The sequence below is a fragment of the Mytilus galloprovincialis genome, chromosome 3 (genome assembly GCF_965363235.1).
Source record: "Mytilus galloprovincialis chromosome 3, xbMytGall1.hap1.1, whole genome shotgun sequence".
NCBI classification, from domain to species: domain Eukaryota; kingdom Metazoa; phylum Mollusca; class Bivalvia; order Mytilida; family Mytilidae; genus Mytilus; species Mytilus galloprovincialis.
Window position 1 is genome coordinate 92,409,498 of NC_134840.1, and position 288,358 is coordinate 92,697,855.

The 288,358-nt window shown below is 33.4% G+C and overlaps 4 protein-coding genes and 1 long non-coding RNA gene across 7 annotated transcripts; 2 read left to right on the forward strand and 3 right to left on the reverse strand.

Moving 5' to 3' along the window:
- Positions 1-6,926: 6,926 nt before the first annotated feature.
- On the reverse strand, positions 6,927-24,502 carry LOC143069394 (uncharacterized). The gene is made up of 13 exons (XM_076244009.1): positions 24,291-24,502; positions 21,489-21,548; positions 18,117-18,263; positions 17,063-17,253; positions 16,482-16,570; positions 13,180-14,153; positions 12,707-12,777; positions 11,678-11,746; positions 10,551-10,647; positions 9,976-10,018; positions 8,634-8,788; positions 7,912-7,989; positions 6,927-7,318 (listed from the first exon to the last, which is right to left on the reverse strand). The coding sequence occupies exons 1-13, from the start codon at positions 24,387-24,389 to the stop codon at positions 7,052-7,054; spliced, it is 2,340 nt and encodes a 779-aa protein (XP_076100124.1). The 5' UTR covers positions 24,390-24,502; the 3' UTR covers positions 6,927-7,051.
- Positions 24,503-28,554: 4,052 nt separating this feature from the next.
- On the reverse strand, positions 28,555-32,443 carry LOC143069399 (uncharacterized). Its single transcript, XR_012976385.1, has 2 exons — positions 31,907-32,443; positions 28,555-28,661 (listed from the first exon to the last, which is right to left on the reverse strand). It is a non-coding gene; the product is annotated as an uncharacterized LOC143069399 (long non-coding RNA).
- Positions 32,441-210,900, forward strand: LOC143069397 (cleavage and polyadenylation specificity factor subunit 2-like). Its single transcript, XM_076244014.1, has 20 exons — positions 32,441-32,529; positions 34,627-34,834; positions 35,741-35,900; positions 37,510-37,615; positions 38,352-38,481; positions 39,069-39,184; positions 39,919-40,007; positions 42,323-42,421; positions 44,070-44,192; positions 146,209-146,376; positions 153,632-153,735; positions 155,352-155,460; positions 169,032-169,135; positions 171,124-171,178; positions 171,426-171,462; positions 172,038-172,180; positions 192,419-192,550; positions 206,792-206,957; positions 208,396-208,592; positions 210,197-210,900. Exons 2-20 carry the CDS (start codon positions 34,686-34,688, stop codon positions 210,287-210,289), a joined length of 2,280 nt encoding a protein of 759 aa, XP_076100129.1. The 5' UTR covers positions 32,441-32,529; positions 34,627-34,685; the 3' UTR covers positions 210,290-210,900.
- Positions 80,649-101,396, reverse strand: LOC143069395 (neuropeptide F receptor-like). 3 transcript variants are annotated; one of them, XM_076244011.1, is made up of 2 exons: positions 101,175-101,396; positions 80,649-82,082 (listed from the first exon to the last, which is right to left on the reverse strand). In XM_076244011.1, the coding sequence occupies exon 2, from the start codon at positions 81,899-81,901 to the stop codon at positions 80,786-80,788; it is 1,116 nt and encodes a 371-aa protein (XP_076100126.1). In that variant the 5' UTR covers positions 81,902-82,082; positions 101,175-101,396; the 3' UTR covers positions 80,649-80,785. The 3 variants fall into 3 exon arrangements, with proteins under 3 accessions (XP_076100126.1, XP_076100125.1, XP_076100127.1); XM_076244010.1 differs by lacking the exon at positions 101,175-101,396 and adding an exon at positions 82,906-82,948; XM_076244012.1 differs by lacking the exon at positions 101,175-101,396 and adding an exon at positions 82,698-82,830.
- Positions 210,901-222,421: 11,521 nt separating the features above from the next.
- On the forward strand, positions 222,422-234,239 carry LOC143069400 (uncharacterized). The gene is made up of 8 exons (XM_076244017.1): positions 222,422-222,571; positions 225,897-225,987; positions 226,712-226,901; positions 227,137-227,237; positions 227,909-228,076; positions 228,913-229,044; positions 229,309-229,443; positions 233,782-234,239. Exons 1-8 carry the CDS (start codon positions 222,465-222,467, stop codon positions 233,905-233,907), a joined length of 1,050 nt encoding a protein of 349 aa, XP_076100132.1. The 5' UTR covers positions 222,422-222,464; the 3' UTR covers positions 233,908-234,239.
- The last annotated feature ends 54,119 nt before the right edge of the window (positions 234,240-288,358 follow it).

The following is a 288,358-nucleotide window of genomic DNA, read 5'->3' on the forward strand; positions in this document are numbered from 1 at the left end:
TTTGTGCTTTGTATAGAAACCATAAAATATTGGATGTGAAATACCTGCATGTATAAGGTGTATAAGTTGTATATGAATAACCAATGATAAAATTTAGTTAATCCTTGTCTTTTGGCCCCTTATCCTGAAACAGTTTAGACCATAACCCCCAAAATCAATTCAAAACTTTTTTTGGAAATAAGGAACCCTTGGAGAACCACACACGTCTTCAGATGACGACAATGTCATACCATTATACGACCAAATATTTTTGCATTGGTATGAAAACAGATTTATGTAAATGCTGATGGTCAATTTGTTCAATTAAAGACAAAACTAGTCAAAAAGGTGATTATTTTAAAAGAAAAAACTTTCTGAGAGTATTCCATGTATGCAGTACAAAGTCATCAACTGCTTATAATATTTATGTTGGATGTGTTTAAACTTGTATGGGACAAGCAATTTTCTGTTACTTATGTAATGAGTATTTCCATTCGATCAAAATTTAATGGAGATCTTTCTTCAGAATAATTGTTAATATCAGAAGCAATGATTTTAAAGCAAATTTTAATATCCCAGGGCCACAACTTATGCATAAATCACACAAGTTAAATGAAAAACAAACTGGATCTGTAATTGATATGACTATTCGCCCAAAATGATTATACACCAAATACCATAACAATTGATTCGGACACTGCAGATGTATGGATAACTGATATTTTCAAGAATATTCACTGTTATGAGAGAAATGTTGCTGCGTTACATATTTGTTTTTCGTTCATTTTTTCAGATTTAATTAGTTTTCTCTTCTGAAATGTTTCTGATTTGTGTTTTCAGGGACTTTTATAGCTGACTATGCATTATTGTTTTCCTAATTGTTAAAGGCGCTATGGTGAGCTACAGCTTTCAATTTCTGTGTCATTTGGTCTCATGTGGAGAGTTGTCAAATTTGCAATCATACCACATCTTCTTTTTTTATATTTTGAAGCAATTTTCTTTTTTTATGGGCCACAACTTCATCAAAATTAACTCTTCAAGAACAAACTCTAACTTGATGTGTAATTTCTCATAATGTGAATATTTAATACCATGGGCCAAAACTTCAGCAATAGTCAGCCAACAAGAAAGAAACTCAAAATGTTAAAGAACTTCTAACTGTATACCAAATACCTGATCAGTTGCTTTGGGTATTTCTGAATTCAAGTTTTGTTTTCTATTATGTATTTACCATTGCTTCTTCTTTTCGAATAATAGTGGCAGTATAAATAAGACAAAGCAAATACAATATATTTATTCTTAACACCCCTTCATATATGTTATAATTGTAAGAATAAAGACAAAAATAATTAACAAATAAATTGCATTGATTTGTAACATAATTTGCATTGATTAGTAAATTTCTCTATGATAAGGCAAGATAATTTTACATTTATAGGTAAGGTCACACAAAACTGCTTTTCAGTCCTTTTAGACCTACTAATTCCAATATTGGACTGATAAAAGTTTTAAAAACTAATTTCAGAGTTCCAAAATACAAACTGAAAAAAAAATACAACTTATTTCACAGTGTTCCAAAATACAAAATGACAAAAATACATTACAATATGGGTAACAACAGTACTTTAGAAAAAAAAAAAAAAAAAAAAAAAAAAAAAAAAAACACCTTTGTCCATTTTATTTGCATTTTGTTTCTACTGATATTATTTATAGAAAAATATCCAATTGCTAGTCTATTAACAATCCAAAGATCCAAACTAGATAGTTTATCAATTATAAATTTTTTTAAGCAACGTACATACAAAACTTTGTATGAACAAAACCAAAAAAGCCAAAATAAGCATCCTAAAGACTCAATTTTAAATTACTTTCTGGCAGTTTACATTGATTTTATAAGATTAAAATTATTTTAAGGTGGTACCTTACACCTTCACTAAAATTAATTTGGCTCCTTTAATTTTCATAAAATTTTGAAAAAGAATTTACTTTGACCATTTGACAAAATATATAAAAATTTCAAAAAATTTGAACCAACTATTCTATCAAAAAAATTACACTGGTTATATAGCAGTTTGACAAATACTAACTGAGATCATTGAGAAGCTTAATATTCCCTCAACGACACAACGTAATTAAAACATTTAGCTGATTTTACAGAGTTATCTCCCTGTAGTGTTAGGTACCACCTTAAGCATGAAAAATAGAATATAACAAATCACCAATAAAACTGTAAGATAGTTTGTTCATATAACTAGAAAAAAATAAAAGCTAAATAATCTCATCATTGCTATCCGTAAAATATATACCCTGAAAATGAATGTCAGATATCACAAACAAAAACATTATAAAAATAATTTTATAAATTATCACGATTACATTTTCCTAAAATGAAATTCTAAGTAACCTTTTCATAATTTCGTTGCATTTTTTTCTATTTGAAATATTCAAAAAATATATATGGTCCTTTATAAAATTTCTAATAACAAATGAACTCTACATATGTTGTCTCTTAGAGATATTAGCTGCTCATCAGGTATTTGTAAATCCAAAAAAAAAATACAAAAATTGTGTACCATTTTTTAACAGAGAAAACACATGTTGTAAAAGAAAATAACATGCATTGTTGCCTCCAAATACCAAACGCACCAACTCCCTCCTGTGAATAAAACTAGAGAGAAAACAATTAGGTTTTATATAGTAATATTCAAGGTTTGCTTTAAGCTGCATTAAGAAGCTGGCTAAATGGACAACTCTCCCATTACTCTTTAAAATTTAGAAAAAAAAGCAGATCTACTAATTTTGAAAGAGGAATAGAATGGCCTAACTTTGCTTTAGAAACGTATTTTATATTGCTACATGGGAGATAACTCCATGATCCATCACCCTTCACAATTGTTTTATATATGTATTTCTGTAAATTTGAGATATGAAGATGCATAATTCTGTCCAATTAACAGAAGCTTTTAATTGGTTATAACCCTGATAACATGATATCCAGCATCAACAAAAGATGACGAGAATGTAAAAGATTTTGAACTGAAGTAAAATAAATAATTTATATGTTTAAACAGTCAAGCAAATAGAAAAGGTCATGTTTTGACTGGAGACCCTTTATCTCTAGCATAAAGCACACATATTAGGTCCGAGACCACAATTGTTGTCCCTTGATTTTAGTTGTTCACGAATATAGTCCCTAGTGTTGACAGTGGGTTACTTGCCAATATTTTTCATACCCCTTCCAAATTTATTTCTCCATGTTTGATGCCTCAAATTGGAAGTAGGTGGGTGAAATTACACTTTAAAAAAAATTTTGGGTCCAGAATTTTAAAGGAAAGTAGTGATTTGGTCCAGCTGAAAAAGGTTAAAAATTAGCACTTCGGAAGCTGTCAAAAGATTTCAAGACGCCCTAAACATAAAATTGTCCATATTTTGACTTGGAGGCGATGAAGTTTTCTATAATTTTGATATAATTTGTCCCAAAAGTAGTACAACACACTGTAAAAATTTCATTGAGAAAGCGCAGGTGGGATTTTTTAAATTTTCATTTATGTTCTAAAAGAAATGCACTACGAATTAATTGTGGTCTCGGACCAGAATAGCTGTAATGTATCACAAAGCGACTTGTCATGGTTACACAATAGAATCATGATACAATCCAGCATGACTGAAATAACAACCATGTAAAACCAATTTTCTTGTCAAGTGGTCAATTCTAATTTAAGTTTATAAAGTGCAATAAAATATCATTACTAATTTTGCTCAGCTACATCTTGAAAGTATTTCACCTGAATCAAAATGTTTCACATGGGCAATATTGATTTCAAGTTCAAAACTACAAATACAACATAACTCCTCATAAAATTCTCATTACAAAAACATTGGTTTACATATGTATACAAAAATATTAGTTAACATATGTGTGCAAAAACATTAATAGTTTACATATGTACTACTTGTTATGGTGAAAATATTAGTTAACATATGTGTGCAAAAACATTAGTTTACATATGTACTACATGTACTTGTTATGGTGAAAATATTAAAGCAGTTGTACAAAGTAACATTTGCATTTGGCCAAAAAACATATTTTGTTATTTATTTTTTTTACAAACAGTTTTAATTTGTTTTTATCTGTAAAGATTTGATAATGCATTTGTATTGGACATTACTGTAATACAAAAAACAAAATACACAAATTAATTTTATATGCAATCAACATATTTGATATTTTCAAGAGTTGTCTACCTTGCACAGTTTCAATGGATTGACTGATTGTTGCGTGCTTAATGTCAAGTTGAAGTTATATCATGCATTTTTATGTCCAGCTTTTATATAATATTTGTGTTTAATTTGTATCATTGTTGCAAGACACTAATTTATATGCAAATAAAAAAAAAAAAAAAAAAAAAAAAAAAAAAAAACGATAAATGATAATCACATAATGAATAAAAAACAAACTTGAGTATCTTAGATATTATCAATTAATAAAATAAACTAAACGGTTAACATCTAAAAACTACAAAATTATTATATGATCAAAAGCAGCCATATCAAAATCATATGATAAAATTATTACTAAAATTACTGACCATTTAAAAATTACAGCACCTTTCAGGTAATACATAAGCTAAAATAAAACAAGCATAATAAAAAAAGTTTGAGTATGTTAATATATATGACAAAATAAATGGAATAAAGAAAACATAAAAACAATCATGAATTGGTATCATTTTCAATTTTTCAAGGAAACATACAAGAAACTACTGTAACATACAAACTACTTTACTCAAATCAATAAACTAATTTGTTTTATTGCTATGTTGATTTTAAATAAAGAACATTGCTACTAAAATATGATTTTGTGAAGACAACAAAAGAACAGTGTATTCAAATATATAGTATGATAAAATGTATCAACTACTGCCATCTTTTCATGTATCACAAACATTTTCATTTACTAATTACTTGAAAATAAATTCTCTATACATGTATATACAAAATTCATGACATTTCAAGGTAGTAATAAATTAGATACACAATGCATGATCCTAAGCTATTTCTGCAGAGTAGACCCCCTGTGAAGATGTCTTTGTTAACAAAAAACAAGGGTACTGAACACCACAAGACTAGCAGATGACCTTGACCTTTGACACAGATATTAGATACTGTTCACATCTTATTAAGTGAAGAACGGATAAAATGGATATGGGTGCCCATGTCTGATCCATACATGCCGAAATTAAACAATTAATAACATTTTCTAAGCATGTGACAAGTTATGTTTATACAGTAATGCGGGCGATGACTATTATATAGTAAATTAATAAATATTGGCAAAATTAGCACATCATTTAACAATAGTATATATATGCCATAACACTTTATTATAGGCAAGCATCATTCATTAAAAATACACAAAAAAAAAACAATTGTTGCAATATATTTATACCCTGACACTGTAGTCTTCATGTCAAAATTAGTGTAATACTAAAAGCTTCTCTCAGTCATCCAAAAATATCAAAAATTGTATTGCTGATTATTGTATTTTAATTAACTATTGATTACAATATTTCAGTTTTTAAAATGTAGACTATAGAATATAAGCACCTTAAATAACACCAACATTGTGACTAAATTAAACAGCAAAGCATGTGACCAATACTATGTCACCCAAAAAATTAATATAATTCATGTGGGTTAAATTATGTTTAATGAACACTTTGTGTTTAAAATAGAAACTTGCCAATAAATAATATTTAAAATATGACCACCACTTTACCCTGAAACTGCATTTGTAACATTGACCATAATAATTTATTTACAGGTTATAGACAAATATAATTTATTTAGAGGTTATAGACAATGATAATTTATTTACAGGTTATAGACAATGATAATTTATTTAGAGGTTAGAGACAATGATAATTTATTTAGAGGTTATAGACAATTTCATTTAGAGTTTATAGACAAAGATAATTTATTTAGAGGCTATAGACAATGATATTTTATTTTGAGGTTATAGACAATGATAATTTATTTTGAAATTATAGACAATGATAATTTATTTTGAGGTTATAGACAATTAAGTATGGATATGAAATTGTAATTTCTTAATTATGAACAAAAAATTACACTTAAGACTTTTGTGAGGAAGTTTTGAGGTTTTACTGCTTTAGTCCCAACTAAAAAAAATCTCTTCCATTTAAAAGAAGTCAACAGATCATTAATCTAAATATCCATCTGCTAAATGAATTTTAAAACTGCTTGAGACAAAATTATATTTCTTTTTTTTTAAATTGCAGAGGACACACAATCGAATATATCAAAAACCATGGGAGAACAAATTTACCTAGACTTTGATATAGAGGTTCAGTTACTTGTTACTGACGATAAAATGGAAGAGCAATAAAGAAAAACATCTGACACCATCTTCAAACATTCAAACGGAAGAGGAACAAATAAGAATATTCATGAATTAAAATGGATACAAATGAGATTGGAAAATAATCAACTTTTCAACTTTTTATTTTATTTTTTAAATTATGATTTTTTTTATTCATATAGAATAAACTGTTGCACTGAGATATGTCTCACCTGTATGTAATATTAATTATATAATGCAAATATTTTAATATAAAAGGCAAAACTTGAACTTGTAAATAATACAAAGATGCAAAGATCAGTGGAGCGTAACTGAGTGGAAACAGCAAAAAGAAGTTTAATTTTATCAGGGCAAGACAGAAATCATAAAGTTATGTCTTTCATAATGTTTTGATAAAAGTAACAGTATTTGAATATATATTTTGTATAATTATCCTTTGTACAATTGGCTAAAAAAATATTTGACTGTGTAAGGAAGTATTAAAAATATATATTTGGATATTAAACAAATGCCAAGCAATTGACTTCATTAAGGCATATGTTGCATTATTCGTTAATTGATACAAGGCATCTATATCTTAATGTGAATACTGTGTTTAAACAAGCTTAAGCATTTAAAATATATTGGTTGTCATGGAGCATAAACTGATCAGTAAATTCTTGACAACAGTTGTCATGGTAATGTAGATTTCTATGTAACCGGGCTTGACTGTGTCCTTGACAATGCTGTAACCTGACGCTGCCTTACTGCAGGTGATGACTGCTGATTTGAATTGGAAGACTTGTTTTTAGGAGTTGGAGATGGCTGTTGCCTAGGAACTGGAGAAGACTGTTGCCGTGATATCCATTTTGCTGGTTTTAGAAACTGACGAAGAAAGGCGATGCTGAGGGCTTGCTTAGACACCAGTTCATCAACAGGGGGTTTGTCCATGCTGCTTTTGGCGGTTCCAAAATCTACCTGCAAAGTAAATAGATTTGCTGATCTTAACCTCTGATATAATTTCAATATAAATCTTGTAAGAATTAAGTGGCAGATGCACAATTGAGATACATGGTATTTCTATGTCCCCCACAATGCGTCACACATTGGACAATCATATTTCAAACGGATAAAATTCCTGTAAAAATAGCTAATTAGGACTGATTTTGGAACTAGTTAGTTAACAAACATAGTTTTCTCTATGGATACTAATCCAAAGTTGGATCAGCAAACCATTTTGTTATCTAAGCAAAATATACATATTCCTTGTTTCTCGTTTTTTATACATATTAGACTGTTGGTTTTCCTGTTTGAATGGTTTTACACTAGTAATTTTGGGGCCCTTTATAGCTTTTTGTTCGGTGTGAGCCAAGGCTGCGTGTTGAAGGGTTGAACATTGACCTATAATGGTTTACTTTTATAAATTGTTATTTGGATGGAGAGTTGTCTCATTGGCACTCACACCACATCTTCCTTTATCTAATTATAATAAAATTAAAAAAAAATAAAACTTTTTTCAATGTATCATTTTTTGCAAAAAAGCAGAGTATACCATATCTCATACAACTTACCTGAATAATATAGGTAACCATGGAATACATTTTCTTTTCTTTTTGTACTGGTTCTATAACCCAACCACTAGGAAGCATCTATAAGATAAAAGAAATTTTATCAATAAAACAATGAACCATTATTTGCTCATTTCACTACAATCCTAGTCTTTGTATTTAGATTAACCCCTTCTCATATTCATATGCCTTTTTACAAGTTGAGACTTATGCTGAGTTCACACGTAATTCGAATTCGATTCGCATTAACTAATTCGAATTAGTTTAATTCGCATTCGAAACGTTTTACATCCTAACGTCAATTCTAATTCGAATTACAATGCGCATCAAATTTGCTTTACTGTCCAAACGACATTAACTTTTACTTCGTATTGACAAAAGCGTGCTTCTCATGCGAATTAGATAATGCTAATTAGCCAATTCGAATTCGATTCAAATTAAAAAAAAGAGGAGTGTGTGAACACAAAAAGCGAATTCGATTCGTATTCGATTCGAAATTCAATTCGAATTAAACGTACGTGTGAACAAGGCATTATATAAGTACTGTGTCATGCCTACATGCCTAACATTTTTTCATTTTTATATTCATATCAATAGTTTATTAATCATTATCTACAAATCTATTATAATAAAAAGTTGTTAACACGTCACTCTTTTCCAAAGAGAAAATGAAACAAATGCATGTACTCATTGAAAGAAATTATTCTGCTATCAGAGACACAAACCTGAGCCCTCTGAACCCCAACTGGTATAGGTAGCCTATTTTCTATAGAGGAATTAGCCAAAACAAACTTATCGCCATCTTGTCTTTCAGTCTGTAGGACACAGAAGTCATAACAACTCTTCTTAAACATGTTAATCACTTCATGATAAAAGTAAACTGAAAAGAGACATGTTTAATTCATGGTAAAAGTAATTTAATGAATTTTGAATTTATTGAACCATAAAACTAAATTTTGACTCTTCACATTGAATAATCTGCGAAGCGGATTATGTTAAATGTGAAGAGTCAAAAATTAGTTTTATGGTTCAATAAAATCAAAATAAATTATTGCCATTCATTATAAAAAAATTTCTATCAAAAATAAGGCTCAAAGAACTTTTTATACTATTTATATTAACAATAACAACGTACACACATGTTGGGGTATGAATACACACTGTCAGAGTGGGCGTGTCGCCATCAAAATTGACAACATCAGAAGACAGTAAAAACACCAAATTTATTTATATGAAAATAAACATTATTGTGTTGGAACAATATATTTCTTTTAAGCTAGTATTCAAACTTTGTCAAATCCAAAATATCAATTTTTCCCGAAAATATCAAAAGACTGCTATAAATAGGGATGGTATACAGAGAGACACAGAGCTGATTTTATTTTCTGCTCCACAGTTTTAATTTAGGTGGCAATGATGTTATTATAAACAAATAACTCTTGATTTTTTAACTGATAACAATCACAAACACAGTATGATCGCTTTCAATAAATGTTCTTGCTTCTAAATATAGATGTTTGATTTCTGCTATTTTAATTGATCTTATGTAACTCATTTTTGTTCAAAACTTTAAGGTTATACAATTAGCTGAGGTATAGATATATAGATTCTTCCACTGCATCAAGTCTAATACGATATTTATCCACTCGAGACAGTTAAATTTTCAAATTTAAAATGCGAGGCTGGCCGAGCGTATTAAATATTTGAAATTTAACTGTCGAAAGTGGATAAATATCGTATTACACGAGATTTGGTGGTGGAATTGGTTTCTCTAATGATTTTCAAATAATACGCAGGCAAACTTATCCCTTCTTTACGACTGATCTCAGGCAAAAAGATGTGTTCTTACTATGTGACGCCATCAGGCATGGTCGCCTTTTTTCATGCCGTCACAATAGGAATTTCAGAGGAAGGCAAGAAAATTCGATGTCATAATCGGATTTTAACCAATGAAGTACTGAGATCAAACGAACCACACGTTGATTAATTTTTTTTATATACAATGGGTGCAGAAAGGGATAAATTGACGAAGAATTAGAGAAATTTCTTTATCTCATTCTACTATACCTATTTTGATCTTTTTAGTAACATCATTCAAAACATCTACTTTCTGAAAATAGATTAAAGATCACACTAAAAATACATATCTTATTAATAACATCTAAATGTATAAGTATATTGGAAAACTTTCAATACTGATTAATTGCTCTGTTCAAGAATACAGAAATGTTTTAATTATAAAATAAAACATATCCTTTATTCATATGGAGCATGACAGTCTGAAATAACATTGCATATGACCAAATAAAATTCAAAGCAAGGTTCAATAGGTGACCCATAGTTGTAAACTTCTTAGTTATATGGTCTCTCTTTTATTATTTTATTATAGTGTTTTGTTATTTGATTTTGCCATGTGATTATGGACTTTTCGATTGGATTTTCCTCTGAGTTCAGTATTTTTGTGATTTTTGTACTTTTTAGAGTTGTCTCAGTGGCAATTATAGGAAATCTTCATATTTTCAAATAAATTTTAAAGTTGTTATTTGCCTTTCTTAAAAGCAATTTTATTTCTTATTTGTTGATTATAAATGATTTAAATGCACTATAATTCAACTGTGAATTATTAACAGTCAATTTCCTACCTTCAAAGTTTCATCATATGTAAATTTAGTCCTAGGATTTTTCACAGTTTCTAATACAGTTTGTGGTGAGGCATGAATCAATCCTTTTCCCATGTAACTGAAATAATATAGATACATATAGTGGTAAAAAAAGAAGGCAAATAAGAGACATTTTTGAATCCTGAAACTGCCACTTACATCTTTGACTACCAACAAGATTTTGAGCCAAAGTGATAACAATTTAACATTGTCCTTGTTTGAGATCAGTTTCTCCTTCTAGCATAAATGGAGGCTACATTTGACAAAATGGAATTGCCTTCCTTTTCTCAACTATTTTCATCTTAAGCCAAGGCAACCATATAATAAGTGACCAAATGCAGCTTTATTTTCAATTTTTTTTCTTTTCATTCAGAGTGTAATTTTTCATTTAAACTGTTAATAAAACTATAAAGGAAAATGTACTGTAACCGGCCATGTGATTAGTAAAAAGATCAAGACAAAAGTACAAAAGTACAAAAGTAACACATGATATAATCTGTTACTGCACTACTCAATAACTTAAATTCTTTGCCAACAGTATTTGATAGATATATTGGAAATCAATGTATAGATGTGGTCTCATTTCTGGCAATTTGGTTGGGATAACTTAGTTTTTAACTATGAATGGTTTCATTTTATATGAAGAATACTATTTTTTTATAGATTTAGTCTTCTATGTTTTGTTTTGTGTACAATCATTTGTCTGTTGGTCTTTTTCTTTTTTTAGCCATGGTGTTGTCAGTTTATTTCTACTTATGAGTTTGAATGTCCCTGTGGTATCTTTTGCCTCTCTTGGGACCAACAAAAATAAATGAATTATTATCTACTATAAGTAATTATAAGTAAGTAAGTAAGTAAATTTTATTTAGAGTCGGCATATATATACATAATAACAAGCAAAACATGAGCTCTGGCCTTGAAGGCATAAAACTTTGCTCAGTGCTCAGAGTACAAAAATCATGCTCGAAACATGAAATCCAGCAATTTGATTGGTTGATTTTCGAGTCTGAGTACAAAAATCATGCTCGAAAGTTTTATGACCGTGAGGTCTGGTGAGCTCTTTAACGGTTATGTTTTTTCATCCAAAGTTTTAAGACTAAGTGGTGTACCTGAATATATTGCTTCCATCAGCTGGTGTCTTCTTCAGTATGACAACATCATTCTCTAATCCACAGAACCTACAATTACAAACAAGACTCAAAACTGTCAAAATAAGGATTTGTGGAAACTGTACATGAGAAAGTGAAACAGCTACATTTGTAAATTGTATACCATAGTCTTTAAAATAATAAAATGTAGTACATGTACGACAAATGCATATATAAAACAAGAATGTGTCCATAGTACAAGGATGCCCCACTCGCACTATCATTTTACATGTTCAGTGGACCATGAAATTGGGGTCAATACTTTAATTTGGCATTGAAATTAGAAAGATCATATCATAGGGAACATGTGTACTAAGTTTCAAGTTGATTGGACTTCAACTTCATCAAAAACTACCTTCACCAAAAACTTTTACCAAAACTTTAACCTGAGTTTCACACGATCTTTTTCTTTGTTCAGTGGACCGTGAAATTTGGGTCAAAACTTTAATTTGGCATTAAAATTAGAAATATCATATCATAGGGAAACATGTGTACTAATTTTTAAGTTGATTGGACTTCAACTTCATTAAAAACTACCTTGACCAAAAACTTTAACCTGAAGCAGGAGGAATGGACACACGGACAAACGAACAGACGAACAGAGGCACAGACCAGAAAACATAATGCCCCTCTACAATCATAGGTATCGTAGGTGGGGCATTAAAACAGTAAACATTTATTTTCAAATAACTCAAAGCATTTTCAAACGTATACACTGCTTTGTAAAAGTAAAAACAAACTGTATCAAATTTTTTATATGCTGGATCACAAGGTTACAGTCCACAAAATGATATGTCACCTTGTGTATAACCAGTTTAGACCAGTCTTCAAATGATCTTATACTAGATGCTTGATGGATTAACAACTAAAATACATTTAATGATTCTGAATTCTTTAAGGGCCTTTCAGCAGTTCAACAAAGGAAGTATGTTACCATTAGACCACAGAAGCCCTTCAGAAATGAAAGAATGTAAAAAGAAATGTACTTACCCCCATCCCCCAGAAATTGCCGTCTGCTGACTCACAGGTTTCTTCAAATCAATATTTGACACTTGGAAATACTGCAAAAATAAAATAGAACTTATGTTTTGTTACTTTGTTCTACATTTTTCATTACTGTTACATGTATTAATTAAAAGTTTATGTTACAGGTGTTTTGACTTTTTAATAGTAAATATTATTTAAATTTACCTACAATCAAAATTCGTAGTCTAATACAAAAAACTTCAGTATCAATTATCTTAATAAGTATAAATAACAGCAGTTCACCAATTTTCACTACTAAAGTTCAATCCACTAGCATGACAAGTATAAATGTTTCTTTACTGAAAATTTGTGTTTTTTATGCATTTCAGCTGTCCCAATTTTTAAGATTTAGTGGTTTTGCAAATACAATGTATGTATGTTTTTTAACATTATATAACAGTACTGAAGTTTAAAGCAATTTGATAATAAATATCTACCTCTACCAGAAGATCAGCAGCACTTTGGTTGGCAAGGGTGATATATCTAATATCATCAGTGGAAGACAGCTTCTGTGTTTGTGGTTTGACTTTCTGGTCTTCAGTCATATTCTGATGATCGGAATCCATACCAGAAACTCTCTCTTTCTTAGCACCATTATTTTGTTCAGCACCTTGGTTTTTATTCTGTGTAATTATAGAATCATCTGAAGGCTCTTTCTCCATTATGTGCGGAAGTTTTGAGCTGCTTTCTTTGTGAGGCGAAGGCACATTATTGCGAGTATTAAGAGCACCATTTTGTGTAGGCAAGGTTTGAGGTATCACAGTACTTGGAGTATTGTCAGATTTTGGCAAGATTTGACTATTATTTTGAGTATTTCTCATATCTTTTGCTGAATCATCAATAAACACGTTATCATCCACACTACTCTTAGAACTATCAAGATCTATTTTCTCATTGTGAACTTTCCTTTCCAAACTTAAAGACTTGGTAGAAGTTTTGTGTTGATCAGCTCTACAAGATTTTGCATCTTTAGGTAGCGTTGAAGATCTTTGTTTTATGATATTCGTTTTATCATCACCGGTATTTGTGTCAGATTGAGATCTTAGTCTTTGGTCGTGTGTGTTAACATGAAGAATGAAATTAGATTTCTCTAAAATTTTGTGTTTTTCTCTCGGATGAAGACCTTCAAATTTTTTATAGAAAGAATCAGAATTTTCATCATCACTGGTGGAATAAGTAGAAGAATCTAAGAGATCATGCATTCCAGTGGATATGACAACAGCTTCTTTAGCACCAATCACTGCCATGTTTTGAGGAATGTGAAAGTTCAATAATGGGGTCACTTTCATCTTCCGGTAGAACATGTAATCTTTTATTGACTGAGCATAACTAGAAATAGTGGCAGCACTGTCTTGTAGAGTTACAGGGAATGTAAAATGACTCACAATTGTCAAACAACAAGAATCAACATCTGGAAGGTGAAAATAAAAGAAAATGATATCAAGTTACAATTAGGAAAGTTCTATTTACCATTTTGAGTGAGATGCAAAGGTGCAGAGGTTTAGATTGGGTCTCATTGGGGTCTAAGCGTGACACAGGATTGCCAATTTTTTGTAAGTGGGACACGTGAAAGTCCAATTATTGTGTCGTGAAAACAGAAATGAGGTCTAGCGGGACCCGGGAAAGGACAAACTAGAGGCTCTCAAGAGCCTGTGTCGCTCACCTTGGTCTATGTGCATATTAACAATGGACACAGATAAATTCATGACAAAATTGTGTTTTGGTGATCATGATGTGTTTGTAGATCTTACTTTACTGGACATTCTTCTTGCTACAGTTATCTTTATCTATAATGAACTTGGCCCAGTAATTACAGTGGAAAATATATTCTACAAATTTACAAAAATTTACAAAAATTTATGAAAATTGTTAAAAAATGACTATAAAGGGCAATAACTCCTTAAGGGGTAACTTGACAATTTTGGTCATGTTGACTTATTTGTAGATCTTACTTTGCTGAACATTATTGCTGTTTACAGTTTATCTCTATCTATTATAATATTCAAGATAATAACCAACCAGATGCTCCGCAGGACGCAGCTTTATACGACCGCAGAGGTTGAACCCTGAACGGTTGGGGCAAGTATGGACACAACATTCAAGCTGGATTCAGCTCTAAATTTGGATTGTGATTAAATAGTTGACACAGCATAGGTTTCTGACACAGAATGAATGTGGTCTAATAAACTTAAAATATTTTTTTTTGCCTTTGAGCAATTCACTATGCTGTTGAATATTAATCCTCTCAAAAAAATGTTTGAAGAATTTTTTTTTTTTTTTTTATGAAATCTGAAATGAGACAAGTTTACCCCCCCCCCAATTTTTTTTCACATCCCCCTTTCCCTTTTTCCAAAACTGATCTCAATTCAAATTTCTAATGGAGTTTGCAACAATAACTACTCATTTAAATACATCATAAAATATTAAAATGTAAAATAAAGTGCTTGTTATCACTGAATGGTAAAGATTGTTTTAATTTATCAGTTGGTAGTAGAAGTGAATATACATTGTATATTGTATAAAACAATGATTTAAGTTGATTCAACTACTATTCTGGACAAAGAAAGATAACTCCAATTGAAAATTTCTTGCTATTGCACAATATTGTGCAATTAGATATTTCTTGCTATTGCGCAATACTGTGCAATTGAAAATATTTGCTATTATACAATACTGTGCAATTGAAAATTTCTTGCTATTGCACAATACTGTGCAATAGAAGATTTCTTGCTATTGCTGAATACTGTGCAATTGAAAATTTCTTGCTATTGCACAATACTTAATATAATAATTTTGGATCCTGATTTGAATCAACTTGAAAACTGGGCCCATAATCAAAAATCTAAGTACATGTTTAGATTCAGCATATCAAAAAAGACCAAGAATTCAATTTTTGTTAAAATCAAACTTAGTTTAATTTTGGACCCTTTGGACTATGTAGACCAATTTGAAAACAGGACCAAAAATTAAGAATCTACATACACAGTTAGATTTGGCATATCAAAGAACCCCAATTATTCAATTTTTGATGAAATCAAACAGTTTAATTTTGGACCCTGATTTGGACCAACTTGAAAACTGGGCCAATAATCAAAAATCTAAGTACATTTTAAGATTCAGCATATCAAAGAACCCTAAGGATTCAATTTTTGTTAAAATCAAACTAAGTTTAATTTTGGACCCTTTGGACCTTAATGTAGACCAATTTGAAAACGGGACCAAAAATTAAGAATCTACATACACAGTTAGATTTGGCATATCAAAGAACCCCAATTATTCAATTATTGATAGAAATCAAACAAAGTTCAATTTTGGACCCTTTGTGTCATCTAGACTTGACAAATCTGTCACATCAATATCTATTCAAAACAATTGGATTCCAACATAATAAATTACTGATTGTCAGCTATAAATTAAAAAATATTCTAAAACCCTAAGAGTTGACAAAAATAAGAACTGTGATATTTAAAGGTGATGATACCATTAATGAAGAATGTACTTAAATAATGTAATTTCATGTATATATTTCATTTTAAGATAAAGAAAGTTTTTGACAATGGTATGAAGGACATCAATCATACTTTTGCACTCTAACCAAGGCCAAATATTTGTCAAATGCTAAACACCCAGTGACAAATAATACAAGCAATATAAATTCAATCTTGGGTTTGACCTGGGTCTAGATGGATACAATGTACTGACACTGAAATTATGCAACACATGTTAGTATCATGATTACCTTCGACAGGTTGAAGAATATAAAGCAGTAATCCTCTATCACTGGATTCTAACAACCAAAAACATCCATTATCTTCTCTTTTCCAAAACCTACAAAACAATGAGAGATTTTAAGTTTAAAATGTACCATTTGAAAAATTCATTTATTTTTGTGGGTTCCAGTTTCTGTGGAATATAGGAAAAATTGTATAGCTAATTTTGATTCTGTGATTTTGATAAAGTTTGCAAACAAGCCTATAGAAAATATTTACTTTGTTGAACATTTAAGTTCCTAAGTTCAATTATTCCCATGACATCCACGAAAATTGGTATCCATGAATAATGTATCAATGTTATAACAAACCACCTATTTTTGCAAGTTTTTTTTGTGGGGTTAAAATGATATTTCAATTTGAACAGATTTTAATTAAGTATTCATAATTGTTTTTCTACTCAAACATCTGAAGTTCATTTCAGTATTAAAACACACAGTAATATTTCTACAAATTTGGAAATTTGAGTCGACCTCTCACAAGTGGAATTCATCCATTACTTACAAAAATGGTGAAAAAAATAAGAAATTTTCACTATAAATTGATTTACCTTTCAATATTTTGTTGTTCCACCACAACAGAATATTTACTGAGTTTTTGATTGGCTGTAACAATGTTGATAAGGTCATGTGACACGTTCCTATACTCTTTGGATGAGCCATTTACACAGGGACTTGTAGACTCAACTCCAGGACGCCATTCAACAAATTGAGTTACATCCTTGAAGATCTTACTGACCACCTACATTATAGATAGGATATATATACAGATATAAGAAGATGTGTACATGCATATATATGAAACTGAATATTAATTAATTTATTGAAAATTGGTAGTTTTAAACTTGTATTTTTTCTTTCTCTGTTTTAAACTGCTTTATACCATGAATGAAATATAGTTTTTTTTGGTGTTGCTGAATTGACCTCTCATTGTATAATTGTTCTGAAAAAGTTGTTTTTCTTCTTTAGTTATATTTTGTCGATGCATAACTTTTTTATGATTAAGGGAACAAAATCAAAACCAAAAGCAAACTATGATGCAATTATACTACATGAAATCACTTGAATGCTCTTGGCTTTTTAACCTTTTTTGTTCAAACATCACTGATAGTGATCATGCTGATGTGTCTTTGGGAGATAAAACCTGTGTCTGGCCTACAATTTTTTCTATCCTGGATAGTAACACTAAATTATGCTTTTGAAATAAAAACTACTTTGTGGACTTCAAAAGATACATATGATATCATCAAAATATTTTTTACATGTATGTGTCTGTCTAAAGTCAGGAGTCTATATTTCAGTGGATCTCATTGGTTGTTGTCTACCATATTTATTTTTTTAATAGTTTTTAGCATAAATGAGGCTGTTGGTTTTCCCATTTGAATTGTTGTACATATGTAAATTGAGGGCAATTCAAAAATTACTATTAGACAGGATATAGGTTTTGCCCATTGTTGAAGGACGTTAAGTGACCTCTAGTTGTTTATTGTTAAAACCTTGTCCTTTATTCTGAGGTGGATAGCAGTTGTAAAATACAAAAACTTTGCAGGAACTATTTGAAAATGCATGCCTATGACTACAATATAAAGTTCCTAAATCACTAACCTGGACTGGAGCTGGCAGTTTAACATAACATCCCAGTATCTGAATCCTGTTGCCACCATTGTCTATAATAATATTTCTTCTCCATATTCTTGTATCAGAACACAAACAATACACCTTCCAACCTAATGCTGAACTTATGGGAAATGGCTGCAATTTTAATATTTATACAACAGGTTAATAAAATGCTTTGCTAAGCGCAGCCTGATACGACCACAGAGGTTGAATCCCTAATCAGGTGGGGCATTTAATTTGGACACAATATTCAAGCTTTATACTGTCTAAACTTGGATTGTGATCAAATTTTTGACATAATATAGGTTTCTGACACAAAATAAATGTGTGTAAAGATCTTACAATTCTATTTCGTAATACTGTGCAATAGAAGATATCTTCTTGAAACTTTCAAAAATTCGAAATTTGAAAAATTTAGAACAATAAATATGAATCCCTTAAACATGTTAAAAAAATTGGAAAACAAATTTCCCCTCACAAGTTTTTGAAACCCACCTTGGAGCAATAACCCCAAATCTCAATCCCAGCCTTTCCTTTGTAGTATGGAACCTTGTAGTACAATTTCAGAGAGATCCATACATTTAAACACAAGTTATTGTCTGGAAACTAGAAAAATGCTTGTTTTTTTGTCCTTTTTTGGCCCGTAATTCCTAAACACAATGAAACATTTGGAACTAGCATACCCAAAATCAATCCCAACTTTCTTTTTGTGGTATTGAACCTTCTTGAAAAATTTTATAGAGATCTATTCACTTAAACTTAAGTTATTGTCCGGACACCAATGTGTCTTCGGACAATGACGTAGACGACAACATCATACCGTTATATGATCCCAAAATATTTTTTGCGGTCTTATAAAAAGTAAATTCTGTCTGTGTGGTGTGTGGTGGTCATCTCTTTATATTCTTATTTATTTGAAATGTTTTCAGTTTTTTGTTTGTGGAGGTGGGCGATGTTTCACATGCTAGAAGTCTATTCTATGTACAAGATTTGTATTTACAATCAAAAATATGTAAAGGTCATGTCACCTCTAGAACCAGAAAGAGACTGACCTAATAAGAGGTGTCTTTTAAATTAAGGTTTAAAATGCATAGATATCACAGGAGGACAAAGAGATGCTGACCTGACATAACAGGGTTTTCTTTTATAGGAGCCAGGAAGTGGTGTTTTTAGCAGGATTTACTGACTTTACTGCACTACTGAGAGATAAAATTGAGAATGGAATTCAAATGGGGAATGTGCCAAAGAGACAACAACCCAACCATAGAGCAGACAACTACTTTAGATAATATGTTTTGGTCTCTTGTTATTAGGCCCCTTATTACATGTTGGTAACTTCCTATTATAACACAATAATCTACTTGTTTGAAGTGTATCCACTTCAGGTTTTAAGTACCACAAAAGTATATTTTTGTGCATGTCCCGACTGATGCCATTTAAATGCTTGCAAATTCATCACAGGGTTTCACAGAGTTAAAACTATTTTGTCCCCTGATAGAGGACCCCAGAGATGTTATAATTATCTGTATGGCTGATATAATTTTCAATTAAACAACAAGTTAAATTCTTGTTACCAGTATGCTACATGTAGGTTTTTTTTTAAATTGTTGGAAGAATTGTTCATCAAAAGTATGACTAATAGTTAAGAAATTACATACATGTTCATCTTATCTTTTTCCTTTATGGGATTGAAGAAAAATCAATTACTTGGTCCAATATAAACTAAACACAAAGCAATAAATCACAACCATACAACTTAATGCATAAACTTCCATAAATTATAGGTGTAAACATGAAGTTTACAATAAACAATATAAAATATACAGTTATCCTTGGCAAAGATATTCTATCTAACTGCTTTTATTATGGGTTTAAACATTTGTGGCTAGTAGAAAAGTTTTATGGTTCTTTCAATGTGTGTATTTTATATGCTTCTAACATATCAAAAGAATATATTAATTTCCTTGAGTATTATACATGTATTAGACATGGAATTTTCCAATAAGAGATGTTTTTTTTATCTTGATACCACATGGAAATAGCATGAAATGCTTAAATATATCCACTGATGTTAAAGGCATAATTTTTGTCAGATAAACTTAGCATTTATGATTAATTGTGAAACAAAAAAAAAAGATACCAGTACTTTCATAGTCAATTGATTATTTTCTTGCTACATACATTATAAAATTATACAAATCTCCTTTAAGCTGCAACATTTAAACCTGAGGCATGTTTCATGTGGTTAACTTTTTTGATAGGTAGTTTAAATTAAACTAATCTATGCATAGTTATATATTATCAACGTGTTAATTGGTCATTAAGGATAGCTCCTGCCAGCATCAAAATAATACAATGGTATAATAAAGATACATGTATAACATGTGACTTAAGGTTTTCACATGGCATACAGTTACTTCTTGTCTGTTATAATCCATTTAATAATTGGACAATTTAGTTTTCATTCCCTTGTACTTGTTGTAAGAATACATAAGAAACATATGTCCACAGTGAATCAGTTACATGTATATTGTGCTAAATTGGAGATGTTACATATGATACGTGTATAGAAAAAAAACATAAAAGCAAGAAACCAAACAACACAAGTTAACTAAACAAATACATTTTAACCACTAAACATTGATGTTTTGGGTTATTTGTGTTTGTACATGTACCATTTCATTTATAGAAGATGTATGGGTTAACAAGGAGCATACCTGTTCAGGGAAATTAACATATACATTATAGTAAGGGGCAAACTTCAGTAAGGGAACCCTACATTTTAATTTGTAATTTTTAATATAAATAGCCGACCATTAATTTTTTTTGGTCATTTTTCATTAAGCACTGTTAGTCAGAATGTTGAATGTTTTTGTTCAATGTAAAAAAAATCATAAGAAAAAATCCTTACCTTCCTACCCTTACTTTTTTTTAAAGATATATTTGGCCTAATGAGCAAAGGTATTAATTTTTATGAACAGAAATGTGTGACCACAACTCCAAGGTAAACTTCTAATTTTTCCATTTGATTCTGATGTTGTGCTTTAAAATTTAAACTATCTACATGTATAGCTACTGCCGAAGGTTAAATGTCACCATATTCTGTCCTAAGCCTAAAAAAGTTTACATCATTACGAACAATTAAGTGTCATTTGGTCTCTTGGTGATAGTTGTCTCATTAGCAATCGTACCACATCTACGTTTCAAGAGGATATGACCACAACTTCATGTTAGCTTAGAAACACGATTACAAATAGGACATACATGTAGGACAGAAAACATTAGTATATCCATTCACTAAAATGCTAAAGTGGTGCAAAAAGTAAAAATGAATTTCAATAATATGAAATGTTGACATACCTTAGTACTTCTCACTGATCTTAAAAAGGTTACTGCATCTACCTTGATCTCATTGGACTGCTATTTAAGAGAAAAAATATGCATTTATTTTTCATTGTCTTTTCTATTCATATAAACATGATAAATATAGAAGAAGATAAAAAGAAGAAGCAGATGTTTTATTTTTCATTAAATGCACTCAATAAGAGCATACATGTATTACAATTCCCTGTACATGTATTAACTGAGTTATCCTTTTCCTGACCTGTTGTTTTAATAATATGAGGCAGGCATTACCTGTAAATGGGGACGAAGTCTGTATGAATTATTTTTTTGTATAAACTTAAGTATTTGTTAAAAAAAAAAGAAACGGAAATACCCTAACGTTTCCGATTTTGGTTCTGTTGTTAAGGATTTTAGTTGTGACGTTATTTAAATTATGACGTCATATGCAATGTAAACAAAGAAACACTATCATCAGGTAACGTTTTTTCATACAATGTATCAAGGAATTATTAAAAATGAAATTGGTATTGCGCGTTCCTTCCTATTTTATACTAGACTGATAAATATATATTTTACTCAAAGTTTCATACAAACGAGACCGGAAAAAGGAAGTACATTGTACATTTCTGCGCCGGTCCGGGATTTCAAAACACGACAAAAAAAATTTTCCCGATTTTGAGTTCATTAGTACAATGAAAAATTCGGGAAATTTTCCCGATTTTTTTTTTTATTGAATTTTCTACTGTTATTGGGGACTTCGTCCCCATATTATCTAATGAACCTGTGGTCTGTTTTAACTCAGTTCTTCATTGGTTCAGCTAAAACATTTTGTCAAAATACCACTGTTTGCTGCAGCTGGATAATTGTGATTATTCATTGGATAAATGTTACTTTAATGGAGAGAAGGAGAGAGATTGAGATTCTTTTATTTGATTTAATTGTCATTTCTTAAAAAATTAACAATAAATATATCTTGTATATCATTATATTTAACATGTTTAAGGTTTAAGGTCATGTTTAATATTGAAATTTTTGCAAAACATTGATAAATAATTTCTAATTACACATGCATCAATTAAAGGGTTTATTATCTGTGTACATCAAATTTTCTGTTAAAACTTTAACATGAACAAGGGCCAATTTCATTAAGGATCCACTGTTACATGTTTAAAGGGATTTGAGAAAAAATATCTCATTACTAGTAGCATGGAGCAGTGATGGGTTCGGTTAATACTTTCAATGCAATTGATTAAATTGCAATCATTTTGTCAATTGTACGATTAAATTAAATGAATGGTTAGACCATTTTTTTTTAATAACTGGCTTATTTTTAATAAATACATTGATTACATCTGATTACAATGAATTTCAAAATAACCCATTTGGAAGATTGAAACATGCTGAAATAGAACAAAACTGATTTAAAAAGTTAAATATTTATCTAATGTGAATATGAAAAAGGTTCATATTGAACATACACACAATTTTAGATTATTCTCATTGCAATGAAAAGTAATTAGACATACACTTATTTTTTGATTAAATTAAATTACATGTTATCTGAGACTACTATAACTATATGTGTTATAGTAGTCTCAGATGTTATCAAATTCTTGGGTGATTAATGATTACAATGATTACTTGAAAATTGTAATCAAAGTTATATGAGATTTGGGGAGGGTCCTCATTTCTGTTTTTCTTTTTAATATAATTTATAGGGTATTTCATAATTCTTTTGTCAGTTATTTTCTATTTTTTAAATTTATGATTTTAGACACAATCTCTCTTTATCATGTTTATTATTTATGCCCATTTCTCTCTACAGATTTTTTGCTCATGTCTCAATTTCTTTAACCCCCATTCAGACCCTCTTAGTAGGGGGATAGGAGGGGTCCTGATCCCGAAATCCCGGACGAATTCCTGAGGTCCCTAATTTAAATAAAGTAAATCCTGATGTCCTGAAATCCGAAAAAAACGATTCCCGGATCCCGAAAGGGTCAATCCCGAAATCCTGAGCTTAAAAACACCCGATCCCGGAGTCCCAATAAAGGTCCTATCCCCCCTCCTCGGCATACTTCGATTCGTCCAACTCGGGTTAGTAGAGTCTATAGAGTTTACTCGACTTTGACCTTTTGAACCTACCCGAGTTAACTCGACATCAACCCTGGGTTGGGGCAGGTTTAGTCGAGTTTCAAGATGGCATCAAGTAGTTGCAACAAATAAAAGTGATACAAATAAACTGGTATTTGACAAAATACAGCCGAAGAATAAAGCTGACAAGGGAAATTTAGTATTGCCTGTATTTCGGAATCAGCCAATATTGTTCATGTGTATATCAGCTGTCGGTGGTGGTTAGAAATAAAATAGAATTTTTTTGAACTCACTAACAAACTATTTTTCAAAAGCAAACAGGATCCGGACTTTTCTTTGTGATACACTATGTGACATTTTTTTAAAAATTTTAATGCTCAGCAGAAACAATTTTTTTACCTCCCTTACAAGTCAACTCGATGGAAGAGTTTGGACTTCGATTCGGAACGGTTGCGCACATGCGCATTATCAGTGACTTTTTAACTAGAGTTAACCCAAGTTGGACGAATCGAAGTAGGCCCTCTTAGTCTTACATGTAAATGATGTATGACACAAAAACAATCAATGGAAAAAATATAAACAAGATAAACAGATGAAGACCTCATTACTTTTAAAACATCTCTAAATAAAATTACTCATAACTATATTAGTGAATGACAATAAAGTTGATTTTAAATTATCCGAACGTCACATAATTTTCATAACATTTTTTGTACAGAAACTCACTTGTTGCTGATGTTGTTTATCAGATGAAAACTTCAGAAAGAGAATCAGAACTACACAGGAAAGTATTGCAAAAGCTGAGACTAAAAATAGAAACATCATTCATCACTTTCATATTTGAAGACGCAAAATTAAAACCAGGTTATGAAAAGAAACTTTCAAATCCATCTAAAAATTACTTCATACAAGTGATCATAAGTTCTGCATCAGTAACAAAGTTCAACCGGAAATGACTTAACCGAAGTTAGCTCCCTTTTTAATGTAAAGTTTACATCCGGTGTAAATCCACAGGAGGTTGAAATCCTATCAATGAGGGTCTATAAATATGTCAACTCGACTATCACAGTAGAGCTTCTCTCGTAGAGAGAAGCGACAGGAATGCAACGCGTTTTTCAATTTTTTTTAACTTTTTTGAATCTGGGACTTTTTGATCGGAATAAACGCTATACGTCAACTAATAAACATATTGTTACTTCAATTAACCACTTAAACTACTTTGCAGGTCACTAATTATTAATTTACAGCTTCTTTTTACGTCCTGACAGAATCCTTGTCATTATTTTTGGCCATGGGAGGAAGTCGAGGAAATTCCAATCAGCAGTGAATATATGTAAATGAGGTATAGTATTTAATTAAACAAACAGTCGAAATAAATCATACAAATTTATCAAGTACTTTCTCATAATTATTCCTAAAGTATTATGATGTCAAACTATTAAAAAATCCGTCCCTTCATTAAATTTAATTGTTCGCTTGGAAGTTCAAGGGAAACAACTCTTCTGTGTAAAAAGTTTACATGCGGGAAATTTAAATTTCACAATAATCTGAAGAATTCTTCTTTCTATTACTGTTTCAAGTGATCATGTCAAAGCAAATAGATACAGTTATATGGTAATACACGTTTTCATCAGTACCTTAAACCTGTAACCTGCCCAATTATATCCTTAATTAGAATTTCTAAGTGAAAACAAAAAAGGGGGAGCACAGACCAAAATAAGAAATTTGTAATTTTTTATTTATGTTCAGTATCAGTTCCAGCAGTGGATAGCTTGATTTGCACTTTTAAAAAAATGAAGGGGTCCTTATGTTAGAAATATTTGTAGAAAGGGGATGTAAACTAAATGATTGTTTGGAAAAATATATTAGTACTTTGGAAAAAAATATGCCCAGGTTCTTGAAATTTTATCAATGGATGTGTCAAAAAAAATTGAAAAGATTTCAACAACTAATGATTTATGGTTTTAGAAAAATAATTAATAATTAATTAAATACATATTACAGATGGTGCAATAATAATCATTCATTTTGGTTAGGACAAATAAAAATATATGGGGTGAGTTTTCAGTTACCCTATACTTTTTAGTCTTAAAATTACTAATTGCCTACCCTACAGATTTTTCTGTCATTTTTCATTAAGCACCGTTAAAGTAAGAATGTTGTTCTTATAGACCCAATGTAAAAAAGGCTTTAAAAATTCTCTTCATGTAACTTTCGTTTTTTAGATGTAACTGAATGCACACATAAATTTTATTTTGCCTTATTTCATTAGTTCATGAAGTCTAATCAAATTTATATTTATGTCTGTTAAATCTTGAAATGATGGATCATTCCTGTTAGTGTATTCTTTAATTTTTTCACACATCAAACTTTATTTGTATAAAAACAATGGCTATTATGTAATAATTACTTGCTTACTGTTGTCTGGAAATTGCTTTCAGATATACTTTTGACTGTTCTGTAATATTTGCAGGTATTTTTTTTTATTCTAGCCCCCACTCCTTATTCTCCATTCTGTAAACCCCACCCACATCTGAGTGGATATGTACTTATGTACTTTCACCTTACCTACTTTTGCTTTTTTATTGACAAATAACCTTAGGTTATGAATTTGCAAGTTAGTCATTTCATCTTATGGAAAAAAAAACATACTTTGAATCAAATAAATTAAGGATACATCTTGTTTGCATAGAAACAGAATTTCATTTTTTTATAAACTATTTCTATATATTAATAATAAGGAAGCAATAGTAAAAATATTTGATCTTCTACCCACCTACCCTATTATTTGGTATGTAGCAGTAAACTCAATTTTTGGTCTAAATACTTGGCAGTTTTTAGCAGTTTCTTTTGACATACCACCACATGCATGAATGCTTGGTCATAACATAAACAGATATATTGTAGTGTGCTTGCTCGTCAACAATTTTAAATATTGTAGGACGACTGTCTTCCATAATAATCTGTAATAGACTAGTGATAAGAAGATGGGCCTGTGTCCATGATCATTCAAAACTTTTTAACTAATCACCAGATTAGATTTTTATTGGGTATTCTGTTTACTAGTTTAAATTACCAGTTTATAAATATAATTAACAGCTGCAAGTATACAAGATATCTTTCGGGTAAACTCAACTCAAACCAATGTATTAGATTAAATAATCTGCCTTTTGACCACAATTGTAGCTTAGTTCTCGTATGAAGCATGCATGCAACAATTCTTGTGAACTATACAAATAGTCAAAACATACAATATTTCTGCGACCTTGTTAGAAGACCAAACCTTTGAATTACTTACCAGATTATATTTATTCACCAAGATATAAAGCATAATATAAATAAAATGTTGACATATGTCTATGACCATGTATGCAGAATGACTTTCATAAAGTATCACACCATTCATGTAACAATATATGGTGTACACTACAAATCAAGGGTTGACCTATCAGTGGCAGATCTAGAACTTTTCATAAGGGGGGGGGGGGGGGGGGGGGCCCGCTGACTGACCTAAGGGGGAGCCCGCTCCAGTCATGCTTCAGTGATTCCCTATATAATCAACCAAATTTTTCCCACGAAAAGGGGGGCCCCCCTGGATCCGCCTATGCCTATGACCTTGTATATAGACCAACTTTTTAATTATGAGGCTTTCTATACCAATATCAAAATAGAATAAGATTTGAAAGCCTATAAATATAAATAGCACCACTGGTATAAGAGTCAATGCAAATTATCTACATGTCTCTCATTAATAGCATACCACAAAAATAATCTTGAGAGTATAATCTGTAAGTTTTTTAAACCAAAACCAATATGAATCTCCTGCAACTCTGTTACAAGCAAGATTTAGAAAAGGCCACTATTGAAAATGGACCAAATCTTAAATTCTGTAGTCTCAACACTGAAAATGGTCAACAGACAGACTGACCACTGCAATAACCAGAGAACCTGTTATTTTCAATTCAAATAGAGGACACACTTAATTGAATTATTAATCTCTGTATGGAATAAGCTTATATGCAAAGGGTCTGTAAGCAGAAAAAAAATGAAATACATATCTATCCATGTTTATGTAAGTTTCCTTTCTACATTCAAGTTTGATTGTCCCTTTCAAGTCGGTTTTACCTTTCTTTTATCATTATAAAATTATGTACTTAATATCAATTGAAAACTGCATGAAACTGAAAAAAATAACTCTATTTTCATCATGTTGGTTGATGGCGTCATGGGGTATAATTTTAACAGAAACTTAACTCTGTGGTGAAGGCTGAAGGCTGTACTTTGACCTATAATTATCAACTTTTTATATATTGTGACTTTGATGGAGCGTTGTCTCATTGGCACTCATACCACATCTTCTTATTTATACGATTAGATGTTCTAAATACGATTCTGATCAGTCTATAGAAGGGAAGATTTTTAAAGCAACTTATGTGGATAGCAATATGTCAGTCAAAATGGTTGTCTGTTTTCAATTACAAACTACACTACAATTACACTACAGTGGAAGGAAATTACAGTAGCAGTTAAATTAAGGGTTACCAGCAATCAAACAATAAGTAATTGATGGATGGATGGATGGATGGTTGTTTAACGTCCAGTGGCAAGTCAGATGCATATTCAGGATGAGAACATGATAATGATTAATGAATATTAACCCTGCTTTGTACTCGACCGACACACTGACCTGGATTTTTAACATGCTAGCTCACAAGGTAACAGTTCGCAGGAATATATGTCACTTACCCAGACACATTATTCTGACTGAACAGTCCGGGCCGAACAGTCTTTGCTCTAACTCCTTATTGCCGCGTGCTTGGCGAAGAAGCAGCAAATACCAATTTTCAAGTCTTTGGTTTGACCCCGCCGAGGGTGGAACCCACAACCTACCGCACTCGAGGCGATCACACTAACCATTACATCACCGAGGCGGTGTAAAGAATTGAATATAAATCTTCTCATTCTAAAGGTCAAATACAAAAGCTTGAAATGAAATTGGAAGCAATTTTTTTTTATTTAGAATATCAATAAACTGCATGTCCCACTTGTTTCTATAGATGTCCCAGTGTTCATGTGATGAAATATTGAAACGTCTCACTGAAATAATAAGAAAACTATATATTGTCAAATGAATAATTAGAAAAAAAATTGTAAAACTGTTTGCTTTTATCATTTAAAACTATAACAGCTACGTATGATGAATAATGCAGATCCGGAAATTTATAATTAATTTACTGTGTGGACACAGACATGCATGGATAGTATCCAGCATTCAAGACCAATACTGGTCTGGACCTGCGTCACTGCATATATTTGCTCTACAGAAAATCTAAAACAATTCCTTCAATAGAAACCAAAAAATTTTGTCTAAAAATTTTCCTTGTACAATAAGTGGCTAAATTTCAAACTTTCGGCAAACAGGAAGTGGCTGCACCACAGATCTTTAAATTTCTTACACCCTACAACTCAACATAGTCAAGCTCTGTTCCAAATATAAAATCATTCCCTTTCATAGAAGCCAAGAAAACTTTGACGAAAAATTTTCCTTGTACATTGAGTAGCTAAATTTCAAACTATCGGCAAACAGGAAGTGGCTGCACCGCAAATCTTAAAATTGCTTACACACTACAACTCAACATGATCAAGCTCTGGACCAAATATAAAATCATTCCCTTTCATAGAAACCAAGAAAACTTTGACGAAAAATTTTCCTTGTACACTGAGTAGCTAAATTTCAAACTATCAGCAAACAGGAAGTGGCTGCATCGCAGATCAAAAAATTGCTTACACTTTACAACTCAACATGATCAAGCTCTGGACCAAATATAAAATCATTCCCTTTCATAGAAGCCAAGAAATCTTTGACTAAAGTTGATATGCAAGTCTTTCGGACGGACGGAATGACGGACGGAGTCGAGCGGTTACTAGACCTGCTTTCACCGTTGGTGACGCAGGTAAAAAAAACACCCCTTTTAATCCAAATAATTACATTACAGTACTAGTATATTTCAACATATAAATCTGTTATTTTGATTGGCTAACAACAATCTCACGTCATTCTTCATAGCACACTGATATGTAACACCCATGATAGCACATGCTTTATATGTACAGGTAAATATATACAAAAAAATGATAGAGATTGTTTTTTCCTTCATCCTAGCAAAAATATGTAATTATAAGAATTGAATGGTCTTTGAGCAATATAATAGGCTTGTCAAACCGTTGATCGTGCACGCAATCCAAGAATGGCTTCATACAAAATGTATAGCTTTGTCATCATGTCTCAATTGTTTTTTTTTTAATGTTTTTATCACTATTTTTTTTTAAAGGTGACTTTTTCAATAAAAGTTTGATGAAAGTATTCAAATATAAATAAGATGTGGTATGCGTGCCAATGAGACACTTCTCCATCCAAATCACAATGTATAAAAAGTTAACATGCAAAAAAATACATGAACAAGATCACTTTTATCTAGTTAAATTGTTACCTGTTGCTTTAAACTATTTTTTTCAGCCAAGGATGTTTCCATTTATCTTCCAGAATATGACATGATTCTTCCATGTTCAGTCTTCTTTGCTTTACATCCTCTATTTGTCTGTTTTTTTCTCTTGAGTGAGTCAATACCTGTGTCATAAATTACATAACTATTACATTGTCTTATTGGCACTTATATCAAATATCATTTTGTCTTATGCTCTAGATTTTTTTTTTGCCTAACTAATATTTCGATTTGAGTCACTGATAAGTGTTGATTACACAAAACAGGTGTCTGGTTAACATTAAAAGCCTGGTACGTTTGATATTATTTAAAACATTGAATTTATTGACTAAACATTAAACAGTCAGGGGTACTACTTAAACAAGTGATTTCAGGATCACCTATTAAAGTGATTGCGCTATTGAAAAATGAAAAATGTTTATAAAATTAGAAACACTTTTTAAAATCACTTGCATAAGTGATTTGAGATGTAAACATTAAATCACTTATTATAACATTTTCTCAATAATTTACCCACAATCTAGATTTACATAGGGTTAAAAAAACTATTCTATTGAAAATACAACTGAATACATGCAAAAATGCTCTTTTGCTAAATTATTTTGTCAGTTTTTAAAATTTATTTGGATTATGCTTAAACTGGGATTATTTGTAGATACGGTCAAAACCTTGAAGTAAATCATACTAATTATAAAGAAAACAAAGCAGATTACATAAATGTGTTGACCTTTATGTTATTGGTAGAGTAGTAAACTCTAGAAATATAGTATATAGAAGACAGAAATAGTCCCAAGGGTTCTTTTAAAAGCTTCAGCGCACTAACTTGCTGCCCAAGCGCACTGATAAAATTGATATATCAAGATAAAGAGATAATTGATCTATGTAGACAAATTTCAGAAAAAATTGCCATTTCATGGAAAATTAGTGAAATCAGCATTTGAAGATCAAAGAAAACACCAAAATCACTTAAATAGGTGATTACTGAAATTTGAAAATCACTGAAATAAGCGATAATGAAATCACTTGTTTGAGTCATACCCCTGACTGTTAAATCTGGGGCATTTTTGATTTTTGGCTGTTTATAGTTTAGAATTAGGCTATGATTTAATTTTAGTAGGGGGGAGGGGGGGGACTATATTTTGGGCTGCCTTTTTCTAGTTGCAATCTCTGTCTAACATTTTTATTTTTTTTCACTATATGTGTGATATTTGGTCCCGTCTCTTTTTTATAACTTAATCCTGGATTGATTTGTCCAGCTGCTCCTCCTGCTTTTCACTCAAAACTTTGATCCTGTCCTGCCTTTTTTTAAATTGTATCCTAGCACGGGTTCAATGTCTTGATAAATTTGTACCGGGTTTAATGTTCAGTTTTTATATCCCCTCCCGTAAAACTTTTTTTTTTAACAAATTTCAGAAATTATCAAACATTTTTTCAAAAAAAAAAAACACCCAACTTTTATTCAAAAGATGAATGATCAGTGCCTTAATTTAATTCACAATCTTTATAATAAGAGGACCACCATGCCAAGAATACATCCAATCCTCATTCATGGCATACTATCAGAAAAATGCGCCAATTTTTTTTCATCAAATTTTATCAATAATTTTAATTCATACGTGAATAAAATAGAATAAAACTCGAGATATTATATTTTTTCTGTTTTATTTATGCTTTTTCATGTTGAGATGAAGTAACAATCTCTCGAACAATCTTTATGCCTCAAGGACCCCGAGGCAAACAGGGCATACGACCAAAAATAACTTGCGCCAAATTTTCAGAGCTTTTATGTTTTACTTTTATCACGCATTTTTACTAATTGCTGATGAAATATACTCATACTTTACAATACTTGTCTTCCCTGTTCCACACATGCCTGTAATTAGCAAATTATGGCCCTCTCTTGCTTTGGCGAACGAAAATTCTCGTCTATTGTCCATTTTGACAGCTCTGGTAGAAAGAAATAATTTTGCGGGAAAGAAACCGGAAGTTCATGATGGTTCAAAAGTTCAAAAGTTCAATGTTCTAATGTTTATTCATGAGATAGTCGATCGATATTCACTGCTGATTGGAATTTCCTCGACTTCCTCCCATGGCCAAAAATAATGACAAGGATTCTGTCAGGACGTAAAAAGAAGCTGTAAATTAATAATTAGTGACCTGCAAAGTAGTTTAAGTGGTTAATTGAAGTAACAATATGTTTATTAGTTGACGCATAGCGTTTATTCCGATCAAAAAGTCCCAGATTCAAAAAAGTTAAAAAAAATTGAAAAACGCGTTGCATTCCTGTCGCTTCTCTCTACGAGAGAAGCTCTACTGTGATAGTCGAGTTGACATATTTATAGACCCTCATTGATAGGATTTCAACCTCCTGTGGTAAATCCAAACCAACGTGAGCTCTTGGCCGCCTAAACAAAGTGTTTTCTGATCACTTTGCAATTGTTTCAAAGCTAGAATTAGATGAGGTGAAATCAATTATTATAATAAACAGTTCTAGTTTCATCCACACAATATTAAATATACAAAATAGACCCATAGAAGCTAATAAACATAACCGGCATCAACAGACATCACAACAGTATGGACACTATTTCCTTCCCATTGCCATATTTGATTACTCTTGACAACGTCTAGTACCTGTGTCCAGAGACTGGCGGATTGAAAGTCAAATCGTCAATTTGGTACCATTTGAAGTCATTTATGCATTTTGCTACTACAATGTAACATGATCAAGGACGTATATTATAGTCGCCGTCAGCTGAAATTCGTAGCGGTTATCGGTAAAAATAATCTAAACTATCAATCGCGTTCACTCGAGATATAGTTTTTCACATTCCATTCATAAATCGCAAAAAGAAAAACCACTACTGACCTACCTTTTAAGTGATCACACTGTAATAATCCTGACCTTCACATTTTCCAGAATATTTTCCATTGTAATTCCGCCATCTTCGTTTCTATGAGGATCATTTGTTTACATATAACATTCGTCACTGTACGCAGTTTCCTGAAATGTTCCTTTCATTGATGTGATAAGGTTTCCCGCGCTTTATGCAAATTTTATGAAATTGAACTCCACGGAAACACTTCCAGTAAAAACAATGGCTGATTCCACCATTCAAAATCGTCTATGAAAAAGTGAAGGTCAGGATTATTACAGTGCGATCACTTAAAAGGTAGGTCAGTAGTGGTTTTTCTTTTTGCGATTTATGAATGGAATGTGAAAAACTATATCTCGAGTGAACGCGATTGATAGTTTAGATTATTTTTACCGATAACCGCTACGAATTTCAGCTGACGACGACTATAGAGTATTTTATCTGATGATGTATTTTTTTAATGGAAATTGGCCAAATATTGTAAATCACTGAATTGCAGTTATTTTTTAACTCTTGAACTGATCAATTTTATTCTTTTTATCCCTTCGGAAGTTTAAAACAATAACAAGAACAATTTTATTTGTGTTCATTTGTTTATATGATGAAATCAGCTAATGCGCGGTATCGCCGGCCGCGGGGACTCCACTGTACATACATTGAATATCTATACGATAAGCGCAAGACATATAACACATAAACCAATAAGCACATCATGCAAATAAACCCATCAAAGATACCAGGACTAAATTTTATATATACGTCAGACGCGCGTTTCGTCTACATAAGACTCATCAGTGACGCTGGAATCCAAAAAAGTTAGAAATGCCTAAACATAATTAGTATCAGCAAATTAGCATTAATATTCTGATCTGTTTGTCTCTTTCGAACAATAGAATATGTTTTGATAAACATGATAAATGTACAGTTTTCATGAAATGGAAGTTTCTTGCTACTAAAAGTTCCAGTTTAAGGTACTTTGAAACAGGAGAATTTTTTAATCCTAAATGCATGTTTTCCAAAATATGTTTTTTTTTGTTTTCTACTATAAATTTCAACTTTTTCACATTTTTCAGTATTATATCAACCCTTATATACCCAGAAATAACTTGTATTTTCTTTTAACTATATATATCACTTCAGAGTTTACTATCCATACACTTGCTGATATTCTCTGTTTCAGATATCAGTTGTGAAACACAATTGACTTAAAATTAAATTAAAAAAAAGAGACTGAAATTAGTGTGTGATATTTTAAAAAGAAATGAAGTCAGTTGTAGTTTTGTCTCTTGGCTCTCGGTTTGTAAGTTTAAAATTTCTTTTGTCAAAAATGATATGTCATTAGAAGTTATTAGGACTACTAATTGCTGAGCCAAAAACTATGTTTTGTCCTAGTATTTATTTTCTGTAATTTATGAACATCAACCTAAGTAATTGGTTAAAGGAGTTGTAAGGGTATAATTTGTACATCATTAAGACAGCAACTCATAAACAATATATAAAAGGTTGTCTTAACTTTATCATTGTTGTGTTGGCAACAGGACCTGTCAAAGGACATTTTCTTCCAGTAAAGAAATAAGTTGAAATAAACAAATTGAGCAGAGTTTATTTCAAATTTAACTTACCACTAACAATCAATTTATCATTGCAACAGATTTTCTAATTAAGTTGTACAATATTTTTCAGATGTAAAGATGCAGGAATAATTTAGACAATATCAACTTTAAACAAGAACAGAAGTCAACATGACATCTATAATTAGACTTCAGCCTCTATCTGGAGCACATGATGAATCTCCTCCTTGTTACATTCTACAGGTGGATGAATTCCATTTCCTTCTCGATTGTGGCTGGGATGAAGACTTTAATATGGATTTTATAAAACAGTTGAAAAGGTTTCAATATTCAAATAACAGAAATTTATAGATCTGCATGGGCCATAAAAAAGAACATGTTTGTTTGCCCTAACCCTACCTACTCAGAAAATAGCTGTCTACTCAAAATCTTTTATTGTCCTGATGTGAAAATGTTTATCAGATAGACATAAAGACCTTAAAAATATCTGACACTTCAATTTCTCTTTACAAAAAAAAATCAATGCATACATACTGTCTTGACCTCTGCACAGGGTTTTGGCAAACCCAAATATTTTTAAGTGTGGCCTTTAATTGTTTTATGATGTTTTTAACAACAAACAACAGTTTATAAATTTCATTTGTTCAATGAATTGTTCAATTTGCTCGATTTACAATCATCAGGGATGCTCTAAGCTGTATATTTGAAATCCCAGAATGTATAAGAAATGGCTATAAAAAGGATATGAACAATAGCCAAATCCATTAATGGTCAACTTAACATATGCATGAAATTAATGTTGTTAACAACATTGTTTAAAAAACAAGCAACAGAAACAATACATTGATTGCAATATGAGATACAGGGATTTCTTGGTAAAATCAAAACTGATGTTTTCACATGTAAAATCCATCTGATAATTTCAGTCCTCTGACGTCATACAAAAATTGGTGTTCTTCTTCTTCTTCCTTTATAGTACAGGCCTCCCATGGGAGTATTATTCTACTGTGTTGTCGAGACATTATTTAAAAATTTTGCATTGAAACACATCAAGAACACGTAAAAAACAAGATGCAGTTCCCTCATGTTCTATTTTATTTCCATTATATACATATGGTCATTAAAAATGGATAACAATAAATTTGTTGTAAAATGTAAATGCTTTTTATTGTGTACTTGAATATTTTGATTTACGTTTAAATTGTGAATTATTTTGATAATTTCAGACACATGCATCAGATAGATGCTGTGTTACTGAGTTACCCAGACCATGCCCACCTTGGTGCACTACCTTATATGGTAGGAAAGGCGGGATTAAGTTGTCCAATATATGCCACAGTACCAGTATATAAAATGGGACAAATGTTTATGTATGATCTCTATCAGGTAAGCAAAATAAAATTTAGAATGGAAATGGGGAACATGTCAAAGAGACAACAACCCACAAAGAGCAGATAACAGCCGAAAGCCACCAATGTCTTTTTATGCCCCAGGCGTAGCTTACGTAGGGGGCATTAAGTTTTACCCTTGTCCGTCTGTAATACATGTATGTATGTATGCTCTGTATGTCCCAAAATTAGTTTATATCCTAGGACTAACTTTAGTTTGCCTCAACAAAATGTTATGAAAGTTATAGATAATGTACATGTGTAACCACAAAACAGAAATCAAGTTTAAATTTTGGTGGTGTCACTTTTACTGTTCTAGAGTTTTGCCCCTTTACAAATGAAAAAATTGCTGAAATATTCACAACACTCATTACCACAGATCACATACCAAGTACAAATTTGGGTAGTCTCACTTTTACAGTTCATGAATTATGTCCCATGATAAAGTTAAAACTTAAATGCAAGCAGGGGCATCATTCCCCATTTATGTTCATTATGTTTTCTGGTCTGTGCATTCGTTTGTTCGTTCCTTTAGCTGTCCTGCTTCAGTTTAAAGTTTTTGGTCTAGGTAGTTTTTGATGAAGTTGAAGTCCTATCAACTTGAAACTTACTACACATGTTCCTTGTTAAATGATCTTTCTAATTTTAATGCCAAATTAGAGTTTTGACCCCAATTTCACGGTCCACTAAATATAAAAAGTGATAGTGCGATTGGGGCATCTGTGTACTATGGACACATTTTTGTTTTTAAAGTTTATGTTATATTCTGTAAAAGCATGACATTTTATGTGAGATGTTATTTTTAGTTGATAAAAATACTCAATGAATTAAAAGTTGTAACATCATCCAAGCAATAATAAAATCATTGTTATTACAATTTCTTTGGTGCTTTATTTGAGCACATCCATAGGAAATAAACAATTTATTGTTAATTTGTGTGTCTAAAATGCTTGTCAGGATTTACTTCAGTTTTTAAATGTGTTTTATGACTTCTGTTCTTCAAAATCAGGTCTTGGGACTGGACTGGGCAGAGTTTAAGTCAATTGGTAAACAGTTTAAACTCATTTAATATTAAAACCACAGTACATTGATGATAAGATAAAACACATTTTATCTAGAGAGGTTATTGATTTGTTAATTGGTGTCAATTACAAACTAGAGAAATGTCTAAAAGGACTTTTTGTAAAGTTTTTGTGAGTCAGGGCTTAAGTTTACACACCAATTATGCAGAAAAAAAATGTGTTTATGACTGTGTTTATGTGGTTAATGTGAACTTAACTATAAACGAAAGTTGATTTTAATAGGTTACAACTCATTAAGATTACTGTTTACATGTAAAGAGTGCAAATGTCCAGTCTATTGAATATAGTTTCAAGTGCAAGTGTCTACCACTTTGTAGGACAAATATCTTTTTGGGGTAACAGGTAAAATACGCAAATCTTCTAAGACAAAGCTGAAGACACTATACATGTAGAATGATATGTTGACTTTGTACATTTATGATTTTTTTTTCCTTGAATGAAATGTTTGAGATAATATTATACTAGTTGTCCGATTCATGTTTACAGATTCTTCAAGGTATATAAATCATGATTTTCTTATTACAGTCTCGACACAACACTACAGATTTTGAGATCTTCACATTAGACGATGTTGACCATGCCTTTGATAAAATCACACAACTCAAATATTCACAAACAGTTCATTTAAAAGGTGGGTATAAGATAAAAAAACTTTTTGTCCGTCTTAATAAAATTGTTTCTAAATCTTTTTATTACTATGGCAGTTTTAAGTTAAATAGTTGCCCATTATAAACCATTTCAGAACAATCTAGACAAAAAACAAAAATATAAGTTTTACTGTTAATTGTTACTGGTAAACAGTAGACAAAAAATTTAGCTAATTTTTTATTTAATTAGGATTTCAGAAAATAAATACAAATATTGCTATAAAAATTTAAAGATGGAAATTTTGCAAACCCTGTCTGTATCTCTACACAATTATAAAACCATCGCAAAAATTTCTGAATATAAATGCATTCAAGTGTCCTAGCTAGCTCTACACAGAGGAGCACAGTTTCCAATTGCCTTTTTTTGTGCTCCCATCTGCCCTTATTGTGCTCCTTTCTGACCTTATTGTCCTGTGCTGTTTTGTTTTCTGAAGGAAATACAAATACATGAAAAATTTTACTACTGGAAAAACTTTTTAAAAAATCTCAAAGAAGTATGAAGTCAGGCAAAAAAAAAAGCTTTATTCATGTCACTTCATTTCAATTTTCAATTTCAATTAACAATCACTAGTTTGTTTTAATTTATCACTTACAACCTTTAATCTTTGCGACAAGAAACCAAGATATCCCTCATTTGCACTGTTTATTTAACTTGACGATCAATACATGTATATTGTATGACTTAAGATTGAGATATACTTACTGAACTTTATGTTTTAGGTAAAGGTCATGGTATACAGATCACGCCACTTCCTGCAGGTCACATGATTGGTGGTAGTATCTGGAGAATCGTTAAAGATGGCGAGGAAGAGATCATTTATGCCATAGATTACAATCATAAAAAAGAAAGGTTATTGTATAAGCTATTGCTTTGAATATTTAGACAGAAGTTTAGGTTTTATTACCTTTCCGACTTTAAACTGAAAATTCTACTAAGAAAACAGCCTTATAGAAATGTTGTAATAGTCAAGAAAACGAGGATAATGATTTATAAAACCACAAAAACAAATGAGATTGCAATAAAGACAAAATAAACACATTGAAGTTTTTCTTCTGTGGCATCAGTCTTTACCATAAAAAGTTATCTCAGAATGATTTGCTCGTTATTGATGTAGTAAGTTCATACAGTTTCAATGTCCTATGCTTTAAAGGTTTATTTGGGACTTTATTTTTATATTAAAGCAAGCTTGCCAACGTAAGTCCTAGGTTAAATGTATATCATTCTCACACTAGTATTTATTTCCTCATGATAAAGAAAAAGACCCTAGGGTCTGGTTGTCATGCAATTTCTACAAAAAGATATAATCTCCTGTAAATGGAAAAGAAGCACTGTTACATTTATACCACAAATTTGTCCAATTAGATTATGTTACATTAGAATATCTTGTTGCAGGACAAATGTGCTTATATGAATTAAAAGCCATGTTTATTTTACAGACATTTAAATGGTTGTGTATTAGATACAATAACTCGATCATCAGTGTTAATCACAGACGCTTTCAATGCTTCATACATACAATCTAGAAGAAGACTCAGGGATGAACAGTTAATGAGTAAGTTAGAATATTGTTTAAGTTTTTCAGTTGAATTATTTGAATGTGCAGTAAGGGGAGATAATTAATATTTAAAATAATATAAACAAACCAATTTTACTGCACAAGATACACATTTTAACAATTAAAATATCTTCCTTTATGCTCCAGGCATCACTGAAGAGAGAAAAGATTCTGAAGAATCATGATCTTTTTAAACGTTTGGCAAATATGGAATCTTAACTGGTTTCCAAAACTCTCAATCCCACAAGGAATTTATTGATTTTTTTATGTTGGCAAAAACATCACATGTTGTCTGCTAGTTATAATGAATGCATCCAGAGTCTGATTAAAGCAGGTTGCATTAATAATATTTTTTTTATAAGAAATAGTTTCTGCTGTATTAATTTTATAATGAAAAGGCTATTATTTAAACTTGGAATTATTTTTAATTATGTAATTTGCAAAATTTTCTGTGCTTGAAATTTTTTAATAAATTCCATGTTTATTTGGTATAATAATGTTTTGAGCAGTTCATAACACTTTTTCATATAATGTATTCTGTATAGATAGTGTTGTGCGCGGCACATCTATAGTTCATTCCAATGAAAATGTACTACCATTGCAGTACAGAATAAAAATGGAATTTATTAGAAATTTCAAGCACAAGAAATTATGAAAATTCCATAATTAATAATAATTCCAAGTTTAAATAATAGCCTGTTAATGAATGATTATATATGATATATTTTCAGCCACCATTCTTCAGACAATGAGAAATGATGGTAATGTTTTGGTTGCCGTGGATACAGCTGGCAGAATGCTGGAATTGGTTCAGTTATTGGTAAAGAATAAAATTTACTGTTACATTTCCTGTTATTGATATTAAAAATGCAAATTTTGCAAAATGTTTATTCTACTATGCTATAAAAAAAAATGACAAGGTTTAAGCCATATTTCCAAATAGCACAAATTTAGAAAATAATATGTTCTTAAATTCTTCTCTAAAACTGTTTTCACATTTGGTTGTAAACATCTGCAGAAATGTTTTCAGATTGATAAGATTTTTTTTTTTCTATGTCTGCTCTGATAAATCTGTCTAATACCTGCAATTTAAATACAAATATAGTTATTATCACATTTAAATTCATCCATCTCCGTTTCTTTGGTAATAATAAGTAAGCCTAAATGATGACTTCCAAGCTTTTGCCTATCACAAGAGCCAATAAAGTATGATTTTTAATTTTAGTTTCTTGTGTATAATTCGGAGTTTAGTATGATGTCCATTATCACTGAACTAGTATACCATATTTGTTTAGGGGCCAGCTGAAGGATTCCTCTGGGTGCGGGAGTTTCTTGCTGCATAGAAAACCCATTGGTGATCTGCTGTTGTCTGCTCTATGGTCGGGTTGTTGTCTCTTTGACACATTTCCCATTTCCATTCTCAATTTTGTAAAGATTGATACAAATATGTTTAATTCTTAAACATATTTGTTTTATGTAGAGAGTCTTATAAAAACAACACTTTAGGGACTGCTGCAGAAATTTATATATTTGTTTTATATATATATATATATATATATATATATATATATATATATATATATATATATATATATATATATATATATACAGTTAACTCTCGTTGTCTCGAACTCGGTTGACTCGAAACTTCGGATGAGTCGAAGTTTTCACGTGGTCCCGAACTTTATTCCATACAAAGTATGTAATTCGACTCCTGATGAGTCGAAATTGGATGAGTCGAAATTTCGGTTGAGTCGAACTGAATTTACGGTCACAAGGTTAACAAAAGCATTCAATATTCATTTTTTATCTCGAAGTAATACACATATGTCAAAACATGACCTCCCGGATTTAAATGGATTGAAAAGTTAATCTGACAATATACGTGTAATTAAATTTCCGGTCACTGACCACTGTATTGATTTATGACATGCTATTTCCATGAGTGTTTACCTAAGATTATCTTTTATAGAATTTTGATAAATAATTAGTGATACATTGTTAATGTTCATGAAAAATTATTTAAAATGTTTACAAAACAATTAATTTGTCATTTACACTAATGAGCTTGGGTGTGTATAAAGTGAGGATTATGGCTTCCGTTGATGATCACCTAAAAACTACTCAAACGGCGTCTTTAATCTTTTTATATTTTCTTTTGAAAAGAAAGAGTGAGATAAAACAAAATGAATAGAAATCAAAATTTTCTTAAATCTCTTGTATCCGAGAATAAACAATTTTGTCAGCTATAACCGAACTGAATAACGAAACTATCGATTGGAAATTACTCTTTTAGAAAAGCTATAGGATTTGTTTTAAATTGAAACAATTGAATAAATAAAAATAAAGTCATTATAAAAGACTGTGACATACAAATACATCGATCTGATACTAGAATATCGATCCCCTTGCCATATTCACCCGGATTTATTTTAGCTTTACCAAGCTAAGCAAGAGTTGTGTCCCTTAGATTGTCGAACTTCCGGTGTTCGTTTGAGTCGAACTATGTGTATCTCGAAATATTTCTCTGGTCCGGCTGACTTCGACATAACGAGAGTCGACTGTATATATATATATATATTGCAGTAGAGTTGTCTCCCCTTACAAAATAAACCATTATAGAATATCATGAAAAAAAAATCTCAGGTACAATTGAATGTCCTATAGGCAAAAGAGATGCTGATATTTGTTTTTTTTTTTGGAAGAAATGTTCATTGATCAGTGTACCTATTATATCTTCCCCATAAATTCCTCAAAACTAAGGTAATGTTGAAATTTTAAACTATGCATCAGGGACTTTAAACTTGAAAAATATCTAAACTGTTTCACTAGTTCAAGGTAGTTACTGCTGGGAATTGATTGAAATATTATCTGTTAATAGATCTGCATGTGCTTCTTTGATCAATGGTCTAATTAACAACTGTTCTAGATAGGTTTGCATGGAATTGTCACAAGGCATTATAAACAAATAACAAATAGGGGTTTTGGATTGAAGTGACATTTTTTTAGGCAGATTTTTAATCAGATTTGGATGGGTAATGGATGGCTATACATATTCTTCTTATTGATCCATATTAGATTAAAAGTGTATTTATTTTTTAAATTAGTTAAATAATGGTTTTTTATTTATTATAGGATCAAATGTGGAGAACAACAGAGTCTGGTTTATCACCGTATTCTCTAGCTTTGTTAAATAATGTCAGCTTTAATGTAGTAGAGTTTGCTAAATCGCAGGTAGGTCAAAGGTTATATATGATTATATTGTATAAGGAGAAGTGGTATAATTGCCAATGAGAAAACTAATGACAGAAGTAGATGTTAGGTAATTTTAAGGCCTTCAACCATCAGCAAAACCCATACTCCATAACAGACTATAACAAGCATGGACATGACAGTTGTAAAACAATTCAAAAGGTAATGTGTGCCATAATGAAGTGGAGTTTGTTAAACTAAAATTAGTCATAGGTCACATTATACAAACATGCAACTTCTGTCAATAAATCTCTAGTTAAATCAACTTTAGACCACAAATTTGATCTACATGAAACATGAGTTGTTATTCTTTGATAAGCAACACCATATATTTTTGTGGGGATACCATATATTGATGATACAATGCAGCTATAATAATCATAAAATGCATCTAAACTTAAACTTGAAATAATCTTCAGAATTGAAGGAAGTTTTGAAATCATTTATTTTGAAAACTACATGTAATGGGAGACAACTCTTAACAATTTATGAAGAGTTAATTAATGGAATCTGATGAATTAGAGGAAAGGAATAGAATGGAAGATAACAATATTTTCTTGATGAAAAGAGGGAATAATACATTGAAAAATTCTTTAATTGATCTGAGAAATACACTTAGGCACCAGGTGTGTATTTCCATTGAAACTGATGTAGAACTACTAGATGATTTTGGTCTACAAATGATTTCACACTTTGGTATTATTGTTAAATGGTCTTTTGATAGTACAATTCTTGATTAATATAACTCTGCTTTAAAAGAAGAGGATATGGTGTTTTACATATATCTGTCACATATTGGTAATATTGAACAGATATATCATGTTATATATAGAGGGGTATTTTTGAAAAATACCAGTCATGGGTCTGAGACAGTTCCCGAGCCACCAGGCAATGGAAATATAGTCCCAATACTGGTATTTTTCGCAAAAAAAACTCCACATAACATGATATATTTGTTTATTTCACCAAAAAGATTTTATTGCAACTCTCTATACAGGTGTAGGGAAATATTATTTTTCAAGTAAGCTGTAATCCATAAACATGTTTATGCATAATTTTACATGTACTTAAACGTGTTAGAGCTGTCTTTATGTAACATCATATCCAAATAATTTTGGCCAGAAGAGGCTTCCGAGGGTAAAAAATGAAGATCAAATGCCACGACTTAGAGGAAAATTTGAGGCATATCCACTGGCAGTGGTGAAAATAATGCAAATTTGTTGAAAATGAGAAAAAAAGGTTAGAATATGAGAAAAATACTCTGGCTTCCAACCAATCAAAATCCGTCATTCTTATATAAGGCGAAATTATAAAAGAAATGATATTTGGAGCAAGCTCCATGTGATCATGCTTTACAATGTGATGCAATATCAGATTGATTGTTCTTCCAATACAGTCTACAGAATAACATCTGTCAATCATCAACTTCCTGTTTACCAAAAACTTGTAACAGGGGTATCATGAATGGGTTTAACTTATTTAAAAAAGAAGGCCTAGTCAAGACAACTGCCATGACTATTAACTAAAAAGAAATATTGCGACACAATTTTTTCATAGAATGACAAGATAGAATTCTAGCCATTTGAACTGATTATCTCATATTTTTTTCTGATTTATTTGTCCCTTTCAGGTTGAATGGATGAGTGACAAAATTTTAAGATCGTTTGAAGAAAACAGAAATAATCCATATAATCTGAAACATGTCAGATTGTGTCATAACCTTGCTGAACTAGCCAAGATTCCTGAACCTAAGGTAAGGACACTTTTATATACAACACTAGGAAAATGGTAAAGTTGTATATGAACAACGCTATCAAACCTTAATTCCATAACAAAATGTAGGGAGAATTTATAGCTGACAAATACTATGATTATGTTCTCCTTAGCTAGGCTGGTTAATTCTAGAACAAAACATAGGGAGAATGTATTTGCAAATTGCTGTCAATTTTGTTTCATAACTTGGGTAATGGAGCTAAGATTCCTGCATCATGTCTTGCAGTAATAAAACTTTGCAAATTCAACCAATCAAAATACTTGATTTGGTGTTTCCAGCACAAATGTTTTGTTCTGAGTACTGAGAAAAGTTTTATGACTGAGAACCCTAGTGTAGGTAGTTTTGATAGTATACATATAAAGCAGAATATCAAGCAAAAAAAAAAAAAATATGCAATTGTTGTATTTCTTAAAAAACTAAAAAATGTTCCATAAATTTGCTGACCAAAACCAGAAGTATTGAGAATTCACAAGATGTCAAACTGTGACATAATGTAACAGACTAAGCAAGCAGTATTGATTTCAAGGTAAGAATTTATCTCTTGACTGAAAATGATGTAGCTAGTGTGAAAAAGAAAAGATTTTTCAGTGGAAATCCTGAGAACATGTTACTTGTTAACTGCAACCCAAAAGATTGTTTTATGATGGACAATGAATGGCAGACTTCTTGGAGAATCATATTTTGTAATACAGTAGCAAGAATTATTTTTGGAAAAAAAATTGTCAACATCTGAAAATGTAAAAAAAATAGTTTAGATGTGTTTTCTGGTATTTGGAATGGAAATAAATAGTTAGTGTCAATACATATTTAAGTATTACTTACAATTGATATTTTTAATGGGTGTGGACACTTTTGTCTCAATGTACAGTGATTATCAATTTAGTCAAGTTATTTTGAATGATATCTGTCTCTCTTAGTAGAGCATGAGAAAGCTCTGATGAGTTGAAAACTTTTCAAAAAGTAATCTATTTTTATCATTTCAATGATAAATGCTAGTGAAATAGCTTGTTTCATGATTTTATTGGTTACTTGAAACTAATAAACTACTTGAAACTCTTATAAAAGGCACCAAATATTTCACCATGAATTAATGGACATATTATGTTTGAAACACTTCTTTTTGGATAAGTGGTGAAGTACAAGAATATAGGAGTGTAAAAAAATAAACACTTATGCAATTAGTTTAAACATATTTATTTATAGTGGATTGGGAAACAAGTTTTGCAACTTATATTAATCCCTTTCCACTTTGCGTGTGCGAGTGCTGCCTTGTAGCGACATTAGCCTGCTCCTTTTTGAAATCTACAAGGGTGTCTTTAACGTGCAAGAGATATGGCTCTCTCTTAACACAGGTCAGCCATTTATCGTCCCCTTCCGACGGACTATCATCGTTTCCTCAAGACCATACTCGCAAATGGTGTCAAGGGAGAGCCGAAAATTCAGTCCCTGAAATTTTCATCCCGGACGGGAATCGAACCAGGAACCATTGTGTTAGTAGTCTGATGCACAAATCACTACACCACGGCTCTCATGCAATTATGATAGCTTAGATAGAAAAAAATATCAGTAGATGGCTAAGTTTTTCTGGCTTCTGTAAAAATAGTTCTGTTCATCAACGACAAACACTATTTGTAAAATGAAACAATCTTATGGATGGAAAATAAAAGCTTTTGAAAATTTCATGAGATAAATGGTGAAAAATATTTCTATTGATATATTTCTGAAATAGTTTGAATATAATATTTCTATAAAGCATAGCTCAAATGTATTTGTGATGTGCATGATGTGTGATGCATGGTTTATTTTTTACAAAATGATGGAGCTTGAAAATCCAACAAGGTTCAAATCAAGTTTTTATCAAATGTCAAGAATCCTGTCAATGGTAGTCTTTAGTTTTAGATCAAAATTGTTGACCACTTAAATCATTTAAATTTTGTGTCCGTAAGTTTGTATCTCAATGATGTATTCCTCACATCTCATAACTCAAATTGCTAATTAAATAACTTGATGCATTCACCTATACTTAAGGTTACCCATTGTTCCATCAGAGAATTTTTTTTTTCAATACTTGAATTTTTTAAATACCAGAACCTCCTTGATAAAATGAAGAAGAAAAACCCCACCAAGATACACTTTTTTTAGAAAGTTGGTTTATATGAACGATTTTAGTTGTAACCTCTTCCTACTTAAAAACAACATTTGATTGACTTGCAATATCATTTTATTTTTACAATTTGATTTTTTAATCACCCTTTTGGAATTCTTTTTATTTTGAATGACAAAAAGAAATTATTTCATTTCCTTTACATAACAAGTTATTAGGTTTTGTTACGTGCTCTTTGTCATCCAAAGTGTGAAGCGTGAATGACATGACGATCAAGTTAATTCTCAGAATCTTCCCATCTCAGCAGTTTTAGAGTGCCAATTATGTAAATTTTACCCAATAAAAGAAATGAAAATAGCCATTGCACCAAAAATTAAATTGAAATTTGAAAGCAACATTTTCTGAAACAAATTTGTTTTCCACTTACAAATAATTGCTGAGAATACAATAAGAAATTGACAATTTATAAGGTAGTTATAAAAGTCTTTTTTGTAAATTTCATATTGCAGGATAGAAAAAATAGGATTGGGAATTAATAAGATCTGAATTACATAAAAGTCTCATTTATGCTAAATTAGTTTGACATTATTACAGTTCGTTGAACCACAGTACAAAAAAGTTATATAAAATTGAAATTTACATATATATTTGAATTTGCAATGCAGGCAGTTTCTGATATATGAAAAATTTCACTGAAAATGGGACAGTATCTGCTTATTTGCTTACTATAATATAGAAGTATTTCTCCTGTACCTAGGCCATCTATGAATGTGCTTCTCCCAGACTTGCCAATGGGTGTCTTTGTCTCTTTTTTTAACAACAGAGATTTGGTGTTTTGATGAAACAACCTATCATATCTAGTTAACTTATTCACAACATTTCTTAACTCACAGGTATAAGAACTTGTTTTAGTAGTTCTTTCAACATGTTGAGTATTTTTTTCTGCCCCCTTCTACAAAAATAGAGGGGTATTATGTTTTCTAGTCTGTGTGTCTGTTTATCCGTCTATTCGTTCGTTTGTTCGTCTGTCCGTCTGGCCCGCTTCAGATTAAAGTTTTTGATGAAGTTGAAGTCAAATCAACTTAAAACTTATTACACATGTTCCCTTGGATATGAGCTTTCTTATTTAATTCCAAACTTGATTTTTGACCCCAATTTCATGGTCCACTGAACATAGAAAATGATAGTTCCAGTGAGGCATATGTGTTCTGTGGACACATTCTTGTTTTTTCTTATTTTCTTTAATTTCTTGTACTTGCAAGAGTTATCTTTCTTGTGGAAGGATTTATTCTGACATTTTGTATATTTACAATTTTTGGGATATGTAGTGCTCTATATTATTCATCTTTAGTTATAAAATGTTAAATTAGTTAAACATAATTAAAGAAGATCTACCGGTATCATCAATCCCAAATAACAACAATAAAAAATCCAAACATTTAACCTAATCTTTAAAAATGAACAGATTTGATGAAAATCACATATTGTAGCATTAAAGAAACTTAACAAGAAATCTATCCGATCATTAACTATATAAATTTCTATATAAAGTTATAATTGATTAATAATCAACAATACATGATATTTTTTTCACCTGAATTGTAAATAAAATGTTCTGTCTGTCCAAGTAATGGAAAACAGCATTTAATTATATGATTTGCTCAATTCAAAAGAGACCATATAGAAAAATTATGCATGCTGAGTTTTTTAAACTCCTGACAATTTGTTTCAGTACTAATCAATTTTGTTTCTTTCCACTGGGGATCTAAATAGAAAGAAAACAACATTAATTTTTTTAGAAATTGCAAACCAATTATTTTTCGTTCTGAATAATTAATAGAAAATGATTTCTCAACTACTGTTCAGTTAAATAAAACATTAACGTAATTTTTGGAATTATTTCAGCTTGAAATTGTTTGTAGGGTTTGTAAATAGGTAGGATACTAAGTATTCTATATACTTAATAAATACAATTTGATTTAATCGGAGGAAATCTTTAGGGAAATGAACATTTAATTCTTTACGCAAAACATTCTTGTATTTATTACATTCAACAATATATATTGTTTAAAATGAAAATTTTCTTAGGAAATGGAACATTAAATTTTGATAGCAATCTGTTATTGTATTGATATTTCAATATTGTTCAAAAGGAAAAGTTTATAAGGAAATGAAAATTTAATTTTTAAAGCAAACTGTTGTTGGACTGGTATAATTACAATATTGTTCAAAATGAAAATTTAATTTTTAAAGTAAACTGTTCTTGCACTGGTATAATTGCAATGTTGTTCAAAATTAAAAGTTTATAAGAAAATGAAAATTTAATTTTTAAAGCAAACTGTGTTTGTATTCACTATTGTATTGCAATATTGTTCAAAATGAAAATGATATGAGGTATTACCAGTACATATAAGGTTTCATATGTAATTTGTTTTGCTCTTGTACTATAAGTTCATTGACTGAAATAAATAAGTTTATTCTTATTTTATTTTAAATTGATATTCCTTATGGGAAAAATATTCTGCTGGTTAACCAAATGAACATATAGGTATTTATACTGGAGTGAAATATCTCAGCTAATCATGCAATTTGATTGGTTACCTTGACAGGGAAATATGTGCAAATATCCCCTGGTGAACAAAAATAAAGATCCAACTGGTAATTAATTTTGAAATTAGGACACTCCAGTTATGTATATGAATCCTTGGCTTTGTAATATAACTGTTATTATGCCTCAAAAGATATAAGACACTGAAAGATAATATAAGCCAATATCCCCTGTGACGATTCAAGACACTGAAAAGAAATACAAGCCCATATTCCCTGTGAAGATACCAAATAACATCTACTATTTGGGACTTGACAGATCAAATGATCCTCCCCAATGGAATATTGAAGTTACAAATCATATTTAGTACTATATACTGTCAATTCTGAAATTATTGCATGCATTTTTTATTACGATTTTTGAAAAAATGTACATCAATGTATGATAAAGTATTGCAATTTCAGGATATGCATCAGAATTCAGAATGCGAGTTTATATCATTATGTGTATATTACATGTCAGACAATAAAGATGTTTGATCAGCTTTTCTCGGCTTACAAATATTTATGAGCTATTATATGTTATAAGTTTTTGTCTGATTGAGAAATAACTGCCTGATTAATAAGCATATTTGCCATATTTGAGTAAATGGTCTACAACTGTCAATATTTGTCTCCCTCATTCACTTCCTAGCTCTTGCATATGTTTTAAAATGCATAAATTAATGAATAAATTAATAAATTTAATGAGTAATAGTTTGAAATGCTTGTCTTTTTGTGAAAACTGAATGTCAAAATTATAATTTTCAGGAAACAGATGCTATATAAGTCAACAGTCTTGTTTTTGATTCAAAATAATTTATTCAGTTTCTGTTTGTGATGTAATTTTTACTGTATTTATTTGTTTGATCAATGAGAAATAAAAAACACATCTTGCACTTTGCAACATTGATTCCATTAACAGCTTTTGTGGATTAGGTTATGTAACTTTAGCATCAGGTACATTTCCTGCACATAAATATATATTTACATATATAAGTCTGAAAATTACACCCATCAGTGTTAGAATTAGATTTTTCTGCTGACAAATTTTTGTCTGTCACTCAGCAGGAATCGAAACTCACACCTTTGATACACTGCAGCACCAATCACTAAGCCTCATGTCCAGTGCTCTAGACTACTCGACCACATCCGCTTTATAAATATATATATAGTATATTTTATGTACTGTAATCATTTTGCAATGGGGCTATATTTGCTAATTTGCAATCATGTAAATGGCCAAAAAAATGTCCCACATGGAAATACATGTAGTTTAAACATATTAACAATATCGTTTGAAGGTTGCACTAAGCATACCAGAACCAAGATAAAAATGGATCTTTCTTTCATGTTTCTCTCTGTCTACATGGATTCAAGTTTGTATAATGAATTGGTAAGCCATATTCCGACTTTCCATCAGTATGGCAGTACTTTGATTTATATGCCAAGATGATCTATAAGTAAAAAAAAAGTAACAAGTAGGAGAATTATAGAAATATAATAACAAACCTCTAGATGTTTATTAATTATTTGTGTTGTTGGGTTACTGTCTCATTGACTACATTGAGTAATGTAAGACATTGATACATCATACAATATAGACCTATAACGGTTTTTCTTTCACAAATTGTACTTGGATGGAAGGTTGTCTAATTAGTACTGATACCACATCTTCTTATATCTCTTTGATATTTGTCCAACATGACTGGACATTACAGCCATTCCTGTAAAATGTATTGTCACAAGAGAAAAGGTTTGACATCAATATACATATATATACTGGTAATAGTACTTTAAATTCTTGGATGAAGTGTCTCAGATCTCCAAATAGACATTAGCATTGATTAGGATCTATATTTAGATAAGATATAAAACGAATTAAATTCTGCACTACTTTCAAAGAACTCAAATTCTCAGAAACATTTCTTACATTATTTTTATATTACTTTATCAATGCTTTATATCTACAAAAGTACAAACCCATTTAAGCCTTAAGTGTTAATGTTTTAGCATGTCTTTCTGACTTCAGTCATGCTTTCTTAATTCCATTAGGATAGCATGATTTTGTTCTCTTATCAGACAGTGCTAATTAAAACGACCCTCATGTGGAACATTAACTTTTAACACCTACTACCAATTTTCCTCAGTTAATCAGTCATGAAAGATAGTCATTCTGCATGCAAGAAGCATCCCATTACAAATAACTTGTTAGGTCTAATCATCAATATATTACACTTAATCAGATATATGTAATTTCTTATTTCCATTTACGTTTATATATACATACTAAGGGATAAAAGTGTTGTTTATATAATGTATATATAACACTCTTGTCCATGATAAGTCTATTTGTACTAAGAAAATTTTTGTGATGTTTTTATTTAGGATTGCAAAAATTGCGATAAAATAGGTGTCACAAAATGAAAACTTGTGTTATTAATTCTAGTAGCATTATTTGTGAGCATCATTTTTAATAAAAATAATGATTTTTGAATTTACAGTATATTATTATATGGTGTTTTTCCATAATATACAATGTAAAATATTTTGCCCCATAACACCCATTTATTTTTTCATATAAGACTAAATAGCTCATAAAAAATCATTTAGCAAAATTTTAGAAGATTCTTGATTTTCTTTCTTTTGTTTTGAGACCCAAATAATACCAATGCAAATATAAGGTTAAAGTCTGAGTCAGCCTTTTCCCGCCATATTTTAAATCTCAAATATCTCGAATAGGAGGTCCATGACCTATAAATATTTTTAGCTTATTATACCCCCGCTTTAAAAAAGGTTTTTTATACCCCCGCTTTAAAAAAGGGGGGGTATACTGTTTTACCTCTGTCTGTCAGTCCGTCCGTCCGTCCGTCTATCAGTCCGTCCATCAGTCCGTCCATCAGTCCGTCCGTCAGTCAGTCCGTCCCATGAAACTTTCGTCATATTTTTCTCAGGAACTACACATCCACCCTTTCTGTAATTTGGTATCAACATTTATATATGTCAGCCATACCGTGTGATGTGTTTTCAGATTCATCACTTGACAACTTCCTGTTTACCGAACACTTGTCTGATTTTACACATGATAGCCAAGTTGAAAATTTTCGTCACATTTTTCTCAGGAACTACAATACAAGGATTTCTGAAATTTGGTTTCAGGATTTATATAAGTCAGCTATACCGTGTGATGCGTTTTCAGATTCATCACTCGACAACTTCCTGTTTACCGAACACTTGTAAGATTTTACACATGATAACCAAGTTAAAAATTTTCGTCACATTTTTCTCAGGAACTACAATACAAGGATTTCTGAAATTTGGTTTCAGGATTTTTATAAGTCAGCTATACCGTGTGATGCGTTTTCAGATTCATCACTCGACAACTTCCTGTTTACCGAACACTTGCATATTTTTACACTATTAATATTATCCACTTGCGGCGGGGGTATCATCAGTGAGCAGTAGCTCGCAGTTTCACTTGTATTTATCCTTAATTGATGCTCTTCCAGGTTATAGTATCAATTTTAACTTCTTAATTTATTAATTTTCACCTAACCTCACCTTAAGTACATCCTTAAGTCAGTTTGATTGAAGTTTTTTTGCATAATCATAAGTTAGCTTTTGTTTGATTTTGATCCATTTGTTACAGAAGTTTAAAACTTATGTTTCATTTCACTACATCAAATGAAATATAAATACAACATCAGGATTGATATTTTAATGTTATTTAGTTAAAATTAACTTTTACTTTTCCAGAGCTACAGAATTTTATATTAAAAAAGTGTATCTTTTCACTTGTTTTACATATCTCAGGCTTGCTTGATCTGAATTTACTCTAGTAAAATTTGTTATATAATGCTGAAACAAATAACTGTTAACTCCCATTGGATTTTGATGAGTTTCATCCTCTATCATTCAATCTTGATTTATTTGAACTTTAACTGTCCTTTTCTGAAATTGTCAACGGTCTGATAGATAGATAAATGGCAAATCTACTGTAACCAATAATAAAAAATGATATTAGCTATCAGTCTGCTTTGAACATGAAATTAATGAGTGAGAGCTAATATGTGTCGGCTCTATGTCCTGGTAGCCTGGTGACATGTCTTTCTTTATAATGGTAACTTGTGAGCTTGCACTTTAAAATCTTACTAAGTATGTTGGTGGAAAACAAAAATGTAAATAAAATGAACATGTTATTGTCCTGAATATGTAATATTTGCCACTGGAAGTTAAGAACTCATCAATAAAACAATACATTTTTATACCCCACATATGCCCCACTTTGGGGCATTCACATATGACACACTAAGAGGCACTATGTTTTTCAATCTGTGTTAATTTATTCATCTGTTCGTCAGTCTGTCTGTCCCTCTTCAGGTTAAAGATTTTGGTCAAGTTAGTTTTTGATGAAGTTGAAGTCCAATCAACTTGAAACTTAGTACATGTAAAATTGAGAATGGAAATGGGGAATGTGCCAAAGAGACAACAACCCAACCATAGAGCAGACAACAGCAGAAGGTCACCAACAGGTCTTCAATGCAACAAAGAATTCTCGCACCCAGAGGTGTCCTTCAGCTGGCCCCTAAACAAATGTGTTCCCTTTGATATAGTCTTTTTGATTTTGCTTACAAGGTGCAATAGTTTAGGAGATATCTTACAACATTGTACTTTTGTATCCTGACTAAGTGTTTTGATTGCTCTCTTACATAAATGGGTATTTAGTCAGTTTTCCTCTAGCTTGCAAACTATGAATTTTACACAAATCTAAAAGCCAGAACTAACTGGCTTCCCAAATTGGAATATAATTAGTACATATTTTCCTTATTATTCTTTAGTTTTATCATAATGTCCATTGGAAGTAGTTCTAAATGACTGTGGTTATATACAAAACCTATTTGGACAAAGTGATAAGAGAAATATTTGTGTCTTTTTATTTGAAGGATTGTCTAGTAATGTGAATCCATCTCCATTATAACTGTTATCTGCTTTGGAAGAATCAGGTTAGGTGAACAACCCTGTATGTAGAGACGGCTATACAAGACTTTTGAATATAGGATCAAATCTATAAATTTCAAATTTATTGTATGTGTTTGTTGATGTAAATCTTTTACAACTGACATTGATGCAAGATTAGTTGTTCTAATTAGTCTACTGGATAAATTTCTGTGGCTGTAGGCTCAAATTGTCTCTTTTTAGAACTCATCAGACTAGTAGCCAGTAATTGTTATTGTTTCAAGTTTGGTATGCTTAGGTAAATGCATGGTCTGTTGTTAATTGCTACAATTGTAATTATGTTATATGTTTGAATAGAATATTACGATACCAGAAAAAAATAAAATGTTCTGTTTTAATCGAGGACTATTCTTCATTTTAATAGTTTCTCACTATACAGTTGTCAGTATGTTATATATTAATGGATTTTACTCCTGTTAGTTTCCCCTGAACAAACTAATCACTTTCTATATAATGTTATTACATGATAGATTAAATTTACCACTGGAATTTACTTATGTGTAAAGTGCATTGTTTGTATTGCTTTGGCTATCTATTTTCCACATGTTAAAATTTGCTTTTTCAAAAAAAAAAAAGATAAGATTGGATCAAGCAGAAGTTATCAAAATCTTAAGTAAAGTTACATCAAAATATGTGTTTATATTCTTGATTGATTAGCGATGTTGATTTCAACAGCTTATGATAAGTAAAAAGCATTTCTTACAATGTAAGGAATATTAAGCCTCATTTTTGTGCTAGTCCCAAGTCAGGAGCCTCTGGCCTTTGTTAGTCTTGAAGGTCTTTTAAGGTTAGCTCAATTATATGTTTGGAGTTTTGTGTTTACACTGAAATAGTATACATTTTTGTTTAGGTACCAGCTGAAGCTTGTAGAATCAGGATTTGCTCGATGTGTTGAAGACCGATTGGCACTTTAGCTCTTTGGTCTGTTTGTTTTTTTTTTTTGACACATTCACCATTTCAATTCTCAATTTTATTCCATTTCAACTAGTCAGTTCTCAATGTTTTATTTAATCTGAGGTATTTTAAATTATGTGAAAGGTTTTGTAATGAGTAATTATGGATGAAACATTGGATGATGATGTTTTTGCGAATTTACCATAGAATTTTGGAGTCATCAACTAGGAGATAAAAATAACACTAGAATCTATAGCTTTATGCTTCCAGGCCTACATCTTACTGATTGATGCATTATGAGACACATACATTTTTTAGCGTCCGGCGTCGTCGTTAACATCTTACATTTTGAACAACTTCTAGAGAACCACTGAATGGAATGAAACCAAACATGGCAAGAATGTTCCTTATGAGGTGCTGACCAAGTGTTGTTACTTTGATGCCGATCCATAATCCAAGATGGCCGCCAGCGGGGGACTTAGTTTAACATAGGACCTTATGGGAAATGCATACAAATGAGTTTAACATAGGACCTTATGGGAAATGCATACAAATGAGTTTAACATAGGACCTTATGGGAAATGCATACAAATGACTTCCTTTAGAGAACCACTGAATGGAATGAAACCAAACATATTTGGCATGAATGTTCTTCATGAGGTGCTGACCATGTGTTGTTACTTTGTAGCTGGTCCATCATCAAGATGGCTGCCAGAAGTGGACTTAGTTTAACATAGGACCCTATGGGAAATGCATACAAATGACTTCTTTTAGAGAACCACTGAATGGAATGAAACCAAACATAGTATGAATGTTCCTTATGAGGTGCTGATCAAGTGTTTTTACTTTGTAGCCGATCCAACATCCAAGATGGCCACCAGTGGGGTGACTTTGTTTAACATAGGACCCTATGGGAAATGCATACAAAAGTCTTCTTCTAGAGAACCACTGAATTGAATGAAATCAAACATAGCATACATGTTCCTTTCCTAATGAGGTAGTTGCCAAGTGTTGTTATTTTGTAGCCAAATTTTATCTTTTTTTATATGATTTCAAAAACCCAAGTAGAGTCAGGTGAGCGATACAGGCTCTTGAGAGCCTCTAGTTTGTTTAATCCATTAATTATTTCCTTCAGTTTGATAGTCTCTAAAGTGGAGTGGTAAAGAGTTTGCAATATAACATAGAAAATTGTCCATCATTGTGATCACTGATGACTTCAAGATGACCGCTTTGTTGGACCTAAATTGTTTGTTTGTTTTCTCATTCATGTCAACCTCCATCTATTATTTGTATAAAAATAAATAAAAATGATGACAATTTATATGATAAATGGAAAGTCTGCAGTTTTATTGTTACCCTGTGGTCAATTCTGTTAAATTATTCAGTCTTCCATCATGATACTATCATTACAGCATTGTTTGTATGATAAAAAGCTATAAACCTCCTTGCAGTGATTTCAACTATTAGAATGAGATGGTAGTTGATATGACCAATAACAGCTGATTTCATTGAGTGTGAAGCCAAAGGTAATATATTTGGTTAGCTTGCTTGTTAGCTGAACCGTGAAGTCATTGTTAGGTTCGGTAAACTAACCCCTTTACGAGTAGACTATAGTCCTGCAGATAACCAATATATCTATCTATTAGACTAGGTTACTTCGAAAGGAGGGTACTAGACCTAATAATGACTTCACTGTTCAGCTAACATGCAAGCTAACCAAAGATATAACCTTTGGCTACACACTCAATGAAATCAGCTGTAAGGTTACTAGGTGTTATATGTGAGGAGTGGAAGTAGAAAATAAATGTATGAAGTTTATTGTCCTTGCTGTTCAGTGATAGAGACTATGGACTTAAACTAAGGTGCAATTCTATGTTTCAGAATCATTAACCTGGTATTATATATTATCAAAACAATTTGTAAGTGTACACTAACATTTTGTGGTTGGTTCAGAATTTCATTCACAATTGATATTCAGCAAATCTCATGTATAGGTGGGTAATTTTTTTTATGTCTGCTTGCTTTTCTTAAATTACATCTTCCACTTCATTCCAAGGTTATTAACAAGGTTAAATCTTGTATCTATAATTACTTGATCTATAACGATATTATCTATCAAAGATTAAGAAACAAAGGGTCATTCTCCAGATATAAGTTCCCTGATATTACAACATCAATTAGAATTGTTTGAATGGATGATGTTCATTACTATATTGTCCAATCGGTGAAGTATAGAAACGTGTTTCTACTTGTCATGCTATTAATTGTTTCCAAAATAGTTCTGTATTGGAAGTAAAACCCACTTTTGTCTTTGCTAGTTGTCACGAAGTAGAAATTTTTACCAATCTTCCCTGATGTCTTTGCAATGATTCCAATATTGTATTTGTTATTTAGTATTTTTGTTGATGCTGACGTATGCAGACTATATCGCATATGTCATATCATATATTATATAGTAATTCACATGCATTGAGATAAGGGGAAAATTGTGTCTTTGGGAATACATACTTGCATACTTGCCATTACGAATATTGAAAAAAAGAATATTCTTAGCAATGTAAAAAACAACTGATGTAACAAGAGGAGCAGCATTTGCTTTCTAATCAAGAGCACCTAAGATCACTCAAGGTTTTTGGTTTTGTTTATGTTGCATCATTCTTTAGTGTTCCATGTAGTGATTTACAGATTGTTGTTTGTTCTTTGTTAAAAAAAAATTGGCCAGTTTTTAGCTCACCTGGCCCGAAGGGCCAAGTGAGCTTTTCCCATCACTTGGCGTCCGGCGTCCGGCGTCGTCATCGTCCGTCGTCCGTCGTCGTTAACTTTTACAAAAATCTTCTCCTCTGAAACTACTGGGCCAAATTAAACCAAACTTGGCCACAATCATCATTGGGGTATCTAGTTTAAAAAATGTGTGGCGTGACCCGGCCAACCAACCAAGATGGCCGCCATGGCTAAAAATAGAATATAGGGGTAAAATGCAGTTTTTGGCTTATAACTCAAAAACCAAAGCATTTAGAGCAAATCTGACACGAGGTAAAATTGTTTATCAGGTCATGATCTATCTGCCCTCAAATTTTCAGATGAATCCGACAACCCGTTATTGGTTGCTGCCCCTGAACTGGTAATTTTAGGGAATTTTTGCTGTTTTTGGCTATTATCTTGAATATTATTATAGATAGAGATAAACTGTAAACAGCAATAATGTTCAGCAAAGTAAGATTTACAAATAAGTCACATGACCAAAATGGTCAGTTGACCCCTTTAGGAGTTATTGACCTTTATAGTCAATTTTTAACCATTTTTCGTAAATCTTAGTAATCTTTTACAAAAATCTTCTCCTCTGAAACTGCTGGGCCAAATTAATCCAAACTTGGCCACAATCATCTTTGGGATATCTAGTTTAAAAAATGTGTGGCGTGACCTGGCCAACCAACCAAGATGGCCGCCATGGCTAAAAAATAGAACATAGGGGTAAAATGCAGTTTTTGGCTTATAACTCAAAAACCAAAGCATTTAGAGCAAATCTGACGTGCGGTAAAAGTGTTTGTCAGGTCAAGATCTACCTGTCCTGAAATTTTCAGATGAATCAGACAACCTGTTGTTGGGTTGCTGCCCCTGAATTGGTAATTTTGAGGAAATTTTGCTGTTTTTGGTTATTATCTTGAATATTATTATAGATAGAGATGAACGGTAAACAGCAATAATGTTCAGCAAAGTAAGATTTACAAATAAGTCAGCATGACCAAAATGGTCAGTTGACCCCTGAAGGAGTTATTGCCCTTTATAATCAATTTTTAACCATTTTTTCGTAAATCTTAGTAATCTTTTACAAAAATCTTCTTCTCTGAAACTACTGGGCCAAATTAAACTAAGCTTTGCCACAATCATCATTGGGGTAATTTGTTTAAAAAATGTGTGGCGTGACCTGACCAATCAACCAAAATGGCTGCCACGGCTAATAATAGAACATAGGGGTAAAATGCAGTTTTTGGCTTATAACTCAAAAACCGAAGCATTAAGAGAAAATCTGACGGTTTAATTGTTTATCAGGTCAAGATCTATCTGCCCTGATGTTTTCACATGGATCGGACAACCCGTTGTTAGGTTACTGTCCTGAATTGGTAATTTTAAGGAAATTTTGCCGTTTTTTAGCTCACCTGGCCCGAAGGGCCAAGTGAGCTTATCTCATCACTTGGCGTCCGGCGTCCGTCGTCGTCGTCGTCCGTCGTCGTCCGTCGTCGTCCGTCGTCGTCCGTCGTCGTTAACTTTTACAAAAATCTTCTCCTCTGAAACTACTGGGCCAAATTGAACCAAACTTGGCCACAATCATCATTGGGGTATCTTAGTCTAGTTTAAAAAATGTGTGGCGTGACCCGGTCAACCAACCAAGATGGCCGCCATGGCTAAAAATAGAACATAGGGGTAAAATGCAGTTTTTGGCTTATAACTCAAAAACCAAAGCATTTAGAGGAAATCTGACATGGGGTAAATATGTTTATCAGGTCAAGATCTATCTGCCCTGAAATTTTCAGATGAATCGGTCAACCTGTTGTTGGGTTGCTGCCCCTGAATTGGTCATTTTGAGGAAATTTTGCTGTTTTTGGTTATTATCTTGAATATTATTACAGATAGAGATAAACTGTAAACAGCAATAATGTTCGGCAAAGTTAGATTTACAAGTAAGTCAACATGACCGAAATGGTCAGTTGACCCCTTTAGGAGTTATTGCCCTTTATAGTCAATTTTTAACCATTTTTCATAAATCTAAGTAATCTTTTACAAAAATCTTCTCCTCTGAAACTACTGGGCCAAATTAATCCAAACTTGGCCACAATCATCTTTGGGGTATCTAGTTTAAAAAATGTGTGGCGTGACCCGGTCAACCAACCAAGATGGCCGCCACGGCTAAAAATAGAACATAGGGGTAAAATGCAGTTTTTGGCTTATAACTCAAAAACCAAAACATTTAGAGGAAATCTGACATGGTGTAAAAATGTTTATCAGGTCAAGATCTATCTGACCTGAAATTTTCAGATGAATCGGTCAACCTGTTGTTGGATTGCTGCCCCTGAATTGGTAATTTTGAGGAAATTTTGCCGTTTTTGGTTATTATCTTGAATATTATTATAGATAGAGATAAACTGTAAACAGCAATAATGTTCATCAAAGTAAGATTTACAAATAAGTCAACATGACCAAAATGGTCAGTTGACCCCTTTAGGAGTTATTGCCCTTTATAGTCAATTTTTAACCATTTTTCGTAAATCTTAGTTATCTTTTACAAAAATCTTCTCCCCTGAAACTACTAGGCCAAATTAATTCAAACTTGGCCACAATCATCTTTGAGGTACCTTGTTTGAAAAATGTGTCCGATGACCTGGCCATTCAACCAAGATGGCCACCACGGCTAAAAATAGAACGGGTAAAATGTAGTTTTTTGCCTACAACTCTGAAACCAAATCATTTAGAGGAAATCTGACAAGGAGTTAAATTGTCAATCAAGTCAATATATATCTGCCCTGAAATATTCAAATGAATTGGACAACCGGTTGTTGGGTTGCTGCCCTCCAATTGGTAATTTTTAAAGAAATTTTGCTGTTTTTGGTTATTAGGCCAATTAAAATTAATTGCTAGATTTTCATCCCTGCCCGCCCCTCTGAAATCGTCCCGCCCCGATTTTTTTTATTTAACAAAAATACGATTTCCGGATTTTGTTCATGTCCATTACCGGGAACCATCGATAATTTCGTTTCATTCAAAACTTCCTGTTTCAAATTTCGTTTTTGTATTTCTTCGAGTAATCTAACGAAAATGATTAAGTCGACACATTCTGCTGCTCTATGATGACAATATCATCTACCGAGAGTAGAGATTGATAACGAGAAGGGCATGAAATATTCGAGTTACGAGTAAACGCCTTGTCATTGAACGCAAATTGCGGTAGTCACAAGTGAATCGAAAACCGTGTTTTTTTCTTTATTTATTATTTACACAACGACTTTGTGTCAGGAAATTTGGACTGTGAATGATACGCAGAGCGCAAGAATCGTAGAACAAATTGGTACAAAACACATGACTGGATTAAAGAAATTGACACAAGCACAAACTTGATTTATGACCTTATATTGAGGAAAAAGTCGACAAACACGCCGCTAATTTTAATTATAACAAGCCCTTATATTTACCCATGGCTGTTGTTTTTGTTGACAAACAGCAAACACCCACTGTAACTGTCCCAATACCCTCAATTTAGTCATTAAACAACTACTGCATTTGGTTAAGGTCTTGTTTTGCATCATATTAATTACTTTCAACACTGAGTTTACATTTTATTCTGTACTCATAATACTTGTGTTGCATACAATTGTACCAATACATTTTATTGGTTTTAGGAGCTTAAAAAGCAAAATAAATTTGGTGTAGGTATAGTCCAACTAAAGAGAGCATTTCTCTTCTTTTTGATGTATACTATCAATAGGTTTCTAAAGCGGCAATTACATGTATAACAGTGGTTGTCAATCAGGGATTTTTATTTAAAAGTTTAAAAAATAGTGTAGGATTCCTTATACAGCCTGTATAAACATTAGACAAGCTGGTTTTGCACTAGCATATACCCCGCGGTATGAAGAACTCGTGACAAGGGTTTCATATGAAATAAAATTTAAAAAATAAAATCCTCCCACCCGCCCCATGTTTTTCAAAAATTTGGATGAAAATCTACTAATTAATTTTAGTTGGCCTTATCTTGAATACTATTATAGATAGCGATAAACTGTAAACAGCGATAATGTTCATCAAAGTAAGATCTACAAATAAGTCCACATGACCTAAATGGTCAATTGACCCCTTAAGGAGTTATTGCCCTTTATAGTCAATTTTTAACAATTTTCATTAATTTGGTAAATTTATGTAAATTTTTACCAAATATTTTTCTCTGTTACTAATGGGCAAAGTTCATTATAGATATAATTGTAAGAAGCAAGAATGTTCAGTAAAGTAAGAACTTCAAACACATCACCATCACCAAAATACAATTTTGTCATGAATCCATTTGTGTCCTTTGTTTAATATGCACATAGACCAAGGTGAGCGACACAGGCTCTTTAGAGCCTCTAGTTGTTATTATCTTGAATATTATTATAGATAGAGATAAACTGTATCCAGCAATATCGTTCAGCAAAATAAGATTTACAAATAAGTTTACATGACCAAAATAGTCAATTGACCCCTTAAGGAGTTATTGCCCTTTATAAATAATTTTTAACATTTTTCATAAATTTTTGTAAATTTGTAGAAAATATTTTCCACTGTAATTACTGGACCAAGTTCATTATAGACAGAGATATTTGTAGCAACAAGAATGTTCAGTAAAGTAAGATCTACAAACACATCACTATCACCAAAACACAATAATGTCATGAATTTATCCGTGTCCATTATTTAATATGCACAAGACCAAGGTGAGCGACACAGGCTGTTTAGAGCCTCTAGTTCTGTTTTTCTTAGACATAGGGTTTTGATTGTCTCCCTTATTGGCTGTAATTGTTCAGTAAATATTGATAGGAGCAAGTCTTAAAGAGACATAATTCATAATTGAGATTTTTAAGACTGTTGACCCTATGATTTGTGGACTTTGTTTGTTTTTTGTTTGTTTTTCAATGGTTGCCATGGCGTAGACAGTTTTTTTTCGTCTATGTGTTTGAATAATCAATTGTTGCCATGGTGTAGACAGTTTTCTTCGTCTATGTGTTTGAATATTCAATTGTTGCCATGGCGTAGTCAGTTTTTGTTCGTCTATGTGTTTGAATAATCAATTGTTGCCATGGCGTAGACAGTTTTCTTCGTCTATGTGTTTGAATATTCAATTGTTGCCATGGCATAGTCAGTTTTTCTTCGTCTATGTGTTTGAATAATCAATTGTCGCCATGGCGTAGACAGTTTTCTTTGTCTATGTGTTTGAATAATCAATTGTTGCCATGGCATAGTCAGTTTTTCTTCTTCTATGTGTTTGAATATTCAATTGTTGCCATGGCGTAGTCAGTTTTTCTTCGTCTATGTGTTTGAATATTCATTTGGTGTCTTCAGTCTCTTCTACTAAAACAAAATAAATATGTTTTGTTTTGCTGTTTTTTTTTTGTTCTTTAGTCTGCAATGCTGTTGTTTCTTCCAAAAATAGACTATTTGCTTCCCACACAAAACATTGTGTAAATTATTTGTCTAGCCATGAAGTGTGATTGGTTTGACAAAAATAATATACCCTTTAAAAAAGTATATAAAAACAAAGAGGTGTGGAATGAGTGCTAATTAGTCAACCATCTTTCAGAGTCATCAGGACGTAAATATTAGCAACTTGGTCACCTTATGAAAGGTAAAATAACTGTTTAAACAGTTAAACTGTGAAATTCACAACTGTGAATAATATGTCTGGAGTGTTTATTTCCTCGTCCAGAGCATCTGACGTACTAGATTATAAATCTGGTATTTTTGATGAGTATTTTTCCCTCCTGAGTGTTAATTTCCCCCTAAGAACAGGTAGTTTATCAATATTGTATAAAAATTGAATAGAAATTAAAATATTTTGTCAATCTATTTTAAAAAGTGATATATCTTCTTTTTAACTTAAAATTCCTCTAAAGAAGTTTTTGAAAGTCTCAAACCAATATCTTTGCCAGATAGAAGTGCTCAATAGATTACAGATTGCCCTTTGTAAATACAGCTGTTTCTCAAACCACACCTCTTTTGGGGTGATCTTGAATATTCATAGAAAATTAATTTTGTTTACATACTGGTTCCCAGTTAGGCTCTCTGTGTTCCATCTCACAGAGACATAACTTGGGAATGTTACCAGTAAATATACATGTGCATATTGTTTATATTGAATTCTATGGTAACCCTTCATTCGAGGAAGGGGTAGTTAAAAAAATTAGTGTTAGTTTAAACTCTGAGAAGTTCGGATCATGGGTATGACATAGATCTGAGATTTTAATTTTGAAAGAAAATATTTTGGTTTCCTTAGAACTTAATAAAATTGCAGAGGTCTATATAAGGAAGAATTTAAAATATTGTGGCCTTTTATAAGTTATTTTTTCCTGTTATTTTTTAACTATATTATGATTTGTTAGTTAACAGAATTAACAGCTTTTCATTATTACAAAAATTATGGACAAAAGCTGTGTTAAATAGAATGAATTAGTCCTTATGCAACTATGAGACATATGTACTTTATTATTTCTGTGAAAATCTCCTATATTTAAATATGAAAACAAACAAACTGTTACTAAACCTAAAAGACTTGTGAACATTTCCTGTTTCATAATATTGTTATATAAAAAAAGAAATTATTGCTCAACTTTCATAATAACAAAACATATGAACATATGGATAAATTATTTCATAAAAAGGTATTATTTTCTAGTAGATTGAAGGCAAAAGAGGAAAGGGTGGGGGTGGGGGGATGATCATTGTTGCTCAGTCATTAGTTAGCTTTCTTTGAAATGTTTTAGAGATTTTATTTTGATTGTTTTCTTTTTGGCCATCATGTTTCATGTCTTTATCCTCGACAGACCAATTGGTTTCATTTCTGTTTATCTTTGACAGACCATGATTCATGTATGTTTGTCTTTGACGGACCATAGTTTTTATGTCTTTATCTTCGACGGACCATGGTTTCCTGTCTGTTAATCTTCAACAGACTATGGTTTCATGTGTGTTTATCTTGGACAGACTATGGTTTCATATCTTTATCTTTAACAGACCATGGTTTAATGTCTGTTTATCTTTGACGGACCATGGTTTCATATCTTTATCTTGGATGGACCATGGTTTCATATCTTTATCTTTAACAGACCATGGTTTAATGTCTTTATCTTGGATGGACCATGGTTTCATATCTTTATCTTTAACAGACCATGGTTTAATGTCTTTATCTTGGATGGACCATGGTTTCATATCTTTATCTTTGACAGACCACAGTTTAATGTCTTTATCTTGGATGGACTGTGGTTTCATGTCTTTATCTTTGACAGACCACGGTTTAATGTCTTTATCTTGGATGGACTGTGGTTTCATGTCTTTATCTTTGACAGACCACGGTTTAATGTCTTTATCTTGGATGGACCGTGGTTTCATGTCTGTTTACCTTTCACAAACCATCTTTTCTTGTCTTTTAAACTTTGACTTATGATATTTAGATGTCCCCTTTTTTTAATCTACCTATTTTAAGACAAAGATCCTGAAATAATCTTGAAAAGCTGCCCAAACAGTACTGAAATATTAGAATTGATACACTTGAAAATTAACGATTAAAAAATGAACTTGACAGAATTTATTCTTCAGTTTTGTAGGATTGGTTCAGATAAGAATATCTGATTCATTTTCCGAATTAAGTAATGGGGGTAAATTATTTATTCCACTTTCCAGTCTGCGTCAGATCATATTTTTGAGTAAACAAAATGAGCTGGGGTTTTATAGATATTTTGTTTCGGCAAATAATGCACTAGTCAGCCTGGGTCATTTTATAATGTATAATTATCTCCTGCATGCTAACACTAAATTAATGACCACTTTTTATTGAACGTAATAAGCTCAAATTAATCATTTTTGTCTCGTAATCAATTTTTTAAATGGGAACGGTCTATTTTACTTGTTATACCGCTAGCAGGCAATAGTTGTGTTATAGATATAATAGTTAACTTGAGTTTCTGGCATTGTGGAATTTTGTTCTTGGTATTTACTGTTGGAAACACGTCTAGACTTTTTCTTACTTCTTTTACTTAAGACATAGAATTTATATCTAAATAAGGTGTTCTTGTCTTTGTACTGTGTAATTAATGACGAACAGTGTCAAGGGTTAAGTAACCTTTATTGACCCGTGATCGTAACACGGAATCATCAAATTTGACAAATGAGACTTGTCTTTTCCATTCTTGAAAGTATATCTTTACACTGTAATTGATGTTATGTCTTGATTAGGACTAAAAGGTATAGAGACAACATTCAGAAACGCTAGAAAATTTATATGAATGAAAGGATTGGTGTGTACGTCAATGTGACAGCAACCCGATGACTAATAGCTTGAGAAAAAAACAATGTTTGAAGATCAGCTTACCAGTACTGTCTTCAACATTAATGTCCACCATTTGTCAATAAGACAGCAACCCAATTTAAGACTAGATGTAAAAATTATTAACACACTACCAAAAACTTATTGGCATTTTCAGAGGCAATTCTGTTGAAAGGCAAAATTTGTTCCCTGATCCTCATTTTAAATTTCTAAATTTCTGGTCTTTTCTCCTGTTTGACACACTTTTCAATGCCAACAAATAAAAACTTTTTTTATTTCCTCCTAAATTTGCAGTTAGAAATTTGTATTTGCCACTGGATGTTAAGCATCCACCAATTAATCAAATTTGAGTCTCTTGATTTTCATTAAAAATTATTTATTAAAGAGATGTTAGAAGATTGATACATGTCTAACAAGTTGGAAGGATCGGAAAGTCAAAAGAGCTCCAAAAGTTTTAAATGTTGTAACGTAAATATGAAAAACAAAGCACTTAGAAATAGTTGATTTTCTTTTCTTTATGCACTAAATACAACAATTAATCTTTTTTTCCTGGTTACTTTTTAAAGATCACATACAAAAAAATGAATAGGCTTTTTTAATTTACATTTCTAAATCAGTCTCAGTCTAAATTAGTACCTCAACCAGAACTTATATGCTATATACAATTCAGATTAATAGTAAGGAGTGGTCAGCCATTAACTAATTCGTTTTTGTAATGGGTTCAGTAGTATATGGACTTCCTTAAGAAATCATAATAAAAACATTACACAACAAAGGAAATTCGTTTTCAGTGAAAGGCTTGCAGAGCTATCAATATAGTAAAAAAATTACTTAACATGAAACATAACAGGGAGGGAGGAAGAAAATCTTCAACTTTATCTTTTCTGAGGCCCTTAATTCAAATTTAAAGTTTACGTAAAATAATTGTTGATATATATAACATACATCAAGTTGAGATAAATAATAACTATGAAATACCATTGGTACACTAACATCATTTCGTTAGGTTCTCTCTCTAGAGATAAGTCATTTCTTCAGCTCTTGAAATGATACTCTGAGGCTTAAACTTGAAGGTTTTCATATCAAATCAAGATTAATTCTTTCTTATTATGGATTACAGCATATGCAAGTATTTGCATTATTAATCTATTCTGCAGTTAATGCCTGCATGGTAATTGAATTATTGTGCATCGTGCATTGATCGCATTGATATTGCATTGTATTATCTGAATTTAAATTTGTTTTCCTGTCTAAAACTGTACTCTGTTAGTCCAATCTGATCTGTTTTAAATGCAATTTGTTGTGATATGATGACAAGTATGGCAGCTTGCTGTCAGTGTTCTATGTTTCTCAGGAAACCAAGCATGCCACTGAATAAATTTTCAGAATTTTATCTCTTTGAAAATTATTATATAAGGCTCACTGTGACCTCTGTCATTCTCAATACACTAAAAACTAGAGAATGTTTGCAGTATCTCTGACAAAATTAGTATCATTAAAGGATCTGTGAAAGGGTCTGGTCAAAATGGGAACAAATCTTGTGCATCCAGTAGAAAAATTGCCATGCTCTCTGCATGTCAAAGATACTTGCAATATCTCTATCACAGTAAAATCAGTCAATTGGAATGATGAGGGGAGATGTTAAGGACCTTGACTACCAATGAGGGTTTTGCAGGTTTGGAAAACAATTAGGAAGTCAAATACAAAAAGAAAGAAAACACATGTATTGCAGCTTAGCCAACAAAAGCAAAATTGATGTAAGCTGAATAGCCAGAATTTTAAAGTCAACTTTACCTGTAAATTTGCACATTTTCATTACGTATACACTTAAAATTTACAATTACAATATGCGCTTTACAGCGACATAAAGTTTGCTGACTTTTAAGTCATTTCTTGGTCTCTAGCGGATAGTTGTCTCATTTGCAATGGTAACCACATCTCCTCATCTTATTTTAATCATACAGTACGAAAGCACTGGATACTAAAGCAGATTGTGACATTGTTAACAGCAAGCCTTAATTTTTGCTACACAAGTGTCAATTAGGGGAAATAAGAAGGTCAATTGATATAAAGTGATATGCTTGATAGATGTTGCCTTTATGAAAAAATAGCCTATGGCATCTCGTACTGCTAGACTCACTTCAGACATTGTAACATATATCTTAATCAACTCAGTAACTATACTCTTCCTTTTTTTCAAACTTCACACTGCAATGATTAATTCTAATACATTTAACTTTTTGAGTTGCACCATGCAGTGTGACAAAAACTTTGAAATTGCACCTCCAGTGATTCCCATGAAAAATTTGTTCTTCAGCTTAAAGGAATCAAGCCTCAATTTTAATCCAACAGTGTCAGACTTATTTTTCATCGTAACTCTAAGCCGTGGCTATTGAATCAACATAGTGATACGTTTGGTAAAGTGACGAGCGTCAATTAATGGTCTATCAATCCTTGTATAGAATGAGGGATGACATGTGAAAGAGAGGTTAACACCATTAATATCATCATATGTTCACGTTCAATCAATGATGTTTTGGAGAACTCGGCAAAATGTGTAGGCTTATTTAATTAGGACGCAATTTATTTAGGATGAAGTAGGTATCTCTGTACTGGTAAAGTTAGGGCCGTTATAGCTGTATTAGCATTTATCTTATTCAGGGAAAGTGTTATTATCCAGCATATTTGGAATTTTTGTGTTATATGAAAATAAGGAGATGTGGTAGGATTGCCAATGAGACAACTATCCTCCAAAGTTCAAATGAAGTGGATGTAGGCAATTACAGGCAACTCTACTACCTTCAATATAATTGTTTTATGGTATAAGATAAGAGACTTTCATTTAATAGGACTCCTGCATTCAAGTTTTGAATTAACAAAAAAATAATAATTTGAGAATTATGGATTTAGGCAAAGTTTTTATGAAAAATGGATTTGAAAATATGTTCATTCAAGCTGTTCAAATGACTATAGGTCACATTTGATGACAATCTCCAATTCAGAGTTATTGGTCCTTGTTTTCCAAAAACTCTGCATGGGAGCTTGGTAGATTGAACCCATAAGCAATGGCTGCATTCCTGACCTATGTATGAAGGGAAGCATATTAAGTTACCCTAGATTCTTGTTCATGATCTTATCCTTTTTATACAGTAATTTCCTTTTTTTTAACATTGATTACATTGTATATATACCTTGTCTTATTTGGTGTTTCTTGTATCTTGAAGACCTGTGACGTTACAGTTGACCATGCTATGAATAAGAAAAGGTGTGAGGTATGCATCAATGTGACAGTAACCCAGTGACAACAAAGAAGTAAAAGAAATCAAAATGAAAAATCAAACTTTAACAAAATACAACTTTGTGATATTTTAAGGAACTTGAACAAATTGTGCTATACAGTGCAGAGTCATTGCACTTGAGGCTCCATGTTGATTGACTAGGGTATTACGCCATAAAGTATTTACGTACAATGTTTTGTTCAAGTTCAAATAAGAACAAGTGAGCTCTTTAATTACTGGTCTTCAAAATAACACAAGCTCCTAAGCTAGGATTGTAGAAAATGTTAGGATTGGAACTTGAAAGAAAATTCTTTAAAGCTTTACGAAGATTTGCAATAGCAAATGAGAAAATGATAAAGACTTAAGTTACTGCTTTGATGTCTTGTTTTTAAGTTTTTGCACTGTGAAAAGACAAATAGTTAATTATAAAATCGAATAAATTGGTTTAATGGTTATCCACAGCAGATGGACTTATACATTGTGTGTCAAGTTATGTTTCATAGAAAAATATGTAAATGTTATGTAATTTATTGGAGAATGGATTTAACCTGGTATGCAGAAATTAACTAGACTTATTTTATAGAAAAAGGTCATCTTTATATATGATCAGGCAACTGGTTATTCAAAAACAAATGTATTGAATCAAATGCATTTACATTTACTTTACTGATGAAGGTTTTTCACAGTTTGGGATTCATTTAGGGAAGGAAAATACTAACTATTTTTGTGTTAAAATTTTCACAACATAACTGTAGTCTTTTTAGATGCAGTTTAAAAACAATATAAGGTCAATGTTATAAAAAAGATAAACTTTTGACCCGATATTGTATACATGTAAAATTTGAGTTCAAACTTGTTTTTCGGTACTTATGTTGACTACGTAGTTTATGTAAAATGATTAACTTATTGATCTTTGATCTTTTTGCAAACAGTGATATTTTAAAAAAATTTTAAATTTGAAGTTTGAAATGTACTAGATTGACACTTTTACAGCGGAGTCTACTGAGAGTGTAGCCAAAGGTAATATCTTTGGTTAGCTTGCTTGCTAGCTGAACCATGAAGTCATTGTTAGCTTAGGTAAACTACCTTACTTTAAGAATAGACTAGTCCGACAGAAAACCAGTCTATCTGTCTGTTGGACTATTCTACTTTGAAAGGAGGGTAGTATACCTGACCTTATAATGACTTCACGGTTCAGCTGACAAGCAAGCTAACCAAAGATATTACCTTTTGCTACACACTCAATGGAATCCGCTGTAATCATCTTTTGTCATGTATTGTTAGTATAAAAACTGGACAGTTGGTAGCATCTTGCCTATTTTAATTTGTAAAACATCAAAAAAGAATTTTAATAAGAGAAAATTAAAATTAAATGAACTGTGAGTCTGAGATTCTATATTATTAGGATACCTGATATGTGTGTATAGATATTTAAAAAAAACATTAGATATTTATTTATGGGAAATCAAAGGCTCTGTCATTACATACATGTTAGCAGCATATGTAGTTTTTGTCGAGCCTGCAACTTTTGTTGCAGAAAGCTCGACATAGGGATAGTGATCCGGCAGGGGCGGCTACAGCGGCGGCGGCGGTGTTAGCTTACTTCTTAAAAGCTTTATATTTTAGAAGGTGGAAGACCTGGATGCTTCATACTTTGTATATAGATGCCTCATGTTACAAAGTTTCCGTCAGTCACATGTCCAATGTCCTTGACCTCATTTTCATGGTTCAGTGACCATTTGAAAAAAAGTTCAGATTTTTTGTAATGTTGAATTCTCTCTTATTATAAGTAATAGGATAACTTTATTTGATATGTGCGTACCTTAAAAGGTCCTCATGTCTGTCAGACAGTTTTCACTTGACCTCGACCTCATTTCATGGATCAGTGAACAAGGTTAAGTTTTGGTGGTCAAGTCCATATCTCAGATACTACAAGCAATAGGGCTAGTATATTCGGTGTATGGAAGGACTGTAAAGTGTACATGTCCAACTGGCAGGTGTCATCTGACCTTGACCTCATTCTATGGTTCAGTGGTTATAGTTAAATTTTTGTGTTTTGGTCTGTTTTTCTCATACTATATGCAATAGGTCTACTATATTTGTTGTATGGAATGATTGTAAGGTGTACCTATCTAGCGGGCAGATGTCATGTGACCTTGACCTTATTTTCATGGTTCAGTGGTCAAAGTTAAGTTTTTGAGTTTTGGTCTTTTTATCTAATACTATATGCCATAGGTCATCGATATTTGGTGTATGGAAATATTTTATGATCTTTATGTCAGTCGCGCAGGTTTTATTTGACCTTGACCTCATTTTCACGGTTCATTGCACAGTTTTAAGTTTTTTGTGTTTTGGTCTATTTTTCTTAAACTATAAGTAATAGGTCAACTATATATGTTGTATAGAAGCATTGTTAGCTGTACATGTCTGCCTGGCATGGTTCATCTGACCTTGACTTCATTTTCAAGGTTCATTGGTCTTTGTTTAGTTATCTTGGTTAATGTTAAGTTTATGTGACAGTTGTATTAAAGCTTAGCTTTATACTTAGGACTATCAACATAATATCAATGATTAGCATAGAAGGCGAGACATTTCAGCGTGTGCACTCTTGTTAAAATGACACTTTTAATCATTTTTTATTTGCAAAACTTTTGAGTTCATCATAAGAAGTAAGTAAATATAGCGCAGAAAATATTTAAGTGATAAAATGTGAAGTCACATTTGTAAGCATCTTGCTCGTTTTAATTGTCAAAAAATCAAAGAAGAATTTTAATAAAAGAAAATTAAAATTAAATGAACTGAGAATCTGTATTATCAGGATTCCTGACTGACAACATGTGTTACGTGTGTATAGATATCTAAAAAACCATTAGATATTTATTTATGGGAAATCAAAGGCTCTGATTGCATACATTTGAACAGCATCTGTTGTTTTTTAAAATGACACATTTAATCATCTTTTATTTGCAAAACAAGTTCATCATAAGAAATAACTAAAAGAGATTGATGGATGTCCAGTACAGCTGTACTTAGGATGACACAATTTCTTTTCCTCAGCTGACCATCTGCCATCTGATTAACAATGTTCAGTTATAACTGCATATATGCCCTTGAGTATCTTGAAAAAAATATGGCAGGTCCAGGGGCTCAGGGTTCCGGAGGTTGGACCCCCCTTTTATTTTGAAGATCAATGCATTTGAATACGGATATATAGTTAGAAAAAAAAAACAATAATCCGGGGTTGGGAACCCTCCTTTTAAAAATGGCTGGATTTGCCCCTGATATATGTGGTAAGAAAAAAAGAGTGTTTACATATAACTATTAAAATAGATATAGGAAGCTGTGGTGTGAGTGCCAATGAGACAACTCTCCATCCAAATAACAAATTTATAAAAGTAAACCATTATAGGTCAAAGTATGGCCTTCAACACGGGCTCACACAGAACAAAAAGCTATAAAGGGCCTCAAAAATACTAGTGTAAAACCATTCAAACGGGAAAACCAACGGTTTAATGTATATAAAAACAAAATGTTTGTTTTACATCTGAAATTCACACCATTTATTTAGTGGTTTTCTCAGTGATTTTATCAAGAATTAATGTTCAAGACAAAAAAAATGAGAAGTTTTGGTATGTTTGCCAATGAGACAACTATCCATCAGAGTTAAAAATGAAGTGACAGTGAGCACTGAGCAACTATAGGAAACTGTACAGCCCTTTAAGTCTGGATGAAAAAAAGCATTTGAGGTAGTGATACAAAGTTACCATTTATACTTAGCACCCTCGAAACATACCGAAAATACTCATATCAAATGATGCAGAAAATATTAAAGTGATAAAATGTGAAGTCACATTTGCTAGAATCTTGTTTGATAATTTGATTAAATTTTAGAAAAATTAAATGTACTTAGATTCTGTATAATATCAGGATACCTGACTGACAGCATATGTTACCTGTGTATAGATATTTAAAAAAAACATTAGATATTTATTTATAGGAAATCAAAGGCTCTGATTTCAAACATTTGAACAGCATATGTTGTTTTTGAAAAAAAAATAGATATATATGATAATCATGGAGCGATTGGAAGCTGTTTATCTAAACAACTTATTTTTTAAAATAAAAAAAAGAACAGTTGGTCATTTTTTACAACTCATGTTAAGGCTTGACCCTTGTTGTACCAAATCGCTACCGAAATCTTACTATACTATCAATTTGTCAGTGATTGCACACAAAACTATACTCAGGTTAACCAAATATTTGCAATTCGCTTGTTTCATTTGAATTTGAATTTAATGAAGAGACTCTCAAAATGAATTTTTGAAAAAATTAGAAATAATGCTTTATTTCATAACTTTATTGATTAGTTTCTATATAATTGAATGAATTATATACTATTGAATACATATGAGAACTAATTAAATGTTTGTTTATATACAACTGTAAGTGTTTTTGTAATATAATTGCTTGTTTTGTTTGTTTTTATAACTGCCTTTACTACAACATGAACTTAAAACACAACCAAATTACTTTGCCATATTCATAAATATGTTTTGGCTTCAGATTCAATATTTTATGAAAAAAACATTAGCTTTGCAAGTTTTGGAATTCTTTTTTCATAGTTTAAAGGCTACAAAGCATTATTATCCTTAGAATGATAGCTACAAAACATCTCTGTAAACATGACGGCTTAATACAAATTGACACTGACAACAGGGTTACATTGTTGTTATTGTAATTTATTAACAGTCAGGTGTGTTTGATTTACCATACATCATATGTCAGGTGTGTTTGATTACTTTTACTATGCTAAAAGTGTAAGGTAGAAATCTCTGTTTTATTAGTGTATGATGTGTGATGAGGTCATCATACTCTAGGATGTCTATACCTAAATAACATACTATAAATACTCAAGTCAAAAGATCCATCTTAATTTATCACTAGTAATAAAATATGATATGACATGTCTTAAAGTGTTAGCATAGTGGTTTAAGAGTCTGTGATTGTAATGTGAAGAATACCTTGAACTAGTTTATAAAGAACAAATACTGGTTCTGTGGATTGATTTATTTTTGTAGGTACCAATTTTCGTTGATTCAGAAATGCCTAGATTTTTCGTTGATATTTGATTTTGGTGCATTCAAACCTTTAGAAAATTTGCAATTTGTTGAACAATTAGATTCATGGTACATCTGTACCCAAGAAATTAACGAAAGATGGTATTCAACGAATAGTTATGAATCAACAGTATTAAGTCATATAACTTTCCTTCATCGGACATATGAACTATGCAATTAGCGCCCTTTAATAAAAATGCTGAAGCTCAAACTGAATGTTAATATATCAGAAAGACACATTAGTTCTAGGGATATATTTAAATTTTGCCTATGTTTTGGAATTAAAAAAAAAAAACGTGTAAAATAATGTGATTGGTTTTTACATGTTTTTCAGGCCAGGAACTAAATCTAATTTTGTTTTATTTTCAACATTTCCTTCTCTTTTTTTTATTGACCTTTTAAAAAAACAATATACAACAATTATGCAGCAGTTTTGAGATCTGTTCTTTAGCGAATATTAATATTATTAATCACCCTGATCTTTAGTAAGATGATATTGATGAATATTTGACTTTTTAACTCACCTGGCCGAAAGGCCAAGTGAGCTTTTCTCATCACTTGGCGTCCGGCGTCCGGCGTCCGGCGTCGTCCTGCGTTAACTTTTACAAAAATCTTCTCCTCTGAAACTACTGGGCCAAATTTAACCAAACTTGGCCACAATCATCATTGGGGTATCTAGTTTAAAAAATATGTCCGGTGACCCGGCCAACCAACCAAGATGGCCGCCATGGCTAAAAATAGAACATAGGGGTAAAATGCAGTTTTTGGCTTATAACTCAAAAACCAAAGCATTTAGAGCAAATCTGACGTGGGGTAATATTGTTCATCAAGTCAAGATCTATCTGCCCTGAAATTTTCAGATGAATCGGACATTTCGTTGTTTGGTTGCTGCCCCTGAAATGGTAATTTTAAGGAAATTTTGCTGTTTTTGGTTATTATCTTGAATATTATTATAGATAGAGATAAACTGTAAAAGCAATAATGTTCAGCAAAGTCAGATCTACAAATAAGTCAACATGACCAAAATGGTCAGTTGACCACTTTAGGAGTTATTGCCCTTTATAGTCAATTTTTAACCATTTTTCGTAAATCTTAGTAATCTTTTAGAAAAATCTTCTCCTCTGAAACTACTGGGCCAAATTTAACCAAACTTGGCCATAATCATCATTGGGTATCAAGTTTAAAAAATGTGTCCAGGTGACCCAGCCAACCAACCAAGATGGCCGCCATGGCTAAAAATAGAACATAGGGGTAAAATGCAGTTTTTGGCTTATAACTCAAAAACCAAAGCATTTAGAGCAAATCTGACTGGGGTAAAATTGTTTATCAGGTCAAGATCTAATTGCCCTGAAATTTTCAGATGAATCAGACAACCCGTTGTTAGGTTGCTGCCCCTGAATTGGTTATTTTAAGGAAATTTTTGCTATTTTTGGTTATTATCTTGAATATTATTATAGATAGAGATAAACTGTAAATAGAAAAAATGTTCAGCAAAGTAAGATTTACAAATAAGTCAACAGGTCCAAAATGGTCAGTTGACCCCTTTAGGAGTTATTGCCCTTTATAGTCAATTTTTAACCATTTTTCGTAAATCTTAGTTATCTTTTACAAAAATCTTCTCCTCTGAAACTACTGGGCCAAATTTAACCACACTTGGCCATAATCATCATTGGGGTATCTAGTTTAAAAAATGTGTCTGTAGACCCGGCCAACCAACCAAGATGGCTGCCATGGCTAAAAATAGAACATAGGGGTAAAATGCAGTTTTTGGCTTATAACTCAAAAACCAAAGCATTTAGAGCAAATCTGACAGGAAGTAAAATTGTTGATCAGGTCACGATCTATCTGCCCTGGAATTTTCAGATGAATCGGACATTCCGTTGTTGGGTTGCTGCCCCTGAAATGGTAATTTTAAGGAAATTTTGCTGTTTTTGGTTATTATCTTGAATATTATTATAGATACAGATAAACTGTAAACAGCAATAATGTTCAGAAAAGTAAGATCTACAAATAAGTCAACATGACCAAAATGGTCAGTTGACCACTTTAGGAGTTATTACCCTTTATAGTCAATTTTTAACCATTTTTCGTAAATCTTAGTAATCTTTTAGAAAAACCTTCTCCTCTGAAACTACTGGGCCAAATTTAACCAAACTTGGCCATAATCATTATTGGGGTATCTAGTTAAAAAAAATGTGTCCGGTAACTCGGCCAACAAACCAAGATGGCCGCCATGGCTAAAAATAGAACATGGGGGTAAAATGCAGTTTTTGGCTTATAACTCAAAAACCAAAGCATTAAGAGCAAATCTGACAGGAAGTAAAATTCGGACATTTCGTTGTTTGGTTGCTGCCCCTGAAATGGTAATTTTGAGGAAATTTTGTTGTTTTTTTGTTATTATCTTGAATATTATTAAGATAGAGATAAACTATAAACAGCAATAATGTACAGCGAAGTAAGAACTAAAAATAAGTCAGTATGACCAAAATAGTCAATTTACCCCCTAAGGAGTTATTGCCCTTCATAGTCAATTTTTAACAATTTTCTTAAAATTTGAAGATTTTCAATAACATTTTCCACAGAAAGTACTGTTATAGATAGAGATAATTGTAAGCAGCAAGAATGTTTAGTAAAGTAAGATCTACAAACACATCACCATCACCAAAACACTATTTTGTCATGAATCCATCTGTGTCCATTGTTTAAATTGATATTCACATATAGACCAAGGTGAGCGACACAGGCTCTTTAGAGCCTCTAGTTTATGTTCTTGGCACTTAGCTCTTTGAGTGGGGCATTTATTTTTGGTGGTTGGACAATTTTGAGTGATCTTTTATTGCCATCAACTTATTAGCAAGTTTTGCTGTATTTTCATAAATGACCTAAAACTCAAATAGATTAATTTCAGTTACTCCTAAAGATTTATATGTTTTGCCTCCCAAGCATTCATTCTTAGAGCTGATTTGATGAAAGTTCTTTCAAAAGAGATGTCTTTTTCTCTTTTTAATCAGTAATTTATATAAATTTATAATACATGACTTTTACTTGTTATTATTTGCACTTCCTTTTGTCTGACTTTGATTTCAGATCTTTGCTACTCTTTTTGTCTGACCTTGATTTAATATTCTTGCTCTATTTTTTATCTGACCTCAATTTGAGGTTCTTGCTCTACTTTTTGTCTGTACTTGATTTGAGGGTCTTGCTCTACTTTGCGTCTAAACTTGATTTGAGGTTCTTGCTCTACTTTGCGTGTAAACTTGATTTGAGGTTCTTGCTCTACTTTTTGTCTGTACTTGATTTGAGGTTCTTGCTCTACTTTGCGTCTAAACTTGATTTGAGGTTCTTGCTCTACTTTGCGTGTAAACTTGATTTGAGGTTCTTGCTCTACTTTGCTTCTAAACTTGATTTGAGGTTCTTGCTCTTAACTTTGCGTCTAAACTTGATTTGAGGTTCTTGCTCTACTTTGCGTCTAAACTTGATTTGAGGTTCTTGCTCTACTTTGCGTCTAAACTTGATTTGAAGTTCTTGCTCTACCTTGTGTCTGACACTTATTTGGAGTTCTAGCACCTTCTAATGTTTGATCTTGCTTTGAAGTTCTTGCATCAACAAAAGTCAGATCTTGTTTTGAAGTTCTTGCATCAACAAAAGTCAGATCTTGTTTTGAAGTTCTTGCATCAACAAAAGTGAGATCTTGTTTTGAAGTTCTTGCATCAACAAAAGTCTGATCTTGTTTTGAAGTTCTTGCACCTTCTATAGTTTGTTTTGAAGTTCTTGCAACTTCTTTAGTTTTTTTTTAAGTTTTTGCACCTTTTTTTGTCAGATCTTGTTTTGAAGTTCTTGCATTATCTTGTAGCTGATTTTTAATTGAAGATCTTGCATCTTCTTGTGTGTGCCTTAAATTTGAAGTTATTAAACCTTGTTGTGTCTGCCCTGTTCGTTGTTCATGTGCCTTATTTTAAAGATTCATGCACATACTAATGCAATACTTTTCTTTATTAAGGTTTTTAAATTTCATTTCATTTGACCCTGAGTTATGGTTCCTCAACTACTGGAAGTTTTTGTGCTTTATATTATTAAGTATATTTCTGTTTCTGGCCTTGACCTGTTGATCATTCCACTTAAATGTTTTTGGCCTTGACCTGAGGATTGCTGACACTTCTTTGTTTCTGACATTGATTTAATGTTCTTTTAAGGCTAACCTGACTTATGCATGTACCATAGTTTAATTTGTCTAACTATTAGGTACTTTTTTTTTTTAAATTTTGTTTTGTCGACCTTGACCTTGCACCCCTTAATAATACTACAAAATTTTGATACAAGATTCATTTTCAGCCTGGCAGCAACAGTTGTGTTATCCATGTTAACCAATACTGATTCTTTGATTTGTACTCCTCTAACCTGATGTTTATAATATAAAAGTTCTTAAACCACTCCATTTTAAACAGCTGATTTTGTAAAAGTTGTAAATTCCTGTGTTTTTTAATTTCTAATTCAAAACAGATGTTTAGTTCATGGTCAACAGCCATGTAACAATGGCAGCTGTATTTGGTCAACCAGTTTACAATAAACAGATTCTTGTACAACACTCTTTTAAAACTGCTGATTTTGTAAAAGTTGAAATTGTTGTGTTATTTTTTATTCAAAGCAGATGTTAAGTACATGAACAACAGTCATGTCAAGTCAAACAGCAGATGTCTTTGGTCAGGTAGTCATTAAAAGGATATTGGCATACATGTATTATTGATTAGGTTATAGTTTGTAGGTAATCATTTGTTTATAAACAAAACCTTGAAGCAGAATTTAAACTTTTGAACTGCAAATAAGCAGTAATTTATTACATGAAAGTTAAACTATCAAATTTGCATTTCACTTGAAAAGACACCTGAAGCCAACCATGTTCAGAAAGACATTTAATAACACGGAAACTACAATCCTAAAAGACATTTGAAAGAAAATATCAAAACCATCAAAATAAGGGAAACTTTTACTAGAGATTTGGAACCTCAATTTCAATAAAAGTATATTATTTTTACAATTAACCATTGACTGAAGTTGTACAAATAAACCATGTGGACAGCTGTTCCTTGGCCTATAATTGTTTACATTTATAAATTGTTATTTGGATGGAGAGTTGTCTCATTGGCACTCATACCATATCTTCCTGTACCTATGCTTATTTTCTTGGTTATAAACTTTTAATACCTATGCTACAAAGTAAAAGAAAGAGATGGTTATAGCTTTTTACCCTTCTGATCTTAGAGGTAGTTTTATAATAATTATACCCCTGCTGTAACAGAGGGAGCATTAAGTTTTACCCAAGTGTCGATCAGTACAAAAGTCTGTCCGTACGACCCAAAGTTGGTTTTTGTTCTCTAACTTCAGTTTACCTTAATGAAATGTAATGAAACTTGTACACAATGCTTATTACTACAAAATACAGACCTAGTTCAAATTAAGGGTCATCATTTTAACGTTTCTAGAGTTATGGCCCTTTACAAATGAAAAAATTGCTGAATATTTCGTTTATGTTCTCTATGTAATCTTTCCACATTTTCTACAGTTTATGTTCAGGTCTATATATGTTTTTGAAGTATATTGATATTTCTATATGAAGATAATTTCAAATGCAAAACATTCCTAAGCTTGAAAACATGTTTGTTTGAAAATGATTATCTGTAAAGTTAGTTTAAAGGGTGTTTGAAATTTCCTGATATTTTGTCAATGGGGGACACATATTCGCTGTTTTTACACATCTTTTTTAAAACCAAATAACTGCAGCTTTATTTATCAAATAAATTTCATTATAGATGAACATCAGACATTTCAAAGGTGTAAAAAACAGAAATTTAGGCCAATTCGTCAAAAGATTACAAAGAAAAACTTCTTTGAAAATCGTGTTTTTCAATCAGGAAATTGTCTGAAAATTGGTGTTTGTTTTCCGCCCTTTGCATTAAGTGCCGCAATTTTGTTGAAGTTTAAAAAATAATCCTATTTGTTATAAAATTATAATTTATAGGCACATTTCTTCCATTTCAGCCATCCTTTGAAGTTTTTACACCTCAAAATCGTAAAACGGCGAAATTGTGTCCCTGGCAATTTGTGGCCCCACTCTACAAGTAATTGGTATATTTTGCTCTAATGGTTTGTTATAATACTGGGATTTATGTGTATATTTAGTTTCTGTGTTGCCTTAATTAACATTGGTTCATGGGAGTTTAAATTCATGAATTGAAGAAAGGGTGTAACTTATCAATCAAAAATATTCCTTTTATTGGATATTATGTTTTGTGGCATTGAATAACCAACTAATATATGTAATTTAATTACTGTATCAATATTGAAACTTTATGCCATTCTGTAGTATTTATACAAACTCAATAATTTTATATATATTTAATGAAAAAATAACTTGAGTACCAGAAATGTAATATTTACAACCATTGCAAATATCCTCTACATCACAGATGTCACCGTTTGATAAACTCATTGATAGTTTTTTAGAGCAATATAATATTTCACAAAGCTGTCGTTAATCCCACATCTATTGTCCTAGAAGGGTTATGCATTGTCACTCCATTACTGCATCTTTGGAATTGTTTTAATTTACAACGTCCATGAAACATATTTTCCAATCCTTTACGAAAATTGTCGTTTAACCAACCGTATAAATAAGGATTCACACACGCCGTGCTCATGGCTATTATTTTCAGCAGTAAATCTGTCACATTTATATAAGGCTTAAAAGATGAATTTAATATTGACGTACTTTTAAAACTTAAAATTAATCCAAACAAGTTCCATGGTAACCAAAAGATTGTGAATAATAAAACAATGGCTACTAATATTTTGTTTGTCTTTTGATTCCTCATAACATCATGTCTTTTATTTGGTCTGTTTTTCAACACAAGAAAAATTCTAAAGTACAGAATCGCAATGATTATTAATGGAATGGCGAACTGTACAACGAAGACACCAGTACTGTATAAAAACTGTTCTGTGCGACTCGATGATGGCCAGTTTTCTATACACTGGCTACTGTGATAGTTTACTTCAGGTATATCAACTTCATGCAGCTGCATATGTAAAATTGAAGGAATTGCAAAACAAATCGTCAAGACAACAATTAAAATTACGATAATTATTGCTGTTTTGTTGGTCATTCTGTCCATGAATGGATACACGATTAACATATATCTGTCAATAGCTATCATCAGCATTGCTGCCGTGGAGACAAAAATCGGAACGGCAAATAGTGGCATAATCGTGTGGCACAAGACTCTTCCAAAAGACCAATAGGAAGTCATTTGATAATGAAGCTGGAATGGTAGATTGAATACACACAACATGATGTCTGATAATGCTAGTGTAGCAATAAAAATATTTGTCACAGTATGGAGTTGTTTACTTTTTATAATAACAGTAAACACAACAAGGTTTTTAACAAATCCAACTACAATCACAACAGCATATAAAGTAATGATAAATATCCTCCACGCTTTTTCTTCTAAGACATTATTATCCTTTACATCATTAGAAATGTTTTTGAATTCGTCCATTATTTTCATCATTTCATCGGCATAATCTTCCTCCGTTAGATTTTCCATTTCATAATATGTCCAGAAATGTCCCATCTGAATAATTCAAATAACAAAAGTTTTTTTAATTGCGATTTATATTTTTTAATAACTCCATGTACCAGCTGGTTCAACCTGACATGTTGTTTAATAATACCGTAATTAAAAATGTCTTGTCGAAAATCTATAATCCTGAGCCGAAGCCTTTCATGCTTCTCTTACTCAAAACCATTGTCTTCTGAAAATAAATGAAAAACAATAAGTATCAGTTGTTTTACTAAGTCGGACGTATTAGTCAATGAAATTCATAGGAGGTTGTAATCCCTGTAACAATTCTATTATTGTACCAGTGTTAACATATTTTATGAAAGAGTCCGTTACATATGACTACAAGAATAAATACATACGAAATATACAAGTAATTCTAGAATTAGGATTAGGAAACAAGAGCCGTGCTCTTATTTAAATCCTTATCCCTACATATCATTGTACAGTTAAATCTTGTTGAAATAAGATATCCTAGGTATGATTTGAATGGATGTGTGAAATACATGTTTCATAGAAAAGTTCTTTATCATTGTTGAAATATGTATTTATTCTGTCAAACAGAAAGTGTTTTCATTGATAAAACGCATAAGTACAAATAATTTGATTCCCAAATAAGAGTAAAATCACTTATTACTGAATTATGAACAGGAGCTCTTATTGCAGCCTCATCATATTAGCAATTATATAAATGTTTTTAATTCAAATATGAATTACAGGTAATCCTAATTATTTTTTTAACAGATTGCTGATAAAAAGCTGACAAAAAAAGAAAAACAAACATGAGAAAACATTAAAATACACCTACTTTGCATTGAAATTTTCCGTTAAGAACATGTGCTGATTGAAAAATCATCAATTCAATATCCCATTATATAAATTGTAAAATTTTTAAAAACTTTAATCTTAAAAATTGAGAAATAAATTTCATGTCTCTTTCATTAGCAAGTTTATGAACATGTGTGTATTGCAAAATCATAACGTTGTATTAATTGTAAAAAAAATAAAAACTTTACCTTAAAAATTGAGAAATAAAATTAAGTCTCTCACATTAGCAAGTTTTGAAATAATGATCAAACACAGCTAAGTTGAGAATTAAGTATTAAACGCCTTTTCTAAGTATTGGTCAGATGTTCATTTGATTGTCACACCCTCTAATATTGATTTTGAATTTTGACGTTAATTTTTTATTGTCACTAAAAACTCGTAAATGGTAACCAACAGCTTGACATATGTGGGACTTAATACTAGTTGTTCCGAATGAAGAAAATTTTTCCAATTCATTGGTTAATAATGTTCAAATGATGTTACATATTTTATCCGTAAATCAATGTGTGATCTTTGATCGTGAAACATTCTTTCTAATTTTATGGGATTGTGTTCTATCCTTTTTTCTTTTATCGTGGGACAGTATTTCAGCTGGCATTAACCTTTAAAGTAAACATAAGATGCTTTATTTATTAATATAACTAACTGCCAGACTTTTTTGTATTACTTTTATATTTGCATTCATACAATTAGATCTATTACTATTGATGTAATATTTTTTAGCAACTAATAGGCAATTATTCATATTGTTTCAAAAGAAGTTTAAAAAAATTTAAAACATAACTCAATAAATATTGAATTGGGTAAAAATAGTAAGAGAAATTTGCATTTCTTTTTTTTTTTATGAAAGGTACTTAATTTTTTTGCAAGAAATTCAGAGAAGCTTTAATAGGCTTTTGTACTATCAAGATCATTTCAGTTCACATGTTGTCATACAAATTCATATGAATTTATGTAATTATGGATTGCATTTCTCATTCAAGTTTTATTATAAACTTCAGTTCAGATTTTCATTGAGTATTACCTAGGTCTCTCTAACACCTAAGGTCAAGGGAAACTTTTATCATTACTTTGTCTAATATTTGTCTTTTGGTTACTTTTGTTGTTTGGTTTCTGGCTCATTGATATCTTTCCAACACATTCTTTTTATGCATGTAGAAGACTTAATTAAGTTTTACATGATTCTTGCAGTCTGAACTTTTTCTGAGAGTGTCGGTAAGAAGGAAAAAAATCATGAGCAGTATAAAATATGGTTGTTTGTCAAATCATCTTTGTTTTTATCATGTTTCAATCATGATCAGATACAGTTTAAACAAATTGCTTGGATGTTCAGCATCTTTTCAATTTCCTTCATTTGATGATTTTTTAATTACTTGTAAAAAACAAGTATGTAAACTTGTCAATACACATGGCTAAAATAACAGTACACTAGAAAACGTAATTTCCTTGTAAAGAAAAAAAAATGTTATGGTGCATTTTTTTACAGGAAAATAATATAATTAGTTCTGCTCTAAACACCTTAAAGATGAAATGAAGTGATTAAAAGTAGCTTTTTACACAGGAAAAACAATTAACCTGGAGAACAACTCTTATACTAAAATACTTTTTAATGAAAATTCACATTAACACATGTTATCTTGTACTGAACAAAAATCAATGATTAATTTAAATTAAAGCATTATAGTTTATGTATAAATGTGTACAAGTCCATGTACATGACAGGACTATGAATAAACACAATGCCAGGTCTTGTAATCACTTGTAAATTGAATACGGAGTGTAGAAATATTAACCAAGTTACCCAATACTTTTGGAATTTGTCAAATTTTGTACTGGAATAGATGTCTAGCTTCAGAAATAATTTGTACTCCATCTTTTTCTATAGAGTTTTGTTATTGGATCTCACTTAATTTTTCTACTCATGAAAGTACGTAAAAAGATTAGAAAATTAGTAGATATATACTGAAGTATTGTTCAAACCCCTTTCAGATTTATGTCTTTGTGCTGTTTGCATGAGGCAGAGAAATACATGCATGAAAAAAACACTATCAAAATCAGATTTCAAATTTAAATTAAAAAAAAGATCATCTCATATTTGTTGATATAGAAAATAAAATAAATGAAATTAAGAATACAGCTGAGCTGTACAATACAATTACATTTGAAGAGCATTTCCTCAAGCTACAAATAACCCCTGCGCCTTTTAATTAAGATTTAAAAAAGAGCAGTTGGAGAAAAATAATATAAAGTTTAAGAGAAATAAAGAAGATTGTGATTTTTTTAAAGAAAAATTCTTAAGATTTCAGCTTATATAAGTACAGAAAGAAACATTTTGAATCAAGCAACCATTTTTTCTTAGCCCGATTTGGAAAATAAAATGATTTTTATATAGCTCTAAATAAAGTTTATTATTTTTGATATTTAAGGGTTTAGTAGACTCAACAGTTTCTTTAACGAGGGTCGGTTGAAAACAAAACTTTACGACAAAAGAGATGATTTCAGCTTTCCAATTGTGAACTTTCCATTTCTAAGTAGCAACATTCCAGCAGCACCTGCATACGGGGTATATATCTCCCATTTGATACGATATTCCGGTGCTTGCATTTCCTATCATGATTTTCTTGATAGAGGGTTGCTGCTCACAAGGAAGCTATTAAACCAAGAGTTCCAAATGGTGAAGTTGAAATCATCCCTTCGTAAATTTTACGGACGCCATCACGAGTAGGTTGATCGTTATGAAATAACCGTATCACAAATGATATCGGATATGTTCCTTACGTCGTAACTACAATCCCCTTCCCTTTCCTGAATGTGACCTACCGAATTAGACTATTTACCGGATTTGTTATCACATAAGCAACACGACGGGTGCCGCATGTGGAGCAGGATCTTTTTACCCTTCCGGAGCACCTGAGATCACCCCTAGTTTTTTGGTGGGGTTCGTGTTGTTTATTCTTTAGTTTTCTATGTTGTGTCGTGTGTGCTGTTGTTTGTTTGTGTTTTTCATTTTTAGCCATGGCGTTGTCAGTTTGTTTTAGATTTATGAGTTTGACTGTCCCTTTGGTATCTTTCGTCCCTTTTTAAATGTCCCTTTTGAGACCATAAAGTTTTCCTTTTGCTCACTAGTGAACTTCACCTCCCCTATCAGAAAAGGGAATGTTTCCAGCATATAACTGTGACTTTAAGCACATGCTGTGTTCTACACTTTACAGTATAAAGTACAAATGTCACTCACTTTTAATATATATACTTGTTAAACTTCTGTTTATTGATATGGTGCAGTTGTATCATGTTGCACTAGAAACCATTTAATTGTCTTTGAATTGATTATTGGTGAAATAGAATCCTTAATATTCCTCTTCTTAAGCACTTTTGAATCATGAGATATTGTTTCTTTAACGATTACCAACAGTGGAAGCCCTATTAGTGTATTCTTCTGTAAGGAGATTTATACAATACCAATTTTCTGCTGTTGCCAGATATGGCTTTCTTTCTTTATTGGATTGGAATTCATTTTAAATATTCTTTAGTGTGAAAAAGTCACCTTTGTTTTATTTTGTATTGCTATGGAAACTTTTTAAATCTCCTATCATGTCACATATATTATATAATGTTATTGTCTAACAAAGATCAAAATGCGAGCTTTGTTGCTCGTGCTGTGTCGGTGCAGTAGAATGTGTCCCTGTGTCTTTGGTGTATTCCTCTATTTTTAACAGTTTTTTATAGGGTTTTTTGCTATTGAGAAAGCTGTTCATTGTGGAGAATGTAGAGTGACCTATGAGTTTTTCATTGTTTGAGGCTGTACAGTGACCTATGAATTTTGTTCATTGTTGGAGGCTATACAGTGTACAGTGACCTTTAGTTGTTTATACTTCTACGTCATTTGGTCTCTGATGGAGAGAAGTGTCTCATTGGCAATTACAATACATTATTCTCAATGTCTTACAACTTGAATCTTAAAGGAAAGGAACAAATGTAGATTCTGCAACAACAAACATTTTGCTAGTACCAATTTTGGTAAAAAAATGAAGAAAAAAAAATGTTGACCTTTATATAACACTCCCAAAGCCTGCCATTTTGTAAATGATTTGGCATATAAACGTGTCATTTAAATGCTTTCCTAGATATCAATCACTGTGATCAATTTTCTAATTACAATTGTGTATATATTTTATATTTCCCGAGGCAGTAATATCTTTAGTTGTAAGTCCAGCATTTGGATTTGTGTCTTATTCTTAATTTCACTCATCCCTGATTTCCCAAGGACAATGTCTTCCGTACCAATAACTATTGTCCCTTATTTTATGGGTATAATTGTACTGTTAAGTAGGTATTATCTTTGTTTTAATACCAAGAAACTGTTGCTTAACCTTCTATGCATTTAGTAGAAAACAATAAAATACAACATTTCAGAACTCATAATGCTTAGTCACTTTTCACATATCATATGACTGTATTATAGCTCTATAATTCCCTAAATGACAGACAAGAGAGCAGTCGGTCATCAACTTTACAACAGTTCATCTTACAAGCAGGTTTTTCTACGGAAATGGCAAACCTGACAAAATAAGTTGCCAATTATCCAGTTCAGTTCTTAAGGTTTCAAATACTCAAGTGAAAATATTTATTGTTTGTAATTGATAGCTGAATACAATATCTAAAGTTTGTTGCTATTTTCAGATTAAAAGGCTAACGATTTGATTGAACGACAGTTACGATTTTCTGATAAACAAGCCACCTACAGACAGATTTTCTTCCGTCTAAACAGTTTGATTTATAATCAGAAAAAATGCTAGTATATATTTTATAACTGTATAATAGAAAACATCAGTGATCTCTAAGCTGTGGTTAATTGTTTTATAATGCACACCAAATTATTTGATCTTAGTGGTAATCCATACAAAACGAGCTGCTACTTTTGAAGAGTAATTTTTTTCGCTAATAATAAAATCGTAATTACATTAGATGATCAGCTATCATTGAATTGTACTGAATATTTGCAGTGATAAATGTGATTTTGAGACAGGTAATTACGGAAGCACCAGGTAAAATCTGATACAATTACAGTTTTATTGTTTTATTATGTCAAGATGATTTTTAAATGTGAGGTCTATGTGATAGTTCTAAAGCCTCATGGAGTCTTTGACCTTAAGCTCCTGTAAGGCAAACTCTTTGACTTGGAGTAATATATCAAACTTCTAATTAAAGCAATTTGAGTGACATAACAGATAGGGGTAGTCTATTATAATAAGGTCTTTGACCATTTATTTGGCTTCTGCAAGCAAGACTTTTACTAATGAAGAACTCTGGAGACATTTATCAACTTTGAAACAAGTGGTATTTAAGTCTTAAGCTTGTTTTGAGTTTTTATACAACCGCAAAAATTTTAATTTTTTGGTCGTATATTGCTATCACGTTGGCGTCACAAGGTTTATGACCACAAAAGGAAGGTTGGGATTGATTTTGGGAGTTTTGGTCCTAACATTTTAGGAATTAGGGGCCAAAAAGGGCCCAAATAAGCATTTTCTTGGTTTTCGCACTATAACTTTAGTTTAAGTGAATAGAAATTTTGACACAAGGTTTATGACCACAAAAGGACGGTTGGGATTGATTTTGGGAGTTTTGGTTCCAACAGTTTAGGAATTAGGGGCCAAAAAAGGGCCCACATAAGCATTTTCTTGGTTTTCGCACAATAACTTTAGTATAAGTAAATAGAAATCAATGAAATTTAAACACAAGGTTTATGACCACAAAAGGAAGGTTGGGATTGATTTTTGGAGTTGAGGTCACAACAGTTTATGAATAAGGGGCCAAAAAGGGGCCCAAATAAGCAATATGTTTGGTTTTTGCACCATAACTTTAGTATAAGTAAATAGAAATCTATGAAATTTAAACACAAGGTTTATGACCATAAAAGGAAGGTTGGGTTTGATTTTGGGAGTTTTGGTCCCAACAGTTTAGGAATAAGGGGCCCAAAGGGTCCAAAATTGAACTTTGTGTGATTTCATCAAAAATTGAATAATTGGGGTTCTTTGATATGCCGAATCTAACTATGTATGTAGATTCTTAATTTTTGGTCCAGTTTTCAAATTGGTCTACATTAAGGTCCAAAGGGTCCAAAATTAAACTTAGTTTGATTTTAACAAAAATTGAATCCTTGGGGTTCTTTGATATGGTGAATCTAAAAATGTACTTAGATTTTTAATTATTGGCCTAGTTTTCAAGTTGGTCCAAAATTAAACTTTGTTTTATTTCATCAAAAATTGAATAAATGGGTTCTTTGATATGCCAAATCTAACTGTGTATGTAGATTCTTAATTTTTAGTCCAGTTTTCAAATTGGTCTACATTAAGGTCCAAAGGGTCCAAAATTAAACTAAGTTTTATTTTAACAATTTTAAATTCTTGGGCTTAGGCCTAAATTAAAATATTGTTTGTTTGCCCTTTTCCGACCCTATGTTTTGAAACAGGGTAGGTAAAATATTTTATTTTTTTTCCAAAAAAAAAATAAATTGGCTCGGTATATTTTTTGACATAGGTAGGCAGGTAGGTATAATATTTTATTTTATAGATACAAAATCTGCATAATGTCATTTTTGCCTGTTTTGCTTTTGCAAATAAGTTTTCTGGGACAATTAGTTTTGAAAAATAATATCAGGTAGAATGTGAAGCTATAATTCATATGCACTACTAATAGTACTATTTTGTTTTCAAATATCAAAATATAGAGCTGTGCTGCATATCTTCAACGTTTATATGCCTGGAACTTTGAAGAGTTTGAATTTGCACTTTATAATATTCTGTACTAAAATTGAGAATGGAAATGGGGAATGAGCCAAAGAGACAACAACCCGACCATAGAAAAAAACAACAGCAGAAGGTCACCAACAGGTCTTCAATGTAGCGAGAAATTCCTGCACCCGGAGACGTCCTTCAACTGGCCCCTAAACAAATATATACTAGTTCAGTGATAATGAACGCCATACTAACTTCAAAATTGTACACAAGAAACTCTAGGTACCTTGTACTCTTACCTAAAGGTTTTCTGTAAGAGATAACTTTGTACTGGTAAGATGTGTCCGGGCAGACATACATTAGTAGAAAAAGTCCCTAGAGTGTTTAAAATTTCGTGTGTGCCTTTGTTTCCAAAAAAATTGTTCCAAGACTTAAAACTCAATTGTCACGTATTTTACATCCCATTTATAAATGATCTGTATGGAAAACTTGGCGATTTTACTGCCAAATATTTTCCACTTTACAGGGTTTTGTCACCTTTAGGTCATGTCAGATTTAATAATATAGCGGCATCGTTAACATAATCATCCTGATCTGCGGATCACAAAAGGCCATCCTTACATAGAATACAACGTCCGTTTACAAAATAGTTTGTACACACGTTGATAATTTTGTATCAAACGAGCCTTTTTGTAAATGAACCCTGCTCTTCAAGTATAAAGGTACAGAGTAACGTACGTCATATCATGATTTCAGGAAGCGTTCAACATCGATTTCAAACAAATGCTTTGAAACTTCAAATGCAAGTGTTCATGTCAAACGCTCACGTGATACCAAATGGACTCGACCTTATACGTTAAAGATAAAACATGAGGATTCCGGTAAAAAAAGTTTTGAGCGGGAAATACAAATATAAGATTTTTGGTAGGAACGAAAAAATAAAATAAAATAAAATCTTGCTGGTAAATACAAATAAAAGATTTTCAGGCGGAAAGAATTTATAGGGTCGGTCGGTAAAGGGCAAACAAACAATATTTTAATTTAAGCCTTATTTGATATGCTTTATCTAAATATGTACTTTGATTTTTGATTATGGGCCCAGTTTTCAAGTTGGTCCAAATCAGGATTCCATATCAAGTATTGTGCAATAGCAAGAAATTTTCAATTGCACAGTATTGCACAATAGCAAGAAATATCTAATTAATAGCAATTAATTTTCAATTGGAGTTATCTTTCTTTGTATAGAATAGTAGTTGATAATATATGTTGGAAATTTGCCAGACATGACTATGATGTCATTTTCTATTTTTATTTGCCAATAACTTTATGTAAATAACTTCATTGGAAATTTGCCAATATAAAATGTTGCTGATGAAGCTTTTTTTCCTTATCTTATCTAAAATGTTTTTAGATAATGTATGTTGGACATTTGCCAGACATGACTATGATGTCATTTTCTATTTTCATTTGCCAATAACTTTATGTAAATAACTTCATTGGAAATTTGCTAATATAAAATGTTGCTGATGAAGTTTTTTTTATTGTTTTATACAATAAACAATGTATATTCACTTTTACTACCAACCAATCTTTACCATTCAGTGATAACAAGCACTTTATTTTACATTTTAATATTTTATGATGTATTTAAAAGAGTAGTTATTGTTGCAAACTCCATTAGAAATTTGAATTGATATCAGCTTTGGAAAAAGGGAAACGGGGATGTGAAAAAAAAGGGGGGGTAAATTTTTCTCATTTCAGATTTCATGAATAAAAAGAAAATTTCTTCAAACATTTTTTTGAGAGGATTAATATTCAACAGCATAGTGAATTGCTCAAAGGCAAAAAAAAAAATTTTTAAGTTCATTAGACCACATTCATTCTGTGTCAGAAACCTATGCTGTGTCAACTATTTAATTTTAGATTTAAATAAGTTTGAAGAAGAAATCTTTAATTGATTTGTAAAATCTTGACCTTGGTTTTGTGTAAAAAAAAACCTGTAATGTCAAAAATTTGATCACAATCCAAATTCAGAGCTGTATCACGCTTGAATGTTTTGTCCATACTTGCCCCAACTGTTCAGGGTTCGACCTCTGCGGTCGTATAAAGCTGCGCCCTGCGGAGCACCTGGTTCAGACTTTTTTTGTTTGACCATTTATTTGGCTCTGCAGGCAAAACTTTTACTAATGAAGAATTCATGAGTCATTTATCAACTTTTAAACAAGTGGTATTTGAGTCTTAAGGCTGTTTGTTTTGAGTTTTTCAAAGTTGTTTTGTTGTTAGTATAAGATGTAAGACATAAAACTTAAATTGACAATGTTGAAATAGAAAATAACCATAATGAAGAAAAAGGACTATTAATTCAAATGTTTAGAAAACATGAGCTTTAGAACAAGTTCTAAAAAAATAATATTGATTCTATAGGAAAGTATGCGTTTATTTGTAACCTAACCAATATATTCCTCTCTACTTAACCTTGTTTAGACAATGAATCTATTTGTTGTACTGTTGTGTCACTATTGACATTTTTAAGGTAATTGTTGAATATGCAATGTAGTAACAAAGCCCTTGATTGTCTCTCCTATAGAGTTAAAGACAACGTAAATGAATGTATTTAATTCTACGATTGTTGGGTTCGTTACCGATAAATGGTTATTTCTTATAGTATATTGATAGTGAAGTGTAATTCTCACTGAAATAGAAAATGAGGTTTGAAAGAAATGTGGGTTTGGTTTAAAGGATATGACTATATATAATAGATATAGGTCAGTCCTAATATGGGTTATTCCCCTAAAAAAAATGGCAGCCAAAAATGTGCTAAAGAATTTAAAAACTTTACAAGTAAACAACATATTATTTTTTTTCCAGATAGTAAACTGTAATCCTGATATCACAATTGATCATATCATAAAAGAAAGATAAAACTGTCAGTGGAAGTTTCTTTTGACACTTGAAATTTGGTTAATTCCTTTCTCTTTCATGACAGTTTTGTCTTGTAAGCCTATTTATATTATTATTTCATGGTACAACTGTAGTAATTTATGATTTATGGAGCTGAATGATTGAAAAAAAGATTTGTTTACTTAAGGGAATTAATGAATAATATTTTGCCTCAGTAAAGCTGCCCTAATTGTTTTTACTAAATGAATTCAAAGGTGCAGTAGGAGAATTGAAATTTAAGTTTGTTTATTATAAGAACTGTATTTATAAAAGAAGTTAAGTTATAAAGAAAAGAAAAGAAGATGTGGTTTATTGATTGCCAGTGAGACAACTCTCCACAAGAGACCAAATGACACAGAAATTAACAACTATAGGTCACTGTACAGCCTTCAACAATGAGCAAAGCCCATACAGGATAGTCAGCTATAAAAGGCTGTGAAATCACAAATTTAAAACAATTCAAACAAGAAAACTAACGTCCTAATTAATGTACACAAAAAAAAAAAAAAAATGTACAAAAACAAATATGTAACACAGCAACAAAAGAATTACAGGATCCTGACTTGGAACAGGCACAGTGATACATACAGAATGTGTGTGTGTGTGTGTGTGTGTGTGTGTGGGTGGGTGGGGGGGGGGGGTGTTAAACATGTTAGCCTCTTTATGTCATTTGTTACTTTACATAACATGTCTGTGTGGAGGGAAATATACTCCTGTCATCATTCTGCTGAGATGTTCATTGTGCTAACATGTTCATTGTGTCATTGTGCTAACATGTCTGTATGGAGTGAAATATTCTCCTGTCATCATTCTGCTGACATGTTAATTGTGCTGACATGTTCATTGTGTCATTGTGCTAACATGTCTGTGTGGAGGGAAATATACTCCTGTCATCATTCTGCTGACATGTTCATTGTGCTGACATGTTCATTGTGCTAACATGTTCATTGTGTCATTGTGCTAACATGTTCATTGTGTCATTGTGCTAACATGTTTGTTACTGAACATTTGGTTAGATATGATTATCTTTCTTAAGTTGTACAGTTCCCTGCTAATTCTACCACTTAGCTTAAAAGACTTGGGGATAGGTACTAAGAAACACCTTATATTATCAAAAGTCAAACTGACCTAGACAAGAGACATCTATCAATTTTCTATAGTGTTTAATTAAATTCGTGTAACAAGATTGACACAATGGGTGTAACAAGTGGAGCTAGAACTGAAACCAGTTTCTCTTGAAGGGTCTTCTAGAGAACCTGGTTTTTGATGGACTTGTTTTTAGAAAAATATGGTTAATTTACGTTGTTTGCTAATTTTCATATCAAATAACAGAACCAATAGTGCTGCTGTCATTGACTTCTTTGATAATGATGGTTTAAATATACAAAGCAGGTTAAATTCTTTAAACAGTTGCCAAGAATTGCAATTAAAATTGATTTGTAAAGACCTTGATGCACTTATATAATAATGACAATGCCAGGTTCTTTAGAACTCAATGATCTTTAGATAATACAAAAAGTCAGCCTGTTAATATATTTCTACAAGTTGTTTTTTGATGTCAGGAAAGTGCAACTCTGTTAGAGTTGAGAGCAGTTTTATGGAAATCTGGATATACCTTAATTTCTCTCTAAGAATTTTATCTGTAAAAGTGGACCAAATATTGGAAATTTTACATTGTTCTATTGTTTTGTGAAAGTCTTGTTGTTTTTGACTTCAAACTGATTACTTCATTATTATTGTCTTAGTCCCTGATAAAAAACAAATAGAGCACTGTTTGATAATATTAATGGTAACTTTTGTGTCTTTGAAAACCAGCAATTGGTGTTTTATTTTTAAACATTAGCAATCATAAAAGTAAAGCTCTTTCACAACTGTTTTTAGATCAATTTTAAGAATTTCAGGCTGCTTGAAAAGAGAGATTTTTATGTTCAGCTACGATATTTAAAACCTCTCTCTTAACAATAATGTTTTGCTGTCATATTGGCAGTGCTTTTGCCATTAAAATAACATTTTATTGCAGAAAATGATTTTTATATCCAAATATATTCCTAAATTCCAATTATTTTTTTGAACATGACTTATTAAGTAGATCAAGAATATTTTGCTCTATATTTTTTATAAAATTGAGTGACCATTGTGAGTCATTTTAGAGTAATTTACATTAATTTTGGAATTGCTTTAATTAAGATACAACTTGAGCAGTAATTGTAATGAATGGTTGGCATACTTTTTCAAATGGAACTACCAAGATGCTATTTTCTGTTAAAGTACACCTAATTATTTTAGATTTATAGGATTATTGACATGGTTTTCTCAAATGAAAAAAATACAGTATTCTGGTAACATAGCAAAAATGTCCGAAATGTAAGATTTATCACAAAAAATGCTTATTAATTATAAGATTCTGATTATTTACATATCTCTCAATCCATTATCTTTAAAATATGTACAATCATATATTATTTATGGAATCTTGAGATTCATTTAAAATGTACTTTTATACTGCTTTCATGACGAAGTTCAAAATGCTACATGAAAAAATTATTATTTAACAATAATTATTGTACTAGAATGGTTGATATACCTAATATTTTTTACAAGTACATTTTCACAAGAAATCATTTATCAAGATTTAAAATTTTGGTCACATTTCTCCATTGACCTAATTTAAGGGCCCTACAACCTTATTCTCTCGGTAGTGCTCTAATTTCTCCCTAAACCTTGTTAGTTTTTGTATATCTCTTCATTGAGATGTATTACCTAATGGAAATTGATGGATGAAAAAGAACTAATCATTAGAAAAAAGCCACAAATTGATGGACTATATTAACAAGTACTAGATAACCTGAGGTTATCTTAAAGATATAGTGTTGACCTCAAGGTCGTCTTATAATGGCACCCAATCCTAATTGAGTAGCAATATTTTTCCATTAAGCTAAGTATGTTATCGATTCCTTATATTTTTGTACAGTTCATTTTGTTTTTTGTCTCTGACCTATTTTTGTAAAGGAAGTATGATTCTGGTGTTATATTTTTTGGAAAGGTTTTTTTATTAGCTGTTTCTAATACAACTCCATCCTTGCATAACAAACCTGACATTTTATGAAAGTTACTTCCCCTGAGTTTATAAAGTTAAGGAGATGTTGTATGACTTTACCACCAAAGTTCAAATGACATGGGATTTAAGCAACTGTAGGTTATAGTACTGCCTTCAACAATGAACAAAAACTGATACTATATAATCAGCTTTAATCAAACTCTTTTACAAAAAACAGAGATATGCCTATAATTTTTATTCAAATGGAATACTTATTAAATATTGATTTTCACTGATTTTTGCTGCCAAATGTATAAAACTTTGAATTACTCAGAGACTGTTGAAGTCATTAACATTTTTATTTTCCAATCTCAGAAGTTTATTTTCAATGAGTATCAAGAATTTGGTATTGACTTTACAGTTCATGTTTTATTTCCTCTCTAAGTGCTTATATTTTGATACTTTTAATTCTATGTAAAATGGAACAAGATGGGACAAGTTGCTCTTTATTATAGTGGAAAAGAATGGCGATTGAATTATCATTTATATCGCATAATTTGTTAACACCTCTGTGTTACTGATAATTCTATTAGTAGATTTTGCAAGGTAATGAGAAAATTTGATAATATAATAAACAGTTCAGATTAAAATGCTATTTTTCAACTGAAGATTATGCTGTCAAGGTCATTAAATGATTAGCAAGATCTCTTGGATTTCAAAGATTTTGTTTAAGTTTGTAATCATTTTTTAAGTGAATGTAAATAAAAATCTAAGATTTGTATTTTCTAATCAGTGTTAAAAGGTTGGTTCACCTTTCACTTTAAAGATCAAGGACATACATTCAAGGACTTTCAATTGCAGACGGCAGGTATCATGTGACTGTCATGTGAATATCAGGTATTTGTCATGTGTAAAGAAGGCACAGTTAGATTGTTCCAATTCTGAACATGCAAAATATGTGCCTTTGGTCATTTTGAAATCAGCAATGAATCATGCATCCAGCACGATCATTTTCAATTAGAGTTTCAAAATGGAGCCTGTTATGAGAGAGTTGTTGAGAGTTCGGCAGATGACTTATAATTGTGAGCTGGTTTTTCTAACCCTTCCCAATTAATTATTTCTTCAACAGAAGTCTAATATCCTCACTTTTTTTTGATAAATCTACTTTCCTCTATAAATCAATTGAATGCAATAATATGCATGTAATATTTTGCTTCACTTGACATTCTGCAACCATCAAACAATAATGCACTCAGCATGATCTTTGACTATGAGTCTGAGACTTAATGATTAAAATGATTTGAATTTGTTGACTTTTGAAACCTTCACCAATTGATATATTTTAGTATTTACTATAAACCTAAAAGGTTTACTCAGAAATTATGGAAGTACAGCACTTTAAGGGTCCTAACATAAAAGCAGTGGAAAATCCTGTATTTGGTTCCATGCACATTTTTAAAGTAGTTATTTCTCAACCATAGAAATGGTATATAGGAACGCCAATTTAATGTTCCTTTTACCATACCTTGATCTTGTTTAATTGGGTCATGTATTCCATTCATGTAGAGCTCTTATAAATTGTTTGGATATACTTTTAGCTTTTGTCTATATACTTTTCATTAAATTAGTTCCTCAATATTTGTGTTAGGTTTTTGATTTTGAACATCACTTAAGAGACATTTATTGTTGCAATGCACATCTGGTGCAGTAAAATTAGTAATTTTGGATATTTACTATGGCAAGAATGATAAATTTCACGAAAAAAGTATTTTGGAGGGAAAATGTAAAAAAAGCAGATTTATTGATGACTGTTAATCAATATTGTTGCTCAGGATTTACCAATTTAATTCCATATACTATTTCCTTATTCTTTTACATTTATTTAATTTGATTCATTGATGTGAAAATCATAAAATCTGGGAGAACGAGATAAAAAAGTCGTTGGCGGTTATATCTCTATCAATGGATACAGTTTCCAATCAGCGGAATTAAGCACTCAGGTAAACAGGATATGTTATAGCACATGATGTAACGTAAACTTGGCTTGTATTACATGGCATCAGGAAGTTCTACTCAGTGAATTATATAACGCGACAAGCTACCGGCTCGTCACTAATTGTTTTCTGGGAGAGGCAAATAGTGTGATTGATGTGACCTATAAATTGTCCAAGATATACAGGAAATCGCTGGGGAAAAACAGCGGTTCTGTAAAAATGATTTCCTTTTAAGCAATTTGTATTGTAGTTTTAGTCTATTGAAAAGTGCCATCATCAGTTTTATAAGCATTAATGTATATGTTGTAGACAACAGCATGGTCATAAATTTTGTATCTACAATATTGGTAATATGTATGGGAAAACTTATATATGTATTATTACTTTATTATGAATTAGAAGTATGCAAAAAAAATCGGTTTTAAAAATTAATGAACAAACTTTGTCAACAGCAGTAATTAAAAATAAGATTTAAAAAAAAGGTGAATTAACAAATTTAAATTTTATAATAATCATAAATTTGAAGGATTCATTGGACTTTTGAAGGTAAAACCATGATTTATCCATCTACCAACTTTAGAAAGTCCTTACCTTAGACTTACATGTTGGTAGGCCCCAAGGTTAGGACATATGCATTGTGAACTTGGGATGACTGCTTTAAATGTTTGTTTTAATTGTATTATAATGGAGGAAACCAAAGAAATAGATATGATTACTGTGAATAATAATTAGACTAAAGTACAATGTCCTTATGTGTTTTCATTGTGCTGTTTGGTTGCTGTCTCATTGAAACACACCTCACATCTTCCATATTAATAGTCAAATAGTTCAAGAGTACATTCAAGCGTTAGATGATTATAAGTTCAGATTTAATAATGTGAAAAAGAGATAAAAACTCACCGAGAAGTACCGTAAATAAATGTATTGGGCATTTTATTACAGTTTTACTTAGAGGTCTTCACTTCTTTGACTATTGCTTACTTATTCATTAATTGTAAACCTTATTTTATATAGTTTGGATTTTGCTCATTGTTGGCTGTACATTGACCTTGTATGTTGTTTACATTCTTGTCACATGGTCTCTGGTGGATAGTTGTCTCATTTACAAACATTCCAAATCTCCTTATTTTATAGCCAGCTTAGCAGATATTTTTTTCGATCTTTTCTGACTATATAGTTAGACATTTTTTCCAACAGTTTATTTTAGCTATATTTTTCTACACACAAAAGTTGTAAAAATTAGTTTGGCTTACAGAACTTAAAGTTCCTGATAAGTGTTTAACTTTCAAGGAATTTTGTTGAAGGAATAGAAAAGTTACTATTCAACAAGGCCCAACACTAAAAATTACACACCAGAAATAAAATGGGAAAATTCTTGCATGTTTCTCTTAAATTTGAACAGAAAGCAAGTGCAGCACCCCCACCCATCCTAAAAATATAGATTTGAAAAAACTTGTTTAACTATTTATTCAATTATAAAGGGTTGTAAACCAGTCATATATAAGTTGCTTGGTAGAATTTTGTCAAATTTTATTTTGAACTTTTACAAAGTTTAGTGACACAATTGATCAGTAAAACTTTCCTCATTTTGAAAATCATTTTGACGAGAATTAGCAAAATCACTTACTATTCACCTATGGTTTAAGTTTGGGACAACAGAGTATACTGAACTGACATAACCCACCTAAGAATCAGAATTGATAATTGTGAAATATGTTATTGTGAAACTTAATAATTGATGTTCAATAAAACGAGAACGACAATTCTCTACAAACAAATTACTGTTGTTGAACTTCCAGGAAGCCAGAGCAAGGAACTATTTCATGACCAGGATATTTCCAAAGTTGTCAGTTAATTACTGTACAATAATCGTTCAAGGTCTAAACTTTTGTCTACATTAAGTAATTTTTGGTCTAATGGGCCCATGAAAGAATTACTAAGGATTCATTACAATTTGTGAGATACCAGTTTTCATGAATTTTGTTGGTTCTGGTGAACCATTACAACATTTTTATAGGCTTAATTTTTGTATACAGACCGTGAAAGCTATTTATCCACAAAAAATGCTGGTTTTCTAAATCCACAAAAATTGGTATCTACGAAAATAAATGAATCCATCAGAGGCAGATTTTGGCAACCCTTTTGTGGGAAAATTTCTGTTGATTTTATAGGGAATCACTAAAACATGACTGGAGATGGACCCCTCTTAGGCAGTCAGTTGGCCCCATCTTATGAAAATTTCTGGATCAACCACTGTCCATAGAAGTTGAACTAGAGATTATATTCATATATTTATAAACAAAATGATGTGCTGTCAGTCTGAAGAGCAAAAGTTCAGCTTTATGTTCTTTGCTATTTTTATCAATGAAAAGAAGGTGTTTTCTGGATTCAGGTAGATAGTCAGTGAAATTTGTTGAAAAAATATGACTGTTATTTACATTACTCGCATTAATTTGTGATTTATTGATAAAAAAATATCTGTGTATTGGATAATTTGACCAAAGAGTTGGCAAGAATTTCATAACTTATTCTCGTAGATTATAGACCTGATAACAGATTACTGCAAAATGTCTCTATTTCTATAATTTTTTTTTAATAATTTTGGTGAATCTAATGAATTCTGGATAATATTTCAAAAACATGAACCAAAACTTTCCAAACTATGGAAATTCTACCAATGACGCAATGTTAGTTTCATTTTGGTACATACGAATACTGATATTACTCATGGTCTTTTATATTCTGAAACGGTGCATAGAGATATACATATTGAAGTGAGAAGTTTTTGAAGCATAAGATGACAATTTCAAATGCTCTTATAGTTTGAACTTTAATATTTTATAATTTCATTTATAATTTATAGCTAATATGTTGTCTTCTCTATGGTCGGGTTGTTGTCTCTTTGACACATTCCCCATTTCCATTCACAATTTTATTCAATTAACCATTTTTCTAAAAATTGCAGAAATTAGGCACTGTTATTACGAAGGGAAACAATTTGTGTACCATTAAAAATTCTATTTGAGTATCAAAAATGTTATGCAATATATGAAATTCAATATGCAATTAAATTTGATATTTCAAATGTGATTGATTAACTGTAATCTAAATGAAAGATGGATATTGTTGGTTGCTCTTTGCAGGTCGTGTTGTTGTCTCTTTGACAAATACCCCATTTTCATTCTCAATTTTATTATAATTACAATTTAATATCATAATACGTAAATGCCATTCCTTGTGTTCAAACAATAAAATTTAAAACTCAGTAAGTACCCATTTAAGAATAATTGATAGGCGGCTGTTTAGCGCTACATCAGCACATATAGGCTGAGATGCTGTGTTGAGAGAACATAATATATCTTACTAGTAATAACATTATTTAAAAAAAGAAATGGCTGGAAAATCTGTGATCTAGATAAAAATGTTTTTAGACATAACAAATTACAGGAAAACAAAATAGTGAAAACAAATCAAAAACTTGAAAAAATATATCAAATTAAATTCATTTTAAAAAGTTTTATTAAAGTTTTATTATCAATATTTGATATTAAGAAGTTATTAAAAAAAAATATTTTCATTAATTTCAACTCACCTGCTTGACAGAATTTTAAAACTATAAGCACATAAAGTTTTTCGATATCTTAAAATTTTCAACTTTGTATGAAATATATCTCTTCAATTTATAACTTTGTAATAATAATCAATGCAAGGAGAATGAATATGTAATATTATGTTTAATTGATGAAACTTACTTGCAATAGAGTTAATTCCTGAACACAACAATGCATACAGGTGTTACTGCATTGTAGCATCCTTGGTATAAACATCTAGAGATCTGTATGATTGGTAGTCAGTTGTTTAGTAGGAGGTTCCATCAATATCCCTATATCCACCAATATTTACAGCTGTCAAATGTCTACAATTAATAGTTCAAATTGAAATTGGATGAAAAAAAGAATTGATCAGATTTTTGGAATACTATTATCATTGATTATTGAAATATTAGTCAATATTTGGATGATTTTTCTTATTGGATTTCCTATTAGCAATGATTGGAAGAAGTGTTAGGGATTTGTCAATGAAATGGTCATACGGTTTATTATTGTGCATTTATTAGGGACGACATCAAAAGTTCAATGGAGGATAAAAAACTTAATTCACATAGTTTTTTCACTGACCCCCACACCCCCCTACTTAACTTAATTTGGGAAAAATTGATTGACCAATAGGGATATATGTAAAATCGATTTTAGATTAACAAAACTTGCAGCAATGTTGACCCCCACCCCCAAACTATTTGATTTAAGTTTTTTATCCTACATCAATCTTTTGATGTCGTCCCTTAGAAGTCAATGTAATAGCACAGTTATTTATGATCTATTAAGTGTTAATTTTTACATTAGATTGGTATTGTTCTACCGGGGTAAAAAGGGATTTATATTTGGGAGATTCCTTATTGATTCAATTTTGGGAATTTTAAATCCTTAAATTTTATCATTTTGGAATCTGAATTATTGGGAAAGTTTATAATTTACCAAATTTCAAAACTATTTAGAAGTTTGGAATTATCAACAGACAGGCCCTCATTATACCGAACTGTAAGGAATTATGTATACTGCTGTATGTTACTTGTTATAGACATTTAGCATAAAATTCCAATCAGACCAGTGCAGTGACATTGTGAGTTCTTTCTTACAAGTCCTCACTGTTTCTAGTTTTGTCAAGTTCCTGTAATGGTTTTTGTGTCATTGGGTTGCTGTCTTCATTGACATTTACTCCACATTTTCCTTTTGGTTATTTTTGTCATCGGATTGCTTTCTCATTAACACATATGTTACCCCTGTTGTCATTTTGTTCACAGGTGTTTTTTTGGGATTGGATACCCCTTTTTTCTATCACTTATCTAGAAATTACAAAGTTTCAATTCTTAGTAGCTTTAACTTTGTTATGTCCATTACTGATGACTGAAGTTGCATGTCAAATGCTTGGGCTGAACAAATTCCAATATTTGATTTTCCATCTTTTCTGTCTTGTGGAAAATATGAATAAACTATTACTTGGTATATAAAAATCACACATTTAATTAGGCCATAAAAAAGAATAGGTTTGTTTGCCCAAACCCTACCTTAACCCAGAAAAAGGCTGCCTACTCAAATTCTTTTATTGTCCTGATTTGAAGAAGTTTTTTTTTAATCAGATAGGCATGAAGACTAATAAACATCCAATACTTCAATTTCTTTGAAAAAATATATATATAAAAAAAATGCCTACCTACCTACCTACTGACCCAACCTTGAGTAGGGTTTGGGCAAACCAAAATATGTTTAATTATGGCCTTAGGGAAATATAAGTTAAAATATAAAGGAATAAGTACTAAAACATTAAAAAAAAATGAAAAATATATTATTCTTAAGTATTAATGTAAAAGTGCTTGTATTGCTTCTCTGATCATGTAAACTGTTAACCTATCAATAATCAATATCATTACAAGGGGCGTATGACATTTGCGCCGATTTTGAAAATTTTCATTCTTTCATTTGCGCCGATTTCATTTTTAGCTCACCTGGCCCGAAGGGCCAAGTGAGCTTTTCCCATCACTTTGCGTCCGTCATCCGTCGTCCGTCGTCGTCCGTCGTCTGTCGTCCGTCATCGTCCGTCGTCATTAACTTTTACAAAAATCTTCTCCTCTGAAACTACTGGGCCAAATTAAACCAAACTTGGCCACAATCATCATTGGGGTATATAGTTTAAAAAATGTGTGGCGTGACCCGGCCAACCAACCAAGATGGCCGCCATGGCTAAAAATAGAACATAGGGGTAAAATGCAGTTTTTGGCTTCTAACTCAAAAATCAAAGCATTTAGAGTAAATCTGACAGGGTAAAATTGTTTATCAGGTCAAGATCAATCTGCCCTGCAATTTTCAGATGAATCGGACAACCCGTTGTTGGGTTGCTGCCCCTGAATTGGTAATTTTAAGGAAATTTTGCTGTTTTTGGTTATTATCTTGAATATTATTATAGATAGAGATAAACTGTAAACAGCAATAATGTTCAGCAAAGTAAGATTAACAAATAAGTCAACATGACCGAAATTGTCATTTGACCCCTTTAGGAGTTATTGCCCTTTATAGTCAATTTTGAACCATTTTTCGTAAATCTTAGTAATCTTTTACAAAAATCTTCTTCTCTGAAACTACTGGGCCAAATTAAACCAAACTTGGCCACAATCACAATTGGGGTATCTAGTTTAAAAAATGTGTGGCGTGACCCGGCCAACCAACCTAGATGGCCGCCACAGCTAAAAATAGAACATAGGGGTAAAATTCAGTACTCAAAAACCAAAGCATTTAGAGCAAATCTGACAGTAGTAAAATTGATTATCAGGTCAAGATCTATCTGCTCTGAAATTTACAGATGAATTGGACAACCTGTTGTTGGGTTGCTGCCCCTGAATTGGTAATTTTAAGGAAATTTTGCTGTTTTTGGTTATTTATCTTGAATATTATTATAGATAGAGATAAATTGTAAACAGCAATAATGTTCAGCAAAGTAAGATTTACAAATAAGTCAACATGACTGAAATGGTCAGTTGACCCCTTTAGGAGTTATTGCCCTTTATAGTCAATTTCGAACCATTTTTCGTAAATCTTAGTAATCTATTACAAAAATCTCCTCTGAAACCACTGGACCAAATTAAACCAAACTTGGCCACAATCATCATTGGGGTATCTAGTTTAAAAAATGTGTGGCGTGACCTGGTCAACCAACCAAGATGGCCGCCACGGCTAAAAATAGAACATAGGGGTAAAATTCAGTTTTTGGCTTATAACTCAAAAACCAAAGCATTTAGAGTAAATCTGACATGTTAGTAAAATTTATTATCAGGTCAAGATCTATCTGCCCTGAAATTTTCAGATGAATAGGACGACCTGTTGTTGGGTTGCTGCCCCTGAATTGGTAATTTTAAGGAAATTTTGCTGTTTTTGGTTATTATCTTGAATATTATTATAGATAGAGATAAACTGTAAACAGCAATAATGTTCAGCAAAGTAAGATTTACAAATAAGTCAACATGACTGAAATGGTCAGTTGACCCCTTTAGGAGTTATTGCCCTTTATAGTCAATTTTGAACCATTTTTCGTAAATCTTAGTTATCTTTTACAAAAATCTGCTCCTCTGAAACTACTGGGCCAAGTTCATTATAGATAGAGATAATTGTAAGCAGCAAGAATGTTCAGTAAAGTAAGATTTACAAACACATCACCATCACCAAAACACAATTTTGTCATGAATCCATCTGCGTCCTTTGTTTAATATTCACATAGACCAAGGTGAGCGACACAGGCTCTTTAGAGCCTCTAGTTTCATTTGCGCCGATTTTATATTTGCTCCTAATTAGATTTACAGGTAAGTTAATACTTGTACATGTACTATGTACTGTACTATACTATTGGTAAAGTCTGGTTATAAATGCTGTTCATTTATGTTAATTTTGATTCATACTGTTCTGAAACTTCATAGTAACATGATAGACATATTGCACACTGAAACGAGTCGAGGAGTCAATTCTAATCATCGAGGGCCATACATATCGGATGATAAGTGTCCTGAAACACATTTTACTAATGTACCATAAAATCATGTACAGCCAGAGTCACCACGGATTCTATTGTCAAAACACAGAACGAGCATAACCATGTGGTAGATGTCCGAAAGACAGCGGGTACAGTCAATGTAAAGTCTGGAGATGTATCTTGTAGGACTTCTTCCACTACCCGTGGTGAGCAGGGGACAACAGTTATATACAAGTTATGATTGATAATTCATTAAATTTGTACAAGTGGCTAACTGAGGAGGTCTATAATGATAAATGAAAAAGAACATGACTTGGATTGAGAGTTCATTCATTGGCACTCATACCACTTCTTCTAATATCTATTCACCTGTAATTTACCTGTAAAAAAAATCGGCTCAAATGAAAAAAAAAATCGGGGGCAAATGAAATGCAGATCGGCGCAAATGCAAAACGCCGCATTACAAGCTTTATATCAGCAATTAGTATACTGATTGTTGTTAATTACTTTTATTTTTCATTATTATGTTTCCTAATTGCATTTGTAATTACTGTAGATTCATTTATTTTCCAGGGTACTAAATTTCTTGGATTGAAATATTCAATTGCAATTTCTATAGAACTAAAAAAGTAAATTAATTATTTTACTTGGGAACAAATGATTTTTTAATCCAAACTTCATTTAAGTGCACGAAGAAATTTAATTAGACTCCCACATACTAATAGAATTATACTTTAAAAGTATTTTATCATGATTTCAGAACGAAAATAAGAAATCAGATTTTCTCCTGGAATTCTCAGAGGTTTTTGATAATACTGCTATTAAAGAAAGTCTCATTTTTCATCTGTAGAGATACATACATGCCTTTTAGATTTACCCAATAATCTTCTTATCTTTAACTGCTATCTGTCAGTATTCCAAAATATGTAGAAGCAACACTAAACTCTCCAGAGACAAGTTTCCTTTTCAAGAAAATAGAATTACTGGTGAAAATCTATTCCAATCTTGTCAAACTTATAATATGATGGTGTATGTCTTCCTCTTTGTCAATATCCCAAGGGTGAGTCAAAAACTACTCGATATATGTTAAGATTAGCCTGTTAATGTTGTTTTATAAAATTGCCAGCGACATATTCAACATTTCGTATGAAATTAAATAAGAATAACTCTCAATGAGAAAACTGATATTGATTGTTTTTATTTCTACCAAGGCTTGGTTCCATAAATCATGGTGCTTGGTTCCATAAATCTTAGTTCGCATGTACTAACAGACCTGATATTGAATTATAGTCTTCTTCATCAAATATATTAAATTATTGTAATGGTTAAACAGCTGAATTTCTTTTAAGGAGACTCTTATAAAAAAAATCAAAAAAAAAAAGAATCATGTATTATTTATTGAATTCCTTTATAGGATGATAACCCCAATACAATAACATTAGATAACTATATGCAATTTATCTGCATCGCAAAGTGATATTACGACCTTACTTTACAAGGTCCCAAAGATCACTCAGTTACAATGTAGTTTGAGTCTCGTGAGGCATTCTGTAATACAGTTAGATGTACAAACACATTCAACATCAAAGGAGCCTTAGATGATATCTCTAATCAAAGCGCCATTTGGGTGACAAATTAGTACTGATTAATATCTGTTTTTCACAAGAAGACATGATTCCCTGACAAATTATGTGGCAGAAAACATGCAGCAGTGACCTTCAAGTATATGCAGTGCAATTATGAAATTAAAACTGTAGCTAAACAGTTGTTTTTTTTGCCTGACTATATGCTATATTACATTGCCCACTGTATACAATAACAAGATTTAAAAAAAAAAATACCAGAAGATACTAATTAAGGGACTTTGAAAACTCATAATATGTTTCACAGAGAAACTGATAATGCAGATAACACAGAATTTTGACATGACTCCTATGTGATTGTTGTACTGTGAAAGGACTCTTGTGTGATTGTTGTACTGTGAAAGGACTCTTGTGTGATTGTTGTACTGTGAAAGGACTCTTCTATGATTGTTGTACTGTGAAAGGACTCCTCTGTGATTGTTGTAAGGTGAAAGGACTCTTCTATGATTGTTGTACTGTGAAAGGACTCCTCTGTGATTGTTGTAAGGTGAAAGAACTCCTCTGTGATTGTTGTACTGTGAAAGGACTCTTGTGTGATTGTTGTACTGTGAAAGGACTCTTGTGTGATTGTTGTAAGGTGAAAGGACTCTTGTGTGATTGTTGTACTGTGAAAGGACTCTTCTATGATTGTTGTACTGTGAAAGGACTCCTCTGTGATTGTTGTAAGGTGAAAGAACTCCTCTGTGATTGTTGTACTGTGAAAGGACTCTTGTGTGATTGTTGTACTGTGAAAGGACTCTTGTGTGATTGTTGTAAGGTGAAAGGACTCTTGTGTGATTGTTGTACTGTGAAAGGACTCTTCTATGATTGTTGTACTGTGAAAGGACTCCTCTGTGATTGTTGTAAGGTGAAAGAACTCCTCTGTGATTGTTGTACTGTGAAAGGACTCTTGTGTGATTGTTGTACTGTGAAAGGACTCTTGTGTGATTGTTGTAAGGTGAAAGGACTCTTGTGTGATTGTTGTACTGTGAAAGGACTCTTGTGTGATTGTTGTACTGTGAAAGGACTCTTCTATGATTGTTGTACTGTGAAAGGACTCCTCTGTGATTGTTGTAAGGTGAAAGAACTCCTCTGTGATTGTTGTACTGTGAAAGGACTCTTGTGTGATTGTTGTACTGTGAAAGGACTCTTGTGTGATTGTTGTACTGTGAAAGGACTCTTGTGTGATTGTTGTACTGTGAAAGGACTCTTCTATGATTGTTGTACTGTGAAAGGACTCCTCTGTGATTGTTGTAAGGTGAAAGAACTCCTCTATGATTGTTGTACTGTGAAAGGACTCTTGTGTGATTGTTGTAAGGTGAAAGGACTCCTCTATGATTGTTGTAAGGTGAAAGGACTCTTGTGTGATTGTTGTAAGGTGAAAGGACTCCTCTATGATTGTTGTACTGTGAAAGGACTCCTCTGTGATTGTTGTAAGGTGAAAGGACTCCTCTGTGATTGTTGTACTGTGAAAGGACTCTTGTGTGATTGTTGTACTGTGAAAGGACTCTTCTATGATTGTTGTAAGGTGAAAGGACTCCTCTGTGATTGTTGTAAGGTGAAAGAACTCCTCTGTGATTGTTGTACTGTGAAAGGACTCTTGTGTGATTGTTGTACTGTGAAAGGACTCTTGTGTGATTGTTGTAAGGTGAAAGGACTCTTGTGTGATTGTTGTACTGTGAAAGGACTCTTCTATGATTGTTGTACTGTGAAAGGACTCCTCTGTGATTGTTGTAAGGTGAAAGAACTCCTCTGTGATTGTTGTACTGTGAAAGGACTCTTGTGTGATTGTTGTACTGTGAAAGGACTCTTGTGTGATTGTTGTAAGGTGAAAGGACTCTTGTGTGATTGTTGTACTGTGAAAGGACTCTTCTATGATTGTTGTACTGTGAAAGGACTCCTCTGTGATTGTTGTAAGGTGAAAGAACTCCTCTGTGATTGTTGTACTGTGAAAGGACTCTTGTGTGATTGTTGTACTGTGAAAGGACTCTTGTGTGATTGTTGTAAGGTGAAAGGACTCTTGTGTGATTGTTGTACTGTGAAAGGACTCTTGTGTGATTGTTGTACTGTGAAAGGACTCTTCTATGATTGTTGTACTGTGAAAGGACTCCTCTGTGATTGTTGTAAGGTGAAAAAACTCATCTGTGATTGTTGTACTGTGAAAGGACTCTTGTGTGATTGTTGTACTGTGAAAGGACTCTTGTGTGATTGTTGTACTGTGAAAGGACTCTTGTGTGATTGTTGTACTGTTAAAGGACTCTTCTATGATTGTTGTACTGTGAAAGGACTCCTCTGTGATTGTTGTAAGGTGAAAGAACTCCTCTGTGATTGTTGTACTGTGAAAGGACTCTTGTGTGATTGTTGTAAGGTGAAAGGACTCCTCTATGATTGTTGTAAGGTGAAAGGACTCTTGTGTGATTGTTGTAAGGTGTAAGGACTCCTCTATGATTGTTGTACTGTGAAAGGACTCCTCTGTGATTGTTGTAAGGTGAAAGGACTCCTCTGTGATTGTTGTACTGTGAAAGGACTCTTGTGTGATTGTTGTACTGTGAAAGGACTCTTCTATGATTGTTGTACTGTGAAAGGACTCCTCTGTGATTGTTGTAAGGTGAAAGAACTCCTCTGTGATTGTTGTACTGTGAAAGGACTCTTGTGTGATTGTTGTACTGTGAAAGGACTCTTGTGTGATTGTTGTAAGGTGAAAGGACTCTTGTGTGATTGTTGTACTGTGAAAGGACTCTTCTATGATTGTTGTACTGTGAAAGGACTCCTCTGTGATTGTTGTAAGGTGAAAGAACTCCTCTGTGATTGTTGTACTGTGAAAGGACTCTTGTGTGATTGTTGTACTGTGAAAGGACTCTTGTGTGATTGTTGTAAGGTGAAAGGACTCTTGTGTGATTGTTGTACTGTGAAAGGACTCTTGTGTGATTGTTGTACTGTGAAAGGACTCTTCTATGATTGTTGTACTGTGAAAGGACTCCTCTGTGATTGTTGTAAGGTGAAAGAACTCCTCTGTGATTGTTGTACTGTGAAAGGACTCTTGTGTGATTGTTGTAAGGTGAAAGGACTCTTGTGTGATTGTTGTACTGTGAAAGGACTCTTGTGTGATTGTTGTACTGTGAAAGGACTCTTCTATGATTGTTGTACTGTGAAAGGACTCCTCTGTGATTGTTGTAAGGTGAAAGAACTCCTCTGTGATTGTTGTACTGTGAAAGGACTCTTCTATGATTGTTGTAAGGTGAAAGGACTCCTCTATGATTGTTGTAAGGTGAAAGGACTCTTGTGTGATTGTTGTAAGGTGAAAGGACTCCTCTATGATTGTTGTACTGTGAAAGGACTCCTCTGTGATTGTTGTAAGGTGAAAGGACTCCTCTGTGATTGTTGTACTGTGAAAGGACTCTTGTGTGATTGTTGTACTGTGAAAGGACTCTTCTATGATTGTTGTAAGGTGAAAGGACTCCTCTATGATTGTTGTACTGTGAAAGGACTCTTCTATGATTGTTGTAAGGTGAAAGGACTCCTCTATGATTGTTGTAGTGTGAAAGGACTCCTCTATGATTGGTGTAAGGTGAAAGGACTCCTCTATGATTGTTGTAAGGTGAAAAGACTTTTGTGTGATTGTTGTAAGGTGAGAGGACTCCTCTATGATTGTTGTACTGTGAAAGGACTTTTGTGTGATTGTTTTAAGGTGAAAGGACTCTTCTATGATTGTTGTAAGGTGAAAGGACTCCTCTATGATTGTTGTAAGGTGAAAGGACTCCTCTATGATTGTTGTAAGGTGAAAGGACTCTTGTGTGATTGTTGTAAGGTGAAAGGACTCCTCTATGATTGTTGTTCTGTGAAAGGACTCTTGTGTGATTGTTGTAAGGTGAAAGGACTCTTCTATGTTTTTTCTGTGAAAGGACTCGTCTGTGATTGTTTTACTGTGAAAGGACTTGATTGTTGTATTGCGAAAGTACTTTTTTATGACTGTTGCACTGTGAAAGGACTCTTCTATTATTGTTTACTGTGAAAAGACTCTTTTAAGTTCTGTGATTGTTGTTCTATTAAAAGGGCTATTCTGGGATTCTTAAGTTTATGAAAATGATGTGCCTTTTACCACAAAAGCCAGATCAAGGTTGAATTTCAGGGGTTCGCTTTCACTATTCTTGAGTTATGTCCCTTTATAACATTATATGCTAGCAGAGGTATCATCTGTATTCCATGAAAACATTCTCAATTTATTGTTTCTAGCATCTTACAGTAGCCTGAGCCTTCTTAACTGACCTAATTATACAAACACTGTTGGTATGCTAATATAATTTTTAAGTTTTTAGTAATTTAGGAAGTTCCAATTGCTTTAGATGATTTTGTGCTAAAAGCTTTTTGCTTCATATCTGATTTGCGGTGAACTTGTAATGTGATTTGTCATCTCAAAGAGGTCAAAATGTATATTAAAAATAGGATTCTCAATATAGCCACACATTATCTTCTTTGAGATCAAAGGTATTTAGGTTTCCAATTAAGATTATGATTTCGCAGGTGAAGCTAACCAAGTTCAGTTTGTCAGAGTGGTATTGGCTTTTGGGCAATTTAGAAAACCACAAACATTCTCACTTAATGATCAGTCTTAGAATAGGTGGTAAAACAATCATGACATTTTAATCAATTATAAACACTTTACAGTAAAGAAAAACTGATTTTACTTGTAATAGAGACATATTGGTAATTGCTATGTTCAGATTGCTTAGAAGGTTATACCAATAGAAAAGGGGATTATTTTTATGTGGAATTGGATACTCTTATTCAGTAGGGCAATCACTGAAATTTTCTGAGGTATATAACAGTTAATACATAAGCATTTTTGGGGTTGAACAGAAAAATGCCATATTGTAGATTGAATGGAAAAACTATTTGTTGCAACATTTATTTCAATAAATCACATCGATTTTCATATTTGTATATTGTAAAAGTACTTCTTTCAAAATCGTGAATTCCTGCAAAAAAAAAAGACCCAATCCTGACTATTCCAAACAGTACTGTCACTCCTCTTGTTGCTGTTTCGCTGTCTAGTCTGTGTTTCTAAAGCTGTTATTAAACAATTCAGGCAATCCTGACTTCAGAGGTCAATAAAGTCCAGACAAATTAAGAATACTATAAAATTTGCAAGAAATCAGTTTTAAGTAATACCCTCAGACATATATTTCGTACATTCTGGCCTCTTGACATTTATGACTATGCATCTTAAAGCAAAGAGCATTACAAAACATTAGAAAGCACTCATCACTTTGGACATATATTTGATACATTCAAAACCTCTTGATATTTATGGCTATGCATCTTAAAGCAAAGAGGGATACAAAACATTAGAAGCTATCTGATCGTGAGATTGTATATTACGTGAAAAAAACATTGTTATGTAATAAAATTAAATGATATACGATTTTCAGATTAAATGATTACCCTAGCAGGAGGAATAACTATAACATTTTGTTGTTTAATAAGATAAAATGATGCATCATGGGGCAAGATATTGTACTTATTACATAACAATGATTTATAAGGTCTAGTATGATTATAAATTGTAAAAGAAACCAGGAAAATGCCGTTATGCAATATATTAAGACCTTATGGATCATGTACAAACAAGGGAAAATTGCCAGGGAGAAGTTTTTCCGAGAAGCCATTATGTAATGGATTAGCGCCTTTAAGGGATGATGTGTAAACATTGGAAAAACTGATTATTACATATTTCATGTGCAAACTGTTGCAGATTGTGCAAGAAAAAAAACATGCACTTTGAAAATTACATAAATATTTGATATTTAATTAGATTAATATTTAATATTTGGTTAATTTTCAAATTAAAGAGTGATAATAATATTTACATTGCCTGTCACAAATTGTCAATCTGTTTTCTGATGTACAGACAATTTCATGTGCAAACTTTGCAGATTGTGCAAGAGAAAAAAAACGAGTGCACTTCAACAGAATTAACATTTAATGATATCAATATTTAATATTTTGTTAATTTTCAAATTAAACGTTATAATAATGTTTACATATATGCCATTGCCTGTCAATTTGTTGTCAATTTACAGACAATTAATTCTGTGGACAGATTCAGGTCACACTGTGTGATTTAATATGTAACTGGTTGTATTTGAAGAGCAGGATTGCTGTGTCATTTATATTCACTATTAATTTACCAAACATCTTTTAATGCATGTATACTGAAAATCATCTTATAGCCATGTTACATTTCCAAATGTTACTTTCCTCTATTAATGTTTTGACATCAACCAAACAAAAAAAAGAACACAGATAAAATAAATAATCTGTACCACTGACACCAAAATCTGAAACAGAAGAATACTATGATACAAATTTTGGAATTCACAGATTTACCGGTAATATTATTACAAGATGACAGCATTCCAAAAAAAGTAAGACCATCATGGGTCAGATGTATTGTAAACTTGCTGTTGTATTTTCATGTTTTTAATCCTTGTTCTTGTCTACGCCTGTGATCATCTGTTTGTAGTCCCATTACCCCATTAATATCAAAGCTTTGCTGTTTCTATTTGTAAGTAGGAGTTGCTAGTTGATCTATTCAGTTATATAAAAAAGAAGGTATGTGGTATGATTGACAATGAGACAACTATCCACAAATGACCAAAATGACACAGACATTAACAACTGTAGGTCACCATACGGTCTTCAACAATGAGCAAAGCCCATACCACATAGTCAGCTATAAAAGGCCCCGATAAGACAATGTAAAACAATTCAAACGAGAAAACTAACGGCCTTATTTATGTAAAAAAATGAACGAAAAACAAATATGTAACACATAAACAAACAACAACCACTGAATTTATATCTAGTTTTGAGGAAATTCCAGTAATATGATTATATCCTGATAAAGGAATGAGAAATATCAACACTTGGACAACATAATTTATATCCATCACTAGCTGTTAGCTAGTAGTTCTTTTAATTTTTGTCGAGCCTGCAACTTTTGTTGCAGAAAGCTCGACATAGGGATAGTGATCAGGCGGCGGCGGCGGTGTTAGCTAACTTCTTAAAAGCTTTATATTTTAGAAGGTGGAAGACCTGGATGCTTCATACTTTGTATATAGATGCCTCATGTTACGAAGTTTCCGTCAGTCACATGTCCAATGTCCTTGACCTCATTTTCATGGTCCAGTGACCACTTGAAAAAAAAGTTCAGATTTTTTGTAATGTTGAATTCTCTCTTATTATAAGTAATAGGATAACTATATTTGATATGTGCGTACCTTGAAAGGTCCTCATGTCTGTCAGACAGTTTTCACTTGACCTCGACCTCATTTCATGGATCAGTGAACAAGGTTAAGTTTTGGTGGTCAAGTCCATATCTCAGATACTACAAGCAATAGGGCTAGTATATTCGGTGTATTGAAGGACTGTAAGGTGTACATGTCCAACTGGCAGGTGTCATCTGACCTTGACTTCATTTTCATGGTTCAGTGGTTATAGTTAAATTTTTGTGTTTTGGTCTGTTTTTCTCATACTATATGCAATAAATAGGTTTACTATATTTGTTGTATGGAATGATTGTAAGGTGTACCTATCTAGCGGGCAGATGTCATGTGACCTTGACCTCATTTTCATGGTTCAGTGGTCAAAGTTAAGTTTTTGAGTTTTGGTCTTTTTATCTAATACTATATGCCATAGGTCATCTATATTTGGTGTATGGAAATATTTTATGATCTTTATGTCAGTCGCGCAGGTTTTATTTGACCATGACCTCATTTTCACGGTTCATTGCACAGTGTTAAGTTTTTGTGTTTTGGTCTATTTTTCTTAAACTATAAGTAATAGGTCAACTATATATGTTGTATAGAAGCATTGTTAGCTGTACATGTCTGCCTGGCATGGTTCATCTGACCTTGACCTCATTTTCAAGGTTCATTGGTCTTTGTTTAGTTATCTTGGACTTGGTTAATGTTAAGTTTATGTGACAGTTGTATTAAAGCTTAGCTTTATACTTAGGACTATCAACATAATATCAATGATTAGTATAGAAGGCGAGACATTTCAGCGTGTTCACTCTTGTTATAGATAGAATTGAAAAAAAGTAACTGATATATAGCATTGTGAATTTAACCTTTTATAGTAAAGATAGGCGAGAATTAAAACACTTTTTTTGTGTAAGCTCTAGTTTCTATCCTATCCTACTTTTTGTTGTAATTGTACCCAAAAGACTATTAACACAGTTTTTTTGACAGGATCACACCCACATTGAAGCATTTTTATGCAATAGCGTAGTCGTTTTGCATATTTCTGAAGACCTTGGGGATGAATACTATTAGGAAACAATTCACTCCTTCTCTTTAAGGGAATTAAAAGATGACATAAGCCATCATGGTTCATCGTGCCGTTACAATGTTTTTTTCTTTTACTAACATGTCTATTATGAGATCATGATGGAGTATTTGCCTTGAAGAAAATGTCAATCTGGATTTGCTAATGGGGTTGTTGTATAACAAAGTAACATGGATGCTTGTTATCCCATTTGGTCTGGCCTTGTGTCATTTCGTGGACATATATTGTTAATTAAATTGGATGATAATGTAATTGTCTGACTCAAGGTCTTCCTCTAACAAATGTAAACAAGTCGTTTTCTTGAAATTTGAAATTAAATTAATTAAAATCGTTCTTTTTTTTGGGCAAACACAAAAAAATAATACGTATGAGACATTGATTACGTACTTTATTTGCTAATCACGAAGGGTCATTATACAGACCTAACAGTTAAACATGCTTTAGTGAATTTTAATGTTTTTTACAACATTAAAATTCAATAAAGCATGCTTTTCTGCTTTGTTACAAGGTCAAGACAAAGTTAGAGCCTAGATTCCTTCTTGAGAAGAAGCTTCTTCAAAGTCCAAACAAAGTTGTTTTATATGTAATAAAATAAGTTTACTTTGTGAAATGCTTAAACTGTCTTAACACATTTTGTCAATGCTGTTGTTTAATGTAATATACTGAGTGGCTGAACATATGATCTTGGTATTCAGTTGATAGTGCTCTAACTTAGAGTGCATTTGTTTCTAACCTGAAATTTTGTCATCGATGACTATCGTTCAGTAAACATTAAGCTGCTAGAAACAAATACATCTATGGACCCCACGTAGTCATACAGAAATAGATTACACTCACGCACTGTAAAGAAACAGGTGGAAATAAATAACCAGGACTTTACGAAAACAACACATGCTTGTAATTATTTAAATGACAGATGCAGAAACAAATTTATCATTTACACGTCTCAACGATAAACGATCAACGACTACGCGACTATTTTGCGCGTACATCGTTTATGTGAATGATGTCAATGTTGACCAAAAAATGTAAGAAACAAATGGATTAAACGACTACGCGCGTAATCGTTTACATAGTTTAGGCTAGAAACAAATGCGCTCTTAAAGAAACATGTCTTTCTGTTCATGTTTATGCTATAAAATACCAGTATTCTACCTTGTTCATGTTGAGTGATGTACCATTTAGCTGAATGAATTGTATTGTTATTATTTCTGTTATATCTAGATTGATTGATTAAACATTTTGTTGTGCAATATTTTGTGGTAACAAACCTGGCCTGATCAAATTACAGACTTTGAAATTGGTATTTGCTGTTTCTCGGCTATAGTATGAGCATGCAACATTAAGAAGCAAGAGCAGACTTAAGCTTAGAGTCAGAAGAAAGGGTCGGGTTATGGTGAAAATAGAAGACTGTTATACCTTGTGAACTTTCACATTAAAATTCTGGCTCAGGCTGTTGGTCTTGTGCAAAGCAGGGTTAATATTCATATTAAATTAACATTTTCTTGTTCTGAATATGTCTTTAATTTGCCACTGGACATAAAAAAGCCATTTATCATCATCATCATAACAGATGGGCCAGGAAAATGACCCCTGTAACTGGTTTAAACTTTCCATTACCATGTTTACATTTAGGATGCCTTATTTACTAGTGATTGATACTTCCATAGTAGACTTGACCTCTGTGAGCACATTCTGTCCATGTTTATGTAATTATAAAAAAAAGATAGATCTGCACTATCTGTAGATATTAGCAGAGATTTGTTGATGAAGTGTCAGATAGAAATGTTTTACATGTTTTTATATCCTGTTTTCCGACTGGGTGGTAATGTAAGCAACAAGCATGTGTTATTGAATTGTTTTTTTCTGCCGAGACCAACTTTGCCAGTGTATGATTGTCATGCTTCTAACTTTTTCATGTTTTTTCAAACTTATCTCAATATTTATTTTGTATGATCTTGTTACTCAATGAATGATATTAATAATTAAGAAATTGATATTTATTTTACTTCTGCTCTGTAAACAGAAGATCCTAATAATTTTATTGAAACTTGTTTGTATTTGTTGTGTTGGTTCTCACAACAGTAAAGTGCATAAGCTGTTGTTGTTCAAAGGGCAAGATAAAACATGTTGTTTCCAGATTCATACAATTCTCCTTCTGTTGTAATAAAGTTTGTAAAAAAAGTTTCTGACCACTCAAGATGAGAGTTAAATTTTAGATTTCAACCTTAAACTAAGGAAACTTTTTAGGTATCTTGTTTTATGACATTATTTTACTTTAAATTCCTGCTCAGAAGTGAGTTGTGAGCTGTTGTTGTTGTTTTTTATGCCCCACCTACGATAGTAGAGGGGCATTATGTTTTCTAGTCTGTGGCTCCGTTCGTTCGTTCGTCCGTCCGTCCATTCGTTTGTTCATTCGTCCTGCTTCAGGTTAAAGTTTTTGGTCAAGGTAGTTTTTGATGAAGCTGAAGTCCAATCAACTTATAACTTGGTACACTTGTTGCTTATGATATGATCTTTCTAATTTTAAAGCCAAATTATACTTTTGACCCCAATTTTACGGTCCATTGGACATAGAAAATGAAAGAGGGAGTTTCAGGTTAAAGTTTTTGGTCAAGGTAGTTTTTGATGAAGCTGGAGTCCAATCAACTTATAACTTGGTACACTTGTTGCTTATGATATGATGTTTCTAATTTTATAGCCAAATTATACTTTTGACCCCAATTTTACGGTCCATTGGACATAGAAAATGAAAGAGGGAGTTTCAGGTTAAAGTTTTTGGTCAAGGTAGTTTTTGATGAAGCTGAAGTCCAATCAACTTATAACTTAGTACACTTGTTGCTTATGATATGATCTTTCTAATTTTAAAGCCAAATTATACTTTTGACCCCAATTTCACGGTCCATTGAACATAGAAAATGAAAGTGGGAGTTTCAGGTTAAAGTTTTTGGTCAAGGTAGTTTTTGATGAAGCTGAAGTCCAATCAACTTGAAACTTAGTACACTTGTTGCTTATGCTATGATCTTTCTAATTTTAAAGCCAAATTATACTTTTGACCCAAATTTTACGGTCCATTGGACATAGAAAATGAAAGAGGGAGTTTCAGGTTAAAGTTTTTGGTCAAGGTAGTTTTTGATGAAGCTGAAGTCCAATCAACTTATAACTTGGTACACTTGTTGCTTATGATATGATCTCTCTAATTTTAAAGCCAAATTAGACTTTTGACCCCAATTTCACGGTCCACTTAACATAGAAAATGAAAGTGGAAGTTTCAGGTTAAAGTTTTTGGTCAAGGTAGTTTTTGATGAAATTGAAGTCAAATCAACTTGAAACTTAGTACACATGTTCCCTATAGTATAATCCTTCTAATTTTAATGCCAAATTAGATTTTTACCCTATTTCACAGTCCATGGAACATGGAATATGATTGAGTGGGGCATCCGTGTACTTTGGACACATTCTTGTTTTGTTTTTTTTTTCATTTCTGCTTCACATTATATTTTGACATATATAAGAATTGTAGGATATAGGTTAATAAGACATTGACCCAACAACATGATTAAATTACAGCATTCAATCATGTTTTTAATAGATAGTATTGTGTTAAAATTGTTCTGAACGAGTGTTGACATATTTAACTGAAATGTGACAGAACGGATTCTTTGAAATTCATATCAAATTAAAAAAATAACTACTGTATTGGAAGCAGCACAAAGTCATTAAGTTGGAATTTAACCTTTCAAAAGGAATTGGCAAAGTACAGTGATGCCAGTAATACTATATATAATATTTTTTGCAACTACCAAACCTATTGAAAAGGGCAACATTTGTAACATATATCTTTATCTCTCCCTTTCAAAATATTACTTAAATGTTCAAAATAAAACATTAGAAATATCTCAAAAACTCCTTCATTCACATAATCTCCCTGAGACAAAGTTACAGGATTTTACAATTTGCTTCCATAGTATGTTGGTGTCTCTCTCTACATTTTATCTATAATTGCTGTTTGGTTTCAGACAGTTTGGCATATTTCTTTAAATGATAAATGAGACATTCCTTGTGAAGATCTGTCCATCACTGGGTTAATTGGCTGGCTTATAATAAAGATATCCTGACCTGGAGGTTATTGATTGACTAATAAGTCTACTGGGTGCTGATTGACACCTAGTGTGTGTTGATGTATAATGTTTTAAAATAGCTTGTAAGATTTGAGTTGATAATGAGACTGGGTTATTGTTATGGTTATACATAAAGACTGTCCACAGGCACTTGTTTCTATCCATTGGAAGAACCACTATCAACGTATATTTACGAGTAAATATACGTTGATAGTGGTTCTTCCAATGGATAGAAACAAGTGCCTGTGAGACTGTCACTGATATTTTGAAAAGAAATGTTTTCTATTGTTTCCTTAATTTTCTATCATAGTTAAATGAGAATGTTCAACAGTTTATGGAACTTACTTTTTTTCTACAAACAACATCATCAAGGAAAAATTTGGTTTGAATAATGTTAGATATATATTTATTTAGTTGATTTAAGGAATGGATCTTTAAAATATAGGTACCAGTAACCATGTTCATCTCTTGGGTCATGTTATCATTGTTTTAATGCAGCCTCAATTTTCAAATCAACAAGAACATTTCTTTTTTAACTTTTTTTGTGGTGTGTGTGTGTGGAGGGGGGATGTTATATTGACTTGTTTGAAATATATCCCATTTAGGTTGTCATTCATCATCTGCTGCCTCTTCTAGAAGGGTCAACTATATTGCAATCAACTTGTCCATAAGTTACGTTTGTGGGACTCTGTCAATCCTTTCCTCAACAGAGTAAAAATCTGGTTCAACTTGTAGTCTATCATGTTATTGTGGTCACATCAAATAGAAGTATGTGGAGCAGGATCTGCTTGCCTTTTTGTAGCATATGAATTTACACCTGTTTTTTGGTAGATTTGATGTTGCTCAGTCTGTATTTTGACCGTTTATCGCTTTTTGCCACCACAGTGTCAATTTGTTTTTTTACAACAAATGAGTTTGACCATCCTGTTAGTTTGTTTTGTACTTTTGTATATATCAATTCAAGACATTGTTAGAACATTGTCTAGTCTGGTACATTTACTTTTACGATAAAGTGAAGAAATTAATACAATTTATCTCCTAAAGTCTGTATGTATTACATAACAAGAACCCATAATGCTCTAGAATAATTTTACCCAATAAATAATTAATGGCTTTTCTCTGCATAATTTGATCAACATTTGAAATTAGTGAGAAAATAAAGAAATGGATGTTAGAGTAAGGTTGGGTGTTCATAGTGTTAGCTGCAATAATTGCTAATTATTTTTTGTTATCCCAAGTGTCAAATAGATTATGGATCTGAAGGTGGCATGTTCCAAGTTAAAATTTCTGTCCTTTCCAATTGATCATATTCCAGTTGCAGTCAAATTTCCAAGCATTGTATCCCAGATGATTTCTATTACAGGACTTCTAAACCTAATGTATTGTTAATTTGTTTTCCTCCTGAACATGCATGAAATATTTGCCACTGGACATAAAGCAACCAAGAAATTAATCAATCTATAATTAAAAGCAACAGTAATTTACTGATGTTCATTATAATCTATTATAGACGTCGATTAAGAAGTTACAAATATAGATAAAAACTAAAACTTAGGTAATGCATTGTAAATGTTTTAACTTTATTACATCTGAAGGCGCTGTTTGAAAATACTAAAAAGAACACTGTGAGACTTCAGAGACTGCGCGCTGAGTCAAACAAGATCAATATTCATAAATCAGAATTAGATACTTTCCTGCAAAGCATGCAGTGAACGTGCAGGATTTAAGCTAATTAACTGTGCCACCAATCACATTTATTAAATTTCGAGTGACATTTTTTAGCATGAGAAGGAGGAAATTAAATGATATCTTTATTAACTCTGCAGTATTTTACAACTCATTAATTCAATCATTTTCTCCAATGTATCTAATTTATTTAATTGACTAATATTTAAATAGGGATAAAAAATAACAATAACTTCTATATTTGTTGGTTTTTGTTGAGCTTGAGTGGAACAATTGACAGTATACCATTATGATATTGTATTGTAACTCCTCTTCAAATAATAAAAAATCATTGCCGTATGGAGAGTTATTTTACACAAGTGGGGAAAGTAATTTTACTAATTGATAAAAAATTATTATTGTTTCCTTCAAAATTGACATGTTCTTTATGATTAAGTGCGGAAAAATAAATATAATGGGCATATTACTATAATATGTCCCGTTGTTTGTAAATTAGTGCGATGTAAGGGCAATAAAAATCATTGTATCGTTAGTAACTTCTTAATTATCCTAAATTAATGTTTGTTTGGATTCTTTCATATTGATAATGTCTTTTTTTAATAAATTTCCAGCGCTTAAATGAGATTACAGTATTCCAGTAATAAAATGATATTATACTCATCAAAGGTTCTTTAAGCAGTCATTATGGGGCTTACTGTGATCCTATTATGAAAGTTGGTAATTTGTAAGGTTAACTTGGTCTGATGTAATATAACTATTGTTTACAAGCAGGTTCTTTGTCTGAACGAGTTGAATGACATATATCTCCAGTGATTTGATTCTAGTGACGGTGACCTAGTCGACATATACCTACAATGCTTTGATTTTAGTCAACCAGTAGCCGTTTTATGTTTATATATTGTTATGTTTGTGTCTGTTGATGAATTTAGTAATGAAATATATTTGCTACTTTGCTTAAGACTCGATAATGATATGAAAGACAATAACAATCAAAACCAAGGAGTAAACAAAGACTCAAAAAACCAAAGGACAGTAACATCAACAGTTATGAATAATAGTTATGTTCTAATTCGTTTCACTTAAACAAACATAAAATATTTATCAAATAAATAACTGGAACTCTCACATGGACCATAAGCAATGTTTATGTCATAAACAAGAAGCAACGTGTGATGGTGTCACTTGCAGAGACAAGTGGCAGGCTTTAATATATAGAAGGATTTATACAACTAATAAAATCCCAACAATTTTACATTGTTAATGTTTACAACTATAAAGTTCACTCAAATTAGCCATCAATTAACACCAACTAACATGGTAACCATTCTCTTCACTGGACAGTGTAAGGAAATAGAAATCTACAAAGAAAAGCACATGACATTAATTACTTTTGTACCATGATTAAATATAAACATATATTTAATTAGCTGTAAAAAAGCCTGTCACACTTTGTACTGCAATGACTTCGATTGCCAAAAACTAATTCTAATTCACTTATATTAACAAAACCTAACCCAAAAACTTGACAAACTGTTGACAACTACATCCTCAACTTTTATTATCATAAACAACCCCAATGTCACCAGCTGATGATAACACCTTTCATGTATCGAACTCTCTGTATAACTTTGATAAATGAATATAAGAAACAACACAAACTCCACTAAAAACTGGGAGTGAAATCAGGTGCTCCGGAAGGGTAAGCATTTCCTGCACTGTATACGGCACCCGTCGTGTTATTTCTTTGTTCAATTCGGTAAGGATGGAAGGTTATTATGACTGAGAAAGAATATCAGATATGATTTCTGACATATTTTTGTCATAATGGCCAATGAGCTCATGATGACGACCGCAAAATTTCTCGAGTGATGACCTTAATTTGATTGATTCATAGCCCTGTCTTAGCTACTTTTGAGAAAGCATTATTCCTCGTTCAACAAAATCAACGTACTTTGAGCTAGCTCTAGAGAAACGTATTAATTGAGACACATATACTCCATATGCTGGTGCCGCTGGGATGTTGCTACACAGAAATGGAAAGTCGACTATAGGAAAATTAAAATCATCACGTTTGTCATAAATTTTGGTATTCAACCTATTATCAGTAGTCATTTCAAGAAAAAAGGTCTAAATATAAAGCAGATTTATCTGTGTCGGTAGTATTTTTAATTTCAAGTTTACTTGGATATACTAAATGTAAATGATCATATTGATTCATTTATTTTGGTTTGTATAATTTGTATAACCAAGGAGTAAACAAAGACTCAAAAAACCAAAGGACAGTAACATCAACAGTTATGAATAATAGTTATGTTCTAATTCGTTTCACTTAAACGAACATAAAATATTTATCAAATAAATAACTGGAACTCTCACATGGACCATAAGTAATGTTTATGTCATAAACAAGAAGCAACGTGTGATGGTGTCACTTGCAGGGACAAGTGGCAGGCTTTAATATATAGAAGGATTTATACAACTAATAAAATCCCAACAATTTTACATTGTTACTGTTTACAACTATAAAGTTCACTCAAATTAGCCATCAATTAACACCAACTAACATGGTAACCATTCTCTTCGCTGGACAGTGTAAGGAAATAGAAATCTACAAAGAAAAGCACATGACATTAATTACTTTTGTACCATGATTAAATATGAACATATATTTAATTAGCTGTAAAAAAGCCTGTCACACTTTGTACTGCAATGACTTCGATTGCCAAAAACTAATTCTAATTCACTTATATTAACAAAACCTAACCCAAAAACTTGACAAACTGTTGACAACTACATCCTCAACTTTTATTATCATAAACAACCGCAATGTCACCAGCTGATGATAACACCTTTCATGTATCGAACTCTCTGTATAACTTTGATAAATGAATATAAGAAACAACACAAACTCCACTAAAAACTGGGAGTGAAATCAGGTGCTCCGGAAGGGTAAGCATTTCCTGCACTGTATACGGCACCCGTCGTGTTATTTCTTTGTTCAATTCGGTAAGGATGGAAGGTTATTATGACTGAGAAAGAATATCAGATATGATTTCTGACATATTTTTGTCATAATGGCCAATGAGCTCATGATGACGACCGCAAAATTTCTCGAGTGATGACCTTAATTTGATTGATTCATAGCCCTGTCTTAGCTACTTTTGAGAAAGCATTATTCCTCGTTCAACAAAATCAACGTACTTTGAGCTAGCTCTAGAGAAACGTATTAATTGAGACACATATACTCCATATGCTGGTGCCGCTGGGATGTTGCTACACAGAAATGGAAAGTCGACTATAGGAAAATTAAAATCATCTCGTTTGTCATAAATTTTGGTATTCAACCTACCATCAGTAGTCATTTCAAGAAAAAAGGTCTAAATATAAAGCAGATTTATCTGTGTCGGTAGTATTTTTAATTTCAAGTTTACTTGGATATATTAAATGTAAATGATCATATTGATTCATTTATTTTGATTTGTATAATTTGTCCCATAACTTCTTGGTTTCATGAATTGATGTCTGCTCTATGGTCAGGTTGTTGTCTCTTTGGCACATCCCCCATTTCCATTCTCAATTTTATGATTGATTCCACATTTAAAGTAGAATAGGCTTATCCTTCTGGGTCACCTGGGATCCCCCAATTTTTGGTGGGGTAGGTGTAGCTCAGCCTGTAGTTTTTTCTGTTGTGTTTTGTCTGACTGTTGTTTGTCTTTCGGTTGGGTTTTTTTCATGGCATTAATATATTGTCAGTTGATTAGTTTTTAGCTAAATTTGATTATATTTTTGGTATCTTTCTCCTTTGCTTTTATACGACCGCAAAATCGTATATTGGTAGGACGTTGGCGTCTTCGTTGGCGTCTTCGTTGGCGTCGTCGTCGTTGTCATCGTTATCTGAAGACACATTGGTTTTTGCACTATAACTTTAGTTTAAGTAAATAGAAATCTATGAAAATTTAACACAAGGTTTATGACCACAAAAGGAAGGTTGGGATTGATTTTGGGAGCTTTGGTCCCAACAGTTTAGGAATTAGGGGCCAAAAAAGGGCCCAAAAAAACGTTTTTCTTGGTTTTCGCACAATAACTTTAGTATAAGTAAATAGAAATCTATGAAATTTACACACAAGGTTTTTGAACACAAAAGGAAGGTTGTGATTGATTTTAGGAGTTTTGGTCCCAACAGTTTAGGAATTAGGGGCCAAAAAGGGCCCAAATAAGCATTATTCTTGGTTTTCGCACCATAACTTGAGTATAAGTAAATAGAAATCTATGAAATTTAAACACAAGGTTTATGACCATAAAAGGAAGGTTGGTATTGATTTTAGGAGTTTTGGTCCCAACAGTTTAGGAAGTAGGGGCCCAATTTAAGGGTCCAAAATTAAACTTTGTTTGATTTCATCAAAAATTGAATAATTTGGGTTCTTTGATATGCCGAATCTAACTGTGTATGTAGATTCTCAATTTTTGGTCCCGTTTTCAAATTGGTCAACATTAAGGTTCAAAGGGTCCAAAATTAAACTTAGTTTGATTTTAGCAAAAAATTGAATTCTTGGGGTTCTTTGATATGCTGAATCTAAACATGTACTAAGAATTTTGATTATGGGCCCAGTTTTCAAGTTGGTCCAAATCAGGGTCCAAAATTAAACTTTGTTTGATTTCAACAAAAATTGAATATATGGGGTTCGTTGATATATGCTGAATCTAACCATGTATTTAGATTTTTTATATTTGGGCCCGGTTATCAAATTGGTCCACATTGAGGTCTAAAGGTTCCAAAACTGAACTTTATTTGATTTCATCAAAAATTGAATTCTGTGTGTTCTTTGATATGCTGAATCTAACCATGTATTTAGATTTTGAATATTGGACCATAATAGGTAAATGTCCAATTTAAAATATTTAAGTTTTTAAGTTTAAGTTTTTTTACCACATTATCTGTGTCAGAAACCTATGCTGTGTCAACTATTTAATCACAATCCAAATTCAGAGCTTAATCAAGTTTGAATGTTGTGTCCATACTTTCCCCAACTGTTTAGGGTTTGAACTCTGCGGTCGTATAAAGCTGCGCCCTGCAGAGCATCTGGTTTTTAATTCTAGTAATTTTTCATATAATTAATGAATTTTTTTCTTTGAGTAGTTAAATCTGTGGATTCACATACATACCAAAGAAATTCATAGAAATGGATTTCCTTAGAATGACTATCAATTAATCCAAAGTAGTTTTATCCATAGTTAGTAAATATTTAGTGGTTTTGAACTTAGTTCAAATACACATTAATTTTATTATACACATTAATTTTATTGTAAATTAAACCAATCTTTTTGTTGAAGGATACCAATTCAGATTTAAGTTTTAGTCATTAAAATCAACTTAAATCAGTAGGTTGCAGAAAACACCTCATTACACACGGCAGTGATATATTACATATTTTATGTACAATTAGTAGTCCCTAATAAATTATTAGATCCATCAAAAGCATGTATGTTATGCAAACAAATAGAAAGGACATTTTTCCATAAAATTCAAATGATGCAAAACAAAACATGCTAATGAAAAAAGAATGAACTTAAAATCTGGTGCTTATTAGTAAATAAAATGTCAGGAGTAACTTTGATTGAAAGTTTGTTGGTAGTTGCAAAGTGATATAGCTGATTTCTGTGCCAGCAATGATATTATAAAGCAATATTATTCGTTTTTTAATTAAGATGGGAATTTTTTATTCTTTTCAAATTTCAAACAAGGCATCTTAATGTGTAAACCATTTTGATATGAATGATAGATGTAAAGAAACAAATATTGTCTATTTGTTATTTCAAAGATCATTCACATTGAACAAACTGAAGTAAATGACTCTCTGTAACTTCCTTGTCTTATGTAATATTATATATTAAGCAGGTTCTTGGCTTCATTGGTGCAGTGACAGTTGTTCAGATCTGATTTCCTGTTTACTTTGATTATTTGAAATAACATTCTGTGATCACAGTACTGTATTTCAGTATTTTTGTTAAAACTATACACATTTATCAGATTGTACTTTTGCTAGGTTACAGTCCGTATCAAAGTATTTAAATGCTTGTCTTATGTAATATTATATATTACTTATGTAATATTATATATTACAGCAGGTTCTTAGCTTCATTGGTGCAGTGACAGTTTTCAGATCTCTTTTATCTCAATTGATATGCATAAATTATAGTCCAAAAAGGGAAATTTTAATAGAACTTTCTTGTCTTATGCAATTTGTTTACAATAGCAGGTTTTTAGTTAAACCAGTGCAATGACCATTTTCAGGTTATTCTTTATAAAAGAATTTTATGAAAGTAAATTTCATAATGTATTTCCTGTACTCTTAATGGGTTTCCTGTTTTTCATCTTTTGTTTCCTATTTCCAGATCATGCAGTTACGTAATTCATAAAAACTTTATGCCTACTTTTTATTAGTTATACTACATTAGAAAGGATGGTAGTTTTATAATTGAGTATCAAGAAAAGAATTGAGAAGTTGGAGTCATAAATTTCTTTGATATGTATAAATTATAGTCAAAAAAGGGAAATTTCAATAGAACTTTCTGGTCTTATGTAATTTGTTTACAATAGCAGGTTTTTAGTTCAACCAGTGCAATGACCGTTTTTAGATCTGGTTTCCTGTTGACTAACATTATTTTGAATAATTTTCTATGATGTTCAGTATTCCCATGTCATATGTTATGTAATATTAAACACAATTAACAGATTATAAGCCAGGTTGGTATCAAAGCAATGGTGGTTACTAATGTTTCCTGTTTTCAAATCCTGTTAGCTAAAGTTAGCTCATGCAGGAACATATATATTGATATACTGGTCCCAGGTTCATGCAAAGTAAAGTGTTAATTCTTTGATTATTTCTACTTTATTAAGGTTCATCATAACAAATGGACAAATATGGTCATATTTTCACCTCTAAAACTACTCAGTGTACAGACTTACCTGTGAAGTTTGGAAAGTTTTACTGTCTCTATCCAGTCACCTTTGTGCTATTTAAATACCTATGGTGTGACAATATAAAAAATTGTCAACACAATTTGTCCTTTTAAATTGTACAATAGGTATTGTAAGAGCTATTATCAATAGGTGGTCATTTTACTACCGGTACCCAGTAAAAAATCTTCACAATTACCTACTTAAAGTCATATGAAACCTCAAATTAAAAAAAAAAATATGCATATGTTTTTTAAAACTAAATGGATAGTTTTCATTATACAACTTATGTACATATACTTTTTTCTGAGGAAAATTCTTTAATTTGTCCACATTTAGAAGAAGTTTACTTATTTTTAATTGTTTGCTGCCAGGAAGCAATTCGCTGACATATTTTCCGTATGCATAGTGACCTAAGCGTGACCCTCCTCGTAAAAATCCGGTGATAGCAATACACATGAATCTGTCATTAAAATAAACAATTACCTGATTGTATATATGTTAAACACGTGCTAAATACCCATGCTTTTTGTTGATTATTTACTATAAGGTGACAATCGGTAAACTTCGGCTTCAAAACACAGCATTTAATGAGTAGCCATATTTGTTAAATCATAACAGACAAATAGAAAAAAAATTGACAATTATGCGATAGATTTGCGTAAAAAATGATAAAATCGTGCACAGAGGACTTAAGTTTATGATACATACATGCATTGGTTCAAGAATTGGATGAACATTATTTTTCACCAGTCACTCGTTTCTTATGACTTTAAAGGTAAAATTTAAATGACTGATAGCTTGCTTGCTTTCCTCATGTATCATGACCAATGTCCTGAATAGACTATTCTATTTAGATATTGGACATTTTAAGCCTTTTTTTGTGTCTCTAAACAGCCAAGATGGAAATTTCAATCACTGAATTCAGTTTATAAAAAAAGTAGATATAATGTTTGCTTCATGGTGTTTTTAATGATGGATATATTTTAAGTTTCTGATTCCTGATATGGAATTAAAGTGGTTGTGAAATTGATTTTTTTTCGGATAGCCTATAACTATCTAATTGTGAATAATTCTACACAATGAATTATGTGTGCCATGGCTTTTTTTTTCTAATGGGATATATTTTCATGTTATATTACGATTCCTGAAATGAAATAGTAGTGATGCCAAGTTTTATTTAATATTCAGGATGTACTTTAATTGGAATAACTGTTAAAAATATATTTTCGATATATTAAAAAAGTACAAATGTATTAGTGAATAGAAATTTCAGTGCTTTATTTTTCATTATGAAAGTGGGATTTACCAGCAATAATTTATTTGTGTTTGTTTGCAAAATAAATAAATTTACAAAAAATATCTTTATTAGAAAGAACAAATTGTGTATTAAATGTAAAATGTCTCATACCTAGAATATTCCATTCAGGACATTGGACATGAGGAAAGCAAGCTAGCTATCAGTCATTTAAATCAACTCTGTCAATTTAAACAACCAGGTAAATCTACAGGTAGGTAAATGACCACCTGTTGATAATAGCTCTTGCAATACCTATTGTACAATTTAAGTGGACAAATTGTATTGACATTTTTTTAAACTGGCCAGGCAATAGGTAATTCAATACCACAAAGGTTATTGGATAAGCAAAGTAAGGACTGGCATCCACTAGATATATGAAAGTTAAAGCTTTTTGTGCTCCAAAAAGATAAAATCGTTTTTGGATTTTGATGGGCATTTTTTTCCCTTCCTGCAGAAGATGTAAAAAAAACCAAACACCTGAATTACTTGCCAATCAAGGACAATCAATACAAGACAAACCAGTCCTTACCTGAGAGGGAGCATCTCAAAGTTTATCCCAACTTGGTTTATTTTTTACACCTTCTACAGGAAGGGTAAAAATGCCCATTAAAATCCAAAAAAGATTCATCTTTCTGATGTGTAAAATACATTTAACTTTTATATATCTAGTGGATGCTAGGCCTTAAAACTTTCCAAAATGCACAGGTAAGTCTGCACACAGTATTTTTTTAGTTAAAAATTCGGCCATATTGTCCATTTGTTATGATGAACCTTAAATACTAGTTAGGATGATATATTTATCATTAGATATCAAGAAATCAAATGTCCAACACCCAAGTTGGGAAATTTAATCAATATATGTACAAATTAACAATCTTTAGTCCAAAATATGAAATTATACTGGTTTTCATCTTGTTTTTTTTTCTTTTAAATTATAAATCTTGTGCTTATTTTTCAAAATCCAGCTTCTCACTCAGAGTGCATCCACAATTAATATTTAAATCAATTTGTGTCCATTTAAAAAATCACAATTCATTAAGGTCAAATTGGTGTCAACAGTAAAATTAAAATTCAAAAGTATAGTTATAAATTTAAATCAGTTATAAGTGGCTAAGTTTTGAACAGTCAAATTGAAATTTAGAAAACATTCTTTGGAATTACTAAATTTTGACAATCAGTGTAGAGGTAATTTCTATTGCCAAGTGTTAACATTGTATGTATCTTATCCTCAATGCTCTTCAACTTCGTCTTTTTAACTTTTTTGGATTCGAGCGTCACTAATGAGTCTTTTGTAGACGAAACACGCGTCTGGCATATATACTAAATTTAGTCCTGGTATCTATGATGAGTTTATTTAAAGGATGATTACCAGTATTTGAAATTCCACTTAAAGAGATACAATGTACTTTTCAAAGAGAAGGCAAGTTTTCTACAAATTTACATCTACAGGCCCTTTGTTGTATGCCTTTTGTAGGAATCGGAAATTAGACAACTTTAATATACTGCATTTTTGTTTTGAGTTTTTGAAAAAAAAGTATTCCTAATTCATTGCCAAAAATTGTAATGTGACCTTTATAATAACTTCTTGCATACATTTGAAACCTTTCTCTGTAGATGAAAATGTTATTTACGAGAATACTGTGACTGATTTACTAGTGTGATGAAGTGGACTCTTTTTTCTAATTACCAATAAAATGGCAATTAAATGTTACAAAAGAGAATAAATCCATAAAACACTTCACTTGTAGGTATTTAGATTGACAAAGGCCTGTTTCATGCTTAATTAGTTTAATCAGCTTTTCTACAGATCTTATTTTTTTGGTATTTGTCTAGACTTGAATGTCATGCAATGAAATAGAATGTAGATTGACTTCTTAGGTCACCTGTCTCTGACGGCTAATTGTGAGCCATTCACACCCATTGCATGTCATCTATCAGCCTTAAACTTTTGAAATTTTCGTAATCATCTCCTTAAACACTCACCCACTACTTAGCAAGGATTCTGATGTAAATTGAAAAGTTTTCTACAAAAGCTCTTCGTTTTATTCCTGTCTTGAAATTTGAAGGAAAATAACAAATACAAGGAAAATACAATGATTGATTAAGGCACCAAACACAGCCCCTTGCATCACTTATAAAACATTTGGTACTCTTTGTTTGACAAGGGCTGAAAGACCTTTTGGGGGGAATTTGGAATATATTGGCCCTTTTGCAATTTTTTTTTTGGGAATTTAAAATCACAATTTTAAACTGGATGGTTGAGTAGTAGCACTTATTTCAAAATTTTAGACATTTCCAAAATACAACCTTGAAAAAGTAACTAATCTGTTGTTTCCTAGAAATAATAGAATGATGCAGAAAACAATGCATGTTGTTATTAATGCGCAAAAGATTGGCCGTGAAAGAACATTGCAATAATTTATACTAAATTTAATAACTACTATTTCGACATGTTCAGGAATTCAGTATTACAGGTGATTAATAATGCATTACTGTCTGTTTGCCTTGCCATAATAAATGCATGCCTTAAATTCTGAATTTATTGGAATAGAAAATAAGTTCACGTAATTTATTTACTGAGCAAAATTTGGTAAAATATCATGTGATTGATAATGCATTATTGTCTGTTTTTTAAAGCCTTGCCATTAAAAAATGTATGCCTTAAATTCTAAATTTATTGCAGTAGAAAATAAGTTCAGGTAATCTATTTATTTACGTATAATATTGTAAGATATCGTCATTACAAACGTATATGAGTCCCAATTCAAAATAAACTTTCTAAATTAAGCTTTCTAAGCCATTAAGAAGATTTACCTAGGAATCTAGTTTTGATCATAACATAATTTGTAGGCAAAACCATATTACATCATAAACAGATAATATTGTCATAAATCATAGCATAAATATGTATTTATCATTTGATGAGGATAAAATCCCACTAGTGTCAGATTATATAGAAATTTTATCCTTCTTAAATTGATAAAACAGATACTGCATTTTTTGTACATTCAAAGTCATAATGATGATGGTTCAAAGATAGGAGTCAAACATTAAAGATTTCAACAACAAAATGTTGGTGACTTCATTTAATGGTGTCTTGAAAACTAAGAATGATAAGAGTAGTATAATACTTTTATCAGATGGTTTCAACTTGTTTTTATGTAAGCTTTTGTAAGGTAATTGTAATAACAACATACATGTATAAAGAAGCTTACATTGATTAATCAATGGTACAAAATAACACAATAACAATACCAATGATACAAAGACCTCAACAACAACATCTATGGTACAAAACACCTCAGCATCAAGACCAATGGTATAAAAAAAAACAACAGAAAAAATGTACAAATCAGCACAACAACAATACCAATGGTAAAAAGCACATAAAAAACAACACCAATGGCACAAAAAACCACAGCAGCACCACTCATTGTACAAAACACCTCAACAACAATACCAATGGTACAAAACACCACAACAACAATACCAAAGGTAAACAGCACATCAACAACACCAAAGGTACAAAACAACACAGCAACACCACTCATGGTACAAAGCACCTCAGCAACAACACGAATGGTACAAAACACCATAGTAGCACCACTCATGTCACAAATAAAAACACCAATTGTACAAAGCACCATAACAACAGTACAATGGTAAAAAGCTCATCAAAAACAACATCAATGGTACAAAACACCTCAACAACAACACCAATGGTACAAAACACACAATAACACATCAGCAATAACACCAAAGGACTGCAGCAACAACAGCAATGGTACAAAACACCTCAACAACAACACCAAGGGTACAAAACACAGAAAAATACACCAATTGAACACAATTATGGTACAAAAGACCATAAACAACAACAGAAATAGTACAAAACACCATAACAACAACACCAATGGGATAAAAGACACCAACAATAACACCAGTGGTACAAACTACCACAACAACAAGGATGGTACAAAAAGACCCCAGCAACAACATCAGTGATACAAAACAGAAAAACAACAATACCGATAGTAACAAGCACATCAAAAACAACATCAATGGTACAAAATACCACAGCAACAATACCAATACCAATGGTAAAAATAACCTAAAAAAACCACCAAGGGTACAAATCACCACAACAACAACATCAATGATAAAACAAGTTTCCAACAACAACACCAATTGATAAGGACATTAACAACAACACCAATAGTACAAAACACCACACCAACAACACCAGTGGTACAAAGCAACTCAACAACAACAACAATGAAAGAAAAACTCAACTACAATACCAATAGTACTAAAAAATAACACCAATGGTACACAAGATCTCAACAACAACAATGGTACAAAATTCACAACAAAAACGCCAAAGCCATAGGTTCAAAACAACACAGCAACAACACTAATGCCACTACCAATGATACAAAACACCTCAACAACAACAACAGCAATGGTACAAAACACATCACTAACAAGACCAATGGAACAAACACCATATCAACACCTCTTATGGTGCAAAACACCTCAACTTCAATAGCAAAGGTACAAAAGACCTCACAACACCAAAGGTACAAAACACCACTATAACAACACCAAGGGTACAAAACACCACAACACCAAAGGTACAAAACACCAACACAACAATAACTATGGTACAAAACACCTCAACAAAAATAACAATAAACCAAAAACAACTCAACAACCACTTATACATGATTTCTGAAGAAAAAAGTCAGCCCAACAACACATGATCCTAACAGCCTGACTTGATTCATTTTTTTGTGAGGTTTTCTTCAAATACAGGAAATATGGATTTTGTTATGCATGTCTAAAAATAAAGATCTCTGTTTATGCTGAATTCATTTAATTGTCAGTTTTCCATCAAAATGTTTAGGTAATATTTTACATAATGACAAATGTAAAATTGATGTTAGCTGAAATAGGCCATAATGCGTTTGACATTCCAGCATTAGAACATAATCAGAAACCATTTAATGTTACTGATGTTGTTTGAAACGAAATCTACAAATATCTAGCATGTGGATTCACAGCCCATTAGAACTCTGTTTTTGAAGGAACAAACAATTAGAAAATCTTCTGACATTTATACATTTGGTGCATTCTTAAGGTCGATTAGATCATTAGTTTGGGTTTTTTTTTCTTTCACCTGCAGTATGTACACCTGTATTAATTACACCTGATAACGTCAGCTGTTTGCATACTGCACAGTGTTTCCTTACATTTGAATCAACAGGAAAGATTGATCAGAATTGATTGTATCTGTTTATTAGGTTGACATTTGAGTAGCATAATTTTGTAACATGTTGATAAAACTATGTCAAATTGTAGAATGAAATATAGATGGACAAATGGAAAATTGAAAGAATTAAGATGAAGTACATGTACTAACTGTTAGAATATGTTTAAGGAAAAATAAGTACCCATGATGACAAAACTTAAGTCTGTACTGTTATTGCAAAAGTAACAAGCACAACACAAACTCATGCTACTGAGAGGAATATCATAGAAAATAACCTGCTGGACTTCTTTTACAAGTTTTCAAATTTTCAAACATAACTGGACTTCTGGTAATTTATTTAATGGTATGTACAATTGGCTCTTGTACTAGTAACTGCAACATAAAAGGGAACATTTGCTGAGATGCACCTAAAGTCTATTTAATGCTTAGAGGATCTAAGGCTAAATGCACAATTCTGTCTTTGACATACAAACCCATGAAAAACAAATAAAATCAAAATCAGGTTTTATTTTGATAGATGTTGTTTTGCCTAAATGATTGACAGGTTCTACCAGAAGTTTAGTAAGATTATAACAGACTGTTATGAAAGCAAACAAACATTAACACAAGTTTTGATTGAATTTGTCATTAGTTAAGGTGTTTGGTATGTATTTTATGCTAGAGGTAAAAGTAAGATTTGTTATATAATAAGAGTGTTTTCTTACAAATCTGTTAAGATTGTTTGCTTTGTAAACTGCTTACTTTGGTGACCTTCTGCTGTTGTTTTTTTCTATGGTCGGGTTGTTGTCTCTTTGGCACATTCCCCATTTCCATTCTCAATTTTATGCTTACTTGTATGATTATAGTTAGAGATTCTGTATGGGGGATTGTCAAATAAGTTTTTCTGTGAATGCCAGTACATGGTTCTCTCCAAGCACTTATAATGGCTTCCTCTACCAATAAAAATTAACCACCACATAATAGCTTATAGTGCTGAAAATGGCATTAAGCACCAATTAATCAATACTTTATAGGTCTTAGCATTCTCCTACATTCAGATTGTTGTTTGTAATATTTCTATATCATCATGATTTTAATCTTGTTTTCACTACTGTGGAGTATGGTCTTGAGGAAGCATGATAGTCCATCAGAAGGGGACGATAAATGGCTGACCCATGTTAAGGGTGAGCTATATCTCTTGCACATTAAAGACATCCTTGTAGATTTCGAAAAAAGAGCAGGCTAATGCCGCTAAAAGGCAGCACAGATTAAGTTAAGTTGCAAAACTTGTTTCCCAATCCACTATAAATAAATATGTTTAAACTAAACTACTGTGGACATGGATTTTTTTTCTTCTGTCTTCTACCTCAACCATTGTCTCACTTACATGACCACTTATTCTCTAATAAACAAAAAAAACCATTTAAGTGATAACTAACTTTAGGAGGTTCCTGACTTTTGGCAGACCCATGAAAATGTCATTAGTTACCCCATAGAAAATATCACTGGTATTCCAGTGGAAACCAGTGGTATACCATTGGAATCCAGTGGTATACCACTGGACAACACTGGAATGACTTATTCCAGTGGTATTCCAGTGGAGTTACCATTGAAATTCCAGTGGAAAGATGCATTCCACTGGAATTTTGAATAAATTATACCAGTGGAGAAAAAAAATCAGTGGAATACCAGTGGGAAAAAAAATCAGTAGAATACCACTGGACCCCTGCGAGATGAAATTCATGAACTGATGATGAACCACCATGAACTGTTCATGAATGTTCATGAACAATGCATGACTGTTCATAATGAGTTCATTAAGTTTGTTCATGAATTTAGTTCATGAATAGTTCATAAAATGCAGTTCATGAATATTTTCTGAACTTTAGTGAACTGTGAGTCAGTTCATAATGTTCATAAATTGTTCATAACACATGTTCATGAACATTTTATGAACTTTTAATGAATAAATGAATTCATTAAGTTCATAAATAAATTCAAATATTTGACTGTCATACAAGTTCTCATAAACATCTATACATTGTATTATGACATCACAATTAAAGTGCTTTTAGCATGACCTCCAGGTTATTCATTTACAGATCTTGAGATCATTTTGAGACAAAATTCAGTTGAATAGCAAAAGTGTAAATACATGTACATGTTTGTTTATCAAAAAGCATTAAAAATATAAATATATAAAAAAGAAGATGTGGTATGATTGCCAATGAGACAACTATCCACAAAAGACCAAAATGACACAAACATCAACAACTATAGGTCACCGTACGGCCTTCAACAATGAGCATTGAGCCCATACCACATAGTCAGCTGTAAAAGGCCCCGATAAGACAATGTAAAACAATTCAAACGAGAAAACTAACAGCCTTATTTATGTGAAAAAATGAACGAAAAACAAATAACACATAAACAAACGACAACCACTGATATACTCACTTTTGCTGTGCTGCGACTCCCCAAAAGTTTAAAGAATTGAAACCAACTTTGGGACGTACATGTACATCTATACAGAGGGACAAGGGTAAAACGTGTTGCCCCCTCCGCTATGGCAGAGGCAAAATTAAAAAAAAATCATACAGATTTGATTAGTTCCCTTTCACAGCATGCAGGTAGAGCCTCATATTACTTCAATACATGTGATACAAATGTGTTTACAAATGTAGTGTAAGCTTAAGTAATTATAAGCAAAAGTATGTCCATAAAAAATATTTCCTTTTCATTGAACAACAGAAATTAGCTCAGCACCTTTTTCTTTTTTTTTTCATACTACACCAGAAGAGTGTTACATTTTGAGAGTCATACAAAATTTGGGACTAACTTTGAAGTTTTGTAACTTACTTTGAGCTGGAGATGTTTCTCATGTTTCGTTTTTACAATCATGACAATGGTAAACTTAATTTCTTTCTTCTAAAGATGTAATTTCTGATTGTCTCTCCAAGTTCAAACATGTGCCTTTCTTAACTATCATACGGCACATAGAGGAACTTGGAAACAAAGCCCAGATTAATGACAATTCATTCTTTCCCAAACATCGCAGACCGGTGTCAATAATTATCATATTTAATGAATTACGTTTACCTATTGTAAAACGCTTCAATGACTTTGACAAAAGATTGCAATGCAGACAAATGATTACAAGTGACTGGGAATAGAAAAACGTCATAATTACGTCAGCAAAATGGTGGTTTTGACGCTTACAATACAAATGAAGATGAAGTAATATAGCTGTCAAAATAAAGCAGATTTGTTATCAGATAAGTAAATTATATATATTTTTGATTATTTTTTTTTGCTGAATAACTATTTGTTGAAGCATTATAATAATTATTGATTAATTATAATAAATATAAAACACCAGAAAGTGAAAGTAACCTTTAGAGTGGGGTGCTCATTTTCGCCACATCTTTCCATGTTTTCTACAGTTTATGTTCAGGTCTAAATGTTTTTGAAGTATACTGATATTTCTATATGAAGATAACTTCAAATGCAAAATATACTGAAGCTTGAAAACCGGTTTGTTTTAAGAAAATCATCTGAAAAGTTAGATTAAAGGGGGTTTGAAATTTCCGGATGTTTTGTCAATGGGGGACACATATTCGCCGTTTTTACACATCTATTTAAAACCAAATAACCGCAGCTTTTAACAATTTTTATCAAATCAATTGCATTATGGATGAATAGCAGACATTTCAAAGGTATAAAAAAATCAAAATTAGGGCATTCAGTCAAATATTTACTTAGAAATACTTCTTTGAAATCGTATTTTTTATTCAGGAAATTTTCCGAAAATCGTTGTCCGTTTTTCGGTCATTTTCGGTAGGAGCCGCAATTTTGTCTCAGTTTAAAAAAATATTATATTTGTTATAAAAATATAATTTACGGGTCCATTTCTTCCATTTCAGCCATCCTTTGAAGTTTTTACACCTCAAAATCCTTAAACGGCGAAATTGTGTCCCCGGCGAAAATGAGCACCCCACTCTACATTTTACAGTGTTGGTTTAATGTTTTCCATTCAGGAATAACTGATAGATTTGTACAATATATTTTATTTCAAGGTAAACATAATTCATGCTTCAGCCATTCTTATGATTGTGTGTGGGCAAATTAAAAGGGGAAAGGGGTGGGGGGGGGGGGGGGGGGTACATTATACACCTTATCGCTATTTGTCCGCCATTGCTGGAAATCACACAGGTTCCCGTAAAATTTTGACGTCATAAAACAAAATGTCTGACGCCACAATGGAAAAGTGATTGTTGTTGACGTCAAAAGTTCAAGCGGACGGGTCAGCCGGGAATAGCGATAACTGGTGTATTTGAAATGTCATGAAAAGGCAAGTAGTATTCATGTTATTAATCTTACTCTATTGATATTTTAATAAAAACAACAATTATTAAATTAAATTATTACATTGTATTATACCTGTTAGAAACTGTTTAATCTTGAGTGTTTATTTAAAACAAATATCAAGGACTTTTGATTCTTTGTGGAGTGATTTTTGATTTTGCAGGGGGAAACTTAGATGCATTTATTGATTAAAAGATCTGTTCAACTGGGAAGAATTTCAAGCAGAACAACTTCACCAAGATGTTATGTAGCATTTCTAGTTGGAAGTCCAGCAATTTCAATTACAGACAGGAAGAGAAGTTTACTTATGATAATAACACAAAAATGAATATTCAAGAAAATCCTTTTTAATAATTTCATGAACTTTAGATGAACAGTTCATGAACTACAAGTGGACAAACAATGTTCATGAATTAAATTACTGATGAACAGTTCATGAACACAGTAGTTCATGTGTTCATGAATGATTCATGGACTGGTATATTTCATGAACAAATTCATGAATCATTCATAAAAAATTCATGAACTATACATGAACAGGACATGAACTACAAATGGACAAGCGTGTTCATGAACTATAAAATCATGAACAATTCATGAATAATAAAAGTTCAAGAACTATTTTTGTTCATGAACTTTAATGAACCAAAGAGTTCATGAACACTTTCTGTTCATGAATAGTTCATTATTCACTGGTTCATGAACATGCATGTCCATTTGTAGTTCATGTCTAGTTCATTAACTGTTCATGAATCTTTTATGAACAATTCATGAATTGTGTTCATGAATCATTCATGAATCATCCATGAACATTCATGAATTATTCATAATCATTTCGCAGGGGGACTATCAAAAGGAAAAAAAAATATCTTATTTTAAATGTACATATAATTAAGTTATAATTGAACAAACAATATAATATATAACAAACAACATTCCCTTTTTAAATTTATATAATTTAAGTAAATCTATATGAATTATAAACATAAATACTGATACAATGCATAGATCCCAAATGACATATGTACATTTCTAATTACAAAATAAAAAAATACAAAATTAACGTGTAATAATTGAACAAACAATATATATAAGGCCTAAAACCAGAGGCTCCCTGGAGCCTGGAGCCGCACACCTGGTAACCTGTTGGATACCCAACAGCAGCAACCGTCCATGTTTTTTGACAAATTGGAACAAAATGAGCAATCTTTTCCCCTAGGGTCCAATGTTAAACTATGTTCCCTGCTGGTGGCCATAATGGATCAGGTGTGGACATGTCGGATACAATTTTTAAAGAAAACCACCTAAGGACCATTGTCACCAAGTTTGGTTCCAACTGGTACAGTAGATTCAGAAGAGGAGATCTTTGAATACATTTTCCCAAAATGGCATCCATCTTGGATCATGTGTGGACATGACGGATACAATTTTGAAATGGGACCGCTCAAAGACTTTTGTGACCAAGTTTGGTTCCAATTGGCCAAGCGGTTTCAGAGGTGTAGAAAAAAATAGGGGCATCCTCAGGGGTTTTCTTCAGAGCAAGGGATGACGGAGATCCCTCTCAATTAATGCCCCTTCAAAAATGGTGTATTCTTTAATACAACTTAAGAACAAGGCGGGCTTGTGATTATATCCCCATCTGAACAAATTTTCTGAAGAAAACGCTGATCCTATGTCTCATAACTTTTTAGTTTTTTATTTAAATTGGAATTTTCATGCAGTATAATTTTTATAGTGTGGATATTATAATTGCTTCATTATATTTGTACTTTCAGTAGAAATGAATTTTTTATAGTGAAGATTAAAGAATGATCATACCACAAAGATTTATGGTTGTTTTTGTTAAACTGTGAGTTAGCATGATGCATGATTTACTGAAACCCTAATTTCCAAAACAAGTACTGTGACCGCAAATTATTCAATACAACAATTTTTTATTGGAATTCCACTGGAGAGAAATTGTCTGGCATTCCACTGATCTACTGGAATTCCACTGATTGACCAGTGATAATTCCAGTGGAATCTACTGGAATTCCACTGATTTACCAGTGATAATTCCAGTGGAATCTACTGAAATTCCACTGATTTACCAGTGAAGATTCCAGTAGATCAGTGGAATGCCAGAGAAAATACCACTGGAATTCCACTGGAACTTGTTGCATTCCACTGGAGTTACCACTGGTAAATCAGTGGAATTCCAGTAGATCAGTGGAATGCCAGACATTTTTTACCGCTGGATTCCACTGGAATTCCACTGGAATCCAGTGGTTAATCCACTGATTTTGCCAGTGGCTTTCCAGTGGAATTCCACTGGAATTTTGTCATCTTTTTCTATGGGGTACTCTGTTGACACATCGCTCTGACTTCTTTTTGAGTTCATGGGATTCCCTCAGTTTTTGCTTTTTACCTTGATTTGTCTATTTGTAAACCAACTTATTTTGGCGACTTTCACGATTAGAAAAATAACGCGAATATAAATCGTCGCGAATATGTAAAACTTAGATCTTTCCTTATTAAACTATATCAAGAAATTAGAAAATCGTGAAATTAAATAGCCGTGAAATAGACCAGAAAAGGTAAAACGCGAAATAAAGTATCTGCGAAAATAAGTTGGTTTACAGTATTTGTAATTGATTTATGTGATTTTCACATCAATAAACTATCATATGGTATGCCTTGCCTTAATTTAACTATTTTTGATCTGTCATTCTCCCTGTATACCACAGAATCTAGATACCTTGATTTAAAGTATTGGATCATAACATAACATACTACCAATAGTATTGCTTTCAAGGTTTATAGTATTTCTCTTGTCATTAAGACTCTCCTGATCTATATTACTTAAGACAATAATGAGACAGACCCGACATATTTTATTGAGATATTATAGTAGCCTTGACTTCTTGTGTGAACTTAGAAAATCTGCTTTCCATTATGGGAACAATATCTGAAGTTTACAATATAAGTTTACTGGATACTTAGTAATTAAAGCCATCTTGAATAAGTAGAGAGCATCATTGCTAATGATTTCTAAAAGTCAAGTGTCATGAACTGTAGAAACAAACTTAAAGCATAAATAACTAGGAGTTTAATATTAATTTATTATCTCAATTTTGATTAATTATCTTAAGAAATCAGAGGTATGGGATGGACGATGGACTGGAAGTAAACAACAATTTAATGCTTTATTGCTGAAGTTTTGTGAGAAATGAAACAATTATGTACCGTAACTCTTCTTGCTGTTTGATAATGAAGTACAGAAACTATTAACCCCATACCAACATATGCAGTATTCCTTTGTAAACTTCTCAAGGGCTTGTCTTTTCAGAAATTAGCATGTGCTCTCTTGCCAATGGCTCTTAAAATTTAGTTTGGGCTACTGAAATCCTATTTTCTTGTACATGGCTTCATAAATTGGCTACCAAAGTTAAAGCTCTGGGCTACCATGACAAAATTTTAACTTCAATTCCATACAATGTCTGTCACATGAACTTTAATAACTCAGTCATGGTTATATTCAGCATAATACAATTTCGTTACGACACCCTGATTAGTCTGATAGCTTGACAAACTATAACTTGTCTATTTTGTCCTCCAATCTCTATTGGGATTTCTTGTTGTTGGGTTGCTGTCTCCTTTTGTACATATTTGTTGACTTTTCAAAGTTAATTAAATGACTGAAACTTACATATTAAGTTTGTAAAATAACCACCAATAGTTTTAAAGAGCCAAACACAATAACTGTTTAAGCAACACCAATATGACAAAAGGAGTTAATTTAAGATTTATTACAAAATGTATAAGCATCAATTTACAGAATAAGTTTGTAAATTGTGTTTTTTACTTCCTTATTCTGACCTTTTGGTTTTGCACAGTTTTAGATCGACTTATGATGTTTCAAAGTGTCATGACCATATAAACTCAAGATATTTGACACCTATCATCACTGGGCTGTCCTCTGTGGTTACTTATCACAACGTTAGTCTGACCATTGTATATATGTTTTATATTCATACCTAACAGGGTTGTATTATCTTGACTTTTTACAATGTTAATTAATATTTATGAGGTAGACTATGTCCATAATTGAATAGGTTACTGTAGCTTTAAATTCCAGTTTAAGTCATAATTTCAATATTCCGGCTGCTAATTTATTCCGGTGGGAAAAATTACCGGAAAAAATACACACAAGTCTATAATCTCCAAGAGTCTATTATACTGGTTTAGCACATGATGGACAGTATAGTTAGATGTTTACGAATAAATTGTCCAATATTTCTGTTGTTTAGTAGTCGCTACGCTGTCAATGTGTTTGCTGTTCTGTTGTCATTCATTGAGATTAATTATCAAATAAATAAGTTCTAGGCAGTTAGCTTGATAAAATTAACTGTTCTATCAAATTGTCATTAAAAATTGATAGACCTGGATGATTGACAGTGTTGAGGTTAATGTGTCAGGTCGGAATATTACAAAAGTACAGGGCTGAGTAGAAAATACATTTGTTCTAGATTTTTTTTTTGCTATTTGGTATTGCCATGTTATTGGCTTCATCCTTTTTTTCTCTCAACTTTTTCATTCAAAAATAAAATTAAGAAGAAAAAAAATCTTACTTTTATTCTTCTTATTTACTCCTCTTATTCCAAAAGATTTCCCTCTTTCATACTACATACTGCTTACTACATTGTATCTCTGATATGGCAGGAAATAATGATAAAATTAGTATTAGTCTACAGGACAAAGCATTATGATAAATTATGATGCATAGAAAGTGTTGTCAGGACTCAATACAGAGTTTTGTCAACCAATGTTAATGTTCTTGTGAGAATGTTATTTCCTGTAGAATCAGTAATGTATATGAGTATGTGGATTTCTGAGACTCTGGATGAATTATAGCTTAATATGAAGATACCATTTATACTTTCAGAATTCAATAATAGCAATGTTGAAAAAACTTTGAATGAATTTTGGTTCCCTTTAAAATCAGATTGATAATACCAAAACAAATGACATTTTAAATGCGTGTCTATCTGTTGAAATTTTAACCGCTTTTGCATTGAGATTTTCTTAATTTGTTTTACAAAATTTAGGTTAATATTCTCAATTAATCTTGATAAGGTTTTAAAACGAAAATTGAGTTCCAAAGTCGGATTTGTTCAGTTTAAAAATTGGCCTTTATTTTTCAAAGCTTTACTGCTCAGATATTTTACGCAGTTATTCCGTCACTGTTAATTGTACTATTATATTAGGTTAATAACTTTGAAATTTTAAGCTTATGAATATTTGTAAATCAAATTTCCAATTCACAGTTTAATTGTTTGTATTAAAACTTCACAGAATGGTAATGAGTTGCATTTTGTGTAAAGTTGATTATAGAATCTTGCTTTTATTCATGAATAATGACAGACACAGTGTGCTGAAAGATGGATTGACATTTAATTTCATTCTTTTTAATTTCACTTGTACAATTTCTCATGAAATTAATTTTACTAGATTTGTGGTGTAATTGAGGATTATAGAGGAGGAAACTAATTGATTGATTTCCTTAAATAAATTTGGAAGAAGTGTATGGATGTTGGGTTGTTGTCTAATTTTTTTAAAACCGACATTTCATTTATTCATTCTCATGGAAAAACTGTTTTCGCTAAAATATTTTTATAACCGACATTTCATTTATTCATTCTCATGGAAAAACTGTTTTCGCTAAAATATTTTTATAACCAACATTTCATTTATTCATTCTCATGGAAAAACTGTTTTCGCTTAAATATTTTTATAACCGACATTTCATTTATTCATTCTCATGGAAAAACTGTTTTCGCTAAAATATTTTTATAACCGACATTTCATTTTTTCATTCTCATGGAAAAACTATTTTCGCTAAAATATTTTTATAACCGACATTTCATTTATTCATTCTCATGGAAAAACTGTTTTCGCTAAAATATTTTTATAACCTACATTTCATTTATTCATTCTCATGGAAAAACTGTTTTCACTTAAATATTTTTATAACCGACATTTCATTTATTCATTCTCATGGAAAAACTGTTTTCGCTAAAATATTTTTATAACCGACATTTCATTTATTCATTCTCATGGAAAAACTGTTTTCGCTAAAATATTTTTATAACCGACATTTTATTTATTCATTCTCATGGAAAAACTGTTTTCGCTAAAATATTTTTATAACCGACATTTCATTTATTCATTCTCATGGAAAAACTGTTTTCGCTAAAATATTTTTATAACCAACATTTCATTTATTCATTCTCATGGAAAAACTGTTTTCACTTAAATATTTTTATAACCGACATTTCATTTATTCATTCTCATGGAAAAACTGTTTTCGCTAAAATAGTTTTATAACCGACATTTCATTTATTCATTCTCATGGAAAAACTGTTTTCGCTAAAAAAATTTTATAACCGACATTTCATTTATTCATTCTCATGGAAAAACTGTTTTCACTTCAATATTTTTATAACCTACATTTCATTTATTCATTCTCATGGAAAAACTGTTTTCGCTAAAATATTTTTATAACCGACATTTCATTTATTCATTCTCATGGAAAAACTATTTTCGCTAAAATATTTTTATAACCAACATTTCATTTATTCATTCTCATGGAAAAACTGTTTTCGCTAAAATATTTTTATAACCGACATTTCATTTATTATACCCCCGTTTTAAAAAGGGGGGGTATACTGTTTTACCTCTGTCTGTCCTTCCGTCAGTCCGTCCGTCCCATGAATATTTTTCGTCGCATTTTTCTCAGGAACTACAATACAAGGATTTCTGAAATTTGATTTCAGGGTTTATCTAAGTCAGCTATACCGTGTGATGCGTTTTCAGATTGATCACTTGACAACTTCCTGTTTACCGAACACATGTATGATTTTACACATGATAGCCAAGTTGAAAATTTTCGTCACATTTTTTTCTCAGGAACTACAATACAAGGATTTCTGAAATTTGGTTTCAGGATTTATATAAGTCAGCTATACCGTGTGATGCGTTTTCAGATTCATCACTCGACAACTTCCTGTTTAACGAACACTTGCATATTTTTACACTATTAATATTACCCACTTGCGGCGGGGGTATCATCAGTGAGCAGTAGCTCGCAGTTTCACTTGTTCATTCTCATGGAAAAACTGTTTTCGTTAAAAATATTGACATAATAAATTGTGCAGACAGTTAATTTAAAAGCAAATAAAAAAGAATTATTTGGTTGCTGCATCTTGCAATATCTTTTTTAAAGGGTATATCAGGGGAAAGTAATGGTTTTAAACTAACATAGATAATCGGGCTTTCAGACCTTGTGACAAGTTAGACATATATATATACATACCAAATGAATACCATAAAAGATTTAAGACCAATGTCTAGTAGAAGTATATTTATTTGGTTAACTTGGGTACACTTTAGAAATATAATTTGCATTTATGCAAACGGTTTTACAGAACTCATAAGTTATTGTCTAATTTGAAATAAAATTAAAGTCAATTAAGATATATTCAGAAAAGAATTGTATAAAATTTTAATTTTATTTTCAGGTTGTGCTTGCCAGTGTGCCAGATTTGCAATGTGGATTTTCCCGAGATCTATTCTTAGCATGGTGTGGCAGTGCCAGAAACAGCATTATATTGACCAATCGAACATCACCTGGAACATTAGCCCGATACCTCATAGAGAATCCTCAGAACAGAACTGTAACTATGGAAGTAAGTACATACTGGTATATGTCATGCTTCAGTGATTGTTAGCTGTGAAACAGAGTACTTCTAGTTATTGTTCCTTTTTGACTAGCACCTTGGAAATACCACATATTTTGTAATTGTTTGAATCACAGAAAAAAAACAGCTTTTGTGATTTTCATTTCTTCTGTTTAATTGAAACTTTTAACAACACGACGGCTGCCACATGTGGAGCAGGATCTGATCACCCTTCCGGAGCACCTGAGATTACCCCAAGTTTTTGGTGGGGTTGGTGTTGCTCAGTCTTAAGTTTTCTTTGCTGTGTTTTTTGCACTATTGTTTTTTTTGTCTTCTTATTTCTAAGCCATGGTGTTGTTTTATTATTTTTGACTTACGAGTTTGAATACCCCTCTGCAGGTATCTTTCAAAACTTTTTTATAACCTTTTTTTAATAGTCATGAAGACCAGTTATAATATATTCATGTTAGCTTATAATCCGTTATATATCCTGTCATATTAAATTTGGTTCAGATACTGGATTATCTACTCTGGATAATATTCCCCAGGATTCATGCAATAAATCAAATCAAAGGAATTAATTAATTATGGCAAATTTATCTTAAACCTAGATTTATAAAACAAATTTACACAATTTTTGAATAAAATAATAATTAACATTTCTGCACTGACAAAACTCATTGAGGTCACATGAATCAATGACTTCAAAATTTAATGAAAAATATTAAGTGCAAAATTTTCTTGAATGGTGTTGTAATTTTTAAATTGTTTCTAGGAAACAATGTATTTGATTAAATTATTGAGAAATGCCAATAACTTTACAGAACAATTGATTACACTAGAGATATATAGAAAAAGTTAAAGTGATATTTGCTAAATGGGGAAAGAAACGAGAATTTTTATGTTTATCTTAAATGTTATACTATCAACTGACGTCAAAGTTTCATTCAGAAAAAAGAATTTAATTGATGGATTTGTTTTGATAATTTTCTATAAAATATAATTCTTCTTAAGTTAATAACTTCAAAAAATCTACCAGCAATGAGGGACTAAATTTTTTTTTATAACCCCTCTCTAAAAGCAGAAAAACACCAATCCTATGAAATAACTGTTTAATTTTTCTCAAACTACAGCAAATTTTTGTCAACTGAATATACAGAAAATTCTGGTAGAAATGAATATCATACCAATTACTATGCAAACAACAATTGAATAAGAAAAAAAGCTTCATGAAGTAAGCTCCATACCGAAATTATGGAAAGCCAAAAATTCAAACTTGTGATAGCATAAATCTAGTATAAAAATAAGAAGATGTGACATGATTGCCCATGAGACAACTCTGCACAAAAGATTAAATGACACAGAAATTAACAATTGCAGGTCACTGTATAGCCTTTAACAATGAGCAAAGCTCATACGGGATTGTCAGCAATAAAAGGCCTCCAAATTGAAATTAGAAAAATAAAAGCCTTTTTATGAAAAGACCAGACTCTGCCACATAAGATAGAGCAATGTGTTTCATTGTTTGCAAATCAGAAAAAAACATTAATAAAATATATTTTTTGCGTAAATATGTTTACAAAGATTGTAAGAAATAAAACCAAGATAAAGTCAATTGATCAAAATGAATATATTCTAAATGTGTATATAATTGATGTTCATGTACAAGTATTACAAAGAAGAACATCTGTTTTTATGTTAGTAAATATCAAAAATTAATTTAAAACTCTTGTAATGAAGCCATTAAGATAGAGATCAGAGCCAGAATCAATAAACAAACAAATGTTCTAAAAAACGCATAAATATTTACATATATTTTTATTGTTATGGTACTAACCATTAAATAGATATTAACCTTGGATGTTCACATTGAATACTATTAATTTGGTTATTTCTTGTAAATATTTGTAAATTTATAAGTTTTATATAGATATATTTATGTAAACCTGAAATATGTTTTTTATTATAGTGAATTATAAATATCATTAATTTGACCCTTTATATCAATCCAAAACGTTCTATTTAAATACATGACTTACATTACAATCAACCAAAGTTGAAATAAAGAGATTCTTAGCAATTATTAGCAACCATGTGGTTTTAGGGGGTGGTTTTGAGGACACATAATCAATTTAGTTTTAATTTAATCAAGAGCTATTTCAAAATATTGAAAATTATTGAAAATATGTTACTGATTATTTTCTGTTAGTTCGATCTTAATAGAAATAAAATAAAAAAATAAAATTTTGTTTTGAAATGAATGGTTGCCCCTTCCATTGTTTAAGCTCAAATGCTCTGTTCAAAATACTTTCTACATTTTCTAAATAACCTTCAGTGTACTTTTATTCCTATAGAATTATACATATACTTTTGATTAGAGTTTTTTTTCTCTCACAGATTTCGATTGCTGATAATGACAATAGAGACGGCTCTTGTTTCCTCGATGTAATTAATATCTTAAATAAGATGATTGATCACACCAAGTAATCATTAATTTAAACCTCGTTTGATAACCCATCGTTAGTCAATACCGTGTAAGGAATCAAAGAAAAGATGACAATATCGACAGACTTTTTCCGATTTTCACACACCCAGTAGGATATTGTTTTTGGTTTTTATGGCTCAGACATGCTACGATCGGTATTAATGCTTTTTTCTTGTTCCTGTTTTGCATATTCTTGCAGCTAGTTAGCAGTATTTATTGCTTGAATATATTTAGAATGGAAATTGAGGATTTGGTTTTAAGCGTTTGAGTGTTATGCAGTGTCAGATTAAGTTCAGGGTCAGATTTCAATCAAATAGTTAATTCCTTGCTCGTTGTTGTGTGTTTAACACTGTGTTGACAAATATTCCAATATTTTCCTTTTACATGATGCATATTGGTCCGGGAGGATTAATGGGAATTACATTAATACAATAGACATCACTGAAACACGATGTACAGAAACCAAACAACATAAGTTTTTATTAAAAAAAAGCACCTCTAAGGTCATTCTGATCAATAAGAAATGACTAAAAAAATTTCTGTCTATAAAAAATAACATAAAAAATGTGGTTCACATTGAATAACATGTGAAGTGTGTTATTTGAAAGTGTGATCGCATTTTTAAGGTTATTTCTAATAGACAGTTAAAATACAGCCATTCCTAAATTCTTTTTTTGGATGAAATCATGGAAAAAACATTAATGACGTCACTGTGAGTCACATGACGAAATTATGTCTTAGAGCTGATAGACAGAAAAACTTTCAGCCAATCTGAAGATGTGTTCCATCCAGAATTAAATTATTTAAAGATAGACAAAACCATATGTTTAAACTGTAAAGTGCTATATGTGTCCATAAAATTGAGAATGGAAATGGGGAATGTGCCAAAGAGACAACAACCCAACCATATAGCAGACAACAGCAGAAGGTCACCAACAGGTCTTCATAGCACTTTTATGGATTTACCTTCATATGTTGGTATGCTGCAGTTGTCTCAAAAGCACATTTACATAAACTATAAAAATATAATAAGAAAATAACTGCTATAATTAAATCCATATTATTATAAACATTATCATAATTGTTATTTTTATACTTATGCATACCCCCCAACTGTCACTATTTGCGGGGGATTTCCCCCATGGAGACTCCCAAGTGGAAATTTTGTAAGAGCAATTTTGTTCAATATTTTAAAGAAAACAATTAATTTAACAATGGCTATGAGCTTGTTAAAGCACGAAGAAACCAAAAAACCCCATTAGAATATATTTGAAGGCCCCCTTCAAGGTTTTGTAGGACTATAAGAACCATCTTTCACGTAAAACCCCCATGGACATTTTGAAAAGTTGGCAGGTATGTTATGTCTATTTGTAATCACTATATGTAACATGCCCTTTATGGGCGAATAATTGGTGCTATAAAGTAATTGTATTGGTATTCATGATAATTGTATTGTACTTTAATTCGCTCAAATTCTGTATGAAATGCACTAATGACACATCAGTAAGGGCAGAACATGTTAACAATATTAAACTGTAAATTTCAGAAATTAATGCAGGCATTTATATTAATATATCATTGACGACCCCAAATTCCACCATTTCCCCACCCACATCAACCCTCCCACCCCACCACAATAATTTCAAATCTTTTGGGTAACCAACTTGTTGTGGTGATATATTTTATGTTTATCACTATTTATGTTATTTAAGAAAGTTAATGAAATATATTAAATGCATGCCAATTTGATAAAATTCATTATTCTGCAGTAGTCAAAATATGCATGTGCAAAATAAAATTATTGGATTTAGAGCATGGGTTTATTCATAAAGCGAAAGAAGCGTGTCATATTAAAATAAATTTTTAATCTATTAATCACAGTGATCCATCAACAATCTGGATCATTTTAAGAAGATGCTTATCTCGAAAAACTTGACAAATCTTTTACATAGAACGTAACAAACAGATCAATATATCTATCAAAAGTTTATTTTTAAAATCTATCTTTTCGCAATTTGTAAAAGGTTCACCATATTGTCGGGCAATTAAATCATACCGATCATTAATACAGAAATATCTTTTAATCTTTATTATTGAGGGTGAATTCCGTGAGGTCATAACGTGAACAAAAATGAAGGAATCTATATCATATATTGAAATGATATTTACATTGAAGCATCTGAACTAGTGTTGATACAAACTTGAAAATAAAGATCTTTCACTTTTTTTCACATTCTCATGCAATTTAATCATTTTTCAGTTGATTTCTAATCAAAATGTAATTAGTGAGTGTTCACTATGTAATCACAATTAACCAATCAAACATGTTAGGTCACATTGTTGCATTAATAAAAATATTGCAATTGTTTGGACATTTGATATTTTTCTAGTTCACATAAAAGTTGAGGTGGACTTAAAATAATAATTCCTATTTTTTTAGCTCACCTGGCCCAAAGGGCCAAGTGAGCTTTTCTCATCATTGGCATCCGTCGTACGTCATCATCGTTAATTTTTTACATTTTGAACTTCTTCTAGAGAACCACTGAATGGAATGGCTACATGTTTTTTTTTTTTATAGATATAAGCAACAACCTAACTTACAAAGGTGTTTTACACATACAAATGATACATGTATAATATATGTTTTTTTTTTGCTATGTTGAAGACCCATCGGTGGCCTTGGCCTGTTTTCTGCTCTTTGGTCAGGTTGTTGTCTCTTTGACGAATTCTTTATTTCTATTCTCAATTTAATGAATATCTGTGTTATATACATGATGTAGCAAAATATCTTATTTGGTAAAGTTGTTGCTCTATATATAATTGACAAGATATCAAAATGAGAATATTTTTGGCTGTTTTTGCTGTTTTGACTTATTTCTAGATGCTTGAAGCCCAAATGCCAAACAAGATGTAATAAAATAGCCAATAAGTTAAAACTAGTCCAAATGATGTGGTTTAAGCAACTGTAGGTCACCATATGACCTGACCTTTGAAAAATGAGCAAAACCCTTACCACAATAATCAGTTCTTGACATGACAAAATATTAGCCCATTCAAACAAGAAAACCATTGACAACCACTGAACTACAGGGTTCTCTCTTGTGTACAAAAGTCCATAGAAATCCATGACAGAAGATTATTTAGAAAATCTGCTGACAGAATTATTGTTTAGAAGAAAGATAAAACTGGTAATCTGACCTCTTATGCTTAAATAAAGTTATGCTATGGTTTTGTAAGTTATATGGATTCATTGGAGAAAATAAAGCTTTCTATCCTACATTTTATTGAACTTTCAATAAAATTTAAGATCACTGAATGATACCTGCGTCAATGGCTTGAACTTTCATTGTTTAATCTTTTTGTTTTGAAGTATTGTCCAAGTTTTATGGTGTTTACTGATTGCTTCCATTTTATTAACCTTTTGGAAAAGTTTTTTTCTCTTCATCAGCAAATTTTTTATATTTAATTAAATTTTGTAAGATTTCAGAAATCGGTGATTGCAGCATCCGTCATGGCTGTCAAATATTGAATTCTGTTGTATTTATGGAAATGTTCACAGTAAATAACCTCCTGTGCTCAGAAAGTCAAAGTATTAAGGGAGAATTCATTATCTTATATACTTATAAAGGGGAGAAATCATTACCATTATCATGCAGTGAGGAAGATAAAGATGACATGTTGCATTGTTATAGTGCATGCTGGGATATTGATCACATGACTGATAAGACAACTTCCTTAGGAAACAGTGCATGAAATTAATGAAAAAAACTAAATCTTCATTCTTTCATTGGTATATACAAAATGTAATACAAGCCAAGAAATAAACAGGAAACTCAAACTGAGTTGTTGATTGACTATCCATGAAAAGAAAAGGGTTAAATATAAAAGAAGATCTCAAACAGTTGTAAAAGGTCATGCTAGGTTAATTTAGCGTCAATCTTCACTTTCAATCCTATCTGACATGTTTTATGTGAAAAGGTTAAATTGTTATGTTTTGTCGTTCTGGTGATATAAAGAAATCATAGAAACAAAAAAGCATGTAACATCTTTGGATGTACTAATAGACTGGAAAGAGAGTTTTGGCATATTAGTATTCAGAGAGTGCAAAACCTGTTAGGTAATCTCACAGTAAATAGGGCTTTACCCATAATCAGTCTTTTAGTCCACTCCTGGCATATGCTTTCTGCTCTTTAACTTAGAAACCTGTTAAAGTTCTGTTATGAACATTATTCAAATCTACTAGAATGTGTATGGTGGAAACAGAAGATTGATTGAGCTTTGGTTGCTTAAAGTCCAGTGGCAAATTTTCTTGCATGGTCAAATTGATGGACACAGAAGAAAGTCATTGTAAAAAACTAAGTTAAATAGACACCCCTGTGTAAAATTGTCTGCTTCTCTCAACTCTTTTTATCCCATGGAGTTTATGGTAAGAGCTTGGCGTTATTTTCTATCACTTCTAGATAGTCTGTCACATGCATATGGTAGAAAACCTTATGTTAATGATCATGGTAACGAAATAGTAGTACTTAGATACCAGATTAAAGTGTACAAAAAGGTTACATTTGAAGGTCACAGTTAATAAATATCACAAATGTTTTCTGCTCTATACTAGTTGATATTTCGATGTTAAACTTTGTAACATAATAACTGTTTATATTAAAGTTGAATATCAATTATTTAGAGATGTGTTGGAAAAATGTATGCAGTCAAAATCTGTTATAAATTTAATGAAAATTGCTTACATTTGTCATCTTGTAACATTGTTTTTTTTTGTAACAGATAAGAAGGAGAGTAAAGTTGGAAGGAGCAGAATTGGATGAATTTATGAAGAAAAAACAAGACAAAGAAAATGAAGAAGCAAGAAAAAAGGCCCAAGAAAGGAGGTATAAGGCTGAAGTGTGTTCTTAGCAAAGGAAGATGGGTTATGGTTTTATATACCCAAAAATCACAAAAGCCAGCGCAAAAAATGAACAAACGGCCAAATTAAGGTGATATAAAGCTGCTGTATGCCCTTAGCAACTCAGATGTACTATGGTATTATTAATCTTAAAAAAACACATATAAAATCAGGTGAAGTTTTACTTCTAGTAATGAAAGTAGATATAAGAAGATGTGGTATGAGTGCCAACAAAAAAAATCTCCATCCTAGTCATAATTTGTAAAAGTAAACCAATACGTCAAAGTACGGCATTCAACACAGAGGCCTGGCTCACACCAAACAGCAAGCTGTAACAGGCTAAAAAATTACTAGTGTAAAACCATACAAACGTCTAATATATAAGAAAAACCAGAAAAGGGAAATTCACCTATGAACCACACCAACAAACGGCAACCACTGAACATCTGATCTGTTATGAACATTTAAAAAAATATCAAGATTGAAAATGGCATCATGTTGAAAAAATTGCTAAGAGTTGTAACTTGTTATGTTTTTTGGAATGTAAATTTTACTAAATGGTGTTGTGCATTTAATACTCATCCTATGGTAAATTGTGCTGTTGTTATAGTTGTTAAAACTCTCCCAAGTAAAGCAGGTGGGTTATAATAATTGTTTTGTTGTTTAGTTTTTCATCCGTTTGTTTGAACTTCGATTGAACTAGTGACCAGGTTTCAGTTAAACTTTCGTAAAAACTTTGGTTCCTAAAAGGGTTATACGACTCTTTAGAGTCTTATTTTAGTTTTTGTTGGGCAATTATTAAGAGTGTTCCATAGCAAAACATAGACTTTCCAATAGCCATTGTAATCCATATCTCCTCATAAAGGCAAGCTTTAAACCTTTAGTACTAATTTATTCTCCATTGATATATGAAATAAAATTATTTTTGTCTTTTGTTAATGTAAAATCATTGCTTTTATTGCGTTGTTATTTACTGACCACAAGGTCTTATTCAGCTAATTATTGAACAGATGATATTCAATCATACTATTGTCAGTTAATTCCCGAATATATATTTAATATATGTTTGTGTATAAGGGACGACATCAAAAGTTCAATGAAGGATAAAAACTTAATTCCCATAGTTATTTCACTGAACCCCCCATCCCCCTCTTAACTTAATTTGGAAAAAGTTGATTGACCCATATCGATATATGTAAAAATCAATGTTGGATAACCACATCTTGCAGCAGTTCAATCCCCCCACCCCCAAACAATTTGAATTAAGTTTTTTATCTTACATTGATCTTTTAATGTCGTCCCTAAGATATTGGTTAAAGAACATTAAAAGATATAACAGCACATTTAGTTTGTATTTCTTTTATCAAAGTTCTGTTGTTCTGTAAACATTTGTTCAAAATTTTTGAAAGAATGTGCCTAGATTTGTGGATACCTCAATAAGTACTAGAAGATCTTTCTGGCCGATTTATACCGATGCAAGAAGTAATAAATTTCGTTTGTGTCACAAACATGCCCTATCTTAGGGAAAAAAACCCAGACAAATCCAGTTTTATTTTGTCATAGATAACATTTGATATATATACAATTAATACATTTTGACAGAGAGTTAGAAGATGAATCCAGCGATGAAAGTGAGGCTGAAATGGACATTGATGTATATTCCACAGTCGGAGGACAAAAGGCCAAACATGATCTCATGATGAAAAGTGAAGTAGGTTATAACCAGTTTTGTAACACTTTTGTAGCTATTTAATTTCATGCTTTTGCCAAAGTCTGCAATGGAAAGTTTGTGATTCCTTGAACATTTTAATTTGTGGTTAGCCCATACCTACGAAATTCAAGAAAATTGATATTGAATGAAAAGTAAAAAATCCTATTTAAGTAAATATAACCATATTGTATGCTTGGGCAGTTAATCTTGTTTTTCCCTGGTTCAAAAAAAAGAAAAGGAGGTTGTCCCATGAAATGTTTGTCCTATTTTTTACAGTTTTAGAAAGACAGGCAGTGTCATTGCAAATAGAAAAAATATCAACAGACAACTTCCCAAAATGTTTTATTTTATACATTAAATAACCACAAACACCACCAAAAGGGGTTATGAACTGATCAGATTGTAGTTTGAAAATATGCTCCCTACTACAGGATTCTAGGTAAGGAAGCTTCAGCTGGCAATCCTGTTCATTTAAGGTTGGGGTCTATAGCATGTTGCCATGAGCGGGATATCAAACACACAAACCTGATTGGTGTGAACGCTCACTACACCATTCTGCAATCTGGACACCTATATACACAGAGGCTTTGATTATGTTACTACAATTTGGCAATGTTTCAGCACACAAAAAGGCAATAATTTTTTAGATAAAGGCGTCTGTCATTTAAAACAGGATCAATTAAAACAAGGTTTTTTTTTATCACAGAACTGTTTCAAACTTTGCTTGTTAAATATTCAGTGGTAAACATTGCATACATATTCAGGAAGATGTCAGATAAAAAAGAAAATTGAATTTTGTAGTAAAATTAAAGTTTGACGCATCTCAAAATCAGACATTTTTTTGCGTAATAAATAAACGAAACAGCAATGTATTTAACAAAAAATTGTTGTTTTCAGGCTAGCTGAATTTGTTTTGATTGTATAAGTTGATTCAATAAAAAAGAACGAATATTATTTGTCAGCCTCATTTGATAGTTTTCAAAAAGTCGGCTGTTAGCCAATTAGAATTTTTATTATTGAAAGTCAAAAATGTATTTGTTAACTTGATTTAGTTAAAGTTTGTTTTGACTTTTATGATCCATCAGAATCTCGTTCAGTTGGTTAATACATAGATTTAAAGCTTGAGAATTGTTATAAAATATATTAATCATTTTGCCTGAAAGCATAGTTCAAATTTGGATTTTAATAGGATAAAGTTTTTTTAACGTAACACAGTGGATTTGACACCATTGACAAATTTACCACAATATTTTCTCTAAGAATGTCATAAAATGTTCGCTTTTTGGCATTATTTAAGTAAATTCTTCCAGTTATATGAGTTTTTTAATTTTAATTTTCAAGGGTAATATTTAACTGTTATGTCTGAATGATTTGTTGCACTTAATAAAGTAAAAAATATCTTCAGTTTGAATTTCTGAAAAATTATCCACAGAATTTTAAAATGCAAATTTTATACCAAGTTTTTATCTTTGAATTCTGTGAATGATCTTTTAAGCCTAGGAATACTTTTAGCTACAAGTTGAAAGTTTGAAACACATTAGTCTTTAATTTTATACCTAGTTTTTCCTTTATTTTTTGTAAATGTTACCTTTAGTGTCAAATTGAAACACAGTAGTCTTTATTTCCATGTGAGTACCATTACTCTATGTGTTATCGTTCTCAAAATACAAATCATTTTCAAAAAGAGATATAAAAGTTTCAAGGATTACTATTTTCGTTGCCTGACAAAGTGAAGGTGCAGTGACAATAACGGATGACTGATGTTGTCTTACATCATTTATTGGAGTCTACTATGTCATACTTTATAGCTCTGTAACTCAAACAAAAAATTTCATTGGCACTGATCTTTCTTGGAAAACATCTGATTTAGAACAGGATCAATCCAAACACATTGTTTCATCATAGACTTTTTAATATCTTAGAGAAATGATTGAGTGTACTTTGTTTAACATCCAGTGGTAAATATTGCATGCATAATCGGGAAAATCAAAAGAAGAAAGTTGCATTTTTGGTAATAAAATTTATAAATTTGATGAATCTAAACTCAACAATTTTTTCTGCATAATAAAAAAACAAACCAACACAGTATTTGACACAATATTTGTTTGTTTTCAGCAAGCTGATAGTGTTTTGATTGTGTAAATTTGATTCAATAAAAAAATATGAATAGTGTTCATCAGCCTCTGTTGTAGAACTTGTACCTAAAACTCATTATTGTAATATAGAAAACTGTTTGTTCCTTCCAAATTTATTTGGTTAAAGTTGTTTTGAAATTCAATATGACTTTTATGGGGCATTAGGATCTCATTTAGTTGGTTGATTGGTCGCAGTTAAAGCTTTGTTATTGTTATTAAATATATTTATCATTTTGCCTGATAGCTTTAATTCAGTTTTGAAATTTATTAGAATCAAGAATATAGACGTAGTTTTGACACAGTTGACAAATGTATCACACTATATTGTCAGAATGTCATAACATGATCGCTTTACGGCAATATTTGATAATAATTTAATAAATACTTCCTTTACATGAGATTTTAATTTAAATTTTTCTGAATTGTTTTTTTTTTTAATTTAACATTAAGCTGATATGAATTTAAAAATTTTATACAAAGTTTTTATTTTTTAAATTCTATAAATGATCGTTTATCAACAATTGAAACAAATAAGTCTATTTCTGTGTTAGAACCATTTATCTACTTGTTAATCTACAAATTAATTGTGTATAATGTTTTACAAGTTGCAAGTGTTTCTTTTTGTAGAAAGGCCATTCCTGCTGAGTTTGGATTAAAGCGGAAGTTCAATTTTTCTTCATCTGCCAAAATGTCAAGGATTTTAATACCAAAAAATTGACAATGTAAACTATCATTTAAATTCAGGATTGGAAATCCATCTTTTAGAATTAATGACTTGACAAATTGCAGTTGAGAAGTTTCCATGCCTTAACAATTTAATAATATTCATTTTTATACAACCGCAAAAATTAAAAAAAATTTGGACTTATTGGTATCACTGTTGACGGCGTCGTTGTCATCGTCAGCATCGTCCAAAGACGGATGGTTTCCAGATAATAACTTTAGTTTAGGTTAATAGAAATCATTAAAATTTTAACACAATGTTTATAGCCACAAAAGGAAGGTTGGGATTGATTTTGGGGGTTATGGTCCAAAAAGTTTAGGAATTAGGGGCCCAAAAGGGCCCAGAACAAGCATTTATTTAGTTTCAGGACAATAAGTTGTGTATCAGTATTTCAATTGCTGTGTAATTGTACCACAATGTTTAATACCATAAGTAGAAGTGGAAATTAGTTGATTTCATTCCATAGCTGGGTTTTAAACTCACAATCTCAGTGATGACAAACTTGTGAACACTGTAGTTTAACTACCTAGACCTCTAGGTAACAGAGGCATAGGCCGATCCTTGGGGGCCTGAGCCCCTCTTTTGTGGGAAGAATTTGGTTGATTGAATAGGGAATCACTGATGCATGACTGGAGCAGCACACCCTTATCATGGCTTATGTCCATCAGTGACCCCCTTATGAAAAGTTCTATATTCACCACTGAGAGGTTTCTATGATAAAAGCAGATGTAGGTTATACACCAATCATACAACACACTAAAAAAACAATACTTTTTGAGGAAAAGTTCAACAAGTGACAAGTTTCTTTGCCATGTAGGAGAGGTTTAATTTCAACATGGACTTTTTCACAGTTTTTGAACATATATCAGATAAATTATTGATTGTTCTTTGTTAAAAATTCAGTGAACAGTATAACATGCATATTCAGGATGATATCAGATGAAAAAGAAAATTGCATTTTTTGTGGTAAAATTTAAAAGTTTGAATCTTAAAATCAACAAATTTATTAAATAAAATAAACAAAACAAAACAACAGAGCATTTGGCACAATTTTTGTTTGTTTTCAGCTAGCTGTTTTTGCTATAAAATTGTTATCAAATGTATTTATCATTTTGCCTGAAAGCTTTTATTCAATTTTAAATTTTAATATGATTGAAATTTATTGACGTAGTTTTGACACAGTTGACAAATGTAACACAATGTATTCTCAGAATGTTATAACATGTTGGCTTTATGGCTATATCAATTAAATTTGATCAATTTCAATCCCTTATAATATGAGATTTTAATTTTAACTGTTCTTGGATGGAATTTTTTAAGTGTAACATTAAACTGTAATGTCTTAGAATGATTTGTTGCAATGAAAAATACTTCAGACACATGAAATTTATAATGTGTTGTATTTCGCTTGGCTTAAATATTCAAGTTTGAATTTCTTGAAATTATCACTTATCAAAAGAAATTAAAAAAGTGGTAAATTGTATTCAAAGTTTTTCCTTTAAATTTTGTAAATGATCTTTTAAATGGGGAATACTTTTAGCTATTGAAGCAAATTAGTCTTTATTTCTGTGAAAGTACCATTTATCTGTGTGTCTTAAAATACAAATCAATTGTGTAAGGTGTGATAAAGGTTTCCAGTTTTTTCTTTTTATAGAATAGCCATTCCTGTCCTTAAATTCTCCTTATCAGGATTGGTGAACTAATCAATCTTGTAACATTAATGATATGAAAAATTGCAGTTGAGAAGTTTTTATGCTGTAACAGTAAAAATTGTATTGAATATCTCTTTCACCTCTGTGGTAAACAGCTAGTGAATACCAACTACACCATTCTGCAATAGAGGCCTCTGAATTAAAAAAAAAAGATTTAGTTCATACTATAATGATACAGCAACGCAATATTACAAAACAAACAATACCTTTTGAGCTAGATGTAAAAAAAAAGACAAAACTTCTTTGCAAAGTAGAATATATTCAATCGAACAAGTTATTTTATTAAAGAAATGTTTCAAAATGTGGGAACATATATCAGATAAATGATTAAATGTAGTTTGTTTTTAACATCCAGTGACAAGTATTGCATGTATAATCAGGAAGACGGCAGATAAAAAAGAAAATTACATTTTTGTAACCTAAAAAAAAACCTTGATTCAATGAAAAATGATGAATATTGTTCATCAGCCTCATTAAATAGATTCAAAAAGTTTGTTGTTAGAACTTATTCCAAAAACTTGTTATTGAATATAAAATGTTATTTGTTCCTTCAAAACTTAATTTTGTTAAAGTTTGTTTTGAATTTCAATGTGAATTTTATGGTGCATCAGGATCTCATTCAGTTGGTTAATTCCTCGAATATAGATTTATTATTGTTATTAAATATTTTTACCATTTTGCCTGAAAGGTTTTGTTCAATTTTAAATTTTAATAGAATCAAGCATTTTTTATGCATTTTTGACACAGTTGACAAATGTATCAAGATAGAATGAAATTCAAAACAGTGTGGCTGTGGCCATTGATTGACACATTAAATTCATCCATTGACTGGGACAATTTAGGTGAACGTTTGTATGTAACGACCACTGCTCACTATGTACTTTTTAAAAACACTTAAACTATGGGGTCACCAAAGGTTCTCAACACCTTAATAAAGTAATTGGAAAAATTAATCAGAAATAACACAATGTTTTGATTTATATCTATTGTATAAATCAAAACATAAAGGTTATTCCTGATTAATTTTTCGAAATATTTTATAATTAAAGGCATTAAGAAACCTTTGGTAACCCCACAGTTTAAATGTCTATCGTAGGTACGTCGTGAACAGTGGTCGTTACAGACAAACGTTCACATAAATTGTCCCAGTCAATGGATGAATTTAATGTGTCAATCAATGGCCACAGCCACACTGTTTTGAATTTCATTCTATATTCTAAGAATGTCATGACATGATCATTTACATCAATATTTGTAATATTATTTTAATAAATCCTTTCCATTATATGAGATTTTAATTTAAACTTTTCTAGGATGAACATTTAAATGTAATGTCTTTAAATGATATGTTGCAATAAAAAGCACTTCAGATACAAGAATTTATAATGTGTTGCTTTCATTTATTGCAGTTAATACTAGTATATAAAAAGTATTTTAAGCTTGAATTCATTTGTCTAGTGAAATTTAAAATGTTAATTTTATCCCAAGTTTTTCCTTTAAATTTTGTAAATTATTGTTTAAATGGAGAATTATTTTTGCAACAAATTGTAGCAAATGAGTCTTAATTTCCATGTACTTACTAGAACTCTGCATGTTATTCTCCTAAAAATAAAAATCTATTGTGTAAAGTGGGATTAAAATTTAAAGTGCTACTTTTTATAGAAAGACTATTCCTGTAGAGTTAGGATTAAAGCGGAAGTTCTATTTTTCTTCTTCTGACAAAATGTAAAATTATAATACATTAAAATGGATAATTTTAACTCTCAATAACAGGAGTGGTGAACTAATTCATGTTGTAAATTTAATGACATGACAAAGTGCAGTCAAGAAGTTTTCATGTTGTAACAGTTAAATTGTATTCATCTTTTCTTTCAAAATGGAAATTACTTGATTTCGTACTCTAGTCAATTAAGGTTGTAGTCAAAAGCACCTTACCATGTTCAGGGTTTCAAACTCACAACCTCAATGGTGACCAGCTAGGAAACACTGTAAATCAACTACTTGAACACTCGTTAATAGAGGTCCTTCTATTAAAAGGAGATTTAGGTTATACACCAATTTTAAAGTGGTGCAACAGCACACAAAAAAAAACAACATTTTTTAAGTTAAAGGTTAACAAATGACTAGTTTCTTTGCCATGTAGAATATTCAATCCAAAGACATTATTTCAACATAGATAGTTCTCAAAGGTACCAGGATTATAATTTAGTACGCAAGACGCGCGTTTCGTCTACATAAGACTCGTCAGTGACGCTCATATCAAAATAGTTATAAGCAAAACAAATACAAAGTTGAAGAACATTAAGGATCCAAAATTCCAAAAAGTTGTGCCAAATACGGCTGAGGTAATCTATGCCTGGGATAAGAAAATCCTTTTCAAAAAAATTCAAAGTTTTGTAACAGAAAATTTATAAAAATTGCCACATAATTGATACCACTTAGACCCTTTTTCAAACTTTTTGAACATATTAAATAAATTAATGATTATTCTTTGTTAAATATTCAGTGGACAGTATTACATGCATATTCAGGAAGATATCAGATAAAAAAGAAAATTACATTTTTGTGGTAAATTTAAGTTTGAATTTCAAAATCAACAAATTTATTTATGCAATAAATAAACCAAACAACAGAGTAATTTACACAATTTTTGTTTTCAGCTTGCTGTTTTTGTTTTGATTGTCAAAAGTTCAATAAAAAATTATTCTTCATCAGTCTCTCAATAAATAGTTTCAAAAAAAATTGGGCTACTATAGAATTTGTATTTAAACTCATTGTTGAAAATGTGAAAAATTATCTGTCCTTCCAAACTTTATTTGGTTGAAGTTGTTTTGAATTTCAATGTGACTTTTATGCTATATCTGAATCTCGTTCAGTTGGTTAATTCTTGGAATTAAAGCTTTAGAATTTTTATTAAAGTCAAATCAAAATTTGTATGATAAATTTATCAGTTTGCCTGAAAGCTTTTGTTCAATTTTAAATTTTAATAGGATAGTTTTATTGACGTAGTTTTGACACAGTTGACAAATGTAGCATTCTCAGAATGTCATAAAATGTTGGCTTTATGGCTATATTAAATAAAATTTGATCAATTTCTTTCTGCTATATGAAATATTAATTTAAACTTTTCTAGGATGGAATTTTTAAGTGTCAAATTTAACTGTAATGTCTTAGAATGATATGTTGCAATGAAAAATACTCCAAACACATGAAATTTATAATGTGTTGTATTCATTTTTTACAGTTAATAAATTAAAAGTATTTTTTTAAGTTTGAATTTCTTGTAATAACCACTTATCCACAGAACTAAAAATGTAAATTGCATACCAAATTTTCCCTTGAAAGTCTATAAATGATTTTTTAAGTGAAGAAATCTTTTAGCTACAAATTGAAACAAACGAGTCTTTATTTTCTGTGAGAGTATCATTTATCTGCATGTTATCCTTCTAAAAATACAAATTCATTTGCATAAAGTGTTATAAGTTTTAAGTGTTTCTTTTTAAAAAATGTGGTGCACACTGTTAAATAACCCCGCTATGCGGGTTATTCAGTGTGCACCAAATTTTTAATGTTATTTCGAATAGACAGAAAAAATATTACAGTCATTCCTTAATTAGATTTTTCCTTTCAAAGTGGGAATTAGTTGATTTTGTACATCATCAAAGTGGGATCAGTTATACATTAGATAGATCCGACAGGTTTGAAGTTAGGACTATATTAAGACAGCTGTACACAAAAGTCATTGAATATTACACAAACATTGTATATTTCATGGGGTTTCTTATCGTGTTGCCTAACAACCTCCAGGTGCAGAAACTCATTACAATTTCTTCTGTTGTCTTGCATCATTGTCATCATCATCATTTGTGTCATACTTTTTTGTTCTGTAACTCTGAAAAAAACTGCTAGACACACTCTCACAAAACTTGAATAGATTCTTCATTATGATACTAAATGTGCATCTGCTAGTTTGAAATTTTTATCGAATTGATTTTTGGTTTTTTTCAATTCAACGTACATCTTTCTAAAAACACTTGCATATTCTTCATAAAAGCATTAGATTTTAATTTTTATTTCCTCGTAACAAGATGTCAATTATTTTAACTTTTCTTTATGAGATTTGTTAAGCAGTCCAATATTCAAAGTTATGATGTGACAAATAGGCAGTAGTTTTTAATTTTACCATTTGATAAGGAACTTTTGCAGTTGAGTTTCCTTTAGAGTTCAATATTTTGGTTATTTACTTTCTAAACCTGATTTTATAACTAGCTAAACCTCCCACTTGTATGACAGTTGTTTATTATAGTTTCAATGTTTTTGTTGATCCATCAATTTAGGGTTCATTGTTTTTGTTGATCCATCAATTTAGGGTTCATTGTTTTTGTTGATCCATCAATTTAGGGTTCAATGTTTTTGTTGATCCATCAATTTAGGGTTCAATGTTTTTGTTGATCCATCAATTTAGGGTTCAATGTTTTTGTTGATCCATCAATTTAGGGTTCAATGTTTTTGTTGATCCATCAATTTTATTCTATCAATGTAATTTAAACAAAAACAAAATATAAGTAAATCACAATTGAATTGGGATCTATCAGACATTCAGTAATTTCATAAGTTTTAAGTGATAAATTTTACATTAGATCATCATGCTTCTACCATAAAATTGTTATTATACTGGGATTAAATTTTGTTTTGACTTTTATAAGAAGATAATAAAATTTAACTTCATCATATCAGTTCCTTAAATCAATGAAGTTTTATGTTTATTTAAAACAATACATCAGATCCCTCTTTGAACATTATACTTGACTTAATGGTACATTTAGTATTGGCAGAAAATTAATTTTATATTTTATTGCTTACATGAAACTACAATAAAAATTCTATTTACTGTCATATCTAAATTAAAAATCTTATAATCAGGATGGGAGAAAAATGAAATTGACATATAGATGTAAGTTGTTATGATTGCCGATTAGTCTACTGTCTCATGAATGTTTAAATTTCATTTTACAATCTCATAAGTATTTCTCTGGAGAACTTTGTACATTGTTAAAATTTTGTAGCTGCTAGATTTGTCCCATGGGATACTTAATAAATCATGGATTTGTATCTAGAATATATATGCATAAGTTTGAAATTGTAACTCTTTTCTTTGAAAAGTAGGTGATATTTGAATTATGGTTAAGGAACAGGAAATCGGCTATTGTCACAGATTTTGGTAAAAGTGTGTTTGAAATTCTGGCTAGATTGTTGTACTTTAACTGAAATTTGAAAAAAATAAATCCATTGCATTTTCTGAAATAATACAGATTGAGTACTTTTAAAGAAAGTGAACATTTGTATAGAAACCATATAAAAACTTTCTCCAATTTGTGTTAAAATCATCAAATCTTCGATTTAAAATCCATAGATTTTTCTTTAGAATATATATTCTGCTGATTTATACATTTCCATTTTAAAGGAGATATATCAATGAAAGAGCATGCAAAAAGCATAAAAGCAAATAGACATTGACCATTTGACCCTTTTACTAGATTTTCAGATCTGCGCTATTTTCTCAATGACTCGATCTGTTGCTAGATTTTATGATTTTATCATACTTTCTCAAAGAGTCTGTTACAAGATTTCTAATGTTACCCTAGCTCTCAATGACTGTTGCTAGATTTTATGATTTTATCATACTTTCTCAAAGAGTCTGTTACAAGATTTCTAATGTTACCCTAGCTCTCAATGACTGTTGCTAGATTTTATGATTTTATCATACCTTTTCAACAAGTCTGTTACAAGATTTGAATTTCTCTGATGTTACCTTACTCATCAATAACTGTTACTGGATTTCCTAGTCTTATTCTACTTTCTCCGGATCTATGTCTAGATTTCCTGATTGAAACCTTATTTTAGTTTCTCAATGACTTTTTTCTTATTTTATTCTACTTTCTCAATGAATGTTACTAAGATTTCCATGACCGTTACTAGCTATAGATTTACTGATTGTATCCTACTTTCTCAATAACTCTGTTACTAGATTTCCTGATTCTAATTTCTCAGTGACTGTTACTAGACTTCCTTTTTATACGACCGCAAAAATTTTAATTTTTCGTCGTATATTGCTATCACGTTGGCGTCGTCGTCTGCGTCGTCGTCGTCATCCGAATACTTTTAGTTTTCGCACTCTAACTTAAGTAAAAGTGAATAGAAATCTATGAAATTTTAACACAAGGTTTATGACCACAAAAGAAAGGTTGGGATTGATTTTGGGAGTTTTGATCCCAACATTTTAGGAATTAGGGGCCAAAAAGGGCCCAAATAAGCATTTTCTTGGTTTTCGCACAATAACTTAAGTTTCAATAAATAGAAATCTATGAAATTTTTACACAAGGTTTATGACTACAAAAGGAAGGTTGGGATTGATTTTGGGAGTTTTGGTTCTAACAGTTTAGGGATAAGGGGCCAAAAAAGGGCCCAAATAAGCATTATTCTTGGTTTTCGCACAATAACTCTAGTTTAGGTAAATAGAAATCAATGAAATTTAAACACAAGGTTTATGACCACAAAAGGTAGGTTGGTATTGATTTTGGGAGTTGAGGTCTGAACAGTTTAGAAATTAGGGGCCAAAAAGGGGCCAAGTAAGCATTATTCTTGGTTTTCGCACCATAACTTTAGTTTAAGTATATAGAAATCTATGAAATTTAAACACAAGGTTTATGACCACTAAAGGAAGGTTGGGTTTGATTTTGGGAGTTTTGGTCCCAACAGTTTAGGAATAAGGGGCCCAAAGGGTCCAAAATTGAACTTAGTTTGATTTCATCAAAAATTGAATAATTGGGGTTCTTTGATATGCCAAATCTAACTGTGTATGTAGATTCTTAATTTTTGGTCCTGATTTCAAATTGGTCTACATTAAGGTCCAAAGGGTCCAAAATTAAACTTAGTTTGATTTTGACAAAAATTGAATCCTTGGGGTTCTTTGATATGCTGAATCTAAAAATGTACTAAGATTTTTGATTATTGTCCCAGTTTTCAAGTTGGTCCAAATCGGGTCCAAATTAAACTTTTTTTGATTTCATCAAAAATTGAATAATTGGGGTTCTTTGATATGCCAAATCTTACTGTGTATGTAGATTCTTAATTTTTAGTCCCGTTTTCAAATTGGTCTACATTAAAGTCCAAAGGGTCCAAAATTAAACTAAGTTTGATTTTAACAAAAATTGAATTCTTGAGCTTTTTTGATATGCTGAATCTAAACATGTACTTAGATTTTTGATTATGGGCCCAGTTTTCAAGTTGGTTCAAATCAGGATTCAAAATTATTATATTAAGTATTGTGCAATAGCAAGAAATTTTCAATTGCACAGTATTCAGCAATAGCAAGAAATCTTCAATTGAACAGTATTGTGCAATAGCAAGAAATTTTCAATTGCACAGTATTGCGCAATAGGAAGAAATCTTCAATTGCACAGTATTGTGCAATAGCAAATATTATCAATTGCACAGTATTGCACAATAGCAAGAAATATCTAATTGCACAATATTGTGCAATAGCAAGAAATTTTCAATTGATTGGAGTTATCTTTCTTCTCCAGAATAGTAGTTGAATCAACTTAAATCATTGTTTTATACAATATACAATGTATATTCACTTTTACTACCAACTGATAAATTAAAACAATCTTTACCATTCAGTGATAACAAGCACCTTTTGTTACATTTTAATATTTTATGATGTATTTAAATGAGTAGTTATTGTTGCAAACTCCATTAGAAATTTGAATTGAGATCAGTTTTGGAAAAAGGGAAAGGGGGATGTGAAAAAAAAAATTAGGGGGGGGGGGGGTTAAATTTTTCTCATTTCAGATTTCATAAATAAAAAGAAAATTTCTTCAAACATTTTTTTGAGAGGATTAATATTAAACAGCATAGTGAATTGCTCAAAGAAAAAAAAAGTATTTTAAGTTCATTAGACCACATTCATTCTGTGTCAGAAACCTATGCTGTGTCAACTATTTAATCACAATCCAAATTTAGAGCTGAATCCAGCTTAAATGTTGTGTCCATACTTGCCCCAACCGTTCAGGGTTCAACCTCTGCAGTCGTATAAAGCTGCGCCCTGCGGAGCATCTGGTTTTATCATACTTTCTAAATGACTGTTTTCTGATTTGATCTAACTTCAGGGTTCTATCAAATGTTTGACAGTTTTAAGTCATGATGTCCTTGTATGCTTCTTTGTCACATAAAACAATGTACTATGTCATGACAGTCTTATTTTGCAGATTTATTTGTCCATCAACTTTTTTGAAGAGCAATTGGTTTATTTATTGTTTTGCTTAAACTGTTAGCGCCTTTATGCATCTTTTATCAGCTTGTCATAAAATGTTATGAGTTAAGCGTCATGATCCCTAGTAGTATCAAAAGAAAATTGTCTATTATAGAAATGTTTTAAGTTGAAGGAACTATATGTCATACAAGATGAAAAATAAACACAGTAGATTTGTCTATTATAGAATTGTTTAAGTTGAAGGAACTAGATGTCATACCAGATGAATTGTTAACACTGTAGATTTGTCAACTCTGTATTAAATAGACCTTGGTTTAGACAGCTGTTCTTCCTTGTCTGAAAAAAGAATCTAATCAGATAATTATAGAGAAGGGCATTGACATGCAAAAAAATGATATTTTTCGTCATGGAACTTGGCACATATTTTTTTGGAGTGAATGACCAAGTTTTTACCTTTTTTCTGGTGATTTTTATCATTCAATGTGCATGCATCAGAGCATTTTAAGTGATTGACTTACGACTTCTTCTAAAAAGTAGGTGATAAATTTGGCATACACATGCAAAAGATCAAAACAATGACATGTCACATATTTAGTAACAGATAACAGCCACTGAGAGAATTGATTCATTTTAAGCTGGAAAGGGGGGTGTCTTTGGGGAGGATAGAAATTTTTTTATATCTTTTCCAAGGTTAATAATCTTTATATTCATTTCTTTTCCAGGGTAAATCAAGAACAGGATTTTTCAAGCATGCTAAGAAAGCTTATCCAATGTTTCCGTATAGCGAGGAGAAAGTCAAATGGGATGAGTATGGGGAAATTATCAGGTAATTGCTTCAGTACTTTTGATATTCAAGTACGTGCAGCTAGGCTACCTGTACTATTGGATTTATGTCATATTACATGAAATTTATAAATTGCTCAGTAAATAATAAAAACCTTCACACCCAAATGAATCACTAACAATTCAATAATTATTTCTCGATGAAAAAGATGTGATGAATGTAGTTCAGTTTATAGCATTTGATGGCATACAAGGAAGTTTAGAAACATTGATTGTTGAAATGTGCATCTTGTGCAGAAAATTTGGTACCTTTTAAGTTATTACAAAAGGGGGAGGAAAAGAAATTTTATTACTTGGATTAAGATACCCAGGTTTTGTTTACACTTATTACAAATAAGTATGTCAATGAGACAGCTGTCCAAAAACACAAACAATTAAAACATATCTAATTTGAAGGCAACATAAAGTTTTCAACAATTGATAGGTATCTATCTAACATGCAAAAAAAAAAAAATTGCCACGAATATGTGAAATCTGTTATTTCAAGATGAAAAGAGTATTGATGTGATGAATGTGAGTTTATAAATCAAAATGATTTTTTTCAATCTTTATACACTCAAAATATGCATCGATTACTGGATTTAACAAATCTTATGAATTTTTATCATAATTAGGGCCCCGCCGACTAAGGCGGGTCGCCCTATAGTGATCAGTCTGTCCGTCCGTCCGTCCGTCCGTCCGTCCGTCCGTCCGTAACACTTTAACTTTGTGTCCGCTCTATATCTTGAGAACCGTTATGATTTCAAAGTTTATACTTGACATGTATATGAACCAACACCAGAGGGTGTGTCATAATTTATGAACGACTGCCTAGGGCAAAGTTCAAGGTCAAAAACTTTGGTTTCAGTTGACAACCCCATGTCCTATGGTAAAGATTGTGTCCGCTCTATATCTTGAGAACCGTTATCATTTCAAAGTTTATACTTGACATGTATATAAACCAACACCAAAGGGTGTGTCATAATTTATGTGCAACTTCCTAGGTCAAAGGTCAAGGTCAAAAACTTTGGTTTCAGTTGACAACCCCATGTCCTATGGTAAAGATCGTGTCCGCTCTATATCTTGAGAACCGTTATCATTTCAAAGTTTATACTTGACATGTTTATAAACCAACACCAAAGGGTGTGTCATAATTTATTTACAACTTCCTAGGTCAAAGGTCAAGGTCAAAAACTTTGATTTCAGTTGACAAACCCATGTCCTATGGTAAAGATACAATTTTTTAATGCACATTATTCACAGCGGGGCCCACAGAGATGGCTCCCATCTCAATGATATCTAGTTTGTCCTGAAAAGCTCTTGAGAGAAGGTTAGAAAATGTAGCTTATTATTTATAGTTTGGTGAAAAATAAAAAAATACCTGCTAATTTTGCTGTCATTTAAAAGGGTGCTGATTACTTAATTAAAAAAATGACTTCTTTAGTAAATAATATAAATAATACTGCATCAAATCCTTATTAGAAATATTAATGTTAGCTAGAAATAATTGGGCCATAATTGGACCTTATCAACCCTACTTCTTTTTATTATGGCTTGGCAACAAAGTTACTGGTATGTGAGTTAACACTGATGGGTTACAGATAAGTTTAAGGTTTGTTCCGCTTCACTAACTTTTGTCGAAATTATGTGCTTTGGACTTTGATAAATTGTTGAAAATCTCAGTTATATGGGTTTTTTGAAGGCCTTAAGATTTTGAGCAGATTTAGTATATGTGAGACTACCATCTTGTTTGTGTTCGCATGTGTTGTTGAAATTGCAGATTTTCCAAATTTTTGGAACGGGGCCATTCGTGTCGTCTTGACACATTTAGTTGTTGTTTAAGATATTTGGATATAAGATTAATGTTCTGTTTAACGACATGACAGAACTGACTTGAAGTTAGGCACAATGCCAATGTTCAATACCTTAAATGGTTATGTTTAGAGTTATTTATGGTATTTCCGCAAATTTCCATATAATTTTTCATTTCAGACCTGAAGATTATACTATTTTAGAAGTAGCTCCTGCAGATGAAGAGACAACTGCTGTAAGCTTGTGTAAAACTTAAATAAATAGTTAACAGGGTTAAAGTGTGAAAGATATATGTTATAACAAAGTCCACATTGAATTTAGTGAAGAAGAAAAAAAAGTTCCCTGAGGATTTTGATTTTACTTTACTTTTTACATTTTACATTTTACATTTTACATTTACTTTTTACTTTTACTATTTACTTCATCAGAAATTTGTTTTGTTTTAGGTAACATTTAATTTTAATCTGTATTTTATTTCAAAGGAGAAAAAAGTAAAGAAAGAAGATGAGTCAATGATAGGTCAGTTTATTTTACTATAGATATTTAGAAGATCAATTCCAATTTACATTTTCAAAAATTGTTAAAATTAGCTGCATCTATGTATATGAACAAAAAATTGCTTTTTCTCTCCCCAAGGAGTGCTACAATGAAATATGGCATTATAATTCATCACTTTTAGAATATGTGCAAAGTATATGGAATAATTTCTTACTTTGATAATCATGGTCAAACTATCAGTAGGTGTCTCCTGAGATAGTGTATTAATTTAATGCAATAAAATTGAAATGGAAATGGGGAAAGTATCAAAGAGACAAAAACACCACCAAAAAGCAGAAAAGTATCAGATGAGCAAAACAGGAAACAGCTGTTAAAGAATCTCAATAAATGCATTGTGTTTTCTATATACATTTAATCGTCGTGATGGCTAATGCTTATACAATAACGTCACACAGTAAAGTGTTATGGTTACAATGTTACCATAGTTTAATGTTTGTACTTCGCGTATTTTCAGACAGCAGCCTCTATTCTCAGCTGCCTAGTAGACTCAGCACTATACTCTTGTTGTAAAATATTTTTAAATTAACCCATTACAGATCTGTCGGAAGTACCTACAAAGTGTGTAGCAGCTACTGTAACGTTGGACATCAATGCTAACATCCAGTACATAGACTTTGAGGGAAGATCTGATGGAGAATCCATGAAAAAAATTATATCACAGATCAGACCTAAACAACTGGTAAATAATATATTGTTTAACCATGGGGATATCTGGCCAGGTATATCTTAACACTGAATAAGCTGTTTCAGACACTGAGGCAATCTTATAATCATGGGATTTGACAAATTGCATCTACCTTATTAAAGTATTTTCAAGAAGTCATAGAAACTTCAGGTAATAAAACCATTCGTTATACCCCACCAAGAAAAGGGGCTATATTTTAATCAACTTGTCCCTTTGTTTGTCCAATAATTATTTTGTAACATTTTCCTCAGGAACTACTAAACATGATGACTTCCTATGCTGCTTTACAGTGATCAGTAGTTAAGTGTGAGTGCTTTTGGGATTTTATTTAACAGTTATTTTCCAGTTTGAGGAGGTTTCTATATATTGAATTAAAACACACTTTTTAGCTCACCTGGCCCGAAGGGCCAAGTGAGCTTTTCCCATCACTTTGCGTCCGGCGTCCGTCGTCGTCCGTCGTCCGTCGTCGTCGTCGTCGTCCGTCGTCGTTAACTTTTACAAAAATCTTCTCCTCTGAAACTACTGGGCCAAATTAAACCAAACTTGGCCACAATCATCATTGGGGTATCTAGTTTAAAAAATGTGTGGCGTGACCCGGCCAACCAACCAAGATGGCCCCCATGGCTAAAAATAGAACATAGGGGTAAAATGCAGTTTTTGGCTTATAACTCAAAAATCAAAGCATTTAGAGCAAATCTGACATGGGGTAAAATTGTTTATCAGGTCAAGATCAATCTGCCCTGCAATTTTCAGATGAATCGGACAACCCGTTGTTGGGTTGCTGCCCCTGAATTGGTAATTTTAAGGAAATTTTGCTGTTTTTGGTTATTATCTTGAATATTATTCTAGATAGAGATAAACTGTAAACAGCAATAATGTTCAGCAAAGTAAGATTTACAAATAAGTCAACATGACCAAAATGGTCAGTTGACCCCTTTAGGAGTTATTGCCCTTTATAGTCAATTTTTAACCATTTTTCGTAAATCTTAGTAATCTTTTACAAAAATCTTCTTCTCTGAAACTACTGGTCCAAATTAAACCAAACTTGGCCACAATCACAATTGGGGTATCTAGTTTAAAAAATGTGTGGCGTGACCCGGCCAACCAACCAAGATGGCCGCCACAGCTAAAAATAGAACATAGGGGTAAAATTCAGTTTTTGCCTTATAACTCAAAAACCAAAGCATTTAGAGCAAATCTGACATGTAGTAAAATTGATTATCAGGTCAAGATCTATCTGCCCTGAAATTTACAGATGAATCGGACAACCTGTTGTTGGGTTGCTGCCCCTGAATTGGTAATTTTTAGGAAATTTTGCTGTTTTTGGTTATTTATCTTGAATATTATTATAGATAGAGATAAACTGTAAACAGCAATAATGTTCAGCAAAGTAAGATTTACAAATAAGTCAACATGACTGAAATGGTCAGTTGACCCCTTTAGGAGTTATTGCCCTTTATAGTCAATTTTTAACCATTTTTAGCTCACCTGGCCCGAAGGGCCAAGTGAGCTTTTCTCATCACTTGGCGTCCGGCGTCCGGCGTCCGTCGTCCGTCGTCCGTAGTTAACTTTTACAAAAATCTTCTCCTCTGAAACTACTGGACCAAATTAAACCAAACTTGGCCACAATCATCATTGGGGTATTTAGTTTAAAAATTGTGTCCGGTGACCCGCCCAACCAACCAAGATGGCCGCCATGGCTAAAAATAGAACATAGGGGTAAAATGCAGTTTTTGGCTTATAACTCAAAAACCAAAGCATTTAGAGCAAATCTGACATGGGGTAAAATTGTTTATCAGGTCAAGATCTATCTGCCCTGAAATTTTCAGATGAATCGGACAACCCGTTGATAGGTTGCTGCCCCTGAATTGGTAATTTTGAGAAAATTTTGCTGTTTTTGGTTATTATCTTGAATATTATTATAGATAGAGATAAACTGTGAACAACAAAAATGTTCAACAAAGTAAGATCTACAAATAAGTCAACATGACCAAAATGGTCTGTTGACCCCTTTAGAAGTTATTGCCCTTTATAGTCAATTTTTAACCATTTTTCGTAAATCTTAATTATCTTTTACAAAAATCTTCTCCTCTGAAACTACTGGACCAAATTAAACCAAACTTGGCCACAATCACAATTGGGGTATCTAGTTTAAAAATTGTGTCCGGTGATCCGGCCAACCAACCAAGATGGCCGCCATGGCTAAAAATAGAACATAGGGGTAAAATGCAGTTTTTGGCTTATCACTCAAAAACCGAAGCATTTAGAGCAAATCTGACATGTAGTAAAATTGTTTATCAGGTCAAGATCTATCTGCCCTGAAATTTTGAGATGAATGGGACAACTCGTTGATAGGTTGCTGCCCCTGAATTGGTAATTTTAAGGAAATTTTGCTGTTTTTGATTATTATCTTGAATATTATTATAGATAGAGATAAACTGTAAACAGCAAAAATGTTCAGCTAAGTAAGATCTACAAATAAGTCAACATGACCAAAATGGTCTGTTGACCCCTTTAGGAGTTATTGCCCTTTATAGTCAATTTTTAACCATTTTTCGTAAATCTTAGTTATCTTTTACAAAAATCTTCTCCTCTGAAACTACTGGACCAAATTAAACCAAACTTGGCCACAATCATCATTGGGGTATCTAGTTTAAAAATTGTGTCCGGTGACCCGGCCAACCAATCAAGATGGCCGCCATGGCTAAAAATAGAACATAGGGGTAAAATGCAGTTTTTGGCTTATCACTCAAAAACCAAAGCATTTAGAGCAAATCTGACATGTGGTAGAATTGCTTATCAGGTCAAGATCTATCTGCAACAACAAAAGAAAGAGAGTTTTTAACGACCTCAGCTGGCTATACAACCCTTACACAATCAACTGAATTTTGCAGAAATCATTAATAGGATAGATTGCCCTTATATGATAATTTTTTATTACCTTTTTGGTTTTTTTGGCAAAGTGGGGGGGGGGGGGGGGGGGGGGTTGCGCAACAACAAAACTACTTCACAACTTTCTCATTACTTTGCATTTCTTGTTAGATAAATTTTACAAAAATTCTCCCCTGAAACAACTGTTGAATTTAAACAAACTTGGTTTAAATCACCACTAGGATATCCAGGGACCACTGTGTATGATGACCCTGCCTGCCCACATGGCTGAAATTAAACATAGGTTTCAAATGCACTTTTTAGTATTATATCTCTGAAACTAAACGACAGTACAACAGTTGCATTTATCATGCAACAATTGTAAATAAAAATATCAGGTGAGCGACACAGGGTCCTTGGACCCTCTAGTTTGTAAATCTTAGTAATCTATTACAAAAATCTTCTCCTCTGAAACCACTGGGCCAAATTAAACCAAATTTGGCCACAATCATCATTTGGGTATCTTTTACAAAAATCTTCTCCTCTGAAACTACTGGGCCAAGTTCATTATAGATAGAGATAATTGTAAGCAGCAAGAATGTTCAGTAAAGTAAGATTTACAAACACATCACCATCACCAAAACACAATTTTGTCATGAATCCATCTGCGTCCTTTGTTTAATATTCACATAGACCAAGGTGAGCGACACAGGCTCTTTAGAGCCTCTAGTTTGTCACACTTTTCTCACGAACAGAATGACTGCATATTTGATTACAGTAGCAGCTTGACAGTGATGAGTTGTAAAGTGTAAGAACTTTTTGAATCTGTCAGACACCTACCTACATCCTGTTGGAAAATACAGATGTACTTTGAAAATAGGAGTAGGGTAAGCTTAGTATTAGCTCATGCCTTTTGGGAAATATGACTTTTCTGGTGTGAGCAAATATTCATTTCTCCCTAAGGGAAGGGAAATAAATGTAACAACATGTGCCAAGTTCTAAATTACACTTTAACCTATAGTCTTGTTTTGAATGTAATCATTAGAGACTATTATATTTATACCCCCGCTTTAAAAAAGGGGGGGTATACTGTTTTACCTCTGTCTGTCAGTCCGTCCGTCCGTCCATCAGTCCGTCCGTCAGTCCGTCCGTCAGTCAGTCAGTCCGTCCCATGAAACTTTCGTCACATTTTTCTCAGGAACTACACATCCACCCTTTCTGTAATTTGGTATCAACATTTATATATGTCAGCCATACCGTGTGATGCATTTTCAGATTCATCACTTGACAACTTCCTGTTTACCGAACACTTGTCTGATTTTACACATGATAGCCAAGTTGAAAATTTTCGTCACATTTTTCTCAGGAACTACAATACAAGGATTTCTGAAATTTGGTTTCAGGATTTATATAAGTCAGCTATACCGTGTGATGCGTTTTCAGATTCATCACTCGACAACTTCCTGTTTACCGAACAGTTGTATGATTTTACACATGATAACCAAGTTGAAAATTTTCGTCACATTTTTCTCAGGAACTACAATTCAAGGATTTCTGAAATTTGGTTTCAGGATTTATATAAGTCAGCTATACCGTGTGATGCGTTTTCAGATTCATCACTCGACAACTTCCTGTTTACCGAACACTTGTATGATTTTACACATGATAACCAAGTTGAAAATTTTCGTCACATTTTTCTCAGGAACTACAATACAAGGATTTCTGAAATTTGGTTTCAGGATTTTTATATGTCAGCTATACCGTGTGATGCGTTTTCAGATTCATCACTCGACAACTTCCTGTTTACCGAACACTTGTATGATTTTACACATGATAACCAAGTTGAAAATTTTCGTCACATTTTTCTCAGGAACTACAATACAAGGATTTCTGAAATTTGGTTTCAGGATTTTTATAAGCCAGCTATACCGTGTGATGCGTTTTCAGATTCATCACTCCACAACTTCCTGTTTACCGAACACTTGCATATTTTTACACTATTAATATTATCCACTTGCGGCGGGGGTATCATCAGTGAGCAGTAGCTCGCAGTTTCACTTGTTCTGATATAAACAACCAAGTAATAAATTGAATGACAACTTAGATATAACTGATAAGGTTTCGAAAACAGGATATATATTTTACAGTTCTTAATTAGTTTTATGAGTACTCTAGTGTCGTCTGCCCTTAGGTACATTGTATGTTAAAATGAATGGGATAGAAATTACTTATGTAGTGAATAACAGGTGTTATACTGGAATATGTGGGATTTATAATAAAAGGGGTCTTGGTGGCCATGTGGTCTAAGTAGAGCAACTACTGAATCACTAGCCTGTCAACACTGAGTTTGTGAGTTTGAACCCCTTTCATGGCAGGTGAAGTCTACTCCAATCTGAATTGACTAGTATTGTTTGGCTTCCTCCAAAATTTTTTAAAAAAATGACAGCCCTGAAATAACTTATAGAGCTTAAAGTTGATTTCAATACTGATCAAACCAGCATTCAATCAATGATAAAGTTCCAGATGCCAAAGTCCCAGCTATGTCCAAATACAGGTTTTTCATTGAAACTTTATATTCCTATATACCCGTGTAATTCACTACATAAGACATAAAGCTTTATTTAGAGGAAGTATAAGCAAAGAAATTTACAAACATAAACTTTGAAGACCTTTTGAAAACATACTAAATTTATCATGCCAATGACTTTTTGATGTCTGTGACATATGACAGTGTCATAATTTGCTTGATTGGTACTTCTTTAACAGTCAGGAAGCATGTTATGAAACAAGTCCCTTTGGTTATTATAATGAATTTAATTGATTAAAACTCTATAATTTAGATTAATTATTATCATATATCTATATAAAATTTCATAATAAGTATCTTGTTCTAGCAAAATATGAATCATGCATTGCAGACACGCTATTATTTCCAATTTGGCTACCAGTACAAAAAGGTTTTCTAATTTAAAAAAAAAATCAGTCAATTTGAGTGATCATCTATGACACATGACCTAATCCTTACTATTTGAATGTCAACAATAATAATAGCCACATGTTTGTATTAGATGGTGAATAAATGGATGATTTTAAGTTTGCCTGTCAACTCTCAATAACTTAGGTGTAACAATTCATGAGAGAGCAATATTGTCTTTTTATTGTACTTTCAGTTAATTAAGAATGTCATATTATTCCCTACTGTGGTTTTCTTTCAATGAAAACTTTCAGCTTTAATTAACCACAAGACAATTCATATGGTAATAGTCTTTTTTTTTCTTTGTATGTCAAGGTTATCTGACTGCTGACACAAATATTTTCAATTTCCAAAAGACATTTTTGATAATTGACTTTTTGTTTGGACGGAGATAGAATTTAGTTGTCCTCAAAATATATGTTTTTGTCTTCCGTAACCATAATTAAATATCTGCTATGTTTAAAGTATGCAAGATTTTTTTTTTTCATTTCATTAGTTCTTAATTTTCATGCATTTAAAAATCACCTTGAAAAATTTGATAATCGATGGCAATGTTTATAACTGATGCTTTTATTGAAAATGGAAAAAAAAAATACAGAAAACTATAACTTCTTTGGGTTAAAGTGAAAAATCCATACTTGCATATTTGACATAAAGGAAACAATACCATTGTCAGTCATTGAACTAACACAGAATTTTAAAAAGTTTTATTCTGATTAAATTCTTCACATGGCATGTTATATTATCTCTCAAACATGTCTGCAAATTAAAACATGTCTGTAGTTTAACAATGGTTGTATGTTAAGTGTGACTTACTGATTGGAACAATCAAGTTGCAGACAATTGCCAATCTACGTTAGTGACAACAGTCATTTTCCGTTGACATGTTTTTTTTTTTATTTTGAACTCTCAATGTAATTTTTTTGTTGAAAATATCGTAGACATATTATATTTAAATAGCGAAAAAATATATTAGAAACTGATATGTAATGTGGAATTTTGTGATGGACGAGAATTGTTTTATATTCATGACAAAACGTGTTTTCCTGTTCTATAAAATGGACATCCATCTTGATGAAATGCTACTCCTTTATCTAATGACCTTTCACAGAAAGAAATTTTTCATCATTATTTTTTAAAGTAGGGAATTTTTCATCATTATTGTTAAAAATGGTAAATTTTTCATCATTAAAGTTTTGCACTATTAGCAGAGAAATAAGTTGCCCTTTATAGAAATATTTTTCATATTCCAGAATTTACGACAGAATTGAGACATTCAATAGGCGTTAAATGATAGAATGATCAAGGATAACTTCAAGTTTGTGGGATGAAGTTCCTACAATAATTGAAATTGAAATTTGTTATTCAACAGTCAACTGCAATTTGAAGGTCCTGAAAAATAGATTTCCATGTCGAAACCTGTTCATCAAGCATTAAATGGCACCTTATAGCACTAGAAACACGCAACTTTAAGGACAGCTAGCAAAAACATCATTATAAGACTACGTAGTAGATTTAATGTCAACCAGGATTACAGATGACAAGTAGTCAACATTCACCTTGTTATTGTCAATGAACTAAGATTTTAGAATTGAATTGGGGAATGTGTCAAAGAGACAACAACCCATCCAAAGAACACAAAATAGCCAAAGGCCACCAATGGGTCTTCAACACTGCGAGATAATCCCACACACAGAGGCGTCCTTCAGCTGGCCACTGTACAAAAATGAGTACTAGTGTCATTCTATGATTGTTCATTGCCATGTTTTACAGTGAAATAGCCTTTTTGCACTGATGTGGTGTAAAGGAAACACAAGATTTTTTACTTTAATTTAGCTTATTGTGTCATTTTTTTAGACCCATCTGGGAATAATCCAAAACCTGAGGTACAGGCAAATTAAAACCTCTGAGGCATTTGATAAACATCTTCTTAAAACATTGAAGTATTGTGGTTTACTAATAGTTTTTGAAGACCAAATGTTTGGAGTCAGAAAATATGTACAGAACATGTATCATCACTAGTGCATTAGGGTAATCAGCTTCAGTTTTCAAATAAAGGGCAAAAAGGAGGAATAATTAGCCAAACTCGGTATACTTTTTGCCAATTTCATTAATTGATCTTTCCTGTTTGCCCCATTATTTTTTGACTTATTACTGAAATTTGAGTGGAAAATGAAAGCATGTTGTCATAGTTAATTAAAATGACAAATTAAATTTGTTACATCAGAAAATTGAACAAACAAAGAATCCTTATTAGATTAATGAGTGTTTTTTGGTGGAAAATGAGATTGTATTTGTATCTTTTATGCTAATATAAAGTTGATTTTCCTTGCCTGGAATACATCAGAATGTGCAGAAATAACTTCACCCCATAAAAAAAAGTCCAAGAACTACATTTTGATTCACTATCTGGAAATATAACACCAGATTGAATAAACAAAGTAAAACTCTAACTTCACTTTAAGTATTGTAGCAATTTCCAACAGTGAATAACTGCAAGCCCCCAAACTAGACAAAATTTGTAGTGGAACCGTTAAAAAGAATGAATAAACATGAATTAAGCTTCATAAGGGGGCCTTTCCTTCCCTAGGTCTCACCACTGCTTGTGAAGTCTCATATATGTTATTATTGTTTTATTAACATAAAAAATATATTGGACTTTTTTTTTTTAAACTTTATATTCACCTGAAGTTGATTTATAAGATCCACTTGAAAGCAATAATTTTTTCAGTAAAGGAAAAATTACAATAGAAATGTTGTAGATAGTTAAAATGATGTTGTGTACTTTCTCCAAGTCATGTACACATCTCTTATTCGATTCCTAATTCTGTCTCATCATTAAAAATACAAAGTTGAGACATATTTATGGCCGGATTGGCTGACTCAAAAATAAAACTATAATATTGGCACTTTAAAGATAGTATCTGCTCTTAAAGAAAGATAACTCATGAAAAAATAAAAAACTTGAGAAGAGCGTGAATCAGGGAATAGTACTAGTAATTTATTTAGAGTATTGATCAGGATTACCTTTGGTCTTTATTTATCAATTCATCTGTTTTTCAATCTGTTTAACTTTACTGTAGAGCTATTACCCTAATTGAATTTGTGAAATTAGAAAAAAAAACACACAGCAATAAAAATTAAATTGAATTAAAGACATGATAACATGACAATTAACCAATAATCATACTGTTTGACTCCTTCATTTGTCATGTAGTTACCAGACAGAGGATTGTTTAAGCCTTTGTCTTATCTGAATGTAGTAGAAAGGAAATGTTTATTCAACAGATGCTTCTAATCCAATTAGACTTAACTTTTAAAATGTTTGTTTAATAAAATTGTATTCCAATACAACATAGGTATTCATTTTTATTCAGAAGGTATATTTTTCGGTGAATGTAGTTATGAAGGAAATGTTTTATTCAACAGATGCTATTTCTAATCCAATTATACTTTACTTTTAAAATTTTTATTTAATAAATTTGGTTGTTATTCCAAAACAAGATAGGTTCTCATTTTTATTCAGAAGGTACTTTTTTGGTGATTATGGGGAACCTCACACGCCATGATGATAGACAATTGGATTGTTACACTGGAATCTTTCATTATCAAGTTAAAATTGACTTTTGTACAATCTAGAATTGGTTAAAGCATCACTGATGAGTCTTTTGAAGACTAAACATGCTTCTGGCATACAAAATTTTAATAAAAAAGTTTGGTATCTATGATGAGTTTATTTAAAATAAACATTTCAGTAAATAAAGATTAAGTTATAAAAAAAAACATTCATAAGGTTTTGTTTCTGACAAACATTAACACTGTTGAATATGGACACTCTGATTCTGCATTATACCATCAAATTCAAATTTACAATTTTCAGAAAAGACGTTTCAGTAGTCTAAGATTAAGTAATTAAAACATTCATACGATATTTGTTTCTATCAAGTATTTAAATAGTTTCTACTGAACATTGACACAGTAGTGATAAGTATGCTATGTTGCTGATGAAATTCTGATGAAAAACGTAAACTCATCTGAAAAAAGACTTTCTGAACTTTGATAATATTTGTTGCAATGGTATATTGACCTTTCTGTGATAACAAACCTAAGGACATTGTTTTTTTAATTACTTGCAGTGTTTTCCTTACATAGGATAGAGAAGCCATAGTTTTGAATGATATGACATCATCTCGTCTCAAGCAAATAAAAATAAGATTAAATTTGAGTTCAATGTCCAGATTATTTCTTTAAAATGAACACTTTAAACCTTATGACATCATTTATTTTCGACTGTATGAAGGACTTTGGAAAGACTTGTTTATGATGCATGAACTTAACTTTTAAGTCAGCCACCTGTTTCAATACTACAAGTATTGTTTTTATACGACCGCAAAAATTAAAAAAATTTTGGTCGTATATTGGCATCACGTCATCGTCAGCTTCGTCCGAAGACAGATTGTTTCTGGATTATAACTTTTGAATAAGTAAAAAGAAATCAATAAAATTTCAACACAATGTTTATAACTACAAAAGAAAGCTTGGGATTGATTTTGGGGGTTATGGTCCCAAAGGTTTAGGAATTAAGGGCAAAAACAGCATGAGGGTCAAGATGCGTATTAGTTTCTCCGTAGGCGGTAATGGTAACATTTTGTTGCTCAGTCCATATTGTTAACTTGGATATGTGTGATGGCTCGTTTCAAAGCTGAGACATTTTGACATATGTGGTTAAATTTTCGGGGTACGCGTAAGTGAGATTACTTTTTCCGTAAATTAGGAAGTAAAAGTAATCTCACTTCGTACCCCGAAAATTCAACAGAAGAAAACGTTACCATTACCGCCTATGAAAAGACGTGTAAGGGAGGTAATTCTAAAATATTGAACATACCATGTTGGGTATGTTTGGATTTTCCTCCCTCATACTACTTGTATAATTATATATAAAGAAATGTCAGGTTTTGGACACATTGCAAAAAAAGGGGGCAGGTAGTTGTTTTCAATTTTTTTTTTTTTCAAATTTCTCAAATTCCAAATTTTTGAAAAGTTAAAAGGAAGAAATCTTTAATTGCACAATATTGTGCAATAGATTTGTAAGATCATGACATTTGTTTTGTGTGTCAGAAACTCACATTATATCAAAAATTTGATCGTAATCCAAATTCAGAGCTGTATCAAGCTTGAATGTTGTGTCCTTACTTGCCCCAACTGTTCAGGGTTCAACTTCTGTGTTCGTATAAAGCTGCACCCTGCTGAGCACCTGGTCGTTTTTGTAAACCCCACTCCTACTGGTTGTGGTCCTGGGCATCATCAATGAGCCTGCTTTATTTTTCAAATGAACTGCAACAAGGATATACATGTAACAATATTGATATGATAGTCATGTTATCATTTGCTCATTAGTAACATTTAAATTTCACTAATTGATATTTCTGATCTGGTTTTTACTTTGAAGTCAGAAAATTAAGCATATTGGTTCATTTGATTAAAATGACAAATTTAATTTGCTTCATCACAAATTCATGGCACAAAGAATCCAAATTATATTAAAGATCTTTTAAACTCTTTTTCTTTGTTAATATATGTTTTCTTTTAATCAAAATTGCATTTCATCTTTTATTCAAAACATGTTGTTCATTTTCCATCCCAAGATTATATTAGATCGTATAAAAAATGAATGTACTCAACTCTGATGTTGTTAAAAAAAAAATATGAATTTAAAGTGTTGAAGCACTTTTCTGGATTTACCTTCATCAGGAATGCTCACAAAGCCAATATTCAAAAGTCCATATTCCCTTTGTGTATAACACAGCAAAGGACAAAACAAAAGGTCAAGATTCAAGACTGTCAATTTCTTGACTTTAGATGTGCAATTTTCATGAATGAATCATTCCAAATTAACCACTTGTATGCTCTTTTGACCTTATTATTTTCTAACAACTGGCATATTGACTTGTTCCTATAATCAACTTTAAATTCTAAAATAGGAAATTTTCTCATGTGATGTCAAAATTTCCAAGAAAAAGCTGATGTTTCATGTAATTGGAAACAAACAAGTATTTTAGCACAGCTTGCTATTTTGTTTCATTCAAGTTCAAAGCTCTTAATTACTAAGAAATTAACTGCAATATTGGCACTCCTAAAAAAAAAAGTATGCCTAGAACCAATCATTAAGTTCATAAAGAAAACATACATAATTCTTGCATTTCCACTTTTTAAACAGTACTGTATCTGCTGTTTCGAAAGTCACCCCACGTCAAAGGAATGGCAACACATCCAAAAAGAGAAAGACAACTCTTGCAAAGATAAACAATATTGAAAGAGTTACTGCTCATATTTAAATGCAAAGAGCAGTGTTTTCAAGGGGCCCAAAAACACCTTAGTACCCTATCGCTATATTTTCTACCATGGTGCTATCTTAAATGATTTTATAATAGAATGTATAGGGCCATGGTGCTATATTTTTATAAAAACCAGAAAAAAATACTAGGCTGCTGATGATATCAATGAAGATAAATTTAAGTCTACTTATCTATTCATCTGTTTGTCAATGTGTTTAATATAAAAAAGAAGATGTGGTATGATTGCCAATGAGACAACTATCCACAAAAGACCAAAATGACACAGACATTAACAACTATAGGTAACCGTTTAATGTTTACCATAATGCTAATCTATAATACTAAAATTACGAGGTCCAATTTGTCAGCCGTCATCACGTAAAAACGACGAATCAAAGAATTCAACTTTATATATAACTAATATAGTACAAAGGTGTAGATTAAAAATTACACCACTCCAGGCCCTTTTGTTTTCCACGTAATTAATATTGCCAATAATTAAGAAGTTCCGGGTCGAGTCCGATACCGATACTAATAGTATATTCACCTGTTACCGATTACCTTATCTGTACGTTCCGCATCTAACAGGCGCACCACCAAACGGTGTATTCAGGATTAATATGCTATATAGTATTACACGGGTCATAATCACAGGGTTGACACTACTTAATTGTACCTATTGTAGTATTTTAATCAGTTAGACTTTCTAAGATAACAATACGAATACTAAAAATCTGGACTAAAATAAGGCGTATAGGTACAGTTTTCAATTTGTTAGCGGGCATGACGTAAAACAGCGAATCAAAGAATTCAATATTTATAACTAATATAGGACAATGCTGTTGATTAAAAAATACTCCATTCCAGGACCTTTTGTTTTCCAAATAATTAATATTATCAATAATTGATAAGTTCCAGTTCGACGGGTTCAAACAGAAAGATTTGAAAGCAGAGAAAACTGTGTATCTTATAATCAGCATGACTTTATCAGATGACAATACTAATACTAAAATAAGGCTTGCGCATAGTTATATACTTTAATTCAGTCACGGACCCGCGATATACGGGTGTGTTCTAGTATTATATAAACTTATGCAATTTTTAAAATGCTTAAAACAAAAGACTCTTAATTTTATTTAAAACTGTTTAAAAAATATCCAAAGTGTTCAGTCACACAAAGTTAATCAGAGTTATGCTGTACTTTACTTTCAATATCCTTATTTGGTTTTGATTTAATTTCAAAGCTTCAGACATGTGGAAAATCCCATAACTGTACATATTTCTATGTTTATTGAAAGAAACATTTAGACAACATTACCAAATCATCCATTTGTTTGACTCTTTTATTATTTCATACAGTTGCCAGAACAATGATTGTTGGATATTTTGTCTGTCTGCATGTAGGATGAGGAAAATTGATAATCCATTAGTAGATGCTTTTAATCCATTAAATTTACCTTTTCAAAATGTGCATTTATGTATACTTGTCATCTGAATGCAGCACAAATGTGCAGGGATGCAAATAAATAAATGATGATGTTTAAATGATTGTAAAATTGCATGTTAAAATAAATAAAAGGAGATAAAAACTACTCCCATTTTGATAGTTTTACTATCCGTTGGTTCAATAGAACTGTAAGTTTTGTATTTCTCATAAATGATTTATATGTCTCAAAAATTGTTTTATTGGTGCCATTATGATTTAATGGACCATTATGAAATGTCTGTGTTGAAGATTAACTTGGATATAATGTCCCACTTGTTTTAGCCACAATCATATCTTTAAATTTTATATATTCAAGGCACAGCATTGCAAAATGCCACTTGTGAAGCATAAACTGCTTACCAATTGGAAAACCTAAGTTCCCCCCAATTTTGGTGGATATCACTTTTCTACACCTTTACTTTTAGATGTAATGTTGTGCTGCCTGGGTTGTCTTTCAAGGTTTTATTTTTGGCCTTGTACTTCCTGTTTTTTTCCTTTTATTAGCAAAGGCAAAATTAAGAAAGCCCTTTGTAGTTAGATCTAATTTATATACATGTGATTACAAATGTATGAATTTGTTTTTGGTAGATCTTTTGGTAGACTGTTAAATTCACAATTGGTCTAGACTTATGTTTATGTGATGACGCTTGCCTTTCGTTGAAGGCTTTAAATGTCTTTTGGTGTTTTTTTGTGTTATTTGGTTGCTGCCTCCTATACCCCAAATATCAATATAATATTGGGGGTAATGCAAATACAATATAGTAGTATGCATTCAACTTTCATTCAGGAAGTAGATTTTGTAGGTGGAAATTAGGTACCCCCTATAGTTTTTATATTTAAACAGTCAAATCTTACCAGAAATTTACAGATGGTAAGAGTGGACTATTTAGGAAGATACTGAAAGGAATGCAACTATTCATGTGAAATTTGTTTAGAGATATTGACCTGATATGCTATTCTGCTAATAAAATATTGGTAGAAAACATTGACCTAGCTGAAGATAGACCAATTTGACCTATCGGTAATAATTGTTTCTTAGGTATTTTGACCTCTCTGGGTTATAATAGTTACATAAGGATATTGTTTACAAATGACTTGCTGAGTTCTCCTTAAGTAGGATAAAGATTGTTATATTATGTAAGAAGTAGTCATGTCTCCAGTTAGATTAATATTGAGTTCAATGTCCAGAATATTGAAAAATTAGCGGCAAACCTTATGCAGCCATTAAACTTCAAGGTTTTCCCCCAATTTAAGGGTCAATTTATGTTTTATGAACTTATTTGTAAAATTTGTCAATTCAAAGAGGTTTCAGTTAAAGAGTTCATAACAATCTTCTGTTTAATATCAGGTCATCAGATAACATTTTAAGTTGGGAGCGTATTGTGTAAAGTGGAATAGTTGCCTATTAATTTTCCTGTTAAAATTACACTAGTCATTTTGGGGCCCTTTATAGCTTGCTGTTAGGTGTGAGCAAACTTCTTGCTCAGTGTTGGAGGCCATACTTTGACCTAGTATAAATATTAACCTTTAATACATTGTGAATTATTTGGAATTATCTTTCGCATATATTATACAATTACTGACTTTTGATGAGGTCAATGTGTGGTTTTATTGACTTTTGAAAAACTGATTTTTTGAGAGAAATGTATGTAATGGAAAATATTTACCAAAACCATTTGTACATCAAACGTTTTTTTTTCTAAAATTATACATGTAAAAGCATGTGACATTTTGCTCGGTGAATATGCTTATTTATTCAAAACCCCATTCATATATAGAAAAACCTAGTATAAAAGTTTAAGCAATATGGGAAAATGTTATTTATTAAATTTTTAAATGTTTTAGAGTATATGTATAAACTTTGCAACTTGTCTGTGATAAGTCTTTTTGGGTATAGCATGCACAGTAAGTCCCCCTAGCAAAAAAGCATGCCACACTGGCCCTCCATGACAGATACATAGTTTTCTTTTGAAGACTAGCTATTTTTATTTTTTGTCGAGCCTGCAACTTTTGTTGCAGAAAGATGACATAGGGATAGTGATCCGGCGGCGGCGGCGGCGTTAGCTCACTTCTTAAAAGCTTGATATTTTAGAAGGTGGAAGACCTGGATGCTTCATACTTTGTATATAGATGCTCCATGTTACGAAGTTTCCGTCAGTCACATGTCCAATGTCCTTGACCTCATTTTCATGGTTCAGTGACCACTTGAAAAAAAAGTTCAAATTTTTTGTAATGTTGAATTCTCTCTTATTTTAAGTAATAGGATAACTATATTTGATATGTGTATCTTGCAAGGTCCTCATGTCTGTCAGACAGTTTTCACTTGACCTTGACCTCATTTCATGGATGAGTGAACAAGGTTAAGTTTTGGTGGTCAAGTCCATATCTCAGATACTATAAGCAATAGGGCTAGTATATTTGGTGTATGGAAGCACTGTAAGGTGTACATGTCCAACTGGCAGGTGTCATCTGACCTTGACCTCATTTTCATGGTTCAGTGGTTATAGTTAAATTTTTGTGTTTTGGTCTGTTTTTCTCATACTATATGCAATAGGTCTACTATATTTGTTGTATGGAATGATTGTAAAGTGTACATGTCAAGCGGGCAGATGTCATGTGACCTTGACCTCATTTTCATGGTTCAGTGGTCAAAGTTAAGTTTTTGAGTTTTGGTCTTTTTATCTAATACTATATGCCATAGGTCAACTATATTTGGTGTATGGAAATATTTTATGATCTTTATGTCAGTTGCGCAGGTTTTATTTGACCGTGACCTCATTTTCACGGTTCATTGCACAGTGTTAAGTTTTCGTGTTTTGGTCTATTTTTCTTAAACTATAAGTAATGTGTCAACTATATATGTTGTATAGAAGCATTGTTAGCTGTACATGTCTGCCTGACATGGTTCATTTGACCTTGACCTCATTTTCAAGGTTCATTGGTCTCTGTTAAGTTGTCTTGATTAATGTTAAGTTTATGTGACAGTTGTTATAAAGCTTAGCTTTATACTTAGGACTATCAACATAATATCAATGATTAGTATAGAAGGCGAGACATTTCAGCGTGTGCACTCTTGTTTTGTGTTGTTTCATTGCTCTAACATTGTCCTTAGCCCTACTTTTAAATGTTTGTATACAGATTTAGTGACATCATATAATTTTTAAGCAATGTACACAATTTAGAAATATAAAGGTTGATATAATTCCCATTGCAAAAGAACAGACTTTTCATTTGTTTTGTACTCAGAGGACTAAAACATGGACTTCCAGACACATTGATACTACTGTGAATTCAGAAATTATCACAATGATATCACATTGCATCTTGAATATGATATATATAGCTAAAATCAGATTTTCCTGAAAATCTTGCATATTTGTCCAATCCTACAAAAAATGCAATAATAAATGCAGGCAATAATTTCTGAATTTACAGTATTGTTATGGTATCAGGGGCAGATCCAGCCATTTTAAAAGGGGGTTCCAACTATATGTCCCCATTCAAATGGATTGATCGGCCGAAAAAAGAGCCCCCTCTGGATCCGCCACTGTGTATCATGCTGATCAAGTCTTGATGGGGAAAAAAGTGGACAAGGAAGACAGCTGTGAACTATTAGGGATATTCACTGCCTTGGTATAAGTTGACCTTTCTGTATTATTAGTCAATGACATCAATAATGCTTACTTATAACTCACAGGGTCTTCTTTAAGTGGGAGGAAGATATTTCAATATAAAATGACATTTAAAAAAAACATGTGATAAACGTTGAGTTCACATGTTCAAAATGAAGATTTCCGGAATAGTATAATATGGTATAACATTATCATGTCTCACATTTAAAACAATGTGACAAATGTTCAGTTCACGTGTTCAGAAAATGGCAAAACTGACGAAGTAATTTAACTTCAAAGTTCATGTCTTTTTACCTGGGTATCTGAAAATTAAAGCTGGTCTAGTAACTGGTAGACATTGTCTGCTGTCTTTTAAGTTGCTTTTAAAAAAATGGGAAAGATTTTATATTTGGTCTGCTGCTGATTAATGTTGAGCTGTATCAAGTTAGCAATTTTACATCTGCTGTGTAGCAACTTCCTGATTGCCGATAATTTGAAATTTCACAACACTCAATGTATAAGGCAAATTTTCATCAAAGATTGCAGATCCATACCTGGTCTTGTACGTTACCTTAAAAAGAACTACTGTATGTCACATGAACTTATTCATAAAACCATTTAAAATTTTCATGCAAGAATTTCATTGTTTAGTGTCTATTCAATTAGGCAGATAACTATCAAATATAGAAATCAGCTATGCTCTGGTTATTGTCGGATCATCAGTTGACAATTTAGCTTGATTGATTTTTGTTGGATTATCTGGTTACAGTATAGAAATCGAAAGTGTTGTTTAAAGCAGTGTGGGCATGGGACTGTTTGGTTTTTTTATTGTTTTTTGTCATTCTAGAGACTGTCAAGCTGGGTTCCTACATAAAAACTAAGATTCTAGATTGAAAGTTTGATCGGTACAACATGGAATTAGGGATTTTTTTTTTCAAATTTTGGAATTCATGAAACATATCATATCAATGGCTTAAACTAAACATAACAGTAATTGGAATCTTTAAAATTGAATAAAAGGCAATTCTATGAAACAGTCACATGCTTTCTAGTGAAGACAATAACAATCAAAACCAAGGAATAAACAAAGACTCACAAGGACATTTACATCAACAGTTATAAATAATAAATAAAAAACAACACAAACTCCACTAAAAACCGGGAGTGAATTCAGGTGCTTTTAAATTTAATTATGCGTAATTGATCATTCCTGTTTTCTACTTAATGATTTTGAAAAGTTTTAAATCAAGTCATAGAAGGCACTCAGAGTTAATTAAAATAGCAAAATTTAATTTCAAACATGTATCAGAAATACAACACACAGAATTCATATAAGATTGATGAGTCTATTAACGTTATATGATATCAGATTATTTGTTTGAAATAAAAGTGCAATTTCATTGTTTAGGAAAAAATAAAGTTTTTATATAGATTAGACTGTTGGTTTTCCTGTTTGAATGGTTTTACACAAGTAATTTTTGGGACCCTTTATAGATTACTGTTCAGTGTGAGCCATTAGGCTCTGTGTTGAAGGCTGTACCTTGACCTATAATGGTTTATTTTTATGAATTGTTACTTGGATGGAGAGTTGTCTCATTGGCACTCATACCACATCTTCGTATATCTATTCATTTTCCTTGTCTAGAATTTGTTCCAACGAATAGAAATAACAAGTTAGAATTTTTCAAAAAAGTCCAATTTCATTATTCAGTTGCATGGCAACAGACTAAATAAACAAAATAAAGTAGGGAAAACTAAATTCTAGACTTGTACATTTTCTCTCTTATTGGAATAAGACTAAGCCATGTATTGTTTTTCCTCTGTCTACTTTGACTAGGTTAAAATATATTCCAGAAGCTAAAACTTCCTTTGTACTTTATGCATTCAAACCAAATAACTGTACCAATTTTGTGTTTTCTGCTGATAAACAGACTTAATTGTTTGTTTTTGAAGACCTCTGGCTAGCATTTTTTTTCCTTTTTTTCATGTTTTCTGTCGTCAGGGAGGAAGGGGATCTGAGTGATTGTGATTGGTTTATCAGCAATATATCCTGTTAATCATACATAATTTTGAATTAAAAACAAAAAATACAGGCTATTCAATAGTTTGCACTGTTTGAAATTAAAATTGGCAGGGATTTGAACATAATTATCACCGAAATTCCTACTAAGATCATGGAAGTTATTCCTGCCATTGCTTTGAACTCTTTGTCAGATAAACAGAATTTTTTATCCAATCAAATCTAAGCATATTATTTACAATGCTTCCCAGTAACATTTCAAGATTTTAAAGGATTAAGAACAGTAATTACTCTATAAACATGACAATAAGGTATTTGTTTGTATGAAACATTGACACTTTGTAATTATATATTCTATGTTATTGTTTAAATTCTCAGTTAATACCATGGAAACAGACAGCTCTGACCTTTCAGAAATATTTGTTTCATGGGTATTTTGACCTTTCGGTGTTGTTATAGAAACTCAGTGACATTGGTGGCTTAAAACATGCTGAGTTCTCTCTAAGTAGGATAAAGTTGCCATATGTTCAAAGGTTATGATGGTAAAAAAAGATTAAAATTGAGTTCACTGTTCAGAATATTTCTAGCTGCTGACTTAATTAAGAATTCATTCAAATTAGTTTGATTGTCTTTAACAAAAAAACTTTATGTTAACTGAATTTAGTTGTAAAACTATTAAGAGTCCCCCCTGTTTCAGAATTAGGATTTGAGAAAACCTAATCTGCACTCTGTTTAAAAATTAAATTTAAGGTTGCATAAACATAATGTGGTCTTTGAAGTGTGAGTTTTGCTCATTGTTGAGAGTTGTCTTATTAGCAGTCATACCACATCTTCTTATTTCATATTGATACTTTTAGTCAAAAACTACTAAATTTTAATCAGTTGAAAGACAATTTATATGGTCTGCTGTAATAACAATATCTTTTCCATTACAGATCTTGGTACGAGGAACAAAAGATGCAACTGATTCTATGGCAGAATATTGTAGTAGATTGGATGGGGTAAAGATATTAACTCCCAATGTTGGGGAAATGGTTGATGCTACTAGAGAAAGCCACATTTTCCAGGTAATTTACTAGTATAATACCCAGACTTATTGAAAACTCAAAGGTACCTGATGAAGGTTCTATGTCATCTGGTCTCTTGTGAGAATTGTCTCATTGGCAATCATACCTCATTTTCTTATTTTTATTTTCAGAACTTACTCTAATTGCCCTTTGTTTGACTTGATGTTTATTTATTACTAGAGACCTCTTCAACACTTCTGAACATTGTTTTGATTTGAGCATCACTGATGAGTCTTTTGTAGTCTATACTTGTGTGACACAAATACAAATTTGAATCCTGGTATCAATGATGAGATTATTTCCATATGACATAGACAAAATAATATGTCTTTCCTAAAGTGTGACTAGACATATATTTTTCAGTGGAGCATTGATGGTTATGGGAGATTACTAAACTTTGCCTTAAAACCTTGTCAAAATTATGCGGAATGGTTTTTTTCTATTTTTTACAAGTTTTTGTTGGAAAAATCCACTTTATGAAGTATGTAACACTTAAAACGCTACAATTGTTGTCTATGGGAAAATGTTGCGTTTTACTATCTTTTACATCACTTCTTTACGTAAAATATAGTTTTATATGAGTTCCACTGCCTTTATTGACAGTTTATCTCAACTTGTCTTGATTTATGTATTTCAAATCAATTGTTACAGTCCATTGTGATTTGGAAATAGATCTTGAAATAGTTCGTGGGTAAAAATGTTTTTGTTCAGATGTAACGATGTCTCAAAATAGAAAGTTTCATGAGTTAAAAATCTACAGATATAGCTTGTAAGGTGTCATTTAAAATATCAGTCAGCATGTTATAAGAGTTTCTGGGGAAAAAAACTTGGTGTCTTCATGTCATTTTTGTCGAGCCGGTGACTTTTGTCGCAGAAAGCTCAACATAGGGATAGTGATCTGGCGGTGGCGTTAGCTAACTTCTTAAAAGCTTTATATTTTAGAAAGTGGAAGACCTGGATTATTCATACTTTGTGTATGAATACCTCATGTTACGAAGTTTCTGTCAGTCACATGTCCAATGTCCTTGACCTCATTCTCATGGTTCAGTGACTACTTGAAAAAAGAGTTAAGATTTTTTTTTGTAATGTTAAATTCTCTCTTATTATAAGTTATAGGATATTTGGTATGTGCGTACTTTGCAAGGTCCTCATGTCCATCAGACAGTTTTCACTTGACCTCAACCTAATTTCATGGATCAGTGAACAAAGTCAAGTTTTGGTGGTCAAGTCCATATCTCAGATACTATAAGCAATATGTCTAGTATATTCGGTGTATGGAAGCACTGTAAGGTGTACATGTCCAACTGGCAGGTGTCATCTGACCTTGACCTCATTTTCATGGTTGAGTGGTTATAGTTAAGTTTTTGTGTTTTGGTCTGTTTTTCTAATACTATATGCAATATGTCAACTATATTTGGTGTATAGAAATATTTTATGATCTATATGTCAGTTGCGCAGGTTTTATATGACCTTGACCTCATGTTCATGGTTCATTGCTCAGTGTTAATTTTTTGTGTTTTGGTCTGGGTTTTTTTTAACTATAAACAATAAGAATACAAATGCAATGTCAGCCATGTAGTTGTGAGGAAAAATAAAGAACTGAAGAAGGCCAATGGCCGAAACGTCTCAAAAAAATGGTTTATTGATACAATTATAAACTAGAGGCTCTAAAGAGCCTGTGTCGCTCACCTTGGTCTATGTGCATATTAAACAAAGGACACAAATGGATTCATGACAAAATTGTATTTTGGTGATGGTGATGTGTTTGAAGTTCTTACTTTACTGAACATTCTTGCTTCTTACAATTATATCTATAATGAACTTTGCCCATTAGTAACAGAGAAAAATATTTGGTAAAAATTTACATAAATTTACCAAATTAATGAAAATTGTTAAAAATTGACTATAAAGGGCAATAACTCCTTAAGGGGTCAATTGACCATTTAGGTCATGTGGACTTATTTGTAGATCTTACTTTGATGAACATTATCGCTGTTTACAGTTTATCGCTATCTATAATAGTATTCAAGATAATAACCAAAAACAGCAAAATTTCTTTAAAAATTACCAATTGGAGGGCAGCAACCCAACAACCGGTTGTCCAATTCATTTGAATATTTCAGGGCAGATATATATTGACTTGATTAACAATTTAACTCCTTGTCAGATTTCCTCTAAATGATTTGGTTTCAGAGTTGTAAGCAAAAAACTACATTTTACCCCTGTTCTATTTTTAGCCGTGGTGGCCATCTTGGTTGGATGGCCAGGTCATCGGACACATTTTTCAAACAAGGTACCTCAAAGATGATTGTGGCCAAGTTTGAAATAATTTGGCCCAGTAGTTTCAGAGGAGAAGATTTTTGTAAAAGATAACTAAGATTTACGAAAAATGGTTAAAAATTGACTATAAAGGGCAATAACTCCTAAAGGGGTCAACTGACCATTTCGGTCATGTTGACTTATTTGTAAATCTTACTTTGATGAACATTATTGCTGTTTACAGTTTATCTCTATCTATAATAATATTCAAGATAATAACTAAAAACGGCAAAATTTCCTCAAAATTACCAATTCAGGGGCAGTAATCCAACAACAGGTTGACCGATTCATCTGAAAATTTCAGGGCAGATAGATCTTGACCTGATAAACATTTTTACTCCGTCAGATTTCCTCTAAATGTTTTGGTTTTGAGTTATAAGCCAAAAACTGCATTTTACCCCTATGTTCTATTTTTAGCTGTGGCGGCCATCTTGGTTGGTTGACCAGGTCACGCCACACATTTTTTAAACTAGATACCCCAAAGATGATGGTGGCCAACTTTGGATTAATTTGGCCCATTAGTTTCAGAGAAGAAGAGTTTTGTAAAAGATTACTTAGATTTATGAAAAATGGTTAAAAATTGACTATAAAGGGCAATAACTCCTTAAGGGGTCAACTGACCATTTCGGTCATGTTGACTTATTTGTAAATCTAACTTTGCTGAACATTATTGCTGTTTACAGTTTATCTCTATCAAAAATAATATTCAAGATAATAACCAAAAACGGCAAAATTTCCTCAAAATTACCAATTCAGGGGCAGCAACCCAACAACAGGTTGACCGATTCATCTGAAAATTTCAGGGCAGATAGATCTTGACCTGATAAACATTTTTACACCCATCAGATTTCCTCTAAATGCTTTGGTTTTTGAGTTATAAGCCAAAAACTGCATTTTACCCCTATGTTCTATTTTTAGCCGTGGCGGCCATCTTGGTTGGTTGACCGGGTCACGCCACACATTTTTTAAACTAGATACCCTAAAGATGATTGTGGCCAAGTTTGGATTAATTTGGCCCAGTAGTTTCAGAGGAGAAGATTTTTGTAAAAGATTACTTAGATTTATGAAAAATGGTTAAAAATTGACTATAAAGGGCAATAACTCCTAAAGGGGTCAACTGACCATTTCGGTCATGTTGACTTATTTGTAAATCTAACTTTGCCGAACATTATTGCTGTTTACAGTTTATCTCTATCTATAATAATATTCAAGATAATAACCAAAAACAGCAAAATTTCCTCAAAATGACCAATTCAGAGGCAGCAACCCAACAACGGCTTGACCGATTCATCTGAAAATTTCAGGGCAGATAGATCTTGACCTGATAAACATATTTACTCAGTCAGATTTCCTCTAAATGCTTTGGTTTTTGAGTTATAAGCCAAAAACTGCATTTTACCCCTATGTTCTATTTTTAGCCGTGGCGGCCATCTTGGTTGGTTGACCGGGTCACGCCACACATTTTTTAAACTAGATACCCCAATGATGATTGTGGCCAAGTTTGGTTCAATTTGGCCCAGTAGTTTCAGAGAAGAAGATTTTTGTAAAAGTTAACGACGACGGACGACGACGACGGACGCCGGACGCAAAGTGATGGGAATAGCTCACTTGGCCCTTCGGGCCAGGTGAGCTAACAATAGGTCAACTGTATTTGTTGTATGGAAGAATTGTTAGCTGTACATGCCTGTCTGACATGGTTCATCTGACCTTGACCTTTTTAGCTCACCTGGCCCGAAGGGCCAAGTGAGCTTTTCTCATCACTTGGCGTCCGGCGTCCGTCGTCCGTCGTCGTTGTCGTCGTCCGTCGTCGTTAACTTTTACAAAAATCTTCTCCTCTGAAACTACTGCGCCAAATTAAACTAAACTTGGCCACAATCATCATTGGGGTATCTAGTTTAAAAAATGTGTGGCGTGACCTGGCCAACCAACCAAGATGGCCGCCATGGCTAAAAATAGAACATAGGGGTAAAATGCAGTTTTTGGCTTATAACTCAAAAACCAAAGCATTTAGAGCAAATCTGACATGGGGTAAAATTGTTTATCAGGTCAAAATCTATCTGCCCTCAAATTTTCAGATGAATCCGACAACCCGTTGTTGGGTTGCTGCCCCTGAATTGGTAATTTTCGGGAATTTTTGCTGTTTTCGGTTATTATCTTGAATATTATTATAGATAGAGATAAACTGTAAACAGCAATAATGTTAAGCAAAGTAATATTTTCAAATAAGTCAACATGACCAAAATGGTCAGTTGACCCCTTTAGGAGTTATTGACCTTTATAGTCAATTTTTAACCATTTTTCGTAAATCTTAGTAATCTTTTACAAAAATCTTCTCCTCTGAAACTACTGGGCCAAATTAATCCAAACTTGGCCACAATCATCTTTGGGGTATCTAGTTTAAAAAATGTGTGGCGTGACCCGGCCAACCAACCAAGATGGCCGCCATGGCTAAAAATAGAACATAGGGGTAAAATGCAGTTTTTGGCTTATAACTCAAAAACCAAAGCATTTAGAGCAAATCTGAAATGGGGTAAAAGTGTTTATCAGGTCAAGATCTATCTGCCCTGAAATTTTCAGATGAATCAGACAACTGGTTGTTAGGTTGCTGCCCCTGAATTGGTAATTTTAAGGAAATTTTGCTGTTTTTGGTTATTATCTTGAATATTATTATAGATAGAGATAAACTGTAAACAGCAATAATGTTCGGCAAAGTTAGATTTACAAATAAGTCAACATGACCGAAATGGTCAGTTGACCCCTTTAGGAGTTATTGCCCTTTATAGTCAATTTTTAACCATTTTTCATAAATATAAGTAATCTTTTACAAAAATCTTCTCCTCTGAAACTACTGTGCCAAATTAATCTAAACTTGGCCACAATCATCTTTGGGGTATCTAGTTTAAAAAATGTGTGGCGTGACCTGGTCAACCAACCAAGATGGCCGCCACGGCTAAAAATAGAACATAGGGGTAAAATGCAGTTTTTGGCTTATAACTCAAAAACCAAAGCATTTAGAGGAAATCTGATGGGGGTAAAAATGTTTATCAGGTCAAGATCTATCTGCCCTGAAATTTTCAGATGAATCGGTCAACCTGTTGTTGGGTTGCTGCCCCTGAATTGGTAATTTTGAGGAAATTTTTGCCGTTTTTGGTTATTATCTTGAATATTATTATAGATAGAGATAAACTGTAAAAGCAATAATGTTCAGCAAAGTTAGATTTACAAATAAGTCAACATGACCGAAATGGTCAGTTGACCCCTTAAGGAGTTATTGCCCTTTATAGTCAATTTTTAACCATTTTTCATAAATCTAAGTAATCTTTTACAAAAATCTTCTCCTCTGAAACTAATGGGCCAAATTAATCCAAAGTTGGCCACAATCATCTTTGGGGTATCTAGTTTAAAAATGTGTGGCGTGACCCGGTCAACCAACCAAGATGGCTGTCACGGCTAAAAATAGAACATAGGGGTAAAATGCAGTTTTTGGCTTATAACTCAAAAACCAAAACATTTAGAGGAAATCTGACATGGAGTAAAAATGTTTATCAGGTCAAGATCTATCTGCCCTGAAATTTTCAGATGAATCGGTCAACCTGTTGTTGGGTTGCTGCCCCTGAATTGGTAATTTTGAGGAAATTTTTGCTGTTTTTGGTTATTATCTTGAATATTATTATAGATAGAGATAAACTGTAAACAGCAATAATGTTCATCAAAGTAAGATTTACAAATAAGTCAACATGACCGAAATGGTCAGTTGACCCCTTTAGGAGTTATTGCCCTTTATAGTCAATTTTTAACCATTTTTCGTAAATCTTAGTTATCTTTTACAAAAATCTTCTCCTCTGAAACTACTGGGCCAAATTAATTCAAACTTGGCCACAATCATCTTTGAGGTACCTTGTTTGAAAAATGTGTCCGATGACCTGGCCATCCAATCAAGATGGCCACCACGGCTAAAAATAGAACAGGGGTAAAATGTAGTTTTTTGCTTATAACTCTGAAACCCAAATCATTTAGAGGAAATCTGACAAGGAGTTAAATTGTTAATCAAGTCAATATATATCTGCCCTGAAATATTCAAATGAATTGGACAACCGGTTGTTGGGTTGCTGCCCTCCAATTGGTAATTTTTAAAGAAATTTTGCTGTTTTTGGTTATTATCTTGAATACTATTATAGATAGCGATAAACTGTAAACAGCAATAATGTTCATCAAAGTAAGATCTACAAATAAGTCCACATGACCTAAATGGTCAATTGACCCCTTAAGGAGTTATTGCCCTTTATAGTCAATTTTTAACAATTTTCATTAATTTGGTAAATTTATGTAAATTTTTACCAAATGTTTTTCTCTGTTACTAATGGGCAAAGTTCATTATAGATATAATTGTAAGAAGCAAGAATGTTCAGTAAAGTAAGAACTTCAAACACATCACCATCACCAAAATACAATTTTGTCATGAATCCATTTGTTTCCTTTGTTTAATATGCACATAGACCAAGGTGAGCGACACAGGCTCTTTAGAGCCTCTAGTTATTCGTTGGATACCAATTTTCGTGGTTTTCGTGGGTACAGGTGAACCACGAATTTAAATGTTCGACGAATAAGAAATTTTCTACTAGGTTGTATGCACACTTTGGCAAAACCACGAAATTACATCACCACGAAAAGGCAAGTTTTCTGCAATCCACGAAAATTGGTACCCACGAAAATAAATGAATCCACAGTATCAAGTAAAATTTAGCGACTATAGTTGGTAGACTGTACCTTTTATAAGGAGTAGTTGCCCTTCAAAGAGGATTTTTTTAACCCTTTTTTGTGTTTTGAACAAAAACTGAAGAAAATAGAAGGATACTAAACAGAATAAAGGATCAGTAATACAAGATCAACAAAGTACTCTCAGATCTGTTCATTGTGTCTTTTTGTGTCGGGATGTATAAGTACCTGGCCCGTCCACTTGTATTTTTGTCCATCTGATGAGTAAAGCCTTTTTCAACTGATTTTTAGCTCACCTGGCCCACAGGGCCAAGTGAGCTTTTCCCATTACTTTGCGTCCGTCGTCGTCGTTAACTTTTACAAAAATCTTCTCCTCTGAAACTACTGGGCCAAATAAAACCAGACTTGGCCACAATCATCATTGGGGTATCTAGTTGAAAAAATGTGTCCAGTGACCTTACCAACCAACCAAGATGGCTGCCATGGCTAAAAATAGAACATAGGGGTAAAATACAGTTTTTGGCTTATAGCTCAAAAACCGGGTTCGACGACTTACAGAAAAGAGCGACGATTTACAGAAAAGAACCGAAAAAGACCGAAAAGGACCAAAAAGAACCGAAAAGGACCGAAAAGAACCGAAAAGGAAATCGATTTTTTTTTTGTAATCGAAGGATTAGCATATTGCAAAGCATTGAAAACCTTAGACTGTGGTAGGACTAATTTGAACTTGCATGTGAAACATTACAGGTAGGGTCGGATGCCTATCTTATAGCATAGAAAAATAGAAAGAAAAATTTTAATTCACCAATTAAGGACTCCCTGTATATTTGACATTTAACATCCGAGAGGAAATGGTGATGCTGACATGTATACTTTTTATACAACCATACCCAATGCCACCGGCAATATACTGACATCGTGCATCTTAATATAAACAAACGAAATAATTGTTTAAATGTTAGGATAAACTTTTATAGTACGAGAATATTAGCTTTTCATTTATTTTTACTATGTATTTATAATATTAAAAACATGTAATATCATCGGCTTATCAAAACGTTTAAACCCGCTGCATTTATTTGCCCTGTCCTAAGTCAGGAACCTCATGTTCAGTGCATGATTGTCGTTTGTTGGTGTGGTTTGTGTTTCATAAGTGTTTCTTGTTTCTCGTTTTTTATATTGATTAGACCGTTGGTTTTCCCGTTTGAATGGTTTAACACTTGTCATTTTAGGGGCCCTTTATAGCTTGCAGTTTGGTGTGAGCCAATGATAGTTTACTTGTACAAATTATGACTTGGATGGAGAGTTGCCACACCTTATATCTATGTAAACAATTTTTTTTTAAATGATAAGATTAAAATCATTGATGAAAAATAAATGATAATTAAGCATGCATTATATATTTAAAAAATATTACTTAAAAACCAAGTTATACTGTTTCTTTTTTGTAAGTTCACATATCCATGATACAATGTATCCCTATAAATGCACAATATAAGACTACAGTTGAATAATGCATTTATTTTAAATATTACGAAGAAATGATAACAATATAAAAAAAAATCCGTGAATATATATACATTGTTTTAACTTTATATAATAAATATAAATGTATCCTCTTTTCGGTTCTTTTCGGTCCTTTTTGGTTCTTTTTGGTCCTTTTCGGTTCTTTTCGGTTCTTTTCTGTAAATCGTCGCTCTTTTCTGTAAATCGTTGGACCGCAAAAACCAAAGCATTTAGAGCAAATCTGACGTGAGGTTAAATGGTTCATCAGGTCATCATCTATCTGCCCTTAAATTTTTAGATGAATCGGACAACCCATTGTTGGGTTGCTGCCCCTGAATTGGTAATCTTAAGGAAATTTTGCAGTTTTTAACCGGATTTTTGTGACAAAAATGTCGGTTATTGATTTGGGGATGAACGGCGGGCGGGCGGGTGTCAATCAAATGTTGTCCTTGCATTAACTCATGAACCGTTCAACCAAAGCTTTTAAAATTTTAATATGTTATTACTGACAACTATACGAAGGTCAAGGTCAATAATGGCGATTTTGACTTTTACCGTTCAGGAGTTATGGTTCTTGAAAGATTGAAAAATGGAGTTTCCAGTCGTGTCCATGCATTTACGCATGAACTGTTCTACCAAAGCTTCCCAAATTTTAATATGTTGTTACTGATGACAGAATGGAGGTCAAGTTCAATAATGACGATTTTGACTTTTACCGTTCAGGAGTTATGGTTCTTGAAAGATTGAAAAATGGAGTTTCCAGTTGTGTCCGTGCAATTACGCATGAACTGTTCTATCAAAACTTCTGAAATTTTAATATGCTGTTACTAATGACAAAATGGAGGTCAAGTTCAATAAAGACGATTTTGACTTTTACCGTTCAGGAGTTATGGTTCTTGAAAGATTGAAAAATGGTGTTTCCCGTTGTGTCCCTGCATTTTCTCATGAACCATTCAACCAAAGCTTTTTAAATTTTAATATGTTGTTACTGATGACAAAATAGAGGTCAAGTTTAATAATGACGATTTTGACTTTTAACGTTCAGGAGTTATGGTTCTTGAAAGATTGTAAAATGGCGTTTCCATTCACGTTGTTGCATTTACTCATGAACCATTCAATCTAAGCTTTTCAAATTTTAATATGTTGATACTGATGACAAAATGGAGGTCAAATTTGATATTGACGATTTTCACTTTCACCATTCATCAGTAATGGTTCTTGTGATATTGCCAGGACACAAATAAATGTTAATAAATCCGGTTTGCTGTCGTTGTGACGGCCTCTTGTTGGTTATTATCTTGAATACTATTATAGATAGAGATAAACTGTAAACAGCAATAATGTTCAGCAAAGTAAGATGTACAAATAAGTCAACATGACGGAAATGGTCAGTTGACCCCTTTAGCAGTTATTGCCTTTTATAGTCATTTTTTAACCATTTTTCGTAAATCTTAATAATCTTTTACAAAAATCTTCTCCTCTGAAACTACTGGGCCAAATTCATCCAAACTTGGCCACAATTATCTTTAGGGTATCTAGTTTAAGAAATGTGTCCGGTGACCCGGCCAACCAACCAAGATGGCCGCCATGGCTTAAAATAGAACATAGGGGGTAAAATGCAGTTTTTGGCTTATAACTCAAAACCAAAGCATTTAGAGCAAATCTGAAATGGGGTAAAATTGTTTATCAGGTCAAGATCTATCTGCCCTGAAATTTTCAGATGAATCGGACAACCCTTTGTTGGGTCGCTGCCCCTGAATTGGTAATTTTAAGGAAATTTTGCTGTTTTTAACCGGATTTTTGTGACAAACATGTCTGTTATTGATTTTGGGATGTATGGCGGGTGGCCAGGCGGTCGGGCGGGCGGCAATCAAATGTTGTCCGTGCATTAACTCATGAACCGTTCAACTAAAGCTTTTAAAATTTTAATATGTTGTTACTGACAACTAAATGAAGGTCAAGTTCAATAATGGCGATTTTGACTTTTACCGTTCAGGAGTTATGGTTCTTGAAAGATTGAAAAATGAAGTTTCCAGTCGTGTCCGTGCATTTACGCATGAACTATTCTACCAAAGCTTCCCAAATTTTAATATGTTGTTACTGATGACAAAATGGAGGTCAAGTTCAATAATGACGATTTTGACTTTTACCGTTCAGGTGTTATGGTTCTTGAAAGATTGAAAAATGGAGTTTCCAGTTGTGTCCGTGCATTTACGCATGAACTGTTCTACCAAAGCTTCCCAAATTTTAATATGTTGTTACTGATGACAAAATAGAGGTCAAGTTGAATAATGACGATTTTGACTCTTACTGTTCAGGAGTTATGGTTCTTGAAAGATTGAAAAATGGTGTTTCCAGTCGTGTCCGTGCATTCTCTCATGAACCATTCAACCAAAGCTTTTGAAATTTTTATATGTTGTTACTGATTACAAAATAGAGGTCAAGTTCAATAATGACGATTTTGACTTTTACCGTTCAGGCGTTATGGTTCTTGAAAGATTGTAAAATGGTGTTTCCATTCACGTTATTGCATTTACTCATGAACCATTCAATCTAAGCTTTTCAAATTTTAATATGTTGATACTGATGACAAAATGGAGGTCAAATTTGATATTGACGATTTTCACTTTCACCATTCATCAGAAATGGTTCTTGTGATATTGCCAGGACACAAATAAATATTAATAAATCCGGTTTGCTGTCGTTGTGACAGCCTCTTGTTGGTTATTATCTTGAATAATATACTAGATAAAGATAAACTGTTAACAGCAATAATGTTCAGCATAGTAATATTTTAAATAAGTCAACATGAACGAAATGGTCAATCAACCCCCTAAGGAGTTATTGTCCTTACTAGTCAATTTTTAACAATTTTCATAAAATTTGTAAAGTTTTACTAACATTTTCCACTGAAACTACTAGGTCAAGTTCATTATAGATAGAGATAATTGTAAGCAGCAAGAATGTTCAGTAAAGTAAGATGTACAAACACATCAGCATCACCAAAACACATTTTTGTCATGAATCCATCTGCTTCCTTTGTTTAATATTCACATAGACCAAGGTGAGCGACACAGGCTCTTTAGAGCCTCTAGTTTCTTGGTTCATTGGTCAATGTTTAGTTTTCTTGGTTCATGTTAAGTTTATGTGACAGTTGTAATTAAGCTTTATATTTAGGACTATCAACATAATATCAATGATAAGTAAAGAAGGCGAGACATTTCAGAGTGTGCACTCTTGTTAATATAAAAAACAAAATAATGTTAACATAAACTTCAGTGAAGAAACAACTCTTACACAAAATAGAAACCATCACCATACATATTTCATTAATGACCAGTATTTCTTATAAAACTGTACAGCCTTTAACAATGAGTAAAATTTAAACACATAGTCAGCTATACAAGGCATAGAAATGACAAATGTAAATCAATTCAAACAGGAAAATTACAGCCTGATTTATGTGCAAAATAATGAATGAAAAACAAATATTATATACAGCAACAAACAATAACCACTAAATTACAGGCTCCTGACTAGGGAGAGGCACATACATGCATGTTCAGACAACAACCACTAAATTACAGGCTCCTGACTAGGGAGAGGCACATACATGCATGTTCAGACAATAACCACTAAATTACAGGCTCCTGACTAGGGAGAGGCACATACATGCATGTTCAGACAACAACCACTAAATTACAGGCTCCTGACTAGGGAGAGGCACATACATGCATGATCAGATGACAAAACAGTGTAGAAAGTCCTCTTTCTAACATACTGTACATTACTGTACAATAGATATAGGGGTCAAAGATAACAACATATTGAATAACATGAATTAATAAAAATATTAAACAGTATTATTGTATAGTAATATGATATTTCCCACAGAAAGTAAAAGTTAGCGTGCAATAAATTCCAATATTGCACTAGTACAATAAATCTTCAAAATTCATGATGTCATCAACACAAAAATTTTAGTTTAAACCAATGCCTTACTTTCAAATACATGTATTATATTGCTATACAATAAGAGGGTTATTGCATGAATATTGGGGAATATTGTCCCTCGTAGAACATATAATGCACTCACAAGCTGGTGCAATATAAATTCTACTTGGGACAATATTCCCCAATATTCATGCAATAACCCTATATTACAGTCTGCACCAGCACGTGACACCTTTCAATGTTCAGTTTCAGAAAAAGAAATCTGGTGTAGGTTTTATTATTTTCAAAGAATAAGATCTCTCATGCATTACTAAAAGAAAAAGGAATTTTGTTTTCATTTTATATTGTTGATATTTGTTGGCAGATAACTATTACATGTTTGATTAGAATTAGATGAGAATTACAAACTGAATCTTTCATTTATACACCAGATGTCTGATTATAAAAACACATTAGGGACAATGATTTTTCCTGTATAATTAAAGTATTGTATGGTTGGTATTTTTATTGGTTTCCCTAGGAAAGCAAAAAATATGGGGAATATTTCAGTATTTAATTTGTATTTACGGAAAAATAGGAGTCAATTTTTGTGGAAAATGAGAAACTAATCTATGTTTGCTTTTAAATGTTTGAAATTGATATAGCATGGAGAACAATTGTCTACATATAGTTTCATTAATTTAGATAATATCTTGGTTTTATTGCTGTTTTTGGGTCTAATCTTCATTAAAATATGAGAGTTTGCATTTGTTGTGATATCATTTCAGAAATTGTTGTCCATTATAAAGAAATTAAGGTGAAATGCGGTAAATGCAAATTTGATCGTTTTATTTGGTGTTTTATTCCAACAGATATTTTATTAATGTAATAATACGTTTTTGATGTAAAATAACAAATTCTCAGCACTATTTAAGTGTAATGCATACTTTTATTGCATTTATAATGATATAATATACATTACGGTGCATATTTGGAAATAGTCTTCACAGTTCTGGAAGAGGTGGCACAGAATGAGAATTCTGCAGAAAAAATTTATGCAGAGAATAAAAGAGGTTTTTGATACGATTTCATTGTACTTCTTTGAAATGACCACTTGCATGTACAAAGCAGAAAAAATAATATGCATATGAAAAAAAAAAACACCAAGCATTACAAATAAAAGAAAAGAAATAAAATTTTGTTATGATATTGATTATGACTTAGGAGCAATTTGTGTAACATCATGGCAAAACATGTGATATGAATGAAGTTTTAATACCACATATTTTTTTTTTTATTGTCTGACCACACAAGACTTATATTCATATCTTGTTAATGACTTTTATTAACCATATCATGTAAGGTTATGGTAAAAGATAATATCAATTAATTGCACATTAAAATAGAAAGAAAGTCTGCCTTTAAATAATGCAGGGGCCTTGATGGCCATGTGGTCTACTTAGTTCTGCTACTGTAATCACTTGCCATTCAACACTGAGGTTGTGAGTTCTAACCATGCTGGTACAGGAGCACTCAACTGCAATCTATATTGACTTGGATTGTCAGTTTTTCTATGGAAGGTTTGGTGTTTTCTCTGGGCACTGGGTTCCTCAACCAATAAAAACTAGCTGCAATGAAATAGGCCAAAAGTGGTGCCTAAAAGTGGCGTTAAAACACAGAAAATCAAATCAAATCAAATAATATCAATTGTTGCTCAACAAAAGACTTGTAATCATAACAACTTCTAATTACTAATTTTATTTTCAGTTACGATTAAGAGACTATGTGGTTAGTTCTTTAGACTTTGCTAAAGCCAAAGAGATTGAATTGGCCTGGGTTGATGGACTGATAGAATTGAAGAAAGAGAAAAGAGATACTAAAGCTATGTATGAAGCAGAAGATGGGGAGATCGCTGATGAAGATAAAAAGGATGGTAAGTTAAGAGAGAGGTTGAATGGTACAATATTAAAGTGTAAGGGAAGAGGACAGGATATACATATATATGAAAGGTCAAGGATCATTAGACAAACAGAAAACATAGATACACTTAAGTGATTTTTACTGTTTCTGTGCACCTTTCAAAGTTTAAAATGTCATCTAGAAAAACAGAATGACAGTAGATTAAACAGTTAAACTGAAACACATTTTCATGTTTCTTTTATAAGACGGGAACCTTGTCAGTGGTCTTCCATTTTTTAGAGAATTTGGTGTAAAGAGTGTCATGCTCGCACCTGTAGTGCTAGCTGTCTGTCCCTCATTTTCCACATCTTGGCTAGGAAAGATGCATTTTCCAATGGCATTCCAAAGGAGTAGGTGCGGTAAGGACCGATTTTGACCTCAAATTTCAGGTTCATCTGACGAAAGATTTTGACCACTTTTTAAACACTTTAGTGTCTATTTTATTTGAATTAATTAGTTTATGTGAAAGATTTTAACAGATTTAGTCATTAAAAACGATCTGATTCAAGCTCAAATATGAAAAATCTACCTAATATGCTGAAAAATGTCACTTTTCAGATGGTTTTTGGTAAAAATGAAAGTGGCCGCATCCGTGTTCATCCTCAACCTTTATATATGTTATGTATTATCATAAAATACAACTTACATTTCAATATTAAGGATGAACACGAATGCGGCCACTTTTGTTTTACACGAAAACCGTCTAAAATTTAACTAAAATGCTAGAATTATGAGGATTTCAGTAATTTAGCATGACTTAATGGTGCTAGTACCGGATATATGTGCATTGTATTGTCAAAAACAGCCCATATTTATGTAGCAGAAGCATTCTGCTGTCCAATAAATAACTAAAGGTTTACATTTTAACAATTTTGTAAAACTGCTATATTTTGGGGCCAAAAAGGGGTCTTACTGAACCTACTCCTTTCCTACCAAATACCTGGCTATTACAGGGCCTACCAATCATATTTATTGTAAATATCTTGTCCTGAAAATTCATGAAATATTTACCAATGGACATGATGCAGTAAAAAATCAATAAATACAATAGGAAAGTTTTTAGTTAAAAAAAAAAGGTATGTAAAGATGACCCCAAAATCTATTCTGTCAAATAAAGAAGAGAAAAATTTAATTGACAAATTTTTAAACATTTAGTTTGATATATCAAGATGAAGTTAGAATTCCATTAAATCAATAAAAGGAGCATATTAAGGTCAATATTTTGCAGCCTAATTTTATAGGATTAAATGAAGTAATAGAGATGAGATCTCTTTTGATGATAAATAAGGTTCTCATAGTAATAAATCAACAAAAATAGAAAAGTCTTAATGTGATTTCATAAGTAGAGCTTCTCTGTTTTTGATTGAATTTAAATGAGTTGTTTGTGAAATAAAATGAATTTTGTTTTGCAGATGATGATGATGATGATTCAGCAGATTTGATTCCTACATTGGAGGCCTTGCCTGATCAAGTTATTCAGGGTCACAAAGCTGTTTTTATCAATGAACCAAAGCTCGCAGACTTCAAGCGTGTATTACAATTAGAAGGTTTCCAGGCAGAGTTTGCAGGAGGTGTACTTATTGTTAATGATACAGTAGCAGTGAGAAGGGTTAGTATAGTTATTATGGTATTCCTCAGATGGAGATGATCAGGGTATGATTGACTGCTCAGTTAATCTGTTTACCCCCACCTCATCTGTGACTCATCATTTCTCAATTTTAAGTTATTACCCTTGTCAGTCCGTACCTCCCAAAATAAGTCACCTTTCTCAAACTTTATTACCATAAAACACAGATCAAGGTCCAATTTGGGTGTAGTCAATATTGCAAGCAAGGGCATTATCAGTGACCCACGGACACATTCTCTATTTATCAAGGAAGGGCATCATTAGTGACCCACGGACACATTCTCTATTTATCAAGGATGGGCATCATCAGTACCCACGGACACATTCTCTATTTATCAAGGAAGGGCATCATCAGTGACCCATGGACACATTCTCTATTTATCAAGGAAGGGCATCATCAGTGACCCACGGACACATTCTCTATTTATCAAGGAAGGGCATCATTAGTGACCCACGGACACATTCTCTATTTATCAAGGAAGGGCATCATCAGTGACCCACGGACACATTCTCTATTTATCAAGGAAGGGCATCATCAGTGACCCACGGACACATTTTCTATTTATCAAGGAAGGGCATCATCAGTGACCCACGGACACATTCTCTATTTATCAAGGAAGGAAGGATGGATAACACAATGTCTAAACAAAAAAGTTAGGGAAAAATGTTATATACAAAATCTTAAACAGAAAAAACTAAGTTTTTGCAACAAGAATCTGACTATAAAGGAATTGGGTAGAATGCAGGTGCTCTGGAAGTTTAAGCGATTCCTCTTTTGCTTGCGGCAATTTTTTTGTTACTTGCCTTTAATTTGACCTGAAGTCATATTCAGTGACAAAGTGTCATACAGATTGTGTCTAACAATGATAAGTTACCAAAATAAGCCAGGTTAAATATGTAATACAAGATCAAAAGAGAATTATTTAAAATGATACGTTTTTTAAGGTTGAATAGCCAGTAAAAACAAATTATGACCAAATTCATATCTAATAAAAAATAGAAAGCAACATCAACAGCAATCTGATTAAGTTAACAGCATTCTAAAGTGGAAAATTAGCTAAATTAATAACAGTTTTCATTTAGTGTGCCCTTAGCAATTTATTTATAAATTTGAAGAGAGCTTTTGAAACAACCAATGTATGATCCACAAAAATGAACCTTCCGTGACAAAACAAATGTATGATCCACACAAATAAACCTTCCGTGACAAAACAAATGTATGATCCACACAAATAAACCTTCCGTGACAAAACAAATGTATGATCCACACAAATAAACCTTCCGTGACAAAACAAATGTATAATCCACACAAATGAACCTCCGTGACAAAACAAATGTTTGCTGCTAAAAACAAAAAGAATAATGGGACAGATGAAACAATGTGTTCTAACAGACTGTAGTGTATGTAATTTAGTTGTTTTTTATTGTTTAAATTCCATTTTAAAGGATGCTTTGTTATTGGTCTAATTCTCATTTTTTATGTCAATCAATCAAATAAATGCATCTTGATCTTTTGGTAAAAGTCCAGAATATCATTCTCACAACTTGCACATATTTCTTATGCCTTGGATATTATTATTTTTCAGTATGAAGCAGGAAGAATGCAGTTGGAAGGTGCCATGTGTGATGATTATTTCAGAATCCGCGACCTTTTATATAATCAATATGCTATAATTTGATGAAGGGTTTTCACATAGAACTATTGAAACTGGTACATTCAACGACTTTACTGCAGAAAAGATGTTTCAGTCCAAGGGACATAACTTTGTGTAATGCCATTAAAAAGGAACTTGACAAAAGAGGTGGAAATTTGTATTTGATACAAATTGAAACCTCTGCAATGGTGTCAACTTTTCAAACCTAAAAATGGGATTTTTTTTCCTTGATGGAGATTTTCTGTATTTCATTTTGTTTTTCATATTTTTAACTGTTTAATATTTTTTCTAACATCATCATTCATATGAATTCACTCATTAAAGAATAAATCAGCAAATCAAAATGTCAGGTTGCTTAGGCTGTACAATGAACACATAGAATGTTCTTTGATTATTTGTGATTTCTGTTTTTAAAGACAAACTTCTTCTGATACTGGTAAGGAGAGATCTAACATGCCTGTCAGGAGTCTCTTTTTCTGGGAAAAAATCCATTTGTTGAAGAAGAAAAAATTGGAGACACTAATCTATACCTTGAGAGTTGACACCTATGCTTTTGTTTAAATGTTGGTAGATAAATATTGTTGTACACTGAAGAATATTTTTAAATAAATGATCTGTGTAGTCTTTACTAAAAATTTTGTGTAAATGTTTTCATAATGAATATAAAAGTGAATAGATGTTATATGAAAAAACTATCCTTAAAAGTTAAAATGGGGTTAAATTATAAGGATTATGTAGTTCCTATGCCTGTTTACTGTGTACAATAAAAACCTCAGCATTTTTTATCACGAAGAATAATCACCCTTTTCATAAGAACTTTGGTGGACAAGTGTTCTAAGTTGTTCTACTACTGTGCAGCGAGCATGTCAACACTAACATTATGAGTTTGATACCTGTAATAGCCTATTTTCATATAACCGACTTTTGACTCCAGATTATATAATTTTTTAACAGGTAACTTTTGGTGATTGTACATCTTTGTACTTGGTCAAATAAGAGCAACCAAAATAAGTAAAATCAAACATATAATCGGTGTTATTTGAGGGGAAAGTTTTACTGTATTCTGCTGATTTGTTGTGTAAAGAAAATGATAATAAGTTATTTTTTCCCAAAAATTGTACCAATTGAAAGTTTGGTTTAAATTCTTTGGCTTGCTCTTACCTTACTTGGTACCAGGATGTCCAACCACAGAAAAGGCAACCAGTCGAAATTATATAATCTGGAGTCAATAGTCTATTAACTGGTGCCTTTGACTCCATTGACAAAGATTTTCATTTTTCCTGCTGAAGGTCATTGTTCTTTCCAGCTTCCTCCACCAATAAAATTTGACAGCAACACAATTGGCAAACAGAGCTGAGTTAATACACCAAAAGATTAATCAATCAATATATGTCTACCATAGATTGATGTATCATAGTATACCTACTGTTACTCTAACCATTTTAGTAAGCAGTTCAAAAGTATCGAATATTTGAATCGTAGAATTTCTGACAGTTTTTGGTTTGTTGTTTACGACTAAATGGACTTTAAACATCAGATTTTCTGTAATTATTCACATATCATTCAGTATTCTGAGTATGTTTTGCTGGATTAAATATTAATTTTATTGGTGAAAGTAAGTTTAAGAAATTGTCATTGAGAGTTTTGCTGAGTTCTAATGTTAACAATACAATAGGAAAACAACACTTTAAATTGCACGTGTCGAAGTGCATTTGTGTATTATTCCTAACTAGGAATGCAAATATGTGAAAGCCAAAGTGTTAGAATCAGAATAGGTGAAAATGTATGTGACCAAAAAGGATCTAAAATTATTAGCTAAATCTATCTGAGGTCAACTTCGCCTGAGGGAGTCTAAACCTTAGTCCTCTAATCATTCATAAATTTATAAACAGACAATTTTCTATCAAGTGGTATGACAGACATGTGTGGTTCTGTTGTGCTGTTTTTGAGTGCTGTCATTATATCATTTTATTCTGGTGTCACCTAAGTTGAACAAAGGTATACAGAAAAACATATTAGTTTACATAACATTGCATACATTTGTCGAGGAACCAAGGTTGTTTTACATGTCCGTTTTTATTCTATGGTTATTGTTTTGAAATGTACTATTTTATTGTTTATTTGTGTATTTCTCTGTCCTGAATGTTCTTGCATTTACTTGTACTGTATTCCTGTCAAGTAATGTTGTCATTTCAGTGTTAAAACCAGGTTCAAGGTTTTTCTTTAAATCTCTTGTACCAAGTCAGGTTAATGGCAGTCTGATAGTTTGTTTCTGTGTGTTGCATTGTTATTTGTTTTTTGTTGCACCTTAGTGTTTCTGTTGTTTCGTTGTTTTCCACTTGGGTATAGTTGTTGTGTTTCCTTCTGTTTTAGTTTATAACCTGGATTTGTTTTCTCTCAATCGATTTATGACTTTTGAACAGCGGTATACTACTGTTGCCTTTATTTAGAAAGATTTGCTATAAATTATGTCTATTATGAAGTACTGACTACTGAGCTGTTGATACCCTCTATACTGATAGTCCACAGACAGTGGTATTGACCGAGTGCTGTAAAAAAATGAGAACATAATTTCATTTTTTGCAATAAAAGAGATGACCACAGTTTCCCCTTTGTTAGAAGCATTTGAACTAAATATGTACTAAAAGTCATCACTTTGAAAATTTTACTGATGACAGTATGATTTTGATAGCAGTTATTGAAAATCTGTGTCACAGGTAACCATGATCTTGCCTTTTTTCCTCAGTTGTGACATAATTATAAACAAATTTATACTTCCCATGAACAAGACGGATGCTACTATGTGCAGCAAGAATTGTTGGCTATTCAGTAGTACCTGAATTCTCAATCTGTTAAGAAGGGTTTGAAGTTGTCTTAGGAAAAGCGAAATATGACTGTTGCCTTTATTTAACAATCTTTGGTTGTCTGTGTAATGTTTTTTTTTTTAATTTGATTATCTTTCTGTCCGTGAAATTGTCTGATTTTCTTCAACACAATTTTTTTGATGTTCCCTTGGTTTTCCGCTCTTTTTTGTGTATAGTAAACATTTTAGATTGTCAATTTTTAGTTATTTAACTTTAACCCTCATATTTAATGGAATTTTCACATAGAAATAAACCTCCCACGGTTATCTTTATGAATTTCAAGCTTTCATTTCATTAACCAGATTGATACAGATGCAAATAGTTCCATTATGTGTGGACATTGATTTACATCGGAGCATGCACTGTTTTGGATACATACATTGGATCAGAACATACATTTTAATCAAAATGCAAGCATGCTCATTGTTTGAATACATACATTGGTTTAAAATGCATGCATGAATACATTCATTGGATAAAAATATTTAAATTAGATTAGAATACATTCAATTGTTCCACACGCATACATTTGGTCAGAATGCGTTCATTGAATCAAAGTATGTACATTGGGTCATAAATAAAGGCAACAGTAGTATACTGCTGATCGAAATTCATAAATCGATTGAGGAAAAACAATTCCGGGCCACACCAAACTCGGAGGGAAACACATCAAATATAAGACAACAACGACACAACAAAAACACAACATTAAATGCAACAATATAACAATGGCCATTTTCCCTACTTGGTACAGGGCAATTTAAGAAAAAATAGTGGGTTGATAGATATAGGAAGATGTGGTGTGAGTGCCAATGAGACAACTCTCCATCCAAATAACAATTTAAAAAAAAGTAAACTATCATAGGTCATTGTACGGCCTTCAACACGGAGCCTTGGCTCACACCGAACAACAAGCTATAAAGGGCACCAAAATTACTAAGGTAAAACAATTCAAACGGGAAAACGAACGGTCTAATCTTTATAAAATAAAAAAACGAGAAACGAGAACCTGGTTTTATGGCTAGCAAGACCCCCCGCTTTTAAGGCAATGTTAAATATAACCTACAAATGACAACATTACATGACAGGGCTATAAATGGGAGAACACAGACAGAGAAACACACAAATAATAGCTATCAAAAGGTGCCAGGTTTATAATTTAATACACCAGACGCGCGTTTCGTACACACAAGACCCACCAGTGACGCTCAGATATAAAAAAAAAAGTTTGAAAGCCAAAACAAGTACAAAGGTAAAAAGTATTGAGGACCATAATTCATCCATTGAATCAAATACATTCATTGGATCACAACATAAGCATTGGATCAGAATACAGTTATATGAAAAAAATACATATATTGAATCAAAATACGTTTTCTCATTCCAAATCAAATAATATTAATGCAGAATATGTAAAATATATACACATGCATTGGTTCAGAATGCATACATTGAATCAAATAATAAAAACTAGTTTAACCTCCATTATTGCTATTATAGGCTTTACAAATTTATATTGTCTTTATATAAACAATTTCTTCATCGATTTTTGGCAAGAATGTTGATAGAAAAATACAATTAAAATTCCTTGCTTTTTAAATAGTTTAATAAAGGCAACAGTAGTATACCGCTATTCAAAACTTATAAATCGATAGAAAGAAAAACAAATCTGGGTTTAAAAACTAAAACTGAGGGAAACGCATTAAATATAAGAGAACAACGACACAACATTAAAATGTAACACACACAGAAACGAACTAATTAAACATATCGTATATGCAAAAGAAAGAAACAAAAGTTAATCAAACATATAATTTAATTTTTTCGAAAAACTAAGGATTTTCTTATCCCAAGCATAGATTACCTTAGCCGTATTTGGCACAACTTTTTTGATTTTTTTTTTTTTTTTTTCACTGTAAGAAATATTTTAAATCTTTAGTAATTACATATACATTAAAGAAAATATGTCATTGTTGATCATAAATGCGTGACCTATAGCTGGTGGTTGAGATGCTTATATAAAGGGGACAGTTTTTTTGGCATGTCTGGTAACTAGTTCAGAATATTGGATGGTATACTTCTTGGATAAGCATAATTAGGACTACAAAAAAATAGTATCTGTATCTTATGACAAAATTGACCTCATGTATCTCTTCAACTGTTTAGGTCTTATACATCCTTTACTTTAAAATATTCAGCTTTGAGAGTTCCTTATGAAGATAAATCAAGAAAAGTGCTTAGTTTGCATAAAATTTATAAAGTGTTATTTTTTTGTGACAAAAGTACATGTGTAAATTTAAAAGTACAACATTTTATAATCTCGATAGGCATAATGCAACACCGGAATCTAATTGAAACTGACATTTTAAGAAGTTAATTGACTTACATTATAGCAAAGATGACAGAAAATAACTTAATTCAATTAACATTACTCTTTCTGAAACACTAACACAATTAAATCGCTGTGTTAACTGACATCAATATGTCTTATTTTATTTTTGTAAATACCCTGGTAGAGTGCATAGCTGTCAAGGTACCAAATAATAATATCATTCAATTAAATTTGTTCTTTTTGAAAGACTTTTAGCTATTAAATCAGTTTCGTTTTAATCCAGAAAAAAAAAGCATATGGAAAATATAAATTTCAATCTATTTTGGTCTACATGAAACCATATGAAGTAAAGAAAATATCTGTTTTTATTCTATTTCAAATTATGATGTTCACAGGTTTCAAGTCTAATGGGATAAAACAGAAAAATTGATTTAAAGTAAAAAAATATTTACAGGTTTCTGTTGTACTTGTGAAATTGAATTTGAAGAAATGTTCTGCAAAATATATTTTGTCAGAATTTCTATATGTAAATCGTAATTGCATTTATTGAAGTTCTTATATATCTTTATTTCAAGATTTCATAATTAATTGAAGTCTCTCAAGTGTTGATGAAAACAAATTACAAAAACATGGAACAATTTATTTGAATATACTATGATATTCATTTAGTTGATTTGTTTCTTGCATGGTTTCTGTCAAATCAAATTTACATAGTACTAAATCTAATTTCACCATTCCACTATAATGTCATGACAGTACAAACGCATGGCTCAGATTTGATCAGGACTTTTAGTTCATCTGCAATGACATTGTCATAGAGCCAGAGAAGTGATATCAATACACTGTTTCAAGAAGGTCACCAAAAGGTTTTCAATGCAGCGAGAAATTCCCGCACCAAGAGGCGTCCTTCAGCTGGCCCCTAAACAAATATATATACTAATTCAGTGATTATAAACGCCATACTAAACTCCAAATTATACACAAGAAACTAAAATCAAAAATAATACAAGACTAACAAAGGCCAGAGGCTCTTGACTGTGGACAGGCGCATAAATGCGGCGGGGTTAAACATGTTTATGAGATCTCAACCCTCCCACTTTACCTCTAGCCAATGTAGAAAAGAAAACGCATAACAATACGCACATTAAAATTCAGTTGAAGAGAAGTCCGAGTCTGATGTCAGAAGATGTAACAAAAGAAAATAAACAAAATGACAATAATACATAAATAACAAAAAGTAAAATCACAAAAATACTGAACTTAGAGGAAAATCAATTCGGAAAGTCCATAATCACATGGCAAAATCAAATAACAAAACGCATCAAAAACGAATGGACAAGAACTGTCATATTCCTGACTTGGTACAGGCATTTTCAGTTGTAGAAAATGGTGGATTAAACCTGGTTTTATAGCGCTAACCCTCTCACTTTTATGACAGTCTCATCAATTTCCGTTATATTTACATTGATGCGTTAACTAAAACAACAGACTACTAGCAGTTAACTGACATGCCAGCTCCAGACTTCAATTAAACTGATTGAAAGATTATGTCTTCATCATATGAATATCAGGCACAATCCCTCCCGTTAGGGGTTTAGTATCATACCATCATAACATATTCATTTTGATGCACATTATACCCTTTTAAAAAATATATTTTTCCTAGGATAAAAACTTAGAAAGTCAAAAATAACATTTAATAACAAGAATGTGTCCAAAGTACACGGATGCCTCACTCGCACTATCATTTTCTATGTTTAATGGACCGTAATTTAATTGGGGTGAAAACTGTAATTTGGCATTACAATTAGAAAGATCATACCAAAGGGAATATGTATACTAAGTTTCAAGTTGATTGGACTTCAACTTCATCAAAAATTACCTTGACCAAAAACTTTAACCTGAAGCGGGTCAGACGGACGAACGGACGCACAGACCAGAAAACAGAATGCCCCTCTTCTATCGTAGGTGGGGCATAAAAATGGGTTTACAGTGGCTATGGAATACCTTCTCATGAAAGTATAACTAAAATAGAAAAAGACTGTTCAAATCAAAGGCTGGCAATCAACGCAACAAGTGAAAAACAATCGCCATTTTCCTGACTTGGTACAGACATTTACAAAAAAACATTGTGCGTTAAACATGATTTTGCAGCTAGCAAAATTTTAACAAATTCAAAATAATTTTGATTTATTTATCAAGTTAACCAATGGCAATTACAAACGGTTAATATTATTATACGTTTCATCAGTGTGATCATCATTTCGCCCATTTTCTGTACAATTTTTCAAATCCATATCTTACACCGAGCTTATAGCACTTCTTATTCTGTAGTGAGGTTGTTCATCCCATATTTGGTTTCAGCATTTTATGTTTCTTATAATTGATATATGAGTACTGTAGGATTAAAAAAATTTCGATGCCACTATAACTGGTGTTGAGATGTCGGTTATCTCATGCTGAACTTGGTCGAATCTAAGGACAATATATATCAGTAAAATATTTCTAATAATGGACAGATTAATGATAAAATAAAAAGTAAGAAAAACCCTTTCTTGATAGATAGATAGATAATTTAATAACCAATCATGGTGCCCAAAATTTGAGCTATACAATCAAATGAATTACAAAATAAAGCACAGAAAATGATTAGAATGATTAAAGTACATTTAAACAAAAAAAAACAAAAAAAAAACCACATGAATACACATTTACACTAATTAACCTGATATAAATCAAGTTATTGACAAAACATAGTTGTTATGGGTGCCACTGTGACCTGGAGAAATTACATAAATCTTTATAGTTCTAGGTCTATGGGAGACAACTCCTGGTCAATTTTATTTCCTATATATATATATCTATATATATTTTTCTTCTATTTTTTTTTCAAACAACAATATTTTCTATAATTTTCTTTCGTTCTTCAAAAAGGGAGTGCAATAAATTAGATAAGTTTGAAGTAACAAACAAATCTTCAGATGAAAGAATCCAAACAAATTTCATTTCATCAGATAATCTTGAAAAATTTTTGAATTTTGAATTTAAATTAGATAGATGTTGAGATCGAGTATCTTTTGGAACAGGACATTTTAAAAGAAAATGTAGTTCGTCTTCAACTGCGTTCTTACATAGCTTACACTTTCTGTCTTCAGCTTTAATTCCAATATACCTCCCTCTTTCGATTTCAAGATCATGACAGCTAGTTCTAAATCTTGTGATTATTTGCCTGTCTTTTTTGGAATTCATTTTTAAATATGGTTCAAACATACAAATATTTTTAAATTTTCTGTAAGTTCTTAATTTATTGCCAGATTGTAAATTAGTACACTTCCCAGAATTGCTTTCTAAACTAGCTAACCAGCTTTCTTTAAATTTAATAGTTAAAGATGTTTTTACTTTTTTTAGAATATAGTTTTGTTTAAAGTTTGACTGGTTAACAAATAGATATTCTAAGTCTAGAAATTTAAATATATGTTTAATGCTTCCTATCCAAGATTCCTGGTTATGTTTGTCCATAGAATGAGATAGATTTATGGCTTCCCTTAGAATAATATTTGAAGGTTCAATATCTTTCATAAGATGGATCCAATATTTTACCATATTCATTATTACATAATACAGTGTAGGGAGTGAACCTAGTTCTCCTCTACATGCCATATTTGATGTTTTTATATTAACTCCAAGTGAAAATTTACAAAGCTTAGTATGAATTTTCTCTAGTACAAGATAATCAGTTTCTTTTGATATAAAGTTATCCAAATGTATTTGTTTCTTATGTGGTATATAACCCCAAATTTCAGATCCATACAATAAGATTGGTCGGATTGTATGGTTATAGATGTGTAATAAAGTACTAGGTTTTGGGCTTTCCACTGAAAAGGTCTTCCTTAATTTGAAATATGCTTTCATTCCTTTGTTATAAAGTTCTTTCTTTGCTATTTGGAAACTCCCAGATGATGAAAATGTATACCTAAGTATGTGTAGTTCTGTACACATTCTAAAGTCTGGTTTCCTAATGATATTTTAATATTTTTAAGTCTTCCTGATTTGTTAAATACAAGAACCTTGGTCTTTTTTGTGTTAACTGTCATTTTATAATCAACTGTAAATTTATTTAATTTGTTAACACAATTTTGAAGTCCTTGCTCTGATGATGATAAAAGAACTACATCATCAGCAAACATTAAAATATTTAAGGGATGTGTATTTAATGGGATTGGGTCACATGTTTGGTCAAAATAGGTTGGCAAATCATTTAAATATATATTAAAGAGACAGGGACTGAGATTATCCCCTTGTCTTACTCCTATATTTGATTTAAAAAGGTTTGTCCTGTGTTGGTCTATTTTTACACAAGTTTCTGTGTTTTCATACATACATTTTATAATGTCATAAAATTTTGTTCCAACACCTATACATTTAAGTTTATAAAAAAGGTGGAGATGTGAAACTGAATCAAATGCACGCTTAAAATCTACAAAGCATGCATACAGAGGCTTCGAATTATTTTTCACAAATTTTTGAATGATGGTATTTAACACATACATATGGTCTGTTGTGCGACATCCTTTAGTAAAACCAATTTGCTCACTTCTAATTATATTTCTAGTTTTTAAAAATTTTGTCAACCTGTTATTTAGAATTGAATTTGGAGTCGTATTGTATTTTTCCTTGTTCCTTAATAAAGCGTTAAAAACCATTACCAACATGATGGCATCTGGTTAGTTATATACTAGATAATCCTAAAAATTATAGTAAGAATTAGATCCTTATCTGGAGCACCTGAGTAAATGAATATTTTATATCACCTTATTGTTAGTACTTACTATTCTTTTGGTGATTGTTTTCTTTTATTTTGTGCTACAGTCAGTTAAATGATGCTCAATAAACATACAGGCATATATTCGAATACTGTTAAAATTTAGGCATGATGAGGTTATCGATGTTCAGATCTCGAATATCGAGTTAGGAGAAAAAAATCTTGACAAACGTAAACGGAACTGATGAATTCTAGTATCTAAGGGTCTTAGACAGCGAAAACATGTAACTAGTGAGTTCAGATATTGACACATAGAATATGTCATAATGATCACCGTAAAACTTGAGAGTTTGTATTCTAGTCATTCTTCCTCGTAAGAACTTGGGCATTTTTTAATGCAGAGCACATCCTTTTAATGAAGTCCTTGTAGTCTGAACATAAAAAGTAAAACCGACAAACAAACAAAAACTCCGAGGAAAATTCCAAAAGGAAAGTCGCTAATCAAATGGCAAAATCAAAAGCTCAATTACACCAAACGAATGGATAACAACTGTCATATTCCTGACTTGGTACAAGTATTTCTTATGAAGAAAATGGTGGTTAAAACCTAGTTTTAAAGCTAGCTAAATCTCTCACTTGTATCACAGTCGCATCAAATTCCAGTATACTGAAAACGATGTGTAAACGAAACAAATAGACACAAGGACGCCTCCAGGTGCGAGAGTTTCTCGTTGCATTGAAGACCCATTTTTGGCCTTCGGTTGTTGTCTGTTCTATGGTTGTGTTGTCTCTTTGACACATTCCCTATTTCCATTCTCAATTTTATATAATAGGTAAAAATATAAAAAAAAAGGGGTACAGCAGTCAACATCGTGTTATAATCTTGATCACTACAATCTACACAATAGAGCGCAAATAAAGGCAACAGTAGTATACCGCTGTTTGAAAGTCATATCAAATCGATTGAGAGAAAACAAATCCAGGTAACAAACTAAAACTGATGGAAACACATCAAATATGAGAGGAAAACAACGAAACAACAGAATACTTAAGTGCAACAAAAACCCAAACGACAATGCAACCCACACAGAAACGAACTATAGATAACAATGGCCATTTTCCTGACCGTGGTACAGGACATTCTAAGAAAAAATATATTGTGTTGAACCTGGTTTTGTGGCTAGCCAAACCTCCTGCTTTCATGGCAATGTTAAATATAACACTTTAATGACAACATCACACGACAGGCCTTGACTACAATACAAACACATCAAATATAAGAGGAAAACAAAGACGACAAGAAAAGTGTTGACAGAAGATTTGTATTTCAATAACATTAATCTAAACATAAATTATAACTGAAAACAGAAATTCTGGTGTTCATCTAATAAAAGTCTTAATTCAATCTAAACAGAAAATCCCTTAAATACTTATCAAACAGAAGAAACAATAACGCCAGTGCAAGCAAAACCTCAAACATGTCAAGTGCTTGTTTAACAGATACTTTCATTAATTCAAAATCCAATTAGAAATACATTTGTACCAATGCTTGTCACAAAAAAAAAGATCCGATCAAAACAAAACTCAAATGGTCATCTAAAAGAAATTTCAATGTTTATCCACAGAAACTCCCAGTGAAAGCCATTTTAAACAAAAAAGCTCTAAATATTAACCAACAGAAATTGTTTAGCCAATCTGAACAGAAACTCCAATACGTATCGAGCAGAAGCTATATATTAATGCCAAGCCATCTATAAGCAGAAACATATGTCTGCTGTAAGTAAAATTAGTCACTCCAAGCAGAAACAACACTGCTTTTCCAACAGTAACTATAAAGCAAAACATTTTGTCATCCTAACCACCTGTACACCAATTTTGCCTTTGGAAGGCAATCCCATATGATTGAATCTATGAAAAACAGTTGACATTATGCCTAATAAAGGGGGATATTAACATGTGCCTGATTTATAACACACATTGATTGTTTAGTACTATCCAAACAGGTCTTTATATTGTGCTGAGGTGTAAGATTTTTTTTTAAAAGAAGTGGATATATTTACAAATCAATTCTATAAATTTATAAAGTTCAAATTATTATTTTTTTATTTTTTTTACATTCTGTAAATAAGTGTAATGTGCTATTCTTTCATTAGAGTTACCCATCTGTAGGAGAAGAATAAGTACAGGCGGGAAAAAGTTCGTCCTAAATTTTAGAGTTATCTCCCATTACATGGAGCAAATATGAAGTTGAAGAATGACAGAGATATGGGAAATTTTGATCTGAAGCAGATCTTCTCCTTCCAAACAACATATGGCTTTAATGCTTTATGTGTTGGAACAATTTTTAGGTAAACACTCACTTATTATCTTATTTTTAGGGAAGAATTAATAGTTATCCCACAAGGACGCGGTGTGTCAGTGTAAGATCACCCCGATACCCTGGATTTTTTCAACATGAATTTTGATAGATAGTCTTTCCGTATAATTAATTATAAGTTTTATAGTGGATTTGACATGCCCGCCAAAAAGCTACAGAACAAAGGAAAGCATGCATAACAAAGAAACTCAAACTGGGATGATCTGGTAGGGGTGATCCGGCTCAGATGGAAGCAAGTTAACTCGTACCAACGGAAACTCGTACCATGTTAACTCGTACCAAAAAAGTTAACTCGTACCAACGTAAAGTCGTACCATTAAAAATATATTAAAAAATACGAATCTTTTGTGGTGTTTTTTCTTTCTAAAATTAATAAAAAAAAAGTTGAATTACTGTAATTTTATACTGGATTTTAACGAAATACGTTTTTTTTAATTGGTCTTAATTACCTTAATACCCTGCTAATTAAAATATTTAAAATATATGATATTCCTTTGATTGTGTGATCAAATTAATACATTCCTTTGGTTATGTGATTATAGTGAACATGGACTATTAGTGCGACCATTAGTGCTTCTTGAATGTTTATTTTTCTATATGTAACAATAGTGCCAGTTATCTTTGAAAACATTATTGTATTAATGTAATACCATGTGAAATCTTAAATGTAAAAGGATGATATAGATGTGAATAAAACATAAGGTGTATGTGTATCTCTTGAGAGAAAAAAATAATAATATTTGATGTTTTGTTAATTTTTTATAGATGATTGTTATTGAAATTGTGGTAAATAAAGCATCAAAATAAAATATATATTCTTTGTTATTCTGCCAGTACTACCATTAAGCCTACTGGCCATTCACAATACCATTATTCACAATATAGATGGACAGTCAAACTCATAACTCATAAATAGAAATAAACTTAAAATATTATGCTGCCAACACTACCATTACGTCTACTGGCTATTCACAATACCATTAGAACCATGGATGGACAGTCAAACTCATATGACATAAAAAGAAATAAACGCCATGGCTAATAAATAATAGCACACAAGACCGTGACATCATAGCAAACGAAAGACTAATCTGAGGATGATTTCAGGTATCATTTACTTTCCTCTGAAGGTGTCACTACTCTTTATCAAAGCAATGCATATCTCACACATTAAATGAACATGACATTACTTCAAATCTTAAAAGAAGTTGTCATATTTTGATAACATTTAATACATAGAAGTAATTAACGACTTTGACTGGCTATGCAACCCTACCTCGATCGGTAATCATTCTCTTGTGCAAAATATTATATATAAAAGAATTCATACTTTTAACATGTTGGTCATAAACAATTTACAACCTTTAAAACACACTAAATTAATTCTTTCGGTGAATAAAATTCCTTTGAGAAACAAAAGAAAAGTATCCAAATCTATTCAATGTAACTGATTTGGAATGATTAAAAATTAAATCCAATGGTTATCAGTATAAGTTTTAAAAAAAATGATTCAAGGGAGACAACAAATCAAATCTGCCAAGGTATTGTCTATATCTAATACACATGGAACATTAGCTTCAGATAGGTCATTGTATTTTCAAATTATATACATTTTACAGACTTTATTCATAATTAAACACCAATCAAATGCATTTAAATAAGTTGGTACGAGTTAGCAGTGGTACAAGTTTACATTGGTACGAGGTTTTTTTTAGTGGTACGAGTTGACGTTGGTACGAGTTTACTTTGGTACGGGTTAACTATAATTCTGCTCAGATCACCCCTGTTAGAACAAAGGAGCTGCAATGTAAATTATGAAGACTGCTGTGCTGAAAGTAATGGTCATCTGTTTACTGATTTATAGCAAAATGCTCAGTTCATGTTGTAACCAATTTTATCAGTACAATACCTGTTACCTAAAGGGTGCATCACAAATATATATTACTCAACTTGCTTTATATTCTCTTCTTCTGTAATTTCTGTATCAACAGGGAAAATAGCACATCAATATCTAAATGCTTAATTTTAACACATTTAATTCTAACCTCACTCTATGTCCTCGATCTAGTCCAAATAATTATGAATTTATGACATCTTGAAAGGCTATTTTTTTTCTGTGACTTCACAGAAATTTTTTAAAATAGCTTTTCAAAAGGTCTTAATTATTTGGACTAACCTCAGCCCTGAAAGAGGAGGGGAAGGACCTTTATCTGGACTCCGGGATCTTGTGTTTTTTTAAGCTTGGGAGTTCGGGATTGATCCTTTCGGGACCCGGAATACTTTTTTTATGGAATTTCGGGATGGCAGGATTTAAATTTCTTTGAATTCAGGACCTCAGGATTTCAGGTTCAGGACCTTTCCTATCCCCCTTTCTGGATAGGACCCTCTCAAACATTTTACATTTTACCAACTTGTTTTGTTTTAACAATTTGTGAAGCAAAAATTGCACCTAAAAATTAATGAAAGCTTCAGTTTTCAAAAACACAAAATACATTTTACTAAAGGGTATCTAGGTCCAGCCTTGCTTTAAAACTTAAGAAGGAAAGGTTTGGATGTAGGTTTTGAAGTAAATGATCATGGTTAGGTAATTAACTAGAGGTTATGATAATAAGGATGACTGTTACTTTTTATTTGATTAAAGGCCTTATAACTTTTCCACGTCAGTCTTGCACAGGATTGTCTGTACTGAGTACTCAAAATATAGTTTGTGGGGTAAACATCGATGTGGTATTGTTGTAATGAATCTTAATTTGATTTTATAATTTTTTAACAAGGCTATATCAAGGATTTGTATAGTAAAATCCTTGGCTATATATATCAATCACTTTATATAATATGTTCACAGACTTCTTTCCCCATTATTCCTAATGGAATAAACTGAACAGGGAAGTGAAAATGAAAATCATGCAATACTTGTTATTAACTCATTCTGTTTCAAAAGTAACTTTATAAAAACAAGGAAGTGAAAATGAAAATCATGCCATGATTTTTATAAACTTATTCAGTTTAATAAGAAATTAGGCTGTAAAACCATTCCTAGCTTAATTTACTTTAGTACAGTCTGAAACAAATTATTTTCCAATTTCTATAAGACCAATATTCTGACATTTTTTATGTGTTTCTTCACAAACATTTGCAAATTCACACAAGAACAAAATTTTACTATGTCTGGGGCTTTGAACTAATGGTTAACAATGCAGACTGTTAGAAGAGCTAAAGAAATGCAACTACTAGATATGTCATATACATTTATTTCTAAAACAAAGTAAAAATTTCTGTTGTTGTTATTTTTTTAGACAGAATGGATTGAATCTTATAATTGGTGGAGAGGATGGTATTATCAGAATATTTGACTTGGGAAAAGAAAAAGAATTTAAAAATACACAGGTATGGTACATACAATGTATCACTAAGAAAGTGATATTTCAGCTTGAATTATTTCAAGGACATTTGTTTTATAGGAATAATTTTCACGAATTAGACAGAATACATGTAGGCATGGAGCTAAAAACTTCAATGAAAAAGTGGCCATATTTCTTGAAATTTGAAATCTGTTATCAAGAAGGGCATGAAGTAATATGGTAGACAGACATAAGGTACATTCATTTATAATTGACTTGTTGTTTTCATGATGTTGCTAATAGGAGGGCCCTGATATTGTGAGCTACTTATGTATTACTTTAGCGTCATTATTCTTGGTGTAAATTCAATTTAAAAGTAGTTGAAAGAAGAAATCAGTATGTGGTTTTCTTCAGGGCACAAAAGGTAAATGACTATTTTGTTTACCAAACTTTCATGACTTCTAATATCAATTTATAAGTTATTAAACAAAAATGAAAGTGATTGGTTGAAATGTTTTGATGTTCAACCAGGTAGACTGCATTGCAATGTTGCATTAAAAATATATACATCATTATTCACACACTCTAAAAGTAACAGTTTTCAGGCTATACTTATATTTACGGAACAAACAAAAGCTTAACAAATATTACCTTAAAATTATTCTTATCAATACCATATCCTTTCTGTGAAAAAACATTGGACGTTCTGTTAAAAGCTAAATCTCTAAAAATAAGATGACGCAAAAATTAATATGATAACAGCTTTTCAGGTTATCATGGAAACCAAAAGTGGGCCGATACAATGTATGGCAGTGCAGGACGTTACAAAATTTTATCATAATGACCTTATAGTTGCTGACTCCACTGGAATGATGACCATCTTCTGCAATCAACAAATACTGTGTCGACAGAGTGTGTCTGATTCCTGTATCAACTGTGTCCAGACACAAACCAATGCAAGTAAGTCAGCTTTCAGTGTAGTCAGTCAACATGTTTGTTATGCAAAAGTTAATTCTGATTTTCCTCATCCCTATGATTAGAGATAGAACTTTGGGTTCAAAGCTTAAAGTAATCCAGAATGTTTTTTAATAGTCATGCGTATTAGGATATATACAATGTACCACCATGATTTGATATTACATTTTCTTGTGTAACCCAAAATATGTATTACTCATAAATATATATATATTTTCAGTGAATAATCTAGAGATTGTTATGAGCAATGATTCTGGTGAGATATTTGGTGTACTACCATCTAAAGAACTATGGAGAATTAATATCAATGATGCAAGCAAAGTATGTATTGACTATTGAAAAATGACAGAGAAAAAATATTTTCAAATTTGTGGATTACCACCAAAGAAAATTTCTAGAATTTATAAATACAAATGATTCAACTTAGCACTGTTGATTTAGAAGTTATTGTGCGCATATACATTAGTATTATTGCAATTGTTTATCGATCAACCCTAGATTATGGTTATTGACAAATTTTCGATGTCTTGTATGCAGACATTTAAGTTTTCTTTAATTCACAAAAATTGGTACTCTCGAAAACAAATGAATCCACAGTATATACATGTAGTAAAGCTCAGGGAGAAGTAGATAGTGTATTGCCATCAAAGGACTAAAGGTGATTTCTATCAACTAAAGAAAATATGTCACTAGACCTATTCTTACTTAACATGACTCCAGGATAATTTATCTCAAGAGTAAGGCATTCATTGCCTACAAGGTAGAAAAGCAGTCTATTGCACTTCTAAAGCAAATTGACTTATCTGACCACTGACTTTAAATATCAGTACCAAGATTGATTTGGGTATCTGCAGATGTGTAATAAGATGTTACATGTTTATTGATGGTTTTTTTTTTCAATCATCATAATCAGTAACAATTGAAACATATATACATTGTACATGTAGATTTAAAGCAGTTTACATATTCTTACAAAATAATGTCTTTTTTAGGACCAAGTAGTAAAATCTTCAATAACCTGTTTATTAGCAGTAGATTTACCAGATTTTCATGGGAAAATGACCAGTTATATTCTAGCAGCAGACAGCTCTTGTAATCTCAGTGTCATACACCAAGGCCTGATTGTGTCAAGTGTAAAAACACCCTCTGTAGTAACTGCTGTAAGTTTATACAGAACTATGAAGATATACCTTACTTAAGGTCTCCGTTACCTGTTTGAAAGTTCTTGTAGCAGACTATGAATAAGTATAGCTTCTACCACTGCATCCAGTGTGATATGGTATTTATCTTCTTAAGACAGTTAAATTTTAAAATTAAGAAGCAAGGCTTGCTGAGTGTTTTAAATATTTAACATTTTATTGTCGAGAGTGGATATACATGTATATCATATTGCATGAAATTTGATTGTAGAATCTATTTCTTTAATGATTTTTAGTTGATATGCAGATAATCAAAATCCTTCTTTTGAGTGGTGAACTTCATGTGTTCTTTCTATGTGTCTGCATCAGGCAAAGTCACCAACCTGTCTTGAAAAAGATAAATTAGGTTACAATTAGAGACAAGAAATTATTGGCAATTTGTATATTTTCCCTTTGATCTTACTGCCTAATATTTTTCTATATCATGTATGGGACCTGATACATGTACTTATAATAATAAGACTGACTTCATCTAACAATGCAGCAATTTCACACCTTCATGTCAATGTATCAATGAAATGCACAAGACTTCATTCATACAACTGTAAAACGCCGAGACAGCCAGCTTGTGGCTGCTATATAGTGTCTGTGCAATAACTTAAAAACACTTTGCAAAATCTTTTCAAATTTAGAAATGAAGGTCACAAAAAATCTTCAAAGACAAACAGTAAGGGAAAAAAAACCAGAAATTTTATGTCCTGCTTGATAGAACTAAAAAAGCTTTAAGTCCTTTAAAAGTTCATAGAAAAGCTTATACTCTCTAAACATTATTCAATGTATTATAATATTTTTTTCAGATGTGTGCTGGTAAATTTGTAGATCCCTCAAAATTGTCATTGTTACCTCCTTCCACTGGTGGATCTCCTGATAATCACCAGGTGGCACTTGGAACAGAATCTGGAGCTATCTATATATTCTGCAATTTCAGTGTTAGTATAAGACAGTAGAGTACAATATATCAACCATTGGGTGTCAAAAAGTTTGAAATGTTTTTTTCTAAAAGTATTGAAAGGGCGAATGTGGATAGAAATATGGTAACCTGTAATTCTTTTCTAAAAAAATTGGATCTTGAGATAAGGGGTCATTTTGATCTATCTGATTTATAAATCTAAAATAACCAGCAAAGTTTGTCAATTCTAAAAAAAAAATATTTAACACAGCAAGTCATTCAATTTGTATTTTCTAAATTACAGGTAACAGAAGAAGAGTATGTGAATACAGGATATACAATAACATTACTGAAGAAGTTAGAATTACCAGAATATGACAATGATATACTTGTCTGTACAGGACATTTCAATGCTATACATATTTATCTGGATGGAAAGGTAGGGTACCAGAGTATGACAATGATATACTTGTCTGTACAGGACATTTCAATGCTATACATATTTATCTGGATGGAAAGGTAGGGTACCAGAGTATGACAATGATATACTTGTCTGTATGGGGCATTTCAATGCTATACATATTTATCTGGATGGAAAGGTAGGGTACCAGAGTATGACAATGATATACTTGTCTGTACAGGACATTTCAATGCTATACATATTTATCTGGATGGAAAGGTAGGGTACCAGAGTATGACTATGATATACTTGTCTGTACAGGACATTTCAATGCTATACATATTTATCTGGATGGAAAGGTAGGGTACCAGAGTATGACTATGATATACTTGTCTGTACAGGACATTTCAATGCTATACATATTTATCTGGATGGAAAGGTAGGGTACCAGAGTATGACAATGATATACTTGTCTGTACAGGACATTTCAATGCTATACATATTTATCTGGATGGAAAGGTAGGGTACCAGAGTATGACAATGATATACTTGTCTGTACAGGACATTTCAATGCTATACATATTTATCTGGATGGAAAGGTAGGGTACCAGAGTATGACAATGATATACTTGTCTGTACAGGACATTTCAATGCTATACATATTTATCTGGATGGAAAGGTAGGGTACCAGAGTATGACAATGATATACTTGTCTGTACGGGGCATTTCAATGCTATACATATTTATCTGGATGGAAAGGTAGGAAGGGTACCAGAGTATGACAATGATATACTTATCTGTTACGGGGCATTTCAATGCTATACATATTTATCTGGATGGAAAGGTAGGGTACCAGAGTATGACAATGATATACTTGTCTGTACGGGGCATTTCAATGCTATACATATTTATCTGGATGGAAAGGTAGGGTACCAGAGTATGACAATGATATACTTGTCTGTACGGGACATTTCAATGCTATACATATTTATCTGGATGGAAAGGTAGGGTACCAGAGTATGACAATGATATACTTGTCTGTACAGGACATTTCAATGCTATACATATTTATCTGGATGGAAAGGTAGGGTACCAGAGTATGACAATGATATACTTGTCTGTACGGGACATTTCAATGCTATACATATTTATCTTGATGGAAAGGTAGCGTACCAGAATATGACAATGATAGACTTGTCTGTACGGGGCATTTCAATGCTATACATATTTATCTGGATGGAAAGGTAGGGTACCAGAGTATGACAATGATATACTTGTCTGTATGGGGCATTTCAATGCTATACATATTTATCTGGATGGAAAGGTAGGGTACCAGAGTATGACAATGATATACTTGTCTGTACAGGACATTTCAATGCTATACATATTTATCTGGATGGAAAGGTAGGGTACCAGAGTATGACAATGATATACTTGTCTGTACAGGACATTTCAATGCTATACATATTTATCTGGATGGAAAGGTAGGGTACCAGAGTATGACAATGATATACTTGTCTGTACAGGACATTTCAATGCTATACATATTTATCTGGATGGAAAGGTAGGGTACCAGAGTATGACAATGATATACTTGTCTGTACAGGACATTTCAATGCTATACATATTTATCTGGATGGAAAGGTAGGGTACCAGAGTATGACAATGATATACTTGTCTGTACAGGACATTTCAATGCTATACATATTTATCTGGATGGAAAGGTAGGGTACCAGAGTATGACAATGATATACTTGTCTGTACGGGGCATTTCAATGCTATACATATTTATCTGGATGGAAAGGTAGGAAGGGTACCAGAGTATGACAATGATATACTTATCTGTTACGGGGCATTTCAATGCTATACATATTTATCTGGATGGAAAGGTAGGGTACCAGAGTATGACAATGATATACTTGTCTGTACGGGGCATTTCAATGCTATACATATTTATCTGGATGGAAAGGTAGGGTACCAGAGTATGACAATGATATACTTGTCTGTACGGGACATTTCAATGCTATACATATTTATCTGGATGGAAAGGTAGGGTACCAGAGTATGACAATGATATACTTGTCTGTACAGGACATTTCAATGCTATACATATTTATCTGGATGGAAAGGTAGGGTACCAGAGTATGACAATGATATACTTGTCTGTACGGGACATTTCAATGCTATACATATTTATCTTGATGGAAAGGTAGCGTACCAGAATATGACAATGATAGACTTGTCTGTACGGGGCATTTCAATGCTATACATATTTATCTGGATGGAAAGGTAGGGTACCAGAGTATGACAATGATATACTTGTCTGTATGGGGCATTTCAATGCTATACATATTTATCTGGATGGAAAGGTAGGGTACCAGAGTATGACAATGATATACTTGTCTGTACAGGACATTTCAATGCTATACATATTTATCTGGATGGAAAGGTAGGGTACCAGAGTATGACAATGATATACTTGTCTGTACAGGACATTTCAATGCTATACATATTTATCTGGATGGAAAGGTAGGGTACCAGAGTATGACAATGATAGACTAGTCTGTACGGGACATTTCAATGCTATACATATTTATCTGGATGGAAAGGTAGGAAGGGTACCAGAGTATGACAATGATATACTTATCTGTTACGGGGCATTTCAATGCAATACATATTTATCTGGATGGAAAGGTAGGGTACCAGAGTATGACAATGATATACTTGTCTGTACAGGACATTTCAATGCTATACATATTTATCTGGATGGAAAGGTAGGAAGGGTACCAGAGTATGACAATGATATACTTGTCTGTACGGGACATTTCAATGCTATACATATTTATCTGGATGGAAAGGTAGGGTACCAGAGTATGACAATGATATACTTGTCTGTACGGGACATTTCAATGCTATACATATTTATCTGGATGGAAAGGTAGCGTACCAGAATATGACAATGATAGACTTGTCTGTACGGGGCATTTCAATGCTATACATATTTATCTGGATGGAAAGGTAGGGTACCAGAGTATGACAATGATATACTTGTCTGTATGGGGCATTTCAATGCTATACATATTTATCTGGATGGAAAGGTAGGGTACCAGAGTATGACAATGATATACTTGTCTGTACAGGACATTTCAATGCTATACATATTTATCTGGATGGAAAGGTAGGGTACCAGAGTATGACAATGATATACTTGTCTGTACAGGACATTTCAATGCTATACATATTTATCTGGATGGAAAGGTAGGGTACCAGAGTATGACAATGATAGACTAGTCTGTACGGGACATTTCAATGCTATACATATTTATCTGGATGGAAAGGTAGGAAGGGTACCAGAGTATGACAATGATATACTTATCTGTTACGGGGCATTTCAATGCAATACATATTTATCTGGATGGAAAGGTAGGGTACCAGAGTATGACAATGATATACTTGTCTGTACAGGACATTTCAATGCTATACATATTTATCTGGATGGAAAGGTAGGAAGGGTACCAGAGTATGACAATGATATACTTGTCTGTACGGGACATTTCAATGCTATACATACTTATCTGGATGGAAAGGTAGGGTACCAGAGTATGACAATGATATACTTGTCTGTACGGGACATTTCAATGCTATACATATTTATCTGGATGGAAAGGTAGGGTACCAGAGTATGACAATGATATACTTGTCTGTATGGGGCATTTCAATGCTATACATATTTATCTGGATGGAAAGGTAGGGTACCAGAGTATGACAATGATATACTTGTCTGTACGGGACATTTCAATGCTATACATATTTATCTGGATGGAAAGGTAGGGTACCAGAGTATGACTATGATATACTTGTCTGTACAGGGCATTTCAATGCTATACATATTTATCTGGATGGAAAGGTAGGGTACCAGAGTATGACAATGATATACTTGTCTGTACGGGACATTTCAATGCTATACATATTTATCTGGATGGAAAGGTAGGGTACCAGAGTATGACAAACATATAGCTGTCTTCGTATCCTATTTGATAGTCTACATTAATAACCAGCAAGGTAATAGATCTCCAAACAACAACACACTAAACACAACAAAAGACAAACAACATAACATAAAAACTGAATCTGAGCAACACCAGCCCCACCCAAAACCAAGAAAGTGTGTTGCTGGGATGCTGTTATTGACACATATCTACATATAGTGATGAAAGGAAACTAACTGTATGGTCTTCAACAGACTATCAACCACATGCAAAGCCATAAATGCCCCTCACCTTTTGTAAGTATATTTGTTCATTTCATTGTGTTGTCAAGTTTATTTTCATTTTTTGTTACCATAATAAGTCACTTTGATTGTCTTCTTTTTTACAGAAACTTTGTCATCATGTAACATCAGACTGGGTAAACTGTTTTGATATTATGGACAGGGACGGAAGTAAGGAACTTGTTGTTGGGTGTTTAGACAGATCAATACAAGGATACAAAATAATGATTTGAAATCAAGCAGATGTATAAAAAACTGTAATCTGTGAAATATTCTGTTTCTTGGAGACCATATGAGAACTAACCTCCAATTTGACAATGCAATTTGTAGTTTTCAAGAATACTATTTCATGGCCAATGTTGCCATTGACATTCTGACAGAGCGGAAGACTATCGAGAAACCATTGTGATTGGATGATACAAGATGTTACCAGAAGACAGTAAAATGACCCATTTTTGTATGCACATGCTCATTGAGCCATACAGTGAAGTGTTTTGCTTAAAACCATAAATATTTATGAGCAAATTATTTACCTAATCTTTTATTAAAGGATCAGAATTGAAAATGCTTTTATAAAGAATATTTTTGTTTTGAAGACAGTTATCATCCAAATATCATTTTCATTTGGGATCAGAATATCACACTGAAAAAATTTAGTTCATAAGCTTATGTTACAGCAGCCTGGAATAAAATGGAGGGAATAGTTTCTAACATCTATCTATTGGCTATTATTGTTGACATCTAAAATGACCAGAATTATCTCCCCTGTAGCACTATTTTTGTAATTTTATGTTTTTATCAAAGTTGAATGGTTGATTGTTGAAGTTAAACACCACTTTCAGCACCATAAGTTATATTCTGCCAGTCAGTTTTCATGGTGGAGGCAGCCAGAGAGCATCAACATCCTTCAGCAGGAAAACTGACAATCTTAGTCAGTTAAGATTATAGTCAATCATGTGCACGGTTTAACATCACAACCTCAGTGTTGACAACTGGCAATACATTAGAACAGCTACTTATACCACTTATCCCTTGGGTTTTTGTAGAGCCTGTGACTTTTGTTGCAGAAAGCTTGATATAGGGAAAGTGATCCAGCAGCAGCATTAGCCTTTTATATTTTAGAAGGTGGAAGACCTGGATGCTTCATGCTTTGTATATAGATGCCTTATGTTACTAAGTTTCCGTCTGTCACATGTCCATTGTCCTGGAACTCATTTTCATGGTTCAAATACTACTTGAAAAAAAGTCAATATTTTTTTGTGATGTTAATTTCTTTCTTATCCAATGAGTAATAGGATAACTATATATGGTATGTGTGTACCGTGCAAGGTTCTCATGCCCATCAGTTAGTTTTCACTTAACCTCAACCTCATTTCATGGATCAGTGAACAAGGTGTAGTTTTGATGATCAAGTCTCAGCTACTATAAGCAATAGGTATATTTGGTGTATGGAAGGCCTGTAAGGTGTATATGTCCAACTGGCAGGTGTCATCTGACCTTTACCTCATTGTCATGGTTCAGTGGTTATAGTAAAGTTTTTGTGTTTTGTTCTGGTTTATTTTATACTATATGCAGTAGGTCTACTTTGATTGGTGTACAGAATGATTGTTAGATGTTCATGTCTAACTGACAGGTGTCATCTTACCTTTACCTCATTTTTATTGTTTAGTGGTCAAATTTAAGTTTTTGAGTTTAGGTCTTTTTTTTTAATACTATATGCATTGGGTCAACTTTATTATACCTCAGTTATCATTTTCTATACAAAATAAGTACACAATACTTTCACTATTTTTCAAATTACAAGCTTTGAACTATTGGACCGGTCAAACTTTTCCAACTATTTGACCTGGGTGAAATTATTTGACCGCAAGCATGCTTATATTTCGCAGAATTTTAAATGCAGCTATGGGATTGGAAGATTTTGAAAATAACGTGGGAGTAACAACGTCTTGTTTTACCTATTGTATCTAGTATAAGATTGATGCAAGTACAAGACGTAGCCTTAGCATTTGAACATATCTATGAAGTAAACGTTATGATTTGGTTTTTCTCTTTTTAAAATTACCATAGTTGATTTATCACCGCCATTAATTGTTTGTTGTCTTTATCTATATAATAAAACACTTACTGACTGGATATTCGTTGAATAGTGAGTTTATTGTCCCTCGGATACAACTATTGCCCTCGGATACGCCTCAGGACAATAAACTTACTATTCCACTCATACCCAGTCAATAAGTATACAATATTTGGTGGATGGAAATACAATGTATTGATGATGTACATGTCAGTCTCGCAGGTTTGATTTGACCATGACCTCATTTTCACGTTTCATTACTCAGTGTTAAGTTTTTGTGTTTTGGTCTGTTCTTCTTAAACTATTAGCAATAGGTCAATTATATTTGTTGAATGGAAGGATTGCAAGCTGTACATGTCTGCCTGGCATGGGTTCATCTTGACCTTATTTTCAACATTCATTGGTCAGTGTTCATGTAGCACGAGAGATTGAGATTTTGATAATTTTTTAGATTGAATTGTTTCCCTTTGTATAGTTATTGGAATTTAGTTTGGATTATAATTATAATAATTACTATTTAGCGATTTTAAAAAATTTTCAAAGAAGATATAAAAAGAAGATAAAGATAAAAATAAATAGGTTTTAACTTCATTGTAAAAAGAGATTTTTGATACTCTCATAGGTTAAAGTTAACTGTGATTTCGCAGATAATAGCCTAGGTAGTTTAAAAAGGTTGACATTTATTTTTGTCACTCATTGACAAGTTTTTGAGAACACAATATGACATGTGTAATTGAAAACAGAACTGTGAACATTCAAATATTATGTTATAAGATTATTGTGATCAGCTATGATTGTCAGAGAGATTCAAGATTGTGATTATCATGTGATTAAGAGGTTATAGACAGCACTAGGGTTAGGGTTAAAGATAGTACTAGGGTTAGGGTTATAGACAGCACTAGAGTTAGGGTTATAGACAGCACTAGGGTAAGGGTTATAGAGAGTACTAGGGTTAGGGTTATAGACAGCACTAGGGTTAGGGTTATAGACAGCATTAGGGTTAGGGTTATAGAGAGTACTAGGGTTAGGGTTATAGACAGCACTAGGGTTAGGGTTATAGACAACACTAGGGTTAGGGTTATAGAGAGTACTAGGGTTAGGGTTATAGACAACACTAGGGTTAGGGTTATAGACAGCACTAGGGTTAGGGTTATAGAGAGTACTAGGGTTAGGGTTATAGACAGCACTAGGGTTAGGGTTATAGACAGCACTAGGGTTAGGGTTATAGACAGCACTAAGGTTAGGGTTATAGAAAGTACTAGGGTTAGGGTTATAGAGAGTACTAGGGTTAGGGCTATCGACAGCACTAGGGTTAGGGTTATAGACAGCACTAGGGTTAGGGTTATAGACAGCACTAGGATAGACAGCACTAAGGTTAGGGTTATAGAGAGTATTAGGGTTGGGGTTAAAGATAGTACTAGGGTTAGGGTAATAAAGAGTATTAGGGTTAGGGTTATAGACAGTACTAGGGTTAGGGTTATAGAGAGTACTAGGGTTAGGGTCATAGACAGCACTAGGGTTAGGGTTATAGAGAGTATTAGGGTTAGGGTTAAAGATAGTACTAGGGTTAGGGTCATAAAGAGTACTAGGGTTAGGGTTATAGACAGCACTAGGGTTAGGGTTATAGACAGCACTAGGGTTAGGGTTATAGACAGTATTAAGGTTAGGGTTATAGACAGTACTAGGGTTAGGGTTATAGAGTGTACTAGGGTTATGGTTATAGACAGCACTAGGATTAGGGTTATAGAGAGTATTAGGGTTAGGGTTAAAGATAGTACTAGGGTAAGGGTAATAAAGAGTACTAGGGTTAGGGTTATAGACAGTACTAGGGTTAGGGTAATAGAGAGTACTAGGGTTAGGGTTATAAACAGCACTAGGGTTAGGATATAGACAGTATTAGGGTTAGGGTTATAGACAGCACTAGGGTTAGGGTTATAGAGAGTACTAGGGTTAGGGTTATAGAAAGCACTAGGGTTAGGGTTATAGAGAGTGTTAGGGTTAGGGTTAAAGATAGTACTAGGGTTAGGGTTATAGACAGCATTAGGGTTAGGGTTATAGACAGTATTAGGGTTAGGGATAAAGATAGTACTAGGGTTAGGGTTATAGACAGCACTAGGGTTAGGGTTATAGACAGCATTAGGGATAGGGTTATAGACAGTATTAGGGTTAGGGTTATAGAGAGTACTAGGGTTAGGGTTATAGACAGCACTACGGTTAGGGTTATAGACAGCACTAGGGTTAGAGTTATAGAGAGTATTAAGGTTAGGGTTAAAGATAATACTAGGGTTAGGGTAATAAAGAGTACTAGGGTTAGGGTTATAGACAGTACTAGGGTTAGGGTTATAGAGAGTACTAGGGTTAGGGTTAAAGACAGCACTAGGGTTATAGACAGTATTAGGGTTAGGGTTATAGAGAGTACTAGGGTTAGAGTTATAGACAGCACTAGGGTTAGGGTTATAGAAAGTATTAGGGTTAGGGTTAAAAATAGTACTAGGGTTAGGGTTATAGAGAGTACTAGGGTCAGGGTTATAGACAGCACTAGGGTTAGGGTTATAGAGAGTATTAGGGTTAGGGTTAAAGATAGTACTAGGGTTAGAGTTACAGACAGCATTAGGGTTAGGGTTATAGACAGCATTAGGGTTAGGGTTATAGACAGTATTAGGGTTAGGGTTATAGACAGCATTAGGGTTAGGGTTATAGACAGCACTAGGGTTAGGGTTATAGACAGCACTAGGGTTAGGGTTATAGACAGTATTAGGTTAGGGTTATAGACAAATCTAGGGTTAGGGTTATAGACAGCATTAGGGTTAGGGTTATAGACAGCACTAAGGTTAGGGTTATAGAGAGTATTAGGGTTAGGGTTAAAGACAGTACTAGGGTTAGGGTTAAAGAGAGGATTAGGGTTATAGACAGCATTAGGGTTAGGGTTATAGACAGTATTAGGGTTAGGGTTATAGAGAGTACTAGGGTTAGGGTTATAGACAGCACTACGGTTAGGGTTATAGACAGCACTAGGGTTAGAGTTATAGAGAGTATTAAGGTTAGGGTTAAAGATAATACTAGGGTTAGGGTAATAAAGAGTACTAGGGTTAGGGTTATAGACAGTACTAGGGTTAGGGTTATAGAGAGTACTAGGGTTAGGGTTAAAGACAGCACTAGGGTTAGGGTTATAGACAGTATTAGGGTTAGGGTTATAGAGAGTACTAGGGTTAGAGTTATAGACAGCACTAGGGTTAGGGTTATAGAAAGTATTAGGGTTAGGGTTAAAAATAGTACTAGGGTTAGGGTTATAGAGAGTACTAGGGTCAGGGTTATAGACAGCACTAGGGTTAGGGTTATAGAGAGTATTAGGGTTAGGGTTAAAGATAGTACTAGGGTTAGAGTTACAGACAGCATTAGGGTTAGGGTTATAGACAGCATTAGGGTTAGGGTTATAGACAGTATTAGGGTTAGGGTTATAGACAGCATTAGGGTTAGGGTTATAGACAGCACTAGGGTTAGGGTTATAGACAGCACTAGGGTTAGGGTTATAGACAGTATTAGGTTAGGGTTATAGACAAATCTAGGGTTAGGGTTATAGACAGCATTAGGGTTAGGGTTATAGACAGCACTAAGGTTAGGGTTATAGAGAGTATTAGGGTTAGGGTTAAAGACAGTACTAGGGTTAGGGTTAAAGAGAGGATTAGGGTTATAGACAGCATTAGGGTTAGGGTTATAGACAGTATTAGGGTTAGGGTTATAGAGAGTACTAGGGTAAGGGTTATAGAGAGTACTAAGGTTAGGGTTACAGACAGCACTAGGGTTAGGGTTATAGAGAGCATTAGGGTTAGGGTTAAAGATAGTACTAGGGTTAGGGTTATAGACAGCATTAGGGTTAGGGTTATAGACAGCAGTAGGGTTAGGGTTATAGAGAGTACTAGGGTTAGTGTTATAGACAGCACTAGGGTTAGGGTTATAGACAGCATTAGGGTTAGGGTTATAGACAGTATTAGGGTTAGGGTTATAGATAGCACTAGGGTTAGGGTTATAGACAGCACTAGGGTTAGGGTTATAGACAACACTGGGGTTACGGTTATAGACAGCACTAGGGTTAGGGTTATAGACAGTATTAGGTTAGGGTTATAGACAAATCCAGGGTTAGGGTTATAGACAGCACTAGGATTAGGGTTATAGACAGCACTAAGGTTAGGGTTATAGAGAGTACTAAGGTTAGGGTTATAGACAGCACTAGGGTTAGGGTTATAGATAGCACTAGGGTTAATGTTATAGAAAGTATTAGGGTTAAAATTAAAGATAGTACTAGGGTTAGGGTAATAGAGAGTACTAGGGTTAGGGTTATAGACAGTACTAGGGTTAGGGATATAGAGAGCAATAGGGTTACGGTTATAGACAGCACTAGGGTTAGGGTTATAGAGAGTATTGGGGTTAGGGTTATAAAGAGTACTAGGGTTAGGGTTATAGACAGCACTAGGGTTAGGGTTATAGACAGCAGTAGGGTTAGGGTTATAAAGAGTACTAGGGTTAGGGTTATAGACAGCACTAGGGTTAGGGTTATAGACACCATTAGGGGTAGGGTTATAGACAGCACTAGGGTTAGGAATATAGAGACTACTAGGGTCAGGGCTATCGACAGCACTAGGGTTAGGGTTATAGACAGCACAAAGGTTAGGGTTATGACAGCACTAGGGTTAGGGTTATAGACAGCACTAGGGTTAGGGTTATAGACAGCACTAAGGTTAGGGTTATAGAGAGTATTAGGGTTGGGGTTAAAGATAGTACTATGGTTAGGGTAATAAAGAGTATTAGGGTTAGGGTTATAGATAATACTAGTGTTAGGGTTATAGAGAGTACTAGGGCTAGGGTTATATACAGCACTAGGGTTAGGGTTATAGAGAGTATTAGGGTTTGGGTTAAAGATAGTACTAGGGTTAGGGTCATAAAGAGTACTAGGGTTAGGGTTATAGACAGCACTAGGGTTAGGGTTATAGAGAGTATTAGGGTTAGGGTTAAAGATAGTACTAGGGTTAGGGTTATAGACAGCACTAGGGTTAGGGTTATAGACAGCACTAGGGTTAGGGTTATAGACAGTATTAAGGTTAGGGTTATAGACAGTACTAAGGTTAGGGTTATAGAGTGTACTAGGGTTATGGTTATAGACAGCACTAGGATTAGGGTTATAGAGAGTATTAGGGTTAGGGTTAAAGATAGTACTAGGGTAAGGGTAATAAAGAGTACTAGGGTTAGGGTTATAGACAGTACTAGGGTTAGGGTAATAGAGAGTACTAGGGTTAGGGTTATTAACAGCACTAGGGTTAGGGATATAGACAGTATTAGGGTTAGGGTTAAAGATAGTACTAGGGTTAGGGTTATAGAGAGTACAAGGGTTAGGGTTATAGACAGCACTAGGGTTAGGGTTATAGAGAGTTTTAGGGTTAGGGTTAAAGATAGTACTAGGGTTAGGGTTATAGACAGCACTAGGGTTAGGGTTATAGACAGTATTAGGGTTAGGGATATAGAGAGCAATAGGGTTACGGTTATAGACAGCACTAGGGTTAGGGTTATAGAGAGTATTGGGGTTAGGGTTAAAGATAGTACTAGGGTTAAGGTTATAGACAGCCTTAGGGTTAGGGTTATAGACAGCAGTAGGGTTAGGGTTATAGAGAGTACTAGGGTTAGGGTTATAGACAGCACTAGGGTTAGGGTTATAGACACCATTAGGGTTAGGGTTATAGACAGTATTAGGGTTAGGGTTATAGAGAGTACTAAGGTAGGGTTACAGACAGCATTAGAGTTAGGGTTATAGACAGCACTAGGGTTAGGGTTATAGACAGCACTAGGGTTAGAGTTATAGACAGCACTAGGAATAGAGTTATGGACAGCACTATGGTTAGGGTTATAGACAGTATTAGGGTTAGAATTATAGACAGCACTAGGAATAGAGTTTTAGACAGCACTATGGTTAGGGTTATAGACAGCACTAGGGTTAGAGTTATAGAGAGTATAAGGGTTAGGGTTAAAGATAGTACTAGGTTTAGGGTTATAGACAGCATTAAGTTTAGAATTATAGACAGCATTAGGGTTAGGGATATAGACAGTATTAGGGTAAGGGTTATAGAGAGTACTAGGGTTAGGGTTATAGACAGCACTAGGGTTAGGGTTATAGACAGCATTAGGGTTAGGGTTATAGAGAGTACTAGGGTTAGGGTTATAGACAGCACTAGGGTTAGGGTTATAGACAGCACTAGGGTTAAGGTTATAGACAGCACTAATGTTAGGGTTATAGACAGTATTAGGGTTAGGGTTATAGACATTACTAGGGTTACCGTTATAGAGAGTACTAGGGTTAGGGTAATAGACAGCACTAGGGTTAGGGTTATAGACAGTATTAGGGTTAGGGTTATAGAGAGTACTAGGGTAGGATTACAGACAGCATTAGAGTTAGGGTTATAGACAGCACTAGGGTTAGGGTTATAGAAAGCACTAGGGTTAGAGTTATAGACAGCACTAGGAATAGAGTTATGGACAGCACTATGGTTAGGGTTATAGACAGTATTAGGGTTAGAGTTATAGACAGCACTAGGAATAGAGTTTTAGACAGCACTATGGTGAGGGTTATAGAGAGTACTAGGGTTAGGGTTATAGACAGCACTAGGGTTAGGGTTATAGATAGCACTAGGGTTAATGTTATAGAAAGTATTTGGGTTAAAATTAAAGATAGTACTAGGGTTAGGGTAATAAAGAGTACTAAGGTTAGGGTTATAGACAGTACTAGGGCTAGGGATATAGAGAGCAATAGGGTTACGGTTATAGACAGCACTAGGGTTAGGGTTATAGAGAGTATTGGTGTTAGGGTTAAAGATAGTACTAGGGTTAGGGTTATAGACAGCCTTAGGGTTAGGGTTATAGACAGCAGTAGGGTTAGGGTTATAGAGAGTACTAGGGTTAGGGTTATAGACAGCACTAGGGTTAGGGTTATAGACACCATTAGGGTTAGGGTTATAGACAGCACTAGGGTTAGGAATATAGAGAGTACTAGGGTCAGGGCTATCGACAGCACTAGGGTTAGGGTTATAGACAGCACTAGGGTTAGGGTTATAGACAGCACTAGGGTTAGGAATATAGAGAGTACTAGGGTCAGGGCTATCGACAGCACTAGGGTTAGGGTTATAGACAGCACTAGGGTTAGGGTTATAGACAGCACTAGGGTTAGGGTTATAGACAGCACTAAGGTTAGGGTTATAGAGAGTATTAGGGTTGGGGTTAAAGATAGTACTAGGGTTAGGGTAATAAAGAGTATTAGGGTTAGGGTTATAGACAGTACTAGGGTTAGGGTAATAGAGAGTACTAGGGTTAGGGTTATATACAGCACTAGGGTTAGGGTTATAGAGAGTATTAGGGTTAGGGTTAAAGATAGTACTAGGGTTAGGGTCATAAAGAGTACTAGGGTTAGGGTTATAGACAGCACTAGGGTTAGGGTTATAGAGAGTATTAGGGTTAGGGCTAAAGATAGTACTAGGGTTAGGGTTATATACAGCACTAGGGTTAGGGTTATAGACAGCACTAGGGTTAGGGTTATAGACAGTATTAAGGTTAGGGTTATAGACAGTACTAGGGTTAGGGTTATAGAGTGTACTAGGGTTATGGTTATAGACAGCACTAGGATTAGGGTTATAGAGAGTATTAGGGTGAGGGTTAAAGATAGTACTAGGGTAAGGGTAATAAAGAGTACTAGGGTTAGGGTTATAGACAGTACTAGGGTTAGGGTAATAGGGAGTACTAGGGTTAGGGATATAGACAGTATTAGGGTTAGGGTTAAAGATAGTACTAGGATAAGGGTTATACAGAGTACAAGGGTTAGGGTTATAGACAGCACTACGGTTAGGGTTATAGAGAGTGTTAGGGTTAGGGTTAAAGATAGTACTAGGGTTAGGGTTATAGACAGCATTAGGGTTAGGGTTATAAACAGTATTAGGGTTAGGGATAAAGATAGTACTAGGGTTAGGGTTATAGACAGCACTAGGGTTAGGGTTATAGACAGCATTAGGGTTAGGGTTATAGACAGTATTAGGGTTAGGGTTATAGAGACTACTAGGGTAAGGGTTATAGAGAGTACTAAGGTTAGGGTTACAGACAGCACTAGGGTTAGGGTTATAGAGAGCATTAGGGTTAGGGTTAAAGATAGTACTAGGGTTAGGGTTATAGACAGCACTAGGGTTAGGGTTATAGACAGCACTAGGGTTAGGGTTATAGACTGTATTAAGGTTAGGGTTATAGACAGTACTAGGGTTAGGGTTATAGAGTGTACTAGGGTTATGGTTATAGACAGCACTAGGATTAGGGTTATAGAGAGTATTAGGGTGAGGGTTAAAGATAGTACTAGGGTAAGGGTAATAAAGAGTACTAGGGTTAGGGTTATAGACAGTACTAGGGTTAGGGTAATAGGGAGTACTAGGGTTAGAGTTATTAACAGCACTAGGGTTAGGGATATAGACAGTATTAGGGTTAGGGTTAAAGATAGTACTAGGATAAGGGTTATAGAGAGTACAAGGGTTAGGGTTATAGACAGCACTACGGTTAGGGTTATAGAGAGTGTTAGGGTTAGGGTTAAAGATAGTACTAGGGTTAGGGTTATAGACAGCATTAGGGTTAGGGTTATAGACAGTATTAGGGTTAGGGATAAAGATAGTACTAGGGTTAGGGTTATAGACAGCACTAGGGTTAGGGTTATAGACAGCATTAGGGTTAGGGTTATAGACAGTATTAGGGTTAGGGTTATAGAGACTACTAGGGTAAGGGTTATAGAGAGTACTAAGGTTAGGGTTACAGACAGCACTACGGTTAGGGTTATAGAGAGCATTAGGGTTAGGGTTAAAGATAGTACTAGGGTTAGGGTTATAGACAGCACTAGGGTTAGGGTTATAGACAGCACTAGGGTTAGGGTTATAGACTGTATTAAGGTAAGGGTTATAGACAGTACTAGGGTTAGGGTTATAGACAGTACTAGGGTTAGGGTTATAGAGTGTACTAAGGTTATGGTTATAGACAGCACAAGGATTAGGGTTATAGAGAGTATTAGGGTTAGGGTTAAAGATAGTACTAGGGTAAGGGTAATAAAGAGTACTAGGGTTAGGGTTATAGACAGTACTAGGGTTAGGGTAATAGAGAGTACTAGGGTTAGGGTTATTAACAGCACTAGGGTTAGGGATATAGACAGTATTAGGGTTAGGGTTAAAGATAGTACTAGGGTTAGGGTTATAGAGAGTACAAGGGTTAGGGTTATAGACAGCACTAGGATTAGGGTTATAGAGAGTGTTAGGGTTAGGGTTAAAGATAGTACTAGGGTTAGGGTTATAGACAGCACTAGGGTTAGGGTTATAGACAGTATTAGGGTTAGGGATATAGAGAGCAATAGGGTTACGGTTATAGACAGCACTAGGGTTAGGGTTATAGAGAGTATTGGGGTTAGGGTTAAAGATAGTACTAGGGTTAAGGTTATAGACAGCCTTAGGGTTAGGGTTATAGACAGCAGTAGGGTTAGGGTTATAGAGAGTACTAGGGTTAGGGTTATAGACAGCACTAGGGTTAGGGTTATAGACACCATTAGGGTAAGGGTTATAGACAGTATTAGGGTTAGGGTTATAGAGAGTACTAGGGTAGGGTTACAGACAGCATTAGAGTTAGGGTTATAGACAGCACTAGGGTTAGGGTTATAGACAGCACTAGGGTTAGAGTTATAGACAGCACTAGGAATAGAGTTATGGACAGCACTATGGTTAGGGTTATAGACAGTATTAGGGTTAGAGTTATAGACAGCACTAGGAATAGAGTTTTAGACAGCACTATGGTTAGGGTTATAGACAGCACTAGGGTTAGAGTTATAGAGAGTATAAGGGTTAGGGTTAAAGATAGTACTAGGTTTAGGGTTATAGACAGCATTAAGTTTAGAATTATAGACAGCATTAGGGTTAGGGTTATAGACAGTATTAGGGTAAGGGTTATAGAGAGTACTAGGGTTAGGGTTATAGACAGCACTAGGGTTAGGGTTATAGACAGCATTAGGGTTAGGGTTATAGAGAGTACTAGGGTTAGGGTTATAGACAGCACTAGGGTTAGGGTTATAGACAGCACTAGGGTTAAGGTTATAGACAGCACTAATGTTAGGGTTATAGACAGTATTAGGGTTAGGGTTATAGACATTACTAGGGTTACCGTTATAGAGAGTACTAGGGTTAGGGTAATAGACAGCACTAGGGTTAGGGTTATAGACAGTATTAGGGTTAGGGTTATAGAGAGTACTAGGGTAGGATTACAGACAGCATTAGAGTTAGGGTTATAGACAGCACTAGGGTTAGGGTTATAGACAGCACTAGGGGTAGAGTTATAGACAGCACTAGGAATAGAGTTATGGACAGCACTATGGTTAGGGTTATAGACAGTATTAGGGTTAGAGTTATAGACAGCACTAGGAATAGAGTTTTAGACAGCACTATGGTTAGGGTTATAGAGAGTACTAGGGTTAGGGTTATAGACAGCACTAGGGTTAGGGTTATAGATAGCACTAGGGTTAATGTTATAGAAAGTATTAGGGTTAAAATTAAAGATAGTACTAGGGTTAGGGTAATAAAGAGTACTAAGGTTAGGGTTATAGACAGTACTAGGGTTAGGGATATAGAGAGCAATAGGGTTACGGTTATAGACAGCACTAGGGTTAGGGTTATAGAGAGTATTGGGGTTAGGGTTAAAGATAGTACTAGGGTTAGGGTTATAGACAGCCTTAGGGTTAGGGTTATAGACAGCAGTAGGGTTAGGGTTATAGAGAGTACTAGGGTTAGGGTTATAGACAGCACTAGGGTTAGGGTTATAGACACCATTAGGGTTAGGGTTATAGACAGCACTAGGGTTAGGAATATAGAGAGTACTAGGGTCAGGGCTATCGACAGCACTAGGGTTAGGTTTATAGACAGCACTAGACAGCAGTAGGGTTAGGGTTATAGAGAGTACTAGGGTTAGGGTTATAGACAGCACTAGGGTTAGGGTTATAGACACCATTAGGGTTAGGGTTATAGACAGTATTAGGGTTAGGGTTATAGAGAGTACTAGGGTAGGGTTACAGACAGCATTAGAGTTAGGGTTATAGACAGCACTAGGGTTAGGGTTATAGACAGCACTAGGGTTAGAGTTATAGACAGCACTAGAAATAGAGTTATGGACAGCACTATGGTTAGGGTTATTGACAGTATTAGGGTTAGAGTTATAGACAGCACTAGGAATAGAGTTTTAGACAGCACTATGGTTACGGTTATAGACAGCACTAGGGTTAGAGTTATAGAGAGTATAAGGGTTAGGGTTAAAGATAGTACTAGGTTTAGGGTTATAGACAGCATTAAGTTTAGAATTATAGACAGCATTAGGGTTAGGGTTATAGACAGTATTAGGGTAAGGGTTATAGAGAGTACTAGGGTTAGGGTTATAGACAGCACTAGGGTTAGGGTTATAGACAGCATTAGGGTTAGGGTTATAGAGAGTACTAGGGTTAGGGTTATAGACAGCACTAGGGTTAGGGTTATAGACAGCACTAGGGTTAAGGTTATAGACAGCACTAATGTTAGGGTTATAGACAGTATTAGGGTTAGGGTTATAGACATTACTAGGGTTACCGTTATAGAGAGTACTAGGGTTAGGGTAATAAACAGCACTAGGGTTAGGGTTATAGACAGTATTAGGGTTAGGGTTATAGAGAGTACTAGGGTAGGATTACAGACAGCATTAGAGTTAGGGTTATAGACAGCACTAGGGTTAGGGTTATAGACAGCACTAGGGGTAGAGTTATAGACAGCACTAGGAATAGAGTTATGGACAGCACTATGGTTAGGGTTATAGACAGTATTAGGGTTAGAGTTATAGACAGCACTAGGAATAGAGTTTTAGACAGCACTATGGTTAGGGTTATAGAGAGTACTAGGGTTAGGGTTATAGACAGCACTAGGGTTAGGGTTATAGATAGCACTAGGGTTAATGTTATAGAAAGTATTAGGGTTAAAATTAAAGATAGTACTAGGGTTAGGGTAATAAAGAGTACTAAGGTTAGGGTTATAGACAGTACTAGGGTTAGGGATATAGAGAGCAATAGGGTTACGGTTATAGACAGCACTAGGGTTAGGGTTATAGAGAGTATTGGGGTTAGGGTTAAAGATAGTACTAGGGTTAGGGTTATAGACAGCCTTATGGTTAGGGTTATAGACAGCAGTAGGGTTAGGGTTATAGAGAGTACTAGGGTTAGGGTTATAGACAGCACTAGGGTTAGGGTTATAGACACCATTAGGGTTAGGGTTATAGAGAGTACTAGGGTTAGGGTTATAGACAGCACTAGGGTTAGGGTTATAGACAGCACTAGGGTTAAGGTTATAGACAGCACTAATGTTAGGGTTATAGACAGTATTAGGGTTAGGGTTATAGACATTACTAGGGTTACCGTTATAGAGAGTACTAGGGCTAGGGTAATAGACAGCACTAGGGTTAGGGTTATAGACAGTATTAGGGTTAGGGTTATAGAGAGTACTAGGGTAGGATTACAGACAGCATAAGAGTTAGGGTTATAGACAGCACTAGGGTTAGGGTTATAGACAGCACTAGTGTTTGAGTTATAGACAGCACTAGGAATAGAGTTATGGACAGCACTATGGTTAGGGTTATAGACAGTATTAGGGTTAGAGTTATAGACAGCACTAGGAATAGAGTTTTAGACAGCACTATGGTTAGGGTTATAGAGAGTACTAGGGTTAGGGTTATAGACAGCACTAGGGTTAGGGTTATAGATAGCACTAGGGTTAATGTTATAGAAAGTATTAGGGTTAAAATTAAAGATAGTACTAGGGTTAGGGTAATAAAGAGTACTAAGGTTAGGGTTGTAGACAGTACTAGGGTTAGGGATATAGAGAGCAATAGGGTTACGGTTATGGACAGCAATAGGGTTAGGGTTATAGAGAGTATTGGGGTTAGGGTTAAAGATAGTACTAGGGTTAGGGTTATAGACAGCCTTAGGGTTAGGGTTATAGACAGCAGTAGGGTTAGGGTTATAGAGAGTGCTAGGGTTAGGGTTATAGACAGCACTAGGGTTAGGGTTATAGACACCATTAGGGTTAGGGTTATAGACAGCACTAGGGTTAGGAATATAGAGAGTACTAGGGTCAGGGCTATCGACAGCACTAGGGTTAGGGTTATAGACAGCACTAGGGTTAGGGTTATAGACAGCACTAGGGTTAGGAATATAGAGAGTACTAGGGTCAGGGCTATCGACAGCACTAGGGTTAGGGTTATAGACAGCACTAGGGTTAGGGTTATAGACAGCACTAGGGTTAGGGTTATAGACAGCACTAAGGTTAGGGTTATAGAGAGTATTAGGGTTGGGGTTAAAGATAGTACTAGGGTTAGGGTAATAAAGAGTATTAGGGTTAGGGTTATAGACAGTACTAGGGTTAGGGTTATAGAGAGTACTAGGGTTAGGGTTATATACAGCACTAGGGTTAGGGTTATAGAGAGTATTAGGGTTAGGGTTAAAGATAGTACCATGGTTAGGGTCATAAAGAGTACTAGGGTTAGGGTTATAGACAGCACTAGGGTTAGGGTTATAGAGAGTATTAGGGTTAGGGTTAAAGATAGTACTAGGGTTAGGGTTATAGACAGCACTAGGGTTAGGGTTATAGACAGCACTAGGGTTAGGGTTATAGACAGTATTAAGGTTAGGGTTATAGACAGTACTAGGGTTAGGGTTATAGAGTGTACTAGGGTTATGGTTATAGACAGCACTAGGATTAGGGTTATAGAGAGTATTAGGGTGAGGGTTAAAGATAGTACTAGGGTAAGGGTAATAAAGAGTACTAGGGTTAGGGTTATAGACAGTACTAGGGTTAGGGTAATAGGGAGTACTAGGGTTAGAGTTATTAACAGCACTAGGATTAGGGTAATAAAGAGTATTAGGGTTAGGGTTAAAGATAGTACAAGGGTTAGGGTTATAGAGAGTACAAGGGTTAGGGTTATAGACAGCACTACGGTTAGGGTTATAGAGAGTGTTAGGGTTAGGGTTAAAGATAGTACTAGGGTTAGGGTTATAGACAGCATTAGGGTTAGGGTTAAAGACAGTATTAGGGTTAGGGATAAAGATAGTACTAGGGTTAGGGTCATAGACAGCACTAGGGTTAGGGTTATAGACAGCATTAGGGTTAGGGTTATAGACAGTATTAGGGTTAGGGTTATAGAGAGTACTAGGGTTAGGGTTATAGACAGCACTACGGTTAGGGTTATAGACAGCACTAGGGTTAGAGTTATAGAGAGTATTGAGGTTAGGGTTAAAAATAATACTAGGGTTAGGGTAATAAAGAGTACTAGGGTTAGGGTTATAGACAGTACTAGGGTTAGGGTTATAGATAGTACTAGGGTTAGGGTTAAAGACAGCACTAGGTATAGGGTGATAGACAGTATTAGGGTTAGGGTTATAGAGAGTAATAGGGTTAGAGTTATAGACAGCACTAGGGTTAGGGTTATAGAAAGTATTAGGGTTAGAATTAAAAATAGTACCAGGGTTAGGGTTATAGAGAGTACTAGGGTCAGGGTTATAGACAGCACTAGGGTTAGGGTTATAGAGAGTATTAGGGTTAGGGTTAAAGATAGTACTAGGGTTAGGCTTACAGACAGCATTAGGGTTAGGGTTATAGACAGCATTAGGGTTAGGGTGATAGACAGTATTAGGGTTAGGGTTATAGACAGCATTAGGGTTAGGGTTATAGACAGCACTAGGGTTAGGGTTATAGACAGCACTAGGGTTAGGGTTATAGACAGTATTAGGTTAGGGTTATAGACAAATCTAGGGTTAGGGTTATAGACAGCATTAGGGTTAGGGTTATAGAAAGCACTAAGGTTAGGGTTATAGAGAGTATTAGGGTTAGGGTTAAAGACAGTACTAGGGTTAGGGTTAAAGAGAGCATTAAGATTAGGGTTATAGACAGCATTAAGGTTAGGGTTATAGACAGTATTAGGGTTAGGGTTATAGAGACTACTAGGGTAAGGGTTATAGAGAGTACTAAGGTTAGGGTTACAGACAGCACTAGGGTTAGGGTTATAGAGAGCATTAGGGTTAGGGTTAAAGATAGTACTAGGGTTAGGGTTATAGACAGCACTAGGGTTAGGGTTATAGACAGCACTAGGGTTAGGGTTATAGACAGTATGAAGGTTAGGGTTATAGACAGTACTAGGGTTAGGGTTATAGAGTGTACTAGGGTTATGGTTATAGACAGCACTAGGATTAGGGTTATAGAGAGTATTAGGGTTAGGGTTAAAGATAGTACTAGGGTAAGGGTAATAAAGAGTACTAGGGTTAGGGTTATAGACAGTACTAGGGTTAGGGTAATAAAGAGTACTAGGGTTAGGGTTATTAACAGCACTAGGGTTAGGGATATAGACAGCATTAGGGTTAGGGTTAAAGATAGTACTAGGGTTAGGGTTATAGAGAGTACAAGGGTTAGGGTTATAGACAGCACTAGGGTTAGGGTGATAGAGAGTGTTAGGGTTAGGGTTAAAGATAGTACTAGGGTTAGGGTTATAGACAGCACTAGGGTTAGGGTTATAGACAGTATTAGGGTTAGGGATATAGAGAGCAATAGGGTTAGGGTTATAGACAGCAATAGGGTTAGGGATATAGAGAGCAATAGGGTTACGGTTATAGACAGCACTAGGGTTAGGGTTATAAAGAGTATTGGGGTTAGGGTTAAAGATAGTACCAGGGTTAAGGTTATAGACAGCCTTAGGGTTAGGGTTATAGACAGCAGTAGGGTTAGGGTTATAGAGAGTACTAGGGTTAGGGGTATAGACAGCACTAGGGTTAGGGTTATAGACACCATTAGGGTTAGGGTTATAGACAGTATTAGGGTTAGGGTTATAGAGAGTACTAGGGTAGGGTTACATACAGCATTAGAGTTAGGGTTATAGACAGCACTAGGGTTAGGGTTATAGACAGCACTAGGGTTAGAGTTATAGACAGCACTAGGAATAGAGTTATGGACAACACTATGGTTAGGGTTATAGACAGTATTAGGGTGAGAGTTATAGACAGCACTAGGAATAGAGTTTTAGACAGCACTATGGTTAGGGTTATAGACAGCACTAGGGTTAGAGTTATAGAGAGTATAAGGGTTAGGGTTAAAGATAGTACTAGGTTTAGGGTTATAGACAGCATTAAGTTTAGAATTATAGACAGCATTAGGGTTAGGGTTATAGACAGTATTAGGGTAAGGGTTATAGAGAGTACTAGGGTTAGGGTTATAGACAGCACTAGGGTTAGGGTGATAGACAGCATTAGGGTTAGGGTTATAGAGAGTACTAGGGTTAGGGTTATAGACAGCACTAGGGTTAAGGTTATAGACAGCACTAATGTTAGGGTTATAGACAGTATTAGGGTTAGGGTTATAGAGAGTACTAGGGTAGGATTACAGACAGCATTAGAGTTAGGGTTATAGACAGCACTAGGGTTAGGGTTATAGACAGCACTAGGGTTAGAGTTATAGACAGCACTATGAATAGAGTTATGGACAGCACTAGGAATAGAGTTATGGACAGCACTATGGTTAGGGTTATAGACAGTATTAGGGTTAGAGTTATAGACAGCACTATGGTTAGGGTTATAGAGAGTACTTGGGTTAGGGTTATAGACAGCACTAGGGTTAGGGTTATAGATAGCAGTAGGGTTAATGTTATAGAAAGTATTAGGGTTAAAATTAAAGATAGTACTAGGGTTAGGGTAATAAAGAGTACTAAGGTTAGGGTTATAGATAGTACTAAGGTTAGGGATATAGAGAGCAATAGGGTTACGGTTATGGACAGCACTAGGGTTAGGGTTATAGAGAGTATTGGGGTTAGGGTTAAAGATAGTACTAGGGTTAGGGTTATAGACAGCCTTAGGGTTAGGGTTATAGACAGCAGTAGGGTTAGGGTTATAGAGAGTACTAGGGTTAGGGTTATAGACAGCACTAGGGTTAGGGTTATAGACAACATTAGGGTTAGGGTTATAGACAGCACTAGGGTTAGGAATATAGAGAGTACTAGGGTCAGGGCTATCGACAGCACTAGGGTTAGGGTTATAGACAGCACTAGGGTTAGGGTTATAGACAGCACTAGGGTTAGGAATATAGAGAGTACTAGGGTCAGGGCTATCGACAGCACTAGGGATAGGGTTATAGACAGCACTAGGGTTAGGGTTATAGACAGCACTAGGGTTAGGGTTATAGACAGTACTAAGGTTAGGGTTATAGAGAGTATTAGGGTTGGGGTTAAAGATAGTACTAGGGTTAGGGTAATAAAGAGTATTAGGGTTAGGGTTATAGACAGTACTAGGGTTAGGGTTATAGAGAGTACTAGGGTTAGGGTTATAGACAGCATTAGGGTTAGGGTTATAGACAGTATTAGGGTTAGGGATAAAGATAGTACTAGGGTTAGGGTTATAGACAGCACTAGGGTTAGGGTTATAGACAGCATTAGGGTTAGGGTTATAGACAGTATTAGGGTTAGGGTTATAGAGAGTACTAGGGTTAGGGTTATAGACAGCACTACGGTTAGGGTTATAGACAGCACTAGGGTTAGAGTTATAGAGAGTATTCAGGTTAGGGTTAAAAATAATACTAGGGTTAGGGTAATAAAGAGTACTAGGGTTAGGGTTATAGACAGTACTAGGGTTAGGGTTATAGAGAGTACTAGGGTCAGGGTTATAGACAGCACTAGGGTTAGGGTTATAGAGAGTATTAGGGTTAGGGTTAAAGATAGTACTAGGGTCAGGGTTATAGACAGCACTAGGGTTAGGGTTACAGACAGCATTAGGGTTAGGGTTATAGACAGCATTAGGGTTAGGGTTATAGACAGTATTAGGGTTAGGGTTATAGACAGCATTAGGGTTAGGGTTATAGACAGCACTAGGGTTAGGGTTATAGACAGCACTAGGGTTAGGGTTATAGACAGTATTAGGTTAGGGTTATAGACAAATCTAGGGTTAGGGTTATAGACAGCATTAGGGTTAGGGTTATAGACAGCACTAAGGTTAGGGTTATAGACAGTATTAGGGTTAGGGTTAAAGACAGTACTAGGGTTAGGGTTAAAGAGAGCATTAAGATTAGGGTTATGGACAGCATTAGGGTTAGGGTTATAGACAGTATTAGGGTTAGGGTTATAGAGACTACTAGGGTAAGGGTTATAGAGAGTACTAAGGTTAGGGTTACAGACAGCACTAGGGTTAGGGTTATAGAGAGCATTAGGGTTAGGGTTAAAGATAGTACTAGGGTTAGGGTTATAGACAGCATTAGGGTTAGGGTTATAGACATCAGTAGAGTTAGGGTTATAGAGAGTACTAGGGTTAGTGTTATAGACAGCACTAGGGTTAGGGTTATAGACAGCAGTAGGGTTAGGGTTATAGACAGTATTAGGGTTAGGGTTATAGACAGCACTAGGGTTAGGGTTATAGACAGCACTAGGGTTAGGGTTATAGACTACACTAGGGTTACGGTTATAGACAGCATTAGGGTTAGGGTTATAGACAGTATTAGGTAAGGGTTATAGACAAATTTAGGGTTAGGGTTATAGACAGCACTAGGATTAGGGTTATAGACCGCACTAAGGTTAGGGTTATAGAGAGTAATAGGGTTAGGGTTATAGACAGCACTAGGGTTAGGTTTATAGATAGCACTAGGGTTAATGTTATAGAAAGTATTAGGGTTAAAATTAAAGATAGTACTAGGGTTAGGGTAATAAAGAGTACTAGGGTTAGGGTTATAGACAGTACTAGGGTTAGGGATATAGAGAGCAATAGGGTTACGGTTATAGACAGCACTAGGGTTAGGGTTATAGAGAGTATTGGGGTTAGGGTTAAAGATAGTACTAGGGTTAGGGTTATAGACAGCCTTAGGGTTAGAGTTATAGACAGCAGTAGGGTTAGGGTTATAGAGAGTACTAGGCTTAGGGTTATAGACAGCACTAGGGTTAGGGTTATAGACACCATTAGGGTTAGGGTTATAGACAGTATTAGTGTTAGGGTTATAGAGAGTACTAGGGTAGGGTTACAGACAGCATTAGGGTTAGGGTTATAGACAGCACTAGGGTTAGGGTTATAGACAGCACTAGGGTTACAGTTATAGACAGCACTAGGAATAGAGTTATGGACAGCACTATGGTTAGGGTTATAGACAGTATTAGGGTTAGAGTTATAGGCAGCACTAGGAATAGAGTTTTAGACAGCACTATGGTTAGGGTTATAGACAGCACTAGGGTTAGAGTTATAGAGAGTATAAGGGTTAGGGTTAAAGATAGTACTAGGTTTAGGGTTATAGACAGCATTAGGTTGAGAATTATAGACAGCATTAGGGTTAGGGTTATAGACAGTATTAGGCTAAGGGTTATAGAGAGTACTAGGGTTAGGGTTATAGACAGCACTAGGGTTAGGGTTATAAACAGCATTAGGGTTAGGGATATAGAGAGTGCTAGGGTTAGGGTTATAGACAGCACTAGGGTTAGGGTTATAGAGAGTACTAGGGTTAGGGTAATAGACAGCACTAGGGTTAGGGTTATAGAGAGTATTTGGGTTAGGGTGAAAGATAGTACTAGGGTTAGGGTTATAGACAGCATTAGGGTTAGGGTTATAAACAGTATTAGGGTTAGGGTTATAGAGAGTACTAGGGTTAATGTTATAGACAGCACTAGGGTTAGGCTTATAGACAACACTAGGGTTAGGAATATATAGAGTACTAGGGTTAGGGCTATGGACAGCACTAGGGTTAGGGTTATAGACAGCACTAAGGTTAGGTTTATAGACAGCACTAGGGTTAGGGTTAGAGACAGCACTAAGGTTAGGGTTATAGAGAGTACTAAGGTTAGGGTTATAGACAGCACTAGGGTTAGGGTTGTAGAGAGTATTAGGGTTAGGGTTAAAGATAGTACTAGGGTTAGGGTTATAGACAGCATTAGGGTTAGGGTTAGGGTTATAGAGAGTTCTAGGGTTAGGGTTATAGAGAGTACTAGGGTTAGGGTTAAAGATAGTACTAGGGTTAGGGTTATAGACAGCATTAGGGTTAGGGTTATAGACAGCATTATGGTTAGGGTTATAGAGAGTACTAGGGTTAGGGTTAAAGATAGTATTAGGGTTAGGGTTATAGACAGCATTAGGGTTAGGGTTATAGACAGCATTAGGGTTAGGGTTATAGAGAGTACTAGGGTTAGGGTTAAAGATAGTATTAGGGTTAGGGTTATAGACAGCATTAGGGTTAGGGTTATAGACAGCATTAGGGTTAGGGTTATAGACAGCATTAAGGTTAGGGTTATAGAGAGTACTAGGGTTAGGGTTAAAGATAGTATTAGGGTTAGGGTTATAGACAGCATTAGGGTTAGGGTTATAGACAGCATTAGAGTTAGGGTTATAGACAGTACTAGGGTTAGGGTTAAAGATAGTATTAGGGTTAGGGTTATAGACAGCATTAGGGTTAGGGTTATAGACAGCATTAGGGTTAGTGTTATAGACAGTATTAGGGTTAGGGTTATAGACAGCACTAGGGTTAGGGTTATAGAGAGTACTAGGGTTAGGGTTAAAGATAGTATTAGGGTTAGGGTTATAGACAGCATTAGGGTTAGTGTTATAGACAGCATTAGGGTTAGGGTTATAGACAGTATTAGGGTTAGGGTTATAGACAGCACTAGGGTTAGGGTTATAGACAGCACTAGGGTTAGGGTTATAGACAGCACTAAGGTTAGGGTTATAGACAGTATTAAGGTTAGGGTTATAGACAGTACTAGGGTTAGGGTTATAGAGAGTACTAGGGTTAGGGTTATAGACAGCTGTAGGGTGAGGGTTATAGAGAGTATTAGGGTTAGGGTTAAAGATAGTACTAGGGTAAGGGTAATAAAGAGTACTAGGGTTAGGGTTATAGACAGTACTAGGGTTAGGGTTATAGAGAGTACATGGGTTAGGGTTATAAACAGCACTAGGGTTAGGGTTATAGACAGTATAAGGGTTAGGGTTAAAGATAGTACTAGGGTTAATGTTATAGAGAGTACTAGGGTTAGGGTTATAGACAGCAGAAGGGTTAGGGTTATAGAGAGTATAAGGGTTAAGGTTAAAGATAGTCCTAGGGTTTGGGTAATAAAGAGTACAAGGGTTAGGGTTATAGACAGCACTAGGGTTAGGGTTATAGAGTATTAGGGTTAGGGTTAAAGATAGTACTAGGGTTAGGGTTATAGACACCATTAGGGTTAGAGTTATAGACAGCATTAGGGTTAGGGTTATAGACAGTATTAAGGTCAGGGTTATAGACAGCACTAGGGTCAGGGTTATAGAGAGTATTAGGGTTAGGGTTAAAGATAGTACTAGGGTAAGGGTAATAAAGAGTACTAGGGTTAGGGTTATAGACAGTACTAGGGTTAGGGTTATAGAGAGTACTAGGGTGAACGTTATAAACAGCACTAGGGTTAGGGTTAAAGATAGTACTAGGGTTAGGGTTATAGACAGCACTATGGTTAGGGTTATAGAGAGTATTAGGGTTAGGGTAAATGATAGTGCTAGGGTTAGGGTTATAGACAGCATTAGGGTTAGGGTTATAGACAGTATTAGGGTTAGGGATAAAGATAGTACTAGGGTTAGGGTTATAGACAGCACTAGGGTTACGGTTATAGAGGGTATTGGGGTTAGGGTTCAAGATAGTACTAAGGTTAGGGTTATAGACAGCCTTAGGGTTAGGGTTATAGACAGCAGTAGGGTTAGGGTTATAGAGAGTACTAGGGTTATGGTTATAGAGAGTACTAGGGTTAGGGTTATAGACAGCACTAGGGTTAGGGTTATACAGAGTATTAGGGTTAGGGTTAAAGATAGTACTAGGGTTAGGGTTATAGACAGCCTTAGGGTTTGGGTTATAGACAGCAGTAGGGTTAGGGTTATAGAGAGTACTAGGGTTAGGGTTATAGACAGCACTAGGGTTAGGGTTATAGACACCATTAGGGTTCGGGTTATAGACAGTATTAGGGTTAGGGTTGTAGAGAGTACTAGGGTTAGGGTTATAGACAGCACTAGGGTTAGGGTTATAGAGAGTATTAGGGTTAGGGTTATAGACAGCACTAGGGTAAGGGTTATAGACAGTATTAGGGTTAGGGTTATAGACAGCACTAGGGTTAGGGTAATAGAGAGTATAAGGGTTAGGGTTAAAGATAGTACTAACGTTAGGGTAATAGACAGTACTAGGGTTAGGGTTATAGACAGTACTAGGGTTGATGGTTATAGACAGCATAAGGGTTAGGGTTATAGACAGTATTAGGGTTAGGGTTAAAGATAGTACTATGGTTAGTGTTATAGAGAGTACTAGGGTTACGGTTATAGACAGCACTAGGGTTAGGGTTATAGAGAGTATTACGGTTACGGTAAAAGATAGTACTCGGGTTAGGGTTATAGACAGCATAAGATTTAGCGTTATAGACAGCATTAGGGTTAAGGTTATAGACAGTATTACGGTTAGGGTTATAGAGAGTACTAGGGGTAGGGTTATAGACAGCACTAGGGTTAAGGTTATATACAGCACTAGGGTTAGGGTTATAGACAGCATTAGGGTTAGGGTTATAGAGAGTACTAGGATTAGGTTATAGAGAGTACTAGGGTTAGGGTAAAAGATAGTACTAGGGTTAGGGTTATAGACAGCATTAGGGTTAGGGTTATAGACAGCATTATGGTTAGGGTTATAGAGAGTACTAGGGTTAGGGTTAAAGATAGTATTAGGGTTAGGGTTATAGACAGCATTAGGGTTAGGGTTATAGACAGCATTAGGGTTAGGGTTATAGAGAGTACTAGGATTAGGGTTAAAGATAGTATTAGGGTTAGGGTTATAGACAGCATTAGGGTTAGGGTTATAGACAGCATTAGGGTTAGGGTTATAGACAGCATTAAGGTTAGGGTTTTAGAGAGTACTAGGGTTAGGGTTAAAGATAGTTTTAGGGTTAGGGTTATAGACAGCATTAGGGTTAGGGTTATAGACAGCATTAGGGTTAGGGTTATAGAGAGTACTAGGGTTAGGGTTAAAGATAGTATTAGGGTTAGGGTTATAGACAGCATTAGGGTTAGGGTTATAGACAGCATTAGGGTTAGGGTTATAGAGAGTACTAGGGTTAGGGTTAAAGATAGTATTAGGGTTAGGGTTATAGACAGCATTAGGGTTAAGGTTATAGACAGCATTAGGGTTAGGGTTATGGACAGTATTAGGGTTAGGGTTATAGACAGCACTAGGGTTAGGGTTATAGAGAGTACTAGGGTTAGGGTTAAAGATAGTATTAGGGTCAGGGTTATAGACAGCATTAGGGTTAGGGTTATAGACAGCATTAGGGTTAGGGTTATAGACAGTATTAGGGTTAGGGTTATAGACAGCACTAGGGTTAGGGTTATAGACAGCACTAGGGTTAGGGTTATAGACAGCACTAAGGTTAGGGTTATAGACAGTATTAAGGTTAGGGTTATAGACAGTACTAGGGTTACGGTTATAGAGAGTACTGGGGTTAGGGTTATAGACAGCACTAGGGTGAGGGTTATAGAGAGTATTAGGGTTAGGGTTAAAGATAGTACTAGGGTAAGGGTAATAAAGAGTACTAGGGTTAGGGTTATAGACAGTACTAGGGTTAGGGTTATAGAGAGTACATGGGTTAGGGTTATAAACAGCACTAGGGTTAGGGTTATAGACAGTATAAGGGTTAGGGTTAAAGATAGTACTAGGGTTAGGGTTATAGAGAGTACTAGGGTTAGGGTTATAGACAGCAGTAGGGTTAGGGTTATAGAGAGTATTAGGGTTAGGGTTAAAGATAGTCCTAGGGTTTGGGTAATAAAGAGTACAAGGGTTAGGGTTATAGACAGCACTAGGGTTAGGGTTATAGAGTATTAGGGTTAGGGTTAAAGATAGTACTAGGGTTAGGGTTATAGACACCATTAGGGTTAGAGTTATAGACAGCATTGGGGTTAGGGTTATAGACAGCACTAGGGTTAGGGTTATAGAGAGTATTAGGGTTAGGGTTAAAGATAGTACTAGGGTTAGGGTTATAGACAGCATTAGGGTAAGGGTTAGGGTTATAGAGAGTTCTAGGGTTAGGGTTATAGAGAGTACTAGGGTTAGGGTTAAAGATAGTACTAGGGTTAGGGTTATAGACAGCATTAGGGTTAGGGTTATAGACAGCATTATGGTTAGGGTTATAGAGAGTACTAGGGTTAGGGTTAAAGATAGTATTAGGGTTAGGGTTATAGACAGCATTAGGGTTAGGGTTATAGACAGCATTAGGGTTAGGGTTATAGAGAGTACTAGGGTTAGGGTTAAAGATAGTATTAGGGTTAGGGTTATAGACAGCATTAGGGTTAGGATTATAGACAGCATTAGGGTTAGGGTTAAAGACAGCATTAAGGTTAGGGTTATAGAGAGTACTAGGGTTAGGGTTAAAGATAGTATTAGGGTTAGGGTTATAGACAGCATTACGGTTAGGGTTATAGACAGCATTAGAGTTAGGGTTATAGAGAGTACTAGGGTTAGGGTTAAAGATAGTATTAGGGTTAGGGTTATAGACAGCATTAGGGTTAGGGTTATAGACAGTATTAGGGTTAGGGTTATAGACAGCACTAGGGTTAGGGTTATAGAGAGTACTAGGGTTAGGGTTAAAGATAGTATTAGGGTTACGGTTATAGACAGCAATAGGGTTAGTGTTATAGACAGCATTAGGGTTAGGGTTATAGACAGTATTAGGGTTAGGGTTATAGACAGCACTAGGGTTAGGGTTATAGACAGCACTAGGGTTAGGGTTATAGACAGCACTAAGGTTAGGGTTATAGACAGTATTAAGGTTAGGGTTATAGACAGTACTAGGGTTAGGGTTATAGAGAGTACTAGGGTTAGGGTTATAGACAGCTGTAGGGTGAGGGTTATAGAGAGTATTAGGGTTAGGGTTAAAGATAGTACTAGGGTAAGGGTAATAAAGAGTACTAGGGTTAGGGTTATAGACAGTACTAGGGTTAGGGTTATAGAGAGTACATGGGTTAGGGTTATAAACAGCACTAGGGTTAGGGTTATAGACAGTATAAGGGTTAGGGTTAAAGATAGTACTAGGGTTAATGTTATAGAGAGTACTAGGGTTAGGGTTATAGACAGCAGAAGGGTTAGGGTTATAGAGAGTATTAGGGTTAAGGTTAAAGATAGTCCTAGGGTTTGGGTAATAAAGAGAACAAGGGTTAGGGTTATAGACAGCACTAGGGTTAGGGTTATAGAGTATTAGGGTTAGGGTTAAAGATAGTACTAGGGTTAGGGTTATAGACACCATTAGGGTTAGAGTTATAGACAGCATTAGGGTTAGGGTTATAGACAGTATTAAGGTCAGGGTTATAGACAGCACTAGGGTCAGGGTTATAGACAGCACTAGGGTTAGGGTTATAGACAGCACTAGGGTTAGGGTTATAGAGAGTATTAGGGTTAGGGTTAAAGATAGTACTAGGGTAAGGGTAATAAAGAGTACTAGGAATAGGGTTATAGACAGTACTAGGGTTAGGGTTATAGAGAGTACTAGGGTGAACGTTATAAACAGCACTAGGGTTAGGGTTAAAGATAGTACTAGGGTTAGGGTTATAGAGAGTACTAGGGTTAGGGTTATAGACAGCACTATGGTTAGGGTTATAGAGAGTATTAGGGTTAGGGTAAATGATAGTGCTAGGGTTAGGGTTATAGACAGCATTAGGGTTAGGGTTATAGACAGTATTAGGGTTAGGGATAAAGATAGTACTAGGGTTAGGGTTATAGACAGCACTAGGGTTACGGTTATAGAGGGTATTGGGGTTAGGGTTCAAGATAGTACTAAGGTTAGGGTTATAGACAGCCTTAGGGTTAGGGTTATAGACAGCAGTAGGGTTAGGGTTATAGAGAGTACTAGGGTTAGGGTTATAGACAGCACTAGGGTTAGGGTTATAGAGAGTATTAGGGTTACGGTAAAAGATAGTACTCGGGTTAGGGTTATAGACAGCATAAGATTTAGCGTTATAGACAGCATTAGGGTTAGGGTTATAGACAGTATTACGGTTAGGGTTATAGAGAGTACTAGGGGTAGGGTTATAGACAGCACTAGGGTTAAGGTTATATACAGCACTAGGGTTAGGGTTATAGACAGCATTAGGGTTAGGGTTATAGAGAGTACTAGGGTTACGGTTATAGAGAGTACTGGGGTTAGGGTTATAGACAGCACTAGGGTGAGGGTTATAGAGAGTATTAGGGTTAGGGTTAAAGATAGTACTAGGGTAAGGGTAATAAAGAGTACTAGGGTTAGGGTTATAGACAGTACTAGGGTTAGGGTTATAGAGAGTACATGGGTTAGGGTTATAAACAGCACTAGGGTTAGGGTTATAGACAGTATAAGGGTTAGGGTTAAAGATAGTACTAGGGTTAGGGTTATAGAGAGTACTAGGGTTAGGGTTATAGACAGCAGTAGGGTTAGGGTTATAGAGAGTATTAGGGTTAGGGTTAAAGATAGTCCTAGGGTTTGGGTAATAAAGAGTACAAGGGTTAGGGTTATAGACAGCACTAGGGTTAGGGTTATAGACAGCACTAGGGTTAGGGTTATAGAGTATTAGGGTTAGGGTTAAAGATAGTACTAGGGTTAGGGTTATAGACACCATTAGGGTTAGAGTTATAGACAGCATTAGGGTTAGGGTTATAGACAGCACTAGGGTTAGGGTTATAGAGAGTATTAGGGTTAGGGTTAAAGATAGTACTAGGGTTAGGGTTATAGACAGCATTAGGGTAAGGGTTAGGGTTATAGAGAGTTCTAGGGTTAGGGTTATAGAGAGTACTAGGGTTAGGGTTAAAGATAGTACTAGGGTTAGGGTTATAGACAGCATTAGGGTTAGGGTTATAGACAGCATTATGGTTAGGGTTATAGAGAGTACTAGGGTTAGGGTTAAAGATAGTATTAGGGTTAGGGTTATAGACAGCATTAGGGTTAGGGTTATAGACAGCATTAGGGTTAGGGTAATAGAGAGTACTAGGGTTAGGGTTAAAGATAGTATTAGGGTTAGGGTTATAGACAGCATTAGGGTTACGGTTATAGACAGCATTAGGGTTAGGGTTAAAGACAGCATTAAGGTTAGGGTTATAGAGAGTACTAGGGTTAGGGTTAAAGATAGTATTAGGGTTAGGGTTATAGACAGCATTAGGGTTAGGGTTATAGACAGCATTAGAGTTAGGGTTATAGAGAGTACTAGGGTTAGGGTTAAAGATAGTATTAGGGTTAGGGTTATAGACAGCATTAGGGTTAGGGTTATAGACAGCATTAGGGTTAGGGTTATAGACAGTATTAGGGTTAGGGTTATAGACAGCACTAGGGTTAGGGTTATAGAGAGTACTAGGGTTAGGGTTAAAGATAGTATTAGGGTTAGGGTTATAGACAGCAATAGGGTTAGTGTTATAGACAGCATTAGGGTTAGGGTTATAGACAGTATTAGGGTTAGGGTTATAGACAGCACTAGGGTTAGGGTTATAGACAGCACTAGGGTTAGGGTTATAGACAGCACTAAGGTTAGGGTTATAGACAGTATTAAGGTTAGGGTTATAGACAGTACTAGGGTTAGGGTTATAGAGAGTACTAGGGTTAGGGTTATAGACAGCTGTAGGGTGAGGGTTATAGAGAGTATTAGGGTTAGGGTTAAAGATAGTACTAGGGTAAGGGTAATAAAGAGTACTAGGGTTAGGGTTATAGACAGTACTAGGGTTAGGGTTATAGAGAGTACATGGGTTAGGGTTATAAACAGCACTAGGGTTAGGGTTATAGACAGTATAAGGGTTAGGGTTAAAGATAGTACTAGGGTTAATGTTATAGAGAGTACTAGGGTTAGGGTTATAGACAGCAGAAGGGTTAGGGTTATAGAGAGTATTAGGGTTAAGGTTAAAGATAGTCCTAGGGTTTGGGTAATAAAGAGAACAAGGGTTAGGGTTATAGACAGCACTAGGGTTAGGGTTATAGACAGTATTAAGGTCAGGGTTATAGACAGCACTAGGGTCAGGGTTATAGACAGCACTAGGGTTAGGGTTATAGACAGCATTAGGGTTAGGGTTATAGACAGTATTAAGGTCAGGGTTATAGACAGCACTAGGGTCAGGGTTATAGACAGCACTAGGGTTAGGGTTATAGACAGCACTAGGGTTAGGGTTATAGAGAGTATTAGGGTTAGGGTTAAAGATAGTACTAGGGTAAGGGTAATAAAGAGTACTAGGAATAGGGTTATAGACAGTACTAGGGTTAGGGTTATAGAGAGTACTAGGGTGAACGTTATAAACAGCACTAGGGTTAGGGTTAAAGATAGTACTAGGGTTAGGGTTATAGAGAGTACTAGGGTTAGGGTTATAGACAGCACTATGGTTAGGGTTATAGAGAGTATTAGGTTTAGGGTAAATGATAGTGCTAGGGTTAGGGTTATAGACAGCATTAGGGTTAGGGTTATAGACAGTATTAGGGTTAGGGATAAAGATAGTACTAGGGTTAGGGTTATAGACAGCACTAGGGTTACGGTTATAGAGGGTATTGGGGTTAGGGTTCAAGATAGTACTAAGGTTAGGGTTATAGACAGCCTTAGGGTTAGGGTTATAGACAGCAGTAGGGTTAGGGTTATAGAGAGTACTAGGGTTAGGGTTATAGACAGCACTAGGGTTAGGGTTATAGAGAGTATTAGGGTTACGGTAAAAGATAGTACTCGGGTTAGGGTTATAGACAGCATAAGATTTAGCGTTATAGACAGCATTAGGGTTAGGGTTATAGACAGTATTACGGTTAGGGTTATAGAGAGTACTAGGGGTAGGGTTATAGACAGCACTAGGGTTAAGGTTATATACAGCACTAGGGTTAGGGTTATAGACAGCATTAGGGTTAGGGTTATAGAGAGTGCTAGGGTTACGGTTATAGAGAGTACTGGGGTTAGGGTTATAGACAGCACTAGGGTGAGGGTTATAGAGAGTATTAGGGTTAGGGTTAAAGATAGTACTAGGGTAAGGGTAATAAAGAGTACTAGGGTTAGGGTTATAGACAGTACTAGGGTTAGGGTTATAGAGAGTACATGGGTTAGGGTTATAAACAGCACTAGGGTTAGGGTTATAGACAGTATAAGGGTTAGGGTTAAAGATAGTACTAGGGTTAGGGTTATAGAGAGTACTAGGGTTAGGGTTATAGACAGCAGTAGGGTTAGGAATATAGAGAGTATTAGGGTTAGGGTTAAAGATAGTCCTAGGGTTTGGGTAATAAAGAGTACAAGGGTTAGGGTTATAGACAGCACTAGGGTTAGGGTTATAGACAGCACTAGGGTTAGGGTTATAGAGTATTAGGGTTAGGGTTAAAGATAGTACTAGGGTTAGGGTTATAGACAGCATTAGGGTAAGGGTTAGGGTTATAGAGAGTTCTAGGGTTAGGGTTATAGAGAGTACTAGGGTTAGGGTTAAAGATAGTACTAGGGTTAGGGTTATAGACAGCATTAGGGTTAGGGTTATAGACAGCATTATGGTTAGGGTTATAGAGAGTACTAGGGTTAGGGTTAAAGATAGTATTAGGGTTAGGGTTATAGACAGCATTAGGGTTAGGGTTATAGACAGCATTAGGGTTAGGGTAATAGAGAGTACTAGGGTTAGGGTTAAAGATAGTATTAGGGTTAGGGTTATAGACAGCATTAGGGTTAGGGTTATAGACAGCATTAGGGTTAGGGTTAAAGACAGCATTAAGGTTAGGGTTATAGAGAGTACTAGGGTTAGGGTTAAAGATAGTATTAGGGTTAGGGTTATAGACAGCATTAGGGTTAGGGTTATAGACAGCATTAGAGTTAGGGTTATAGAGAGTACTAGGGTTAGGGTTAAAGATAGTATTAGGGTTAGGGTTATAGACAGCATTAGGGTTAGGGTTATAGACAGCATTAGGGTTAGGGTTATAGACAGTATTAGGGTTAGGGTTATAGACAGCACTAGGGTTAGGGTTATAGAGAGTACTAGGGTTAGGGTTAAAGATAGTATTAGGGTTAGGGTTATAGACAGCAATAGGGTTAGTGTTATAGACAGCATTAGGGTTAGGGTTATAGACAGTATTAGGGTTAGGGTTATAGACAGCACTAGGGTTAGGGTTATAGACAGCACTAGGGTTAGGGTTATAGACAGCACTAAGGTTAGGGTTATAGACAGTATTAAGGTTAGGGTTATAGACAGTACTAGGGTTAGGGTTATAGAGAGTACTAGGGTTAGGGTTATAGACAGCTGTAGGGTGAGGGTTATAGAGAGTATTAGGGTTAGGGTTAAAGATAGTACTAGGGTAAGGGTAATAAAGAGTACTAGGGTTAGGGTTATAGACAGTACTAGGGTTAGGGTTATAGAGAGTACATGGGTTAGGGTTATAAACAGCACTAGGGTTAGGGTTATAGACAGTATAAGGGTTAGGGTTAAAGATAGTACTAGGGTTAATGTTATAGAGAGTACTAGGGTTAGGGTTATAGACAGCAGAAGGGTTAGGGTTATAGAGAGTATTAGGGTTAAGGTTAAAGATAGTCCTAGGGTTTGGGTAATAAAGAGAACAAGGGTTAGGGTTATAGACAGCACTAGGGTTAGGGTTATAGAGTATTAGGGTTAGGGTTAAAGATACTACTAGGGTTAGGGTTATAGACACCATTAGGGTTAGAGTTATAGACAGCATTAGGGTTAGGGTTATAGACAGTATTAAGGTCAGGGTTATAGACAGCACTAGGGTCAGGGTTATAGACAGCACTAGGGTTAGGGTTATAGACAGCACTAGGGTTAGGGTTATAGAGAGTATTAGGGTTAGGGTTAAAGATAGTACTAGGGTAAGGGTAATAAAGAGTACTAGGAATAGGGTTATAGACAGTACTAGGGTTAGGGTTATAGAGAGTACTAGGGTGAACGTTATAAACAGCACTAGGGTTAGGGTTAAAGATTAGTACTAGGGTTAGGGTTATAGAGAGTACTAGGGTTAGGGTTATAGACAGCACTATGGTTAGGGTTATAGAGAGTATTAGGGTTAGGGTAAATGATAGTGCTAGGGTTAGGGTTATAGACAGCATTAGGGTTAGGGTTATAGACAGTATTAGGGTTAGGGATAAAGATAGTACTAGGGTTAGGGTTATAGACAGCACTAGGGTTACGGTTATAGAGGGTATTGGGGTTAGGGTTCAAGATAGTACTAAGGTTAGGGTTATAGACAGCCTTAGGGTTAGGGTTATAGACAGCAGTAGGGTTAGGGTTATAGAGAGTACTAGGGTTAGGGTTATAGACAGCACTAGGGTTAGGGTTATAGAGAGTATTAGGGTTACGGTAAAAGATAGTACTCGGGTTAGGGTTATAGACAGCATAAGATTTAGCGTTATAGACAGCATTAGGGTTAGGGTTATAGACAGTATTACGGTTAGGGTTATAGAGAGTACTAGGGGTAGGGTTATAGACAGCACTAGGGTTAAGGTTATATACAGCACTAGGGTTAGGGTTATAGACAGCATTAGGGTTAGGGTTATAGAGAGTACTAGGGTTACGGTTATAGAGAGTACTGGGGTTAGGGTTATAGACAGCACTAGGGTGAGGGTTATAGAGAGTATTAGGGTTAGGGTTAAAGATAGTACTAGGGTAAGGGTAATAAAGAGTACTAGGGTTAGGGTTATAGACAGTACTAGGGTTAGGGTTATAGAGAGTACATGGGTTAGGGTTATAAACAGCACTAGGGTTAGGGTTATAGACAGTATAAGGGTTAGGGTTAAAGATAGTACTAGGGTTAGGGTTATAGAGAGTACTAGGGTTAGGGTTATAGACAGCAGTAGGGTTAGGGTTATAGAGAGTATTAGGGTTAGGGTTAAAGATAGTCCTAGGGTTTGGGTAATAAAGAGTACAAGGGTTAGGGTTATAGACAGCACTAGGGTTAGGGTTATAGAGTATTAGGGTTAGGGTTAAAGATAGTACTAGGGTTAGGGTTATAGACACCATTAGGGTTAGAGTTATAGACAGCATTAGGGTTAGGGTTATAGACAGCACTAGGGTTAGGGTTATAGAGAGTATTAGGGTTAGGGTTAAAGATAGTACTAGGGTTAGGGTTATAGACAGCATTAGGGTAAGGGTTAGGGTTATAGAGAGTTCTAGGGTTAGGGTTATAGAGAGTACTAGGGTTAGGGTTAAAGATAGTACTAGGGTTAGGGTTATAGACAGCATTAGGGTTAGGGTTATAGACAGCATTATGGTTAGGGTTATAGAGAGTACTAGGGTTAGGGTTAAAGATAGTATTAGGGTTAGGGTTATAGACAGCATTAGGGTTAGGGTTATAGACAGCATTAGGGTTAGGGTAATACAGAGTACTAGGGTTAGGGTTAAAGATAGTATTAGGGTTAGGGTTATAGACAGCATTAGGGTTAGGGTTATAGACAGCATTAGGGTCAGGGTTAAAGACAGCATTAAGGTTAGGGTTATAGAGAGTACTAGGGTTAGGGTTAAAGATAGTATTAGGGTTAGGGTTATAGACAGCATTAGGGTTAGGGTTATAGACAGCATTAGAGTTAGGGTTATAGAGAGTACTAGGGTTAGGGTTAAAGATAGTATTAGGGTTAGGGTTATAGACAGCATTAGGGTTAGGGTTATAGACAGCATTAGGGTTAGGGTTATAGACAGTATTAGGGTTAGGGTTATAGACAGCACTAGGGTTAGGGTTATAGAGAGTACTAGGGTTAGGGTTAAAGATAGTATTAGGGTTAGGGTTATAGACAGCAATAGGGTTAGTGTTATAGACAGCATTAGGGTTAGGGTTATAGACAGTATTAGGGTTAGGGTTATAGACAGCACTAGGGTTAGGGTTATAGACAGCACTAGGGTTAGGGTTATAGACAGCACTAAGGTTAGGGTTATAGACAGTATTAAGGTTAGGGTTATAGACAGTACTAGGGTTAGGGTTATAGAGAGTACTAGGGTTAGGGTTATAGACAGCTGTAGGGTGAGGGTTATAGAGAGTATTAGGGTTAGGGTTAAAGATAGTACTAGGGTAAGGGTAATAAAGAGTACTAGGGTTAGGGTTATAGACAGTACTAGGGTTAGGGTTATAGAGAGTACATGGGTTAGGGTTATAAACAGCACTAGGGTTAGGGTTATAGACAGTATAAGGGTTAGGGTTAAAGATAGTACTAGGGTTAATGTTATAGAGAGTACTAGGGTTAGGGTTATAGACAGCAGAAGGGTTAGGGTTATAGAGAGTATTAGGGTTAAGGTTAAAGATAGTCCTAGGGTTTGGGTAATAAAGAGAACAAGGGTTAGGGTTATAGACAGCACTAGGGTTAGGGTTATAGAGTATTAGGGTTAGGGTTAAAGATACTACTAGGGTTAGGGTTATAGACACCATTAGGGTTAGAGTTATAGACAGCATTAGGGTTAGGGTTATAGACAGTATTAAGGTCAGGGTTATAGACAGCACTAGGGTCAGGGTTATAGACAGCACTAGGGTTAGGGTTATAGACAGCACTAGGGTTAGGGTTATAGAGAGTATTAGGGTTAGGGTTAAAGATAGTACTAGGGTAAGGGTAATAAAGAGTACTAGGAATAGGGTTATAGACAGTACTAGGGTTAGGGTTATAGAGAGTACTAGGGTGAACGTTATAAACAGCACTAGGGTTAGGGTTAAAGATTAGTACTAGGGTTAGGGTTATAGAGAGTACTAGGGTTAGGGTTATAGACAGCACTATGGTTAGGGTTATAGAGAGTATTAGGGTTAGGGTAAATGATAGTGCTAGGGTTAGGGTTATAGACAGCATTAGGGTTAGGGTTATAGACAGTATTAGGGTTAGGGATAAAGATAGTACTAGGGTTAGGGTTATAGACAGCACTAGGGTTACGGTTATAGAGGGTATTGGGGTTAGGGTTCAAGATAGTACTAAGGTTAGGGTTATAGACAGCCTTAGGGTTAGGGTTATAGACAGCAGTAGGGTTAGGGTTATAGAGAGTACTAGGGTTAGGGTTATAGACAGCACTAGGGTTAGGGTTATAGAGAGTATTAGGGTTACGGTAAAAGATAGTACTCGGGTTAGGGTTATAGACAGCATAAGATTTAGCGTTATAGACAGCATTAGGGTTAGGGTTATAGACAGTATTACGGTTAGGGTTATAGAGAGTACTAGGGGTAGGGTTATAGACAGCACTAGGGTTAAGGTTATATACAGCACTAGGGTTAGGGTTATAGACAGCATTAGGGTTAGGGTTATAGAGAGTACTAGGGTTACGGTTATAGAGAGTACTGGGGTTAGGGTTATAGACAGCACTAGGGTGAGGGTTATAGAGAGTATTAGGGTTAGGGTTAAAGATAGTACTAGGGTAAGGGTAATAAAGAGTACTAGGGTTAGGGTTATAGACAGTACTAGGGTTAGGGTTATAGAGAGTACATGGGTTAGGGTTATAAACAGCACTAGGGTTAGGGTTATAGACAGTATAAGGGTTAGGGTTAAAGATAGTACTAGGGTTAGGGTTATAGAGAGTACTAGGGTTAGGGTTATAGACAGCAGTAGGGTTAGGGTTATAGAGAGTATTAGGGTTAGGGTTAAAGATAGTCCTAGGGTTTGGGTAATAAAGAGTACAAGGGTTAGGGTTATAGACAGCACTAGGGTTAGGGTTATAGAGTATTAGGGTTAGGGTTAAAGATAGTACTAGGGTTAGGGTTATAGACACCATTAGGGTTAGAGTTATAGACAGCATTAGGGTTAGGGTTATAGACAGCACTAGGGTTAGGGTTATAGAGAGTATTAGGGTTAGGGTTAAAGATAGTACTAGGGTTAGGGTTATAGACAGCATTAGGGTAAGGGTTAGGGTTATAGAGAGTTCTAGGGTTAGGGTTATAGAGAGTACTAGGGTTAGGGTTAAAGATAGTACTAGGGTTAGGGTTATAGACAGCATTAGGGTTAGGGTTATAGACAGCATTATGGTTAGGGTTATAGAGAGTACTAGGGTTAGGGTTAAAGATAGTATTAGGGTTAGGGTTATAGACAGCATTAGGGTTAGGGTTATAGACAGCATTAGGGTTAGGGTAATACAGAGTACTAGGGTTAGGGTTAAAGATAGTATTAGGGTTAGGGTTATAGACAGCATTAGGGTTAGGGTTATAGACAGCATTAGGGTCAGGGTTAAAGACAGCATTAAGGTTAGGGTTATAGAGAGTACTAGGGTTAGGGTTAAAGATAGTATTAGGGTTAGGGTTATAGACAGCATTAGGGTTAGGGTTATAGACAGCATTAGAGTTAGGGTTATAGAGAGTACTAGGGTTAGGGTTAAAGATAGTATTAGGGTTAGGGTTATAGACAGCATTAGGGTTAGGGTTATAGACAGCATTAGGGTTAGGGTTATAGACAGTATTAGGGTTAGGGTTATAGACAGCACTAGGGTTAGGGTTATAGAGAGTACTAGGGTTAGGGTTAAAGATAGTATTAGGGTTAGGGTTATAGACAGCAATAGGGTTAGTGTTATAGACAGCATTAGGGTTAGGGTTATAGACAGTATTAGGGTTAGGGTTATAGACAGCACTAGGGTTAGGGTTATAGACAGCACTAGGGTTAGGGTTATAGACAGCACTAAGGTTAGGGTTATAGACAGTATTAAGGTTAGGGTTATAGACAGTACTAGGGTTAGGGTTATAGAGAGTACTAGGGTTAGGGTTATAGACAGCTGTAGGGTGAGGGTTATAGAGAGTATTAGGGTTAGGGTTAAAGATAGTACTAGGGTAAGGGTAATAAAGAGTACTAGGGTTAGGGTTATAGACAGTACTAGGGTTAGGGTTATAGAGAGTACATGGGTTAGGGTTATAAACAGCACTAGGGTTAGGGTTATAGACAGTATAAGGGTTAGGGTTAAAGATAGTACTAGGGTTAATGTTATAGAGAGTACTAGGGTTAGGGTTATAGACAGCAGAAGGGTTAGGGTTATAGAGAGTATTAGGGTTAAGGTTAAAGATAGTCCTAGGGTTTGGGTAATAAAGAGAACAAGGGTTAGGGTTATAGACAGCACTAGGGTTAGGGTTATAGAGTATTAGGGTTAGGGTTAAAGATACTACTAGGGTTAGGGTTATAGACACCATTAGGGTTAGAGTTATAGACAGCATTAGGGTTAGGGTTATAGACAGTATTAAGGTCAGGGTTATAGACAGCACTAGGGTCAGGGTTATAGACAGCACTAGGGTTAGGGTTATAGACAGCACTAGGGTTAGGGTTATAGAGAGTATTAGGGTTAGGGTTAAAGATAGTACTAGGGTAAGGGTAATAAAGAGTACTAGGAATAGGGTTATAGACAGTACTAGGGTTAGGGTTATAGAGAGTACTAGGGTGAACGTTATAAACAGCACTAGGGTTAGGGTTAAAGATAGTACTAGGGTTAGGGTTATAGAGAGTACTAGGGTTAGGGTTATAGACAGCACTATGGTTAGGGTTATAAAGAGTATTAGGGTTAGGGTAAAAGATAGTGCTAGGGTTAGGGTTATAGACAGCATTAGGGTTAGGGTTATAGACAGTATTAGGGTTAGGGATAAAGATAGTACTAGGGTTAGGGTTATAGACAGCACTAGGGTTACGGCTTTAGAGGGTATTGGGGTTAGGGTTCAAGATAGTACTAAGGTTAGGGTTATAGACAGCCTTAGGGTTAGGGTTATAGACAGCAGTAGGGTTAGGGTTATAGAGAGTACTAGTGTTAGGGTTATAGACAGCACTAGGGTTAGGGTTATAGAGAGTATTAGGGTTACGGTAAAAGATAGTACTCGGGTTAGGGTTATAGACAGCATAAGATTTAGCGTTATAGACAGCATTAGGGTTAGGGTTATAGACAGTATTACGGTTAGGGTTATAGAGAGTACTAGGGGTAGGGTTATAGACAGCACTAGGGTTAAGGTTATATACAGCACTAGGGTTAGGGTTATAGACAGCATTAGGGTTAGGGTTATAGAGAGTACTAGGATTAGGGTTATAGAGAGTACTAGGGTTAGGGTTAAAGATAGTACTAGGGTTAGGGTTATAGACAGCATTAGGGTTAGGGTTATAGACAGCATTATGGTTAGGGTTATAGAGAGTACTAGGGTTAGGGTTAAAGATAGTATTAGGGTTAGGGTTATAGACAGCATTAGGGTTAGGGTTATAGACAGCACTAAGGTTAGGTTTATAGGCAGCACTAGGGTTAGGGTTAGAGACAGCACTAAGGTTAGGGTTATAGAGAGTACTAAGGTTAGGGTTATAGACAGCACTAGGGTTAGGGTTGTAGAGAGTATTAGGGTTAGGGTTAAAGATAGTACTAGGGTTAGGGTTATAGACAGCATTAGGGTTAGGGTTAGGGTTATAGAGAGTTCTAGGGTTAGGGTTATAGAGAGTACTAGGGTTAGGGTTAAAGATAGTACTAGGGTTAGGGTTATAGACAGCATTAGGGTTAGGGTTATAGACAGCATTATGGTTAGGGTTATAGAGAGTACTAGGGTTAGGGTTAAAGATAGTATTAGGGTTAGGGTTATAGACAGCATTAGGGTTAGGGTTATAGACAGCATTAGGGTTAGGGTTATAGAGAGTACTAGGGTTAGGGTTAAAGATAGTATTAGGGTTAGGGTTATAGACAGCATTAGGGTTAGGGTTATAGACAGCATTAAGGTTAGGGTTATAGAGAGTACTAGGGTTAGTGTTAAAGATAGTATTAGGGTTAGGGTTATAGACATCATTAGGTTTAGGGTTATAGACAGCATTAGAGTTAGGGTTATAGAGAGTACTAGGGTTAGGGTTAAAGATAGTATTAGGGTTAGGGTTATAGACAGCATTAGGGTTAGGGTTATAGACAGCATTAGGGTTAGGGTTATAGACAGTATTAGGGTTAGGGTTATAGACAGCACTAGGGTTAGGGTTATAGAGAGTACTAGGGTTAGGGTTAAAGATAGTATTAGGGTTAGGGTTATAGACAGCATTAGGGTTAGTGTTATAGACAGCATTAGGGTTAGGGTTATAGACAGTATTAGGGTTAGGGTTATAGACAGCACTAGGGTTAGGGTTATAGACAGCACTAGGGTTAGGGTTATAGACAGCACTAAGGTTAGGGTTATAGACAGTATTTAGGTTACGGTTATAGACAGTACTAGGGTTAGGGTTATAGAGAGTACTAGGGTTAGGGTTATAGACAGCTGTAGGGTGAGGGTTATAGAGAGTATTAGGGTTAGGGTTAAAGATAGTACTAGGGTAAGGGTAATAAAGAGTACTAGGGTTAGGGTTATAGACAGTACTAGGGTTAGGGTTATAGAGAGTACATGGGTTAGGGTTATAAACAGCACTAGGGTTAGGGTTATAGACAGTATAAGGGTTAGGGTTAAAGATAGTACTAGGGTTAATGTTATAGAGAGTACTAGGGTTAGGGTTATAGACAGCAGAAGGGTTAGGGTTATAGAGAGTATTAGGATTAAGGTTAAAGATAGTCCTAGGGTTTGGGTAATAAAGAGTACAAGGGTTAGGGTTATAGACAGCACTAGGGTTAGGGTTATAGAGTATTAGGGTTAGGGTTAAAGATAGTACTAGGGTTAGGGTTATAGACACCATTAGGGTTAGAGTTATAGACAGCATTAGGGTTAGGGTTATAGACAGTATTAAGGTCAGGGTTATAGACAGCACTAGGGTGAGGGTTATAGACAGCACTAGGGTTAGGGTTATAGACAGCACTAGGGTTAGGGTTATAGAGAGTATTAGGGTTAGGGTTAAAGATAGTACTAGGGTAAGGGTAATAAAGAGTACTAGGGTTAGGGTTATAGACAGTACTAGGGTTAGGGTTATAGAGAGTACTAGGGTGAACGTTATAAACAGCACTAGGGTTAGGGTTATAGAGAGTACTAGGGTTAGGGTTATAGACAGCACTATGGTTAGGGTTATAGAGAATATTAGGGGTAGGGTAAATGATAGTGCTAGGGTTAGGGTTATAGACAGCATTAGGGTTAGGGTTATAGACAGTATTAGGGTTAGGGATAAAGATAGTACTAGGGTTAGGGTTATAGACAGCACTAGGGTTACGGTTATAGAGGGTATTGGGGTTAGGGTTCAAGATAGTACTAAGGTTAGGGTTATAGACAGCCTTAGGGTTAGGGTTATAGACAGCAGTAGGGTTAGGGTTATAGAGAGTACTAGGGTTATGGTTATAGAGAGTACTAGGGTTAGGGTTATAGACAGCACTAGGGTTAGGGTTATACAGAGTATTAGGTTTAGGGTTAAAGATAGTACTAGGGTTAGGGTTATAGACAGCCTTAGGGTTTGGGTTATAGACAGCAGTAGGGTTAGGGTTATAGAGAGTACTAGGGTTAGGGTTATAGACAGCACTAGGGTTAGGGTTATAGACACCATTAGGGTTCGGGATATAGACAGTATTAGGGTTAGGGTTGTAGAGAGTACTAGGGTTAGGGTTATAGACAGCACTAGGGTTAGGGTTATAGAGAGTATTAGGGTTAGGGTTATAGACAGCACTAGGGTAAGGGTTATAGACAGTATTAGGGTTAGGGTTATAGACAGCACTAGGGTTAGGGTAATAGAGAGTATAAGGGTTAGGGTTAAAGATAGTTCTAAGGTTAGGGTAATAGACAGGACTAGGGTTAGGGTTATAGACAGTACTAGGGTTAATGGTTATAGACAGCACTAGGGTTAGGGTTATAGACAGTATTAGGGTTAGGGTTAAAGATAGTACTAGGGTTAGTGTTATAGAGAGTACTAGGGTTAGGGTTATAGACAGCACTAGGGTTAGGGTTATAGAGAGTATTAGGGTTACGGTAAAAGATAGTACTCGGGTTAGGGTTATAGACAGCATAAGATTTAGCGTTATAGACAGCATTAGGGTTAGGGTTATAGACAGTATTACGGTTAGGGTTATAGAGAGTACTAGGGGTAGGGTTATAGACAGCACTAGGGTTAAGGTTATATACAGCACTAGGGTTAGGGTTATAGACAGCATTAGGGTTAGGGTTATAGAGAGTAATAGGTTTAGGGTTATAGAGAGTACTAGGGTTAGGGTTAAAGATAGTACTAGGGTTAGGGTTATAGACAGCATTAGGGTTAGGGTTATAGACAGCATTATGGTTAGGGTTATAGAGAGTACTAGGGTTAGGGTTAAAGATAGTATTAGGGTTAGGGTTATAGACAGCATTAGGGTTAGGGTTATAGACAGCATTAGGGTTAGGGTTATAGAGAGTACTAGGATTAGGGTTAAAGATAGTATTAGGGTTAGGGTTATAGACAGCATTAGGGTTAGGGTTATAGACAGCATTAGGGTTAGGGTTATAGACAGCATTAAGGTTAGGGTTATAGAGAGTACTAGGGTTAGGGTTAAAGATAGTATTAGGGTTAGGGTTATAGACAGCATTAGGGTTAGGGTTATAGACAGCATTAGGGTTAGGGTTATAGAGAGTACTAGGGTTAGGGTTAAAGATAGTATTAGGGTTAGGGTTATAGACAGCATTAGGGTTAGGGTTATAGACAGCATTAGGGTTAGGGTTATAGAGAGTACTAGGGTTAGGGTTAAAGATAGTATTAGGGTTAGGGTTATAGACAGCATTAGGGTTAGGGTTATAGACAGCATTAGGGTTAGGGTTATGGACAGTATTAGGGTTAGGGTTATAGACAGCACTAGGGTTAGGGTTATAGAGAGTACTAGGGTTAGGGTTAAAGATAGTATTAGGGTCAGGGTTATAGACAGCATTAGGGTTAGGGTTATAGACAGCATTAGGGTTAGGGTTATAGACAGTATTAGGGTTAGGGTTATAGACAGCACTAGGGTTAGGGTTATAGACAGCACTAGGGTTAGGGTTATAGACAGCACTAAGGTTAGGGTTCTAGACAGTATTAAGGTTAGGGTTATAGACAGTACTAGGGTTACGGTTATAGAGAGTACTGGGGTTAGGGTTATAGACAGCACTAGGGTGAGGGTTATAGAGAGTATTAGGGTTAGGGTTAAAGATAGTACTAGGGTAAGGGTAATAAAGAGTACTAGGGTTATGGTTATAGACAGTACTAGGTTTAGGGTTATAGAGAGTACATGGGTTAGGGTTATAAACAGCACTAGGGTTAGGGTTATAGACAGTATAAGGGTTAGGGTTAAAGATAGTACTAGGGTTAGGGTTATAGAGAGTACTAGGGTTAGGGTTATAGACAGCAGTAGGGTTAGGGTTATAGAGAGTATTAGGGTTAGGGTTAAAGATAGTCCTAGGGTTTGGGTAATAAAGAGTACAAGGGTTAGGGTTATAGACAGCACTAGGGTTAGGGTTATAGAGTATTAGGGTTAGGGTTAAAGATAGTACTAGGGTTAGGGTTATAGACACCATTAGGGTAAGAGTTATAGACAGCATTAGGGTTAGGGTTATAGACAGCACTAGGGTTAGGGTTATAGAGAGTATTAGGGTTAGGGTTAAAGATAGTACTAGGGTTAGGGTTATAGACAGCATTAGGGTAAGGGTTAGGGTTATAGAGAGTTCTAGGGTTAGGGTTATAGAGAGTACTAGGGTTACGGTTAAAGATAGTACTAGGGTTAGGGTTATAGACAGCATTAGGGTTAGGGTTATAGACAGCATTATGGTTAGGGTTATAGAGAGTACTAGGGTTAGGGTTAAAGATAGTATTAGGGTTAGGGTTATAGACAGCATTAGGGTTAGGGTTATAGACAGAATTAGGGTTAGGGTTATAGAGAGTACTAGGGTTAGGGTTAAAGATAGTATTAGGGTTAGGGTTATAGACAGCATTAGGGTTAGGGTTATAGACAGCATTAGGGTTAGGGTTATAGACAGCATTAAGGTTAGGGTGATAGAGAGTACTAGGGTTAGGGTTAAAGATAGTATTAGGGTTAGGGTTATAGACAGCATTAGGGTTAGGGTTATAGACAGCATTAGAGTTAGGGTTATAGAGAGTACTAGGGTTAGGGTTAAAGATAGTATTATGGTTAGGGTTATAGACAGCATTAGGGTTAGGGTTATAGACAGCATTAGGGTTAGGGTTATAGACAGTATTAGGGTTAGGGTTATAGACAGCACTAGGGTTAGGGTTATAGAGAGTACTAGGGTTAGGGTTAAAGATAGTATTAGGGTTAGGGTTATAGACAGCATTAGGGTTAGTGTTATAGACAGCATTAGGGTTAGGGTTATAGACAGTATTAGGGTTAGGGTTATAGACAGCACTAGGGTTAGGGTTATAGACAGCACTAGGGTTAGGGTTATAGACAGCACTAAGGTTAGGGTTATAGACAGTATTAAGGTTAGGGTTATAGACAGTACTAGGGTTAGGGTTATAGAGAGTACTAGGGTTAGGGTTATAGACAGCTGTAGGGTGAGGGTTATAGAGAGTATTAGGGTTAGGGTTAAAGATAGTACTAGGGTAAGGGTAATAAAGAGTACTAGGGTTAGGGTTATAGACAGTACTAGGGTTAGGGTTATAGAGAGTACATGGGTTAGGGTTATAAACAGCACTAGGGTTAGGGTTATAGACAGTATAAGGGTTAGGGTTAAAGATAGTACTAGGGTTAATGTTATAGAGAGTACTAGGGTTAGGGTTATAGACAGCAGAAGGGTTAGGGTTATAGAGAGTATTAGGGTTAAGGTTAAAGATAGTCCTAGGGTTTGGGTAATAAAGAGTATAAGGGTTAGGGTTATAGACAGCACTAGGGTTAGGGTTATAGAGTATTAGGGTTAGGGTTAAAGATAGTACTAGGGTTAGGGTTATAGACACCATTAGGGTTAGAGTTATAGACAGCATTAGGGTTAGGGTTATAGACAGTATTAAGGTCAGGGTTATAGACAGCACTAGGGTCAGGGTTATAGACAGCACTAGGGTTAGGGTTATAGACAGCACTAGGGTTAGGGTTATAGAGAGTATTAGGGTTAGGGTTAAAGATAGTACTAGGGTAAGTGTAATAAAGAGTACTAGGGTTAGGGTTATAGACAGTACTAGGGTTAGGGTTATAGAGAGTACTAGGGTGAACGTTATAAACAGCACTAGGGTTAGGGTTAAAGATAGTACTAGGGTTAGGGTTATAGAGAGTACTAGGGTTAGGGTTATAGACAGCACTATGGTTAGGGTTATAGAGAGTATTAGGGTTAGGGTAAATGATAGTGCTAGGGTTAGGGTTATAGACAGCATTAGGGTTAGGGTTATAGACAGTATTAGGGTTAGGGATAAAGATAGTACTAGGGTTAGGGTTATAGAGAGTACTAGGGTTAGGGTTAAAGATAGTATTAGGGTTAGGGTTATAGACAGCATTAGGGTTAGTGTTATAGACAGCATTAGGGTTAGGGTTATAGACAGTATTAGGGTTAGGGTTATAGACAGCACTAGGGTTAGGGTTATAGACAGCACTAGGGTTAGGGTTATAGACAGCACTAAGGTTAGGGTTATAGACAGTATTAAGGTTAGGGTTATAGACAGTACTAGGGTTAGGGTTATAGAGAGTACTAGGGTTAGGGTTATAGACAGCTGTAGGGTGAGGGTTATAGAGAGTATTAGGGTTAGGGTTAAAGATAGTACTAGGGTAAGGGTAATAAAGAGTACTAGGGTTAGGGTTATAGACAGTACTAGGGTTAGGGTTATAGAGAGTACATGGGTTAGGGTTATAAACAGCACTAGGGTTAGGGTTATAGACAGTATAAGGGTTAGGGTTAAAGATAGTACTAGGGTTAATGTTATAGAGAGTACTAGGGTTAGGGTTATAGACAGCAGAAGGGTTAGGGTTATAGAGAGTATTAGGGTTAAGGTTAAAGATAGTCCTAGGGTTTGGGTAATAAAGAGTATAAGGGTTAGGGTTATAGACAGCACTAGGGTTAGGGTTATAGAGTATTAGGGTTAGGGTTAAAGATAGTACTAGGGTTAGGGTTATAGACACCATTAGGGTTAGAGTTATAGACAGCATTAGGGTTAGGGTTATAGACAGTATTAAGGTCAGGGTTATAGACAGCACTAGGGTCAGGGTTATAGACAGCACTAGGGTTAGGGTTATAGACAGCACTAGGGTTAGGGTTATAGAGAGTATTAGGGTTAGGGTTAAAGATAGTACTAGGGTAAGTGTAATAAAGAGTACTAGGGTTAGGGTTATAGACAGTACTAGGGTTAGGGTTATAGAGAGTACTAGGGTGAACGTTATAAACAGCACTAGGGTTAGGGTTAAAGATAGTACTAGGGTTAGGGTTATAGAGAGTACTAGGGTTAGGGTTATAGACAGCACTATGGTTAGGGTTATAGAGAGTATTAGGGTTAGGGTAAATGATAGTGCTAGGGTTAGGGTTATAGACAGCATTAGGGTTAGGGTTATAGACAGTATTAGGGTTAGGGATAAAGATAGTACTAGGGTTAGGGTTATAGACAGCACTAGGGTTACGGTTATAGAGGGTATTGGGGTTAGGGTTCAAGATAGTACTAAGGTTAGGGTTATAGACAGCCTTAGGGTTAGGGTTATAGACAGCAGTAGGGTTAGGGTTATAGAGAGTACTAGGGTTATGGTTATAGAGAGTACTAGGGTTAGGGTTATAGACAGCACTAGGGTTAGGGTTATACAGAGTATTAGGGTTAGGGTTAAAGATAGTACTAGGGTTAGGGTTATAGACAGCCTTAGGGTTTGGGTTATAGAGAGCAGTAGGGTTAGGGTTATAGAGAGTACTAGGGTTAGGGTTATAGACAGCACTAGGGTTAGGGTTATAGACACCATTAGGGTTCGGGTTATAGACAGTATTAGGGTTAGGGTTGTAGAGAGTACTAGGGTTAGGGTTATAGACAGCACTAGGGTTAGGGTTATAGAGAGTATTAGGGTTAGGGTTATAGACAGCACTAGGGTAAGGGTTATAGACAGTATTAGGGTTAGGGTTATAGACAGCACTAGGGTTAGGGTAATAGAGAGTATAAGGGTTAGGGTTAAAGATAGTACTAGGGTTAGGGTAATAGAGAGTATAAGGGTTAGGGTTAAAGATAGTACTAAGGTTAGGGTAATAGACAGTACTAGGGTTAGAGTTATAGACAGTACTAGGGTTGATGGTTATAGACAGCACTAGGGTTAGGGTTATAGACAGTATTAGGGTTAGGGTTAAAGATAGTACTAGGGTTAGTGTTATAGAGAGTACTATGGTTAGGGTTATAGACAGCACTAGATTTAGGGTTATAGAGAGTATTAGGGTTACGGTAAAAGATAGTACTCGGGTTAGGGTTATAGACAGCATAAGATTTAGCGTTATAGACAGCATTAGGGTTAGGGTTATAGACAGTATTACGGTTAGGGTTATAGATAGTACTAGGGGTAGGGTTATAGACAGCACTAGGGTTAAGGTTATATACAGCACTAGGGTTAGGGTTATAGACAGCATTAGGGTTAGGGTTATAGAGAGTACTAGGATTAGGGTTATAGAGAGTACTAGGGTTAGGGTTAAAGATAGTACTAGGGTTAGGGTTATAGACAGCATTAGGGTTAGGGTTATAGACAGCATTATGGTTAGGGTTATAGAGAGTACTAGGGTTAGGGTTAAAGATAGTATTAGGGTTAGGGTTATAGACAGCATTAGGGTTAGGGTTATAGACAGCATTAGGGTTAGGGTTAAAGATAGTACTAGGGTTAGTGTTATAGAGAGTACTAGGGTTAGGGTTATAGACAGCACTAGGGTTAGGGTTATAGAGAGTATTAGGGTTACGGTAAAAGATAGTACTCGGGTTAGGGTTATAGACAGCATAAGATTTAGCGTTATAGACAGCATTAGGGTTAGGGTTATAGACAGTATTACGGTTAGGGTTATAGAGAGTACTAGGGGTAGGGTTATAGACAGCACTAGGGTTAAGGTTATATACAGCACTAGGGTTAGGGTTATAGACAGCATTAGGGTTAGGGTTATAGAGAGTAATAGGGTTAGGGTTATAGAGAGTACTAGGGTTAGGGTTAAAGATAGTACTAGGGTTAGGGTTATAGACAGCATTAGGGTTAGGGTTATAGACAGCATTATGGTTAGGGTTATAGAGAGTACTAGGGTTAGGGTTAAAGATAGTATTAGGGTTAGGGTTATAGACAGCATTAGGGTTAGGGTTATAGACAGCATTAGGGTTAGGGTTATAGAGAGTACTAGGATTAGGGTTAAAGATAGTATTAGGGTTAGGGTTATAGACAGCATTAGGGTTAGGGTTATAGACAGCATTAGGGTTAGGGTTATAGACAGCATTAAGGTTAGGGTTATAGAGAGTACTAGGGTTAGGGTTAAAGATAGTATTAGGGTTAGGGTTATAGACAGCATTAGGGTTAGGGTTATAGACAGCATTAGGGTTAGGGTTATAGAGAGTACTAGGGTTAGGGTTAAAGATAGTATTAGGGTTAGGGTTATAGACAGCATTAGGGTTAGGGTTATAGACAGCATTAGGGTTAGGGTTATAGAGAGTACTAGGGTTAGGGTTAAAGATAGTATTAGGGTTAGGGTTATAGACAGCATTAGGGTTAGGGTTATAGACAGCATTAGGGTTAGGGTTATGGACAGTATTAGGGTTAGGGTTATAGACAGCACTAGGGTTAGGGTTATAGAGAGTACTAGGGTTAGGGTTAAAGATAGTATTAGGGTCAGGGTTATAGACAGCATTAGGGTTAGGGTTATAGACAGCATTAGGGTTAGGGTTATAGACAGTATTAGGGTTAGGGTTATAGACAGCACTAGGGTTAGGGTTATAGACAGCACTAGGGTTAGGGTTATAGACAGCACTAAGGTTAGGGTTCTAGACAGTATTAAGGTTAGGGTTATAGACAGTACTAGGGTTACGGTTATAGAGAGTACTGGGGTTAGGGTTATAGACAGCACTAGGGTGAGGGTTATAGAGAGTATTAGGGTTAGGGTTAAAGATAGTACTAGGGTAAGGGTAATAAAGAGTACTAGGGTTAGGGTTATAGACAGTACTAGGTTTAGGGTTATAGAGAGTACATGGGTTAGGGTTATAAACAGCACTAGGGTTAGGGTTATAGACAGTATAAGGGTTAGGGTTAAAGATAGTACTAGGGTTAGGGTTATAGAGAGTACTAGGGTTAGGGTTATAGACAGCAGTAGGGTTAGGGTTATAGAGAGTATTAGGGTTAGGGTTAAAGATAGTCCTAGGGTTTGGGTAATAAAGAGTACAAGGGTTAGGGTTATAGACAGCACTAGGGTTAGGGTTATAGAGTATTAGGGTTAGGGTTAAAGATAGTACTAGGGTTAGGGTTATAGACACCATTAGGGTAAGAGTTATAGACAGCATTAGGGTTAGGGTTATAGACAGCACTAGGGTTAGGGTTATAGAGAGTATTAGGGTTAGGGTTAAAGATAGTACTAGGGTTAGGGTTATAGACAGCATTAGGGTAAGGGTTAGGGTTATAGAGAGTTCTAGGGTTAGGGTTATAGAGAGTACTAGGGTTACGGTTAAAGATAGTACTAGGGTTAGGGTTATAGACAGCATTAGGGTTAGGGTTATAGACAGCATTATGGTTAGGGTTATAGAGAGTACTAGGGTTAGGGTTAAAGATAGTATTAGGGTTAGGGTTATAGACAGCATTAGGGTTAGGGTTATAGACAGAATTAGGGTTAGGGTTATAGAGAGTACTAGGGTTAGGGTTAAAGATAGTATTAGGGTTAGGGTTATAGACAGCATTAGGGTTAGGGTTATAGACAGCATTAGGGTTAGGGTTATAGACAGCATTAAGGTTAGGGTTATAGAGAGTACTAGGGTTAGGGTTAAAGATAGTATTAGGGTTAGGGTTATAGACAGCATTAGGGTTAGGGTTATAGACAGCATTAGAGTTAGGGTTATAGAGAGTACTAGGGTTAGGGTTAAAGATAGTATTATGGTTAGGGTTATAGACAGCATTAGGGTTAGGGTTATAGACAGCATTAGGGTTAGGGTTATAGACAGTATTAGGGTTAGGGTTATAGACAGCACTAGGGTTAGGGTTATAGAGAGTACTAGGGTTAGGGTTAAAGATAGTATTAGGGTTAGGGTTATAGACAGCATTAGGGTTAGTGTTATAGACAGCATTAGGGTTAGGGTTATAGACAGTATTAGGGTTAGGGTTATAGACAGCACTAGGGTTAGGGTTATAGACAGCACTAGGGTTAGGGTTATAGACAGCACTAAGGTTAGGGTTATAGACAGTATTAAGGTTAGGGTTATAGACAGTACTAGGGTTAGGGTTATAGAGAGTACTAGGGTTAGGGTTATAGACAGCTGTAGGGTGAGGGTTATAGAGAGTATTAGGGTTAGGGTTAAAGATAGTACTAGGGTAAGGGTAATAAAGAGTACTAGGGTTAGGGTTATAGACAGTACTAGGGTTAGGGTTATAGAGAGTACATGGGTTAGGGTTATAAACAGCACTAGGGTTAGGGTTATAGACAGTATAAGGGTTAGGGTTAAAGATAGTACTAGGGTTAATGTTATAGAGAGTACTAGGGTTAGGGTTATAGACAGCAGAAGGGTTAGGGTTATAGAGAGTATTAGGGTTAAGGTTAAAGATAGTCCTAGGGTTTGGGTAATAAAGAGTATAAGGGTTAGGGTTATAGACAGCACTAGGGTTAGGGTTATAGAGTATTAGGGTTAGGGTTAAAGATAGTACTAGGGTTAGGGTTATAGACACCATTAGGGTTAGAGTTATAGACAGCATTAGGGTTAGGGTTATAGACAGTATTAAGGTCAGGGTTATAGACAGCACTAGGGTCAGGGTTATAGACAGCACTAGGGTTAGGGTTATAGACAGCACTAGGGTTAGGGTTATAGAGAGTATTAGGGTTAGGGTTAAAGATAGTACTAGGGTAAGGGTAATAAAGAGTACTAGGGTTAGGGGTATAGACAGTACTAGGGTTAGGGTTATAGAGAGTACTAGGGTGAACGTTATAAACAGCACTAGGGTTAGGGTTAAAGATAGTACTAGGGTTAGGGTTATAGAGAGTACTAGGGTTAGGGTTATAGACAGCACTATGGTTAGGGTTATAGAGAGTATTAGGGTTAGGGTAAATGATAGTGCTAGGGTTAGGGTTATAGACAGCATTAGGGTTAGGGTTATAGACAGTATTAGGGTTAGGGATAAAGATAGTACTAGGGTTAGGGTTATAGACAGCACTAGGGTTACGGTTATAGAGGGTATTGGGGTTAGGGTTCAAGATAGTACTAAGGTTAGGGTTATAGACAGCCTTAGGGTTAGGGTTATAGACAGCAGTAGGGTTAGGGTTATAGAGAGTACTAGGGTTATGGTTATAGAGAGTACTAGGGTTAGGGTTATAGACAGCACTAGGGTTAGGGTTATACAGAGTATTAGGGTTAGGGTTAAAGATAGTACTAGGGTTAGGGTTATAGACAGCCTTAGGGTTTGGGTTATAGACAGCAGTAGGGTTAGGGTTATAGAGAGTACTAGGGTTAGGGTTATAGACAGCACTAGGGTTAGGGTTATAGACACCATTAGGGTTCGGGTTATAGACAGTATTAGGGTTAGGGTTGTAGAGAGTACTAGGGTTAGGGTTATAGACAGCGTTAGGGTTAGGGTTATAGAGAGTATTAGGGTTAGGGTTATAGACAGCACTAGGGTAAGGGTTATAGACAGTATTAGGGTTAGGGTTATAGACAGCACTAGGGTTAGGGTAATAGAGAGTATAAGGGTTAGGGTTAAAGATAGTACTAAGGTTAGGGTTATAGACAGTACTAGGGTTAGGGTTATAGACAGTACTAGGGTTAGGGTTATAGACAGCACTAGGGTTAGGGTTATAGAGAGTATTAGGGTTACGGTAAAAGATAGTACTCGGGTTAGGGTTATAGACAGCATAAGATTTAGCGTTATAGACAGCATTAGGGTTAGGGTTATAGACAGTATTACGGTTAGGGTTATAGAGAGTACTAGGGTTAGGGTTATAGACAGCACTAGGGTTAAGGTTATATACAGCACTAGGGTTAGGGTTATAGACAGCATTAGGGTTAGGGTTATAGAGAGTACTAGGATTAGGGTTATAGAAAGTACTAGGGTTAGGGTTAAAGATAGTACTAGGGTTAGGGTTATAGACAGCATTAGGGTTAGGGTTATAGACAGCATTATGGTTAGGGTTATAGAGAGTACTAGGGTTAGGGTTAAAGATAGTATTAGGGTTAGGGTTATAGACAGCATTAGGGTTAGGGTTATAGACAGCATTAGGGTTACGCTTATAGAGAGTACTAGGATTAGGGTTAAAGATAGTATTAGGGTTAGGGTTATAGACAGCATTAGGGTTAGGGTTATAGACAGCATTAGGGTTAGGGTTATAGACAGCATTAAGGTTAGGGTTATAGAGAGTACTAGGGTTAGGGTTAAAGATAGTATTAGGGTTAGGGTTATAGACAGCATTAGGGTTAGGGTTATAGACAGCATTAGGGTTAGGGTTATAGAGAGTACTAGGATTAGGGTTAAAGATAGTATTAGGGTTAGGGTTATAGACAGCATTAGGGTTAGGGTTATAGACAGCATTAGGGTTAGGGTTATAGACAGCATTAAGGTTAGGGTTATAGAGAGTACTAGGGTTAGGGTTAAAGATAGTTTTAGGGTTAGGGTTATAGACAGCATTAGGGTTAGGGTTATAGACAGCATTAGGGTTAGGGTTATAGAGAGTACTAGGTTTAGGGTTAAAGATAGTATTAGGGTTAGGGTTATAGACAGCATTAGGGTTAGGGTTATAGACAGCATTAGGGTTAGGGTTATAGAGAGTACTAGGGTTAGGGTTAAAGATAGTATGAGGGTTAGGGTTATAGACAGCATTAGGGTTAGGGTTATAGACAGCATTAGGGTTAGGGTTATGGACAGTATTAGGGTTAGGGTTATAGACAGCACTAGGGTTAGGGTTATAGAGAGTACTAGGGTTAGGGTTAAAGATAGTATTAGGGTTAGGGTTATAGACAGCATTAGGGTTAGGGTTATAGACAGCATTAGGGTTAGGGTTATAGACAGTATTAGGGTTAGGGTTATAGACAGCACTAGGGTTAGGGTTATAGACAGCACTAGGGTTAGGGTTATAGACAGCACTAAGGTTAGGGTTATAGACAGTATTAAGGTTAGGGTTATAGACAGTACTAGGGTTACGGTTATAGAGAGTACTGGGGTTAGGGTTATAGACAGCACTAGGGTGAGGGTTATAGAGAGTATTAGGGTTAGGGTTAAAGATAGTACTAGGGTAAGGGTAATAAAGAGTACTAGGGTTAGGGTTATAGACAGTACTAGGGTTAGGGTTATAGAGAGTACATGGGTTAGGGTTATAAACAGCACTAGGGTTAGGGTTATAGACAGTATATATAAGGGTTAGGGTTAAAGATAGTACTAGGGTTAGGGTTATAGAGAGTACTAGGGTTAGGGTTATAGACAGCAGTAGGGTTAGGGTTATAGAGAGTATTAGGGTTAGGGTTAAAGATAGTCCTAGGGTTTGGGTAATAAAGAGTACAAGGGTTAGGGTTATAGACAGCACTAGGGTTAGGGTTATAGAGTATTAGGGTTAGGGTTAAAGATAGTACTAGGGTTAGGGTTATAGACACCATTAGGGTTAGAGTTATAGACAGCATTAGGGTTAGGGTTATAGACAGTATTAAGGTCAGGGTTATAGACAGCACTAGGGTCAGGGTTATAGACAGCACTAGGGTTAGGGTTATAGACAGCACTAGGGTTAGGGTTATAGAGAGTATTAGGGTTAGGGTTACAGATAGTACTAGGGTAAATGTAATAAAAAGTACTAGGGTTAGGGTTATAGACAGTACTAGGGTTAGGGTTATAGAGAGTACTAGGGTGAACGTTATAAACAGCACTAGGGTTAGGGTTAAAGATAGTACTAGGGTTAGGGTTATAGAGAGTACTAGGGTTAGGGTTATAGACAGCACTAGGGTTAGGGTTATAGAGAGTATTAGGGTTAGGGTTAATGATAGTGCTAGAGTTAGGGTTATAGACAGCATTAGGGTTAGGGTTATAGACAGTATTAGGGTTAGGGATAAAGATAGTACTAGGGTTAGGGTTATAGACAGCACTAGGGTTACGGTTATAGAGGGTATTGGGGTTAGGGTTCAAGATAGTACTAAGGTTAGGGTTATAGACAGCCTTAGGGTTAGGGTTATAGACAGCAGTAGGGTTAGGGTTATAGAGAGTACTAGGGTTATGGTTATAGAGAGTACTAGGGTTAGGGTTATAGACAGCACTAGGGTTAGGGTTATACAGAGTATTAGGGTTAGGGTTAAAGATAGTACTAGGGTTAGGGTTATAGACAGCCTTAGGGTTTGGGTTATAGACAGCAGTAGGGTTAGGGTTATAGAGAGTACTAGGGTTAGGGTAATAGAGAGCACTAGGGTTAGGGTTATAGACACCATTAGGGTTCGGGTTATAGACAGTATTAGGGTTAGGGTTGTAGAGAGTACTAAGGTTAGGGTTATAGATAGCACTAGGGTTAGGGTTATAGAGAGTATTAGGGTTAGGGTTATAGACAGCACTACGGTAAGGGTTATAGACAGTATTAGGGTTAGGGTTATAGACAGCACTAGGGTTAGGGTAATGGAGAATATAAGGGTTAGGGTTAAAGATAGTACTAAGGTTAGGGTAATAGAC

What these genes read in the sequence shown, in the direction of transcription:
- LOC143069395 (XM_076244011.1), bottom strand. Translation starts at nt 81,901, where the DNA reads ATGGGACATTTCTGGACATATTATGAAATGGAAAATCTAACGGAGGAA.
- LOC143069394 (XM_076244009.1), bottom strand. Translation starts at nt 24,389, where the DNA reads ATGATGTTTCTATTTTTAGTCTCAGCTTTTGCAATACTTTCCTGTGTA. An exon ending in ATAAACAACATCAGCAACAA is followed by an intron (nt 21,549 to 24,290) that starts GTGAGTTTCTGT and finishes TCTCTTAAATAG; the next exon opens with CAGTCCAATGAGATCAAGGT. An exon ending in TACTAAAAAGATCAAAATAG is followed by an intron (nt 8,789 to 9,975) that starts GTATAGTAGAAT and finishes GTCTCTTTTCAG; the next exon opens with TTTACTTTTATCATGAAGTG.
- LOC143069400 (XM_076244017.1), top strand. Translation starts at nt 222,465, where the DNA reads ATGAAGTTGAAGAATGACAGAGATATGGGAAATTTTGATCTGAAGCAG. An exon ending in AAGAATTTAAAAATACACAG is followed by an intron (nt 225,988 to 226,711) that starts GTATGGTACATA and finishes ACAGCTTTTCAG; the next exon opens with GTTATCATGGAAACCAAAAG. An exon ending in ATATCAATGATGCAAGCAAA is followed by an intron (nt 227,238 to 227,908) that starts GTATGTATTGAC and finishes TGTCTTTTTTAG; the next exon opens with GACCAAGTAGTAAAATCTTC.
- LOC143069397 (XM_076244014.1), top strand. Translation starts at nt 34,686, where the DNA reads ATGACATCTATAATTAGACTTCAGCCTCTATCTGGAGCACATGATGAA. An exon ending in ATCTCATGATGAAAAGTGAA is followed by an intron (nt 155,461 to 169,031) that starts GTAGGTTATAAC and finishes TTTCTTTTCCAG; the next exon opens with GGTAAATCAAGAACAGGATT. An exon ending in GAGAAAGCCACATTTTCCAG is followed by an intron (nt 192,551 to 206,791) that starts GTAATTTACTAG and finishes TTTTATTTTCAG; the next exon opens with TTACGATTAAGAGACTATGT.